We start from the raw sequence: 280,982 nt of genomic DNA, 5'->3' as shown, positions 1-280,982 counted from the left end.
ACAGCACAGCACAGCACAGCACCAGCACAGCACAGCACAGCACAGCACAGCACAGCACAGCACAGCACTGGCCTGGCACAGCACAGCACAGCACAGCACAGCACAGCACAGCACAGCACAGCACAGCACAGCACAGCACAGCACAGCACAGCCTGGCACTGGCCACAGCACAGCACAGCACAGCACAGCACAGCACAGCACAGCACAGCACAGCACAGCACAGCACAGCACAGCACAGCACAGCACAGCACAGCCTGGCACAGCACAGCACAGCACAGCACAGCACAGCACAGCACAGCACAGCACAGCACAGCACAGCACAGCACAGCACAGCACAGCACAGCACAGCACAGCACAGCACAGCACAGCACAGCACAGCACAGCACAGCACAGCACAGCACTGGCACAGCACAGCACAGCACAGCACAGCACAGCACAGCACAGCACAGCACAGCACAGCACAGCACAGCACAGCACAGCACAGCACAGCACAGCACAGCACAGCACAGCACAGCACAGCACAGCACAGCACAGCACAGCACAGCACAGCACAGCACAGCACAGCACAGCACAGCACAGCACAGCACAGCACAGCACAGCACAGCACAGCACAGCACAGCACAGCACAGCACAGCACAGCACAGCACAGCACAGCACAGCACAGCACAGCACAGCACAGCACAGCACAGCACAGCACAGCACAGCACAGCACAGCACAGCACAGCACAGCACAGCACAGCACAGCACAGCACAGCACAGCACAGCACAGCACAGCACAGCACAGCACAGCACAGCACAGCACAGCACAGCACAGCACAGCACAGCACAGCACAGCACAGCACAGCACAGCACAGCACAGCACAGCACAGCACAGCACAGCACAGCACAGCACAGCACAGCACAGCACAGCACAGCACAGCACAGCACAGCACAGCACAGCACAGCACAGCACAGCACAGCACAGCACAGCACAGCACAGCACAGCACAGCACAGCACAGCACAGCACAGCACAGCACAGCACAGCACAGCACAGCACAGCACAGCACAGCACAGCACAGCCTGGCACAGGCACAGCACAGCACAGCACAGCACAGCACAGCACAGCACAGCACAGCACAGCCTGGCACAGCACAGCACAGCACAGCACAGCACAGCACAGCACAGCCTGGCACAGCACAGCACAGCACAGCACAGCACAGCACAGCACAGCACAGCACAGCACAGCACAGCACAGCACAGCACAGCACAGCACAGCCTGGCCTGGCACAGCACAGCACAGCACAGCACAGCACAGCACTGAGCACAGCACAGCACAGCACAGCACAGCACAGCACAGCACAGCACACAGCACAGCACAGCACAGCACAGCACAGCACAGCACAGCACAGCACAGCACAGCACAGCACAGCACAGCACAGCACAGCACAGCACAGCACAGCACAGCACAGCACAGCACAGCACAGCACAGCACAGCACAGCACAGCACAGCACAGCACAGCACAGCACAGCACAGCACAGCACAGCACAGCACAGCACAGCACAGCACAGCACAGCACAGCACAGCACAGCACAGCACAGCACAGCACAGCACAGCACAGCACAGCACAGCACAGCACAGCACAGCACAGCACAGCACAGCACAGCACAGCACAGCACAGCACAGCACAGCACAGCACAGCACAGCACAGCACAGCACAGCCTGGCCTGGCACAGCACAGCACAGCACAGCACAGCACAGCACAGCACAGCACAGCACAGCACAGCACAGCACAGCACAGCACAGCACAGCACAGCACAGCACAGCACAGCACAGCACAGCACAGCACAGCACAGCACAGCACAGCACAGCACAGCACAGCACAGCACAGCACAGCACAGCACAGCACAGCACAGCACAGCACAGCACAGCACAGCACAGCACAGCACAGCACAGCACAGCACAGCACAGCACAGCACAGCACAGCACAGCACAGCACAGCACAGCACAGCACAGCACAGCACAGCACAGCACAGCACAGCACAGCACAGCACAGCACAGCACAGCACAGCACAACTGGCCTGGCCTTTGGCACAGCACAGCACAGCACAGCACAGCACAGCACAGCACAGCACAGCACAGCACAGCACAGCACAGCACAGCACAGCACTGCACAGCACAGCACAGCACAGCACAGCACAGCACAGCACAGCACAGCACAGCACAGCACAGCACAGCACAGCACAGCACAGCACAGCACAGCACAGCACAGCACAGCACAGCACAGCACAGCACAGCACAGCACAGCACAGCACAGCACAGCACAGCACAGCACAGCACAGCACAGCACAGCACAGCACAGCACAGCACAGCACAGCACAGGCTGGCCTGGCACAGCACAGCACAGCACAGCACAGCACAGCACAGCACAGCACAGCACAGCACAGCACAGCACAGCACAGCACAGCACAGCACAGCACAGCACAGCACAGCACAGCACAGCACAGCACAGCACAGCACAGCACAGCACAGCACAGCACAGCACAGCACAGCACAGCACAGCACAGCACAGCACAGCACAGCACAGCACAGCACAGCACAGCACAGCACAGCACAGCACAGCACAGCACAGCACAGCACAGCACAGCACAGCACAGCACAGCACAGCACAGCACAGCACAGCACAGCACAGCACAGCACAGCACAGCACAGCACAGCACAGCACAGCACAGCACAGCACAGCACAGCACAGCACAGCACAGCACAGCACAGCACAGCACAGCACAGCACAGCACAGCACAGCACAGCACAGCACAGCACAGCACAGCACAGCACAGCACAGCACAGCACAGCACAGCACAGCACAGCACAGCACAGCACAGCACAGCACAGCACAGCACAGGCACAGCACAGCACAGCACAGCACAGCACAGCACAGCACAGCACAGCACAGCACAGCACAGCACAGCACAGCACAGCACAGCACAGCACAGCCTGGCACAGCACAGCACAGCACAGCACAGCACAGCACAGCACAGCACAGCACTGAGCCTGACACAACTGGCCTGGCCTGACAGCACAGCCTGGCCTGGCCTGGCCTGGCCTGGCACTGGCCTGGCACAGCACAGCACAGGCCTGACAGCACAGCACAGCATGGCCTGGCCTGGCCTGGCCTGGCCTGGCCTGGCCTGGCCTGGCCTGGCCTGGCCTGGCACAGCACAGCACAGCCTGGCCTGGCACAGCACAGCACACAGCACAGCACAGCACAGGCCTGGCACAGCACAGCACAGGCCTGGCCTGGCCTGGCACAGACACAGCACAGCACAGCCTGGCACAGCACAGCACAGCACAGCACAGCACAGCACAGCACAGCACAGCACAGCACAGCACAGCACTGGCCTGGCCTGGCACAGCACAGCACAGCACAGCACAGCACAGCACAGCACAGCACAGCACAGCACAGACACAGCACAGCACAGCACAGCACAGCACAGCACAGCACAGCACAGCACAGCTGGCACAGCACAGCACAGCACAGCACAGCACAGCACAGCACAGCACAGCACAGCACAGCACAGCACAGCACAGCACAGCACAGCACAGCACAGCACAGCACAGCACAGCACAGCACAGCACAGCACAGCACAGCACAGCACAGCACAGCACAGCACAGCACTGGCACAGCACAGCACAGCACAGCACAGCACAGCACAGCACAGCACAGCACAGCACAGCACAGCACAGCACAGCACAGCACAGCACAGCACAGCACAGCACAGCACAGCACAGCACAGCACAGCACAGCACAGCACAGCACAGCACAGCACAGCACAGCACAGCACAGCACAGCACAGCACAGCACAGCACAGCACAGCACAGCCTGGCACAGCACAGCACAGCACAGCACAGCACAGCACAGCACAGCACAGCACAGCTGGCCTGGCACAGCACAGCACTGGCCTGGCACAGCACAGCACAGCACAGCACAGCACAGCACAGCACAGCACAGCACAGCTGGCCTGGCACAGCACAGCACAGCACAGCACAGCACAGCACAGCACAGCACAGCCTGGCCTGGCACTGGCCTGGCACAGCACAGCACAGCACAGCCTGGCCTGGCACAGCACAGCACAGCACAGCACAGCCTGGCACAGCACAGCACAGCACAGCACAGCACAGCACAGCACAGCACAGCACAGCCTGGCCTGGCACAGCACAGCCTGGCCTGGCACAGCACAGCACAGCACAGCACAGCACAGCACAGCACAGCACAGCACTTGGCACAACACAGCACAACACAGCACAGCACAACACAACTGCTGGCCTGGCCTGGCACAACCTGGCACAGCACAGCACAACACAGCACAGCACAACACAGACACGCAGCTGTCTACAGCTACTTGCCCAGAGGTGGGCCATACAGTTTTTGCCTAAAAAAATCTGGACAGATCAACATATAACCATATCACCCCAAAGCTATGCTACCCCTGCCTTTAATGTTGCTACACTCCTGGGCAGGGCAGGTCCAAACCTGACACACAGAGACCGCACACAGACACCACAAAAAAACATGACCATGAGACGTAAGACGACTGCGAGAGAAAATGATTCCCATAGGGAAGATGCCTCTGGCACAGAAGCCCTACAGTGCCATGATGGCGCAAATGCTCCATAGCTTCCCCAGGAAAGAGAGGTGACTGCCACAGCCCATTAGAGAAAACTACCATAAAAAAATAGAACAATGGATGCATGAGAAGCTGGGCTTTAAGATCTAAGACCATTAAGGAAGCAGAGATGAAACGCCTAAAGAAGACTGTGGAAACAGAACTCTCAAGGGCAGAGCTGTGGGCATCACCTAGCTTGCCACCACAAGAGATGACCCCTCAGAAACATCTACAATGCAAAGCTTGCCAGACGTGCATGCTTTAAGCTACAATGGCAAGATAAAAAAGGCTCAACAGGGGCTATGCTGATGAGGCAATGCATTGGAGACCCTCAGGAGGGCTACTGCAGTGCCTGCTGATCACAAAGAGCTATGGACACATCAAGACCTGAAAAAGCTATGGTATAAGACACAGAAGAGAGACTACAGGAAATAAACAACACAGACACAGGCTGGAACTGCCCTGGCCAACACACACTAGTGTCATGCTGAAGAGTAATCTGCTCCCTTTACCTTTCCAAAGGGGACTGTTCCTGGACAGCCCTCTCCCCTACACTGACTTTATAACCCCTCCCTGCAATTCCCAACCTTGTTCACTCCCCAGCCCTGGTCCCTCAAATTAGCTTTCAGAGGACCGGGGATCTGATTCCATCCTCAAAAAAAAAGCTAGCTGGGATGTTGCTGCACTCAGCTAGTGGTTCTTCATCATCTGGGGGGAAAAAAAAAATGAAAAAAACAAACCACAAAACAGCGCTGGTATTCAGCATGGCACCGGTTACTGCCAACCTCTTCCACAACACCTAAGATGCCAAGATATACAAAGTTACCATTGCACTTGTGAGAAATCACCAGCCCCATGCTCCTCCTCTCTACTACCCTGCTTGCCTCAAATGCTCATCGGATTCAAAAGGAAGCCAGCACAGCTCCCACAAAACCAAAAGGTAAATGCTTAACCAAGATTCCATATAATACTTTGCTCTTAAATGGGGACGCAGCCAACAACCACCTCACCTTCTCAGACCACACCTCAGCAGGCGAACATGAACCCAAACCTACACCCTAACCCTAACCCTAACCCAAACCCCTAACCCTAACCTCAACCCTAACCCTAAACCCAACCCTAACCCTTACCCTAACCCTAACCCTAACCCTAACCCAAACCCTAACCCTTTTTTATCTCTGCTGGCGATGCCCTTGTTAATGCAGCCCAGCATCCAGTTTGCTTTCTTTGCCGCAGCAGCGCACTGTTCACTCATATCGAGCTTGTTCTCCACCGTCCAGGGTCCCTTTCCACAGCTGGTCCCCAGCTGGATAGATCCCAGCCTGTGCTGTACTCCTGGATTATGTTTTCCCAGGTGCAAGACCCTACACTTGTCCTTGTTGAACTTCATAAGGTTCTTGTCAGCCCACTCTTCCAGCCTATCCAGGTCTTCCTGCAGGGTGGCTCTCCCCTCCAAAGCGTCCGCTTCCGCACTCAGTTTGGTATCTTTGTCAAACTTCATCAGGGTACACTTGATCCCATCATCAAGATCACTTATGAAGATATTAAACAGCATTGGGCCCAATATCGAGACCTGGGAGACCCCACTTGTGCTAGGTTGCCAGTTTGAAAAGGAGCTATTTACCTCCTCCCTCTGCGTGCGGCCTGTCAGCCACTTCCCCACCCACTTGTCTACACCAGAATGCATCAGTTATTCCAGGAGGAAGCTGCAGGAAACTGTATCGAAAGCCTTGGAGAATCCAGGTAGACAACGGCCACCACTCGCCCCACATCAACCAAGCAGGTTACTTTGTCATAGAAGGCGATCAGGAGTGTCAAGCATAATTTGCCCTTGGTGAATCCGTGCTGGCTTTTCTCGATCATGTGCTTCATTTGACTTGTGATAGCCCCCAGGAGAATTCATTCCACAACTTTCCCAGGGACTGAAGTATGACTGATGAGCCTATAATTTCCTCAATCCTCCTTTAAGCCCTTCTCGTAGATGGGGGTGATATCTTTCGTAGAAGGTGATAGCCTTCTTCCAGTCTTCTGGGATGTCCCCTGATCTCCACAACTTCTCAAAGGTTATGGAGAGCGGCCCCACAATGACCTTTTTACGGTGCTCCACTTACCTCCTCTGTGAGTCTTTGGTGCATGGCTCGTTCCTCTGCATCTGCAAAAACAATAATATTGAACAAGTCACCCAGATGCAGAGCGATAGCTTAACAATTCCAGAGGTCTTGTCCCCATTTAGGAATACCACCTGGAGTCCAACTACAGCCTCCCCTTAAAACAAAACAAAACAAAACAAAAACCCCACACCTTTAAGTCCCACACAAAGAAGCCTTAACAACTCTGAGATGGAATCTGCTTCACTACCCCTGAACAGCCCCTCCCACATGGCTCTGCTCATCCCCACAAAACACTATTAAAAGAGCTGTCCACACAACCTGCTGATGGCTACTCCATCTGAAATGACTGTACAACCTTTGCCTCAACAGTCTAGGCATATCAACAGATTAGCCATAGACTCTTATCACTATTCCATCTACCCCTGACCCTGACTCTATACCCCTGGGCAGGGCAGCTCCAAGCCAAATGCACACATGTGCAGACCAACACTACATGGAACACTACAAACAACACACTTCAAAGATGAGAGAAAACTCTCAGCAAGACGAATGAGACACAGATGGAAGATGCTGTCAGGCAAGAAGACCTGTGGGGCCGTGACAGTGACGTGAGGAGGCTCTATGGCAACCCTAGAAAAAGTGTAGAACATCATGGCCTGTGACAAGAAGTTACTCTCAAAACTGAGATGTACGCACAAGAAGCCTGGCTTCAAGACCTAAGAACTTAAGGATGAAGGGAAGAAATCCCAGTCTGCGAAAACAAACGGCTAGACAGCAGACCTGCTCATGCAGCTGGGAATGCCACTGCAAAAAGAGGACCGTCGGGAAACTTCCGAGACGTGAGACTGATCCATGCTTTAAGCTTTTGATGCAAGAAAAGAAGTGCCCAATTGATGCTATGCCGATGAGTACAGGTATTCGAGACCCTAGGGATGACGCCTGAGGCATGTGCCATGCTCCTTGAGCACAAAGAGCGAAGAGGACATTGAGACCCAAGGAAGGTCTAAGACACAGAAGACAGACCACACAAACTACACAGCAACAGACGCAGGCTGGAACTGCCCTGTCCAGCACACGCTAGTGTCGTGCTGAAGAGTAATCTGCTTCCTTTACCTGCCCAAAGGGGACTGTTCCTGGACAGCCCTCTCCCCTACACTTTCTTTAAAACCCCTTCATGCAATTGCCAACCTTGTCCCTGCCGTCCCCTGATCCCTCTCCAGCACCGGTGTTTCAACTTATCTTTCAGAGGGCCAGGAGTATCATCTGCAAAAAAACCCCCAAGCCATGGGGTAGGCATGTGGCATTGTCCCTCCAAGCCTGTGTGTGGCACCTGCAAAAACCCAAGCAAAAAGCCGCATGCTGAGATACTGCCCAAAACCGCAGCCTGTCCACACCAATCCCCGTCTGATGCTCCTTTACCTTGACAGCTTGCCCACCCAGCCTCCGTCAGTTTGGGTTGCCATGTTGAGGTTTGCGCACCACCTGTAAAACCCAAACAACATGGGTTGCTTACAACTTCACCAGCAATACAACACCTGAAAAATAACCACTACTTCAGCCCGCCAATCACTGCTCACCTTGCCTGAGTCAGCTCTGGTGCCCATATCCCACATTGCTCATCACTTTGCACATTCAAATTAAAAAAAGAACCAAACCCACACAGTTTAGTCATACAGCCACTAGTCACATCTTCCCTCTAATACCACGCACCAACCCACCTTCTTATGGTGCTCCACTTGGCTCTCCTACATCGCTCTTTGGTGCATGTCTTGTCCCTCTGCATCTACAAAAACAATAATATCAAACAAGTCACTGGGATGCAGAGCAATAGTTTAACAGAGGCGGGCTGGGAAAATGTTCCCAGCATGCAGGGGCCAGAAGAGGGAAATACCACCAGGTAGGCAGGAGCCGGCAGGGAAAATGTTGCCAGCAGGCAGGGGCCAATGTGGAAAAAGCTGCTGGGAGGCATGGGACAGTGTGGGGAAATGCTGCTGGCAAGCAGGGGTCGGCGGGGAAAATGTTGCTGGCACATAGGAGCCAGAAGAGGAAATACCACCAGCAAGCAGGGGCAGAAGGGGAAATGCCACCAGCAAGTAGGGGCTGGTGTGGGGAAATGCCACTGGTAGGCAAAGACCAGCGTGGGGAATTGCCACCAGTGAGCAGGAGATGGTGGTCTAAATGCTGCCAGCAAAGAGGGGCTGGTGGGGTAAATGCTGCTGGGAAGCAGGAGATGGCAGGGGAACTCTCCATGGGGTGTTCTCCATGGGGTCACAGCTTCCTTCAGGGCACATCCACCTGCTCCAGCATGGGGTCCTCCACAGCTGCAGGGTGGATATCTGCTCTACCATGGCTCTCCACGTGCTGCAGGGGGACCACCAGCATTGCCATGGTCTTTACCATGGGCTGCAGGGGAATCTCTGCTCTGGCACCTGGAACACCTCTTTCCTTCCTTCTTCACTGACCTTGGTGTCTGGAGAGTTGTTTCTCTCACATTTTCTCACTCATGTCTCCCAGCTGCTGTTGCGCAGCAGTTTTCACCCCTTCTTAAATATGTTATCACAGAGGTGCTACCAACATCACTGACTGGCTCAGCTTTGGCCAGCAGCAGGTCTGTCTTGGAGCCGGCTGGAACTGGCTCTGTTGGACATGAGGGAAGCTTCTGGCATCTTCTCACAGAAGCCATCCCTGCAGCCCCACCACTACCAAAACCGTGCCACATAAACCCAACACAAGTTGGGTTGACATAGAAAGAAAATTTAATAAGTGACAGGGTAAAAGACAGGCAGGAAAGAATTAAAAAATAGGGACAGCAAATTAGATACAATTAGACATAGAAAAAAACCCCAGTAAACTAAATAAACGAACATTGAAAGAAAATGTAAAAAGTGACAGGGTACATGACAGACAGGAAAGAACTAAAAAATAGGGATAGGAAGATTGATAAGGCAGCAGAGCCCCACACAGGCCTTGCAAAGGCCCACAAAAGCTGTCAGAGATTCCGGAAGGCAGCAGAGCCCCTTGCGGTCTTCACCAAAGCCAAGCTAAAGCCATCAGATGCTCTGGAAGGCAGCAGAGCCCTGTCTGGACATTGGCAAAGCCTGGCAAAAGCCCTGGGACACTCTGGAGAGATGCAGGGTCCCTTGCGGGCTTTGGTGAAGCCCAGCAGAAGCTGTCCAACACTCTGGAATACAGCAGAGCCCCACACAGGATTCAGCAAAGACAGGCTAAAGCCATCACATGTTCTGGAATGAAGCAGAGCCCTATCCAGACATCAGCAAATCCCAGCAAAAGCCCTGGGGCACTCTGGAGAGAAGCAGAGCCCCACGCAGGCCTCGACAAAGCCCAACAAAAAACCTAGGGCACTCTGGAGAGAAGCAGGGCCCCTTGGGGCCCTCAGCAAAGCCCAGAAAAAGCCATCAGCCACTCTGGAAGGCAGCAGAGCCCCTTGTGGGCCTTGGCAAAGCCCGGCAAAAGCTGACAGAGATGTTGGAATGCAGCAGGGCCTCTTGTGGGCTTCAGCCACATAATTTGCAATAAATAAATTCCTCTCTCTGTGTTTCTGTGTGTTGTGGAATCTTTAGAACCCCATGGTCATGATCTTTTCACAGGTGTGAAAAGCTTGCATCTGAGATCGCTACATAGGGTTATGGGTGGTGTTGGGGTTATTGAGTACTAGAGTTTAAGTGGTATACGGTTAAAGTGTGTTAGTTTTGGGGGGTTAGGGTTTTAGACTGGTGGGGCTGAGTTGGTTTTGCCTTACCTTGTATGTTTCATATTTTTTTACTTCAGGGTGTTGTCTTTCCTCTTGTAGTCCGTCTTGGGGTTAGGATAGGGGTGTAGGATGTGTGTTTGATGTTTCTTCTGGGTGTGTTCTTCTTGTTTTGTTGTTTTATATTTTAATTCTGGTGGTTTATGTGTTAGTTCTGGTCTGGTATGACTGACTTCTGGTACCTGAGTTTCTTTTCTTCTGGGAGTTCCAAGTCTCCTCCGGTGATTATTGTACCACATATGTTCGAGTTATGTTGACTTTTTGTTGTGGAGAAGACATTTCCACAGTGGTTGCTTTGTTTTTTTAATTTTCAGTTATTTTTGCAGTTAATTTTGGACAATTTTCTGTCATTTTAGAGGAGTGCTATTACGTAGAGTGTGACTTCCAGAGGACTGATGGGCATTCTGGTCCTCTGGGAGGCCCTCGAGTGCATAGAGAGCCTTTTCTGCAGTGCTAGTGGGTGCTGCGTGCCAGCTGACTGAGTCAGCTGACAGCTATCTGGATGGGGGAGAAAATCAGAAGAGTAAAAGTAAGAAAACTCATGGGTTGAGATAAAGATGATAGGTAAAGCAAAAGCCACACATGCAAGCAAAGCAAAGGAAGGAATTCATTCACTACTTCCTATCTGCTGGCAGGTGTTTAGAGCCATTTCCAGGGAGGCAGGGCTCCATCATGTGTAACCGTTACTTAGGAATACAAACACCATCAGTCCAAACATCCCCCCCTTCCTTCTTCTTCCCCCAGCTTTTATTGCTGAGCATGATGTCATATGGTATGGGATAGCCCCTTGGTCAGGTGGGGTCAGCTGTGTCCCAGCTGTGTCCCTTCCCAACTTCTTGTGCACCCCCAGCCTACTCACTGGTGGGGCAGTGTGAGAAGCAGAAAAGACCTTGACTCTGTGTACGCACTTCTCAGCAGTAACTAAAACATCCCTGTATTATCAACTCTGTTTTCAGCACAAATCTGAAGTTTAGCCCTATACAATCTACTATGAGAAAAATTAACCCTGTCCCAGCCAAAAAGAGCACATCCGCAAACATCTTTTCCTGGCATGTGACCTATGTGCGTGCTGACAGTCCCTTGGACAATGCCACTCTCTGTTTCACTTCACTCTCTGTTCCCCATGGTGAGGACACGCACAGCAACCAGCTCTGACAGGAGGGTCCCCATCGCTGCCAACAGCAGCAGTGCTCTGACATGGCAGAGCTGCCCTCCAGAAAGCCCCTGGGGCCTTTGCTGGGCTCTGCAGGAACCCATGTGGGGCCCTCATTACACCCCAGAGTTCCCCAGGACTGTAGCTGGGTTCTGCAGGGGCCTGTGATGGGCCCTAATTACCCTTCAGACTGCCAGGTTCTGCAGGGACCCATGCAGTGCTCTAATTGCTCTCCAAAGCACCCTGGGGCCCTACCCAGGCTCTGCAGAGTTGCCCCAGGGCCTTATCTGGGCTTTGCTAGGGCCCATTGGAGGCTCCTGCTGCCCTCCAGAAGTTCCCCCATTCTAAAAATACTAGAAGTCTAAAAAAAACGCTTATAAGTACAAATTCACTTCTGTAGATATTCTGGAGGGTCGTACAGGCTACATTTGTTATAATCTATTGTTTCTGTGCTTTTTAGCGCACAACATCCACATCTAGATCCTCTTCGTCTTCCTCCAAAATAGGAGAGAGACCAAAAATATAACATGGATCAGTCCAGTTCTTGTTTTCCAAGTCGCAATCTGAAACTTCTTTGACACAATTAGAGGGGATGAATCCTTTTCTGCCATCTGCCAGCTCTCCCACATACCAACCATCTTCACCCACCTCTCCAAGGATGTAAACGTATTGTCCAGCAGTTAGAGGAAGCTCTAGTTCAGGCTGCTCACTGGGACCATCAAAGGGATCATAGCTGTATCGAGCTATGAATGCTCAAAGCTTTCCCAGTTGTTGTCCCAGAGCCTGCAGGATGACAGACTGTCTGCTACCGGTTCTTCTGTCTCATTTGCAGGGTCCTCCTCTGAAAGAAGGCAGGACCCAGTACTGTCCTCTGCCCAAGTTGACTCTGAGGGGCTCTGCATCCAATTCTCCAGTTCACTCACCTGGCCTCAAAACAGTTGCATGGCTTCTTCCGTGTTCCCTTTTTACTTCTGTCTGAGCACTCTGCAAAAACTCATCTTCCTTTTCTTTCCTCTGTAGCACTTTGTCTCCTCGTGTTCCTTCTCCAGCTGTTGCTCTCTATCTGCCACTTCTCTCATGGCTTTCAGTTTACGCTCTGCATCTTCCAGTTGGGTTTGAAGACTGCTGATCGCTTGGATGGCAGAATTTCACTCCTTGGTCACTCAGGTTAGTTGCCCCTTCAGGTCAGCATTTTCAGCTTGAACCTTTTCTGTCCAGCCCATCTGCCCACAGAGGTGAGAATCTTCTTCAGCCAGTCTAGTGTTTTCATTCTCTATAACCTGTAACTCCTCACACTTTTGGCTGAGGGTGCTTACATAACATGAGCCCTCTTTGTCTACAGCCAGTTGGGCCTGAAGTTCCTCAGCCACCTTCTGTGAGATTTCATTCTGCTTTTCCTATGCCAGCAAAGCTCTAGCAGGCTCTCTCATGTCTCCAGCCTTCCACTGAGGAAACTATTTCATGCACAGTTCCTCCGTAGAGCTTTGCGTGGTGTCCTGGTTTTGGCTGGGATAGGGTTAATTTTCTTCCTAGTAGCTGGTATAGTGCTGTGTTTTGGATTTAGTATGAGAATACTGTTGATAACACACTGATGTTTAGTTGTTGCTAAGCAGTGCTTATACTAAATCAAGGACTTCTCAGCTTCCCGTGCTCTGCCAGGTGCCCAAGAAGCTGGGAGGGGGCACAGCCAAACTGGCCAAAGGGATATTCCATACCATATGACGTCATGTTCAGTATATAAACTGGGGGGGAGCTGGGTGGGGGGCAGTGATCACTGCTCAGGAACTGTCTGGGCGTCGGTCAGTGGGTGGTGAGCAGTTGCATCATTTGGTTTTTTTCTTGTGTTTTGTTCCTCTCTCTCTTTTGTTGTTTTCCTTTTCATTACAAGTTGTTGTTATTATTATTATTGTTTTATTTTATTTTACTTCAATTATTAAACTGTTCTTATCTCAACCCTTGAGTTTTCTTTTGCTCTTCAGATTCTCTCCCCCACCCCACTGAGGGGGGAGGGTGAGCGAGCAGCTGTGTGGTGCTTGGTTGCCAACTGAGGCTAAACCACAACAGATGGGCAGTGGCACTGGAGTATTCATCAGGTGATCAATGGTCTCCTGTAGATGCCTGCATCTTTCTTTCAGCTGCTTGGTGAGGGCAGCCAATTAGCATTTTTCTGCTGGAGCCTCTCTGCCTCCTTGCACGCTTCCGGAGAGTTTCCCTTTCTCAGGAGGCAGTTCTCCATCTCAAGGGCACTGTGTTGCCTCTCCAGGCCTTCCAGGGCATGCTGCAGGCAGGTCTTCTGCTCCAGCAGGCGCCTGCCTGCACTACCAGGAAGCACCAAGTCTTTCCCCGCAGGCTCTGGCACCTGGAGCAGAGCATGTGCCACAGCCTTGCATGTTGTCTGCTGCCCAGTGCTGTGGCTTTTGGGAGGTCTCTTATGTGGTGCCAGCTGGAAAGACAGAGGTTCGATCTGGTGGCTGGCCACTGCCAGGACCCAGGGCCCATTTCCATTAGGGGAGCAGGAGCTCTGCATCTCCTGATGGCCCTGGTGCCCAGGAGGGCCTTTGGGATGGGCCCTGCCAGGAAAGGTGGGCAGCTCGCCCTCAAACTGCTCCAGGATGTACTTTATGAAGAGTCTCCTCTCCAGCTGCAGCTCATCTAGAGGTGTTAGACACGAGTGGGCTGGTAGCCATCCATCTCGCAGCGGAGCTTGTTGAGGACATCCTGGAGCTTGCTGCAGGCCGCCCTGCAGGTCGTGCTGGGCTTCACCACCTCTTCAGCCAGCTGACACTGCAGGTACCACATCTGGTGAAGGGCAGCGTGCTCCTGCGGCAGCAGCTCCTGCGCCTCGCAGAGCTCAGCCTCCTTCCAACACAGCATTTGGCAGGACTCCGCCACTGGTTCAACTCCTGCAGCCGCTGCACCTCCTGAGTCTGCCACTGCACCTCCTGAGCCTGCCACTGCTCCCACTCAGATGGGAGTTGGTCTGCCAGGAGCTGCTGCTTTCCCTCCAACACCTCCTTCAGCTCCCAGTTTTCAGCAGCGAAGAAGTGGCACAGCTTGTGGGAGTGGAGATGCTCACCCTCCAGCTCAGTCTGCAGCGCCTCCAGCTCCCACCTGCGCTCCTCCTTCTGCACAGCACTGCCAGGGGCCTGTGCCAGGACCTGGTGGCATGAGGAGCAGCTGTGTGCCACAGGCCCACAGCCCGCAACATCTCACATTATGGCTGAAGGGATGGGGAGTGGGCCGTTGGCCACCAAACACTGCTGGCAACAGGCACCAATGGTTGCATTCCCTGGGTCTGTGAGGGGAGGCTGCCCCCTGACCCCATTGCAGCTCCTCTCTCCCTTCACCATGGAGGACCAGAGACAGCATCTGCCATGGGCCAGGGGTGGGCTAGTGTGGCCTTGCATGTGTGTCCTGGCCCCGAGCACTCAATGGAGGGGAGGGGCAGTATGGCCTTTGTGGTGGGTTGACCTTGGCTGGCCACCAGCTGCCCACCCAGCCGCTCTATCACTCCCCCTCCTCAGCAAGATGGGGGGGGAACAAGATGAAAAAGAACTCATGGGTTGACATAAAGGCAGTTTAATAAAGAAAAAGCAAAGACCGTGCACGGAAGCAAAGGAAAATAAAAAGGTTTATTCTCTGATTCCCATCAGCAGGCAATGTTGAGCCACTGCTTCCTGGGAAGTAGACCCTCAGTATGCATAGCTGTTGCTCTGGAAGACAAACACCTTAATAACGAATGCCCCCTCCCCTCCTCCTTTCTCTTAGCTTTTATTGCTCTGAGCACAACATCATATGATATGGAATGGAATGTTTATTAGGGCAATAAAAAATGTTTCTATAAATACATTAACAACAAAAGGAGAGCTAAGGATAATCTCCATCCTTCGTTGGACACGGGGGGAAATATAGCGACAAAGGATGAGGAAAAGGCTGAGGTACTTAACGCCTTCTTTGCCTCACTCTTTAATAGTCAGACCAATTGTTCTCGGGGTACCCAGCCTCCTGAGCTGGAAGACAGGGACAGGGAGCAGAATGAAGCCCCAATAATCCAAGGGGAAATGGTTAGCGAGGTGCTACACCACTTAGACATACACAAGTCTATGGGGCCAGATAGGATCCACCCAAGGGTACTGAGGGAGCTGGCACAAGTGCTCACCAAGCCACTTTCAATAATTTATCAGCAGTCCTGGCTAACTGGGGAGGTCCCAGTTGACTGGAGGTTAGGAAATGTGACACCTATCTACAGGAAGGGCCAGAAGGAGGATCCGGGCAACTACAGGCCTGTCAGCCTGACCTCGGTGCCAGGAGAGGTTATGGAGCAGACGGTCTTGAGTGACATCACACGGCACGTACTGGACAACCAGGTGATCAGGTCCAGTCAGCATGGGTTTATGAAAGGCAGGTCCTGCTTGACTAACCTGATCTCCTTCTATGACAAGATGACTCGCTTAGTAGATGAGGGAAAGGCTGTGAATGTTGTTTACCTGGACTTTAGAAAAGGTTTTGACACCGTTTCCCACAGCATTCTCCTGGAGAAACTGGCTGCTCATGGCTTGGATGAGCGTATGCTTCACTGGGTAAAAAACTGCCTGGATGGCTGGGCCCAAAAAGTGGTGGTGAACAGAGTTAAATCCAGTTGGCGGCCAGTCACAAGTGGTGTTCCCCAGGGCCCAGTATTAGGGCCAGTTCTGTTTAATATCTTTATCAATGATCTGGACAAGGGGATCAAGTGCACCCTCAGTAAGTTTGCAGATGACACCAAGCTGGGTGGGAGCGTTGATCTGCTTGAGGGTAGAAAGGCCCTGCAGAGGGATCTGGACAGGTGGATTGATGGGTCGAGGCCAAATGTGAGATTCAGCAAGGCTCAGTGCCAGGTCCTGCACTTGGGTCACAACAACCCATGCAACACTATAGGCTTGGGGAAAAGTGGCTGGAAAGCTGCCTGGCGGAAAAGGACCTGGGGGTGTTGGTCAACAGCTGGCTGAATATAAGCTGGCAGTGTGCCCAGGTGGCGAAGAAGGCCAATGGCATCCTGGCTTGTATCAGAAATCGTGTGGTCAGCAGGACTAGGGAAGTGATTCATCCCCCTGTACTCTGCACTCGTGAGGCCACACCTCGAATGCTGTGTTCAGTTTTGGGCCTCTCACTACAAGAAAGACATTGAGGTGCTGGAGCATGTCCAAAGAAGGGCAATGAAGCTGGTGAAGGGCACAAGTCCTGTGAGGAGTGGCTGAGGGAACTGGGTTTGTTTAGTCTGGAGAAAAGGAGGCTGAGGGGATATCTTATTGCTCTCTACAACTACCTGAAAGGAGGTTGTAGCAAGGTGGGGGTTGGTCTCTTCTCCCAAGTAACAAGTGATAGGACAAGCAGAAACAGCCTCAAGTTGCACCAGGGGAGGTTTAGATTGGATATTAGGAAAAATTTATTCACCAAAAGAGTTATCAAGCATTGGAACAGGCTGCTCAGGGAAGTGGCTAAGTCACCATCCCTGGAGGTATTTAAAAGATGTGTAGACATGGCATTTAGGGACATTGTTTAGTGGTGGAGTTGGCAGTGTTAGGTTTACGGTTGGACTCTATGATCTTAAAGGTCTTTTCCAACCTAAATGATTCTATGATTCTACGAATAACTCTCTGGTCAGCTTGGGTCAGCTGTTCTGGCTATGTCCCCTCCCAAACTCTTGCCCACCCCGACCCTACTGGCCTTTGAGGGGGTGTGTGGGGGGGGGTGGTTTGGAGCTCAGCCTTGATGCTGTGAGCACTGCTCAGCAGTAGCCAAAACACTGGTGTGTTATCAATACCTTTCTAGCTACAAATACAAATGTTCTTTGTATTGAGTGTAGCAGCACTATGAGGGCTGCTATGGGGAAAGTTACCTCCATCCCAGCTAGACCCAATACAGCCTTATATGGTATGTCCTGGCCCCCCTGTGCACAAAGGAGAAGTATGACATGTTACATAAGAAAAAGCTCCAATGTAAAGATGTCTTCCAAGACATGTGCAATAGAACTTGACCAACAGTGACCTAGCCTATACAAGTGGGCTTGCTGCTAGAAGAAACCAGACCAAACTGGCTGAAAGTGGCAAAGTTGCAACAAAATTGTGCAAGCTTGGCTAATAAATACGCATTAAGTGCACTTGCACAAGCAGTTTGCACTTATAAATGCTCAAAAGTGAATGGTAACAGACGGTATCATGGCCAAAGCCAACAGGTTATGTAAATGTAAAAATGAATACAAGAACAGTCTTAAGATTGCTTATACAGAATCAAGAGTTGTAACACGGGGTCCTACTTGTGCTCCCAGCTGAGAAGCCACCTTTATTGCTGGCAATGAAAAAGGGTTTTAGCTAGTGCATACTTCTGCTGCCTTCTTTCCAGTACCCACACACAAACTAGAAGAAAAGAAAAATATAAGCAAATCCATTTTGGTACAATTTGGTGACCAAGGTGAGACTCTGTGGGTTCCCAACCGGGTGAGCATGGCTACCACATATGACACAACAGGTACTGGGTGAGTTCACCTGATTGTGCATGCAGGACCCGCATTCACGTTTAGAACCAGGGGCAGCATAAGTCAAGGCGGGGGTCAATAGGTAAGGTAAAACAGCATTTGCCACTGGTGGAAATTCTGGGAAACGGAAAGAAAATTGACAGTACTTCAGGATTCAGTAAAGGTCAAGCTGTAGTTCTCTGTCAGGATGAGTGGCCAGCTGGAACTCGGGAGGGGACACCTTCTGAGCACTGGCTCCTGGAAAGTTCGTTTGATATGAGTAAGCTGACCTTCCTGAGTCATATGTGATATGGTATAAGGCAGTATTGCCTTATATGGTAAATCCATGCTGACTACTCCCCATCACCTTCTCGTCCTTTACAGGACGATTTGGAAGTTGTTTCCAGGATCTGTTGCTCCATCACCTCCCCAGGGATGGAGGCGAAGCTTGTAGGCCTAGCGAAGGTCATGGAAGGGGGCCGCAAAGAAGTATGGTGTGCAACGGTCCAGAAGAACAGGAAAGCCTGGGTGTTCTTTATTTTCTAGGAAGAGCAACAGGGCCAGACCAGGGCACGCTCTTTTACAGCAAAAATGTGGCCTGTGGAAGAAGCAGTCAGTGAAATGCTCCCAAGGAGCACAAGCAACAAGCACAGGGTATGTCCTCGAGCACGTGCTCCTCTGGGTGCTTTGTATGTGTGAGCAGCAATTGCACATGCACACACATGCACACGAGGTGTGCTTCATTAGCAGTCATACAGACAGGCATCAGGCTTCACACTCAGTGCTTTAATGGGCAACACTTGCAGGAAACCAGCAGAAGCATCTCTGAGCCAAAAGACCTGCAGGGATGGTTCAGGCTGGGGAAGGGACGTGGGGACACTGTGGAAAGCCCTGGCCAAGCCCAGCTCCCATTCAGCTTAATTCCAGGGTGTGAATGCAGGGGCAGCAGGGGGTTCAAGGTGCCCCGCAAACATCTTTTCCTAGAAAGGCGACCAATGTGTGTGCGGACAGACCCTTGGGCAACGCCACTCACTTTTTTGCTTCTCTCCACTCTCTGCTCCCCACGGTGAGGACATGCACAGCAACCAGCTCTGACAGGAGGGTCCCCATCACTGCCAACAGCAGCGGTGCTCTGACGTGACAGAGTTGCCCTCCGGAAAGCCCCTGGGGCCTTTGCTGGGCTCTGCAGGGACCCATGTGGGGCTCTAATTACACCCCAGAGTGCCCCAGGACTGTAGCTGGTTCTGCAGGGGCCTGTGATGGGCCCTAATTACCCTCCAGAGTGCCAGGGTGCCTTAGCCAAGTTCTGCAGGGACCCATGCAGTGCCCTAATTGCTCTCCAGAGCACCCTGGTGCCTTATCCAGGCTCTGCAGGGGCCCATGCAGGGCCCTAATTACCCTGCAGAATGCCCTAGGGCTTTATCCAGGCTCTGCATCTCCTCACTGGTCCCACCTGGGCTGCCCTGGCCCCAGCCCATAGCTGGAGCTGACTGGGAATGAGGATCCATCACCCCAGCCACACAGCACATCACCCCCTCCCCTGGACCCAGCCACAGCCACTCGCCCAGTGCCCAGGGCCTGCAGACACATCCAGGGGTGCAGAGGGACAGTAGAATGTTTACTCATTCATGCACATGAGAAATCCCAGCAGTGAGTTGGCTCTGAGGCTCAGTGCCTACTCATGAGCTTTGAGCCTTGACCTTTAACTCCTGACCTATGACCTTTGGCCCTTGATTTTCCAACTTTTGAAACATGTCATTTGGTGCTCGATTACTTACTCTTGACCTTTGATCCTTGAGTTATGACCTTTGACACACATAATTTGTCACTTGGCTGCTTGTGAACCTTGACCTATGACCTTTTCCCTTTAACCCTTGACCTTCAGCCCTTGAAAAACATGATTTGACACTTGATCATTTGCTTGTGACCTTTGACCCTTGACATATGACCATTGAGCTTTGACCCTTTATTTTTTTCACCCTTGAAACATGACATTCAGCGTTTGTTTGTTTCCTCATGACCTTTGACCCTTGACCTTTCACCCTTTAAACACTTCATTCGCTGCTTGATCACATACTTGTGACCTGTCAGCTTTGGTCTATGGCCTTTGACTTTCAACTTTTGCCTTTGATCTTCAACCCTTGAAATGTGTTGTTTGCTGCTTGAATGCTTACTTGTGATCTTTGATCCATGATATATGACCTCTGACCCTTGAAAACTGTCATTTCAGTCCCTGAAAAACAGGGACAGGGAGCCGGATAGAGATGTAGAATGAAAATTTAAAATGCGACGAGGTACAAGAAATGCAAGAAAAAAATCAAAAATAGGGACAGGGAGCCAGATGCAGACATAGAATTAAAATTTATAATGTGATGTGTTACAAGAAACACAGGAAAAATTAAAAAAAATACAGACAAGGATATGGTTAGAGGGAGATGTAGAAATAAAATTTTAAAAGCGACAGGGTACCAGAAACATAGGCAAGAATTAAAAAATAGGGACAGGGAGCCGGATGGAAGATGTCGAAACAGATTTTCCAACTCGACATGGTACCTGAAACCTAGGAAAGAATCAAAAAGTAAGGACAGGGAGGTGGACAGAAGGAAACATAGAATATTTAAAAAGCAGAGGGGTAAAAGAAACACAGGCAAGAATTACAAAAAAGGGAGCAGGAGCCAGTTAGAGAGAGACACAGAAAAAATTTAAGAAGTGACAGGGTACAGGGCAGAGTTGGCAGAAGAGGAAAAAGTTTTTGGGAACCAGACAGGTAGCTGGGCAGGCAGAGAGGAAGATGGAGGCAGGGACAAGCAGGGAAGAAGGCAGAGATGTGGAGAAGGGTGGCAGAGATCTGCTGCAGCCACCAATTCTGCGCACGCCCCACACAGGGCTGCTGTGACCAACTAAACTCCAGCCCAGCCAAAACCAACGCAGCCTCCAACCCGTATCCCACCACAGTGGTGTCATGCTCAGGTCCCACCCTGTATATACATCACCAGCCACCACCTCCTTCCCATCCTGTGATAGCTATGCAGGTATCAGTCCCTTAGTCTACCTAAATTGTCCTTCAAACATCCATAAAATTTCCATCAAACATCAATAAATTGTCCACAAAACATCTGCTGTGGTCATCTCAGGACAGGAGAGGTGGCACTGGGCCACTGAAGACAGCTCAGGTGGGGTCACAGCTGCGCGTCCATGGCTTCCTGCCCAGCTCCTCCTCCACCAGTTTGGGTGGCTCCTGTTAAGGCGCTTCCTACCACATAAGGAAGTGTGAGTTGCAGCACCTTCAAGACACCTCCATTGTTGTGTCCATACTGTGGCCCTTGGCACCAGGCCATGGGGTTTAATGTCACAGCAAACTCCTCCTGGCCTCTTCTCCCAGGGGAGTTGTCCACAGGTCAGCAGGCCTTCGGGGTGTAGCTGCTCTGGCGGGGACCTCTCCACGAGGTGAGCACAGGAGATGGGGGGGAGGTGAAACAGGAGATGGGGGGAGGTGAAACAGGATAAAGGATGGGAGAGAGGGGGGCAAAGGGGACAGGGGGAGGGACAGGGGGACTGAGAAAGGGGGTGAGGGACAGATGGGAGTGGGGAGAAAAACACGGAGTAGGGCAGAGGCAGGGACAGGGAGAAGGACACAGCAGTGCTGGGGGGTAGGGCGGGGGCAGAGGAGAAACAGAGGGAGAGGGAGAAAGGACCAGGTGAGGAAGGCGAGAGGGGGATGGTGAGAGGGGAGAAAAGGGACAGGGAGGAGGAAAGGGATGGGGAAAAGCGATGGGTTGGGGGTGAGAGAGAAAATGAAGAGGAAGAGGGCAGGACAGGGGGATGGGGGAGGCAGGAGGAGGGGGGAGAGAGAGAGGGAGAGGGGCAGGGAGCAGGGAAAGACAGGACGGCAAGAAGCACAGAGGGGTGTGTCGTGGAGGCTCACAAAATCAAATTAGGCAAGTGATAAACAAAACAAACTTCATTTGAACCAAAATTGTTTAGCAGAAAACTAACTAGAAACAAGGCTTATCAAAATCGTTCAGCACCCTGACAACATCAGTAAACCACAGGTTCAGGATAACGTACAAAGAATTAATACTGCACAGCCGGCCTTAGAAACAAGGATCCAAAATGCGCGCAATCACTCACCCACGAGACGAGGGTTCTCAATCTGGAGGAGTCTCCTTCGGCAGCATCCCAACCCAAGGGGAGAGTCGACTGCAGACCCACTGCTCTGAGGAGGACCGACTCAACTTGAGCTCTGGCAGGGCTCCATTTACACCCTGGTCGAATCTGACCTGTGGTCAGTTCTGACTGGCTGAAGGCCTCAACTTCTACTCCTCGCCCCGGGTGTGTACGTGCCGGTCAGCAGCATCCCGCAAAGGTGCAAAAGTAAGAGCACGAAAAGTAAGGACCCAGCGGTGCTAATGCCCCCGGTGTTTTATCACAGCAAGTGCACCTGCCACGGGGCAGGAAGAGGGGGATACAGGGTGAGGGAGAAGGACAGAGGAGCCAGAGAGGAAGAAAGGTACAGAGAGGAGGGTGGAGAGAGGGAGGGGGGGGAAAAAAAAAAAAAAAGAAATCAAAAAACAACCCCAAGTTAAAAAAAACAAAGAACCGAGAAATCATAATACTGCGCTAAAAATAAAAAAGCAAGAACAAAGGTCAAAAAACCTAGAAATCACCCCCCAGAAATAAAAATAAAAATAAAAAAGGTCAAAAAACAACCCCTAAATTAAAAAAAAAAAATCAAAATTACCTCCCCAAGAACGAAAACAGATGCAAAAAAAAAAATCAAAAACCCCCAAGAAAAAAAACACCCCAAGGAAAAAAAAGAAAAAAAGCAACCCCAAGAAATCTAAATAATCCAAGAAATTAAAATATCTCAAGAAATTAAAAATTAAAATTTAAAATAACCCACAAGAAAATAAAGGGGGAAAAAAAGAAAAAAATGAAAAAACACCGCAAGAAATCAAAACAACCCCATTGTGAATGGGCAATTTAAACCACTTAAAGAACCACTGTCAAAGGTATTAGCAAAAGTGGTTTTATTGAAATATGATGTTGTAAAAGTACAACTTAACAAAGTTTGATGGCAAGGTTCACTCTATTACTGCACTGCACAATAATTTGACCAATGATTCAAAACTTCCAAGGCAGAGTCAAAGTTACCAAGACAAAACCAGTTACCATAACACAAAGTTATGCACAGTATCAGTCGCTTACCAAAGATCTGCCATTGGTAAAAGGTCTCTCAGCCTCGAGGAGCAACCTTGAGAGGTGTCCCAGCTCAAGGGGAGATCACCGCCATGCAGCCAGGCTGCCTAGCAGGGAGAGCTCAAAGAAGGCTCACTTAGGCTGTCATAGTTGTGGGATAAAGTGGTTGGCTCATAGCCAAATTATGTGTGATGGAAAAGGTATGCATGGGACCCCTTGTACCTCACTTAATAAGTGAGTCTTGAAAAAGCCACCCGCTATTCATGTGTCAATTGCATGATCAGTGTTCCAAGCTCATATGCATCGATGCTCACTGTGTCACTCTATTCCTTTGTGGGTTCTCAGAGAACAGATCAGGACCAGAGGAGTTCTTGGCCTGGCCATGGCTCAGGCCTTTACCTCCTTTGAAGCCTGTACCAAACTACCACCAGTCTACTTCAGGAGTCCAGTGCATCCGTCACACGCCCCAAGAAATAAATTAAAAAAAAAACAACAAAACACCCCCAGGAAATGAAAATATGCCCTGCAAGAAGTTTAAAAAAAAAACAAAAAACAAGGGAAAAACAAACCCCACTCCCTATAAGTCAAAAAAACCACAGACACCAGAAATAAAAAAATTAAAATCACTCCCAGGAAATTTAAGAATAAAACAAAGGAAAAACCAACCCCAATAACTTAAAAAAAAGGAAAGAAAAACCCAAATCCAAAAGGACCAAAAACCCCAAAACCCAAAGGGACGCGGAAAGGAGGGAGGGCGGGCAGGGGGAGAAGGAAGAAGAAGAGAGCAGACTGCGGGAAGCAGGCAGGAGGCAGCAAACAGGATGCAGCAGGCAGGACCGGGCAGCAGGCAAGGAAAAGGAGCTGACCGTCCCCTCCGATCCGCTTCGCCCCCCGCCCCCCAGCAGCCGCCACCACGCTGTATCCGCGCATGCGCTAAGGGGTGGTCGGAGCGTCCGCGCGTAACCGACTCCGGCGGAACCCAAAGCGCCGCACCGCGGTTCCGGGGGGGAACGGCCCGGGAGGGGGGCTGTGGGGCGCGGGGGTGGTGTGCGGCTACTGTGGGGTTGCTGTGAGGAAGGAGGCTGCTGTGGTACGCGGAGTTGCCATAGGGCTGGTATGGAGCTACTATGGGGTTCCTATGGGGTTCGTATGAGGCTGCTATGGGGCAGGGCATTGCTATGACGTTGCTATGGCGTTGCCATGGGGCAAGCCGTTGCTATGGTGTTGCTACGGGGCAGGGAGCTCTGTGCGGAGCCCTGGGTGCCTAGGGCCCCCTCACGTGACCCTCCCGCGTGACCCCTCCCCTCCCCGTTCGGGCGCTCGCAAAATGGCGGCGACGGCAGCGGTTCGGGGGCGGCGCTTCAAGTGGTCGTTGGAGCTGGCGGCGGCGCCGGGGGGGCGGTGAGGCCTGGGGGACTTGGGGGGGGAGGGAAATCTGGGGGGTCCAGGGGTCTCTCCGGGCTCACCTGCCCCCTTCTATCCCCCCCAGGCCCCGTGGAGCCGCCGAGGGCCGCGGGCCGCTGGGGTTCGCCGAGCGGCAACTAGGGGAGGGCGGCGTCCACGAAAGCGACAAAATCCTCATGGAGAAGGTGGGCGGGGGGGGACCCGGGGAGGAGGATGGGAGGGGGACAGCCCCGGACGCCTGGGTTCCTCATGGGGGGGATGGTCCCTGTCCCAGATGCCTGGATCCTGTACAAGGGCGGTCCCCCCCACACATCCCGGATGCCTGGGTCCCCTCTTTCCCTGCAGCGCTGCTGGGACGTGGCACTCGCGCCGCTGAAGCAGATCCCCATGAACCTGTTCATCATGTACATGGCCGGCAACACCATCTCCATCTTCCCTGCCATGATGGTCTGCATGATGGGCTGGCGCCCGCTGCAGGCCCTCATGTCCCTCTCCGCCAGTGAGTACAACCCCACGCTACAGCCCCATGCGAGTGACAGCTCCCTGGGTGTCCCCCCACAGCCATCCCCTGCTGCACGACAGTGGCCCCACATACCTGCAGCAGTCCCCTGCCCTGCATCTCCCCCTGCAACAGTCGTCCCCACGTATCCCCCAACAGTCATCCCTACAACAGTCCCTGGTATGCATGTCCACCTGCAACAGTTGCCCCATGCGTCCCCCAGCAGTTGTCCCTATGACAGTCACCCCCACATCAGTTGCCCCACATGTCCCCAGACAGTTGCCCCCATGTCAGTTGTTCCCATGTTCCCACCAACAGTCATCCCCACATCACTTGCCCCCACACATCCCCCTACAGTTGTCCCTATGACAGTTGCCCCCATATCAGTCACCCACACACACCCCTCAACAGTCACCCCTATGGCAGTCACCCCCATGTCGGTCACTCCCACACGTCTTCCAACAGTCACCCCTGTCCCATCTGCTCTGTGCCTTCCCCACCGCTCTCCCCTGTGATGCTCCCCTGCCACTCCACACCATCATTACCCCTGGTCCCCCACCGTGCCAGGTGTGTGGCATGTGGGCGACAGTGATAGGTCCCCCTGTCCCACCCTGTCTGCTCCGCAGCACTGAAGGCGCTGGAGAGCTCAAGCCGGCGGGCACTGCAGGGGCTGGTGTTCCTGGTGGGCAACGGGCTGGGGCTGGCGCTGGCTCTTTACAAGTGCCAGGCCATGGGGCTGCTGCCCACCCGCCCCTCCGACTGGCTGGCCTTCGTCGCCCCCCCACAGGTGCGCCCAGACACTGGGGTCCCTCTGCCCCACCCCTCCTCCCCCAGATGCCAGGGTTCCCCCTGGCCTGGACACCAGGGTCCTCCCACTCACGCCCTTTCTCTCTCTTCCTTTGGCAGCGGATGGAGTTCACTGGGGGGGGCCTGATCCTGTGACCCAATGTGCCCATCCACCAATAAAGGCAATGGCAGGCTGGTGATGTTATTTTTGGGGGGAGTTATGAGGGTTTGGGGGCTCAGCCCAAGGAGGCACCGGGACGGATCAGAGCGAAAAGTGTTTATTGGTGGCGCGTGCTGGGAGCACTGGGGTCTGTACTGGTAGTGCTGGGGCCCATGCTGGGAGCATTGGGAATGCAGTGGAGGAGCACTGAGGCTTGTACTGGGAGTGCCCTGGGAGCCTTGGGGCCTGTACTGGGAACTTGGGGACCACACTGGGAGTGCACTGGAGCTGCACTCAGAGCCTTGAGGCCCATACTGGGAACCTTAGGGGCTGTACTGGGAGTGCACTGGAGCTGCTCTTGGAGCCTCAGGGCCCATACTGGGAGCCTTAGAGCCTGTACTGGAGCACTGGGAGCCTTGGGGCCCACACTGGGAATGCACTTGGAGCTGCACTTGGAGCCTCAGGGCCCATACTGGGAGCTTTAGGGTGCATACTGGGAACACTGGGAGTGCACTGGGAACCTTGGGGCCCATACTGGGATCATACTTGGGGAGCTGCAGCCTGGGCTGGCGCTGTACTGGGAACATTGGGGCTCATAGGATCTTTAACTGTAGCTCATGCTGGCATCATACTGGGAGCACTGGGCCCATGTTGGGAGTGTTGGGGCCATATTGGGATTCTACTGGAAGGGCTGTGACCCAGACTGGCATTGTACCGGGAGCATTGGTGCTATACTGGAAGCACTGGGCTCATACTAGGAGTGTGGCAGCACATACTGGGATCGTGCCTGGGGATCGTGCCTGAATATCATGCCTGAAGATTGTGCTTAGACTGGCATCATACTGGGAGCACTGATGCTATAGTGGGATCATACTCTTGGGAGCTGTGGCCCAGACTGGCGTTGTACTGGGAGCATTGGAGCTCATACTAGTACACTGGGCCCATAGTGGGATTGTGCTTGAAGACCTGTGGCTCAGGCTGGCATTGTACTGGGAGTGCTGGGCCCATACTGGGATGGCAATGAGCAAGCCAAGGCAGCACATGTGCGCTGCTGGGATGTACTGGGCCATACTGATACGCGCAGGGGCTGGGGCGGGGGGGGGTGTCCCTATCACCCACACCACTAGCTCCAGCCCCTGTGTCAGCACCTCCAGGAACTCCAGGTCTGACCCACGTCAACAGTCTGACCCATGGCTGCCCCCCAACTGCCCTCCACTGCCCTATAACTGTCCCCAATTCCCCACACCTGCCCCATAACTGCCCCCCAATTCTCCAAACTGCCCCACACCTGTCCAAGTACCCCATAACCGCGCCGAAGTGCCCCATAAGTGTCCCCCAGTTTGCTCCCCAGCTGCCCCTGCTGCCCCCTAACCCCTAACCACCCACAGATTCTCCCCACTGCCCCATTTTTGCTTTTTTGCCCCATTTTGGCCCCATTTTGCCTCAGTTTTCGATGGGTTTGCCCCATTTTTGCCTAGTTTGCCCCGTTTTTCCTGTTTTGCCCATTTTCACCACATTTCATCCTATTTCTTCTTGGTGTTGCCCCACTTTTTCCCGGTTTTCCCCCCATTTTTCCTGCTTTTGTCCCATTTGCCCTGTTTTGGCTTATTCTCCCCTTTCTTGCCCCAACCCCCATAACTGGCTGGTTTTGCCCCATGTTGCCTCCCTTTTGCCTTTTTTTCCCTGGTTTTGACCCATTTTGCCTTGTTTCTGCCCTGTTTCCTCCCTCCTGTTTCCCCATTTTCCCCCAATTCTCCACATTTCTCCTTTTCTTGTCTTTTCCATTATTTGCCTCTCTTTCTCCCTGTTTCTTCCATTTTTTCCTGGTTTGCTCCATTTCCACCATTTCTCCCCCTTGCCCCTGTTCCCAACCCATTTCCCCACATTTTTCCACATTTTCCCACAATTTCTCCATAAGTTTTCTCCTCTACTGTTTTCCCTTGGGTTTTGCCTGTTTCTGCCCCATTTCCCCATTTTACCCTGTTTTTTCCCCCATTTCCCCTGATTTTCTCCTGGTTTTCTCCCCACTTTTTGCCCATTTGTGCCCCATTTTTCCCTGTTTCATTTTTTCCCATTTTTCCCTTTCCCCTTGTTTTTGCCTCCATTTTCCCCATTTTCGCTCATTTTTGCCCCTATTCTTGCATTCCCCCCATTTTCCCCCAGTTCCCCCACACTTTTTCCCATTTACCCATTTCCCCATTTTCTACCATTTTTCCCATTTCCACATCTTTGCCCTCATTTCTTCCCCCATACCCCCATTTTCCCAATTCCCCGTCTTTTCCCATTTTTCCATGTTTTTTTCACATTTTCCCCCATTTCACCCTTTTTCCTGTTTTTTTACCCAATTTTTTCCTACTTTCTCCCAATTTTGCCCTGCTTGTTCCCCCATTTCCCTCCATTTTCCATTTTCCCCTGGTTCCCCCTCTCTTTTCCCCCATTCCACCCAGTTTTGCCCGTTCCCCCATTTCTCCTGCCATTCCATCTGCCAGCAGCACCAGCCAGCACACCACTTTGTTCTGCCACTCCGCCACACATATATTTCCCCTCCTCAGCGCCCACCAGTACGCACCAGTGCCCACTGGTGCTCCCCCCAGCATTCCCCCCCATCTCCCAGTATGGCCCAGAGCCTCCTCGTGCCTCCCAGCACAGCCCACAGCCCCAGAACCTCCTCCCCAGTATGCACCAGTGCCTCCCAGCACCTTCCCAGTATGGCCCAGAGCCTCCCCATGCCCCCCAGGATGGCCCAGAGCCCCAGATCCATGCCTCCCAGTATGCACCAGTGAATCCCAGTATGGTCCAGCACCATCCTAGTGTAGCCCAGCACCTTCCCAGTATGGTCCAAAGTCTCCCAGTGACTCCCAGTACAGCCCAGACCCCCAGACCCCTGCCTTCTAGTATGGACCAGTGCCTCCCAGTGAGTCCCAATATGGCCCAGTGCTCTCCCCAGAACTCCCAGTAAGATCCAGGGCCCCACAGTGATTCCCAGTATGGCCCAGAGCTCCATCCCAGTATATCCCACTGCCCTCCCAGTGCTTCCCAGTACACTCCTATTCCTCCAAGTGCCCTCCCAGGCCACACCAGTCCTCCCAGTGGCACTCACAGGCTGGGGTCCTGGTGGGGGGCACCCCCTCCTCCTCCCCCCCCCCATGCTGGGGGCCTGCAATGGGGTGGGGCCTCCCTCTGACATCATCAGTGGGGTCACATATGATGTCACACCTCATTACATCACCCCTGCTGTGGCATGTCATGGTGTGTCACTGTGTATCATGTCCCACCTCCCCTCCTGGAGTGGAAGCAAACGGCAGCCCCGGGTCCCCACCCCCTCCCCAAGTGTGGTATCACTTGGTGTGATGTGATGTCACGCCCCATGACATCATCCCTGCCATGGCATGTCATCATGTGTCACCTTGTGTCATGTGTGTGTGTGTGTATGTGTGTGTGTGTCCCTGGACCTGGGGGCATGCAGCAGCCCTGTGTCCCTGCCTCTCCCAGGTGTGATGTCATGTGATGCCATGTGACATCATCTGACATCATGTGATGATGTCAATGTGATTTCACTTGTGCAAGCCACATCTGGCATAGCATTTGGGAGCACAGCTCCATCATCAGTGTACACTTATAGGTGTACACCAAGACGTCAAGCTGCGAGAGGGGACACCCTGGTGCGGGGGTGCTCACCAGCATGACGTGGGTCTGGGTGGGCAGCCCCTCCAGCAGGTGACAGCCTCCACTAGCCCCGCCCTGTAGCCCCGCCCATTGCTCAGCCGCCCCCCGCGGCCCCACCCCAGCAGGACAGCCACCTGGGGCCACTTAAACCTGCGACAAGAGGGGCAAGAGCCCACAGGCCTCGCCCCCTCCTGCCTGGCTCCGCCCACCAGTCCACATCCCCTCCCAAAATGGCTGCCTCCCCCCCCCCCCCTCCCCCCAGTCCCTCCTCCCCTCCCCAGTTGCCCTGGCCCAGGAGGCCCGGCCATTCCAAGATGGCCACCCCCACCCCAGGAGTCCCTCCTCCCTCCCTGGGTGGTCTTAAGTGAGGAAGCCCTGCCCTCAACTAGAGGGCCCGGCCCCTTTCAAGATTGCCATGCCTCCCCACAGACTTCTTCCCTCCCTAATTGAAGACAACAATTGAAGACAATAACAGAAGACATCTTCCCTCCCTAATTGCCCAGGCTGATGAAGCCCCGCCCCTCCTACCAGGCCACGCCCATTCCCTCAGCAGGCCACGCCCATTCCACCAGGCACCCCCAAGGCCCCTCCTCTCTCATTAGGCCCTGCTCACCCCATAGGCCACGCCTCCTTCCCCGGGAAGCCCCTCCCCTAGGGACATCACCCCACAATTCCCCTGAGGCCCCGCCCACTTAACCATGCCCTGCTCATGTAGCCACACCCATCACCTAGCTACACCCCTCCCATGACTATGACCGCTTCCCATGTGGCCACGCCCCTTCCCCTCCAGCCTTGCCCTGTCTTTGCAGGCTCCCACAGCCCCGGGGCCCAGTCGCACCCCCTCCGTGGCACGCCCCGTCCCCGCCAAGCCCAACCCCTTAAAGGGCCCTGAACCACCAGGAGGATCTCAGCGGCCCAGAGGTCAGTGGCAGTGGCGCAGGTGGCACTGAGGAAGGTGTAGAGCCCCCACAGTCCCCCCTGCCTCAGCACCCTGTGCCCCTGACAGCAGCCCAGGGGCAGCCCCCTGCCACACCCACTCATTATGTTAGCCAAGCGTGACCCTGGCTTGACCCTAGGCCCGACCTGCGACCCCCCCTCAGGGTCATTAGGCTGGTTCAATGCAAATAACACCAAATAAAGTCATAATGGAATCAGTTTTGACAGCTGACACAAAGCCTGTTTCTGTAATGTTTTATAAGGAATGGAACAGTGTGACAGAGGTTGGTGGTTGTATACCTGTTGTGGTAGGCATTTGTTTGCAGCAGTGGCTGGTAATACCTCATTTTCAAAACAAGGGATAGCTCTGTGAGTGATGGAAGCCCTGCCACGGTCACCTCTTTGTTTGCTCAATTCATTTTGCTTGTTCTTATTTTCTGTCCTGTTCTTATTATTCTATATTTGTCTGTTGTCTCTCCCGAGTATTGTTACCTGCATTCTTGCACAGCTATCCATCCCTTCACCTGTTCCACCTTTTTTCTTACAAAAGTATTTGCCTTCTGCCATGCATCCTTCCAGCAATGTACAGGCCCTTCTCCCACTCCTGCATCTACTGGATTATGTGCAGGCGTGAGTATTTTCTCCCTTTCTCTGCTCTTCTCCACTATTTCCAATCTCTGTGTCAAGTACTGTGTCCCAACAGCCCTTGTAGTTGCCAGCTATCCCTGCAAGGTACTAAATACTTCTTACTCATTTTAAACCTCGGCGCTGCCATCTCCTCCATATGTCATCTTCATTTTACCTTGCAACTCTGAGTCAAAGAAAACAGATCGTAGTATAGCTGCTTCTCAAATGTACAATTCCTTTTGCCTTGGAAATCCCTCTGTCTGTGAGTTGCAAGTTGTATATGTTTAAAGTTTTAATGATAAGGTACAAGGAGGCTGTCTTATCGTGATTAGACTATCGGGATTAGATTATCGGGATCAGGTAATAAGGCGGGTGCAGAAGGCCCGTTGCCAAAACCAAAATCATCATCCTCATTATCAGTTTTCGTTGTACACCGCTTTTCAGTGAGCTCAATCTCTGAGTCTGGGTGTGTATGCTCTTGCTCTAGCTGTTGTAAAGCCAAGGTCTAAGGTTTCTCATTGTTGCAGTAATTGGCTGTTAACACAACTATAAGATTCAAAGGCAGCTGCTCCTGCTTCTGCATTCTCAGCTTTCTGCAAAGCATTTTGTAACTCAACTTGAGCTTCCTGCCTGCAAGTCTTTAGTAAAGTGCCTGCAGCTGCCAATGCCTATGTGAAAAGCCCAGTGAAAGGTCCCTTGCTTTACATACATGAATTTCCTGCACTCCTGAAATTCTGCTCACACCGTTTCCCAATCAAAACAATTTTCAGTCACCCAGTTCCTGTCCCACCCATGCATTTTCCATCCCTTATCCTCTTGCCATTTTTGCTTTTCTTCCACTGCCTCATCCTAAGCATCCATGGCCTGTGTATTTTACGGAATCCCACTTCTGACACCAATTACTGTAATGACCTAAAGGATTACGTAGCCATTAGGATCTTTACATACCCACAGGCCAGGTAACTCTTGAGGTCGTGATATGAATGCTCCTGTGTTCTTTGCTCTCTTCTTTCCTGGGTTCTGGCCTCTGATGGGAGCAGCAGAGCAGTTTCTGGCAAAGAGGTGTTAAAGGAGAAGCCACTGCCCAAGCATTCACACACCATTCAGGGAGTTGCACACACGCTACCCGAGACTTTAACTGCTAGGACCTGAGTCCCTTCACAGTGGCAGCTCCACTGAGCTGACAGGTGCCCCTTTTCAACTCCTCGCTCACACACACACTCACTATTGGGCACTTCCTCTTCCCTCTGGCTCGACCTTAGGTTTCCCAAAGCAGAGTTTCCAATACGACATATGCCAGACTAATTTATTGATTGGTACAGCAGTGAAAATGGGGGTGAAAACAGCAGCTTAGCTGCCCACCAGGGTTAAACCACAACAGACCCTTAAATATATTGGGTATGAATATATTAAAGTCACAGGCTATTAAGACTGTTAGGCACTTGGGTGACCATCAGAGCCAGAACCCCTTAGTCTCTACAGATGAAATACCAGCGAAGGAGTCTACTACTTTCCTATTACAGGCTGCACCTAGATTACCTAAAAGTCCCTTAACTCAGGTATGACAATATAATATTAGCCTTGAAGCCATACTAGCCATAACTACTCTTATTCAGGATTTAGAATGATGGGATATTATTCAGAAAACTCATTCCCTGTATAACTCCCACATGTGGCTGTCCATAAGCCTAACAGCACCCGGTGTTGGGCAGTAGGTTATCCTCAACTGAATTAAAATACTGGACACTTACACACTGCCTTCCTATCTATCACGGATCTTATTTTTTCTATAGAGTGAACAGCCCATCCTTGGATGGCTGACCTCGATATAAAGCATATGTTTTTCATGGCCCCATTACAACCTGAGGATCAACAGAGATTCGCTTTTACCCAGGGCAGAATACAGTACACTTTTACCCGATCACACCAAGGATTCAAACATAACCGTACATTGTCACATCAGGTTTTAGCTAAGGAATTACAAACAAGTCCCACAGTAACAAGGGGTGATAGTATATCAATATATAGAATTAATTGAAGGGAATTCTCCCAAGAAGGATCAAAGAATGTGTGGTGGCATCCTAGCCCATCTGGCAGGTAAGGGGATTATCATCCCTGAGGCTAAATGACAGGGATCTAGCCAAAAGGTTAAATTTTTAGGCATAACTTGGCAAGATGGCAGATGGTATATTCCCTCTGATACCTTACCTCTCTGGCGCCAGCAAATTTATTTAAAATACTAACCACTTTAAACACTACAAGCTGTCAGACTGGCAGCATTGCACATTCCCAAAACTGGACAGGAGCATGTCTAACTTGGAACTGCAGCGCTTTTGGGTCTTGAGGTGGTACATGCCCTCCAAAGGACTCGGGCATGCTAAATTACAGGCACCCATGGAGGAGATGGTACCATCCAGGGAGCGACTGGGGAAGCGCTCAGAAACACATGCTTTTTTCCTGTGTCCTCCTCTGCACCTGCTGCATCATTTCAGGGAGGGGGATGGGCAGTCTGGCAACGCTGCTCACCAAGGAAGAAGAGCCCGTGGTAAAAATTCGCCCAGAAACCTCCCACAGCCGGCCCCGTCCCAGCACCCAATGATCCCCGACGGCACCGGCGGGTGGCAGCGGGGGAAGCGCCGTGCGCGTCCTGGGCTCCCCAAGGCCCGGCGGGGCGGGCGGCGGCGGGGCGCGGCAGCTGCACTCACCGAGCTGGCCCTCGCTGTCGTGCGCCTTGCGGCGGCGGTGGCCGCCGCCGCCGCCGCGCGCAGGAGCTGCTGTACGAGCGCTCGCCCGTCGGAGCTGCAGACCGCGCCGGCCACCTTGCAGACGCAGACCCCCCGAGCCCTCGGGGCCGCGCCGGGGCCGCCGCCGGCTGGCGCACACCCGTCCCGGCCGGCAGCGCGGCCCCCCGCGCCCCCACGGCGCTACGGCCGCCGCAGCGCTCGCCCTCGGCCCCCAGGCAGAGCGCGCAGCACCCGCAGGCGCCCCGCGTCCGCACCTCGGGCGCCGCGCAGGCCGCCGGCGGGCACCTTTCCGCCTCACAGGGCCCGCACTCGCCCGCCGCCGCGGCCACGCCCGAGCCTGGGGCCGGGGCCGGAGCCGGGGCCAGGCCCGGCGGGGGCAGCAGCGGGGGCAGCAGCAGCGGCGCCGGGGGCGCGGGCATGGTGCGGGCTGGAGACCCGGCGGGGCGGTCCGGGACGGCGAGGGGACAGCCGTAGGCGCCGCCGCTTTTCATCGCGCCGCCGGGGAACAGCCCCCAGGGCACACCCCGCCGCGCCCCGCGCCCGCCCCGAAGTGCCCCAGGGAGTCGCGCACGGCTGACAGCCGGCAGCACGCGCGTGCACCCAGACACGAAAGGGCCCCTGCGCCTCCCCCCTGACCTGTGCACCCCTCACACACACACGCACCGGCATGCACACACAAACACCCATGAATCCTTTGCACACAGCCCCACCACAGGCACACGCCACCAGCACGCACCTTCCCTGCGGCGCACCCCTCTTGCCCGCGTGCCGTCTGCCTGCGCACACGCTCCAGACAGGCTCCTCTCTGACAAGCCGGCACCGGCCCTTCCTGACGCCCGTCTACCCGCGGGCTTCCTCTGAGCACACCGTGCTCCGTGCACCGGGTCACTGCCTGCCCCTGCACTCCCACGCACTCTCTGCAACCTTGCCCCACACACCCGCTTTGCTGCAACAGCATTTCCACTGTGGATTTTATCAGGCTCACGCAGACTCTCCTCCACACCTGGTGGAGTCATGTCCTCTCTCGCGTCTCTCGTGGACCAGTCCACCCCTTCTCTCTTCACACATCCTTATGTCAGTACTGCCTCCTCTCCACACACGACCCCCACATATCCATCTGGCAGGAAGCACACTTTGTGCTTCCAACAGCATCCTTCCGGGCAGAAACTTAAAGGTCTTGTAAGCTAAGTCTGAATGCATCAGGACAAAGCTAATTCAGAAAAGTCGTAGTAATACAAAACTAGGTTGTCCTCCTCTGCTCCCAGACCCTGGCATGACTTTTTCTAGCACTCTGCACAGATACCATTAGCCCATTAAAGCAAAATGAGACTTCTTGGGACACAAGAAACACAGCAGAGCACAGCTCTTGTCATTCATGACATTCCAAATGGAAGCTGTTCACTGAGAAGTTGAGGCTACAGCATTTCATTGCTTCTGCTTGTGTTTTACATGTCAGGAAGACAAAATCATATTAGTTGCTGTTTCACAGAGTGGATTTCTAAGGACGTTTAATACTTACCTGCTCTTGGTTATTCCAAATTTTGCCTTTAGAGTCAACGTCTTTGACGTGATGAAATTTTTTGTTACAGTATGTAATATGTGCTGATTGCACAAGAAAGAAAAGTTTCCCCACTGCAACCATGTCATAAGTGGTAATTAGTATTTATTATTATTTAATATTTAAATTATATTAATTTCATAATAAATAAACATTGCTAAATGATACCTCCCTACACAATACTGGCATAAGAATGGACCAAAATTACTCCTGCCTAGTCAGGATATTGACTATATTCATTGCTAAGTAGTGTTTGGTCAGTTATGCACTGAATATTTCAGTATGCCAGCATGTTTGGCATACAAATCCTTATGTAATTCATCAAGGTGTAATAAGGGTATAAAATGAATGTGCATTATAAGTTGCAGATTGACTTACATCTGCATACAGTTCTTAAAGAAATTTTGTCAGCATTTACATGCTGTCTCAACAGTAATTTTAATGTGTGTGCATAGATAATATATATGCAACGTGCAATATATATATATACAACGTGTATATATATAGTATGTATTGTATGTATGTATTGTATAATATTGTATGTATTGTATGTATATATAGACATACAACGTATGTCTATATATACACACATATGTAATATATATGCAACATGCAAATATATATACAATATATATGCAACATGAATGTATTTTACATACTTTATGTACACATCTGAAAAATCACCAGGTTATCTTCTTAAACTTCCAATTATTGTGTACACCATGAACATGCAATATGTAGCCTAAAATTAGGAACATACTGTTCTGGTTTTGTACGAGTATACACCTGCTTTCATGAGGTGCTGAAGTGTTAAGAAGAGAGCTGTATATTGTAAGTTTCCAAGTGCTTTCATACTTTGATTTTTAGAAGAGCCTAAGAAAGGCTCTGATTGCTTTAGAATAAATGTCCGTCAAGCCTAGTATCTTTCCTACAGCAGTGGCAAACAGAAATTGCCTAAGGAAGACTGGAAGAGCAGAGCACATATTTTCAACACTCCTTTTGTATTTTCTCAGACTTGTATTTGTATTAAGTACAAACCCGCGAGGAATTTTGTTGTTGTTGTTGTTGTTTCATGACTTTGTGTAGTTCTTTTGAAGTTACGGGCATTTTCATCATCAATAGCAGTCCTGCAACAAGAAGTTCCATACACTATTTTGTAAGTATTTTGAAAAAAAAAAAATCCTGTAAAAGAAATGTCTTCTTTTGATTGCTTGGAGTATATCAGCTACTACTTGCATGTGATGCTCCAGGGATTTTGCACTGGAAGAGACAGCGAGCAAATATTACTTGCTTGCTTTCTCGAAGTCACTGTGGATTTTAAATGCTATTATTGTAGCTCTCCAAAGCTGTGTTTCTTAAAGGCTGATGACATGTAGCCTTTTCCCTTCAATGCTGTCACGTTCCTTCTATTCCTTTTCATTGTAATTATCATAGAATTATAGAATCATTTAGGTTGGAAAAGACCTTTAGGATCATAGAGTCCAACCATAAACCTAACACTGCCAACTCCACCACTAAACCATGTCCCTAAGCACCATGTCTGCGTGTCTTTTAAATACCTCCAGGGATGGTAACTCAACCACTTCCCTGAGCAGCCTGTTCCAATGCTTGATAAGCCTTTTGGTGAAGAAATTTTTCCTGATATCCAGTCTAAACCTCCCCTGGTGCAACTTGAGGCCATGGAGCAGAAGTTCATACCAACGTGATAAACGCACTAGACAAAGAGAATGGAAGGCTTTATATCACATCGATATTTTAATTGCTCACTGGAAATGGGCTTTGTGAAACCATAACTTACTATATCTGGATGTTTGACTAGACTATAAGAAGACTCTAAGTATTTCTTGGACTCTACTCTGTGTTGTGTCTTGTATCATATATGGGCTTATGTCATTGACAGGCTTGAGGAGTGGGCCCATGCAAACATCATGAAGTTCAACAAGGCCAAGTGCAAAGCCCTGCACCTGGGTCGGGTCAGCCCCCAGTATCAATACAGGCTGGGGGATGAATGTATGGAGAGCAGCTCTGCAAGAGAAGGACTTGGGGATACTGGAGGACATAAAATTGAATGAGCTGGCAATGTGCGCTCACAGCCCAGAAAGCCAACCATATCCTGGGCTGCATCAAAACAAGTGTGGCCAGCAGGTCAAGGGAGGTGATTCTCCCCCTCTACTCTGCTCTTGTGAGACCACACCGGGAGTACTGCATCCAGCTCTGGGGTCCCCAGTACAAGAAAGACATGGACCTGTTAGAGCAGGTCCAGAGGAGGCCACGGAAATGATGCGAGGGCTGGAATACCTCTGCTGTGAGGAAAGGCTGAGAGAGTTGGGGCTGTTCAGCCTGGAGAACAAAAGGCTCCGGCAAGACCTTATTGTGGCCTTTCAAAATATAAAGGGGGCTTATAAGAAAGATGGAGAGACTTTTTACCGGGCTCTGTAGTGACAGGACAAGGGACAATGGTTTTAAACTGAAAGAGGGTAGATTTATATTGGAAGCAAGGAAGAAATGTTTTACAGTGAGGGTGGTGAGACACTGGAACAGGTTGCTCTGATTGTTGACACAACTCCTGCTCACATTTTGGCTCACATGGCTCATCCTGAGGCTTGATGTATGCTGGGAGCAGTGCCATTACATTAAAATGAGAGCATCACGTACACAGGACATGTGGCCAGAAAGAGCTAAAGAGACATTACTGAAGCCATTATCACCTGCAGCCGGCTGTCTCCTGCAGCCATCATCTTTGCATATTGATTGTTTGGCAGTTTTGTCAGAATCTGATAAGTTATGGAAATGGTATAGACCAAATGTCCAAGCTGGAGGGTATAAAACAGCAGCTTACCCAAAAACCTTTCAAAGCAGATCCAACAGCAGCCAGACTGCTGAGGATTTAGTGCTTCCTGGTGTGATACAGCGGATGCCAGCACTGTGATGGAGGAGGAAGGATGAGCATTCTCACCATCAGCCAGGAAACTGATTTTTGCTCATAGGTGCACAAATTAAGAGTTACAGGTTATAAGTTATGAAACCTTATGACTTGGGTGGTGAATGAGTGAACTCACATGATAGACTAGCCTGCACAAAGTGGATTGAGCCCTTGTTTGTCATGTTTGTTTGTTGTATTTCTTAATGAGCTCATAAAATATGAGCTCATTTAATTTGCAGAGGGTGTTGTCCTGTAAATTTGAGAGATCCAAACGGACTGTGACAGTTGCCCAGAGAAGTTGTGGATGCCCCATCATTGGAAGTGTTCAAGGTCAGGTTGCAAGGGTCTTTGAGCAACCTGATCTAATGAAAGATGTCCCTGCCCATGGCAAGAGGGTTGGACTAGATGATCTTTAAAGGTCCCTTCCAACCCAAACCATTCTGTCATTCTGTGATTCTCTCTGTGTATATATATATATGTCAAGTTACCACAAAACTACTACCAAGAAGTAAGTATATAGATATTTCAAGTTATTACAGAAATTATCACTACTAAAGAAAGCAAGTGTATGTATATTTCAATATTAGCAGCACTACTAATGTAGCAAGGCTATGCATATTTCAATGTTAGTAGCAAGTATACTTATGATTAATTACTTACATGTGTGCCTGTACATATAAATATTCAAAGTAGTTCCAGTACAGTGCTCATGAAACCACTCCTAGGGGAGGAGCGGTTAATTAAACACTTTTGTGCTTAAATATGTACAAAAAAATGAACAATGCATTGGTCAGAGTCCTACGGCTGTAAGCAGTTCTACAAGGAGTCTGCAAAGGTGTGTCACAAGCCCATTCCTTATATCCACTTGCACCAGTACCAGTCCTGTGAGCAGTTGCATGGGACACCTCAGCCCGGCCTTGGGTCCGTCTCCCAGCCCAGGTCTGCTGCCCAAAGGTGGCCCCTGAGTGCTCACATTGCAGGATGGCTACAAGATAATGCTGAGGCTGTTTCTTATCTCTTTCACCACGGGAAACTTCAGTCCCTTGCAGGGAATCATTCTGTCTCTGGCATCCCTGCTTCCAGCCAGGGTAACCCCTTCTGCAGTTAGGCCATCTTGCCCTCCATGCCAGATCATTCCTCAGTCACAAATTACAACTGCTGAGCAGTTACAATTTGAATTTCCCCTTCAATATTCACATCATATTCAATTTCTTTAGATTTGTTAGCATAAAAACAACAGGTAGTATTTATTAACACAAAACTACCTCCTTGTGAGACTAAAAGATAGTCTAAGGCCCAATGGTTTTGGATGACCAATTGTGAGAGGAACTTAATATCAGTCTGTAGATTCTTTAAAGCACCTACAGTAGCATTTTGGGTAATTTCAACTGTCATGGAAATATAAACACTTCGTCGTTCTAATGCAGCAAACCCCAAGTTTGTAAACAGTGCATGTACAAAGTTATGAAATTTAGTTGGTTCTGTCACTAAGGGTTTGAACACTCCAGGGTTACTATGTACAGGGTAACGGTTGTGTTGAAAGTTAAATGTTAAGTATTTAGATCAAAATGCATAGGGATTAAGAAGTGCTATGGTACAAGTGCCTGCCTGCTGTGGTGGTAGAGTCTTATAGGCATTGGTGCCACTAAGCCAGAACCACTCAGATGATAAAATGCCCAGAGTCATTGTGATGTTTGCAGAATGAACACCATGGATTAGAGAAACACTGAATTTCATTAAGCATGTTTGGCTTAAACAGATTGTCCAAACAGGATTACAGTCTATACAGCCAGATATGTTGTTTGGGCTACCTGTGTCCCTATTATTGTTGGTACTCAGTCAACCATTACGCAGCAGATTGCAGCCTGTAAAATTAGGTACAGTGAAATTATCCTATCTTTATCAGACAGTTTGTACTGTTAACATTCTGTGTGAGATTCCAGAGTTCCAAACCATTAAAAACACCTTTGTTTGTAATTGCTGATTCATTATTATAGGTCCATGAGGTTTTTTGGGTCAGAATCAATACAAGCTTCTTTCATTTCATGCCAAATTGTCAAACAATCAGTATGATGAACAAGATATGATGAAAATCCAGGGAAGATAATGTGAGTTTCCTGTTGCTGATGTTGCAGTTAGGGTAACCTGAAAGAAAACACAAATCCACTTCATTGCTTTTGGATATTAGATAATTTGGATATCATCGCTCACAAATGAGATATTTGTTACTCCAATGCTCAAGCACCTTCCACATGGTGTTTCAGAAGGGTGTTTGTAATACACAATGAAAACTTCCTTTTTGCATATGATTAACTTGGACAGTTTGTCCAATAGATAATTGATGATTATAATTTTCACCTTAAGTTAAAATTACACTGCAGCTGCTATCAAAAGCTTTCCAGATCAGACTACTGGTCATGGTCTGTTGATTGTTTAAGCAGTGACTGCATCATTAAGATGAGGTTTCTACCTATGATACAGGGAAGTACCAGTTGAGATTTTGGACTCATTGGTCTGAGTGTAAATACATAATTTAGTTTTAAGATGTCCATTCCAGCATTCAATGATACCATTACACTGGGGATGACAAGGAATGTGGAAAATCCATCTAATTCCTTAGGTATCAGCCCATCTGTGTGTATCTTTACTTTACGAAATGTGATCGATTGATTGAATGACAGAGGGTAAAGGCAGGTGGGTAAACAGTTGTCCTAATCCTAAAATTACATATTTTGCACTAGCCTGAGGAATAGGTAGGCCATACCTACACTGCTAATAATCTCTGCCCTGCTCAAAATATACTCCAATTTATTTGGAGTTCATGGTAGGGGTCCTATAAAGTTTATTTGCTACAACCACAAGTGTTGTAGTAGTCACTTTAGCACTAGTATCAAGGCTTGCTGAAGTCTTAAGCCACAAGAACTTTCACCTAGATCCATTGACCGTGCACTGAACTTTTACTTGGCTACATGAAGGAAATCCCCCAAAACTGGTGCAAACCAGAAAGATAAGGAAGCTTCAACCTTAGCAGAAGCTACAATCTTAGAGATAAGAGAAGAATCGGCCCGCCTAGAGACAATGAAAGGGCCCAATGAAGAACGGGAAGACCCCAGACCCTGATACTACTATTGGTCCAAACTATCTCCTGAGGGGAGGGGAATTTAGATTGTAAGGGTATAATTACCCAGGGATTTCTTTGTTCTGGGTACCTCTCCGGAAGCACCCAGCTCGAGGTGTTTTCACTGCTGCACCAATAAATTCGTCTGGCGTACATCGTATTGGAGACTCTGCTTTGGGAAACCTCGGGTCAAGCCAGAGGGGAGAGGAAGCGCCCGAGAGTGAGTGTGTGTGTGAGCGAGGAGTGAAAAGGGGCACCTGTCAGCTCAGTGGAGCTGCCGCTGTGAAGGGACTCAGGTCCTAGCAGTTAAAGTCTCAGGTAGTGTGTGTGCGACTCCCTGAATGGTGTGTGAGTGCTTCTCCTGTAACAATACATGAGCTTGACGCCACACAAATTCTCTGCTTGGGCTGTGTTTTTCAAATGTCCTTATCCACCAGCTCACTGGTCTCAAGAAAAGGCATGTGGCACTGGACTTAGAGTAGGGGGGAAAGACAGACAGACACATCAGTCAGCACAGAGTAAGTGCCTTAGGTAGCTTTTGGTCTAATGTAAATCCAGACTGCAAGCAAAGAGCCCCAGTCTATGGCCTTGTTCCCCCTGGACAACCTTATCTTTCATACCCAACTTCCCTTCAGCAGCAGCTGCAGCAGGGCCCAGGTTCTCATTCTATGACATTCCTGGTTGTGGGGGTATTTATGTGTTTTCTGACAAAGCAGCCTTCAGCACTGAGCCAGTACTACAGTGTGGCCAACACGCTGTATCCTCTGGGTTTACAGCTCCCCTCCTGCAGCAAGATGCATATGTCAAGTCAGTGCCCCATCCTGCCTGCCTGCACTGTGCCCATCACTAGGAGCTAGGTAGGGTGGGAGAAATGCCATCCACAAAGCACAATAGCACACCGTACACTCTTTTATACAGTTAAAGTGAGCTTCCCTGGCAGGAAAGCTGAATGCCCAAGCTGCTTCTGGCTGGAGTGGATTGCAGACCCTTCCTGCCCGCATGGAGGCAGTTTGCCTAGTCCATATGGCAGAGCACACAGGGAATGCTGGCCATGCCACGTAGCCACATCATCTCCAGGAAAGTGTTTATTTTCTTCCAGCTCCTGTGATCGTTGTATCACCAAAGAAAATTTACAGTGTCACTGGGGCCCAAGTGTACCTGTCCTGTGAAGTTAAGGCAGTGCCCACTCCTGTCATCACTTGGAGAAAGGTATGCTGGGGATCTCATACCGGAGGGCCACTTTCAGTATCTAACAGCAGACATGGCTTTGCATTCCCATGCTCACATTCTGTGTTGCTGTACTGCATTTCGGGTAACTCAATTTATCAACTGTGTACTTGCTGAAAGCAGTGTAGGGACAGTTTCTTCCAACACTTCTGCAGCCTGCAGTGCCCATCTGTGCACAGCTGGTGGGGGGGTCTAGTCATCATATCCCCAAAAGGTCTCATGAATCCAAGCATATTCTCACAGTAATTTAAGATAATGAATAATGTCAGCATGCCATGTCAAGCACTGCAAATTAGAGAATGGTCTTAGTAGTCCTGCGACATCCTTAGTACATCCACTACTGCAATGTACGGCCAGCAGACATCTACCCATACATGTAGTAAAACAGAGCCTACTTGGTGCTACTGGTTTGCTGTGCAGTTTTACCTCTGTGTCTGAAAGTGGGTTGCTCTGTGATGATGTCAGCTGAGGCATCTCAGAGCCACACTGCACAACAAAATTCGCCTAAAAGCTTTGAGACTCCAAAGCAAGTGAGATTTCCTCAGCACTTTTGATACCTAGAGAACTGGGTCTATAGGTGTCAGTGCTGCAGCAAAGGAGAATACCGAAGAATGGGCATATTGATCAGTGCTCGGAAGTATCCAAAGCCCAGTACCTATAACAGAAGGGTTCTGCTCTTCACTATTGACACAGGAGCTACACTGAGGGACTAAGTGAGCTCAGATGTTCTTAGGGGTGAATAGGGCTCAGATTCAGGGGTAATAAGGAAGAAAGGGTTCTGAGAGTCTTGGCACTGGCTGGGTGTATGCAGAAAGAGGTGTATTTCACCAATGTATTTCCCTGGAGGTGCAGAGAGCACCTGTCCAGTGAGCATTACCCCACTTCTCCCTGCTCTTAGTACTGTGTGCAGCTCCTCTGCCTGCCTATCCAAGCATGTCAGTAATAGCATGGTCAGAGAGAATTATGTCATCACGAGTAAATGCTTCTAATGGATTTCACAGATGTCCTCCAACATCTTTGCATTCCTGTGAAAATATGCAGGTCTGAGAGTCACGCAAAGAAGTCAAACTCCTAGAGGAGCTGCCTGGAGACAGAGCAAACATGGCTGTTCAAGTTCGGGGAGGACCTTCACAGCACGAAGGCACAGGGTGGGTTTTGGTAAGTTCAGCAGAGCAAATATGCAAGGACAGGCTTGCATAGGCAGCAGCCAAAGGTCCTGGTGGTAGTGAGAAGCTACAAAGTTTAAGTGGTGAAAGCAGTGAGAGAAGGGCCACAGAGGACCTTCCAGGCAGACATGTCACACAGAATGGATTGCATTCATAACTGTATAGAGGAGCAGTATTTTGTGCCTATTTTGAACAAATGGCAAATTAGAAAACTTCAGATGGTCTTAATTGTGGGAGTGGTTCCAGGGTGCTCTCCAGAATGTATGTGCATGTTAATAATAAAATATTTTCTATGATGGTTTTGCCAGATTGACTGACTAATGAAGGAAGATATGGGGGTCTATCAGTGTCACGCTACCAACGTGACTGGAGAGGCATATGCAGATGGGAGTATTACAGTCCTAGAGCAGAACAAAAGCAAGAAGGAGGCATCCCTTCTGGCATGGGACAACCCTGCCTAGCAGGGAATGCTGACAATACCAGCGCATGCCATTACCAGGAGCCAGCTGGCTTTTATGTGCTCTCCTTCCACTGCACAGATGAGGATTTGTAGATGAGAAAGAAGCCAGTTGCAGGGAAGGACTTGATCAGATATGTGTTGCATATATTTGGATTGTCCTTCTCTAGAGCAACAGACAAGGTCATCCCCTGCAACAGAGAAGGGTACTTCAGTGTACCAGCTTTCCCTATTCCAACAAGGGCACATGCAGCTTCACTGGCACCAAACATTTCTGGATGGTTCCTTTAATAAAGGGCAGATGTGAATGCAAGTCATACCCTAAACAGAGTAACAACTGCTGGCAGGAGTGAATCCTCTCCAGAAAGGAAAATGAAGATAAGGCAGATAAATGAGTGGTAATATTTTACATAACAGCCATAGAAACAGACAGACTTCTGTGAAGGCTCTGTCACTAGCATGACATTAGTCCCTACTGTAATGCATGCCAGTGAGACAGCATAGGTTATGCTGGACCAGCAAGTAGCACAGTGGTGAATTTTCTGCTGTGTGTAAAGAAAGATCTGAAACTAGGAGATCAGTGTGTGGAAAAGGAGAGGAGTGCATCACCTCAAGGCTGTTCTGGAAATGCAGTATCTTGTGCAGAAATCTGAACCTTTGAGAGAGTCTGAGGTGGGCTTTTAGAAAAGTTCAATTTCCTATTAAAGATTTACTTGGTAACATTCTCTGAAATCTGTCCTCCCCCCTGATTCCAGGGAGAAGGAATTTGTTCTCTTGAGAAGAGCTGGACCACAGAACACAAGCTAGGAAACAGTCAGTGGCCACCTTTGCTTCCTTTGTCACAGGAGTTTGCATTAATGTTGCATTAATACTCTTGCTGTAGGTTTAATGTCAGTTTTATACATTTTCCTATTTAGAAAATATGCAATTAATTTTGAAAATACATAGTTGAAAATATGCATTAATACTGAAAATTCATGGAAAATAAGTAGGGAGAAAATATAAAGCAGTAAAAGCGGGACTTTTAAAGTCCTTTTAAGTGAAGTACTATCTCTGGCCTGTTTTTTCATGCTTCTGACATAAGGTTAGAGTTCCTTACCCTGAGGAAAAGGTCACCAGTTGTTAATCCCACCCATGTTTGTCCCCAGGAGAAAACCCTGCAGCATAACTAGGAAGACTAAGCATTTTTAGAGCAAACCATTTTTGAGCAACCTGAACATGTAAATAAAGTTTTGCTAACAAATTTCATCTGCTTATGCAGCTGTCACTGGATTTGCACCCCAGCTTGTACCATACAGTTTGGAGGAGCTGGAATTCTCCTGTTTGGGGCCAAACATCTGTAACCCTGCTGGGACATGTTTGTTCCTACCTGGTTGCACAGTGGGGTATGCTGGGCTCAGGGTGAGGAGACTATGCCCTATGCACCAGCCAGAGGACAGAACACAGACGACATGCTCAGAGTAAGGACACATGATGTGTGCAGTGGTATGGGGCATGCAATCTGCACCAGGCTGCTGGTGCACCACATGGCAGGGGTGGGAGGAAAAGCCCCCCATGCTGCTCCCCTCCTGTTATTACAGGAGGGCTGCAAGCCAACATCCCTCTCGTCCCCATCCTCAGTGCTCTGACATGCATGTAGGCTTCCTGTGTGGGGGCTGTGTGTGGACCTTGCAGGCTGTGTTTTAGCCTTCCTCTCTGCTGCTGCAGGCCTGCAGTGCTTTCAGAGTCATGGCAGACACTTGTCTTGGAGCCTGGCTTTTTCCCCACGGAGTACCAGCTGCTGGGGGTACCATGCTGTGTGCACAAGAGCTGAATAGCAAAAGAAGGAGCACCATCAACCCCCACCCCTCCCCCGTCATCAACCTGGCTGCTGAGTGTGCACCACCACATGTGCTCCCAAGGGTGTTTTGCTACACATGGGTATCACACCCAAACACGGAATTGTTTCTGGAAGCTGGTAAATTGTGGGCAGTCAGTCCCCCCGGACATTTACAGTTCCTGGAGATGCTGATTGTATTGCACCCAGGATTGGCAAAAGCAATGCAGCACAGCTGCAGCACTTGCTGGGTTATAAAGGTTTGGCTTCCATAGGGCAGAAATGCAAAGTAGAGTTGTTTTCAGGTGAAAAACATATAAAAGAAGAGTTAAGAGTCATCGTCTAGAAAAGACATAATGCCCTCTGGTTATGTCACTGTGGTGCATCTGGCTCAGAGCATGCTTCTATTCAAACCTGAAATTAGAAGTGGGAAGAAATCCAAGACAGGCAAAATTAAGAACAAGAAGTGGATGTAGTCTAGAAACAAAGAAGCTGATGCTAATAAACAGGCAGAGAGCTAGAAGTGGTACAGTAAAGCAAGAAAAGCAGAAGTCCTTCATGACTGCTTGCCTGCTGCAAATGAAACAGGACAGTGAGTCTATTCCAGTAAACTGGCAATACGAAACAACTCCTGAAATCCGTTGTCCACTCTGTAGATTTGCAGCTCTAGCCCACTTTTCTCCAACAGTACTGAGGGCTATCTGATCAAGTCTGTGCTTGCCTGTGTTGCCTATAAAATATGTAGATTCTCAGGAAATGCCAGAAAGCCAGAGTGTCCTGGTTTTGGCTGGGATAGAGTTAATTTTCTTCCTAGTAGCTGGTATAGTGCTGTGTTTTGGATTTTAGTATGAGAATAATATTGATAACACGCTGATGTTTTGGCTGTTGCTAAGTGGTGTTTACACTCATCAAGGACTTTTCAGCTTCCCATGTTATGCCAGGTGCACAAGAAACGAGGGGGGCACAGTCAGGATAGTTGATCCAAACTGGCCAAAGGGCAATTCCATACCATGTGACGTCATGCTCAGTATACAAACGGGGGGAGTTGGCTGGGCAGTAGCAGTCGCTGCTCCGGGACTGGCTGGGCGTCAGTCAGCGGGTGGTGAGTGGTTGTATCACTTGTTTTTTTTTCCCTTGGGTTTTGTTCCTCTCTCGCGCTCTTGTTGTTTTCCTTCTCATTACAATGTATTATTATTTTGTTGTTGTTGTTGTTGTTCCAATTATTAAACTGTTCTTATCTCAACCCCTGAGTTTTCTTACTTTTTCTCTTCCAATTCACTCCCCCATCCCACCCGGGGCGGGGGGAGGGTGAGCGAGCGGCTGTGTGGTACTTAATTGCCGACTGCGGCTGAACCACAACACAGAGGCACATAGATGAAGTGCTGCCACTGTTACCTGTTTGCTGCATCCACATTACAGTCCAGGTTACCAGAACACCAGTCAGCTAAAGAGGGAGAGAGAGGGAAGAAATACCAGTACAGGCAATTCCTGTAGCTAAGGTGGATGTATTCGTTAACCAAGAGACTATGAGTTCAAACACATGTGTCCGCTTGTATAAATTGCAGCCATATATGAATGCTTGGCACTATACCTACACCCTTTCCTAATCATGGTAACAGCTTACCCAAAGCAACACAATATGGCTATATATGGGAGCAGCAGCAATATGGGTAATTGAAACAAAATTCGTGGAGACTATCCTTTAAAATCCAAATCTCCCAACAGGTGAATCGGAGTTTCAGAGTGTTCCCGAAATAAAACTTAATAGCAACGGAGTTACTATTAAGCAGGCATCCTTTATTACAGCGCTGGGCAGCACTGGGGATCGCTCCACCATAAGTGCTCTGACAAACAAGCAAGATCACAGAGGTTATATGTTGCAAAATCATACATATTCATAAGATTAATTTATATAAACATGAGATTTCTTGGAACTCATTAATGTATGTAAATGTCTCTGACGCATGTGTACTTAAGTCCTTACGTGGTCATTCGGGATCCTCTGGTGGTCGTTGGAGGAAGTCAGTAGTCTTCATCACTCTGACCGCGGACTGAACTTTGTCTTTACGCATGCTCAGTCCATTTTTGTCTTGCTCATACCTTCCTTGCATGTCCAAAACCAGGTGATTCTTGTGCAGCTTCTCCTTATCAGCCCTTTCCAGGGACACAGGGCCTGAATAATTCCTTTTTATCTATCTACATTGCAACTATCTCAGCTAACCAAGGATTTACCACAGGCAAAGCATTCTTACTCTAATGATTATTGTTGGGGGGGGGGGGGAGACCATACGTAGGTTTCCTTCAAATAAAGAATGCTCATTAGCAATTCTACTATCTAAGCTTCCTTACTTAAGGCCAACAATACTGACAGGCTAGGCTAAATTATTTGCAAAAGGGAAAGTAAAAGGAAACATATTTACAACATCTCTTTTTGTCTTTGGGGATTTTAGGTCTTTTCATAATCCTTACAATCACTTTCAGCAATGAAGCCCTGTGCTGCCTTGGACAGGGGTTTGGGGCTGTGTTTTCAACTTGGAGTCTTTCCACCGTGCTTCTACTCTTCTACACTGCATTTTATTCAAGGGTTGTAGAGAAGAAAATAACTGCTTGGTTATTTTCTGCTTGGTGTTGGTATGTTAGTCACTACATACACCACACCATAGCAAACCTGTTGTCACAGCAGCTGTTACACTAAACAACTCCATAGAGCTAGAGTTCAGGCAGGTTAATCCTGCTATACCATCCACAGAGAGAAAGCAGAGCAAGCCATGGCTGTTACAATGGAATGAAGCTGTGTCAGGGGAAGTTCAGACTGGACATTAGGAAAAAGTTCTTCACTGAGAGGGTGGCCACTAGAACAGGCTCCCCAGGGAAGTGGTCACAGCACCAACCATGTCAGAGTTCAAGGAATGTCTGGACAACGGTCTTAGTCATATGGTTTAGTTTTAGGTAGTCCTGCGAGGAGCACGGAGTTGGACTTGATGATCCTTATGGGTCCCTTCCAACTTGAGATATTCTATGATTCTATGATTCATGGGTTGGCTCCCCAAGACTGGCCATGGTGGAGAAGCTTGAGGTATGATTTGGTTAGTAAAAGGTAGGAATGCTGGCAAGGATAGATGCTGGGGCTTTGGGGCAAAGAGGTCAAAAAGAAAGTAATTGTCTGTGATTATAAATTTGGTAGAGGCTTTTGTACATCTGTGAAACTTCTTGCAAGAGTTTTTTCAGCTTTGTTTTATATGGCAGCTGTTTTAAGGCAGTAACAGTGTGGGCAATGGGAGACATACACCTTTTAAGTGGTTTAACATAGACAATCCTCAGACACTGTGGGCATTTCACAGGGGCTTGTGCCCTGTGCAAGTGCTCACAATTCCCACTAGCCCTCTGAAGCTATGTATGAAATGACCACTGCGTGGATCTGCAGGTGAGTCAGACTGCTGGGGACCCCAGGCTGCTTGAGCAGACAGGTACATCCAAGCACAAGGCATTGACAGGAATCTAGGAGCAGAGAATGTGAGTTCTGGAGACGGAATTGGAGCCTCTAAAGGGATGCTGGAAAGATTTAGGCATAAGAGTGGACAAGCAGCTGAACATGATGGTTCTGCAGATGCAGTGCAAGAGGGAATGTAATTGCTCGCTGAATAACCAGATACATCCAAGGCACTAATTTGCCTAACTGTGAGATGGGCATTGGAATAATAGTTCTGCTTTCCATATTATAATAGGTCTGTTTGTTTTATCGGAGAGGATTTCAAATGCACAGAGGTTGGAGAAAATACTGTACAGCAAGACTTAGAACTTACTTTATCTGACTGAAAAAAAAGGAGTTATGTGATAACAGTTACCTGCGTAACAAAAAAACCAGGAGTTAGCAACAGATCTTAAATGCAGGAGAAGTACAAGAACAGTTCATTGGTTGGAAGATGAAGCAATTGGTTTCACATTAGGGGATAACTGTAAATACCATTGTCTATTACAATGAGCATACCTTACAATGATTAATTACTCTTGCTTTTAACCAGCACTTCCACTGCAAGTTCATGTTACATACTATTACAACCATGCCAGTCTTTGTTAGTGTGATGTCAAGGCTGTGAACAAAAAGGCTGCACTGTGTTTAACACTGATCTAGAGAAAAGTTGTGCTGCTTTTCAGTGCTTACACATCACAGTTTTGCAGATGCACTTTTATACACTTTCCAGTCCAGTACTTTTATCTAAAAAGATGCTAAACACTCCTCTGTGCTAATTCTCAATGCTAAGTGCTTCAAAATTTCCTCATTATTTTTCTAGTGTCTTTGACATGCTGCTAGATCATAGAAGCATAGAATGGTTCGAGTTGGAAGGCACCTTAAAGATCATCTAGTTTCAACCCCCCTGCCATGGGCAGGGATGCCTTCCACTAGATCAGATGTTTCTCTATACTGTGCTGCCTGTCTATAGCTGGCTGTTCTCCAGTTGAGTGCTTGTCTTCCCTCACTAAATGCAGGGATGATTAATATTGCCCAGAGTCATGCTTATTCTGACTGTCTGAACTCATGTACCTGCAACCACTGGAACAGTTTTGGCAAATAGTATTTTTTCCATTTCCTCATTGATCTTCATTTCCAGTCTCAGGAGTCAATTTGGAAGGCATCTTGATCAAATGAGGCACTGAAATCAGCTCCACAGTTGAAGAGATAGGCTGCTCTCCTTCACAATTGCTTGGTGTGTAGCTGCCCATACAACCCAAGGGAAGGAAATCACAGCTTGTTGGTCAGGTAATGGTTCTGTGTCACAGAGATCACAGAACTCTGCTTCATTTTCATAGAATAGGATAATTCAGGCTGGAAGAGACCTCCGGAAGTCTATAGTCCACCCTCCTGCTCCAAGCAGGGTCAGCTAAGAGCCAGACCAGGTTATTCAGGGTTTTATCCAGCCTGGTCTTGAAAACCTATGAGGATGGAGACTGCCCAGCCTCTCTGGGCAACCTCTTCCACTGCTTGACTGTCCTCATGTGGAAGAAGTGTTTCCTTACACCCAGTCAAAATCTCTCTTTTCAATTTATGCTTGCTGTCTCTCATCCCCCTGCCGTGCACCACTGTGAGAAGCCTGATGCCATCTTCTTGATAACCTTCTTGTAGTTACAGGAAGGCTGCTATTAGGCACTCCACACATGATGGAAGGGCCAGGAGGCTGGTGCAGGGGAGTAGCAGACCTTCCCATCTGAAGACACCCCAGAACGTGGAGACATTCATTCCAGGATTTCACATGTTCTGTACTGCAGAAGCTACTGGTTTTAAACAGCACTACCATGCGCTGCTCTTGCCTTTCCTGCTAGCTGTGAACCAAGCCCAGTTGAGGAGGCTGCCTGATTCAACCATGTCTTCCTCGGGATGCTGCATGCTAATGGCATTAAGAGGTTTTCCTTGCCCTCATGCATGCCCTTTTCCCTAAAGTTTTACCAAGGCCCACACTCTTCCCCTTTGAGCTCTAACACTATTAAGCATCCAAGCATGGTGGTGGTGAAGTCACAGAGCTGCTGAGCAGGACAATGTGAAAGAGGGCCTCTGGAAAAATGGATCACAGATCCCACACTGGGAAAAGCACCCCATTAGCAAAACAAATGCCCTGTAAGATGAGGAGTAGGAGACCCAAACTTGAGATAAGCCTGGAAAGAATTTGTGAATAGAAGCCTGGTTAGTGCTGGCAAATTATACAGAGCTTCCGTATTTTAGGTCCAAAAGTGTTATGATGGCAAGGTTGTTTTAGAAAATGCCAAGACATTGAAATAGCTGCTCTGAGGAGCATGAGCGCATGGAAGTGTCACATTGATATGGTCACATGCTGGACATAGGAATATCTCTGTTTTCAGTCTTACGTCCTTTACCTAAGGTAAGCCTGCAACCTGCTTGCATCAAGTTAACTGTAGTCAAATAGATGAGGACTCTACACTGAGAGTGTTGACGCAGGCCTAGACTACCCCCAACACTAGGACTTGCATCACAGGTGGATGATGGAGGTCCCTGAGACAGAGCAGAAAGAAAATTCTGTTGCTAAGAGCCTAGAATGTGAGGGGAATAAGCGTGTCCTCTCCCTACTGCCAACAGTCATAAAGTCACCTGAGAAAAGGTACCTACAGGATAGCCTGAGCTCTGAGCTTCATGAGGGCTTGTGCTCTACTTGTCTTGCTATCCTGACCCTATACTTGACATAGGCACTCTGCTTCTGCTTGGAAGATAAGTAGCTGTTTCTCCAGGGTCTGAGACCACACAGCAGCACATCTTGTACTTTAGCGGGACAGGCCATAGATGTGAAGAGGCAACAGATGGGAGTCATCGGCCAGACTGCAATCCCCCTTACCCTCCTGCTGCATATATCTCTCCTCCTTGGAGGAGAAATATGCAGTTAATTGCATGGTGTATCAGAGATTGCAGAAAGCCACAGTCACAAGAAAAATACCAACCATTTATTTTCTCCTATTTTAATAAGGAGATGGCTTCATTTCTCAATGTGCCTGAAAGTGACTTCCTAGAAGAGTCTTTAACAGCTCCCACCAGCCAGTTCAAACCCAGTCTTGAGCAAGTACATTTCTTTAGTACACAGAACTGCTGACAGGTCAGCTGTGTTAAGCCTTGAAATGTGCTTGCAAGTGGACAAAAATGGGTGCCATATACATGATTTTAAGGATATAGAAAAGTGAAATTGGCTTGCTAGAAACCTTCACATCCCTATACTTCCTGAGGACTCTACCGCTCTACCTCTGACCCTGCACAAAGGCCCAAGACCAAAAGGGATACCAGTGTCCCATTCTCCATAGCTGGGCAGAAGATAGGATGGTTGAGGATTCTGGCTGGCACAGGCAGAACCAAACTCTTTAATGTATCTCATTACTTCCACCATCAACATTGTAACTTCAACGCAGTTACCTGCTGCATTAATTTGTCAACTGGATAATATAATCCCACAATTTATTCAATTGCACTTGTTCCATTTTACAAAGGTATCAAAGTAAATGAGCTCAGGAATATTCTTGCTTTCATTTTTCAGTAAAATCCAGAGAATTAAATAGGACTGGGTTATTTCGTTTAACTGCAGTGGGCATCCAATGCTCCAGTGCCACATGTCAGCTCTGGTAAGAAGTCTCCAAATTACTTGGTTATGCTTCCAAATTAATACCCAGTTTCCAAGCCTGCCATTCATAAACTCACTTTCAACCCCTGCCTGTCTTGGGGATGGGTATTCAGGGGGGCTTTTTACAGTACATCAGGCCTGAAGCTAAGAGTCAATATACAGTGCTCAGTGTTATGAGCTCCTCCCGTATCTGTCCCTCTTCCGGCTTCAAACCTACATAGGCTTCAAGAACAGCTTTCTGCAGGCAAGCTCAAGCTCTGGCCAAAATGGAAGGGTGGAAACTTCCAAGGGCCAGTCTCTCTATTTTTCGTAATTCCTCTCTTCTCTGATGCCAGCCAACCATAAAGTCTACCCCTTCGGTCTGAATTGACCTAACAATCTTTTTCCCCTTGCTTTTCATACAAGACTTTGTGATCACAAGATTTGGGCAAGCACAACGAGTATTCCACCATGCTTCATACAGGTAATGTGATCTCAGCCAAGGGCACAGTAAACTGGATGAACAGATTCTTTCTTCAGCCGAGCGAGCAAGCAATAGAAAAGAGCAAGGAGTGCCTTTGCTGCAAGTGGCTCTGCAGGCACTCCCCTAACACCAGTTGAAAATTATTTTAACGAGTTAAGTACAAGTCTGAGAAACATTTAAGTCTCTCTGGAGATCTGGTGTGCAGCTCATCTAAGGATATCAAATCAAATCCTAAATATATTTTTTAAGACTTAGGCGAACAGAGAAGTAACCCAAAACGGCTGAAAATCAAACTCCTGCTTTGGCAACTCAGTTCAGGGTCATCTTAAACTGATGCATACTAGCAAGCATCAGCACCAGAGCTTACAAAATCCCTTTCAGAGAGGACAATCACAAGCCTCTTCACAAAGCAAGTGCTTCTCTAAGGAAATGCCCCTATTTTGACATCAGTGTAAGCAGTACAAGGTAAGAATACTGCAGGCGGCCTCTGAGTAAAGTAACACTCCTGAACTACTAGAACACAGCAATTTGTCATGGTAAGAAGAGCTCAATTCAAGGTATGACAAAACACTACAAGTACTGGCATGAGGCAGTAACAGGCATTGTAAAAAGTCTGCTGTGACTAAAATTCAGTTACTAGCTCACAGAAGAAATATGGTGTTCTTCCTGCTTTACTTTGCATAAATTCAAGATCCAGGAGGTTCTAATGGAAGGAGAAACTAGCACAGGCCTGCTGGATAAAGCTGAGCTGCCCTTCTCCCTTTTATTTCTCTGAGTCTTGATTACATGTTCATGTTTCACAGCTGAGTTGCTACACATTTAGCAACCTGAAAAACACATAATTGCCTTGTCTTTTTCAGTCTCCTTTGCTTTTCCTCAATACAAGTTGATTTTAAAGGTGGAGGAGAGAGAGAGCTTAAGACAAGTGCTAGGGAAATAATACCAGATGACCTCTTGTTTAAGTGATGATTATTAAAAATAAATCACTAACAGAGTTAAGTGACACAACTGCTCTTCCATTTATTTCAAATCAAACTGCTTGTGAACTGTATTCATTTAAGACTTCATTTTTCACACAGACAGGTTCAGTAAAGCTGATAGCCATAGCATGTGGCAGTTTAGAGGTAGCTGCATAACAAAGCAACTTGCTAGCACTTAACACTTCATACAAAATAGAGATGGACTTTTTTTAAAACAGTACAAGAAACGTTCATCACAAGTCATTGCTTGACGATACTAGGGAGTATTCTGTGACCAGAATTCACCTGCAGGGACAACAGACAACTTCCCCATACTTCCAACTAGGCTATCATTCTCAGGTCAGATATACTTAAGTGAAACATTTTAGAGCCATTTAGTATTGGATGTCTGCCTCTGGCACAACGTTTAATTAACAAACGAGAAAGCAGCTACAGTCCATTTTATATTTTCATATACTGAGTCTTCTTAAGTGTTCATATACTGTCCAGCTTCTTCAGGATGAAAGGAGCTGAAAAGAGAAAATAAAGCAGCATGAACTTAACTCAGCTAAAGATAACAAGAAATCTGCAGTGAGTCTGTGACGAAACTGCAGCACATTTATGTAGCATCTAAAATATTCAGACTCTGGGTGAGATACCACCCTCCACCTCCCACATAATTCCTTCTCTCCCTGCACGATTGCTTTTACAGGTGAGGCAGCGTGATTCAAGGGGGGAATCAGGTATGCCTGCTTGTGCTGCAGGTCAGAGCCTTGGGCCTGCTGTCGACACCACCGGGGGGGGGGGGGGGGGGGGGGGGGGGAGAGAATCACCCAAACATGACTTTTGTTTTCTAAACAGATGGGCATCCTGAAGGGAAAGTTGCAAGCCTCTGATGCAACACACTAAAACACTCATGCTCTGGAAAAGTACAGAAGCACTGTTCACCCAAGCCCAGCACTTCAGGCGCCTCAGGCCCCCGCCGGCGCTCTGGAAACGCTGCTGAGATGCAGAGCCTCTCCCGCTCCCCTGGGGACGCGCCCAGCCACCGGGACACGAAGCTTCCCCCACAGCCTCCGCGGGCACAGAGGCGCTCACGAGGCTGCCAGAAGCAAATACACCCCTACGGGCCGCGAAAAGGCGGCCGCCCCGGGCCGATCCGTCCCATCCCGGGGGCGCAGGCCCCGGGCCGGGGCCGGCCCCGGCCGCCACCCCGCCGTGCCCGGCGGCCTGCGCCGCCCCGAGCACTTACTGATCCGCAGCAGCGCTACGTAGATGAGGAAGTTGCGGACAGAGGTGAGGACGTCGCGGCGCATCTTCCGCTTCAGCTCCTCCGGGTCCATCTTGGGCCCCAGGCCCTCGATGCGGAACATGCCGGCGGCCCCCACACACCCCTGCTCCGGCGCTACTACGGCTCGCGAAGAGGGACAGGCACGGCCGCGGGAGGAGAGGCCGTCTGACGTGACGGGGCGGGCTGTGGCGGCGGCGCATGCGCAAGGAGGTGCGGCGAAGCCGCGGCCCTCGGCGGGGCGCTTGTATCCGCCTGGCCCCGTTCCCGGAACCAGCGGGTGGGCTGGAAGCTGCTCCCGCCCCGGAAGGTCGGCTCGCCCGGGGGCCCTGGGAAGGGAAGCGCTCTGCTGCCGCCGGCGCGGGAGAGCTCTGTCAGCCCGCAGTTGCAGGGAGGTACGCTGCAAACGCACCCGCAGCGTTCTCCCGCCGGGGATGTGGAGGGGCCTGGTGTGCTGGCGGTGCGGGGCGGGGCAGCCTCCCAGAAATGTGGCCCGCGCCTGGGCTGCGGCCAGCCCCGCGGTGCCTTCCACTGCCCAGAGGAGTGCGGCAGCCTTACCCGGCCTGGGCAGAGCTGTAGTGGGGGCCCGGCGTTCGCAGCCTGCCTCTTCCGAGGAATGCTGGCAGGGGTGCTGGCCGTGGCGTCTCCTTGCGCCAGGCCGAAAGCACAGACACGGGGTGTGACCGGGGGACGGGGAGCTCAGGGGGGCCCCAGGTTACCTTAAACCACATATGTGTGTCCTGGTTTTGGCTGGGATAGAGTTAATTTTCTTCCTAGTAGCTGGTATAGTGCTGTGTTTTGGATTTTAGTATGAGAATAATATTGATAACACGCTGATGTTTTGGCTGTTGCTAAGTGGTGTTTACACTCATCAAGGACTTTTCAGCTTCCCATGTTATGCCAGGTGCACAAGAAACGAGGGGGGCACAGTCAGGATAGTTGATCCAAACTGGCCAAAGGGCAATTCCATACCATGTGACGTCATGCTCAGTATACAAACGGGGGGAGTTGGCTGGGCAGTAGCAGTCGCTGCTCCGGGACTGGCTGGGCGTCAGTCAGCGGGTGGTGAGTGGTTGTATCACTTGTTTTTTTTTTCCCTTGGGTTTTGTTCCTCTCTCGCGCTCTCTTGTTTTCCTTCTCGTTACATTTTTTTTCCCAGTTATTAAACTGTTCTTATCTCAACCTACGAGTTTTCTTACTTTTGCTCTTCCAATTCTCTCCACCATCCCACGTGGGGGGCAGGGGGGGGAGGGTGAGTGAGCAGCTGTGTGGTACTTAATTGCCGATTGGGGCTAAACCACAACAATATGTATTTTTTTTTTAATAAAATAGAAATAGTATAGGAGTTATTAGTAGCTAAGAAGGGATCACAGTTAAGGATAGAAACCAGCATACAAGAATGTGAGAATTGTAGAATCTTCAAGGTAATAGATAATGCTCAAGCCAGATAAGAGGGTATGGGCACTGCATACTTCACTAACAAGCATATGTTTCTTCTCAAAGAATGCAAAGCTGTAACACTTCAAGGACCAATAACAGGAACATCCTCTTACAGGGGAAGTCATAAAGATAGAGGGACGCCACAACAACCATGAAAACAGCAGGAATCACAGTAACTAGGGGAAAGGTAAAGATGGCAGGGGGAGATTGCGACCATCAACCCAGTTGAGGGACAAAAGTACTACACTGATGACTCCTTGTGAGCATGCACAGTGAATTAAAATAACACTATGGCTTTAAATTGAAGTGGAGAAAATACGGACCATTGGAAGAAGAGGATGCTTAGTTAGTCTAATGATTATGTATTAGATAGGTCTGGTATGTTAACTTTCATGTCTAAATATTGAAGAGATTTACAGTAGGTGTGCTTGATTTGTGGAAATATTCCACCTTGCACCCTGCGCAGAATAAAACAATGTCTCCTCTCTAAACATACTTCGTGTGTTTCGGGAGTCATTTTATAAAACAGGCAACGCTCGCGGACAGAGTTTCTCTGGTCCTGCCACCAGCAGTGTGTGCCTCTTCTGCTCCTACCAGGTTGCAGACAGTAGTGTGCTGTTTCTCATGGCAAAGAGGGCAGAGATGGGTCTGTGATGGTGAGCTGTGCCACCTGAGTTGCTGCTCTTCCAGGCCTGGAAGGCAGTTCTCTCCACTCGGGTTAAGACTACAGCAGAGCAGTCTAGAAGCTGCCTGATCTGCTTGCCCCATGGGTGTGAACTCGGGGAGCCTTTGTGCAGGCAGCACACTTGCACAAGTGCATTGAACAGGAGTTCTGGTTAAGCGTAGCTGTCATGGAGGAGAGTCATGCAGACTACCAGGAATCTCTCTCCTCAGCCCAGTGTCTTCCCTTGGAAGGTAGAGAGTAGGGAGCAGACATAGAACAGCCATCCCTAGTAAGGCACAGAGAAACTGTACACGGCCTGTCAACTCTGTTGCAAGTAAAAGTGCTTGGAACGTCTGTTACTGACAAGGTCTGTGACTAATGATGGTCCTGAGGAGCTGGAGTTACGTCTGAACAATGGGTACCAGCTCCTTTCTTGGGGATGGGAATGCATCATATGGCTCTGTCTAGGGGAGATGGACACAGATGAAGCAGAGCCTGCTTTTGCAGATTACATCTCATGACACTTTGAAGCATGTCACAGCACAACAGCCTCAAACTCAGCAGCTCTGGCTGTGTCATCACATCCCCTGCTGCAAAACCTGCTGGCTTCCCAGTCTGTGTGGTACTACTGTGTGAGGTGTGCATGAGAGCACAGTCCTGAAGAGCAAACTAGTCTCGATGTGCTTGATCACTGGGGAGAGAGGGTTATAGCCGCACCAGGCAGGAGCAGAGGTTGCCTTGCTGGCCCCTCTGAAGTCTTCCAAGTGCCTTCATTCTGGGTCATCTATTTACAATGGGACTTAATAGATACCTGTTTTTCTCTAGTTGCAGTAAAGAATTCATGTGACTGTGAGTCAATGTGCATCTGGCTCTGCTAGCTTTCCTGACTCATGCACTGTCTCTTGAGTTATGCACCATTGTCTTTGGTACCACTGGTGATCTGCAGAGTTTGTTACTGCTTCAGCTAGTAACTGACTTCTCTGTGCTGCTTTGTTTAGTACACAGGAACCTTCACCCCAACACAGAACCCCATCGTGCAAGGTCTTGTACAAAGGCAACCCCCGTTCCCAAACAAGTCCAGGGAGACCATCCGAGGCCAGTAATATTTAACAGATACAAAGAGACTGAGAGGGCCAGGGATCTTGGCTTTGGAGAGGCCCCTTACCAACCACAAAACCCCCTCTCCAGGGATTGCAGGTCACAGGAAGCTGGGCTGTGGATGAATTTTGGTCAGGATAATCGAATGCTGACTTGAATTGTGACTTTTTTTAGGGATAGGAGCTGGTTCAGGCCTGAGACCAGGCTCACCCAGAGAACTGTGTACACAGCCTCCTCGGTCTTGAGCTCTGCACCATACAAGCTTCAGCCAGCCAAGCCCTACATTTCCTGCCTGTGGCAGGCAGCCGGCAATGCTTTCAGAAGCACTCCTCAAATGCCAGGCGTACTGTCAGAGATGGACACAGGTGCTAGTGATGCCTGGAAAGGATCAAGCAAGCAGGCAGTGTCTTGTGGCTCTCCCCACCACCCCCACAAGATGTCTGGGTTCTGCAGCCCACCCTGCTCTGCCTATGCCCCTTGGGATCAGGAAATGCACAGTAGGCAGATAATTAAAAAAACCTGATTTCTCTCAGCTAAGCTGCCTATGACCTGAGGCAAAGCCAATTACAGAGCAGCTGCTTTCATTTTGCCAGTGATTAAGGGGGCTAATTGCATCTCCCACTGGCTGGGGGAGCTTTCCTACCTTTCTGTGCTACCTCAAGGGCCCTCCCTGACTTTGCAAAGGATGGCCAAGGAGGAGTGTTGCCAAACCACCCTAGTCCCAGCACGTTTGCAGGATGTTCAATCCCAATCCCCAGTGCAAATGAAGGGGCAACCTCTTCTGGTCACAGAAGCTGTAAAACTGCCCTCTTGAGAGCTTTACAGCAAGGTCCTGGAGGAAAATACAATAGAGCTGCCCAGATCTGCAGCTGACATAAACTAGCCTTGTTCTGCTGGCTTCCAGGAAATTTCATTGATCTACTCGAGGTTTCATTCTGAATGGTGGGTTTCTCTGGTCTTTGCTAGCAGAAACAGATTGGCAGGTCCCAAGCCCATCTTGGCAGAAAAGCAAGGAGTCTCATCCTACATTTCAAGATTGTTGGTCCTCCCAGTCTTGGTTTGTATTTGAAAAGCAGAAGTGATGCTCTTTTCCCAAGCATTGCTCTGGAGAAGATAAAGGAACTTGGGCAAATCTGGGCAAAGCTGAATCAAACATGACACAGTATTGAAAAAAGGCTGGAGCAAGGAGAAGACAAAAAAATGCTGTTAAGGAGCAACGTGAGCAAGGACTCTGCCAGGACATTGACTGGAAAGCTGTTGCCACAAGTTATTGCACTGGAGCCACCCCATTCTCCTTGTCCTTTTGTGAGATGGGGGAATGAGAAACATTTCCTTTGGGAGACATCCACATTGGATAGGCAGGAGACTTCCGGTGTGGAGCGACTGGCAAGGAACAGAAGGCTTCAACTTCGGGTTTTGACAGCAGCATGAACAATTTCCTGAGCTGTCCTTGAAATGTTTGTGGCAATTTCCCAGAATTCCCTCAAACCTCCAAACTGCACAGTTTTGACAGCTCATACCATGTCATTAGTTTTACTTAGTCCTGTAATTGCATGAGAATTTTACCTTTCATTTCCTGGGGCTACAGGCAGATTACTAGCCACTGACTGTGTTATCCCACAGTTGTGAGGTCGTTTACCCGGTGTGTGACACGCCAATATACACACAGGGCAGAGGTATTTTATTTCATGTCTGCACAGAGATGGGTGCTAAGTGGTAGCTCCACAAAGCTAGCACAAAGTTCAGTCATACAGGTACAGTATTTATACAGTCTAGTTATGCATATGCATAAGTAATTACACAAAGCAGTTTTCTATTGGTCTACATTTCTCTTATTTCAACTTAAAGCTACAGTGCTACTTTAATATTCTGTGCATTCTCGAAGGTGAGGGGTCTCTGCTTGGGCCGGGGTCTCCAGCTCGAGGGGTGTGACTTTTAGTATTATAATGAGGATAGTTCACGTGAGGGTGCTTCTTATCACACTTCTAATAGTTGTTTCAGATGGTTCCCAAAACAGCTTAATTAGCTTACATATTTCTCCAGGATGTGCTTTGCTCCCAAGGACAGTAATTCTTGTTTAGACGTTCCGTGTTCCCATCTGAATCCCCCTTATCAACTTTACATAAGCCCTAGCCTTCCACCAGCTCCTGTTAGACTACACTGTTAGACTACAACTGGGCACTGGCTTGAGGTTAAGGTCTCTGAACAGAACATGGACGCCTGCACAACATGGTATGTGAAATGGCTGCATATGGCAGGTAACAGTGTGAAAACCTGACAAAAGTTGCAGATAATGCCACAAGGGACAGCTGGATCTCCTCAGTGGTTATGGAGCAGTGATGTGAGGAAAGGCCAACCTTCACAAACAACTGGAGAGAAGCACTGGGGTCCTTCTGGGGCAAGGCCAGCAGTTCCTCAGTAACTGTATCAGTAATAGCACATAATGCCAAGATTACTTAGGTAACAGTATCAGGAATACCAATGACACAGATGTTAAAAAAAAACCCACCATACCAATGGAGAAAAATAGTTAGAAGCTAGTTGTTCCTTTGGAAGGAGAGTGGGACAGACAAAGGAAGTACAAGGGTTGCAAAAAGGAGGATCAAGAAACAGGAAAAGGGTACACAAATGTTGTGACCAGTGCTGCATGGAGGAAGCAGCCAAGCAGCCCTGTGTGTGATCACCATTGCTAGAGCAGAATCTTAAACCAAACCTGTTGTTTTGGCCATAGCATGCATATCAAACCTACTGTCCTGGTCAGGAGGATGAAGGGGAAGGCACGTTGCCTTTCCCTAACAGACTTGAGAACACCCAGGTGAATTGATTTAATTTCCTGGTATTACCATGTAGATGCATCTTCTAGGTGTGATGGCTTTGGTAGCTACCTATCACTTCCTAACATAATTTAAAACCAGGTTCAGCTTTTTCTAGCCTTGCTGAGAAAGGATTGACAAGGTGACACAGAATATGAATTCGCATTGGTTTACATACCAACCTAGCAAGGAAACCAGTTCACTCCACATGTCAACCAGTTAAGGTCCACATAAGCCAAGGTGCATTTCATGTAGTGAGGTTAGGCATGGTCTGGTTGCCTCTTTACCCCAATGGAAAAATCACGAAGAAGCGGGCCCAGGTCCAGACATCCCCCTGCATGCACAATAAAGAAAGCAACATTCCCTTGTGCCTGTGATTTGGATGACTTGTTTGTGCCTAAGTGGTTTGGTTCTGGCTTCTCCTTGCCATTGCTGTGGGTGGGCAGAAGCTATCTGGAAAACTGCAGGATCTAGGTGCAAACAAGATCTACAGGCAAAGGAACAGGGAGTCCAGGTGAAAGTGGCAGGGCTGCATGCTGGGTGGGAATGCAGAAGAGAGGGGCTGGCTGGGAAGGCCTGCCTGAGGACCTAAGCTAGAACACGCTAGTGAAAACTTGGCCTTCTTGCCCCAGGGGTTATCCCCCACCCATGAAGTGCTGGCACTGGTGCTGGAGTAAGACACAGCTAGTGCAGAGGGCAGGCAAGAAACAGTGCTCAGAAATTAAATCTGCCCTGATTGCCCTTTTTGAGACCTCCGGCAGTTTTGTGGGGGAAAGGAACTCACCAAGGTGGCTTGATCCTCCCTGATGAAGATGTTTTGTGAAGTGGCCCTCCATACACTGTTCTGGGGTGTTTCTGCAGGGCTGCTCCCACATCCTGAAGATGGCTCATCAGCCAGCTGAAAGGACAGCGTGCCTTTCCCTTAGGCAAGGCAGCATTAGCCTGCCCTGGCCCCTTGAGCATCTACCAGTAAGATTCAGAGAAGTGCCAGAAACCTCCACTTCTGGAGCTGAACCAGAACATTCATCACTGATGCATATCAAAGGCATTTTAGAGGCCCAGGGGAAGCCTTGCAGAAGCACTAGGGGGAGGTAAAGTAGCTAGTGCTGGAGCCTTGGCGCTACCTACCATGTTGACACTTTCACCCCGTCAAAAGAATCAATATTGTTACCTACACTAACGGCAGCATTTGCCTTAGTGCAAACAAAAAGACTTTCTCTTTGTCTGGCCAATAAATTTCAGCTTGACATTCTGTAGTCTCTCTCTATGGGTTCCATACTGTTGGTCAGACTATGCAAAGATACATTTTCTGGGCTTCATCAAACCAGCCCAAAAAGCAAATTAATGTGACTGCCAATTCATGCTGTTCCCACCCACCCCACTGATGCCTCCCAGCTTCTCAGGCCTGGTGGTAGAGGGCGATGCCATCTATCCTAGTGCATGGGTACACAGATGGTGTGCCTGGCCCTTGCTGCTGGAGTCTGATGCTCAGTGCATTGGCTCCCCAGCGCCTTGCAGCTGGAGCATCCATACTCACTGCTTTCAGTTCAGCTGGTCTAAAACCAGATGTGGCTAAAGACCAGATGTATGTTGAGTCTAGGACTGACACATCTACTGCAGACAGTGCTGCATAGGCACATGAGAAAATACAGGTATCTAACCCAGGCTTAACCAGGGCAGAGTGTCTGAGTTAGGCTGGCTTAGTCTGGTTCATTTAATGCAAGGCAGAATAAAGGAGAATGCTCTGGCAGACCTTCCCAAACAGGACTGCCATGGCATTATTGCCTGTGAAGCTTGGTCTGCCATTTCAGTTCACAGACTGTTTTCTTTTGGGACAGTCACTAATGAACAGCTTTCCTCTTTATTTCCTGTTTTTTCCAGCCTGGATCTGCAGCCTCAGGTGTGAAGGTCAGGAAAGAAGACAAGGGCTGTTATTTAGGATTCTGCAAGTTTCCAGCAAGTTTGTCTACTCAAATGGTGCACAGCTAAATGCAGCTGTTGTACACGGCGTGTGGGGCAGCTGTACAGCAAGATCAGTGCCCATTGCTCACTCATGTGCCATGCTGTCCAGGGCTACAGTAACAGACACCCAGAGATGGCATGGTCTTCCATCCATTCATCCCCTCTCCTCAGTTCTGAGGCAGGTAACATCACCCCCATCTCACTGGAGAGAAAAAGTCTGCAAGATAGGCACTTGACTATACACAGTTAGAGCTCTGCCTCTGACTTCAGGAGGTCTGAAGTATTTTACTTTTAACTAATTTCAGCCAGAAGCTCTGGCATGGATTGCAGCTAATGGCAGCTACTTAGGGCCAGGAAAGTCAGCAGTGCCAATTACACCTTTCCAGCAGGACTCTTGGTGACTGTACAAGAGGGAAGACTGCCTGGCACATTGAATGACAGACTCCAAAATGGAAATTGCATCTACTCCTTCTAACACTGTGCTGTAGCAGAGCTGTCAACCGCGTGGATAATCCAAAGGGGAAGCAAAATGGCAAGGAGCTTAAGCAGAGGAAGATTTAAAAAAATACATTACACTGACCTCTTCTAGGAACAAGGTAGGAGACTGCATAGATTCTCATGCAGGGGTACATTCGGCATAGTACTGCTGGGGAGAGTGACATCCTTAGCTGACACTAGGACTGTGGGAGACCTGTTATTTTTCTGCAGAGCAAGTAACAAGAAATAAGGCAGCATTCAGGCCCACAGGGTATCCTGGTGGTCATGTAAACTGGGTGATAAAAAAGGGCAAAACCACACCAGAGCAGACATTCCAGCAATGTAAATCCACATTGTGCTGTTACAACACAGCAGAACAACTCCAGGGCAGGAAGACTCATGCCCTCACCTCACCTCTGCATTGCTGTGGGCACAGTGAAAAGGCACAATGGGGCCCAGAGAGATGCAGTTTGAAGAGATGGTGCCAACCACATGAATGGCTGAGTCCTTAGGGCACCTTGGACTGGAAGTCTCCCACTTCACAGCAGTCATGCTTCTACCGAGCTCCGTGATGCCCTTTGTTGTGGGTCGCATCTCCTCAGCAGCCTCACCATCTACAACCTGCTTGGTGGGGACCTGGGGCAAGAGGACAGTCCCTGATGTGTAGCAGGAAGAGAAGGAGCAGCAGGACAGTGCTCACTCAGAGCATTGGTCTGGCGTCTGCCCTGCGACCCTTGCACGCTTGCCACATATCTGGACACCTGGGGCTCGGCACCTTGGGGGCCAGACTGTGACACAGAAAACCACAGGCTGGTTTTCTGTGATAGGATTTCCTTTACCATCAGAGATCACCATCCCACCATGCATCCCCAGGCCAATAGCCTACCAGCCCTGTCCCAGTGATGGCAGCTCAGCGTATGACAATGTTGTTTTAGTCCACCCCTTTCCTCACTGCCTGCATTGGCAGACAGGTTAGTGCTCAGGCAGCAGAGCTGAGTTTGCTCCTCCGAGAGAGAGCACACCTCCAAGAGGTTCTTCTGCTTCTCCTGTCACCTCCATATGCAACACTCAGGCCACCTCTGGCTCTCCTGTGAAAGCCTGAAGCTGTACCTGGGGTGGTTGCCCCCCAGAGCACAGAGGAGACCAGCACAGCAGCCTCAAGCCTCAGCATGGAGGGGGCTAGTGGCAATGCTCCAGCCTCCCTTATCTGCTTCTGCCAGACTACTGGACCTGCCTCCAGCAGTCCAGAGCCAGTTCCAGCATGAAGCCAGATCCGGCAGCCCGAGAGAGGCCAGGTGGCTGCACCCAGGCCCAGCCAGGAGCAAGGCTGAGCAGGTATTACCAGAAAGCACATGCACACACATGCACACCCTTACAGTACACAGGTACACATATATACATGGCTGACCACACACATCAACGCAGACAGACACTCTAAGCACTCCTCAAATGCAAACAGCACAAGCAGCCTCAACCTGCTCCCCTTTCTGGCCTGAGACCACCATGGAAACATGTGCACACTGTAGAGAGTCCCTCAGGAAAACCGCTAGAAGCAGAGTTGAATAAGGCAGCAGGACAGATTGTACTGACCCAGTGCAGGGCATGGCCAGACAAGCACCCTGACCAGAAAACTGTTTATATGCTGCCAGCCCTTTTTATCCCCTTATCCCTCTGTTTTCCAACATTTGTTGTCCCCAAGCCATGTCGATGCCTGCGTTTCCCCACATTTGGTTCCTCCCCTGGGCATCCTGTAATAAGCCTTGTGCAATCCTGCAATGCTCTTCCCCTGAGCCCTGTAGCATGTCCCGTGCCTCTGGGTCTGTGAGGTGCTTGGAAGAAAGTGGGTGTCCCCCAGCCCATGGGGCTGAGCTCTCCTGGGACTGGGAGGAGCTGGGCAGGGGCTCATGGCTCTGAGGGTGTCAATGGGGATCTCCTGCGGCTCAGGGCTCTTCTTGTGTGTGCAGAAGAGCTATTCATCACCAAAGTTAGCATTCCCAAGCTGTGATCTTTCTTCTCTGAGAGAGACAATACTGAAAGCGGTGTTATTTGACCAGTCATATTGGAATCTGCCTCAGTCAGCTGTCCTGGTTTCGGCTGGGATAGAGTTAATTTTCTTCCTAGTAGCTAATACAGTGCTGTGTTTTGGATTTAGTATGAGAATAATGTTGATAACACACTGATGTTTTAGCTGTTGCTAAGTAATGTTTACACTGGTTAAAGACGTCTCAGCTTCCCATGCTCTGCCAAGTGCACCAAGAAGCTGGGAGGGGGCACAGCCAGGATTGTTGATCCAAACTGGCCAAAGGGCTATTCCATACCATATGACATCATGCTCAGTATATAAACTGTGGGGAGTTGGCCAGGGAGTAGCAATTGCTGCTTGGGGACTGGCTGGGCATCAGTCCGGCAGGTGGTGAGCAGTTGCATCACTTGTTTTTTTGTTTTTCCCTGGGTTTTGTTTCTCTCTCTTTCCCTCTCTTGTTATTTTCCTTTTTGTTGTTGTTGTTGTTGTTATTATTATTATTTTATTTTATTTTATTTTATTTTATTTTATTTTATTTTATTTTATTTTATTTCAATTGTTAAACTGTTCTTATCTCAGCCCATGAGTTTTCTTACTTGTGCTTTTCAGGTTCTCTCCCCCATCCCACCAGGAGAGGGGAGGGTGAGCCAGCAGCTGTGTGTTGCTGACTTGGCGCCTGGGTTTAAACCACCACATCAGCTGATGTGAGGCCAGATAGTTTGAAATCACCCATCAGTTCTCAATTCAAGCATCCCAGGGATGTCCCCAAGACTCCAGGTCTGTTTTATCGCCCTTCAGCCAGTCCTATTGTTCTGCTGTGGTCTGGGACTACAGCAGAACAGGCTCAGGATACCCTGGACTCCTGGCATTCCAAGGGAAGATTTCTCTTCCTGCTGTTTCCCCTTAACCTTAGGAGGAGCTGAATGTGGCCCTGCCAACAAGTGGCCCTGCCACTCATGGAGCAGGACAAGCTGCTGCCCGACCCCCTGTGCTGCTTTGCATGCTCAGGTGGTGAAACCAGCCCTAAAAGATTCAGTGGGAAGTGAAAAAAAAATGCTAAGCAATGCCAGAGCCTCAAGGCAAATATTTCAGACTTGCCATCCATTTACCTGTGATCTGAGACAAGGAGAGACAGAGCTAACAGGAAATGTGATCTCCCAAAAACTGTGACACATAACCACAGCATGTTATGCCCATGCACCAGGTGGTTGAACATGATTTCTGATGTCTTCAAAAGGTTTAATGCACTGACCTTTATGCTGAAGGGAACCAGAAAGGGGATCTCATTTATATCATTTGTCTGTGTCACTTTAATAAGCAATTGCTACTCTAAGTAGAATTAGGGCATGTAGCAGAATATTATGATACCTGTCTGCACAGCTTGAGTGAGTTTGAACCTTCAAGAGAAACATTTTCTAGTCACTTACATCATTAACAGAAGTGCTTCTTTTGTCACACTCTCTCCTTTTTGCCTTCTAGCACTGATAAAAAATTGTGCGTCCCTTTTTGAGCTCTCTATTGTTGAAACACATTGTCAAAGATGTAAGAAGGAAGACAGAAGTTTCAAGGGCAAATTGTGGACTGTATAGTTTGGCTGTCATGTATTTGAGCTTTTCTGCTTCATGGGTTCATTTGCCTATTCCTTGCTAAGGGATCCGAAAGTGTTTCCTTAAAAAGAGCTTGGTGACGGGTGCCTGCACAGCAGGCTTTGGAGCTTCTGAGTGCTGTCTCTTGGCCTGGTTTGCTGTCCACACTTAAGAAGCCAGCTATTAGCAAGAGCATCAGGGTGAGCTGTAAACAGGCAGGGCATGCCCTTCTTAAGCACACAGAGGCAGGCACACTACAGGAGAGATTCAGAGAGATGCCCTGGCTCAACCTACAGCCTGGCCTGCCAGACAGGTCTTCCCACTGGGGTGAGAGAGCTGGTGCACACAGAAAGGCTTGGACAGACACACGGCCTCCTCACAAGTGCCATTTCTCTGGATGGACTCCAGTGCGACCACCTCTGCAACGTGTCTTTCTCACCTCTTTTGTCTTCTGAACTGCTCTGTCTTCCTCTGGTCCCACATGCCATGTTGTATTTTAAGAAGGTATCCTGGGCTGCATCAAAAGAAGCGTGGCCAGGAGGTCAAAGGAGGTGATTCTGCCCCTCTGCTCTGCTCTGGTGATACCCCACCTGGAACACCGCGTCCAGCTCTGGGGTCCCCAGTACAGAAAAGACATGGACCTGTTGGAGCAGGTCCAGAGGAGGGTCACAGAAATGATCAGAGGGATGGAACACCTCTCCTAAGAGGAAAGGCTGAGAGAGTTGGGGTTGTTCAGCCTGGAGAAGAGAAGGCTCCGGGGAGACCTTATTGTGGCCTTTCAGTACTTAAAGGGGGCTTATAAGAAGGATGGGGACAGACTTTTTAGTAGGGCCTGAGCAATAGGACAAGGGGTAACGGTTTTAAAGTAAAAGAGTGTAGATTCAGACTAGATATAAGGAAGAAATTTTTTACAGTGAGGGTGGTGAAACACTGGAGCAGGTTGCCCAGAGAGGTTGTGGATGGAAACATTCAAGGTCAGACTGCCAGGGCTGAGCAACCTGACCTAGTTGAAGATGTCCCTGGCCATTGCAGGGGGACTAGATTACCTTTAAATATCCCTGCCAACCCAAACCATTCTATGATTCTGTGATTCTAAGGTAGTTTGGGTCACTCACATAATGCTTAATGACCTTTGATGGGTCAAACATCACCAGACAACTGGCTGGGTGGCAGCAGCAGAATGGCATGGCCAACCACACAGAGAGGGTGGAAGGATAAAGGTGTGTCTTGTCTGCAGCTTTATCCTGCAGAAGGGCAAGCAGAATGTCAGGGAACTTGAGTGGTTCCTGCACAGCTCATGGAACCAAAAACCTGCAGCACACAAGGCACTCAAACATGGCTGGGCAGCCCCGCCACATCCAGACAATGGCACTCTGAGAGAGGGGCTGACTAATCCACTAAGTTCAATTTTTCAGATATGCGAAATGTGAAAGTTTTTTTCTCCTTCATGAAATCTTAGTCATTCTTCTTCAGCAGATGCAGCTTTCTGGATCCTTAAGCCCAGCAATTCCAGAGCAATTATGTGGATCATGGGACATGGAGATGGCTTCGCAGGTTCAGCTCATGACTAGGATGAGCTCCCAGAGGTTTGATATTCTTGCATTCTTCATAAAAACAGCTTAGCAAGCAAGCAGCAATGAGTTGGAAGCTTCCAAATAGTTTTGAAATGTTTCCCCAGACAGAAGGCTTTTATAGGTCAACTGTGACATGATCGAAACATGGGCAATGAAGAACGCTATTTAGAGACAAAATGTCTCATAACTTTCTGGAGAAATGTTCCCCAGGCTTCTGAAACTTAGAATAATCAGAGAGAAGAAAACCACATGCTCAGTTCCACCACACACAGGTACAAATCTAATATATTTGGTAGCTTGGCATGAAGCTCTGATTTCTCTTGTGAGTGGATACCACTTTTCATCTCCAGGAAACAGAAGTATGGTTTAATTTCTGTTTTAATTAAGCTTCTGCTTCCTGTGTGGATTGCTTTGAAAACACCATCCAGGGGCACTGGTAGGAAGGGAAATGTGATGCAGATTGACCAGGAAAGCTGCATGAATCAGCAGTTGATGAAAAACCTTTTCCTGGGCACTGTTTAATGTTATATTAATTACAGATGTCAGGCCCCAACCTCAGTTTTGGTTAAGTTCAGTGACCACAAAGTAGTACTGATCATGTAAGGTGCCAGACAAACTCTGCTTTTACATCAGCAGAAAAGAAAAATAACCATAGTTTCTGTGGGTGAGTTGATCTGGGAGAAGAGCAGTGCCTGAAAAAGGAGCAGAAAGAGCAGCAAAGGTAAAGGCAGAAGGACCCGCAGTGCAGAAATACTCTGGCTAATTAGGGAGTATGAAAGAGCAAAACCAGAAAGCAGAAAAAATCAATACCTTTCAGTAGGTGAATCTTTGTTTCCTGACCAGCCCTGTGCTAAATAAAGAGCTGCAGACAGTCGCAGAGGAGTTTAAACACAGAGCAGGGCATTTTTACAGCAAAGGGTGGTGTCAGAGAAGGAAAGGAAGAGCTGACACAGTGGATGTGGGCTCCTGTGTCCCCATTTGCGCAGTGCCTAATGAAAGTCACACAGTGCCAGGCAATCTCTAAGCAGCCTTGCACCCACTTTCTTTGTCCTTAGCACCACCAAGCCCTTTATGCCCAGAGTCCCAGGAGCACTGCACACTGTGTTATGTGATAAAAGTGGCTCTGCACACCCACAGAGGAGCACAGAGAGGCAATGGCAGGGTGGGAAACCCAATTAATACCCTGCCCTGTCTATTCCCAGGCCCATACAGGAGTCATCAGGCCATCAGAGGCTCACCTCCACAAGCCCAGAGGAGCACAGGGGCACAAAGGCAGTTGGGAACACAAATTAAGGACTCAGAGGAAGGGAAATCCTGTCCATGGCCCTCCCAGGACTGTCCCAGGAAAGGCTCAGCCCCACAGTCCAGGCATGAAACCTACCAAAAGGAGTCAACGTCTGAGCACCCTTAGGACCAAGGGAGGTCCCTGCCATCAACAGAGGAAATGCTATGGGATTCAGGGGAAGAGCATTCCAGGATTGCACAAGGCTTATTACAGGATGCCCAGGGGAGGAACCAAATGTGGGGAAACGCAGGCATTGACATGGTTTGGGGAGAACAAATGTGGAAAAACAGAGGGATAATGGGATAAAAAGGGCTGGCAGCATATAAACGGTTTTCTGGTCAGGGTGCTTGTCTGGCCATGCCCTGTCCTGCTGTCAGCGCAATCTGTCCTGCTGCCTTATTCAACTCCACTTCTAGCAGTTTTGCTGCATGAGGGACTCTCTATCTGGTGTGCACGTGTGTGTCGGAGCAGCCCACATGTCAGTGGTGCAGCACCTGGAGCGGTGTGGGTGTGCAAGCGAGTGTGCGAGTGCTGCTGACGATCCAGCTGGACGAGCAGCGAGGAGGTGATGTGGCTAGGGAGTCAGGGCATGTGGGTGTCTAGGGGTGAGACCACCGGAGGGGCTGGCTATTGGCAGGACCAGGGCAGTCCTGGGCAGTTCTGTGTGTCTGTGTATCTGTGCTGGTGTGTGGAAGACGGTCTGATCTAGCAGCTAGAGTGGGGCCATGGCCTCAGGGACTTGTATGTGCTTGTAGGTGTCAGCAACTGGGGAGACTGGGAGCCAGGGGCAGCTACCAGGCTGACAGTATCTGTGCCTGGCTGCTGGAGGGACCCACACTATACAGACACACGCACACACACACATATATATATATGTCTCCACTAAGGGACCTTTATGCTGATCAACCAGAGAGGAGAACAAGTTGAGGCTGCTGATGCTGTTTCTGTTTGTGTGGTCACTGAGTGCATGGCAGGGTTACTCTATGGCCATGGTGTGTGTTTTATATGTGCCTTTGGGGAATACATTCTCAGTCTGGCTGCTGGTTGGACCTGGGGGCAAGGAGGTGCAGCAGCTTTGCCTCTATCAGGCTGCTGGATTTGGCCTCTCCAAAATATTGCAGAGGCTGGGAAAACCTGGGACTTCCTTGGAAATGTGGTGTAGAGTCAGAAAGAGCCCGTCAAAGCCAGTGCAGGTGCAGCAGGTGGTGTAAGGTCGCCTGCGGGAGACCTGGGGGCAAGAGGGGACAGGCCGGCTACAGCCATAGGCACAGGCGGCATCACTCGACTGCCCAAATTTCTGTGCAAACGGGACCGCCTGAATTGTCTTTATTGGCGGGGGTGTGGTGGATCCAAACGCGGGTTCTCCTTCGGGACGTGCCGCCCACCGCGACGGGGCCTCGAAACAGGGGCGAGGAGAGAGGCGAGGGGGAGAGCAGAACGCGGGGCGGAGGGGGGGCACCCGGCTGGCGGGCTGCGCAGGGCGGGGCGGGGCGGGGCGGGGGCGCGGCCCCGGGGAGGTGGGGCGCCGCGCCCCGCTGCCCCGGCCCCGCCTTCCCGGGCAGAGGCCGCACCTGCCCCTCGGCCGCCACCGGCTCCGCGCTCCGCTCCCGGCAGCAGGTAACGGGGGAGCCTTTCCCTGCAGCGGCGGTGGGGTTGGGCGTGGACCCCCTCCTGTCCCAGGAGCATCGGAGCTGCGCGAACCCCGGCCCCGGGTGGAGGCGGCCCACAGAGCCCCCGACGGCGCGGCGGCTTCGGGGCCCGGGGCCCTCGGCCAGGCGGGCTTCCCCTCGCCGGCCCGCTCCCGGCTCCCGGAGGCAGCGCGGGCAGCGCCGGGCTCGGCCCCGGCCGGGCTCCGCCCTGCCCTCCTTGCAGGGGCCGCGCCCCACGGCCGCCCCTCGGGGCTCCCCGAGCGGGGCTCCTCGCGCCCGCGGTCCTGCCCTGCCCCGCGCCGGGCGGGAGTGCGGGTCCGCCCCGCTGGAGCCCCCGCCGAGCAGTGGGCTGGGAGGGGCGGGGGCCGCGGGGTTCTCGGGGCCGCGGGGCGCGGGACGACTCGAAGCGGCCGTGGAGCTTCTCCTGCTGCGGGAGCGGGCGGGCTCGGCCCGGCCCTCGGGCCATGGCGCTGCGCTCCCTGCGCCTTCTCCGGCGCTGCCGCCGCTCTCCCCGCCGGCGTGCCCCGGCGCGGCGGCCGCGGGCGGGGCGGGCTGGGTCCCGCTGCCGGCGGTGCCAGCAGAGGTGCGGAGCAGCGCGTGTCAGCCGAGATGGTCAAAACTGGCGGTCCCGGCTGAAGGAGGTGTTGCAGTAAGTAGTACGGCTGGCTTTGCTCCGCGTCGACCGTTTCTCAAAAGCTAGGAGGAAAATCGCTTTGCTGCTCGAGTTTATAGCCAGCTCCAGGGATGTCTGCCCCAGAACGGGCTGTCATCAAATAAATGTTTCCGCACTGGCTTAGCTGGCAGTGGTCAGGCTGACACAGTGGGAGAGGTTGTGCCATATTAATGCAGGGGTCTATCAGAAAGCCGGCAGCTCTGAGGTTTGGTCTGGCGTCCTGCTGTTACCTTTTATCCAGAAATACCTGCCTCACTGGGTGGCAGCTGCTTCTGCTATGTCTGTGTGAACGAAATGTTCATGACCTTGAATTTTGTGTGCCTCTCTTTTCATTTTTTTAGCTGACTTGCTCAGTGGTTTCTGGCCTGATCTTGCACCAAATGCTGTGAGCTAATTTTCACCTGAGCTTGAGGGAGCAGAAGGAAGAGTGGCTTTATCATGCAAGCATCAGATACAGCACTCTGTGGAGATCTTCTTCATCACCAAGCGTGGTGGTCTCGCTGGGCAAAGGCAGGATCTCTGTGGGGCAGCTGGAGCACAGAGATCAGAACTCTGTGAAGGAGAGCAGATAAGGTCAGGGTGGCAGTGTGTGTTCACCTGGTAGGTGTTACAGATTTGTGTTGCTGGCCAAAGTGATGGGATTTGCTCCATTTGTATGTGCTCATGATGGCTATCTAACCACTGAAAACAAACCTGCCAGCTTCCACCTGGGTAACCTGTTCTGGATGTGCATGCTGATCTCCACTTCTTGAGCATCGTGTGTTTTTGCTAACTCTCTGCAACAGCTTGTCTGTCGCTCCCTTGTTGAAGATGGATTTACTACAGCAGTGGGAAGCTATGTGAAGGTTCCCCTTCCTGGCAGATTTGACTGAGGCTTAACCTGCCAGTGAGATGTGGGAGATAAGGCTGAATGGTCTAAAGGGGCTATAAGACAAGAAATGTTAGGAAGCCCATTAGTCATGGGGGTCTTGTCCTGGAGGAGCAGTCCTGCTGGCCCAGAAGAATCTGCAGAATTGGAGATGGAAATGATAGTCATGTTAGATAAAAAGCCCTCAGCGAACCTTTTCCTCCATGTTACCTCCTTCTATGGTCCTGTTCCCACTCCCATATGGGGTTCTCTATAGCAAGGCAGAGAGAGAAATGTTCATACAGGGCTATCATACAACCTCATAAAAATCCAAGCTGGAAAAGAAAAAAAATTCTGGAAGTCTGCAAGGCAGCATTTCATTCTCCCTGCATAAATTTCAGCTGACATCAGCTAGAGAGGCACCTAACCCTTGCTCCATCCCTCCATTTGTGGATCAGCCTGTGCAGCTCTGGCAAGACTGATGAGTAAGCTCTGGGACCAAATTGGGTGGGAAGGCCAAAAGCAAGGGTGCACTGGAATGATTGCAAGGATGCAGCACAACTCAAAGGAAGAGGCTGTCCCTCTGTCCAACCCCATGATACTAAAGAGATACTAGAGGTGTTGATGTGGAGACAGGTCTTTCTCAACAAGAGTAGAGGGGTAGGAGGGCTCTGGATGGACAGGGGGCTTGAAAGAAGCCAGTGAAGCCTTCCAGGAAATGGCAGGTGAAGTTCCTTTCCACCAAAACTGCTCGGTCACATCCTGTACCAACTGCAACTGCTATGGGGAAGAGTGGCCCGGCAGCAGAAATGGCAGCCTTTGGGTACAGCTGGGCTTGCAGCTAAGTGTGGAGCTTGCTGTGGTGGAGACTCCTTTGCTTCTCTAATTTACCCATTGATAGCAAGCAGATGGCACACATTTCCAAGTGTAGTGCTATCTAATTTTCTGGGTTTCACTCCGCTAGGTTTTAGTAAATTACCCTCTAAATTCTTGCTAAGCAAGGTGCTAGCAAATAGAGCAGTGTGTTCAATGCTATTTAGTTATCTGGGCTCTAATGCTTGCAAAGAGCCTGGCATTTTTAAAGCTGAAGAGAAGCTCTTGGGCTTCACAAATAAATGGCTCTCTACGCAGCATGAAATTCCCCAATCGATATTTTTCAAGTGCATATATTTTTCCTTTCTTTATTCTTCCTTTCTTGGCATTTGCCAAAAGGCTGTGCAGAAGTTGTTTCCCAGCGTGTAGTCTTCGTGCTCAGTGAAATCTGAGGTGCACACGTAAAGGCGCACACCTCTACCAACAGGTGTGGAGGAACCCATTGTGTTACCTGCCCTGAACTTGTATATACTGAGGTGAGTTTTTGTCTGTGCAAACAATCCCAGGAAGGCACTGGAAATACTCCAGAGTGCTGAACTTTACAGGCATGTTTGTTGGTTCGAGGTCTGCACCAGGACATGGAGATCAGTGCCAATATGTGGAGTTCTGCATGAAAGTGTTGCTAACTGTGTGAGCTGCTTGATTTCATGGTATTGTGCATAGAGGGGCTGGGGAACAAGATCTGACTATGCACTCAGAGGCAGTTCTTTTCATCACTGTGAAAAGAAGTTACTCTTGGAAAGCTAAGTCAGGAAATTAGAGAGGAACATTCCTTCTGTGCTGGCAGTTCTTGTCCAGAGAGATATAGCTGAAGGAATGAAAGTCTTCACACACTTCCACACAAGTCTATTTTTAGAAGTGAAAGCTATTCAGAGGGGAAGTATTGATTTTTCTCCTTTCCACCTTGAACATTCTGTTTATCATTTTCTTCTGTTTGTGTGTAATGGACTGTACACAAAGCTATTCTTACTTCTCCCCTTCTGCTCTAGGGCCAGGCAAAGATATAGGGTCTTTGCTAAAACAGTTTTTATTTGGTGCCTGAAGTCTTTGCATGCTATGTCCAGAATCTTGTATTTTAAAACTAATTCAGATGTGAAGCCTCTTATGTCTGCAGGAAACCAGAGCACAATGAGCGTGTAATGGTACAGGCCAGACTTGCAAAAGACTTCAGAAAGAAAGCTAACAACTGGCGCTGACCTGCAGATTGGTTGGGAAGAGCAGCAGGAAACAGCTAACATGTTTGTGGTCCCTAACGACTTCTGGCCACCAGTGGTATGTCTGGTCAAGCTAAAAGAGACAAAGGGACCATCTTCAGCAGTATCTGGCAGCAATAGGTGTGATCTGGCAGTGCCGGTCATCCTGCTCCTCTCATGTTTTTGTCTGTTCTCAGGCAAACTACAAGATATGCTCCTGGCTCCCTGGGTATGGCCAGGTGTTACTTGGCTTTTGCTTAAAGAAGCCACATGACAGATTCCTCTGGGCCTCTTGGAAGATGGCTGTGCTAGGTGATTGCTGTGAAGGGTGTAGCTCATTTGGAGCTTCAGGTTCATCCTTCAGCTGGCTAGCGGCCACTGGTCTCTTCCTCTGTTGTTCTGCTGCAGTGAGGCCCTGCTCCAGGGCTGGGCGTGGAGCCACCATGCCAGCAGTGCTGGCACCAAGTCCCAGCAATGCTGAGTCTGTGCCCCTGCCAGTAAACTGTGTGTCCACAGGTTGCATGGGGTCTCATGCCATTCCTCTCCTCCACGGGCACCTTGACCCCAGGCCATGCCAGTCCAGGGGCACATCTGCTGCATGGCAGGTTCCCCTGTGAAGAGCACCTGAAGGGTGTGTCTGGGGCTCTGAGAAGCTTTGTCTGAAGTCATATGCGCCTGTGAAGATACTGTGGTCTTTCAGAGCCAGAGTATGTCCGTGTAAAACCTGACGAGTGCTGTGGAAAAGAGGAAGGTCAGAGGACTCAGGCAGTTGGAATATGGAAGTACAGGCAGCACAGGTGGTGTCGTCTCTGGAGGTGTCCCTGCTGTTCCTGGGAAGCCTCATCTGTGTTCAGCAGTTGCATCACGCAGGGTTCAGCAGCACCACAGCCTGAAGCAGAATCTCTCCTTTCTTCCCTGGGTTGCCAAGTGCTTAAAATTCTCTTGCTGAGTACTTTTGACTTACGGCAGGAAAGTTGTTTTTTTTTTCTTTTTTTCCATTTTTTTTCCCCCCTCCCTTCCTGGCAGCAGCTGTTTGTAGGTGAAAACCTGGGTTTCCAATAACATTAAAAAGCAACAGTGCTTTTTTTTATTTTTTCGAGGGGGGGTGTGTGGTAGGAGTGGTAATTCTTTTCCTGATGTTACAAAGACATGCTGAACATTAAAGGTTTTTCCATTTTGGATGAGAAGGAGATAATGCTATGACTTGGCAGTGCTTTGTGGGAAACTGCGGCTTGGGCTCATGATGTTTCTGACATGGATTGCACCTCCTGAAACACTTCATGGCTTTCTTACCACATGATGTGCTACTTTCCTCCTTTAAGATTGGAGGATATAGTGGATTGTGGGAGGAGTCCAGTCAAGGACTGTGACTTCTTAAGTAGCTGCAGAAGGCATCAGAAATGACACTACCTCAGGCTGCTGCAGTCTGTCCGGTTCACACAGTATGGGTCCATCTTCCCCGAGGTCAGAAGCTGCCCTGCGTCTGAGGATGGATTGATGAGTGGGCATGGTGGTGGCTGCCACTTTGTTGCTTGAGCTGTGATGAGCCACTCAAGTGCAAAGTACTTTTATTCTGTAGAAACAAAAGCCTAAAACCCAAGATGCATTGGTGGCTTGAAGAAAAACTAATTAAGTCAGATTGGTGCTTTTGCCTAAGGTAGTTAGTGACAGCAGCTGACAAGCCAGAACTTGCTCACCTGCTCACTGAAAGCATGGCAATCCAAAGCGGTGACTGCTTGCTTGAACAGCTGGAGAAGGCTTGTGCACAGCAGCACTGTAATCGGATGGTGCTGGACTTGCCTGGTCTTGCTTGGCAGACAAGGTCATGTGTTTCTGGCACAGCACGGGCTCTCTTTCTGGCTGCCAATGGCAGTAGATGAACCAGAGAATGTGCAGAAGACTATGTAGGATTGTGCTGGTGTGCTGTCTCCTGATCAGCCTAGAGAGACGTGGTCCATGCTTCTGAACAGTGCTAGGTTACGAGCTTGCTCACCTGCTGACTGGTGCTGTAGGGCTCCTTCCCCTTTTAACCAAGTCAAAGCTGCTAATTTTCTGGGTCCCAGCTTGGCTTCCCTAACATGGAGAGGCCAGGCTGAAGAGCTCAGGACTGTCACATGGCAGAAGGACATCAGCTCAGCTGTGAAGTCCTTGTTAAGAGAGCAGGCCATCCTGTGGTACCAAAGCAATTATAACCAGGGCCCCAGAGGTGATCAGACAAGCAGCTGACATAAGGGTGTGGAGGATAAACTCTGCTGACCTCAATCCTATTAGTGACATCTGGCAATATTGAGTGGTGTCATGGGTGTGTTTTCCTTGTGAGGAGAAGCAGTGCTGCTGTAATGGGTGAGGGGACTGATGTCATGACACACAAGGATGTTTGTGGCCATGGGGAGGATCCTGCTCTGGACTCTCCTCCTTGGGCACCAGGATGAGCCCCAGATGGGCCCCTGACTCTCATATGGCAGAAACTTGCGTGTGGACAATTTGGGCTGGTCTTTGATCAGGGCAAGCCCCATGTGAATGCAACTTGTCTCTGCAAAAGCCAGGGAAACATCACAGATTTGTTCAGGGAAAACTTCTGCTGCTTATATTGTGTTGACTTATGAGACAGGATGACCATAATGATTTTTTTCTTTTTCTTTTTTTCCCTTTTTTTCCCTCTTTTTGCAGGGGTTATGTTATTTAATTGTGTGATTGTGGAAACTGTAACAGCAGCAGCTCAATCACAGGCAAATAATGACAGTGGCATGGCTCACCCCAGCCCATGTGCTCATGTTCCTTTTTCCTTAACTCTTCACCTGCCTCGCTGCAGGGGCTGGAGATGGAAGCTGTGACAGAGGCCTGTAACAATCCTCAATTTCTGTAAAAAAAACGTGGTCATTGGAAGAGAAAGGAGGCCCACCTCCTCAGTGTCCACTGCGTTTGCATGGAGATGAGCCTGGGGAGAGTCTCAGGGGATGTGGAAGCTGGGAGGTAATGGGTGAGTGCTGGCTGCTGGGCTGCATTTGTGGAGGCATGCTCTGCCTCTGTGACCACATGCGATCCAGCTGCTCCTGCTTCCAGGCAGAACTCAAATCATGAGTCTGGGCATCTCAGTAGCATTTCAGGGTTGGTGTCTTGGGTAAAATGTCTCCTAAGAGAAGAGCTCTTGTGGGCCAGGTGCTACACAGGCAGAAACATTCTTGGAGGGGTTTCTAGTATCATCTTCCCAGCTGGGGTTTGCTCGCATTCTGGTGGGAGTGCAGATTGCCATGGAAGGTTTAATCCTGGTCCTCTGGTCCACCTATCTCCCCTGACCATATCTTGGAGAACATCTTTAGAAGTTACTATGTGGAAAATCTGTAAATTACTGTTCTGTCCCAGTGTCTTGTCAGGGCTGGTTGACCTTCAAAAGCTTTGCTGCAGAGGTGCCCAGTCCTGCCAGAAGTGTCTTCTGATGCAGCCCAGGCTCACAATGAACTATGTTAATCAAGAATGAGCTTAGTTTTCTGCTGCCTGCCTAGGAAGCAAAGAACGTGCTTATCTCCTGGTGGTACTTGAACAAGAGCAGCAGCTGAAGGAGCAGATATCACCAGTTGTGTCAATACCTCCCTACCCCGTAGTTGACCCATTACATGACCCAGATCCCCTGGCTTGTCAGCAGGATGTGTGTTTGGCTGTGTGAGAACCTGCATGTTCTCCTGAACCTGCATCTGCCTGACCCAAGCAGCTCCATGCCCGATTCTGCTGTTGAGGGTGAACACTCCTTCCTTGACTGAGCGACCACCGACCGGGTCTCTCATCCCACAGGAGCTCAGGCTTTCTCCGGAGTCAGGGGTGTTTCATTGGCTGGGGAGGACTTCAACAAGAACCTGGGCTGAACCTTTCTGTTGCTGTCCTGTGATCTCTGGAAGCAGGTGGAAAAAAATGTGATGTTCTGACAGCAGAGAGGCCAAGCATGAGCTGAAGGGCTTCTCTGTGCTGTTCTCCAAACCAAGGAGATTGGCCATATGGTGAAAGAGGACACCCTGGTGCTGCAGTTTCTGCTTTTCAGAGCTTGTGAGGGCAGCATGTAGCAGATAACTGGTCTCCAGGGAGGACCATGCCTGATGAGTTGGGGTAGCCTGGGCAGGGGCTAGCCCAGCTTTGTCTCTGAACTGCACAGTGTGAGGATGCATCACCAGCTACACAGGAGGTGAAATCATAGAATCATAGAATGGTTTGGGTTGGCAGGGATATTTAAAGGTAATCTAGTCCCCCTGCAATGGCCAGGGACATCTTCAACTAGGTCAGGTTGCTCAGCCCTGGCAGTCTGACCTTGAATGTTTCCATCCACAACCTCTCTGGGCAACCTGCTCCAGTGTTTCACCACCCTCACTGTAAAAAATTTCTTCCTTATATCTAGTCTGAATCTACACTCTTTTACTTTAAAACCGTTACCCCTTGTCCTATTGCTCAGGCCCTACTAAAAAGTCTGTCCCCATCCTTCTTATAAGCCCCCTTTAAGTACTGAAAGGCCACAATAAGGTCTCCCCGGAGCCTTCTCTTCTCCAGGCTGAACAACCCCAACTCTCTCAGCCTTTCCTCTTAGGAGAGGTGTTCCATCCCTCTGATCATTTCTGTGACCCTCCTCTGGACCTGCTCCAACAGGTCCATGTCTTTTCTGTACTGGGGACCCCAGAGCTGGACGCAGTGTTCCAGGTGGGGTATCACCAGAGCAGAGCAGAGGGGCAGAATCACCTCCTTTGACCTCCTGGCCACGCTTCTTTTGATGCAGCCCAGGATACAGTTGGCTTTCTGGGCTCCAAACACACATTGCTGGCTCATGTCCAGCTTTTCATCCACCAGTACTCCCACGTCCTTCTCTGCAGAGCTGCTCTCAATCCATTCATCCCCTAGCCTGTATTGATGCTGGGGATTGCCGCAACCCAGGTGCAGGACCTTGCACTTGACCATGTTGAACCTCATGAGGTTCACATGGGCCTACTTCTCAAGCTTTTCCAGGTCCCTCTGAATAGCATCCCACCCCTCAGGCACATCAACTGCACCACTCAGCTTGGTGTCATCTGCAAACTTGCTGGGAGGGCACTCGATCCCGCTGTCTGTGTCATTGATGAAGATATTAAACAGTACTTGTCCAAGTATAAACACCTGAGGGACACCACTCATCACTGATCTCCCTCTGGACTTTGAGCCATGGACCACTACCCTCTGGATGCAACCATCTGGCCAATTCCTTATCCACCAAACAGTCCACACATCAAACACATCTCTCTCCAATCTAGAGAGAACGATGTTGTGGAGGACCATGTCATAGGCCTTACAGAAGTTCAGATAGTTGACATCAGTAGCTCTTGCCTTGTCCACTGATGTAGTCACTCCATCATAGAAGGCCACTAGGTTTGTCAGGCAAGAATTGCCTTTGGTGAAGCCAGGCTGGCTGTCTTGAATCACTTCCATGTGCCTTAACATAGCTTCTAGGAGAATCTGTTCCATGGTCTTCCCAGGCACAGAGGTGAGGCTGACAGGTCAGTAGTTCCCAGGGTCCTCCTTTCTGCCTTTTTAAAACATTGCACGTTTCCCTTTTTCCAGTCACTGGGGACTTCACCTGACTGCCACAACTTTTCAGATATCATGGAGAGTGGCTTGGCAACTATATCAGCCAATTCCCTCAGGACTCTGGGATGCATCTCGTCAGGTTCCATAGACTTATGTATGTTCAGGTTCCTCAGGTAGTCTTGAACCTGATCTTCTCTTACAGTGCTCCCCCAGTCCCTGCCTTGCAGTCCATCCACTTGAGAGGTGTGGGAAGAGAGGTTGCCAGTGAAGACTGAGGCAAAAAAGGTGTTGAGTACCTCAGCCTTCTCCTTGTCCATTGTTACCAGTTTGCCAGTTGTGTTCATTGTGGGGATGGACTTTCTTTGACCTTTCTTTTCTGGCTGACATACCTATGGAAGCCCTTCTTACTCTTCTTTGCATCCCTTGCCAAGTTCAGCTTCAGCTGCGCCTTGGCCTTCCTGACCCCATCCCTACATAACCAGGCAACGTCCCTATGCTTTTCCCAGGATACCTGTCCCTGCTTCCACTGCCTGTGCATTTCCTTCTTGCCCTTTAGTTTGACCAGCAGGTGTATATGCACCATCATCCACGTTGTCAACTGACTGACCTTCCAAATCCAGAGCCTCATACCTGTTGTATAGAGGCGCCTGGGAAGGCGAGGCAGGCAAAGAAGGGGGTTTGCCTTCCACCCTGAGCGTAGACTTTAAGTTACTGCCTTCTGCCTAGTGGTGGGAGGATACAGGATCGCTTTGATCTTGTGTTTTTTCTGGTGGATGTTTCTGACTCAGGGAGGGCAGAGCATGGTTCCACCAGCACCTTCAGCCTTTTTGGCAAGAATAGCTACAGTTTGGATACTGGCAGGACTGTGGACTTACTTAAATTCCTCTACTCTGCCATGAAAAGGTAAAGGGGAAGGAAGACATGATGAAATGCACAACCCTGTCATGTATTTTTTCACAGTTTGTTCTGGAAAGTGGGTTTCACAGCTGTAGTGCGCAGCATCCTCATAGCACTGCATGCATGGCACAGACACCTCTGCTTTTTCTCCAGGGGAACTGGTGAAGTTTGACATCACTGTGATTACTTTGAAGCCCAAGAGCTCTGGTCTGGAACTAGCCATCTGTCAAAGGATAAGAGGAAAGATATGACACTGAGGCTGCATTAGCAGCAATGCATGGTGCTAGTACCAGCACCATTCCACCTTCCACCGTTTGGAAGAGGACAAGAGGACATTTTTGGAGCTGGGAGCCCCTCTTGAGGAACAGCAGACTGCTTTTTAAAGATCTAACCCAGTGCACGGGTTTTGACCATGCATCAAAAGAGAGATTTGGTTTTGATCAAAAGCAGAGGGGACCAGCACAAAGCACTGTATTTACACTTTGGGCCATGGCACTCACTGTCATTGAATCTTACTGCCTGTATTTTCAACACCACAAATTTTGACTGTGAGCCCTAAGGCTTTTCCAGTTAAGGGAGACAGTTGTTTAGAACTTGTAGACACATCTGCAAAAGGAATGGTCTCCCCGGCAGCTGCTGCGGAGGTTGTTGCTAGTGTTGGCGTCCCTGGCATGTTAGGGTGGCCAGAGGCAGGGTTTGTGTCTTCCATGATCAGACAACCTTGTTGCATGTGGTGAGGCTTCCTGCGAGGGCTGCGTAGGATTAGTTGGAGCTTAGAGGCTGGAGCTGGCTGCTCTCCTGATTGTCCCTGCTGTAGCATTACTGCAGAGTGGCTGGGGGGCTGACTTGAAGATGGGAGGAATTTTAAGGGTGGAAGAAGCCTTAAAGGCCCTTTACTCCCTTAGTAAATACACATGTGAGGCAGTACTGCATTAATCTTTGCATAGCTGCACAGGCTCCTGATACATGCTCCTTAAACCCCACAGAGAGCAAGTTACAGTAATTGAGTACCTGCTGCCAAGTCTGGCTTCATCTTCCACTGGCACCATCAGCAGGGCTGGCAGCAACAGTGGTAAGGCAAATACTGATCATCTGCATTTCAGGTAGAAAAGTGTATTTTGTAAAGAAGAAAATGTAGTTGTTCTGCATCTGCTATAAATACATGTATTCTCACAGTAATATTTGTATCATAGCTGCTGATTCCCAGTATTTCGAACAAATCAGGCCCCAAACTTCAGGAAATTTATAACAAACAAAGAACTTGAATTCCTCTCCATTTGCCTCATGAGGATGCATCTGGGATCATGTATCAAGGGTGATCAAAGGTGTTTTTGTTGCCACTGTAAAGGTCAGATACTTCACTCTCATGGTAAAAGTCAAACCAAATCTGAAACTTCCAGCCATCAGTATAACTCTAGAGCAGGGGCTCTGGGAACATCAGTATGAGGGTGGGTGGGCTGTAATGAGTTGTTAGTGCTGATGTGAAGATGGAGTATTGCAGAAAGATCTTGTACATGCACCCTCTGTGTTGCCTGCAGCTGGATGTCCTGCCCTGCCTTGCTGAGTCCAGTGCGTCACTAATGTCCACAGGAGGCTTTGGGAGCTTTGCAGGGAGGTGCAGGTGCAAGGGAGCCCTTAAAAGCAAAAGAAAGGAATTTTCCTCAGCTGGTTTGACCACCTCTGACAATGTCTGTGGGAGAAGGCAGAAGATGGGTCATCTTTCTCACTGTGTCCCAGCTCTCAGAGCTCAGCACAGACAGCTGGAACCAGACCTGCCCATGATCTCCTCCTGTCTCCTGTCTGTCCCCCAGGCTGCCTGTTGTTCTGATTGCTCTCAGGTGGCCTGCCTGACGTCTCTGGCAGAATCAAAAAGCTGTATAAGAAAAGCCACCATGCTGAATATCCTGAAGAGAGCTGGACATCATTTAACCTAGGTTATCCTTGTTCTCTCTGCTGGTTACTCTGAGGAAGTCCAGATTTTGGCCTGGTGCTATCTCAGCAATGTGTGATCTTGCCAGGCGCCGATGGGGAAAAAATTGTAGCAGAAGAGCAAGGATTGTGTTCCCACAAACCATTATACTCTTCTTAGCCTTGCAGGGCTGCTTGCCACATGCACATTGGTCTGTACATTGAAGGCTTGCTTTATGGGCGGTGAGCAAGTGAATTATGAGCAGGAGACCTCTGTTCAGCCAGAGAAGCACTGAAGTGTCACAGCTCTTTGTCAGTACCCATTTTGTACTGTGTTTGGGGGAGCTGGGGAAGGACAGGGCACATTATACACTATTTGGATTTTATTATTGCCCTCCTTGAGATTGCACACTACTGACTGGCATCCATTTCAAGAAGTACTTAGAAAGATGCTTCCAAAAGCCCAGATGAATGAAGATATGAGTGGACCACATCCAGAGGTGTTTTATGACAGCTTATCACAACTATTTCTGTTCATGCAGTTCTCTGCCATCATTGGAGACCTGCTGACCCTGACTACTGCTCCTCCTGCTACATTTTGATGGTAGTGAACACTTTAAAACAAAGATCTAATTTCAAAACCACCAGTAAAACTTTCATCCATTAGAAAATTTCAGTTTGATTAATTAATACTTTCCATGTAAGGACATGAGAAAAATTAAAGTGTTCTCCTTGAAAATTGGTTTGTTTTGTTTTTCCTGCCAGTCAAATCTGGGCTAGCTGGTTGAATGGTCTTCTGTTTGGTGCCTTCTGCCTGATTGTGCAGTTGGCACACATTTCTTCACAGCTTCCTCTCCTTGTACGGCAGGCTACCGCCAACTTTCTGCTCCACTTCGGAGTGGACAAGAACTGAGTGATGTGAGATCAGATCTATGTTGTCCTTGTTTGCGGCAGGGGTGGAGTATATGAACCTGCTGTGCTGCTGCAGTGGCTGAAAGCGAGGCTGTGGAAAAGGAGGCTGTGGGGAAGCAGTATTCTCACTGCTGTGGCAGGGGTGTATGACATACAGGCAGCGAAGGCTGGCAGTTCTCCTTGTGTCCTCTATTCCTCCATGCAGGAGACAATGCACTTCCCGACACTGCTTTCTGTTGTACCGCCCTGCGGCTGCATGCTCTGAGGTTTGCCAAGGCCTTGATCTTCAAGTCACTGTTGTTCCTGAAGAGCTAGAATCACCCACCCAGGTTTACTCTGAGACACCAAGCAATGGCTGTCTGGATGGGTCAGTTAGCCCTGCAAATACCTGGCAAGTCTTAGTTTCCTCTGACAGAGTTTAAGGATCTTTGAGTATTAGGATCCTAGCCCACTTAAGCTGCTTAGTGACGTGATCAAGGGCTTGGCTCAAAAATAGTTGCAAAGGGGCAGGTGGGAGAAGGACTCAGGTCAGAGCTTTCGAAGGACATCTTTGAAGCAAGGAGGTGCCAAGTGCACATGCATGATGGGTCTGTGCAAAAGGCTGGGTAATCCTGTCCCACTCAGCACACATGCAGGTGCCTGTGTGTCCTGGGGACACCATGAGAAAGGCTACTACCTTGTGTTTTGCACTATTGTAGGGAAATATCTGCCAAAAATGCCTCTTCTAAGATGCCTATTGTTTGGCTCAAGCATTCTGGTTTACTGAAAGGACAATGTGGGTTTCTTTGTCTTTTAGTGTTCCATCTGGGTTTTTTAAGCATTTATGTTTGTTCTTCAAGCTTTTCCTCCTTGTCCTGCCGGTTAAGACTTTCTCCAGAAATTCTGTTTTGTGAAGCACAGCAGAAGCATAGAAAGGAAAGGCTGTCCTTTCTGCAAAGAAGTAAAAGATACGGGGCAGGGGCAGAGGGTGGAACTGCACATGGAGGTAATGAGAAAGCACCAGAGAACAATTGATCTCAGTGCATCAGTAGCTGAAGCAGGTGACTTCTAGGCATCCAAAAAGAGAGCATCTTGGGAGGAAGGACCAGCTGCAAGCAGGGCTTTCCCCATGGCTCAGAGGGGAATGCTAGAACATTTGAAGGGATGTAGGAAAGCCAAAGCACTTTATGCTCCTGAGAAGACAGATTAAGTCAAAATCAGAAGATGGCTGTAGCCACACTGTTACATGAGTGTTACAGTGTCTATGGAGCTGACTTGCAGAAACAGTGAAATACTGAGGCTGAAAGGGAACATGCTAAGCATAGACAATGACTGCTCAGGCCTTGGTTTGACATGTCCTATGTATGTCTTTCAGGCTGCAGAACTGCTGTGCTCCTACTTGTTCTGTGGTTACTTCCCAGTCACCTTCTGGAAAGGGAGCAGGCTTCCTATCCTACAAGCTCTAGTTTCCTTCAGAGAACATCACTTGATTGCAAGGGTACTCGATTTTGGTTCAGAGATGCTGCTTAGAGGCAGATATAGGAGCAGTGTGGCTGAAGGAGCAGTTTTGAATTGTGTTGCATAAGAAAGAGCAGCCAAGAGAAAGCTCAGTGAAAGAACTCCTGAAGGGTTGAATTTTATGGCCCTCTTTTCTGTCCATTGCTACACAGGCAGGTAGTGAAATGGGCCAGAATGGCTTCCTGGGGGGGAAAAAGACATCAACAAATGTTGGTCCTTTCCTCTCATACTTGTTGGAACAGACGAGTTATGGGGAGTGCTTTCAGTTGAGAGGGTGCTGAGGGGAAGAGGTCCAGTTTGTGTTGAGACAGAATGTTTTGTGCCTCATTTCTGTCAGCTTCCAACCATCTCTTTCATATCTTGTTATTCTGAAGCTAACTTACTAATATTTCTCCTACAGCAGAGCTCCTGCTATGGACCAGCAGCCCGCTGTCCTGTGTACTGTCCCAGCATAACAGACAATGTCCCTGATGTGCAGAACTTACTGTCTGAGCAGAAGACACGAGAAAGGAGCTCCACACATACAAATCTTGCAAGCTGACCAGAAGACACAGTGTGAAAGGTGGCTATTATAATTCTGTTTTCTTGCTGAAATACAACTGAAATACAAATACTTTATATTCTTCATGACTTCTTGCGGATGCAGACATATTTTCTGTTTTGTTTTGTGTTTGGTTCACTTGCAGCCCACACTTCTTTCCAGTGTTTGAATGAGTAACAAAAATAGTATGTGGCTACAGGCTTTCTGTATCTTGGAAGGCACAATGTTAAAGTGGCAAATTATCTGGTTTGAGAGAGGAATCCTGGGCTACCAGGTTCATTTTGGGGTCTGGAAGCTGACCTAGCTTTTGCATCTTCAAAAGAAGGAATGTTTTTAGGTGCAATTAAAGTCACAATGAATTAACCAGATCTGAGCCAAACTCCTCTAACGCCGCAGTTCTTTGGTTCAGTAGGACTGAAAATATCCTATCAACAGCAGAGGGTTCATGCACAAGGAGCAGGTTGGATGAGTTACCATTTTCATATTGTTGAACTAGAGCTTTCAAATGGAAGGTCCAGGATGAGCCACTCACTTAACTGATTTCTGGAACGACATGTTCACAGGGCTCCAGATCTAGTAGACGTCAGTAGAGTGGACCAGTTTTATCAGAGACAAATTTGAGCTTATGACCTTGGTTTAGAGACTGCTTCTGCTAGTGCAAAGAGCTTGCACTGCAGTGCAAGCTTGCACTGCTAGTGCAAACAGCAGTGTGCAGCAGCTTGCCCTGGCCACTCAGCTTCTTGCTTCATTACTGCTCTCTGTAGAATTTCTGTGGCTGTATTAATCTGAAAGGAAATTTGACACAGGGAGGGAATACCAGCTCTCTGCCTCCCCAAGGCAGCCAGGAGTTGGGTGTAAACCTCACTGTCGTGCCCTGAAGCCTTCTGAGGCTGAAGGCTGTGTATTTGTCCCTGAAATGGTGGTCAATGGAAGAAGCGTGTCTAGTTCGGATCAATGTACAGGTGGGTGTTACCAAACTTACCATTCAGAGATCCCAGACTAAAATAGAGAAGGGCTTTCCTATGACTAGGTATGGCAGCTTTCTCTTGTTGAGAACACAGATCACTGGATCCAGAAACCATGGAAGAGGAATACAGAGGTTACTGGGTCATTCTCTGCCATGAGAAGCTAATGCACTATGACTGCCAACATGGACTAACCAAAAGCACCAGGCAGGGGAGACTGGATGGGCAGGAAGAATCATAGTAAGTGTTACAGATGTTAACATCCTCTGTTAAAGCACATGGTCTTCCCAAGGTGCCAATGGATCTCTTTATTACCAAAGAGTTGTGAATTGGTGTTGGTAACGCTGAACAGTGTCTAGAAGATTTCCTCAATCTTTTATCATTCTGTTTTCCTATGGTTTCTGTCACTTTCAGGTAAATGGAAGATTTGGAGACTAACTTAATCCAGACACGGAAAGCATGTAGAATAGAGCAAATGGTAGCAAAATGGCTTCATCGCTCTCGGGATGGTGCATCCAGGTAAACATGTTTTTTTGTGAGAGGAATATCTGTTGATCACCTTTGATCAGAGACAGCACAAGCTTGTTCCCAACAAACAGGGGCAGTCACAGGTTGCAGATCTTACTCACTGTTTCAGCTGTTCTTGGGAAATATGCATACAGTAGTCCCTAGAAAAAACAGTGTTTTTAAGCATCCTCCTTGGTTTCCAGAGTTGTTCTTGCTTTCACCCATTCTGGTTTTGTGAGCCACATCTGCAGAAATACAATACTGCTCAATGCACAATGTGCTTTTCTTGAAGGTGGGGTTGTGCTTTTCTTTGTGTCTTGCCATTGGGCCATGTTTTTAGGGCAAGACTGGGCTGCATTTACAAGGGATCCTGACCCACAGCTGCTTTACTTTCCTAAGGTCTGTGAATCAAAATTAAGCTGGACTGGATCCTGGCAGAAGCAGAGAGCTGTAAATTCTCTCACTGCCTTGCTGGGTAAAGGTGTTGCTGTGATCTGTGGAGGTCAGGGCTTGGTGCGGGTTATACCTAGAGTTCTCCCTCCATGTGACCACTGGGCTGGGGTGGCTGAAAGAGTTGTGGTTACAACCAGCTGGTGCCACTGGTCTGATGTCTTCAGCTTTCTGTGGAGCCTGGGGGATCACTGCTAGCCTGCACAGTGCAGAGCCACCCGTGGGTACCCAGAGAAGTGCTGGCCTCGCTATGTACTGGTGCAGCCCACTGAAAGTGGAGGTGTGTGTATGTGTGTGGATCTATGCCCCTTCGATAAAGTATCTTCTGACTATATCTTAATTAATCACCGGCTTCTTGTCTCACAGGGGCAGAGTGTCTGTGACAGACAGCACCAGTGATGGCAGTGGCCAGCCTGCTAGCCGTATCAAACTTACTGTCACAGTGTACAAAGATTTGGTCCTCCATCACTACGGCTTTGAGATTTGTCCAAACCTTCCTCTTACGATTGCATCTGTCACTGCAGGTAAGCACCATTTCCTTCTCCCTACAATCACAAGTGTGAGAAGCCTGAACTGTCCCAGATGGCCTTAGTGATAAACTCCTGTCAGGTATTTATGAATTCCTTAGGTACCTCTGGTTGGCATGTGATCCTTGAATACTGAGGGCAAAAGCCTATGTGCCTGTGGTGTGCAGAGTGCTTGAACATCTACCTGATTCTGATGGCATGGAAGACATCTAAGCCAATGGCAGCTTCACTGCTAATCCTTCACCCGCACTCAGACACAGCTGACCTTCAGGAATGCAAAGAGTTGCTTCAAAGCAAAGTTCTCTCTGGTGTTTTATCTGAAATGCAAAGGAATAATTTCATCTAATCTTAGAGTTCTTATTCTGCAGTGGCCCCGGTGATCTGTTGTCAAAAATGGTCTCTGGGCTTACAGCCCTGTAACATGGAGAGGATCACCGCTAGTTACAGGCAGCCCAGGTGAAATTCTGCTCAAGTCAAGCAGATCCACCTTCCAGTTATAAAAGGGAGGGATATAACTCTGCTTTTAAGGTGGCTTGGGGGGTTTGAATCTGTTTTTCATTTATTTTTTATTTTTTCAATGGGTACTCAAAAATGCCTGCTTTTTAGCTGTCAGTGTGAGTGTGACAGCCAGAGAAAGACTATACCCAAGCTGGGTAGGTAGGTGTTGTGGGGAGGGTGGCTGGAGGACTGGCCTGAGGTCTGCCTCTGGCTGCCCATGTGGGCTGTGGCATACCCCATCTGCCTGGGGGAACAGCCTGTCCAAGTGCTCGTGCTTGCAGGATATTTAGCATAAAGGCACTACAGTATGGTCTCTGTCCTTTCACAGTGCTTTTGAGGGAAATTTTCTCTTTATGCTCCTTTCCATGTGAAATGTAGCTAAATTAGCTGAGAGTCTTGGGGCCTAAGAAGTGGGGAAGGAGGTTTTCTGTTACGTTTTTCTTTTTTCCTAATCAGAAAGAATCAACATTTGACTAAAACTGAGGTACAAAGAAACCTGTCCTTTTAAGTCCTGTCCTTTGTTGTGGGAGCCCACAGCTAAAAGTCCTGTGTTTAATTCCAAATGATTGTCTTTGTGTATTGCCTTTCATGTATGCTACCTGACGCTGGGGTGGTGGGTGCTAGGTGGGTTCATGGGCAAACCTACCTGGCAGAGAAATTCAATAGCGTGCCTCAGCCAGCAGGCTGGCCGTGGTGGAGCTGGGGGCTGCGTTCACGCTCCTCCTTCTCAGACCAGAGGTCCACCTGCTCTTTAGCCCCTTGGATCCTGTGGCTGCTACTCTCCTGGAAAGCAAAGCTCAGAAACCATCTTTCTCTCTTGTTGTGGATCCTCCCAGGAGACAGCGTCGTTAAGGAGACCTCCTCCTTGTTCTCCCGAGTTGCAGAAGGGAGTCACCATGCTGGGAATCCAGCCCACATCTCCTAGGAACTGCTGCAGCACCTTGGTCTGGATGGTGGCATGCCAGGAGTGCTGAGCCCTGGCCTGTGCACCGTATGTGGTCAGCCGCTGGGATGTAACCACCAGGGTCAGGCCAAGGTGCAGACCCCACAGAGAGGGAGCACTGTGCTGCGGCAGCTGCCCAGGCCCCCAGAGGCCTCTGCGGGCCCAGGGCTTGCAGACGGATGAAGGGCAAGGCAGTGCTGCTACTCCCAGTCCTCCTGTGGTTCCTGAGAGCCTGTAAGCCCTGCTGCTGCACCCCTGGCAGGCAGTGCCCGAGGACTGTGTGGTGGGCTGTGACAAGGGAAAAGACATGCGCAAGAGTGATTTTCTGTGGTGCAGGCACAGCTTGTGGGGCCAGAGGACAGCCTGGGTGAGGCAGCATGGACACGGGCAGTGGTACACCAGCTGGCATCAGGGCCCAATGTCCTTTGGCCCCTTTTTATTTTGCCATCCAGAGGCAGTTGCTGAGGCAAGTGGGTGCCAGGTGGGAAGAGGAGCTTGCAGTGAGCGTCCCTGGTGGGAGGAGGTCTGCCGGTGCAGCGCTGTCATGACTAACTGTGTGCCGGTTGCCCGCAGGGAGCACTGCCGAAGGGAAGCTGCAGCCGGGTGACCAGATCCTCTTGATAAACTCTACTGCGGTGGATGACGTGTCGGTCGAACGAGCAGCTGACATCATCAGGTGTGGTCCCGCATGACCCGCAGGAACAAGGTGGCAGAGGGCTGAGAGGAGAGGTGCAGGGACTGGGTCTCACCAAGGGTTGCAAAGGTGCACGGCTGTGTGGGGCCAGCCCCCCCGTGGAGGAGGACCTTGCTGCCTCCCGGGGTGCTGGGCTCAGTGGGGGCCTGCCCCACAGGGACGAGTCAGCCCTGCGGCTGAAGGGCACAGCAGCCCAGGACAGAGGGGTTCCCCCACTTCCCCGTACCATGGCGGTGCTTGGTAGGCTGCGCCCTGCCTTGCTGAGCACCTTCCCTCGTGGGGGGAGTGGAGGGGCCAAAGGCCTCACTGGAGCCGTCTGCCGTGACACGGGGGAGGAAGGCACAGGCAGCTACTGACCCTGGCTGACTGCATGTCTCTGTTACAGGGAGGCTGGTGACGAGCTCCTCCTAACCGTCCTGCGCTGCACGTCGGTAAATGGCCTTTCTTCAGCACTCTCAGCACTCCCAGCAGCACTGCTCCAGGTGGCCATGGCCGGCAGTGTGGTCCGCAGGGAAGGTGGGGAGGCTGGGCTGGCATGCAGAACGCAAGGGCCCGACCGAAGCCATGAGGGAGCTGCGAGGGTCCTCTGCTTTCACGCGTGCCCTTTAAGGAGCTTTTGGGGAGAATGAGTGGTAACTCCTCACAGCTCCCCTGGCTGCAGGGCCAGGGTGGCTTGCAGAGCCTGTCACACGGAGAGGCTTGCTGAGCGGTTTGAGCCCATGCTCCCTGGAGCTGGAAGCTCCATCAGGAGCTATGAGGGCCCAGCAGGCTCTGCAGGGGCCAGGAGGCCACAATGACTGGGATGCCGGCAGGTCTCCTCAGCAAGCTGGGGCCAGCCCACCAAAAACTGCCTGGAGTGCTCTCTACATGCTGGGGCTGTCTGGGCCATGGGGACCCCCTGGACATGAAAGGCAGGTGCCAAGGCTGCAGGCCCAGCATGCACCCTAGGTGGTCCTTGGAAGCTCTTGAGGTTTTCCTTTCTGGAAAAATTTATCCCTTTTTCTCCAGGCTCTGTCTGGTTAAGGGCTGGGACCGGGATGTGGATCATACTTTGGGAATAGAAGCCAAGTTTTAGTATAAAACTTTGGTGCTGATAGCCCATTCCTGTAGCATAAAATTCCCCAGAAGGCATGTACTGCTGACATGATGTGTTTATCCGTCTGGATTTCAATGTGTGTAAAAGCTGAGCTGCAAAGCAAGGACAAAATTGGGTTTGTGTGCTTTTTGGCTTCTTGTGATATATGAAAGTGGCCTGAGGGGGATTTCGCCCCTGCTCTACCCCGGAAAGCATTTTGGGAGCGTTTTTCGTTTGTTTGGAGGGTTTTTTATTTTGATTTATTCTTAGAAACAAGAATGATGATTCCTTCAGAAGAGTTACTGGAGCTCTCAGGCTTATGGTCATGAGGTTTTTTGGCCATTCAGTAAAGGTACATTCCAGAGAAAATCTCTTAAATATATTTTTCCTGCCCAGAGTTTCCCAGGTGTTGGCATTCAACGGATGTGCATAAAGCCAAAGTAACCAGAAAAACCTTAAGCAAACCCACTGAACAGTGGCTTCCCTCTTTTGTTAATCTGATCTCCCTTGCCTTGTACATTGTCTGTCAGTCTCACCAGTGCTTGATCTGGCTCTGGAGATCAAGGAGAAAATGAGAGTTAGTTATGCAAGACCTGAATGCCTGCCAAAAAGGGGAAAATGCAATGGCTTTTCAGAGAGTAAAGGATCTGGAAAACCCTTCACGGGATTTGGAACACCCTTCACAGGCCTTCATACATTGTTGAGAAGCAAATGGGGCACGAACCCATTTTTGTTTTTTCCTTTGCAGGTCACTTTAAGGACACCTCCAAATACAGCCAAGGCTGATCTTGGGTTTGGGGTTGGCTCTTGCCCCACTCTGAAGGCAGCTGTGCTTAGAGCTGAGAGGTAACGCCTCCCATTGACGGATACCAGACCCTCTGCTGGGGCTGCTCTGGCCACACTAGAAGGGATGTGGGAGGCCTTGGCCCTCCTCTGGGCAGCTGCGGGGCATGATGCTCTGTACAGCCCGGCAGAATCTGGAAGGGCCTGCTGGCCGGGCACAGAGACTCCTGCCTGCCTCCCTTCCTCCGTCCTTGCCAAATGGCCTTGGGGCAAGATGGGGCTGTGGCAGGTTGGGAGGCACCTGCACCTCTGGCAAGACTGTAGAAATTGCTCTATCTCGAAGTTGTCTAGGAGGATACTGAGGGATACTGCCTCTGTTCTTCTTAGGGAATATTGTGCTTTACAAGAGCAGGACATTTGGGCACGAGAATTCAGTGGTTCCTAGGCTCATGTGGTGTTTTGTGGGCAGGCCCCTGTTACGGTGAAAGCATGGTTATGTGACAATAGTGCAATGAAGTCAAGTTGGCTTTTTAGCCTTGGGCAGTTTTCTTAAACATTTGCAATATGAGAGTATGCTCTAGAGACCCCAGCTGAGCTGGGAAGTTCTGCATACACGGCTGTGTTCTTGTGATACACTGACAGGCGGTTTTGTCTATCACTGCAAGGTACTCTGCATGTGTTGGTTTATGATACTGTGTAGCCCTACTGCAAGCCAGCTGTTGGTAGATTAACAGTTGTTCTGCAGGATCCTGGCTTCACTGGAGTTGCTGGGGAGATGCCTAAACAGTAACTGGTTAACATGCAGTGAAATTAGGAGTGTGTACAGCACGAGCTGCACGTGTGTCCACTTGTTGGACAGATGGGTTTGGGTTCAGAAGGCAGCAACCACCCAGATAGGTCAAAAAGGCCTGTAGCAAGCCTGGAGGCTGAGAGACTCCTAACAACACCTGTTCCTCTAAGTGCAAGGCAGTGCGGTGTGAGCAGCTTCAGCATGGGCTATGATCGCACCCCTGCCTGTACTGTCGGCCTCTGCCTCCCGTACATAACTGCAACAGACTGAGCTGCCAAGTGCTGTTATTTTTTCAGGGCGGGCCTAAGTCGTCATTTCTTACTGCAGAGAAGAGGGCAAGGCTAAAAACAAACCCCGTGAAAGTACGGTTTGCAGAGGAAGTGCTGGTGAACGGACATACACAGGTCAGTGGGGCATGGCTGCAGCCAGGCACCGTGGGCACTGCATGCTGGGAGGAAATGGGTCACTCCTGTGGACAGATGCTGGGCTGGGTTAATGTGGCCAGGACCTCCAGAGTGATGCACCCTCACTGTACTGGTCTGCCCTAAATATGCATACAGGTATCTGGTCCCAACTTCTTTCCTAGGCTCACTCATGATCAGAGGGAAGTGCTGCCATCTCCAGAGGGTTTTATCTTTGATTTGCTTACTTAGACTAATGGAAAATACCTGCATGTACTACTTTTGTCCTTTTACCATCAGGTAAACTTTAAAAGAGCATTACACAGCTGTGGGATGTAGTAGTCATCTCTTGAGGTCCTAATGTCTCCATAGTAAACCTAGGCTGAAGTTTGCGCATGACAGGTCCTAACCTTGAAGATGAAAGGTGAATAGTACTGTCCATGCCAGGTTTATTTGCTGACAAAGTAGCTGGGGTATCTCTTCCTGGCCTTCAGCAGTGTTCAGGTAGCATTGTGTTCAGAGAGTTTGGTACTGGTGACTTTGCTTTGCTGTTAAATTTGACATATGTTCTCTAACTGATAGGGTGACAGCTTGTTGTGTTTCATATATTTGCAGAGGGTTTCCATAGAGCATTCCCACCTGCCTCTATAATAGACCATCTGTAAGCTAAGCCAATCTGTTCTTATGTGAAACAAGATCATGGCTCACTGGAGGAATGCTGCAAATTTATCACAGGGTTTCTAGCACTGAGAACAAATGAGCTGGGTAGATATGGGTCTGCCTGTAGTAGAAAAGGACAAGCAGTGAGAACACTTGTAGCTTCCCTGAAGTGAGGACAGCTCTTAAATGTTTCCTTTTCCTTTCTCTGTAACTTACTAAGCTCAGTGTGGTTGGGATGGACTGGGGTCCATTGGGAGTCTTTAACTCTGTTGAGTTTTCCTTTTTCCCTTTGGAATTAAAAATTTCAGTGGTCAAAACCCCCCCACTCCTGTCCCCTACTCATTAGTGCTGTGCAGTTGTTCAGGTCTGACCAAATCTTGCTTCTTTGCACTTTGAAGTGATGATGAACCAGCCACTAGGCCCTTTTCTTCTTCTCTTCCAGGCTGTCTCTTGTTTCCCATCTCTGGTGGTAGAGAACTTTCCTGACCCAGCTCAGGCAGAGCCTTCCCTGTGGCAGGCGTTTCCTCTTCTCCCCCTGCACCAGGGCAGAGCTGCAGACAGAGATGCCATGGACGTCACCAGCCTATTAGACAGGCATAGTGCGAATGCTTTGGCAACTGTGCCTGACTCCAGGCCTGTTGGGACTCATTCTCCTTCTCTGGCCTGCTCTCCAGAGCAGGAGAGGGTCAGGTGTGACTCCTGACATGGTTGCCAGTAAGTCTGTCTAGACTCTGGGATCCTTTCTTTCCTGCCAAGTTGTTGCCAGATGTGCTGGAGCTGCTGCAAGGCTCGTCTCTGCTCTACCAAGGGCTGTGTTCACATCCCTCAGATCTTAATGACAGGTCTGTCTGGGATTCTGCCTGAGCATTACGGAAGCTGGGCCACCCTTCCTGACCAGAAGACAGGTACTGGACCCTTTATGTGGCTGGGAGACGTGACACGCAGGCCACAGAGCTCACAAGGCAGGGAAGAGGAAGATGTGCTCTGGAAGTGGTCCCAGGCAGAGATGACTGAGAGGCCTTGGGCAAGGCTGGTCGTGGGATACAGCCAGACCTGAAAATGCCAGCAACGTCCCCTTTTTCTTATAGCTGAAGGTTCACTAGTATCTGCTTGGGAGCTTCCATGGAGCTGTTTCAGCCAGAGGTTGGGCACTGGTGTTGCAGTGCATGGAGATCTCAGATCTGTGCCATTCACTTACTGATTGCAAGGTAGGTCTTGAGAGGTCTGAAGAGGGCACTTCCAGAGGGGATGCTGTACTCTGCACTTCCTACAAAGCCTCTATCAGTATTCTGCTAAGCTAAGTTAATCATACCTTTGCAAGTGCAGAGTAGGGACACAATCAATATATAGTTTGCCTTTCATTTAATGAGAACATAAAGGTAAGAGAAATTCATTCGAGGGGACCAGTTGGCGTCCCACTGGTGTTAGCTTCCCTTTTCACCAGTTGGATATGGACCTTGTTTTGAACAGTAAAATATTAGCACAAAGGAAGAGTAGATAAATTTGATGCATATTTATGACTTCTTTCTGGAAAAGCACTATTCACCATAGACAGCAGCTACTCTGCTTGAGTGTTTTAGAACTGCTCTCCTTTCAGTGGACTGATGTATTAAGACAGCCAAAATGAGTATTATGGCCCTGAAAAACTGCAAAGCCTCCTGTTTCAGTAAACATACTACTCTTGTCATCTTAATGGAGCATAGCTAAATCATCTTTGTGGCAACTGGAAGGAACCGAGAGGCTGCCTTCTGCAGTTGAAACCTGAAACTCCAGTCTGGAAACATAAATTGTTAATAAGCCTCAATGCTATCCAGCCTCTGTTTTCTGTTGCAAACTTACTATGTATTTCCATATAACTGAATGATATGCAAGAGATGGGTCCCTCAGGATCATCAGGTCAGCATCAGTCAGTGTATTATTAGAAACTGTGGGCCTAGCTGTAACATGAAGTAAATCAGCCTTGCACCGGACAAAACAGGAGGGGTACAGCTGCTTAAGCCATAGCAGAAGCTTCCACAGTTAATTCATGGTAGTCTATTAGGGCTGTACAAAAGGAGAGAAATCCCATCTGGGTGTTCTGGCCAGCTAATTGGATCTGACCAGGAGGGTGGTGATACTTAATTTGTATATGAATTTCTGTAGAGATTTCAAGTTCTGCTGTGTGCTGGCTGTACAAGGCCCCATTCATATGATAACCTCCAGCTGCGGGAGCTACCAGAGAAAATGTGCACTTGGTGTAAACCAGCATTACTTTTCTGAAATTCATGGAGGACCCAAAGCCTGTGACATATGTGATGTGTTCGTGTGTTCGTGCTACTTAGCACGAAGGAGTTAGAAGTTCAGGAATAGTGGCAATGTTCACTCTTTTTTCTTAGTGATGACTGTAGGCAGCTTGAACCCCACAAAACAGGGAGGGGAGGAACAAGGAACAAGATTCAGAAGTGTTTTATGTTTGTTCTGGTAGTACTTTCAGGGTATACGGGCTCTCTACCAAGAGGGACTGAGGTTGTGAGATTTATAAGGTGTTGTACAGCAAATGAAATGTAGGAGACATTATCTTAGAAATGCCATTCTCAACCTTGAGACTGTCATGACAAGTAGATAAACTCTCTAAGATTGGAGGAACGTGCTGGTCCAAGAACATAAGAAAGATATGCTGAATGGGAAGTCCAAGGCTGGAGGAGTAAACCACCTCAGCACTGAACAACGAGAAGAATAAGGCTGAAAACAAGAATGAAGGTGCAAATGAGCTGTACTAAAGGAGTAAGGTGGAAGGCTGAAGGTGCAAGCTCTAGACAGCCCCAGAAGGACAGAGGCCAAGTTGCCAGACCCTTCTCAGAGCACCCAGTGGAGGTGCTATGGGAGTCATTACCTTGTCTAATGCATTTGAGACCTATCTCAAGAAACTCTGGTGACATCATCTCCTGTTTGGGAAGCCCCAGAGTCACAGATCTTAGGGGAATGCTCAATAAAAGTACCACTGCATGTTTAGCTGAATCCTACAGCCTTCCCGTGGTGTGCATTCATTGTAGCATGGAGGGTTTGGGTAGCTCTTGAGTTAAGTAATGGCTGCTGCCAGTGGGAAAGTGGCAGTGTGAGGGTTAGTGCTGCCTGGTGCCCGGTAATGGGAAGATGTCTTTTCTGGCAGACATTGCTGCTTTTCTGCTAATGAGCAGAGAGGATGGGTCTCAGCTTTCCATGTCTGCCAGATCTTCCTGTGCCATGTGGGAACTGAATAGTGGGCATATCTGGGCCATGTGCAGCTATTGCACTGGTTGGACTTTTATGGCAAAGGCATTTGTTATGCTCTCTTTCCCTTGTTCCATGCCAGAAGCATAATCAGGGAATAAAGCTTGGTGCCACAGAAGAAGATTGCAAAAGCAGAGAAAGATTTTCATTTATGCCAGGATGTGCTGTGTCAGGCAGAGCAGCCTGGTGCCTGGAGGCTTAACGTCCAAGGATTAGTGCTGTTGCTTTTGTTCTGCAGGGGAATGCTCTTCTTTGTATGCCCAACGTTCTCAAAGTATACTTGGAAAATGGACAGACGAAGGCTTTCAGGTTTGAGACAAGCACTACTGTGAAGGTAATGACGCTTGGTTGTCTGTCTTTGTTCCCACCACCTGAATTCAATCCAATAGCAAAGGTGTATACAGTGGAACTTGCAAGCTCTTGGTTGTCTTGGCCAGGTAGTGGGAGCAGGATTGCCAGCTGATGCTGAGCATGCTGGATTTTCCATGCCCTTCCTGCAGAGGAGGCATTGCTTTCGTTCACCTCTGTTTTTTTCTCAGCGACTGATTTTCACAGAACTTGCAGGAACTTGGCTATGAGACCACTACAGCTTTGTGAAGTGTGATTGAAGTTGGGCAAGAGGACAGATTGGTGGGGGACTGGCAAATCAGCAGCTGTCCACACAAACATTGCTTTCCTTGGAAACCACATGGCAGAATACAGAGGAGGTTGTTTAATACAGCAGTGGCAATGTGTATCCCTGAGAGGGGGAACAAGTCTCCTGGCTTGGGACCTGGACAGTGGACTCCAGGTTTGGATATCATGTGAACTTGGCAAGTGCAATTGTGCCAGTTGTTACTTAAAGTGCTTGTCTGTGTTCCAGCCTCATTTCTGCACTGGTGAAAATGTTTCCCTGTGGAGACATGAAAACTGATTAACCCCTTGAGATGGAAAAGCAGTACCACCTCCCTCGGGTTTTGCTTGGAGGCATTATAGACAAGTTACCATCATTCTCTTCAAATTACAAGGTGCTGCTCTTCAGAGCCATTAATCTAGCACTTTCCATAATTGCTGTGTTTAGACATAGGCCTACGAACTTTAAGTTTTTCTAGCCTGATCTTTAGAGTTGCTCAGTGTTTATATTGGAGTTAATAAGATTTGCCTGTGCACAGTGATTGGAGGCCATAATTTCTTTAAAGGATATATGATGTCCTGCAGCAGTACAGTTACTGTGAAAAAGATGCATGATGGACAGACATTCTGGAGTTACTAGGCTGAAAGAATATTAAGCGGAAAAGCAAGGAGATTTTATTTATAATGCACTGAAAAGTTTCCTCAAAAAGAAGGAGTTTATTGTCTGATTCATCCAAACTTCACGTAACTGTTGTGGTCTCTCATGCAAGTAAATCTCTGCAAGTCCAAAGAAAGTGCTCAACACCACCAAACAGAACACTGTAAAGCAAAAACTTTCAGCATGAAGCAGCCCTGGACATGCAACTCTAGGAAATGTATTTGATGCCTATTACACCCTGAAGTTTGCATCTTACTGCACTCTTACCACAGCAAGCTGCAGTTTCCCTACCTTGTCCTCCTGAGCTACTGAAATGTGTTGTCCTCCCTTTATTTGTGCTTCCTGTGCTTCCCCTGCAGTTCCCTTGACTCCCTTCCTTACCAGCCATCTGGAATTAGTGGGCATGGGTGGCTCTGACTGCCATCCTGCCGACTGCCTGTCTGGCATATTCTTTCATTGCTCAGACATCCAGCTGGGATAGCACAGCAGCTAACTGCCAAGCTTGTGGTTGGTGTCCCAAAGAAGTTGCCATCTCCCATACCTCCACTTCTGATGAACTTGCAGGCTTTCTCTAACCTCGAGACCTCTGTGGTTTGTCTAGGTCAATGTGTTCAGAAGCTGTCAGTGAAGAGGGAAAGGCAGTACATCATATAGGCACTGGTTTCCTGTGAAACAGCACTAAAAATGTCACTCTGTGTTGCAGCACCAAGCATGTTCTTGGCTGCAGAGAATTTTGTGTCTGGCCACTGCCATTTCAGTGCTGTCCCACATGGCTGCCAGCAGCGGGCTAGAATCATCCACATTCATACGGTGTGCTAGCAGTGCTCAGCAACTGTGTCTTAAATTCTGTTTGACCATCTCTGTGCCTTCCCTTCCCAGGACATTGTTCTCACCTTGAAGGAGAAGCTCTCCATCCGGAGCATCGCACACTTTGCCCTCGCCCTGGAGGAGCAGTACAATGTGGCAAAGATCCACCTGCTGCATGAGGCAGAGCTCATCGAGCAGGTGAGGAGAGCCCCTTGCATGCCCCCGCAGCCATGCTGGAGGGAGGCACCAGTACAAATGAATTGCGGCCAGCGAGGTGCAGAGAGAGCTCAGCTCTGCAAGGTGTCACAAGAGGGAGTGAGCTTGGCCCCATCTCCAGAGGTGCTGTCCTCTTCTCTCTGCCTGTTGCATGTGTTACCACAAGTTGCATGTGTTGCATGTGTTGTCAGAAGTGTCTCACTCTGTTTAGACAGCCCACAGAGCAATACCCATGGGCTGGTATTGCTTGGACTGTGTAGAGCAATCAGGGATGAGCATTGTCATGGTTTAGCCCCAGACAGCAACTAAGCACCACGCAGCCGCTCACTCCCCCCCCCCCCCCCCCCCGTGGTGGGATGGGGAAGAGAATCGGAAGAGTAAAGGTGAGAAAGCAAAAGCCGTGCGCACGAGCAAAGCGAAGCAAGGAATTCATTCACTACTTCCCATGGGCAGGCAGGTGTTCAGCCACCTCCAGGAAAGCAGGGCTCCCTCATGTGTAATGGTTGCTTGGGAAGACAAACGCCATCACTCCGAATGTCCCCCCGTTCCTTCTTCTTCCCCAACTTTATATACTGAGCATGACATCATATGGTATGGAATAGCCCTTTGGTCAGTTTGGATCAACAATCCTGGCTGTGTCCCCCTCCCTTCTTGGGCACCTGGCAGAGCATGGGGAGCTGAAAAAAGTCCTTGACCAGTGTAAATACCACTCAGCAACAGCCAAAACATCAGCATGTTGTCAATATTATTCTCATACTAAAACCCAAAACACAGTACTACACCAGCCACTAGGAAGGAAATCAACTCTATCCCAGCCGAAACCAGGACAAGCATGCTTTGTGCCATCTGTCAGATAAACGCATCTGCAGAGGACTATTTGAGACAATCTTAAAATAGCTGCTTACCCAGCTATTTACAGTTCCCTAGGTAGTCAGAGAGTTAACCCAGCCAGCTGCCACTTTGATTAAATTCTAAATCAAAGATTTGTGTCCTGCAAACATGAGGTTAGCTCTGTTAGTAATTCTGTCACTCTGCTAGTGATTCTGGGCTAATCTAATTTGTGAGAATGTGCCTACTTGGGAGTCTCATCTCCATGCTGTTGACTTTGTCGGTTGGTGCTCCACTGTGGAGCAGAGAGGTTCGGTAGCTAACACTGTCCAACCACTGAGCACACGTGACTGAGAATTTCTGCTTTGTTTCAGCTGGTGAGTGTTTATGGGATTTGTCCAGAATAAAATATGCTAATTTATAACCCAGGGGTCTTAACCTTGTATTGACATTATGATGATGATCCAAGTGTCTGTTTAGGGCTGCTGTATCTTATGACTGAACTTAAAAGCAGAGAAGCTTGCCCCTTCCCCTGTCATTATCATATGGCCTTGAAGCCTCTGTCCTGGTTATACTGCAAGTATATGAGATCAATGGATATTTAATGAGGTTTTGCTGTCAAAGGACTTCCAAGAAGCAAATACCAGAAAAAGAATCAAAGATAAAATTACAAACACTAGCAATGTCTCCTTGTTTTGCTAAGGACAATGGCTAATCTGCAGCCATCCTACTTGCCAGTAGCTTTAAATGATTTCTGTAAGTTCATACAAGCCAGAGGCTTACCATGCATTTATGAAGGGAAGGGCTACAGCAGTAATTGTGGTATGATGCTGTTTGTCTGTTGCAGGTGGTCCAAAAAAGAGAATCTCATGACTACCGGTGCCTCTTCAGAGTTTGCTTTGTCCCAAAGGATCCCTTAGACCTCCTGCAGGAAGACCCAATTGCCTTTGAATATCTCTACCTGCAGGTGAAGTTGAGGCATTCCATGCTTCAGGATCTCTTCTCACGCAATTCTTATTTCTGCTTTAAACCAAAGCATACTTCAGGCCAGTTCAGTTACATGAATGTGAAATGCATAGCACTGAAGAACAGAGCATTTGGATTCAACTTGCCTTAAATTCTTGAATCAACTTATATGCTTGGCTTCTTAACAGAATGAGATTGAAATGAGCTGGGTGGTTCCCTTTATTTGACGCACGGTAGTCATATCAGAGGTCTTATCCTGACTTCTTCTTGAGCTCCTGCCATCATGCTAACTCAGCTCTATTTGTTCCAGAGCTGCAGCGATGTGCTTCAGGAAAGATTTGCTGTGGAAATGAAATGCAGTGTGGCATTACGTCTGGCTGCTCTGCACATACAGGAGAGGATCTATGCTTGTGCTCATCCACAGAAAGTATCCTTGAAATACATTGAGTAAGTTCCCAGTTTTCTGTGTTATGTTGTGACTAAGCCTGGCAAAAGCAGGAGCCAGCTAAAAGTGGCATCAGCTCTATGTTTGCCCAGTGTTTAGCTCTGGATAGAAGACTGTTTCTAACCCAAAGAGACTGCAGTCTCTTAGTTGTGCCAGTTATTTTAGGGCAAGGTGGCTTCATGAGCCTCCCTGTCTTTAACCTGCTGAGCTACTTGAATAATAAACACAGTATAACATCTGGGCGTGTCCCTAAGCAGAGGCAGGTTCTGATCTGTAGTTAGAGCAGGGACATGAAATTGCAAATCTCTCACATAGTTATGGTTACCCAGGCTGCTCCTGCCAGTATACTAAGATTTGCATGCTGTAGTTGAGAGAGAGGATAATCATCAACTTTGCACAGCCAGTACTTTACATCTCTTCATCCACCAGAACTATATCAGCAATATCTAATTTCAGTATAAGTGATAGGTCCTGTGAAGTAATGGGATCTGGAAAAAAATACCAAAAAATGCTTTCACAAGTAGTAGGTGTCCTGTGCTGCATGTCAGTGCTGTTAGACCACACTTGCCCTAAAGAGCAACCCTGCTTTAAGAACTTGTGATGGGCCAATCATTAAATAACAGACATTTGTGTGGTAACTGCACCACTGAGCCTCTGCCACCATGCAAGCACCACTGATTCCTTGCATACAGCCAGACATACCCAACTATGTGTAGTTAGTGGAGAGTGAGAAGCAACTACAGACAACTGCAGCATTCTTAGTTCCTAGATATTTAATGCTTGGGCTGAATAAACTCTTCAGCAGAACAGATGGCCCACATTTTTGGGTCTAGGGAACTGGAGATGTTAAAATGTAATAATCTTGTAACCAAAGTAAAGTGAATGTAAGGACAGAATCTTCATCCTCTGGGTGGCAAGGACAGATTGGGACCATTATGCTGACTAAGCTGGTAGATTGTCTCCTGTATAACCACGTAAAAACAGGCATTCTGCATGAAAGCACGTGTTCCTCCAACCCCATCTCCTGATCCATTAGCAGATGCACACAGAAGTAAATTTGAGTGAGGCAGTCATGTTGCATGAGCCATCCAGACATGTTACAGCACCCTAAGGCTCAGTGCTTCCTGGACTGGTGTGGTGCCTTTGCCATTCTCTGCCGCTGGCCAGCTGGCCTTCTGCACATTCCTGTGTTGCTGGGAGACAGCACAGCTGGGACCCCCTTTGCTCCCTTCCCGTCTTTCTGGCAGGAGAGACTGGGGAATCGAAAACTTCATCTCACCAACTTTGCTTCGAAACATGAGAGGGAAGGATATCAAGAAAGCCATCAGCTACCACATGAAGCGGAACCAGGTGTTACTGGACCCTCGGCAGAAGGTAGTATGTGTCCCCTGGGTTCAAGGTGCCTCCCAGGATGGCAGCAGCATCTCTCAGGGCCAAAGAGACAATGTGTTTCCTCTGTGGATCTCCTCTCTATGAGGCCACTTGGGGCTTTTCTCCTACCTTTTTCTTTTCTAACTTCCTCTGCTGCGCACACACCATAATTTCCCTGCATAGTGTGTTCTGTTGCAATTTGCTTGTGGGGTTGCCAGATGGCAAATGTGGTAATGTGAGATGGTCCTGTACAGATCTATTGCCTATCCAGACCAAGCTAGATGTGTTGGTCAAATACTAAGTCCTGTATGAAGAGAACATCTTCTAGCCTACAGGCTACCTGTCAAAGCTTATTCATCTGTCATATTTCTAAACAGTATTTCTTCTCTTGCAAAATAAAGCATATGCTCTCAGCAGTCCAAGTGCGCCTGAGCTACCTGCAAATACTGGGAGACCTGAAGATGTACAATGGGAAGATCTTTAATGCCACCCTGATGGTATGAGTGCTGTTTATTTATGTAATTGGGTTTTTGCATGCTGTCTTATTGCCTTGCTTTATGCATCTCTTATGGCAGTGTACTTGGACAATAACTGCAAAGATAGAGCACAAGAAGCAGTTTTAACCCTTGTGTCTTCACTAGTGGGTAAGATCATATCTTAACCAAAGCAAACCCTATCTAAAGCAGAAATGTTTAAATATTTTTCTAAATTGATTGTTGATGTGAGACTAGCAACCTTTTACTGAGTCTCCTTCCCTGTCTTTGCTTTGATGCTCGTAGAAAATGTAACATTAGCTCTGGTGATGCTGTTTCAGCCAGCTCCAGTCATACCACTTTTCCCTGTCCTGGGACATCATGATAAGTATTAGTAAGACACTTTGCTAAGGTAACTCAGCATAATTCCATTGAAGTGAATAACATACCAGCCTACACAATAATTATGCATATTTTTTCTAATTGAAAGTTGTGACTCTTGCTCTTTAGACGAGCTCTATCTAGATTTTGTATGTTGTAAAGTACTTAAGAGAACTGGGGGGGTTTCAAAACATCTTGAAAAGATATTGGCCACGCTTAAACCTTACTGTAAAAAAAACACTGCTCTTTTCACAAGAGGTTTCCTGGGGTTTTTTTTGCCTGTCCTCACTTTGATCTGTACTGAACTGTGGACCACAAGCTGTTTTGTACAGAGAGCTGAGCAGTGTAGGTAGGTCTGTACCAGAGGAGGACCTTACTGATGGGTTGAACTAATGCCTAGGTTTACACTTGTGTGCAGATTGAAATATTTCTGACACATTATATGGGCATTAATTCATTTTTTTAAGTGTCTGATCCTAACAGAAAGTGTTGACATTTCTTCCAAAACCAAAAATGCCTTCCTGAAGTTTCTAGCCAGCTCCAGTAGGTCTCGCTAGGTCCGTCTGGTGCAGCCTGCCAGGTGACACTTCTGATAGCAGCCTGCTGCTGACCAGCTCTTTGGATGTGCTAGATGGCTGGTGCATCTCCGGGGCCACCTGCCTTGGGGGCACAGGGGAACTGGTGGTCCCCAAGCCAGAGAAGAGAACGGCTGGGAGCAGGTGATCTGACAGCCTGTAAGTAATGAGGGGCTCCCTTTGCAGCTGGTTACAGCCCAGTTGTGGAGTCCAGTGTTAAAAGATACCACACAAGATTGGGTGGCTGAGGAGTCCCTGCACAGCACAGGTGAATGGGTTCCTGCTCAGATTTTGGCTACAGATTTAACCTCTCCCCCTACAGCTACAGGACAGAGAATCGTATGTTGCCTTGCTGGTGGGTGCGAAGTATGGGGTGAGCCAGATTATCAATAATAAGCTGAACATCATAACAAGTCTGGCAGAGTTTGCAAACATCAGCAGGGTGGAGCTTTCAGAGGAGTCTGAAAAAGTGAGCACGGTGAAAATCTACCTGCAGGATCTGAAGGTAAGTGGCGCTTTCATGATAGCCAGCGTGTGGCTGTGTCAGGGCCAGAGAACAAGGGGGGACTCATTCACACCATCTATTCTTTTCAAAATCTGACATGTAGCTGATGGTGTCATCAGTACAAAAATCTTAGAACAGACTCAGAGGGGAAAGCTCGTAGGAAGAATACAAAATGACTGAAGAAAAGTGATTCTTCCTGCTGTCCTCCATCAGTGAGACATATCAAAGAAACAAAATGTGAGAAAAACAATTTATCTTTTGTCTCTGTGCCTCATGCAAAAACAGAGTGCTCTGCATTGATGGCGATATGGGAGAGAAGGAATGTCTTTTCAGTGTGCAGCATGTTCCTGCAGATTGTGGTACAAGCAATATTTGTCTATTCTAACATTTTTTACTGTTTTCTACCCCCCCTCACCCCCTCACCCCCCAAAAAAAGCTGCTGACTCTGCTGCTGGAATCAAACAGTGCAAAAGATCTTGTCTGCCTCATCATTGGCTATTACAGACTGTTCGTGGATGCAAATGTCTCCATATTTACCTGGGGAGAGAAAAAACAGCAACTGCACCGTGTCTCAGCTGAAGAAGGTTTAAAAAAAGACCAGCCATTTTTTTGCCAAAGGATGGGGAGAAAGTGGGTGGATCCTCCACCATTAGAAGTGTTTTTCCCTCTTGGGAATAGCATCATGCTAGAACAGTAGCCCAGGGGTGTGAAGTGGCATCTGCAAAGTATTAAGACTGTCAGCCTTGGTGCGGGCAGTGCCAGGTTTCCATCAACCCCAGACATGTTGGGCAAGGGAAGAGCAGCAGTAATTGTCAGCTTTTCCCAAGAAGTGAAGGCTGAGTGAGTGCCTGTCATCAAAATGGCAAACCTGTCACTGAGCACTTGTGCTATTTTACCAACCTCCTGAACAACTTCCCCTCTGCTGGCATACCTCAACCAGGAGAGAGAGGATCTGTTTGCCATGCTGTCCTGTCCCTTGTCAGGATAACTCCAGCCTCATAGGGGGTGCAGACTGAGGCTTTAGGCAACGAGTTAGCTGGCTGCTGTTCTGCAGCTCCCTCTGGTACTGCTCTGCAGTAAAACCAGCCAAAGCAGGTAGGAGGGACCAAGCCTCCACTGATAGATTATGGCCCTGCAGGTCAGATTACATCTTCACCTTGTTTGCTGCTGAGCAAGTGGGGGCAGAGCACTCTGGGTTCTGAGTCCCTTCTGTGCAGACAAGTTCATAACCTTTGTCTGGCTGTTCCTCCTTGCCACCGCAAAGGACAGGCTGATAGATGTTTTTAAATCCCAGGGTACGAATCTCGAACCTGCAGCGACTCTGAAGACTCCTGGGAGCTGGATTCCTCCTCAGAGCATTGCTTGGACACGCCTATAGCATACAGCAGTGCCCATCCTGTGTGCAACGAGGAGGAGCTGGGAGAGCTCCACAGCCTGGAGGAGGACAGCACAAAGCCCCAAGCTGGAGGGAGTGACCAATGCGATGGGGGTGACAATGCAACGGACAGCACATCCGAGGCTTCAGATTCAGCCAACACTGAGAGCCGAGGGTTTAAGACAAGTGGCTCCAGTGACTCTATGGATGTACTGGAGGAAGATGAGTTGGAAGCTTGCTCTTCCTCCAGGCCGGAGTTCTTCCACTTCTACACACCAACAGTGCAGGAGATGAGCAGCTCAGACAAGAGCTTCTTTCCCATTCATGCTGCAGGAGGCTCCAGCAGGGCAGAAACCAGAGACTACTTCTGTTTCTTGCAGGTACCTCATGCAGAGGAGCCTGGGTGTGAAGACAGCCCCTCTGAGCAGAGAGGGGAGGACACTGGTGCGTCTGTGCTAGAGACCAAGCTGTCTGAGAGAAACACTATGGGCTATTACAGCCTGTGCTACAGCATATCCCCTGCAGGCAGTGTGGAGAGGAGCAACATCAGCTGCAGCCCTCAAATAAATCCTTGGAAAGATGGATCTGCCCAGGAAGAGGCACCATGTGGAGCAGAGCGGATGGCAGAGGCGAGTGACCTCATTTTGGAGCCGCCCCCAGGCTTTGGTGACACCAGCTCTGAGGAGGAGTTCTATGATGCTGCAGACAGGCTCAGCCCTCCGGATGCCCTGGCAGGTAAACCTTCACCCACTCGCTACAGGTGACCTTCCTTCCACCCCCCTGGGCTAGGGTGTTGCCTGTTTCCCCTGTCAGTCTTTCTGGAGGGATCATCTTTCAGCTCTTCATAGTTTTCCCAAGATTTCTGAAGAACTTTTGAACACCCATTCTCCATAAGCCACTCTTCAGCAGAAATACAGTCGATGTTCACACAGGGGTCAGAGCTGCACCTTTGCAGGGAGATTTGTCATCACATCCAAGCATTGGATCCCAGAAAAAGTCAGTTTTCAAATGAGTTTGGCATTCTGGAAAGTCCCTAGGTTTCTGCAGGAATTCCAGAATACTGCCTGATCCTGAAGCCAATATGCTGCATGAGTAAGTTCTGCACATCCCTGTATGTAGGCTGAATCTTCGGTTGATGAAGAGAGTGATGAGTCCCAGAAACAGAACACAGTAAAGATGTGTGTCCTTCCACTGACAGGGAGCTTTATGGCAAATATCCCCACTGTTAGGCAGTACCTTCAGTCTGCTGTCTTCCTTCAAGCTGAGGAGAACTAAAAGCTGTAAAACACTGTTCCATGCACCCCCAAGATAAAAAAAAATTTTTGGGTCAAGGGCATGTTATGTAACTGGGTCAAGGAGTCCTGTGGCTGAGCAGCTCCCTGATAGTTGTATTTTCTCAGAAAGGAGAGGATTCTTGTTTCTGAAATAATCAGCTCTTTCAACATTAACTGAAATTCTTAAGAATTTGCTTTGTGTAGTTATTTGCCAATTTTGGCTTTTGCATTCATGCACGGTAACAATACCATGTTCAGGCACAAAATTGTATTCTCTGGAAATTTTTATCATCTACATATCCAGGCTGGAAATTTCTGATAATGTTTCTATTCAATGTTAATAAATCTACAGCTATAGGCAGTGCTCTCTGTAGCTGCTGCTAATATCACCAAATTTGACTTGAGAATTATAGCTATGCCTGCAGTCAGATCAAGTGACTCCAGTAAACAAGGCGAGAGACTATCCAGCGCCCTTCGTCACTAATCCTGGACTTCAGTCTTTGTAGCCGCAGTCTTAGACTCTTTATTTTTCTTGACGTAGCTGATTCGAAGTAGGTGCTTGATCATAAGAGACAGTTTCCTTTGGCACTTGGGAGCCAGGCTTTGCTGCCAAGCATTTATGTCTGCAATTGCAGGACCTGTGTTAAGAGCTTTTTGGACCACTGCATAGATGCATGGATATTCTGTTGCCTGGGGCTATTTCCTGACTTGCATGTTTTTTTCTTGCCAGCAGGCTACAATATGACATCCTGGGAGGGTACAGACAACTCCTCCTGCATCCTAAAGAAACCAAGGTGTTACAGCTTGGGGGAAAACCTGATGACAAGGCAGACAGCAAGGGATAAACACAGAAAGGAGAAAGAGCTGACATATGCCAAGAGCCTGAGGAAGAGAAGATCTTTCCTGAAAACCGATTATACCTCACAGGTCACTTTCCCCTTGGCTTTGCCAGGCTCTCTGCAGAGCTGCTGCTCTTGGCCACCCCCCCACACACTCCTTGCTCAGCCCCCCACTCCACCCTCCTCAGAGAACATCAAGGATGCAGAGCTGGGACTTCCTGCTGCCACCCAGGCCCAGAGAGACACTGCTAGCAGAAGCCCATCCTCTGACCTGATGGAAATGGAGCCTGACACCATGGAAACAAAATCAGTGACTGACTCAGTGGTTTCTTCCATTTCAGCTGTTCGCCTGCAGGGTGACCAGCACAGGGAGGAGAGTGGAGGCATTGCCATACATGTGGACAGTGGCCTCCAACCTGCACATGCTGTACATCCACCTTTCCTGTCCCTGGAGGAAGCTGTGCCCCTTCCTGGGGGACAAAGCAGAGCTGCCCAGGAACGTTCCTCCATGAAGACAAATACGGGGTGGCTGAGTGAGGAGAGCTATGTGGCCACCAGAGGCTGGCTGGCCCAAGTGGCACTAGAGGAGGTGGGTAAGGCGATGGCAGCCAAGCAGAAGGCTGGCGATGTACCCCCATTCCTGGGTCAAGAGATGACCTGCCCTGCTAGTGAACACACACTGCCGCCATCAGCTCATGGCCCCAGCATGGCCTCTCCCCATGAGGTGGCCCAGGACCAGGACCTGCTCCCCACTGCTGCGAGGCAAGGAGTGTGTGAGGAGCCTGTCCTGGCTCCCTGTGAAGAAAAAAAATCTAAGTGTGACAGCTGTGCTGAAAACAGCAGTGACAGTGCCTTGTCACAGGCAAAAAGCAGACAAGTGATAAACAAGGAGGCCTTACGGAAAGTGCACAATAAAAATCACGTGGGTTTTCCAGATGCAGCCCAGCTCTTAACAGATTGCAGCAGCACTTCAGGGGTTATAACTCGCCTCTCCTGGCTCTCATTTGGGGTGAGGACAGACCTCACATCACCCAGCCCATCTCAGGAAAGGGTAGATATCCCACTAGAGCTTTTGGCCTCTCAGAAGACCAGTGGGTGCCCGGGGGCTGATGCTGTCAGAAGGGAGATGCAGACAACCCCAGCTGGACCACCCTTTGAGAAAGAGTTGGTAAGGAGGCAGGGGTTGGATCAAGGAGAGCCCAGGAAAGACACAGGAAATGTGTCTCACAAACAGCCACGGCCTGTTCAGACTCCTCTTCCCAGTGAACAGGCTAGTGCGGTGGGGAAAGTCTCTCCTCTGACTCCATGTCTAGGGCTTTCCATCTCCTCAGGCCGAATTCCCTTGGGCTCATTGGGGAAAAGAGCAGGAGACCATGGGGCTTCAAAACACTCCTTCCTCTGCTTTAACTACAAGAAGCAGACCCCTTCTGACCCCATCATGACCAGGTCCTTGGGCTTTTCCACAGTGAAGAAGACATCTCCACCACAGCTTGGGATGGACAAGTGCAGCTGTCAGCTGTCCTATATCAGCTGTTTCCACAGGCCTGATGACCATGGGGAATGCGAAACCACTATCCCCATGTGCAGTGTGTTTCTGAGGCCCCTCACCACCCCACCATCCAGAAGCCGCAGTCTTCCTGGGACCCCTGTGGGCACTTACCCAGTCTCCATTACTAGAGACGTGGCATGGTGGGACCCTCATGTCCAAGCCCTCAGCCAGCTGAAGGACCAAGCACAGATGAGCCCTGCAGATTTCTCCTGCTTCCTAGCGTACACCACAGAGCTTCAGGAGATTGTGGGAAAGCTCTCAAGGAATCAAGCAACCCACCTGCAAGATCAATGTGCAGAGCAGGGTGCTGAGAGAAAGGGTGCCCTTGGCTTAGCCTCCCGGGACCTGCTGTCCAGTTGCCAGGAGCTCCTGAAAACAGAGCAGCCCCTCAAAGAGCTACAGGGTGCACTGAGGGTGACATTTGACCACCTGGTTCAGCTGGCAGTGGCCTGCTTCCAGGTGACGCACTGCCACCTGTGCAGGCAGAGGCAGCAGGAGCTTGGGGCTGCACTTGTGGATGTGGTGAGCACCTACCACCAGCTTGTGCAGGCTGTTCACCAGCAGCTTTGCAGGCAAGGCTGCCCGGATCTGGGTGCCAAGCTCCTTGCCCGCCAACACACAGCCCTTACGGCTGCCATGTTTTGTCTCCTGCAGCAGTTCAGGGTACCGCCATTGTTGTGATGGGGCTGTTTGCTGGCACACAGGTGCACTGGGTGGAGAAGGGCCCAGCCATGTTCCCTCTGTTCACTACCAGGCTCTCCCCCACTGGTTGAGAATGGTCACGGAAGGACATGTCCACGCGTGTCCGCTTAGCTCCACCAAGAGCTGCCCTGTCCAAGGGGTGGTCATGGGGCAGGGCATACTGTCCTCCAGCCTAGCTTTGTGTAATTCTGCATACACAATCAGTATGTAAGATGCAAACTCCTAGAGTACTTCAGTGGCTTATGTATCTTGCCTGGGGCTTGTCCCTCACCTCCCAAAGGCCTTGCAGGTGGCCAGTCTCAAAGTGTTGTCTTAGCCTTCTTCTGTCACCTGTGGAGAAAGACAGGAACCTTTCAGCCTACCTTTCCTCCCGCTTCTTACTCTCCAGGCAGACTGTAAAATAGAGTGACACCAAATCCCCCCAACATGAAGGAACCCAGGCTGCTTTGTCCACCTTCTGTGACTGAGGGTGTGGCTGGACTTGTAATGGAAACCTCTTTGGGAACAAAGCTATGCTATATTTAACTGCTTTTCCTTGCAAAGGCTGAAGAGAGGGTTGTCCCAGGCGAGGGAGTCAACACCATATCCTGCTCTTCTGATATGGTTTCCGTGTGTCAGCCAGGTCTTCTATTTCCATTTGCTGATGCTTGAGAAAGTCCCCGATTAACCCCCCCGTGCTACTTACGGATCCACGTCTTCCAGAAGGAATGAATAAGCCTTCAGACTGAAATGCCACCTTCACAGCTGTAGAGATGACCCATTATGCTGGCCTCCCTATGCAAGGGCAAGCCCCTTCTCCCAACCTTGTCAGTAGCTCTTCTTTTGTCATGTGTGGTATATCCCTAGGTAGGTATGAGCTATTTGTCCTTAAAAGTCATCTAGCTGTGCATCCTTAGTGAATCAGCACTCTAGTCCTGGAGGCATAACCTCAGCACCCTCTGATGACGAGAGCAGAGGCACATCCCTGATTGCTGGTGCCTAACTTTGGGGCTTGTTTGGAAGCAGCTGGCTTTCTCTAGGAGATGCCTGCAGCAGGTGTGCTGCACAATGAGCTATCGCTGCAGCAGGTCAGTTGCTGCAGCCAAGTGTGCTCAGGAGGGACCGCTCTGCACCAGGCAGCAGAGGAGCATGGGCAGGCCACAAGAGGTGGCCAGCTTTGCCTGTGCACACCACATCTCCCCAGGCTCCAGGGCAGCATGGGGACAGAATTGTCCTGTGGCTGTGTAACATCTGACAGAGGCCACCCCTACTTTTTGCTCATTCTTTAATGCTTCCAGAGCGAATAAAGGGCAAGTTCTTGCAGCTGAACCCTGGTATGGATGAGGATGGAAGCTGGTGCAGAAGGGAGTGCTGCAGCACCCCTAAGAGGACCTCCCTAACCAGGCAGACTCTAACAGGCAGGTAAGCAAACACCCACAGGAATTCAGCAACCTTTAGCAGCCCTACACCAAATCTGCAGGTGCTGCTCTCACAGCATGTCTACAGGCAGCAAGCTAGCTAACCAAGGGCAGTCTGCTTTCCTGGCTGCACAGGGTGGCCAAAGTACCTTCAGCCACTGGGGAGGGTAGCACTGCCAGGTGGTTTGGGTTAGCGTATGCTGCTGCCTAGCAAACTAGGGCTCAACTAGAAAGTTAAAGTCTCTTACACTGAAGCCCAAGTGCAGACCTCTAACTACACACCAACAGCCGATGAGCAGGGAGACTTTAAGAGTAACAACTGGAAGAGCCCATGGGACACCAAAAGAGCCCATAGGGCACAGCAAAGCAACAGGCACTGGCAAACACAAACTCACCCTGTATGGGGAGCAACACCCTGTGTCCACCAACAGCTGCTGTTACAGCAGGCCCTGCTGGCAGTGTCACAGGCACTGAATTCCAGGTGTTGTAAAAGACTCTTCATGTGAAGGAGGAATGAAAACATATAAGCATATGAGATTGTAATTCACCTCAGAAGACCTTCAAGTCCTTCCACTGCTGGTTACACATAGTCATTGACTGCAAGGGTTGGGGTTTTTTTGTTTGTTTGGTTGGGGGTTTTTTGCAACAATGGCTGAGGTAACATACTGACTTAGATACATCAAAAATGCTTTCTGCTGCGGCTGTGAAATAACTTCACTACTCTTTGTGCAGGGCACAGTCAAATCCCAGGCACCTTTCTAGGAGGAATGTGAGGGTTAGTGAACTTCACACATCAGTGTGTGATGATGTACCATGCATGCATCAGTAACTGTAAGGATGCAATGGGAGTTTAAGAGTAAACATTTTATTTTAGATTAAATGCACAGGATTAGCTACAAGCTTCAGCAACTCACGAAGTTCAATTCAACTGGTTTAAAGTTGTTAGGACACAGCATACCTGGGAACTGCTTCTCCACTGGGGAACCACTTCCCATCTTGTGTTCCCCAATTGGAACAGCACTGTCATTTTCCATGGGAAGGAATTTTCCTTGCCAGTGAGCTTTGCAATTCTAACTTCACCTTACTTACTGTTTAATCAAGATGAAAGAAATACCTTAAAGCTCTCCTCCCTGTCCCAGAACAGGTGTAGATGCAAGAGTCAGAAATACTCTAACAAGCATCTGCAAAGAAGCAAAACTGAATTCCTGTCAGTTTTTACTTGACCTGAGGGCTTCATCGGCATTTGTTTTCTGTTCAAGGGGAAAAGTCATTTCCAGCATTGTACTGCTGAAGTAGAATGTATCACTCTCAGCAAGGTCCTTAAACAAGATTTAAGCAGAGCTGTTTTCTCTATGCACATTCATGCTGGTGCCTCTGCTTGAAATTTGGAGTTTGCCTCTCTTGTCTGCACAGCTCCTTAACATCACAAAATAAAAACTTTTCTTGTGCATTGTCATGCTGAGGTATTTCCACTTATTTCACTCCATCTGGTAGCACATAGCCTTTTCCAGAAGAAACTCCAGCTTTCAAGGCTGCTGGCCAGCTTCGGGTCTCATAGTAAGTTGATAAGACATCAAAAACTGTCAGGAACAGAGAAATATACCATGCTGTGATACCAGTATCAATAGCAAGCTCTATAATACACACCCCAGCGGCAGCCAAACATCAGGAAATGATAGTAGGTGATGCCAAAGAAGGTTAGCATGGGGTCTGCCTTCCCTCTCATTTAAAATCTGATGAGCAAGTGTTTGAGGCAGCTCATCTAGGACCACAGGACTATTTTGAAGATGACTTTGGGGAGCTCTAGCTAGGAAAAGCAGAAGCTGTATCAACTAAAGCAAGGTGCCCCCAGTCACCATTTCCACTAACCTGTACTGCCCATCTGCGCTGCTGCTGACAGTACACCCATGGTGGGTCTACTGTGCTTCCACCATCACTTCTCAGATGCTGTGTCTCCACATCAGGTCTCCCTTGGGACACACAGTGGTCTCTAGCAGCTAAGCTTGGTGCTCTGCAGAGCCCTGTCACCTCCTCTGCCTTGTGCTGACAGAGATGGCAACAAAGTCCTCATGCCAGAGGTAAGAAGTTACTAGAGCTGGCCTAGGACATGAGCCCCTCTGTAAGTCCCTAGCAGAGAGGCGTTCACACTACAAAGCCACAGACTGCCAGCAGAGGTGGAGGAGCATGGGTACATCCACTGATGTGACCAGGTGGCCCAGCCCATGGTCATGACATGGAGCCATCACAGTAGTACACCACACCAACACCCCACCCTGGTGTTTTGAGCCTTGCCTTGATTGAGCCTGACACAAGCCTGACAACTTCTGTCCTCCCTTGCCTGGAACCTTGTGTGACTTGTAGCAACAGCAACCTCCTCACATCTCCCCACACTAACAGTTCACTGCTTTGTGCAAAACAAGAGTGATGCCAGTCCTGCTCCTCTGAGAACAGACTGATGCAGAGAAGCACACACCACCTTAAAATGGGGGCACCAGGGATAAAACCTAGTAAGAGAAACCTCTGCTCCCAGTGTTTCCCCCATTACTCAGCACTAGGCCTCCATTTTGAAAACTCTGCTGCTTGACAGCCTCCCCCCTCCTCCAGCCCAGGCAAGACACAGGACATGACTCAGCCTCTAACCTTGATTAACTGCCAGCGTCTCCGAGTGGTAGTTCTTGGTGTTAACGGTTTTCACCATGTACTCACGAATGGGGAGGCGGGCTGTTTGCAAGGACTGCTCCTGTGCCCTTTGCAGAGTCAGCTTCTGCAAGGGAAACAAGAACAAGGTGCCCAAACTTGCACATGCATAGCATGCACATCATTTTGGGTACAAGCAGCCACGAAGCTGAAAACTATCCTGGGGCTCCTTTCACCCAGGCTGCTGCAGTCTCTCTCAGCCTGGTGCTGGATCCAGGCAGAACCTTGAGGAAAAACAGATGGTGGCACAATAGTGATGTCTCAAATTGAGGCAGCAGCAGCACTGGGTGCTACCAATGGGATATCTCTGCTCTCCTGAGAGAATGGGGCAGCCAGCACCTTCAGGTTCTGACAGGATACTACCCACCTTGTGAATACTTTCATCCACCAGGCCTCCAAGGACATACACTTTATTTGGATCAATATCTTCAAGGACTAGAAACAAGATAAGCACTTGCTCACCACCATACAACAGTAAAATCCTGCACTACACCATTCCCCAAGTAAGACCCCACTTCCATGAGAAAGCTGTGGCCAGAGTGACCCTTCACCTTGGAGCCTCAGACCGTGAAGGAGGCTGAGGCTTCAAAGATGGAAGTGTCTGCCTGAACCTGCAGGCAGACTGAAAGGGGGAGATCAGACATAGGCTGAAAGCACAGAGTGCCAGAGATACCATACATTGCTCCCTTTAATCGTTGTCTGTTCTGAGATGTGGCTGATCCCAATCTGCTCCGCCTCCCCACTGTCAAGGTCACCTACTAAAACCTACCCACACCCTTACCAGATTCTTTATCAGAGTAAGGTGTAAAACAAGAAAGGGATCTATGTCCCTAGGAACATGTGGCCGGTTAGAAGTGGAGGAAGAGGAGAAAATAAACACAGCAGCAAATTAAGCAATAAAGGGAACGCTGTAGCTCCTGCATTATTTCAGAGAAAGATGTAATTTAGACTGTATTCAGAACTGCCACAGCATCTCCACTTTGCCACTTTGTAGTATGTGCAGGGGGTCTGCACACAGGTTTTAAGTTAAGTCTGCTGCAAGTCACACAGCCCTGACTCGAAACCTCATTCCCTGTCAAAACAGATTGAGATATGAATAGATTTAGCATCAGACCCAAGGACACAGTATATCTTGTGCAATTTGAGACAGTGAATGCTTGGAATTGAAATAGTCTCAAAGAGAAAAGCTTAAAAATCAACCTTTTGCCCTACTTCCCCTGTGCTTAAAGTAAGAAAAATATTTACCATTCTCAGAGTCAGGAGTGAGATAAACAATTGCATCTAAAGGAAACAGGTCCAGGTAACTTTCTTGAGTTGTATCCATCTGAAAAATCCCAGACAGGAAGAGAAGACCACCATTAGCCCAAACTCCATCTGCCAGAGCAAAACCCACTCTCAGACACAGAAATATACTGGAACTGACACTACTGCCTTAGATGTTTAAAATCCTACAGATAGAGTGTCTTTTTTAATTTGGAAGATGTTTCTATATGGGCACTGCACAATACAAACATATCTCAAAACCCATTAAATTCTCCTCTCATCAAAATCCCTAGATGTGGTTTGAGGAAGGGAGATCAACAATAATTACCTAATTTTAAATTATATTCTAATTCTTGAGAGATTCAGGAATCTCCACTTCAGGTAGTTTTCTCCCCTCGCTGTTACCAGGTGCAGCCCCACATGCACTGTAGAACACACAGTTCAATGTCACTGCCATAACCTGTATGTGTGGGTCTCGTGCTCGAGTCAGACCAAGCTCGGTACAAAAACTCAGGACAGGAATGCGTGATCCGCCCAAAGCCTGACCAAGCTTATGTGGCTGCCTGTCCCCAGTATCACAGGTCTCTTTGCAGAAGTAGCATCTGGAGAAGGAATTCTCCTCCTGCAGGCAGGAGGGACACGAGCTCTAACCAGAAGGCCTTGCACATGGCCCCATTATTTGTCAGTTCTTGTCTCCTGCCAAAGGGCAAGAAGATCTGACCTTAACCACTGTCACCGAACTGCATTCCCACCATCCGAGTCCACCTCAACCTGTCTTGGGTCAGCACTGAGGGCCAGCACTGTGGCTGTGGCTGTGGGGTGCTGCAAGCCTTGAAAACACTGTGGTCAGAGACCCTTACCAAATAATTGGAGAAGCCGTCATTCATGCGAAAACACTCCTCATAGATCAACGAGCCCACCACAAACTCCGTCAGACAGAGCCAAAACGGCTTCTCGGCCCGCCTGTTTGCCCCATAGAGTCTCCTGATCTGGGAGGCGAGGCGGCTTGTCTCCTTCCAAAAAATAAAAAGCACAGTGACTCACAAGTCTAGGGGCAGGGAGTAACACAGCTCCATTCAGGGCCTGCAGACATCCATCACAGCCGTGTCACTGGCTGGTTGCTGTGGCTCTGGAAAGGCGTTCCTGTGGAACACAGCTCAGCTGCCTCTGGGTCTCAAGGAAACCCAGTGAGCTGGGTGTGCAGGCAGACATGGGCAGGCCCGGGGGTGGAGGGACAGGCAGAGATGGGAGGGGCCAGCATCCCCCCAGAGGCTGAGCTGCTGTGTGTGCACCCTCACGCATCCCGGCTCTAGCTGAGCTGGAGGATTTCTTAGAGTTTCCCAGCACAGCCAGAACAAACCAGTGACCTGCCCCAGCCACCTCCTCTCCCTCGGCCCCGTTTCAAGGGGCTCCCCTCTGCTCCTTCCCTGCACACAGCACCTTCCAGAAACAAGACAGGGCAGGACACTTTCCAGAGCAGAAGCAGAGAGGGACAGACAGATGAGAAGAGCAGCCACCAGCCTGTGTTGAGGCTACCGTGGGGCACATCCCAGGATCTCCGAGAAGTTTCCAGACCCCAGAGAGGGACTGCACCGACAGGCAGCGGCAGCACTGGTGCAGAAGGGCGTAGCAGGCAGGGGCCCCGTACCTTCTGCGTCATGCGGTCGGCCACACCGAGGTCCACACAGAGCCGGGGCCCCGACGCCCTGGCCTCCAGAAGGCGTTCCCTCGCGAGGGCGGCCGGGGCCCTCCGACCGTCCCGGCTAGCAGCCCCTGGGAGGCAGAGCAAGAGAGGGCAGCCCAGGCCCCGGCGGGGCCGCGAGGCCTCTCCCGCCGACGGCCGGGCCCCCGGCCCCCACCACCCGGCCACGAGCCCCTCAGCGGGGCCGCTCCGCGCCGCTCCTCACCTGGGTCCTCAGCCCGCCGGGCCCTGCTCCTCTCCCGCTCCTGCCGCCGCTTCCTCCTCTTCGCCGCCAGGACCCGCTCCCAGCGCCTCCGCTTCCGCAGCACGTTCCTCTGTGGGAGCAGCTGGGCCTCAGGCCTGCGCGCCTCCTGCCGCCGGGCCCGCAGGGCCACCCCACCGGCGGCAGAGCTGAGCTGAGCCCAGCCAGGCCGTCCCCCGCTGCACCCCACAGCACCTACCGAACACCGCGCCGCGCCGCCCGCCCGCCCCGTGCCGGGGCCGACGGCCGAGGGCTCGATCCGCAGCAGACGGAGGGCCTCGCAGGCTACCGCCGCCTCCCCCTCAGACTCCGCTAACGGGCAGCCGACATCGGGGCCGCCGGCCGCCATGGCGGCCGCTTTCCCCTCCCGGTCGCGGCGGGGCCGGGGCGGGGCCTGGCACGGAAGGGGCGGAGCGGGGGGGCCGCGGGGCTGGTATCCCTGGCGGCGGCCAGGACCGGCCAGGCCGGCGAGTAGGGTCGTGCTTGGGCGAAGGAGTCGGGGGAATGAGGGCGGGCGAGCGAGAGGTCAAGGCGGGCTGCTCAGTACCGCGGGCGCGCAGCTGCCTCGCGTGGGTCCTCCGGAGCGCGGGCCAGCCCCGGGCACGGCTGGCGGGGAGCCGCAGAGCGGGCAGGCGGGGGCAGAGCCGCGCCGTCAGCTGTCGCCTGCGGAAGGCGCTGCACCACGAGCGGAAGAGCCATCCCGCGGCGGCGCGGCCGGACCAACGGCGTCTCGCCGCGGAGGCAGAGCAGAGGGGCGGGGGCGACGCGGCCCCTCGGGGCTTCAGGCGCCCGGAGCGTCCCCTCGCCTCAGCGCCGTGGTGGCTTCCCAGTGTTGAGTGCGCCGTGCCGGGCTGCGGGCTTGGCGGCCCCGGCACCCCCCGTCTCCCAGCTGGGCCCTCTGGCCAGTGAGGCCGGCAGCGTCTGCCTGCTGCGGCGCGGTGGGGGAGGCTGTGCCCTGTCCGCCTGCGCCAGCCCCCGGCGGTCCGCGAGGAGAGGACGGACCATGAGCGGCTCCCTGCTGCGCAGCCTGTGGCTGCGCCCCGTCCGCCCGCCTGTGAGTAGGGGCTCGGTCCGGGGCCCCGCGGGGGGCGGGTGGGGGAAGCCGCCCCGCGGGGCCGAGGCAGCGGGCGACGGCAGGGCCGCCCCCGCGCGGTGAGGGCGGCTCCGGGCCGAACGCGGCGGGCGGGGGCGGCGATCGCTCGCCCGGTGGCCCCTGGGCGCTGCCGGCTCCTACCCTGGGCAGGCGCCGAGCGCGGCCCCCAGCTCCTGGGGCCGGCGGCTGGTCTCGGTGCCTGCTGAGAGACATGCCCCGGCGGCGGCGGCGGCGTCCGGCCGGCCCCTCCGCGGGAGAAGTGGTGAAGCGGAAACCGCTCGCTGGCCACGCTGGCTGTGGCCTCCACGGAGTCGTCGGGTCTCATCGAGGCCGCCGGCTCCTACTCCTTGGCGGTGTCTCCTTTGCACCGGGGGCGGCACACGCCATCGCAAACGGAGGGTAAATCTGTCAGGCACTTGCGCACCGGCCCTCCATGAAGCTGCAGCTCCGTGTCACAGATGCTGCGTCCTCTGGTCCCTGAGGCTTTTTCTTCCAGTGACAGAGAGGACAATCCACTAGAGCTTTGTATCGATGTATACAGGCTTGCTCCAGTTTGGAACTGGGTGCTTGGCTGACCTTTACATGATGGGAATCCTTGCTTTCAGTGTCCCTAAAGCTACTTGTTGCACTCCAGTGTATTTTTGCATTTTTTATTTATTTGCATTTTGTATTTTTTATTCTCAGAAGTTTAATTTCTGAGATGGTTTTCCTGTCTATACTTGCTTTAGTGTTTTTCTCATGATTTTCATAGGTGGTACCTGGATGTGTTCTGGTACAGCATGTGCAGCTGTTGCAGCATCTTCCTTCCTCATAGCTGCAAGCTGAGGTGTCTCTGCCCAGTTATCATTGTTACTTGTTTATGCTGCAGTAGCGTGTTGGTGTTTCAGGCCAAAACTCAAGTATATGTCAAGCAAGAACACTTGGAGAATGTGTGATCCAGCAGGTTTAGTTTTCCCCCCAAAACTGGGGGGGACACCATGCAGTGGTGGGGGTGACTGGGGATCATGCAGTGTTCCTGGGAACATTCAGAACTGCTGCAGTGCATGCCAGAGAGCTGGGAAGAAGCTCGAGGCGACCTCCGGGCAGGGCAATGGGACACCCGGGCTCTGCTCCCATGCCTGCACTGAGTGCCCAACACCGAGTCCCTCCACTCTCTGGCCCATACCGCCCATCTGTAAGATGCAACTGCTTTCACAGAGCCCTTTGCAACACAGCTGAAGAGCTAACAAGGCCTATAGCTTAGATGCTGGAAGACCACAGCTTCTTACAGTAATGGAGCATTACAAAGGGTGATACAGTCTTGTCAGTACCAAACCTTTTCCAGTGGTTCTGGCGTAACAATGCTGTTTGCTTCAGGCCTCCAGAAGGCCTGATTCTGGTGCCACTGATTGTTCTGCTGGAGGGAAGGTGGCTTTGCGTGGAGGAAGGCTGATTGGCAGAAAAAAAAAGGCCTTGAATTTTATTCTTCATGCTCCTTTGTTGAAGGAGATCTGTTAGGGCCACTGCTGGATGTCCGTGTGATGTTGCTGTGCGCGGGTTGGCAGGAAAGACCTTTTAAGCTTGGGAGATACTGCAGGTTCAGCATTGGTGCAGATGGGCTGATCCATGGCTGGTGAGGACTGCAAGGAGCAGCAGCTGTGGCCTGCAGCTGAGATGGTGCACAGGAGGGGCGCAAGGGGATGTGATGCTTGCTGGATGCCCAAACAGCAGCTTAGGGCTACAGCCAGGAATGGGACTTGGGTTTCCTTAGCCAGAGTGCCAACTGCCCCACTAATGGAGCAGTGAGTGGCTTACAGTGACAAAGGTGCCCCTGAGTCCTGTCAGAAAAGCAGGAGTAGCTGAGGAAAAGTCCTTCTTCCCCAGGCTGCCAAGATGGTATGTGTCCTTCCAAACAACAAACTTTCCTCCCTCCTTTCTCCCCAGCTTCTGCCTCTCCTAGCCTCAGAGGGACTGTGGAGGCGGTCCTGGGTGGCATACAGCACCAAGGAAGAGAGCGCTGCAAGACCTGTTGGGCGGTACCCGGTACCCAATAAGAAGGACATGCCATATGACATCGTGGAGCTCATGGAGGAAGTAGAAATGAAGGTAAAGGAGGAGTTCTGCTGCAAAACTCTGTCAGTGGAAAGCGTCCAGAGTCCATATACCAGGGTCATATACACTAGAAGCAGTTCTGGTCCAGTTAGGTCTAACACAAACCTGACAGGAGACTGAGGTGAGCAGCACTTCTTGCAAAGCTCCTTCCAGTCTACAGGATGGAGATTTTACTGGAAATCCTGCAGTGTCTTAGCAGGATTGTAAGTCTCCCTGGTTCCATGAGACCAGTGGGTTGTTTCAGATGGCGTCTTGTGCACAGGGTTAGCTGGAACACTGACATGTATTTGTTTTTCCAGGAGAACATCTGTGTTTGAGACACTATTAGAAGTGTTTTTAGCACTTTTAAAGGAGAAGAAATGGGAGGAGCTGTTTTGATGACAGTATTAAAAGGCTCAGGGGGTATTTCTGCATTTGAGTTTTGACTATTTTTTCTCCAAACCTGAAGGGGCTGCACAGTGGCAGAACAGTAAGCCTAATGCAGAACTGTGTATAAGAGGAAAAAGAGGGAACTGGACAAGAGTTTCCTTCCCTGCTGTTGTGGAGAAGGAATGCCACACAGTCCTTCCTGACGGCTAAAACACTCCACCACCCACAGCTCTGTGGAGACTTCTCTCTTCCAAGAACTTCCTCTCAGGGGAGTGCTGGTCCATCCCTCCCTATCCTTCCTGCCAGCCTGTCGAATCTGTGCTCTGCTACCGTTGCAGTGGCCCTGGTGAAGTTTGTGTAATAATGAAAGGAGTCAGCAGACTTGAGGGTAAATATGATGTACAGAGGAAGAGTCAGCTCAAATTTCACATGCTGTGATGCAGACCCCTGTGTGTCAGTGCACTGAAGGGTTCAGCAGAGACCTACATATAGGATTCAGTCAACCTAGCAGACTTGGACATCCAAACAGTGCTGCCAATCTCTGTTTCCAGAGCTTCCTAAGTAAACTAATGGGTTGTGGACAAAAAGGGAAGAGCTTCCCCTTGGTTAACTAACAGTAAACAGATGGGTGAGACAGGAGGAAGGCACAGGCAATTGTGTGGCAGTGGAGGGAGGTTGCCAGAGGGGTCTGTGACACTTGGGCTACTCTCCTTTTGCATAAACACCCTGAAGAACAGCAGCTGGTAAGCTGATAGAGCCTGCAGGCAGTTAGCACAATTGCAGCGAACCCAGACTGTTTAGAATGGCTGTGGGCAGCCAGGCACTGAGGCTGAACCACTGCTGATAAATGTCGACTGCTGGGACCCAGGCATGGGTGGGTGCTGCATCAGCTGATCCTGCATGTGATGGGCAGCAAGCGATTCTCTGGGAAAGGCAGCCCTGCATGCCATCACAGAGGTGGACCGGGTGTTGGCAGTTATTGGGGTCAGAACAGGGAGAGGAGTAGAGCAGCATTGTTGTGCCAGCATATACATCCACTGTGTGCTGGCACCTCAAATGGGTGCTGTAAGCTCAGAGGGAAGAGGAGAGTTACAGAAGATTTAGGATGGTCAAATGGGCATAGCACCATCTGTGCAGGGTGACCATGTGGAGACAGCTTCTCAGTTTGGAAAGGAGCTTGCCGATGTGACTGTGGTCGTTACTGCTGGCGCTGAAGTGAACAGGCCAATCAGTCATGTTATGAAACTGCAGTAACACCTAATTAAGAACCACATCATTACATATTCAGTCATATGAGCCCCATAAATGGGCTCAAAGGGCAAGAAAATGGGTCTGCAGAGATTCTCCACCACTGCCATGCTAACAAATTGTTCTCTAAGCCTAGTGTATTAACATCGCCCTCTGTGCTCTGTGTTAAGTTACAGTTCTTGACTTGTTTTTCTTTTTCCTTGAACAGACTGGATTTCTCCCCAATGTGTTCAAAGCCATGTCTCACCGACCTGCTGAATTCAGAGCTTTTTTTGCTTATTACAACGCCATTATGAACAAAGACACAGGTAAACCATACAACCACCTCAAAACTGCCCTTCCTTTCGTAGATGCAAAAACTTGCTAGAAGCAACATTTCTGGCATCCTCAGATGTATTACCTCACCGTGCCTTCTCCCAGCCCATAATAACAGCTGACAGAGGCTGGAACTGTGCAGCTGCTTCTGGCTTTGCTCATGTTGCATACAGCTTCATACTCTTTAGCTTGTGGTTAAAAAGCAGCTCTGAAGCCAAGCTCTGCTGCCTCACTGCACCATGCTCTGTGTCATGACAAAGAAAAGACAGGCTGCTGCCTAATGGAAGATGAGCTGGGAGCCGAGTGTGCTGGAAGGGTGCAGGCAGAGGCAGTGGTTTCATGGGCAAGGCTGCAGCCCCACACTATCAGAACAAGGCAAGCAGGTCTGGCAGTGGTGACCAGGGCCAGCCAAGAGTCTAGATTTCCCAGGCAAGTCCATGGGGACGAGGCAGATCCAAGATCAAGCCAGAAAGTCGGCCCTGGGGGTCAGTCAGGTTCCAGACCAGCAGGGTTATGCAGGCAGGCACCACAGCCGCAGTGTGGCTCAGGTGGGGTCACAGCCAAGGGCTCAGCATAAAACGGCTCCCAAGGGAGTGGCCGGTCCTTGCTGAACCTGCCTGCAGTTCTTCCTTCACAACAGTTCTTGGCAATGACCTGCCCATGAGCAGTGCGGAAAATTTGTGTGAGGGAGACTGTGCCCTCTGGGCCCCGATGCGCTGCGCCGGGGACTTTGAACCCGGGGGTGTCTGTACCCTGCAGCAGCAGGGAGAGGAGTGAGGTGCTTGCTGCATGCTGGGACGCCTGTGCAGCAGGTGGCCTCTGGGTGCACCGATGTGGAGATGAGGGGAAGGCTGGCTGTAGCAGTGCCACTGGGCAGGGCTGTAGGGAACTCTGCACGTCTTTCCAGCCTTTGAGAAAACACAGTCTGAGGACTGCCTGTTCCTCCCTCATACTTCCTGTGGTACCGGGCATGAGAGGTTAGTTCTCATTGGTTTTGCTCTGAAGGTACGTTAGTAAAACCAGGATTTTGTAAAATAAGCTGGCATGTGGAGACTGCTCCTCCTGCTTAATGGGAGATGAGGGCTCAGAAAGAGTGTCTCAGCAAGATCTGGAGGCAGTGAGGAGTGCAGCCTTATGCCACTCCCACATGGTACATGCAGTCTCTGTGTGAAGCTTTCTGCCTGCTTGTGCTGCTGGAGTGAAGCCATGCCCTTAGCTGTACGAGGGTCTGGTTTTCCCTTCTTGTTCCCATGCTTCCTTTTTGACTTGAAGAGTAGGACTATTCTGGATCCCACCCTTTTCAGTATCTCTTCTGCAGTATCATGGCGTTGCCACCTTCTGGCACTGAACCAGAGCAAGAAAGCCTCTTCTCCTGACTCCTCTTTACCCAGGAGGTTCTAGTAGTGTCTTTCACGCTCTTAGAAGACACTGGTTTTACGGAAATATTTTCAAAGTCCAGTAAAGCAGTAGCTTTTGTGGGGAGGAGGAGGGACCCTGACCTTCCCTGTGAAGTGTAGTTTTGAAAAAACCCTGCTGCTAATTATCTTAAAAAAGGCAAAGAGCATGAGCGCTGATACGCAGCCAGGTGAGTTCTTCAGATCCTGTGCACAGTCCTTCGTAAGTCCTTCACAGTCCTTTCATAAACACTTTCACAGTTGTGAAGCTGTTTATGAAAATGATTAGGATTGATTGTATTACAAAGTATAACAAAGCACAGCCTTCTTTTCCACAGCTTCTTTAGAGCAGTCTGCAAAGTTGTGGTTTGTCTGTCTGGTGGTCACTAGAAGTTCTCAAAGCCCCAGTTCTAGGGTACTTCGTTGTTCCTTTTGTTTTTTTACTTCTGCCTTCAAAAGCTGCCAATAATGTTTACTTGCTGAAACCTGCTTAATGGGTTTTAGAACACTCCACTTTTCTGTAAAAGCAGCAATAAAGCATCAGAGGAAGAACAGACAACACCCTCCCTAGCCATTTGCCCCTGAGACATCCACGGAGAAGTAACAACCGAGCTTTCTACTCTGTGAGCAAGTGATTTTGCTCCTCTGAGTTTTCCTGTTATGTAGAATTGTTTCCCTGTTGACCAAATGTCATGTCCCTCATCCTAATTAGGTGCCTCATGAGCAACTATCCAGGTAAATTGGTTGCATGGATGATCATAGAATCACAGACTGGTTTGGGTTGGAAGGGACCTTTAAAGATCATCTAGTCCAACACCCCCCCTGCCATGGGCAGGGACATCTTTCACTAGACCAGGGTGCTCAAAGCCCCGTCCAACCTGACCTTGAACACTTCAGGGGTGGGACATCCACAACTTCTCTGGACAACCTGTCCCAGTGTCTCACCACCCTCATCACAAAACATTTTCTCCTTATGTCCAATCTAAACCTACTGTCTTTCAGTTTAAAACCATTGCCCCTTGTCCTGTCATCTAGGAGCTTTGGTTGCAGTGTCTCCCTGCATGCTCTTTGGAGCTCTGTCTCTTCGGCTGTACTGCAGGAAGCGTGTACTCAGAGTCCTCCCCTTCCTGTTTCCCCAGTGATACTTGCCGCGGTGGGCATTTTTAACAGCAAAGTGTGCCAGATCTTTCTCTGTCCCTGTAGGGCGACTCAGCAAGGCAGACAAAGAGCTCATAATTGTGGCTACAAGTGTTGTGAATAGGTGTCCCTACTGTGTGGTTGCACATGGAGCACTTCATCGGATATATTCCAAGCAGCCAGCGCTGGCTGACCAGGTCAGTGGGGTTACAACAGCGTGCGCCCCACCTCCTTCGCGTGGTCTCTTGGAAGGTGGGAATGGCCCTCTCGTGTCTGCTTTCTCACCTGGTTTTGATCATTAGTCTGTATTTTGAACCTTTGATCTATGTGGTTCCCAGCAGTCTTGAGCAGTTTTGACATGCCTGTGGCCCTAACTCAATACTTGGCTTACTGGGTTTATTGGTGAGCAGTCAGACCAGTAGCCAGTGGGGGTAGGACCTCGAGGTGGGGGTCTGCGTATCCTCATCCACCTTCCAAGCAAGACATGGGGAGGGATGGTTGACCTGCAGAGCATTCATCCTGCTGCCCACATTCTTTGCTGTTGTAATCTGGTCTGTGGAGGAACTTGCTACCAATGGGGACCTGCAGCATCGTGGTGGCATTGAGTCCTGTTTCAAGAACTCCTCCATAGCCTGCTCAGCAAAACTGCCACAGTCCCTGAAATGAGAAGGGTGGTAAAATAGATGAGTGTTTTGTGTGATGGTAGCCAGGACATCTGGTTCAGGTGCTGAGTAAGAACCTGTGTGCTGCCATCTCTTGGGTTTGCGGAGCAAAGAAGGCGGTCAGCCAGTTAGACTGCTGGGTCCATCTGTGCTACCTCTGGTTTCTGCCTTCTCACAGGTCATTGTGAACTGGAAACTGGCTGACCTGAGTGACCGGGACCTGGCAATGCTGGAGTTTGCTCTTGCAGTCTGTCGAGCTGATAACATCACTGAAGAGCATTTCCAGAAGCTGGAGAAGCATGGTTTTGACCGTGAAGATGCCTGGGACATAGGCATGATTTCTGCTTTTTTTGCTATGTCTAATCGCATAGCTCATTATATTGACCTGCGCCCAAACAAGGAATTCTACACCATGGGCAGGACGCCCCGTGGACAGGAGAAGGAGGAAGCTGAGCATGCCTGACATGGCTCTCAGATGCCTACACATCTGAAAGATTGATGAAGCTCTTAATTCTCAAGCTAGTGTGGCTTATTTCTGAATGTGTAAAAGGGTTAAAAAGTTGATGCCAGATTGTAGCCATGAGGGATGGTGGGCCCTTTTCCTCAGCATTTGGGCTGACTCTAGTGCTTCTGTGCTCCTGGCACAGCAGGAAGATTGTGGCTGTGGTCTTGGCACTGGCCACGCAGGTTGTTACCTGGGTCACGATGGGTCACATGTGACTGGGTCACGATGTGACTTAACACAAGCTGTTCCGCGGCGTTTTGCCAGCTCAGCGGTGTGATATCTAATACACTTCATTACGGCCAGGTGTTCTATACGTCCTCTTCGCGCCTGGCGGGCTGCGCGGGGTTTGCGGTTCCCTGGGCCCGGGGAGGGGGAAGGGGTCGGCTCTGCCCGGCCTCCGCCTGCGCCCCGCGCCGCTCGGTGCCTCCCGGCCGCAGGGGCCGCCCCCGCGGAACGCGGCCTCCGCTCGCGGGGGGCGGCGGTCACGTGGCCCGGGCTGCGTCGCGAGGGGCGGTCACGCGAGAGGGCGGTCACGCGCGGGCGGGGCGGCGAGCGCGCAGGCGCGGTGCCGCCAGCGGAGGGCAGACGGAGGCGCGGCGCGGCCCGCCCCCGGCGTGCGATGAGCGCGGAGGCGAAGGCCCCCCGGGCGGGGACCGGCGGTGGCGGCCCGGCGGTCCCGGGGCCCGGCTCTCCTGCAGGCATGGAGCCGGCGCTGCCGCCCGCCTCCCCGCGGCCGGTGCCGGGGGGCGGCCTGTTCGGGTGGCTGCGCGGGCGCTGCCTGGGCCGCAGCGCCGCCGTGGACCCGGCGCGGGACACCTTCCGCGCCATGACCGGGCTGTACGGCTCCATCCAGCCCGCCGACTCCGTGTACCTCAGCACCCGCACGCACGGCGCCGTCTTCAACCTGGAGTACTCGCCCGACGGGTAGGGGCCGCGCGCGGCTCCCGGCTCCCCCGCGGGCTGCGCCGAGCCCGCGCTGCCGGCCGCGCCCGGCCACTCCGCTGCCCCGCGCTCCCCGCGGCCGGCCGGCCCCCGCGGCTGCCTGCCGCCGCTCCCGCCGGCGCCGTGCTGGCCCGCCTGGGCGGGCAGAGCGGAGCCCGCCGTGCCTGCGCCGGAACGGCACCCTGCTGCCCGGCTGCTGCCTGCTGCGGAGCACCTGGCTCGGCTGCGCAGGCTGCGGGAGGGCGCGGCGTGCTCCGGCCTGCAGTAGCCGAGCCGGGCGCGGCCGCGCGCGCCGCGGAAGTACCCCCCGGGTGGTGGGCACGGCTGGTGGTCCCCCGCCCCGTCGCTCTCTGCTCGGGGGGCCGCTTTTGTAATGACTCCGAATGCCTGTGGCGGGTGGGCCGTGAGGTCTGAGGTGGCTCAGCTGGAGGAGCATCGAGGCTCAACGCGGGGGAGACAGGGCTTGGCTCGTCAGGCCCAGTCAGGAGGCCCTGGTGCTGTGCGACGGCTGCACCGCTCCGCGGTTCCTGCCTGCTAGTGACTGCGCGGCCGTCACGCCGTGAACCCGCTACGGTGTGAGCCGCCTGGTTGGTGTTTCGCTCCAGGCTAGCAGCTGCGTTGCAGGCAGAAAGCACAGAACAGCACGGGTGGAGCAGGAGAGCGGTAACAGAGAGGGCTCCCCTGGACGGGGTGCGCTTCCCACTTGCCAGAGGTGCTCCCGGCTCCTTTGTCCCTCTTCCTGCAGGACAAGGGGAGATGATAAACTGAGGCACAAGGTTGAGAGCAGAGTGGTGGAACCGTTTCTTTAACTCGCAAAAGCAGTCATGTCAGATGTCCTCAGAGAGCTCAGTTTCTGTTTGAAGTGCAATACTTGTTTATTTATTCATTTAGGGTTCTGTGAATTTTGTGGGTCTGCACTGCCAAATGAGTTTAGAGGTGTCCTGCTGTACACCTGTGTAACAGTGTAGACAAAAGCAAGTGATAGTTGGACTCACTTAGAATAAAAGAAGTCCTGGCACACCAGCTCAAAGCAGAGTGAGTTCAGTTCAGAGATACCTGTATATTGGTATCTTGCAGTATGCTTGTATGTGAAGTTTTCTTGGGAGAAAGACCTTGCAAGCTAGGGTGGTCTCAACAGTGTTTTCAGTTTGGATAGTCAGAATTGAAATCTTTGTTACCCTTGAGGGCTAGTCAGCTTTTCTGTTTTCAGTGAGTTTTCATCAGAACAGAGTTCTGGTTTCCATGAACTTCTGAACTCATGATGATTTTGCCATGGTTGTACTGTACAGACAATTTTCAACTCCTTATTTGTTCCTCTGTTTTTTGAAGAGGACAAAGTTAAGCTCCAGAAACTATCAAAACCATTCTCAGGTGACTGTTGCTGGAAAGTAATTTCTGTTGTAGATCCCCAGCTGAGTGTGCTTAAGGTTCCCCAGGCACGGGGTCCTCTCTGCTGTACGTGGTGCTAAGAGGCCAGGTGGGATCTACTCTACTGGCTTAGCTGCAGTGACTAAATTGGAAAAATACCCACATGTGGATGTTCTGTACTGGTGTAGAAAGTGTCAGCTGCAGTAGCAGTACAACTGGGCTTGTGGTTTAAGATTATTTGTGCAAGTTTCTGGCAAAAGATGTAGTTTTGTATTCCTCCCACCTCCCTTGCGCCCGATGCTTGTGAGGCTGCACGATGAGCTAAACCAGGGACCTTCCCTCTCCAAAAATGAACCCAGCAAAAAGGTTCTCATGTCAAAGGGATGCTTCCATGGACCTGGTGCTCCCTGTGGCTGCAGTGCGTGGCCCAGTGGACCACAAGTGGTACTGGGTGTAGGTTAGGACCATGGCACTGAACCTCAGTTGCCTTAATACCAAATGAAATAGCCCAAACCTTGCTCACTTCTGTGTGTTTCTCTGCTGGTTAGGCCAAGCTTAGAGCAGTCACAGACTTGCGCTAACCTGTGCTGGCCAGACCCGTCCTGTGCAGTGGAGACTTTTGGTCTTTCTATAGGCTCTCCTAAGGGAGCTGACCACGGTCAGTGGTGCGGCGTCCCTGTTCCTTGCCCCTTCTCTCAGCTTCTGGCTCCTCAAAGCACTGCTCTGGGGATGCGGCGGGAATCTTGCCTTTGGGCTCTGTGTGTGCTGCCAGTTAGGTCTAGCCTGCCTGTGCGGAACTGCTCCTCAAGGGCTCGCTTTGTGGACCAAGGGTCGCTGGGGTGTGCTGCCCTCTTGACGTAACACTGCTGTACTGGTCAGAGTTGTTGCAGTGTTGGGGGAACTTCTGAGCTTTCCTGGAGGTCGGCTTCACTAACTTAGCAGGCCAAACTTCACTCTCACTGTCACGCCATTGTACTTAGACCTTTTCAAAATACATGAACCCAGCAAATATCGATACCCTAGGAGAGGCTGGTGCAGAGCTAGACAGCCTGCCCAAGCTGTGGACAGTTGTTTTCTGTGCCTGTTGGGACCCCTGTGAACTCTCTGCAAATGTGTCTCTGGTGTCATTCACAAAGAATGTCTATCCTGGACAAGGTCTTTGGTTGTTTTTTTTTTCCTCTGATAAAAGCTGTAAATGGATACACAGAGGTCCTCATGTGGGGAGGAAAAGGTGCTTTTTTTAAAGGAGGTGTAACGTCCTTGAAATTGTAGTTCCTGGAAGTTGTTCTGTTTTTGGCAAGTGAATTAGGTGATACAGTAGGATACTAAATTTTGCTCTAGACTTTTTTGTGTCCTCAGAGTAGTAATGGTAGCGTGGTTTAATGTCTGTTGTGAAATTAATCTCAAAAAACGTGGATAATAACTAGCCATGTTCCCAGTCTGAGTCTCTGCTAATGCCCAATTTAGTCTGGTGCCCAGTGCCTTGCTATTGCTGCCTTTGACCATCACCTCCATAACAACTCTACTGCCTTTAGAAAACAACACCTTTTGTCAGAGAACTCTTTTTCTTTGTAGTTAATAGCATGTGATGTCTGATAGCAATGCCCTGACTTCTTGCTATTTTAAAAAGTAAAACTTTTAAATCTAAACTTTATAATACAAGCTTTTAGTGAAAAAATTACTCAGTTGCAGAAAGGCTAGATATTTTAAATAAACCTTTGAATCGGTCTTACTTCTGCCTTTAGCATTTACTGGCTTATGCTATTCTGATGTAGATGCTGATGTAGAAAAATGCAGACAGTCAGCAGAGCTGCTTGAGCAGTCCAGTTACTGAGGAAGGGTCCTATCTTTTAGAGTTTGGTTTAAAAATTCTGCTCCTGAATATTCAGTCTGAATGTCATCTTCATGCTGCTTTTGGGTGGATGCCAAACTAAATAGTCATTGAAGTCAGTGTTGCGGGAGAAGATGAGGAAACAGTACGTATTTACCCTGAAGAAGTTGGTGCATTTGCACTTCAGGACTGGCTGCCTGTTAGGAAGTGATAGTGTAGCTGGGGTAACATCTGTAAAGGTCTTAGGGAATATTGTTGTAGTTGATAAGGGAGGGAGATTGGAGGGGGTTGTTGTGATATGTTGTCCTCTTTAATGAGGGTTAGTGGAGTGACAGAGTCTAAAAAGTGGCTCGCAGTGGGTGGGTTCACATGTGTGAGCAGGCTACCAGCACTCGACGTAAGCTGCGCTTCCTTTCCCAGTACAGCCTCTGTCAGACCCTTGCATTTTACAGAGCTCTTCAGCTGATCATCTGACACCTTGAAAAGCAAACTACGGTGTCTTAGAACCCCCCAAAAAGTGTTGCCAGTGAACGGACAGAGAGAGACCATGACATCAGCACAGTTGTATGGGAAATCTGCAGTAGAATTTCAGAGTAGATGCCTTTTCACTTACTCTTGGGTGCTGTTGTCTTTTTTTTTTTTTTTCTCTTTCCTGCAACATTAAGCAAATATCCTCACATGAACAAAGCAGCGGGTTTCATGCCAGAGCTCAATTCTTCTTTTTTCCCGGAGAGGAGACACTGAGTTCGTGCACTGCATAGCAGTGATGGGACAAATCACCCTCACGTAACTTCTAAAAAATCCACTGATGTAAATACACTTAGCTGTGTGATTTAAATAATGCCATTGTTGTATCTATGAAGTATATAGCCATTATAAAAAAAAACACCTTGCATGTTAAAAAAATAAAGTGAGTTAAAAGATCACGTGGTCTGTCCAGCAAATGTACCAGCTGTGCATTGATTATGCCAGCAGCCAGTTGGGAGAAGAGTCATGGTCTCTCGAAAAGGAGTTAGAGAAGTTAACTTCTCCAGAATAAAACAGCATGTTATTTTCTTCTACATTTTTTGTGTATTAGGTGCTTAACAATAGGCATCTGCAAGAAGGCAATGAAAAAATATAAACACTGCTGCAGATTCTGTGCAGTAAAAACAGAAAGCCAAGCTAAATAATGGTGAAGCTGTGCTTCCATGATGATAGGGAACGGAGGTTAGCTGTAAGCGCACAGATGTCATTTCTTTTACCAAATACAACTGTTTCTGCTTTGCTCTGCTCCCCTGCAGGTCAGTGTTGACTGTTGCTTGTGAACAGACTGAAGTACTGCTTTTTGACCCAATATCTTCAAAGCACATCAAAACTCTCTCTGAAGCTCATGAAGACTGTGTAAATAATATCAGGTAGGTCAGAAGGAGTAAAAGACCTCCTATTTTGTCTTACCATAGATGCTTTTCTTACAACATCTTGATAAATTTGTGTTACGTGCTTTCTTGGGGAGAGTGGGTTTGTGAAGCCATTAGGCTGCAGTTTGCTTTGTGCCATTTTCCTTCTCTTTGATACTGGAGGTGGGGAAAGGCTGGAGGAGGAAAAAGGGAAAGAGGAGGAATCTGAAAGTGGTGGTGGTGGTATATAATGCTGGCAGGTGGTTTTGTTGATGGAGGAGATGCAGTTTATAGGAGGGGAAGAGTGTTAAGGTGTTATCACCTGTTTTAACTGGCCTTTGGAATGCCTTGAATGAATGCAGTAAATCAGAGCATAACAAGCAGTATGTGATTTATGTTTGATGTGCAAGTCCGAGACTGTCGCAAAATCAGATATTTATATGAATATGGCTGGTATTTTGAATCATAAGAGTAATTGCCATAGTTGCATAGAAATTTTCAAACCAAGATTGGCTGCTTTAAAGACAAATATGATATAGAAGAGCTGGGAAAGTGAAATGGCTTCCACAATTCAACTTAAACACAGTCTTTATGGTTTAAATCCTTTGCCTGTTTCTCAGGATGAAGTGAGAAACAGCAAGCGCGGGAACCTAAATCATCAGTATTTTTGTCATGTAATGTTTTTCCTTTTAAATGCTATTCTTTTTAGCTGTTCTGGGTCTGAGAATAGACTTTAAAATGTGAACTTAAGACACTTTTTAACCTTGTGGGCAGTATTGCAGCCTCTCTTCACTCAGATTCTCGAAGCAAAAAAAAAAACAACCCAAAAACCAAACCGAAACCAAAAAACCCCAAGAAAACTCTAGAAGCAATCTGAGCATTTCCCCTCAAAAGAGCTGAATAAAATGTGGGGTGCCAGCATCTTTACGCATTCTTCAGATAAACTGATGTTTTTCACGAGCTGCCTGTCCTTTCTAGAAGAGACTGAAGTTTTACATCAGTTGGCTGTCTTTCAGAAAAGCTAAAGTAAAAGCTGGGGCTAGCTGACACAAATAGAAGAGGCAATGTCGAGAACATGCTTTTCTGTAAGGAAATACAGCTTTTCACATGTCTTGCATGCCAGTGGTTGTTCTTTAAATGTGCTTAGTTTTTAGATAAAGCTAGGTGAGAAGTAAAGCCATGTTATCAACATATCAGAAGGCAAAGGCAAACTGGAATTGTTATGATTTTTACACATCCTTAATTCAGTATCTGATCCTTACATTCAAACTGCTCTTGCTAGGGTTTCAAGGGAGTTAGTCTCGATCATGTTTTACAAAGAGCGTTCTGTTGCCGGCTCCTTGACTGGTTGGCTGTCTCTGTTGCAGTCAGCTGTGCTGGTCTTGAAAATTTATCTCATTTCCTGGTTGAGAACAGCATTGAAACTTCCTGCCACACTCTTCTTTTATTCAAAGGATCTCCTTTCTTTCCACTTTGGCTGTCTTTGAGGCTTTATGTCTGTTCTTGGTCCTTAAATGTCTTTTCTCTGTGTAGTTTGATTTACATAAAAATACCAGTACTACCTCCAAGCAGATAACTCTCAGATCTATTGTTAATCACTAGACTAAGGTCCTTCCTAGCAACCTGTAGTAAACTTTCTGTTTTCCTTCCAAATGCTTCTTAAAGCTTTATTTTGTCTTTGGAGGATAGTGGCATCTTTTTCTGTGTTTTCCTGCATGCCCCCATTTGTTTGTTGCTATAAACTGAGTTACAAGCAACTTAAATATATTCTGTAATGCATGGTTAGTACAGCATTACCTGGAGTATTGTTTCTTCTTAATAGCAGAACTCCAGGCACTATACTACTACAGAAATTCCTTGTAATAAGCACCAAAAATAAACACCATTACTGCTGTGCCCTATAGCAGGTGCCTCAGGGGTATGTATGAACAGGGAAGCATGTTGTGGTTCTCTTCCAGTAGTCTCCCAGTTACTGGGGATTTGTGTGTAATCATCTGAAGCAGACATTTTTTTCCACCTGAATTTGGTCAGGTTTTGAGCTTACTTAAAACTCTCCCATGGCAGAGCTCCATGGCACAAATGTGTTTCAAGGAGTATTTAATAGTGTTTTTAAAACTTGCTAACTTAGTTTGAGGCCCTCTAGGTTTTTTTTTTTCTTAAGTAGGAAGACAAGGAACAACTAATATCTATTTACTTTCTCCATGTCAGTGAGTTTTATATGCCTGAGTCGTACGCACCTTCAATTAGCTGTTTTTCAAGTGAATCCTAGTCTACTTGGTTGTTCCCTATATGAAAGCTGTTCAATGCTATTTGTATCTCCCTGTCTATTTCTTCCAAAACCTGTTTGTGGTGGGTGAAGCAGGGTTGCCTGTAGCATCCAACATAAAGGCAAATGATGGATTTATACAGGCAAGGGGTCTGCTCTGTTTCACTTTCGCCCTGCAAATCTGAAATGTTGGATGCTTCCATTGTAGTTGGTTATTTTTCATTGGAGTTGTTGCTGTTTTTACATGATGTAGCCTGGTTCTAAGTCTAAAAGATAAAATGCTGTTTCTAGGGGTAACTTACCACATGTCTCTGTGTAAATCTTTCTTGTCTTAGTATTCATGTGCAGCTACTTCTGGTGTTTTTCAGATAGGTTTTATTTTCCCTTTTACATCAGGTATGGCTTTTTTTCCCAAATGCCTTCATCAGGCATTAATTCCAAACATAAACCAGTATGCTTTGCCCTCCTAAAAGTAAGGGCATGCATCAGTTGCAGTGGGAATGGAATATGATAAACTTTGAGCTGTGTAATGCAAACTAAATAATTTTATCCAGTTACTTTCTCAGTGAACCAAATCACTTGTCTAGGTACGCTTTCAAAGTCTTGTCTTCACTTGGTGTTTTTGAGAAGTCTTGCATTTGCTTCAGTGACCTCCAGACTCAATTTATTCCATTTATTACCTACTTATGCATTTTTAGTGCTGATTCCAGCCCTTCTATCCCCTTCTGTCTGATGGAGTGTTTTTACATCAGATATTCTTTCCTTCTGTAATCACTTGAAGGTGGTCAAGCTGCCTCATACTACTTCAGGCAGGAGTGACATATACATTTAATTTTGGCTGAAGACCAGAGATTATAGTGAAAAAGAATTACTACCTGAACAGGCTAAGTACTTAACCTGATCAGTGTAGTAATCCAACTAGCATGACCCATATTCTTTTCCACTTTCTTATCTTCTCCCAGTATGACATTAGTGATGAGCCTGTCATCTTTTAAGAAAGCACGGACTCAAGACCTGCTAAGTGCAGAACATAGCTGGTGTGTATGGAGCACTATGCATGTGATATAAATTCACTGCTGCATAGAAGTGTACTGTAGAACTGCAGGTCTGTAAATATGTTGTGAAATACAGAGCAGTAGGCTTGTGCTTCTTGCAGTAGTGCGAGTTAAACAGAGTTTCATGTTATATTGTGATTCAAACTCAAGCCACTCAAATCCTCAAATGCATATCTATGTTGAAGGCGTCCATAAATTTGGGTAGCCTCTGCCTCTTGTGCAGGTGCTACTTCCAAAGATGATCTGAAATTCTCATCCTAAACAGTGCTCCGCACTTGCACTTTGATACGCATACCTGCTTTTGTGCATTTGAAAAGCCCAACTTCATGTGCCAGCTTCAAACACATGAACTGTACTGTGGGGAGAGGAAGGAAGAAACGTGTGAGCAAAAGCCCCTGGCTTTTTGATGGAGACTGTTGAGACTGTCCAGGTGGTACAAAACTTTCCTGGATGCAGGAGGTCTGCATGGCTCCTCCTGACTCTGCAGCTGCAGCGAGCAGTGCTCCTGGGGTGTTGTGGAGCTGGACGGGCTCTGAAGCAAAAGATGGGCAAAGGTGTAATGAAATTAAGGGTCTAGGGAAATGTGCAAACAGTGGCGGTGTTCAGATTTAAATCTAGTACATGTTTCCAAGATAGCAATACCGTGTGTAGTATAAGCCATGTGGTTAGTAAAGCAAACTATACGTTGGACAGTTAATCCACTGGATTAAGTCTCTTGGAAAAGCACTGTTGTATGTCCAGTGTAAAACTACGGGGCCAGCTTTTCAGCATGCTCAGTGCAGACATGTGGTGCGCCTCAAGTGTCAGTGCAGAGCTGTGGCCACATCACGGAGTGGCAGGAGATCTGGTTGGAAAGGGCCTCTGGAGATCCATCATCTGTAACAGCCTTCTGGTAAGAGCAGGGCTTCGGGTTGCCTCACCAGCACCACAATAAGCCTGGCACTGAGTGTTTCCAGCACAGGCAGTTCCACTGCTGCCCGTGCCAGGCTGGCTAGGCAGGGCGTTTCTGAAAGCAGGTCCCCTTTGATCGACTCCTGTCGCAGGCTTTGCAACAAGTGCTGTGTTCTGCCTGTGCCAGTGGAGTCAACATCTGGTGAGAGCTTTCGGTTGGGACTGGCTACATTGGATGCCGAGTGACCATGGGTGGTACAGAGCAGCATCAGGCCTTGTGGAGGGGGAGGCGTTCAGGCGTTAGCTAAAGGAGGCTTGGACATGACAGGTTTCAGCTGAGCTAGCAGGATGTGCACCGTACAGAGCAGCAAGGTTTAAAAGCAGTAGGGGGCTTCCAGTAGGAATAACAAAAGGCGATCTTTGTATTAAAAACCTCCTTTGAGTGCAGGGAGCTTACGTGTGCAGTGGAGAGGAGAGGAAGATTTACAGAATAGTAGGGGAAGAACGAGGGTAGATATGTGGGTAGAAATGAAGAGAGTAAAGAAGAGCATGGGTTGAATAAATTATGAGCTGACAGGATCTTGTGTAGTCTGAAATGATGGTAGAATTGCTGTGTCTTCTGGTGCTGCCTGCCCATAGTAGCGAAAGGCTCTGGCAAAAATGGGGAAGATGAAAAGCATGAATTACAAACAATCTAGGCTAGCAGACCTCTATTGCAGGGACTGCCAAACCAGTCAATGGGAATATCTTGCCAGTGGTCTAAAAGCTGACCAGTCCTAGGATGTTTGTGTCTTATAAAGACTTGGTAAGTTTAAAGCTGAGTATTGTCCAGATGGGTAACTGATTTAGTTACCATAGGGATTCTGTGTGAGCATTTGTTCCACTGGTGGTTTGGTGGTTGTGTGATCTTTTTGTGATTCATTAAAAAAAACCCAAAACAAACTATTGCTATGCTTCTGCAGGTTTACTAGTTTGTAACTACAGATGCACTACTGGTTCATATCCCAACTACTGTTTTTTAATGGAACTGTTTTATTGGCAAATAGCCTGCTGTATGTTAATTTTTTTGTGTGGCCACTCTATTTATTTCTGTGATAGCTTAAATTCCTGCTTAAGAATATTTAAATTAGAAAAGGCACTAAGCAACCACAGTATTTCTCTCCCATTTTCAGGTTCCTAGATAATCGACTGTTTGCGACTTGTTCTGATGACACTACAATAGCACTTTGGGATTTGAGAAAGCTGAACACAAAAGTGTGCACTTTACATGGTCACACCAGCTGGGTTAAGAACATTGAGTACGATACCAATACGAGATTACTAGTAACGTCAGGGTTTGATGGAAATGTGATAATCTGGGACACAAACAGGTATGTGGCTGTGTTTGTGCTGTTACGTTTCTAGACCACACAAGGATAGGGTTCTTCTGTACAAGATGGAAAACCTGCTTCCTTGAATGGTGCTATAATGCATTCCTAAATACTGTGATTAGTTTATAGCCCTTATCAAGAACTTGCATCACCTTTATGTGGTAATAGTCCAGTAGCTAAAAAGAGAGCTTTTCTTGCTGACATGCCAAAAGGTAGTTCTTCCTTTTTGAAAAAGTTCTGTCTTCATTGTTGTGGTAGTATGAAAATGCGACTTCTGCCATTTCATTAAAATCTGATTTAAGTAGGATAAAGACAGTACTCAAAGTTTTTGGATGAACAAGGATGCTTAGCACATCTTGGACTTTTCCGGACATTACTAGGGACTTGAGTCAAAGCTAATTGCAGCCATTTCTTGCGCTTTTTTTCACTGTCCAGGTGCACAGAAGATGGATGTCCCCACAAGAAGTTTTTTCACACCCGTTTTCTTATGCGAATGAGGCTGACGCCGGACTGTTCCAAAATGTTGATCTCAACTTCCTCTGGATATCTTCTGATTTTGCATGACCTTGACCTAAACAAATCTTTAGAGGTTGGCAGCTACCCCATTTTAAGAGCTAGGAGAACTACATCAAGTTCAGGTGAATGCTTGTGGAAAAGTCTGTGGCAGCTTCTGTGTTAGAGGTGTTTTATGGGATGCTCTTAGCTAGCAAAAGAAGACAGGTGGAGTTGGAAGGGTTCTGCCGAGGAACTCTTCAGCATGGTAGCTGCTCTGTTGTTCAGGGCTCACACACATCTGTACCGTTGGGTGGTATGTTCTGACTCAGCTAAAGTGTCTATGGTGATTTTTTTTGTATCAAGACTTCAGCACTACAGGATATAGCGCCTGTGGAATTTTGTCACCTCAAGCTGGCAGTCTCTAGCGTTATTTATCTACTGTCCTTGGTCCTGTAATAAAAGAAACTTAACCCATGTTGGGTGGGCTGACTGTGCGTGAGCTCCAGCAACTACTAATGACTGTTGTGTAGTGGTGTGGTTGCTCTCGACAGCAGACCTGGAAGAATCGTGGGCTCTGAAATGTCACTGTTTACTTCCTCTTGCTTTGTGGCAGTAGCAGAGCAAAATACTGACAAACTCTGCCATTTGGGGTGTCAGGATATAAAGGGAGTGGCCTGGGAAAAAAATTCATACCCCAGCTTCTAGTAGTGACAGTGCATGAGAAGGAAGGAATGCCGCTCACCTCTTATTCCCAGTAGAGTTGTTTGTGCTGGCAGTATATTTGTATGAGGCACAAACAGAATGGTAATTTTAGACTATAAACTGAGCTTTGAAAAGTGTTTTCTTAACACTTTTCAAAGTGTTAAGTGATGCCTTACTCTTACCCTTTACTTAACATTTCTAAGGAGGATTAAGTGAGGGACATGCATACTAAGTGGGCTGTGCTTAGCTGTTACGTTCACATGGCTGATGCTGTTTGCAGACATAACGTCATCAGGTTCGTCTGGTCCTCGAGCTGTTGGTTCACCATGTCACCAGAGTGATTCAGGTCCACTGTCTGAGAAACACATGTCACGGTCCTCTCAGCGAGAAGGTAGGAAAAGATTTAAAAAAAATAAAAAATCATGCACTTTGACTCCTTGTATCCAGAAGAGGCCAGAGTATAATAGTGGAAAAGTACATTTTTCTCTGTGATTTTTAAAAGAAGAGTGATGCTATGACTTCTATTAAACCAATAAAATATCATTGCACACCAAAGTCTGGGGATCTAATCAGTTTTTTTCCAAGAAATCTGATAACAGCAACAAGATCTTTATTTTATATTAGTACCTTATTGTTGTTACGTAGAGGTGCTCCTTTTCCTTGTGTTTTTTCCTTGAACAAAGTTTGTGTGAATGACCTTTAGGGGAAAAAAGAAAAAAAAAAAACAAAAAAAAACCAAAAAAACCCCAGAGCAGAACATAGCTATGTTTTGCTTTTTGTTTTCCTTAATGATGTGAATATGTATGCAGTTTCTCCCTGAGGAGTCAGTAGCATGGAAAAAGAGTATGCGAACAGGTCTTAAATGTGGACAGTGTTTTGTGAAGTTCTGATTACAAACCAAGTCCTGCCTATCTACAGAGCTATGAAAACTGATGATCCTGTGATTAGCAGGCTTCCTCTGAATCTGGGATGCACTTTCAGAGAGTCAGTGTGAACTTGGCAAATTGGTGAATGCTTTGTGAATCACATGCAATTTGAAATAAGTATAATGTTAAGTTTTAACTACTCATGGTTGTGAGAGCCTCAGACATACTTATGAAAGGAGGAGGTTTATCTGGATGCCAGGGCATGATTTACCTGTGAAAAGCTTTCTAGGGGTGAGGAGAAGGGAGGCAGGCTGCACATAGCTGAGCAGACTTTGGAAGGAATTTGGAAAGGTCATCATACAAGTTTGAGAACCAGTAGTTCTTACAAAAAACCCCCACTCCTTAGACTTTGTTTTAATGATCATGAATAGTGTATATGTGGAAAGTTAACTCTTAGTTCACCATACGAGGTGATTTAATGCACGTTTTGGATGGCAAATTTCAAAAAAAAGAAGCTATTTGAAATCAGGACTGAGGCCATTGATATTAGCTTCAGTTGTTTGTATAAACTCTCTTGATTTATCCTTTCATAAAGGTGAGGTCTTTTCTAGCAATCAGATGCAAGTGTCACATGTTTGACCTAGTTTCAGCAGTGGACTGATGAGAGAGGTGAAGATCAATGTATAGACTTCATTGAGACTTACAGCTGATGTCCCCTTCTAGGTGGATCACCTAGAAATAGTTTGGAAGTCTTAACACCAGAGGTTCCTGGAGAAAGAGATCGAGGCAATTGCATTACATCACTACAGCTACATCCAAAAGGGTGGGCTACACTTCTTCGGTGCTCAAGTAATACAGATGACCAGGAGGTAAAACAAATGTTTTTTTAAAAAATACATTGAGTAAGATGTATCGATCATAGAACTATATTGAAATTTCCTTGTTTCGGGGTAAATTTGCATTTGAATAAATTAGTCAGTTATTTCTGCTTACAAATGCATTAATTTTACACCAAGGTGCTTAAATTCTTTTTTCTTTTTTTTTAAATGATCTCATATGACTCTGTATCCCACATTCAGTACTCCTTTGCCCAGCTCTTTCACAGAATACATTTTATAATTCACAGCTCTGTTAAAAGTTTTCAAACGGTAGTCGTGCTGCCATATATATGACTTAAAAATATGTACCTGCCAAAATATAGGAGGCGTGAACTTGGAAAAGACAGAGGATTAGAGTTGTGTACTGGTGAACATGGTTTAAGTTGAGCAGAGAAGCTCCTCTGAATTCCTCTAGTGCCTTCGGAATGTTTTCTACCTCCATTGGTGCTCCAAGGATGAAGTGCTCCTGCTGTGCTGATGAATGCTTTCCAGAGGCTGCTCCTACACTGCTGTGAAAAAACCTCATGGCATATTTCTGCATCTACTTAAAACTGACACACCATAGGTCTGAATATGAAGAACTCCAGTGATGTTTACATAACGTCAAAGTGCCTTGGTCTCAACTCTCATCCTAAAACTCTGCAACTTAAATATAAAGGGGATATCAATGATCTTCCTGGTAGAATCTATTTCAAGCCTTTACGTGAAGTACTAAGTCATAAGACCAGGTACAGCTCATCTGCAACTTGGAGGTTTCACTCCCCTAAATACTGCTTTAAAGAAGTAATGGCAAATTTTAAGGCCAGTTTTGGATTATGTTTCCCCACATTCTGTTTGTGAAATGTCACATAATAGCTGCTATATTGCACTGCGACCATGTTTTAAGACAAACAAGCAGTCTGTAATGCACTCAGGAATAATGAAAAAACTTCTTCACGGACTGTATACGCGAGAGCCTGCAGGTTGTGTTTGGGAGCACCTGCTTTTGAAGAAGTAACTTCCAGGTTAACACAAGTTCACTTTATAACTTAAAGCCCAGCCAGAGCCTTCAGAACACCTGAATTCCACCAGATGGTCCTCTTGCAAACACCTTTTTTTCCTAGGGTTATTTCAAAATTATTGCTGTGACAGTTGTGCAGACCACTCTGTTTTCAAGACACAGAGGTTTTGTATTTGTTTTACAGAACTACAAAGAATTCTTTGAATACTTGACCAATAATAAACAGTTTAGTTAATTTGATAGCTGATGTAAATTGGGGTTGGGTTGGTTTGGGGGGGGGTGTTGGTTTTTTGTTTGTTTGTTGTTTTGTTTTGTTTTTTTTAAGCAAGCCACTCTTTGTAATGGTAATCTCTTGTAGATGTGTAGAGGACTGAATAGAAGCTTAACAGATTTGTTATAAATTTTAATGCTGGTTCTGTAAACTTATAATCAAACTGCTATACAACACAGCATTTTTTGAAAATGCAAATACTATATTGGGTTAGTTGATACTGACAATTGATCTAGTTATAATTTCCCATAGTCCTAGTGTCTGCCTTACTCTCTTCTATTAATATTTAGTAGTGTTTTTCCCTTTGTGTTTATTTCAGTAAAATATATGGAACAGAACTAATAACACTTCTTTTGTCTTGTGGCTGAAATGGAATCTTTCAACACAATATAAACTTTGTCATAAAGCTGTTTTTGCATTTGTCTTGAGATTAGACAATTAGATTACACATTAAAATCCCTGGCTGTTTCACAAGTAACAAGCTGGCTACAGAGCTGTTCATAACACTCCTTCAAAAATCTATTTCCCTGTTGTTTCAAGATTTCTTTCCTTTTGAAGTTAAGGGCACAAAATGCCAATGGTCAATTGTAAATTACAGTAGCCTGAGTTCTACTTTAATGTAGATTTCATTTAAATGTTTACTAAATTAGAGCAGATGCCTGGCCAGAGGATTAGGCTTTGCTCTTTCCAGATAAAAACTAGATTTAAAAGATTATATCTATCATCCATTTAATTAAAAAAGCAGCTTTCATGCTAGACAGCTTTTTTGCTTAGACAGTTCAAAGCGGAGGAGATGCCAAGGAACCGGCCTGTTTTCAGTGTTTCATAGTAGATGCTTATTGAAGAGTAGATAAGCCATAGCATTCCTCATTCCCATGTTACTCACTTAACGTGCAGCAGGAGGGAATGAGTATTTGCAGTGTTTTACTTTTCTTTCAATGTTCCTTTCTCTGCCTCTCCCTTTAGTGGACTTGTGTCTATGAATTCCAGGAAGGAGCCCCTGTGCGCCCTGTCTCGCCTCGTTGTTCCCTGCGATTGACTCATTGCATTGAAGAAGCCAACGTGGGCCGGGGTTACATCAAAGAACTTTGTTTCAGTCCCGATGGCCGGATGATTTCATCCCCGCATGGCTTTGGGATCCGCTTGTTGGGGTTTGATGCACATTGCAGTGAACTTGTCGACTGTTTGCCCAAAGAAGCCAGTCCCCTGAAAGAAATCCGTTCCCTTTACTCTCACAATGACGTGGTACTGACAACAAAGTTTTCTCCAACACACTGTCAGATTGCCTCGGGGTGCCTTAGCGGACGGGTTTCTCTGTATCAGCCAAAGTTCTAGGCACATCTTGCATCAACAGGACCTTCAGATGTTTGTGGTTTTTACTTCAGTTTAGTTGAAGTGTGCTCTTTCTGAAATCTCTAAATCCAGATAAGGTCATAGTTACTATGATCTCCGAACACAACAGTGGAACGAGTTTCCAGCCGAGCACTGTATGCGTTCTCATACTGCATCCACAAGTCTGCTTCCGTGTGCTGTGTTTTCAGCCTTCCAAGAAGACCTCTGCTCCTGCTGATCCTGTGCCATTGAGTCATTGTTCTGGTTTGTTTGTACCATAATACTTATTGATAATTTCCTTCAATGCAACTTGAAGTGGGCTATTTGAAACAAATGTAGAGGGGGCAAGGGTAGCAGTTCAGCCAAAACTCGCCCAGGCTCCCCAGGTACGACACCTCCTTGTTCCAAAGGAGCTGAACTTCCTCATGTACGCTTCCTTGGCCTTTTTTGTTGCTCAAACTACTCTACGGTGATACTAGATAATGAGCTGCTTTTCTACACAACTAACACAATTAGTTACTGTCACAAAAAGAAAAGAAAATTTTGTTTTCATTTATATATTAATTTAGTTGTTTGTGATTGCCTAGAAAAATGAGTGAACTTTCTGTAATGTTTTGCTGCAGTTAAAACATTTGTTTTTCTGTGATTGCATATATTGTGTTTATTGCCAGAAGGAAGAGGTTCTGGGTGGAGATGTAGCTTAATTTTTTCCTCAGAGAATTCAGTATGAAAAGATAGGGGCGGGGAAGCAGGAGTTGAATGGGTGAAGACCCTGCCCTGTAACCACTGCAGACAAACTGGATGTTTCATACAGTGGGGGTGTCCTTGGTCGACCTCTCTTGGGCAACGTTGACTCCTCAGCCACTGGGGTTTCTGTTGTAGGGAGCTTTTCACATCAGTAACATAAAACTTCATCCCATGTTTGAAACTTAACACTGCAGAATTTTCTGCTGATGTGAAGGCTATGTCCCACCTGACTCTTCTTCCACACCTCGCCTGCACCATTGCTGTGAGAGGAATTCGTCTAGGATGTGTCTGTAGTATCACCAGATAAGCCTTTCTTCACATGTTCTGTCAGTTTGGGAAGGGATTAAAAGCATGCCTGTCTACAGTAAGATCTATGTGGATTTAACCGGGCTTATCGTAAGATGTGAAAAATGTTAATGTTGACCATTAAATCACACATTAAGTATGAATGCCAAGTTTTAGCCCTCAAGTTAATATAGCTAACCTTGTAAATGCACAGTTATTTCAGTCTTGTACATCCATATCAGTTTATAATATTCTCATCACTTACACGTTCCAAGATCTGTCTTTTTAGTATTTAACTAAGGTTTTGCTAACCAATCACACACTCGGTTCAGCAGGAAACTTTACCTAAAAAGGAGTGTCATATTTTGGTGTTCAGATTCACTGTCTCCAGCTCGACAGAGCATGCTTTTTAAAAGTTGACTCTTATAAAGCCTTTTACAAAATATGTGTTTGGGGAAAAAGAAGATATCTATGAATATGAGATAGCTGGGAATACATAAGCCTGACGATCCTCTTGTAGTTTCGCATTTGTGTAGGTAGCATACTCTGGGTGTTGGTGGAGAAGTAATTGAAATTTAAGGCTCCTCTGCATTATGAGGAAAAAAAAAAAAAATCTTAAATTTCCTCTTTTGGAGAATTGCTTTAGTAATACAAAGCCTTCAATATTGGGTATTTGGTAATCTGAGGACTAGTTAATTACTCCTGCATTGGGTTTTCATCATCTCTAGCAACTGACTGCCTAAAGGACTACATTCAAGTTGTCAAGTATGTACAGCTGACAGATTTCCTACTGTTTGGTAAAAGTCCTAAGCTTTCTATGCTTGTGGGGTTTTAACAGAATTATTTGGTGATGGTGTTTCAGTAGAATATCATCCTAGCTGGAGGAGGAAGAATAATTTTTTAAGTAAATATACTCAGTTAACTTAAAATGCAAATAAATGCCCATAGGCTTCTCAGATAGCAACTCATAGTTTGAAATGTTCCATAGCATCTCTTCTGAGCAATTCTCTTGTTGCTGAAACTATTGTCTTGAACCTGAAGTAGACTGATGAAATCATAAATGAAGAGAGATGCCCTGCTTTCTAAAACACTGACTCTTAAGTTCAAACACTTGTACCTTTTGAATGCTTTTGGAACTGTGTGCAAGGAACACAATTCATAAAAAAGTACTTTTTTGCTTTAAGTTAATTGGCCAAGCCATGAAAAATTGAGCCTAGTGACTGCATGAATAAAATAGGCAAGTGTATCCAAGACCAGTTAGAAATGCATCACTTCCATTTGCACCCAGCTCCTTCTGCATGTGTATAACAGCCTGTAAACCTGAACCTACATCTGGGGCAGCTTGGATTTGTTGGTTTGTTAGAAACAGTTCAGGGGGACTTCCCTCATCTGTGACTTAAAGTGGAAGTGAAGTGTGCAGAAAACTTGAGGACAGTTGTGGAATACAAGATTTTTACGCAAAGAAGGAGCTAAGCTACAAGGAGTTTTTAATTGGCCAAGTTGTTTGGGGGAGGAAAAAAAAACCAACCACCCAGTAGCAGCCTGTGGCAAAACTGGATACTGTGTTCTTGACATTAGTGCTAAGTTTCCTGTTCCTGAAGTATTTTGAAACAGAATGCAGTGTAACTGTATGAACACTTGCATTTCTCTGCACTTCCTCCATTAAAAATCGTGGCCTGTTAGTAGTAAAGAAACAGGTTGTCCCCCTGTCCCTGCACTGGACCATGATGGCTTTTCCCTAAGCACTTGCTCTCCCTGCTTCTAGGCTGCTGTTTTCTTGTCTGTCTTAATGTTTTACTAAACATCATTAAAGGGACTACAGGTAACATTTTGAAGAAATCTTAAATACTGTTCTCACAGGCTTGAACCATGTTTGTTTTGGAGTCGAAGAAGCACCCATGAAATCAAAGCAGTTCTTGGGTCTGTTTGTTTGTTTGTTTTCATAGCTGGTTTTGGTTTTTCCCGTCAGAAATTCCTTGAACTGGTAGATTGCTTGTGACTTTAATTCTATGCCTGTTAATATGCACTGAGTGTTACTTTTTTTAATTCTACCTCATGATATGCTGTTTTTTACAAGAGTATTGTGCTGAAACATTGGACACTAACTTTTCTGTATGAAGAACTGTTACTCCAAAGTGACACATGTCATTACATCTAGATACTACCTGCAGTGCCCAGCACCAAGAGTGGTGGGTTGACCAGCCCTGCCCAGCTCTGGAAACCAGGGCCACTGAGCAGGAGTGTAGGACTGATGCTAAAAGTTGACCTGGTTAAGGGGTTTGATGATACGTTGATGCTTTTGTAGCATGTCCAGCAGATGCATATTAAGATGGATTCTGTCCCTGTATGCTGTAGAAATGTTACGTAGTTCTTCTGATTACATTTGTAATAAGTTTGAATAGTTTGAATTAGAATAAGTAGGTAATCTTAGATTTTGATCATTTGATTACTCCTTTTCAACAATACTTGTAAATTTTCAATGAAAGTTAATCTATTTTACCTATGAAGTTCACATAACACTTACTGGAACACTATTCAATAGTTTATAACTGATATGCCTTGCAGTTGCATCTTGGTGGAAGGAGTGATTTTTAGTTGTCTTTCTGAATAATATTACCTTGCCTTATTGAATGAATGAAATAATTTGTCGGTGAGCTTTGGATTATTTCTAGATAGCCAAAAAAAAGGTTTATCTTACTGTTACGTTTCAAAAGATGAATTCTTAACCTTCCAGAACTATATAAAACTGTCTGAAACAAATATAAGAAAATGGTTCAAACGGTAGATTGAAGACTGTGCTAACAGCAAAGTATGGTAGTGGCTTGTACCAGATGTTTCTTTAAATGGGTTTACTTTCGACCGCTGAAGTGTTATATCACTTGATAAATTTTACACTATTTCTACTGAAGATAGAGCTCCCCATTTGATTGTAAAGCATGCAGTATATTTTTTAAATGCATGGTTTCATATTCATTAACTTCTGTAGTAAAAGAGTTCCTCCATTCACAGCATGACTGATCAGCAGAAGCAGATAAACTGCATAATTAAGATCTCTATAGGAATGTCATCGTATAGCAGTATCTACAGGAACCAAACTAGTGTTTGAAGCTAGTAATAATTTTGTAATAGTCCAGTGACTGTATGTTGTGGGAGTAAATGCATTTTCTGAGTATTCCATTAGAGGTCAGTCTTTAAATCACTGCAGCACTGTTAGACATTTGTGTGGAGGGGGAGAGAAACTATTAATGGGACTACACAGTGACATTCATGTATTATGTACTTTCTGTATGGGGGGGGGGGGGGGGGGGGTGTATTTCAGCATATATACAGCCACGGAGCATCAGTCCGCTTGTCAAACATGGGTAGTTCAGGGAAAAATGTAACCTCCAAACAGAACTATTGGGGATAGGAAGAAAAGCACAGTGATATAGACAGACACACACACACATTTGTTTGCACTTGGAGTCTTGGTAAGGACAGTTTGATTGCCTACTACCAGAATTAGAATGTAAGCATCAGGTTTTTCTGGGGTTTGGGGGGGGGCGGGGGGGGGAATGGTAGTTGATTTTCAGTGGGGTTTTTTTGTTTGGTGATGGTGGGTTTTTTTATTTTTATTTGTGTAACACTGATGTGGAAACGTCCTGATACCGTAAAACATGGGTCTGTTCTATGAAATGTGAACTCTTAGAAATATACTTGCCAAATGAAAGCTTTTAAAAAATCTAGTTTACAAGATTCTAAAAAGTTGAGTAAAAGAAAAAAGTCAACAGCCCATAATACTTTTGTCCTGCAGGAAAAAGAAACTTCTCATTTCCTGATCTTAGTCAAAGGTGCATTTTCTTAAGCACCAAGTATCTTCAGTTAAGTATAAGGTTTTTAATACAAGAACAAATTGTGCATGTAGAATATTTTGAAATACCTGAGATTTCATAGGAAAAATTGTAGCCTTTTAATACAGTTAAGAAAGTATCAGAACTGCTCTGAAAATATTGTACTTACAGCCGTACAGTAACTTACTATTTGTGGACAGTTTCTCTTGCTTGCATAATAAATTAAACATTTATTAATTCAATGAATTAAAATCTATTTTAATGTATTTATCTTACACTGACCTTTGTTCTGTAATGCTCATTGGTTCTTGCCTACTCCCTACAACTAAGAGGACAAAAACAGTGCTTAGAGCAAGACAACCTCTGTACACAGGTCTCTCTCCCTCCCTGGGTTTCTTTGCTACTATCCTTATGGTCAAGCATGCTTGTGAGAAGAAACAGCTCACTCATGAAGCCTAGAAAGCGGGACATATTTTGGGGCTAGTATGATAATTACAAACTAAGTGTAATTAACCATTCCATTCCCTGAGACAGTACCTGTGGGGTAGAGAGCTCCTTTTGTTCAAACCGCAAACCCTTGAAGGCAGCATTGCTGTTCTTGTAAAATTTTGCTGAAGGAGTCTTGAAGTGGTGAGCAGGCAACAGCCTGAAACTGAAAATTATCCTGCCTGCTCTGCCAGAGATAGCTGTGTCCAAGGCAGAGGGTTGTGGGTTCCTTGTGCCAAGAGTGACGCTCTGCCCTGTTACACTTCCACTTGTAAAGGTTTGGGCTCCAGTGAAGCCACTAGGCACAGTGAAAACAGCATCTGCACAAAACCGAATTCTGCCTCAGTATCACCTGTCACAGTGTCATACAGGACCATTGGGGCATGTGGGACACTGCATGTTGTGCATGTGACTTGGTTATCTGCTGTTGTGTTTCCTCTAAATGATGCCTCAACACATGCAGGAATGACATGACATCTGGGTTTAAATGAGAAGGTGGATTTGAGTTGGGGCAAAGGAATACAAGCTAAGCAGCTGAGGCAATGAGCACACTTTGTTGCCCTGGCTTTGCTATACAGGCAGTAATATTAAGCTGCTGCTGCAGTTCTCAAGCTTGCACATCACAGACCCAGCTGTAGTGCTTTTCCATCAAGTTTTCCTGAAAATGAGATTAAGAAGAGTCAAAATTTAACTCTTATCCATACAACAGCCCTGTTAGGTGCAGACCACCAGAGCAGGCAGTGGAAAACAGTCTGTTTAATAATATGCTATATCCAGTTTACCTACCCTGAAGCTGCAAAAATGCTGTTGGGGCTTGTCAGTGCTTGTGGCTTTCTCTTATTATACACTGCATAATAAATGAGGGGAAAGCTGTCTCTCTAGTTGTTAGAGATGTGATAGCATTAGTTTCTATGAGAAAAAATGGACTATCACAGCCTGACTGACACATGATGTTTATTTCTTACACCTGTTACTGGAGCTTCTTGCCTTTTCCAGCCATGCTGTCATTTCAGAACTGCTGAGAGCTGCTGCCTTCATACTAGTTTACTTTCCCATGCAAAACCCTGTGTTCCCCCCCCCCCCCCCCAACAGCTAAGAGCTGGCCAAACTTGATTACCTGATTAGCATAAAACAGGCATACAAGGTCTGTGGAATAGAAATATGCCTCAAAGGGACAAAGCAGTATTTTTCAATATTGCCCTCCTTTGCTCAAAGTAGTTATTGCACAAAGTCTAGCGCTATTAGTCTTTCTCTCTGCAGTATTCCTGTTACCATTATCAGTGGAATTCCCCTTCCCTTCTCTAGCTGGAAATGGTTGTTGTAGTCCACCAAGGACAGCAACCAAGGCACCAGCAATAATTTTTAAAATTCTGCTTTAGAGATTGGTCAAACCTCACTATGAGTCTCAGCTGCATGTTTTCAGAGAAGGCAGCAACTGAGGCCTGGTCCCTCTAGCTGTTCAGGCAATGTCCTGGTTTAGTTCCCCTTGCATCTGTAGCAATGCAGTGATGAGACAAGGCAACAAAAGCTTGAGGATTCTACTCCTGAGCTGTCCCATGGAAAACTGTGCTAACCCACCAGGGAAGATGGCTGAGGGCACTTCTCTGCAATACACTTTCTCTTTCATACTACCTGCAGTAACCCTGCCCTGCACACAAGACAACACATAGAAACACTGCTAGTTAGGCTTGGTTTGAAGATCTACTCTTCCCTGATCCTTGCCAAGTATCACTTTTATTCTTAAATTGCAACTGTATTAAGTATGGAGTTGAGGCAGCCTGGTTATAGTCAGTTTAAGACTTGAAACTCACCTGAACAGAATTGTTTTCATGTTAGTTGAAGCATTGCAACTCCTTCTGTGCTCTCTTCCCAGACTGGGAATACATGGTGTTTAGTAAACTACATATTCCACCTCACAGTAACTTGTGTGCCAAAACTCACTGAACCCCTCTCTTCACTGATTATGAGTATCTATCTGCCCTCTTACACATAAAACATCTCTAATTTGTTAAGCATACAATTCCTTTGATTGTGTTGTAAAACTGTCAGTGGTTATAAACCAAAGCAAAGCAGATATTTGAGCATAGTTCTGTCATGACAGACCTGCAGTCTACTCCATCTAACCATGCCACATAAGCAGAGACAGCAACAGACCACGACTGTACTTTTTTCTGTTTGCTACAGTAATGCCAATAACCAAATAGTGGTGGGCTTATGTTAAACTCTTACCCTCAATGCTTCAGATTTCCCAACATTAGAGAAGTATATAATATCTTCCACAGAGAAACAGGATGCAAATTTTTTTATTCCATCAAGGAGTGATTACAAAAAAACAGTACACTGGTAAAAATCAGATTCTGCCAGTAACAAACATTCAGTAAACAGTTTATTTAAATGCAGATAATCACAACATTTGGATACAAGAATGCTCACTTGTGCCTGGCAATTTTGGGCTGTGAAGCTAGGGACTATATTATGATTATAACACACTGATTAGAATCAATATTTGAGGACAGTTTAGCAAATAGAAAACAAAGTAAGTAATAGCCACTCCAAAACTTACAAAAAGACCAACTCAGACCAGTTTCTGAAAGGTTTCCTGCCCCCCATCATCCAAATATGTATATATTTTCATAAAATAAAGTCCCCCAAGAGAATCAAATGCTTTTTGTTAAGACCCTCACCTGGTTTATGGTCATGCTTGCTCTTCTGTCCCTTTCTCTAAGGCCTGAAGTCTTATATCTCTCAATTCCCAAGTCTGTAAGACACACAATACTTCATATTTCTGTAAGTCTTTTTCAATACTCACCTACAGAAGTCCTTAAACACGTCTCCAAATGCTGTATCTTTCCTACTTAGCTGCTTCTAAGGTCATCTTTAGGTGTTGTCTCTGCTACACTTACAGACCTCTACTGAAGCGGATAATACCCAGAAAGCCCATCTTGTCAGTGCTGCTGTACAGTTCTGTCTTACAGAACTGTTAAGAGTACACATCAAGTGGGCAGAACTCCAAGTTTCAGGTAACAGTATCTTGTTGTGATCCATTACTCCACAGCCCAAATGAAACAAGTAATTTGCAAAAGACAAGATACCTCAGTACAAAAGAGCTGTGTTTGTGAACTATTTTCACAACTGCAGGAAGCTGAACTATTTCATGAGCATTACAGAAAGGGCCATGGCCCCATAGCTGTAAGCAACAGAAAAAGCAGCAATGCAAAAAAAAAAAAAAAAAAAAAAAAAAAAGCAAAACAAACTCCATGAACAAGTAGAAGGTTTTTTAACAAGGAAGGACACTTTAAAGCTGTAGTAAATTTGCTGTTTCATTCCTTCCACTTCTCCCTTTTTCACATGAAGGCACACGTATATATACACGCACAGAGATCCCACTTTGAATTGGAGTCAGCTTACACTGAAGTTAAACATTCAGTAACCACTCTTACACTGCTGAATGAAATGTTCATCTTAAAGCCAAGCATCAAAACAGCTGGCAGAAGAGTTTGCGTAGGCTTAGTTTAAGCTTGAAGTTCTGAACTTCAGTCATCCTCAATCTGGATCTGTCCTTTTAGCTTTAAACAATAAGGAGTACTTAGGACCCTAAAGCATTTTAAAATGCAGTTCTTAAATCAAGATTTTGAAGATTAGCAGGCAAGGGAATAAATTTTCATCAGCCCCTCCTTGATTTTCATGTTCTACAATGTGGACAGTGGAGCACATTCCATCATGGACCATTATGAAATTTTGGGAGTGATACAGAATAAGCTGCTGGACTAATATAAGTTTTGTTTTTTTTTTTTAAACCTTGTATTTGTCTAGTAGCTCCATTATGGGTAAACTCACCTGCCAGCAAATAAATACTTTAAAAAGTTCATCTTAATTGCACCAAGGTTTAGATGCATCACCATTCACCCCATAAATACTGAAGGCCAAGACAAGTACCTTTCACACTACGCAGGCACTGTTCCCTGGGATTAAGTGACATCATATGTGCCAATACCCAAATGAACAGAAGAGCCAAAGGAAGATAGTGGTTTTCACAACAGCTTTAGCAAGAATTCGTAGGTTGCATTGATTATGCCCCAGGACAGGACAGAACGATGATAATTCAGATGGGCTCCTCTGAAAAGGTGCATGAGTTTTCTATCACGTTCCAGCCAGATCTTCACAAAGACTTTTGAGAAGGACTGAAATTCACCACCAATTTGAGCTTGCATGCGAGTTTTTACAACATTCACTGGGAAAAACAAGAATCCCAGCATGGCACCCAACAGCCCTCCACAGATAAAGTCATTGACCAAATGAGTGCTGTAAGAAGTTGCTTCAGGCAGACACTGTTTGATAGGTCCCCGTAGGCCAAAGAAGAGTGCATTACTGGGTCCATTTCGAAGCAGAATAGGCACCAATCCCCGATAATATTCTCTCATCCCATAGACTTTCAGTACCTTGAAAGCCTGGTAAGTGTTTGTAAATTTATCATGGTGTTTGTAGTCCTGAAGCAAAGTCTGAACTCGCTCAAAAGGTGTAAGAACAGCTTCCGTGGTCCCTGCAAGCACTGCTGCCATGCTGCGAGTGAGGAGTTCAGGAGCACTTGTGTGGCTATGGAGCAGGGAGGAGAAATCTTCATACAAGCCAAACATTAGAGCCAGCGTTGTTGTTTTCTGCATTAATGGAGGAAGGATGCCACGATAGAGATTTCGAATTCCGTCCTTCTGTAGCTGATGTACTGCATCCTTTGTTTTCAGACCATACAGCTGCTGTCGAAAGAGGACCTTCTGGATGGGAAAAGTGACTGCTATATTTGTGAAGGCCGCACAGTAGCCACAAAGATAATGTTTACCAGAGGTAGCTGTTATGTCATTACTTAGATATTCCTTTGAATTCGTTGGGGCAGAACCTTCTGAATCCATCATACTGTTTTTCTTACTGTAGTATATCTGAATCCTCCTTCCCTAGATCAAAAAAGAAAAGAACGAAAATGAGCAGCGCTGCAGGTGACCTTGCAGCTTTATTCACACTAGTGGGTCATTCAAACAGCACCTGGTATCTTACATCCGAGGAAAGCCCATAAAATTTGAAGGAGAAAAGCAACAAATGCCAGATCTGATGGATGTTGCACTGTTTTCTACTCAAGTCTGAGAGACCTGAAAAAGCAGCAGTTTTTCTTTTCTGTACCCTTTCAAATTAAAATAGAAATAAATTGGGAAGGACATTGAGATATGGACTCCTCAAGCACTACATTACAGCTGACAAGAGGAAGCTTACACATTAGGTTTCCCTATTCACTGTGCCAAGGAATTGTCACAGTAATAAAATACCCATCACCGGGATGGTGGTGGTGGGGACAGAAGAGAGTCTAAGAAAACAAAAAGAAATAAAAAATAAATAAAATACATGCAGTAGGATTACAAATTCCAATCATTCCACTCTACCTTTCCCTGTGGCAGAAAACAACAGATAATTTAAATAACAACTTGTCATGGTTTAACTTGGCCAGCAACTAAGCACCACACAGCCACTTGTTCACTCTCCCCCCTGCCCCAGTGGGATGGCAGGGAGAATTGGAAGGGTAAAAGTGAGAAAGAAACTCATGGGTTGAGATAAAAACAGTTCAATAATTAAAATAAATTTTTAAAAAATACTGGGGGGGGGACACACAACACAAAGAGAAAAAGGAGAATAAAACCCAAGAAAAGCAAGCGATGCAAATGAAAACAATTGCTCACCACCAACCAACCAATGCCCAGACAGTTCCTGAGCAGTGCCCCCCACCCGCCAACCTCCTCTCCAGTTTTATTGCTGAGCATGACGTCATATGGTGTGGAATATCCCTTCAGTCAGTTGGGGTCAGTTGTCCCAGCTGTGTCCCCTCCCAGATCCTTCTGCCCCGCCAGACTACTCGCTGGTGGGGTGGGGTGAAGAGCAGAAAAGGCTTTGACTCTGTGTGAGCACTGCTCAGCAATCACAAAAACATCCCTGGGTTATCAACACTGTTTTCATCGCAAATCCAAAACATAGTCCCATACTAGCTACTATGAAGAAAATTAACTCTATCCCAGCCAAAACTAGTACACAATTGTAATCACAGGCTTAAATTAAACTACAAGACCACGTCTAACACAGTTTTGAAAACTTCTGGAAGTTCCAGTTAATTAACCTGCAGCCTCATCTCCTCAGAAAGACAGCATCTTGAACCCACCCTTGATTTTCATGTTGTTGACAAGACCTTGAGCTTGGCTAGATCTGAGGTCCTCAAGGATATGTAAACAGAGAGAGTTCTACCAAATAAAGCAGAGAAGTACTTAAGTCATTGTTACCAGACAAGACTTGTTCATCATTTAAAATAGGATTACTTATTCAACCATTATAAAAAGCTGTTTTTGCAGCTGATCCAAATCCTAACTTCCATTACAGCACAGCTTCAGTTAAGCCAGTAACCATCAAGTGAGACTGGTGGTGGTTTGTGAACTTCAGATACTCCCTGCCAGCAACATGCATGAGATTTCAATGATTTCAAAATGGTATTTGGGGCTAATACCCCTGCTTGGCACGAGGAACTGTTTCTCAAGGTGCAGCCACTACAGGCTGTTAAGTGAAGGATGCATGCCAGAGGCTATGCATGACAGAAACAACCTGGATTGCTCAAAGCAACCTGACAGATTACTTTCACCAAGTTCACAACTTATTTTTAAAACAAAACATGTATATACCTGGATTGGCTTTTCCCCTACAGCTACCTGCTATTTAATCCTTTAAGGTCTGGCAAGTGAAAATGCCATCTAAAGAATTACAAAATATGAAGTGTTTCTGTCAATACAAGAAGTAACATCAGAGACAGGGATTCATATTAGATGGCTTATACACCACTTTATATATGCACCAGTTCACAGTATTATTCAGGTTACTGTAGTTCTACTTGCATATACTAAAAAAGCCACATCTGCAGATATGCTAGTCTTACACAGGGGACAGTGGGTCACGCTAATTCAACTAACACAGTGTGGAAGAGTCTTGCCACAGAATACCATTAAGGAGATGACTGAAAAGGCCTTTGACAACTAGTCATTTATATGGGTGGCAGCTGTCTGGGGCCAAAACATGTTTTTCCCTCAAAAGAAACTCATAATAAATAGGGGGGGGTGGAAAAAGACCTTTACTTTTGTTTCAGAAGCTACATGCTCCTTTTGGTGTAACCACTGGATCTGTCCAGTAGGGAAGCACTGAAGACTGCAGCGATCCTCATTTAAGGAAGTCGTCACGCTTCTGAGTTGGGAACTTGCAAGAACCACGCACAGCAAATCCTCCCAGAAGTGTTTATGACAGAACCCTTGCTTTCACATGTAATTTGTAAGGCCTGTGCCACCTACAAGTACTAGAGCACAGCAGCCACTTTGTTAGAATTTAACATAAAAGAAACAGTTCTCAAAAAAGAGTAGAAGTTTTGGATCAATGGCATTGCCTATACATACAAACCCCTGAAGCTGCTGCAATGTCCCATTTATACACAGAAGTTCCCCTCAACCCAGGAGCCGATTTCAGAGCCCTCTGCGCAAGGGGGCACACGCGATCCTTTTTGACACAAAGTTCCCTGATCCAAGGTCTGTACGTCAGGTGCCTGCCACTGTCACCATCTTGTGGTATGCACATCTAGTGCTTCTGAAGAAGGATTTAAAGCCATTTACCTGCTTAAATGACCATGGCCTTCAAAATGCTGGCACGTGACCCACTAGGTCAGAAAAACACAAGAGAAAGAATAAAGAAAAGGACATTTGTTATGTGATATTGCATTGTATCTCTATATTTGTAATACTAGTAAGTGATCACAGTGTTTCCTGTCATCCTGACTACTGTGGAACAAACGTGCTACCTAGGAAGCCCTCCTGGCCCAACGGCAGTTTAAGATTACTCTGGGAAATGAACACTCATTCAATCAGTAAATCAGAGTAATATTACCAACTCCCACTCTTTTGCCATCAACTATGAGAAATATTCACCCTAAACAACTAGCCAAATCCTGAAGACATGCAGCTGTATCAGTTAACACAGAAGGTTTATGGATTCACCCATCTGTTTCTCCAGCCGATTGCCTACTGCTGTAACGTACACCAGGTTACCAACTCGGGGCTCACCAGCCCGTGGCTCCTCGCCACCGCCAGCCTACTGGACGCACCGAGCGCTTCCCCAAGCATGCAGCACGCTTCCAGACTCACTGCATTCTGGGCGCGGGGCCTCCCGCGATGCAGCTGCCCGGGAAAACCCGCCGGCCTGGTGCCGCTGAGGAGACCTCACTGCTCCCAGCGGCGCTGACAGGGCCGCCCGGCCGCGGCGCCGGTGTGCCGGGGACGCTCGGGAGCGATCGCAGCCCCTCCGGGGCACAGCACCAGGCGACCTGAAAGCAAGCAGGCAAACGCGAGTCAGGAACGCGGCAACGGCGCGAACAGGGAGGGCGCGGCCGCGCCGGGACGGCAGGAGACCACACCCGCCCCTCCCGCGCGGGCGGCGGAGCGGCCAGCAGCGCGGCGCCCCCCGGGAGGGGGCGGGGGCCGGGACCGGGGCCTGCAGCGCTGCCCCGCTCCCCGGCGGCCCTCGGCCCCGGCAGGCGGGCGCCCGCGGGCCGGGCTCGCGCTCAAGGTCAGGCTGCCGGCGCAGCGCAGCGCGGGGCGGTGGCTGCGGCCCGCTCCCGGCGGAACCACGCTCGCCCGTCCCCGCCCCGGCGCGCCTGCGCGGCCGCCGAGCCGGGCCGAGCCCCGCCGAGCAGAGCCGGGCTGGGACGCGTCGAGCCCCGCCGAGCAGAGCTGGGCCGGGCCGCGGGCCCCGCCTCGGGACGCACCTGCAGCCGTTGCCATGGCGGCAGCGGGGCGGGAGAGGACGGGAGCCTCCGGCGGCGGCCCGGCCGCGCGGCCTCTGCCCTGCGCGCGCCGGCCCCTGACGCAGCCGCCTGACGCAAGGGGTGACGCCAGCGGAGGGCGTGAGGGGAGGACGAAGAAAGCCCGTGCACCTCCCCTTCACGTGAGCCAGGGGAAGGGCGGTAGCGGCGCTGCCCCCTCCCCGTCTCAGCCAATCAGGCAGCGGCGCGGGGCACGCGAGCCGGGGGCGGGCTGGACAGTCGCCCCAGAGCCCCGCCCCGGGCCCCGCCCCCCGGCGTGCCGTGCGGGTCCGGCTTCGGGCGCAGCGGAGCGGAGGTGAGCGCCGGACTCGGGGGCGCCGGGCCGGGCAGCCAGCAGGCGCGGGGTCCCGAGCGGCAGCAGCGCGGGCCGCGGGCTCTGCCGCAGGGCTGGAGCGCCGCCTTCTGCCGCCTCCCTCCGGCGCCGCCCGGTGCCTCGGCGTCCGCGCCGTGAAAAGCTGCGGCGTCTCGTTTAGGTCCGTGTCCCCCCGCGTGTCCCCCGCGCCCCGCCGGCAGCGGGGTGGGAGCGCCGGGCGAGGCCCCTCCGCGCAGCTCCTCCGCCTTGCCGGGCAGGGCCGCCGGGCCGCAGCCCAGCCCGGGAGCGCGCCCGGCAGCCGCGTGCGAGCCCTGAGCGCCGCCAGGTCCGGCAGGGCAGGGGGCGGCGGGGCCGGGCTCTGCCCGCAGCTCCGGCGGCGGCGGCGGGAGCGCCTCTGCCGCCCCGGCTAGGGCTACCCCTCCTGCTGCGGGAACGCCGCAGCTCTCGGGGAGAGAGCTAGGGAAAAGCCGCCGTGCGCGGCGGGAGGGCGTCCGGCGCTGGCGGGGGGCTCGGCAGAAGTTCTGCCCCCGTTTCTTCTTTCTCCAGCTTCCCGGCTGCCCGCACTGGCCCGGGCTCTTGCCGACCCCTCGGCCCCGTTCGCATGGACGCGAGAAGCTGCTTTAGGATCAGGTACCGTGTCTCAGAGGGGCGGTGCTGGGCAGAGGACCGCAGGCGGTTTTCCACGGCAGAGCGTCGTCAGGGGAACACCGGGCTGAGCCCAGGCTGCCCGCGGGCGCTGCGCTGGGGCGGCTCCAAGGCTCTCGGGGACTTGGGCACTCGGTCCGCGACGGCTGCGAGGCTGGTGTGAAGCCGTCAGCGAGGCCTCCTCGGTGTCCTTTGAGAAACGTGGCATCCTCTTTTCTTGGCTGGGCTTGACGTCAGTATCGCCTCTCGCTGGGGAGGTGCTGTAAGGTACAAAGCACTGACAGAGTGCATAGTTTTATCAGTTTTTTTGTTGTGGGGTTTGATTAATTTTAGTCGTTTGGTAGTAAATAACAATGGCTCATTTTTATTTTAGTATTTGTATTGCTACCGCAAAGTTTAATGGTAGAGGCTTATTACAATTTAACCTGTAATGATAAGCCTGCAAAACGGAGAGGAACAGCAAAGAGAAAATGCTGAGCTGTTTGCCTGCTTGAAAGGGTGTGAGACTAAGTCTTTGCCCCCAGTTCTGCTCAAAAGTCTCCCTCTTCCAGTCTCAGTGTCCTGTTTCCAGGGCATCGCGATGCCCAAGCTGGGGATGTCATGCCAGGGGAGAGGCTCAGAGCTGCTGAGCCCGCAGACCATAGTCGTGAGGGACATGGCACTGCTGTCACAAGACCTTCCTTCCCAGCAGACTGCATGGAGTGCTGTTGTGGGAGAGTGGCAGCAAATCTGTATTTCTTCCAGTAAAGTTCAAGTGGGGAATTCCCCACTGAGTACCCAGGCATTGTATAGGACCCTAGGACAAACTTGAAACTTAGTTTCAAGGCAAGTCTGTGCTTTCTTGAGTAGATTCCCTCGTGATAGTTGCAGGATAGCTGCAAGTCAAGATGTCTGCAAGAAGAACTAAAATTCCCCACATTTGGTCAAGGACTATCCTTCAAAGCACTAAGCACTTGCCTGCCATGCCAGCATGCATCCGTGAGAGAATAAAGGAGCCTGGTTCCCAATTGCTTTTAACAGCATCATATATGAGGTGAACTCTGGCATTAGAGGGTAACCACAGTCCTCATTTGAGCACGTTTCCTGACATGTTAAGTGGACATGAGCTGGCAGTGGTGGGGTAGGCAGGGACAAAGCCAGAACCACCCAGCGCAGGGTCAGAGCCACTCCTGCCAGCAAAGGCTGTCCCGGGCACTCAGCTGACCTGAAGCCATCCCGTGGACATGCACACTTTCTTGTGGTGTTTATAGGGCTCCTACTGCACCGGAGAACTGATCTCTGGCTGCTGCGTGCTGGATAACATGCACGAAGCACGCTGCTTCAGGGGGAGTGCTGATGGATGGTGGAGCTCCCCACTTTGCATTATTGGTTTTTTTGGTCACTGATAATAACAATTCTACTCTCAAATACCAAGTGTTAAATTTTGTGAGGTACTTCCCCATTTAGTGAAGCTGCTTGTCCCGTGCTTTGTGGAGACAGGTGGGAGGTCGCCGAGCACATGGGGCATTGGGAGGCTTGCCCACTGCTGCCTGCGCCAGGTGGGGAGCCAGCATGGGAAGCGGGGGCTGAAGTCCTGTGATCAGGAGGGGCATTGTGCCATTGGCAGTCACTGCTTCTCAGCGTGGGACATGGGGAATGACGCTGGGCAGGTGGTGGCATGAGACGGAGCAGAGAAGCATGATCTTGCACGCCCTCAGCAGCAGCGGCCTCATGCTGGGGTGGGATCGGGTGTCTGGGGTCCGTTATGAGCTTTGCCTGCTTTGCTGGTGGTGCATTGCCAGCAGTCATGAATGCTTGCTTCTTTTCGATCCCTCTTATGCTTGGAGGGTCCCGCTGGTCTCCCCAGGTGCTGGGCTCAGGATGAACTCAGCTTCTACAGAAAGTTTCACACCTTTCCTGACGAGCCCTCTGTCCCAGACAGGACTGTTAGGCTGGGGTTGGGGACTGGCAGCCCTCTCTCCCCCGCAGCACGGTCCTGTGAGACCCCCTGTCGCCAGCAGCAGCCGGGCAGGTCCTGCAGGCTGCACCACCCCTTCCCCACAGCGCGACCTGGCCACACTCACAGCGGCTCTGCGTCGTGCAGCATGTGCTCCCAGCGGCGCCTTTCACTCACTAGAGGTGCATCCGGCCTCGCGCCCGCCCTGCCTCAGCAACCCCTCACTCCCGGGGCCTTGCTTCATGCCTTCACCTGGGAGCTGGCAGACGGCTCTCCCAGGGAGGCCGACGCATGGTTTGGGACCCTCTGCTGTCCCCTCAAAAGAGGCCCGCGTGCTGCTGAGCAGTTGTCCTCCACTCTGTGAAGAGACGTGCTCTCCTGGGAGGCTTTGGCCTCGGCTTCGTCCCTCCTGGCTGCCAGCTGTAATTTGTCCAGAGCTGCACTGAGCCTGCTGCCCGGCAGCACATTTCCACTGCTGCACTCACCACGCACAGCTGCCTGCTCCTTCTGCCTCTCTAAATGCAGGGGCCGGGAGGGCAGGGCCATTGGCTCCCCCCCCCCCGCCGCCGCCTTGCCCAGCAGTCTCGGTGCAGCACCAGAGGGAAGCATCGCACCTGCTGGGGTGGCTGGCGAGACCCGCTGTGGGCTGGCTGTCTGCCAAGGACTGGCAGAGTGTGGCAGGGGGAAACCACGGCAGGGGACATGACAATGCCATGGCCTGCCAGGCGCAGATCGATGTCCTTGTTTGTGTGCAGTCTTTGAGCTCCAGGGTTAAGCAACAAAATTTTAACCATGCCGAAAGAGCAGAGACCTCAGAACAGCTTGTTTGGGCGTTGCTGGCCTCTGAGCGGGGCTAGCAGGAGAGGGAGGGAGGAAGGGAGAGAGGGAAGGAAGGAAGGAAGGAAGGAGAGAGGCCTGCAGGCAATGGTGGAGGGAGCATGCTGTAGGATGAGTGCTCAGCCGTGCTTGGTCAGAGCCCGTGTCTGTGCTTGAGGCATGCTGGCCTGCTGCTCTGGGCCTGCTTCTGTACAGCTCTGTCCCCAGAGAGGCATGTCCAGCAGGGACCTACATGTCCCTGTCAACATGGGGTCCCTGCCCTGGCTGAGCCTTGCCTTCTCCTTCGTGCCCCACAAGCTCTCAGGGCTCACTTCTGACTCTGTGTCCCGTCCTTTGCAGGTGCTGATGGAGGTCAGTGGCCTGCCGGTGGAGCTGTGGCAGCTCATCTTATCCTACCTGCGCCTCCCTGACCTGGGCCGCTGCAGCTTGGTCTGCAGGGCCTGGTACGAGCTCATCCTCAGCCTGGACAAAACACGCTGGCGGCAGCTCTGCCTGGGCTGCCTCAAGCACAGACACCCCAACTGGCCCAACCAGCCCAGTGTGGAGCCGCGGTCCTGGAGAGAGGCCTTCAAACAGCACTACCTGGCCTCCAAAACCTGGACCAAAAACACACAGGACCTGGAGTCCTCCAACTGCCTCTCCCTCTTCCAGAGGAGAAAGGGCTGGCGCCGGCTCTGTGTCGGTACAGGGGGAGAGTTTGACAGCCTCCGGGCCGCCCTGGCTGCCGCCAGCCCCTACGACTGCCTTGTGCTGCTGCCTGGCGTGCACGAGGAGCAGGGCGAGGTGCTGCTGAAGGTGCCTGTGGAGCTTGTGGGGCAGGGCAAGCTGGGGGACGTGGTGTTGCTGGCGAGCATCGACCAGCACTGCCCCACCGCCCGCCTCTGCAACATGGTCTTCATGCCGGCCCGCTTCACCTCGGTGCTCTACAAGGTGAGGCTTGGCGGGGCAGGGGTGGTGAGGATGGCGAGGCTGCCGAGGTGTCGTGACCAAGGGGGTTCCCCAGTCTGCAGGCATCTGGAAAGCATGACTGGGGGTTTCTGGGACTCCCTAACGCATGGGGGCTCAGGGGCTTTGTCCTCTGAATGTCTCTACTTCATTACAGATCGACACAAATGCCACACAAATCGCCACTAGCAAGTCTGCCTTTGATTAATAAAGCAAATATATATATCAGGCTATTACAAGTTACTATCAGCAATCAATAATACAGTATCAATCAATAATATGTCAGCAATCAGTGGTAGAAACAATTGTATAGCAACAACCACTAACAGCAACAAACAAGTAGGTATATACTATTACAGCTTACTGCAAACTTACTACCAATACAACAGCAGATATGCTTATGATAGATTACTTATATGGATATATAATACAGGTATCAAGAGAATTAGATTTCAGAAGGGGCCAAACCATCTGTCGCAGGTGAATTATTTAGAGAGGCCATTGTTGTGAGGTAAACTAAAAGGGTTTTACTAGCGGTTAAACAATGATCAAATGATAATTAATCAATGACTGAATAATAATTAAATGGTGATTAAGCAATAATTGAGTGGTAATGAAACATTGATTTAACAATGATTTAAATGATTATTTAATCGATAATTTAGATGGTGGTCAAACACTCTACTACTTACTACTCTTCCAATAATTAAGCTACAGCTGGGTATATATATAAAAATGTCACTAGCATATAATATACCTTTAGGCCTAATGTAAAATGTCACTTACCTCATTATAGATATGTGATGTCAGGTGAGAGGTCTCTCAGCCTCAAGGAGTAACCCTGAGAGGCGTCCCTGCTCAAGGGAGATTCCCGCCGTGCAGCCTGCTGCTGCACAGGAGAGCTCAACAGGCTTAGGGGGCTACAGATATTTATAGCCTAAAGTGATGGACTCATAGCCAACCCTTTGGTGTTTGTGCAGGTGTGAAGCTGTAGCAGTTTTAGTTTTGTCTAGTCCCAGCTGAGGCTGGCACTGTTAGCTCCTGATAGGACATGGAGCTAACTAGACTCCTTAGTTCCTGAGAAGATCTGGCCTGGCACCATTTTCACGGTTTGCACAACAGGGCTGGCTTCAGTCAGGGCTACTTGTCAGTGATGCCTGAACCAAAGCACTGTTCACTCAGTCAGAGTGGGGGCATCCACTACACCATCCCAAGGGGCACCCAGCTGCCCCAGAGGCAGGAGGGCAAACCGAACCAACCTCAAAAGTGGGGGCAAAGGGGGATCAGCGAGGCAACAGCGTCTCACATCAAAAATGCTCCATGTCACAGTCTGGCATCAGCTGGGCATCCCTGGCCAGGGTCTGACATCTTGTAGCAGGTGTGTGCAGAGAGTTCAGCCAGTTTAGGAAAGGAAAAGTATGTGCAGGACAGGATGTTCTCAGAGAGAGAGGCTCCATTTTGGATAAAAATTTAATCTGTTTTAAGAAGGTGTAGCAAACCACCACTTTGAGCAACCAGTAGATGCTGTTAATTTCTGGAACAGCCAATAGATGATGACATTTTTGTTTTTTCAGAGCAATTTTATTTTTCTAGATTGTTTCCACTTTTCCAGATGACAAGTTGTCATTACACTCCCTTGTTTTTTGCACTTATCGGTGATATCTCAGGATGTCTCTGGTTTCTCAGTACACAGCTGCATCTCTGAGACGCAGCTGTGCTTCTCAAGGATGTTTCTGGCTCCCAGCTCCCAGGCTGGCAGGCGTTTTCCTTTGTTCAGTGATTTTCTCCTTCTCACCAGCTGCCTTTCTGACCGCCCACATGGCAAGGTGTGAGCAACGCAAGAGGCTGGGCGTGCAAGAGGCACCCCTGGGAGCTGGCACTCTCTGCAGTGCGCCCAGCACCAGCCCTGCTGGCCCAAAAACCAGTTGCCGCTGATGTGCGGTCTGCCCTCAGCCTGGGCTGGGAGCCCTCGGCCAGGATGCCCAGGGTCTTTGCTGGACCTAAGCCAGGACACGGGATCACGGGCCCAGCCCCTCTGCCGTGGTCCACCCTGACAACACTTTGGTCCCCATGGACAGCTGCTGACTGGTCCAGAGTGGGATGTGCCCAGTGCGAGTGCTGCGCCCATGGGCTGTGCCTCCAAAAATGAGACCTTCTTCATGATGAGTCAGCCCATCATTAGTTATAATTTACGGTTTCATTTCCTTTTCACCATTTGATTATGTGACATATTAAACTTATTCAGTCTGAAAGTCCCCCGGACAAAGATGATGTACTGCCACGTGGTGGGAAAACCGAGTCACAAATCTGCTGAGAAAGTCCCTGTTTGTCCCCCACCATGTGCTGGGTTGCTGAAGCAGACACGTGGTGTCTTGCTCAGTTATGTCTTCTGCATTTGGCTGGTCAGCGTGGCTGCGTTTCACCTTTCAGGCTGTAACTCTGGTCTCCGCGCACAGTGGGGTGATGGTACAGCCCTTCAGCTGCTGTCGGTGGAACGAGAGCATTTCCTCCCAAATCTCTCAATGAAAAACAAATTAAAAAAGCAAACTTGTGCCAATCCTACTGGTAGTCATTAAAACCCTGCGAGCTGCAATTTCAGAAGGGCTTTCACAAGCAGCCTCTCAAAAGCTGATTTGATTGTGTCCCTTTTAATTAGCTTTTTTTAATTAAAAAAGGGGAAGGTACGATTCAGTCTGGAGCAGGCTAGTGGTCTGAAGGGATTTCTGTGTGGTTGTCTTTGGGTACAAAGAAATGCATTTCAAAACCTGTTTGCAGCATGACCACTTCTGAGAGTGCTCAAGGCTGAAAACAAATGTTAGGACAGTGTGTTGGCTGCAAACTCTGGAAATCTCTGTAAAATTGCCCCAGCTCACCTGTCACAAGCTATTGATCTGTCTGCTTTTAAGGTGGTGCACTAGGCAATCGAGGGATAACCTGGGAAGAGAAAATAATGATTTAGGAGATTCCTAGTCAAATTAGGAGCACAGTGAAATTCCAAGCACACTACTCAGCTTTTCTGATCTGGCCCCTCTGTACCTTGTTGCATTTCGGTTGGCCTTTTCTGGAGATAAGCAGAGACTTGCCATGCCTGCACAGGAGAGAGATACTTGGCCATGTACAGTCATCCAGGTGGTTTGCCAGCACCCATAAATTGCTATGTGCGTTGCCTAGCAAAGCAGGAAGGCCATGGTAGGGATGGCTCACAATTCTGCAAGTACCAGCAAGTCAGATGGGAAACCACAGCCAGGGAACAAGGAACTGATGGTGTCTCCCCTACTGCAGTGTCACAACGTAATGCCTGTGCAGCAGTATGGCACAAATTTTTACCTGTTTTGCTTTGCGCTTGATGCATCATGGGTGCAGCATCCTTCCACCAAGTACACTAACAGCTCCAGGGAGAATTGTAGCTCTACAGGCCAACCAGACAATGCTTGATGTTGTCTTACCTGGTGTTTAACCAAGTAAGCCCCTGAGTCCATTAATGATGCCAGCTGGCAAATACACATCTCTGAAGGCTGCGAACTCTTCTGTGTAGGGAGCGTTGCTAAGGTTTAGTGATCTTGGCACATCTAGGCCCTGCCTGCTCCTGCGCTTGACTGCTGGGCCTTGCTGGGACTGCAAAGCTGTGTCTTGGCAGGGAAGTTAAGGAAATGTTGCCAGCAGGGAAGAAAGTCAGTAGGTGTCATTTGTTGCAAGATACTTACTAACTCTGCTTGCAGTACTGCATCTGTGCCTGTGTGAGCTTGTTGCATCTGTGACACCTGAACGCCTATTGTGTTTGTGAGTGTGAGCTTGTTTGCTGTGCAAAGACTTCATGGTACATCCAGGACTGCTTTTTCTTGCTTTGTGCAATGATCGCACGTTGTGCTTACTCTCCAGACAACCTCAGGCTACGTCCAGTTCGACAATTGCAACTTCGAAAGTGGGCAGCTGCAAATCCATGCGCCAGGGACATGCCAGGTGAAGTTCTGCACCTTCAGGCAGTCCAGCATCCACCTTCGCAGTGTGGCTCTCTGTGTCCTGGAGAACTGTGAGTTCACCGGCAGTGAGAACGCCTCTGTAACTGTGGAGGGCTGCCCGAGCTCTGACCGTAACTGGGCCTGCAAGCACCTGGCCATGCTGGCCAAGTCCTGTGCAGCGTCCATGTGGGAGCCCTCTGTGGCCAAGCGGGATGGCTGGGGGGAATCGCTGCTGGATCCAGTGAGAACGTGCGAGATTGTTGTAGCGGAAGAACAAAGCAGCTTCCTCTCTGCCGTGAGTGCTCAAGCCCTGCTTGGCTCAGCCCAGGAGGACACTGAATTCGGAGAGAACCTGCAGGCAGCAAAGGAGGAGGAGTACCTGGCCCTCGACTCAAACTCCAGTGACAGTGACTTACGCAGCAACGATGAAGAGGATGCTCAGGCTGCGTACAAACTGCCCTACCAAGCCCACAGTCTGAGTCACATGCTTGCCGATGTTACATACAGCAGGCTTCAAAGCAACAGACTGCACGCCCTTCAGAGGGACCTTAAGCTCAAGTCTCTGCAGCAGGAGCTGCAGCAGGACAAGGAGGCCCAGTCTTTGGCCAACTCTCTGCAAGGCTGCATCATCCGACAGTGCCTTTTCAGGGACGGGAAGGGAGGAATATTCATTTATTCACGAGGGCAAGCAAAACTGGAAGGAAGCATCTTCAGGGGTCTGACCTATGCAGTGCGCTGCATACAAAACAGTAAGGTGCTGTGAAGACTGCCATGAGCCCTGTTCCCTCTCCCTCCTGTTCCACCAGCTCCTTTCTTATGCATAGCTTGGGTTAAGTAGCCCAAACTATGGAAAGGGCAGATCACTTGCAGCCATCTGCTTTCTGCATGCAGTAATGTTGAAATTGTAATTGGAGGCATTAACTCGGTGGCATGTTGGGGTCGTGCAGTCAGGCTCGCTCTACCTGCAAATGAAACTCTCACCCTGTAAAAGTGTTGCTGGTTGTCATCACCTTTGCTGCTCCCAGCACGGCCCATACCACAAACGCAGGATCCTGGTCTTGCCCCTCGCCATGGCCAGTCCTGGCTGCTTCAGGAGAGCCTGCAGGGGTGGGTGCCTGCCGCAGGCAGAGATGGGGGTGTAAGGAGGGATTTTGGCCGGGGACATGTCCTGGAGGCTGAACTCAGGTTTTTCCTCAGCACAGCATCATCTAACCCTGTGCTTGCCCAGAGCTCTCCAACTCTGTGCCTGTGCTTCTCTTCAGACAGGACGCTGGCGGCGAGGACTGCGGGGGAGAATCACACTGCCAAAATCCCCAGTGTTGGCGGTGTCGGGGGGTTTCGGGAGGCTCCTCTCCAGCCACCTGCCCAAAGCAAGACCATCCCCACTGCTTGGTTGGGGCAGCCCAGGATTTGGGCCCATTTTTCAGTCTATAGCTTTAAAAGACTGCAAATAAAAGTTTTGTGCAGGGAGAGGAAGGGGAATGTTTTTCCACCTGGTTCGGGGAAAGGGCTTTGCTGTGATAGTGCTAGCTCCCCGTCTGCAGTCCCCATGGAAGGACTGCAGACTGCTATTGCCTGCGCCTTGCAGAAATGATTGGCTTCTTGGCAGTGGAGGATGGCTCCTTTCTTTTCAAGGGATAATCGTACCAGAGGTGCTCTCCCAAAGGCTGCCCCGCGGATGCAGCGTGGTGGCAGGAGCAGAGGCACTTTGCATGGCTGTGCCTTGCTGCTCAGCCCCTCTGAGCTGCTTGAGGGCTGTTTTCACAGGAGTTAACCTAGCAACAAATGGAGGTCCAGCACTTTGGACTGCGTTCTGTTTTTATTCCCCTCGGTTTGCTTCCAGTTTGCTCAGCAGCCTGGTTTTAACTGGTAGGAAGTGGGAGGGAGATGAGGCCAGCCCAGCTGCTGCTCTCAGTGAGAATTTGCTCAGCTAGGAATTAGCCCAGAGGCGTGTCAAGAGGTGGGTGTCAGAGCATCAGGCAATGGGAGACAGTGAAATGCTTGGCTGTGAGACGGGGGCAAGGTGCAATGCGAAGTGGGAGCATGGCGGAGCTGGCAAGGGCTCGGTGTCCTTGTGCAGACAGGACCAGGGCAAGCCTGGAGTGGGGTCTGCTGTGTGGGACCCAGCTGGAGCGGGTGCCTGTGTTTCTCACCTCCTGTAGCTCCCTACCTGGGCAGCCAAGCGTGAGTGATGAAGACAGGCGGCTGTCAAGCCCTGCTGAGCTCCACATCTAGTTGAGAGATTGAATGAAGCACCTTTCTGGAATGAGCAAATAAAAGGAAGTGTAATTTAATTACCTTCTGATCTGTGTTGCTCATTGAAGTGGGATATGCAAAGGCAATTTGTAGATTATTTCTTAGCACTCGTAAGACATGGATTTAAGACATGATTTTGTTTGGCTGGAAAATATTAAAGATTGCCACTGCATAAATATTTAACTACTTATTTGCTTAGAGGAAACTAGGTTATTACAAGTGGTGTCAGTGATTTCAGTTTGCTGGCTGGGCCATTTCTGCCTCCAAATGGCAGGATCTTTTCTCTGAAGGCGCAAGGCAATGGACAGGTCACGTGCTGAGTGTGTGCTGTAGCACACTGGCCCAGTCAGCTTTACGGGAGACTCATGGGAGGCTCTGTGGCATTTGATGTGTTGCCTCCAAGCAGCTCTGTGCAGCAGAGAGTCAGGAGAGAGTCAGCCTGTTGCTGACTGTGTACAGAGAGGGGGCCAATGCAAATGGGGACTGCCTGAGCGGGGAGGGGACAGGTCTGTTGTACCACGAGCGGTATGGAGATGGGACGGGGACTGGTCGCTCACTGTTGCTGACAGTGTGCAAGCGCAATGCAGTGAATGAAGCCATTGGGCACACCTGAACACAGGCTTTGTCAAGTGGAGGCATGTGTCAGGCCATCTTTGCTCTGGCTGTGCAGCACCAAGCACTGCGGGTCCCCATCCCCAAGCAGATCCATGCCAATGGGTAATGACCAATAGGCTTAACCGTAGCACTTGTCCACATGTGCTGATCTTCCTTTCAGCTGGCCTGTGTGCCTGGCATACCTTGGATTGCAGGAGAGGCAGAGAGGTTGTAGATGCACAGAAGTTGCAGAAGGGAGAGCTATACCCTTTGGTCATGTCCTCCTCTTCATCCTTCTAGCTACAACTACAGGTGCTTCTCCTCTTCCCTGCAGGTTATCATGCTGAGGAATGACATCCACCATTGCAAAGCATCAGGGATATTCCTGCGCCTCTCTGCAGGAGGCCTGATTGCAGACAACAACATCCATTCAAACTGTGAGGCTGGGGTGGATATTCGTAAGGGAGCCAACCCCCTTGTTCTGGTATGTACCCATCCAAGTTGTGCTGGAGGGCAGCGCGCTCTTTCTCTCAGTGCTGTTCCTCTCCGAGGGGCAGCAGGGATCCATCTCCCAGTACAAAAAACACTGACCTTTTTGTTAGCTTTGCCCTTCAGCCTGTTTCTTAGGTGTTGGTTGATGAATTAGACTACAGCTAACCCCAAGGGCAAGGCACAGTGAAGTGTTGCTTGATGGTGCATGCATGGTTTCCTGCTATATTTGACGGTATGTTAAATTAACATTAAATTAACATGACTTAAAATTGTTGCGCATAGAGGGGAGGGTAGGGGGATGTTCCTCTGTCAAATAAACACCCTTGTGTAATGAGTGAACTCATGCAAGCAAGGAAGTAAATCAGCACTGTACTGTAAATTGTTTCTCCCACACTGGGAATCGTGTTGTCTACCCTGGGAGTTGGTGGCGGGTGTCAGCTCTCTGCTTAGCCTCAGGCAGGAGGGGAGCAGCAGCTCGCTCTCCAGTAGCATGGCTTTTCCTCTGAATTGGTGGTGTCTCCAGCTGTGCAGCAGGTGACCTTGTCCCTGTTCACTGAATGCTGTATCTGTAGTCATCCTTGGAGGAACCGGGGCCTTGCCGTGCAGGAGGAGGCAGAGAGGTAGATACAAACTACCATCTGACTGACCCTGTGGCTGCATCGAGCTCTGCACAAGAGATGGGGCACGCAGAGCTGTGGCCCCATGAAGGAGGAGGAGGTGGCAGCTCAGCCACGGAGCCACGGGCTGTCTCTGGCCTCAGTTGCAGCTTTGAGCTGCTGTTTGTTGCTTTGCCTGGTTTGGCAATTCCTGCCCTGCCATTCTGCAAGATACTGGGCTGGGACTGCTGTCCTGCTGGGTGGGTCCCAGTATACTCCTGTCCTTATGGGAGATGCTGGCCTCTGTCATGGAGAGAAGCAGCCATGTGGCTGTTGACAGTGGTCATTCAGGCTGTGCAAAGTGCTGTCTAGCAGCTTGAGAAAAGGCAATGCCGAGCCCCCTGCTTGGACTCCTGCCTCCAGCTCCTGTCAGGTGCCACCAAGGGTCTTTTCTTCTTGGTGGCCATGGGGAGGTGTTGGACTTGCAGCCCCACCAGCCCCGCCCAACGTCAGATGGGCTGTGGGGAATGAAACATCACTGGGTCCAGGGCAGCCCTTGGAGATGGCAGCAGGAACTGCTGGAGGAAGAAGAGGCTGCAGGCATGATGGGAAGGGAAATTTGGCATTGTGTACTAGAATCCCAAAGAAAGTTAAAAGTTAAGTGTGCCTTGACTGTTTGAGAGTGATTTCTTGGCAGCTGGATTAATTACCCTTCTGCCCTTTTACTCACCAGTGTTGGGAGCTGTTGCTTTTCTCTGTGGTTGCTGTCTCCTCTTGCTCACTTTTATGAGTGACCTTCCTTCCTTTTGCTTTTATTGTCTCTACATGTGCACTAAAAATAAAACCATAGTGCAATAAGATACACAGTGGCCTTCGCTCAGGCATTGTCGTCGTTGGCAACGGAAAAGGCATCATCCGTAGCAATCAGATCTATGGGAATAAAGAAGCTGGCATTTATATTCTGTATAATGGAAACCCTGCTGTGAGGTATGTTAGCTAGCACTGACCTCTCTCTCTCCTCTCCTTCGTCTGTTAAGAATTATTTCTCCCACTGTGCACAATTTTCTTCTCTTTTTTTCTACCCCCGCCATAAAGCAGAAGTAGGACCACGGTGCACTAATACCTTTCTGTGACTTCCCTCTATCTGCTTGCTGCACCCAGTTCTTTGCCAAGTGCCAGTCCTGGGTTTTCCCCATGGATCTGAGGAGGACAGAGCTGTGTTCAGGAGGAACAACTCAGACATGTCATGGTGCTTTTTGCAGGAAAGGGAGTAACGGACCTCAGCACTCCCATCATTGTTGCTCCAATTCACCTTTCTGCTTTAAACACCTGAAGCTACTGACTTGTGTGTGTTTAATACCATTCGGTTTAGATGTTAGTATTGCTGTCCAGTAGGCTTTCTTCAGGTCAATGCCATCAGCTTTACCTGGTGGTATCACCTGGTAGCAGTCAACCCAGAAGTGAGATAGCAGCTGGAGCACAGTATTGGTTGCAGATGTGAGGGGCCTCTCGTCTGTACTGCCACCCCCTTCTGCCTCTCTCCGTGCCTGTGGGTGATAAGGAACAGGCGTGTGACAACTCACCGCAGTGCTATAGAGCAGGGTAGGGCACAAAGGGAAGAAAATGATTGCCCTGGATCAGCCCTGTAGCTAGGATGTGAGTATTCATGCTGGAAGTGTTGATAATTAACAGTGCTTCAGCCTCGAGTCCTGCAGTCCTAATGAAAGTGACTTCTTGCAGGTTCATGATCTGTGTGCAGAGCTGGTGAGGTTTAGACAGACTGCCTATACGGACACTTAAGAACAGGTTACTGAGGCACTTAGTCTAGGTTGGGACCTGGAGAGAAGTCTGCACCAGATGTACCAGCCCGGAAAACACAGGGGTCAGGGCCGGGCTTTCCAACAAGGGATTAAGAAAGTGCTCTCTCAGAGAGGTATTGATTTCTGAGAAAAGCCATGTTGTAATGGCAGGGCCCAGCAGTGCAGAGGAAACATGCTGCGGGATGGAGAGAATCTCTAGATATCCTTTCCTCTGTACTTTCTCGCAACATCATTTGCAATCCCAGCTTGCACCTCATGACTGACATGTCACCATCCGTGCTTGCTGGCATGTAGAAGATGATGGGGAGGGGGTAGGGAGGAAGCTCAGTGGGAAGACACCTTTTTTGTCCTGAGCAGCTGCCCATTTTGGAGGAGCTCACCTGCTCCACTCATGCGTGCCACTCTGTGCTGCCTTTCGGCCGCACTGGTTCAAGGTGGGCTCTGGTGCTGGTCGAGGCTGTGTGCACCGGTGCCGTCCCGGCGGTGCCACATGCAGCTGTGTTGAGCATGGGGCTCAACAGGGGCTGTTGGCACAGCTCAGTCTCACCGACAAGATGGTGTGTGCAGCTGCGGGCAGGCAGGGCTGGCAGAAGGGGGAGGTTTATGGTAGGAGTAATGTCCTTTTCTGGGTGCCTTTTTCACAGTTGGAAACAGTATAATGTTTTGGCCATCCCCGAGAGCTGCAAGCCCAGCTCCATCCTATGTTGCTGCCTGCAGCTGCCTGGCTGCAGGACAGGTTTTGCTGGGGCGTTGCAAGGGGCTCCATGCAGAAAGCAGGAGGGTGTCCTTCTGAGAAGTGTGCCAGCAATGTGGGTGCTGAGTACCATTTTTAAGCATGATACAGGCCCTTGGGCATGTACATCTTCCAGTCAGAGCTATCCTCTGCAGCAGCTAAAAAGCATTTTGGGTAAGACTGTGTCCCCTGCTGTGCCGAGGCTGGGAGGTGCCAAGTGTGATGGTGCCCGGTGGTGCAAGGCTACTGCCTGCTCCCCTGAGCTGGTGAGAGCAGCACTGGAGGGCACTACCCTGCAGCAGTGGGACTTGGGCAGCTGAGAGCCCCTGCCTTGTATTCATGGGGGATTGCCTCTGGGATGGCTTCACGGTTTCTCTTCCCCCTTACCCTGCAGCTGTTGGTGCAAGCACGGATTTCAAGTACAGGTGCCTTGTGCACTCTTCTCACCTGGTCTCTCTTTCTAGAGGCAGGTGCGTGTGTCACACCAGGCCCTGCAGCCCACAAGCAGCTTTCCATTCTCTGGGCACCGGTGATGAGCTGCGTTGTTCTGGCAGGGTGGGGGGGGCTTCCCTCGGCTGCCGGACCGAGTGGCCCTGCCCAAGCAGGCAGCCACAGCCGCTGCCCCCGAGCAGGCAGCTGCGAGTGGAGGGGCAGCCAAGCCAGGGCAGCTGAGGACAGCAGAGGCACTAGCTGCCCAGCAAGGCGGGGCAGCCCGCTCTGCCTGCACTTGTCCCTGGGAGCAGGACAGCAGGACAGCAGTGTGAAGCACTGCACCCACCCCCTCCACCCCCAGGCAGCACTGGTGATCATGTGTTGCTGGTGATTGCATGTCACAGGTGCAGCTTTCCCACCCTGGCTTACTGCTGTAGAAGGTCCTCTGCTCCCTTCACGGCCCACTGGAGCCGTCTCCAGTGACTGCTCCTAGGTGGATGCCGGGCCAGAGTCGGTGCCAGGCACTGCATTCGTTTGGTGTTTTTTCCTTGTGGTCAACCTGATTGCTCTCCTGGTCTGAACCTCAGCAACAAGCCAGAGATTTGGGGTCATGTTGTGGAGGAGGCGCTGGTGGTGCACTCAGGGCCCCTGGGCTTCGTTCCTCCTGACAGGCCTCCCAGTAGGTGGAAGCCCAGGGGACAGAGGGGCACCTCTACTCAGGCATCGCAGGGCCCATGCGTGCTCTCCAGGCTGTCATTCCCAGCACGGCGCTGCCTCTGCTCCTGCCACCATGTTTAATGTTTCCTGCCATCAACTGCAATCACTGTCTGCCCGCTGGCTTCGGGGCTTCTCTTGGAGCAGCAGTCCCATGGCTGATAAAGCCTCTCGCCTCCTCCCTGGGTTGGGGAGGATGGGGGAAACAGGGTAAAGTCCTCACAGACTCCTCTGCGACGTCCACCTAGGTGGGCTCCAGCCACTATGTGGTGCATCTCCCGCACTTTTCCATGGGGGCACGGGGTTCTGCAGCTCGGAGGCCCCTGCTCTGTACCGCCCATGAGGGTAGGGAGGCCACGGCTGGTGGCCTGCCTCCCCGCAGGGTGTGCTGCGTGGTGCTGGGAGAGCCGAGCATGTAGGGCAGTTTGCAGAGGAGTGAGTTTAATCCTGAGGAGAAAGAAAGTCCATCTCAAGGGTGGGGGTAACTGAGGATGCAGGCAGCCATCAGGGCGGAGAGGCTGGGGTGCAGGAGGCAGCACTTGGTTCTCTCTGTCTGTACATTCCCTGTGGCTGTGGCTGGCCACTCCTGGAGACGGCACTCTGGCTGGACAGACAACTGGTCTGACGTGGTAGCCATTTGGATGTTCATGAGCACTTCCCGCTCTTCAAATGCTCTTACTGATGTGTTTCTCCGTGCCTCTTTTGTGCTTTCACCTCCTTGAAAGTGGTTCAGCTGCCAGCAGCTCCGCTCTGCTTTGCTTGTACCTTCCCCACTGTGCTTCCCTCTCGCTGCACTTCACTGTGCAGCTGCCCTGTGCCCAGCTCTCACTGCCGGGCACGTGCAACGGGCTGTGATGGGTAGCCAGCCAGGGAGACTGGTGCCTGTGCAGAGACCCACTGTGCTGGCATCAGTGCAAACCATGAGCAGACAACACTGCTGCTGGTAACTTTCTTTTCTTCTCCTACCTCAGTGGGAACCATATTTTCCAGGGACTTGCTGCTGGAATAGCAGTGAATGAGAATGGGAGAGGCCAAATCACAGGTATGGGAATGAAAATGGTATTGTTATGCCCAGTTCGTCTCTCTCTTTAAGCTCTGTCTGTTTGTTTCATTGCAAAATTTATCTTGTTATGGTTCTTCAGTGACTTTAGGTGCAATTTCTAGTTTGCATTTTCTAGTTGGCATTTCTGCCCTTAACGGAGGGAACATGTCTTTCTGCAGTGTGTCCTCCAAATTACTGTTCCCTTCATCTCTGGCCCAACTGGGACATGGAACTGTGCTCCAGAGCAATCTGCCATGTGGACTACATTTTTTCCCTCCTGTGCCATCCAGTTTATAGGCTAAAGCTGTCAGTGACATTTTCCTACTGTCATGGCACCTCTGAGTGGTTTTCCACTCTGCCCTACACCTTGGAAGACAGGGAGGTGGTGGTTACCAGAATTGCTACTGCACAGTGCACAGGACACCTGCACAGTGACCGGTGTCCTGTGCAGGAGAGCACTGCCAGGAGCATGGGGAAATGGGGAAGCTCCTGAGGCTTGGGCTCTGCCGCAGGCAATGGAAGCTTCTTGGTGGGGCCAGGTCTCCGCTTGCCACATCTCCTTACTCTTCTGTGGGCAGAAGGCTTGTGTGGTCACCTCGTCCTCCCTGCCTGGCCCTAGGGAACGTCATCTGTGAGAACCAGTGGGGTGGGGCAGACATCCGCCATGGGGGTGACCCCATCCTCAGGAACAACCTCATCTCCTGCGGCTACTCGGACGGCGTGGTGGTGGGTGAGCACGGAAGGGGCCTCATCGAAGGAAACGCCATCTACGGTAAGGAAGCAAGCTCGGGTGGAGAACAATTCTGGCCTTCTTCCCTGTCCCCTCGTCCTCTTGGGCTTGCTGGGCTGCCCTCTACCTCTGGTGCAATCCAGAGCTGCGGTGGGTGCCCAGGAGGGGGCTGTGGTGGGGAAGGGGCTGGCAGTGGGTGCCCGGGAGGGGGCTGGCAGTGGGTGCCCAGGAGGGGGCTGTGGTGGGGAGGGGGCTGGAAGTGGGTACCCAGGAGGGAGCTGCGGTGGGGAGGGGGCTGGCAGTGGGTGCCCAGGAGGGGGCTGTGGTGCGTGCCCAGGAGGCTTGGCCTGGAACGGTACCAGGCCCAGCCTAGCGCAAGCGCTCCAGAGGTTGTGCCTCCAGTGCTGCCAGGCTGTGGCTTATGAGGGGCCTTCTCCCTGCTGAGGAGACCACGGCTTTGTGTCCAGTGGAGGGCAGGAGCTTCCTTCTGAGCCCTGAGAGGGAAGCCAGCCTTGCACCATCACCCTTGTGCTGGACACAGTTGTAGGAGAGGACATGTGGTCCCCATGGGATGAGGGGAGCTGTGTCTGCTGCTGTCCTGCAACCAGCTAACCTGGGGCTGGAGGAGTCTGGCAGGGTCTGTAACCTAACAATTGGGCTAATGTCTGACAGGGGGTAAACTCCCCAAGTGATTTTCTTAGGAAGCTGAAAATAGCTTTTTTAAAGGGGTTTTAAAGCAGCTGCAGAGAGACAAGTGCTGCAGAGAGCCCACCGCTGGCCAGAGCGCAGGTCTGAGTCCTGGAGGGGCTGTGCTCCTCTCTGGCCCTGTTTAGGACAGAGGCGGGATGCAGGCAGTCACACAGCATGGCTTTGTGTGCCTCTGTCCGTCTGTCCTGCTAGTAACGCTGGAGGCAGTGGTGGCCAGTAGTGCTGGTGGCCAGTGTCAGCCCCTCACAGTGAGGGTAAGGTACACAGATAGGGAGTTCCCAGAGGTTTCTGGAACAGCAGTGGCTGGGGCAGGAGGAGGGTGGTCATAGGGCCCAGTCACCCTGGGGGTGGTGAAGCTGCAGCTCAGCCTGCATTAGACACTGGAGAATACACCTGGGCCCCCGAGGCCAAGCCTCAGGGAAACCCAGCTTGGTGCTCCTGGAGCTGCTCGCTCCCTGGCCCCGGAGAGTCCCAGTCCTGGAGGAGGAGAGACCAAGGCAAGCCTAATCCCCGGAGGGGGTGCTGGTGGCACATGAGCTTCCAGCACTGTGGCTGCCTGTCTGCAGTGAAGACCCTGCCGTGGAGCCCGTGGACAGGCCATCCCACAGAGCCCCAGGGTGGCAGGGGTTTACCTCCTGGTTGCATGAGTTAAACCAGGGCCCTTGAGCTGGGGTCAGAGCATGGACAGTGCCAGGAGAGGGCAGAGGTGGGGAAATGAATGCACTGAGCTCACAGACTCAAGTCTGTCCAGCGGGACCAAGTCAGCGGGGCCAAAGGATCGCTGTGTGTCCTTGACATGTAGGGTTAGCCTTCATGTGTGCTCAAAGAGGAGGATGACCTCTATCCCATCTGCACCGCACGTGGACTACCAGCTGCTTCAGGGCAGGGCTGGGGGTCTCCAAGCACTGCTCAGTTGGTGGGCTATACCACCCTGCACTGCAGGCAACAGAGGCTGTGGCGTGTGGATGATGTCCTCCAGCCTCCCGCTCCTCATCAACAACCAGATCAGCCACAACAGCATCTATGGGGTGGCAGTGTTCTGCCACAAGGATGACACTGGTGACTACCTCCCCGGCCAGGAGGGCACTGAGAGCTTCCAGGAGGAGAGGGAAGGTGCTGGTGGGGAGAATGACCCTGACAACGAGGAGAAGTACCTGGCTGCCCGGCGTCCCATCCATGTGGCACTGGTGGAGTTGAACAGCATCAACCACAACGGAGGTGAGCTCGGGGCCTGGGGCTCTACCCGGGCTCCAGGAGAAGGGGTGGCGTGCAGAACGGTGTGTTGTCCTGGCCCACCAGCACTGGGGTCTGCCAGGGTCTTCCTCAGCTACCACCAGGCCAGGAGGACCCTGGAGAAATGGTGGGCTGAGACCTGAGTGCGGGTGGGTTTTTGTCTTTAAGCTCCCAATCAGAAAGTCATTGTGACAGAAGAAACTGAGTAGCTTTTAGAAATAGAAATACATTTGTGGTCATCGTGACTGAGGCTGCAGCTCTTAGCCAATAGTTCTTCTTTGTGGTTGGCAGCTGCTGGGTTGTACGTCAAGAGCAGTGAAGCACTCAACATCATCGCCAATGTAATTCATGCCAACCGAGATGGTGGGGTGGCAGTGCTGCAGAGCAGCCAGCTGACACGCATTGCAAACAACAGCATTTCCTGCAACAGCCATGGAGGTGTGCTGGTTGAGGCCGGGTGCCAGGTGGAGCTGCGTGGCAATGGCATCTATGAGAACAGCAGCCATGGCATCATCTCCAAGGGAGAGGGCATCATCATGGAGAATGACATCATCGGCAACCACAGGTGTGGCCTTCAGCTGCTCCAGGCAGCGGACATGAAGGTGCGTCTTGCGGAGAGCTGAGGGGACACTGACTTGTGCATCCCTGCAGCTGGGGGCAGAGGCGAGATGGAGCCTGCTGCTGCTGCCCTCCCTCCCTGGGCGAGGGGGAAACCAGCAGGCCCCCAGTTGGCAAGCAGGACAGGAGAGGCTGCCTCGGCATTGCCAGCAGGAGGAGCAGACAATCAGGATTGCATCCTCAACCCTGTGGTTAGAGGGGGTGTAATTTCCAGGCTACATTAGAAGTGTGTCCAGCCGATCGAGGGAAGTTGTCAGCCATCTCCTTTGCCATTGGGAGGCTGCATCTGAAATGTTGTGTCCGGTTTGGGACCTCAAGGTCAAGAGGGAGGTAGAGAAAAGGGAGAGGGTCCAGTGCAGAGCTACCAAGATGGGCAAGTGCTGGGACACATGACTGATGAGATGAGGCAGAGGGAGCTGGGCTTGGTTAGTCTGGAAAAGAGGAGGCCAAGGGGGATCTAACAGCAGCCCACAGCTACCTGAACGGCAGTCAGAGCCAAGCCCTTCTTGGCAGTGCCAGGCAGTACAACAAGGGTCAACAGCACAAGTTGCAGTGTTTCCTGGACCGTGGGAGGTCCAGGTGGGAGACTGGGGGTCTCTTGCCTTGGAGGGTGGTGCAGCCCTGGAACAGGTCACAGAACAGTGTGGGGTCACTATCCTTAGGGGTTTCCAAGCTTTGGCAGGACAAAGCCAGGGCTGCCCTGATCTAGTGCTGTGGACAGGCCTACTCCAGAGCTCCCTTCCACCAGCACTCCTTAACTCCAGGTTTTTCATGGGCAGTCATTGGGAACAGGCTGGAGGGAAGTCAGCAGAAATTGAAGGAAGATGTAGATGGAAATAAAATAAACATTTGTTTTTAATTGGACCAGAAGTGCAAAACCAAAGTGCACTGCTCAGAAGAAAGTGACATCCCTAGTGGGTTTGAAGCGTGTCACATCCTAACATCTGTCAAGAGAGGTTTAGAAGTGCTCTGTGGGGCCCAGAGGGAGGAGGTGAGATGTTCCCTAGCCTCAGCATTGTTGGGGCCATGCTTATTATTGCTCACATGCAGCAGGAAGGCACATGTGCACCAGCGGAGCTGGCCATGTTGCCCCATAGTGCTTGGTACCCACAGTGACAGGAATGTGAAAGGAGGTCTATGAGCAGCAGCAGCTTTTCAGGTGGGCAAGCACATGGGGGAAGAGTTTGTGTGAGCTCATGCCATTGCTCGGTGGCAAAGAAAAGAGTAAATTTTGGAAGTCCTATCTCAAGGCTGTATCCTTGTTGACAGTGATCCACAGGTGGCTTGTCACATCTGTCTGATGTTTAAGCCTTGGTAAAGGACAGCTCAGGTGTCATTTCTCACATGTGGATTCACAGATGGCTTGTAGGAGAGACCTCTCTTCCTTCAGAGCAGCAAAGGGAATCCTGTGTATTTTGGTGCAATGACATTCAACAAAGTCCATCTTCTCCCAGGCTTGTCCCCTGTATTTAACCTGAGTGGCACAGTCAAGTGGGTGATCCCATAGGCCTCTGTTGGAGATTTTCAGGCTGCGTGAGTTGTGCTGAAGAACTGGGGTAGCTGTCATCTGAACTAGATTTTTTGGAAGTTAGATGCAGTGTTCCAGCATCTAGCCAGTTCCCAAGGTTAGTACCTGGCTCAAGGTTGCCTCCATTCTGTTCTTTGTTGAGGTGAAGCCATTGTGCATCAAAATGATAGATAAATGCAATTCAACTCATCGTGAAGGACCCGTAAAATGAATATACAGAGAGCCCTGCCAGGACAAATGCTCCGCATGAGTCCCATAGGGGCTGCAGGCTCCTTTTGAAAACTATGCCCATAGAAAAACATTGTCTTCTGGACCAGAAGCTAAAAACTGCTGTATTTTGCATGGTCCCAGCTGTCCAGTCTCCTGGAGCACACAGGCAGGATTCATGTTGTAGGGTTCACTTGGGCAGCAGAGCAGGCAGCACAGTCCTTGTTGAAGTACTGGCGATGCCACGGTGCTGTCGTTTCTCGTCTGCCCACTGGCAGAGCCCAAGAGGTGCCTGAGAGTAGGTGTGATGGCATATGGTGCTGGGTGGGGAGGAGTGCTGGGCAAGGAGTGTCGCAGCAGCTGTTGCTGTGGAGCCAAGGAGGAGAAGGGACTGAACTGATCTTCCAGATGATGGCACAGAGAGAGCTGTGGTCCTGTCTTTCTTGGGAAGAGGAGATTCCTAAGTGCTCTTTTTTCAACTACAAAGAAGTGACATCCTGTCAGTACAGCCATTTGAAACCTGGAGGGCAAGGAACAGCGGCAGGTTCATGTTCAGCAGCACCTGTGTTTGTGTTTCACCAGGGGGTTGGGTACCAGCTGCAGTGAAGCCTCTGGCATCTAGCATTGACAGCAACTGAGCTGCCAGCTGGGGCCACCAGTAACGTGTGGAAGGCTTTGGAAAAGCTTGTGTGTGCATGGCTACGGCGCATCCAGGCTGAACCTTTGGTATACTCCCAAACTGCCAGGGATTACTAGTGAGCCTGCGGAAGAGCTTTGTGTTGATCGAAGAGCTGTATGAACAATGTCCTTCTGCTTGGGCCATCCTGTCTAAAGCTTATTTTGCAGGTGACCAAGAACAGGATCCAGTCCTTTCGGGACTATGGGATTGCTCTCTTTGATGAAGCCAAAGGCCTGGTGCAAGAAAACCTAATTTTCCAAGGGAGGTCCAGGAAATCCATTTTGCGACCAATGTCAAATGCAGAGGATTGCATCATCCAAAACAACATGCTTCTCACCTTCAAGAAAAGGTGAGGCCCCTGGCACCATGGGGTGCAGTTGTGAGCTTGGAGCCACTGTTGTGCTCCTGTGTTAGGTGAGTACCTAACAGAGCCCTGCTTTGTAGCTCCTCTTCCCAGCTTCCCACACCTGCTGACCCATAGCACCAGCCCCATGTGCATGGTGAACCACTGCAGATGAGGACTGCAGATCAAGAAGAGCCAAGAGGTTCCTCATGGCATACCTCTAAAGCCAAGTGAGGTGCTTGGCTTATTCCTTGACAGGGCAGTGGGGGTCTTCACAATGTCTCTGAGCATAGGGCCATCTGTCCTGTGCCCTGGACAGCTCATTCTCCTGCACAGTGCTGCCTTTGAAGCCTGGCTGCTGTGTTTGCATACTGCACTGCTGTCCCTGCAGCACGGACAGCGCCAGGATGTTTGTAGCCTGGGCCCAGAGAGTTGGATGAAGGAAGAATGGCCAGAGCCACCCCCAGTCTGCATTGTGCTTCTGTACTGGTGAGGAGGAGGGTGGCTTCAGGCACCAGATTCCACCTCCAGGCTTTTGCTACCAGAGCAATGCGAATGGCAAATGGGAAAATGGATCTTGGAGTGCTTGTTTTTCCCGGGTGTGACTTAGCTACCCTGGTCTTTGTGCCAGTGTGAGAACGTGTCTTCTGGTGGTCTTCAGAGGTACCACTGTAGCTGCAAACCTCTAACGGGTATTGCAAAGCTTTCCTTAGCTGCCAGCTGTCACCCAGATCTCAGTGACTCTCACCATTATAGGCCTTGTTCAAAACAGGTCACTCTAGACCAGGACTCTGCAGCAGATGCCTGAGGAAGGAAAGCTGGAGCCCTGTCACCTATACAAGGGCTGGGTATTCAGTGGATTGTTCTTCTTTGCTAGAAATTTGACCTTGACTCTTCTCTCTGAGTCTCAAATCTTGGTCCAGGGTGTGGGAGAGGACACAGTGAAATTGGAAGACTTGCGTTACTGGGGGGAGGTGAGGCCATGGGGTCTCCCAGGTTGATGATGCTCTCACCTGGTCCTCCAGACTCCCATAGCATGAAAGTCAAGCGCACTAGGGAGGACTCTCAGCACCTCTTCCAGTGCCCTTAGCCCCAATATTCCTCCATTAGATTTTCAAATCTGGGCCCCTTTAAGCAATTGTTGGGAGGCCCCAGCATTGACTCTCCCTCTGCAGGCTCTTGCCCCATGCCCCAGAACTTGCAGTCACTTAGAGGTGTTGACTGTGACATCACAGGAAGTAGTTTTTGCAGTAAAGTGAGATGTTCTGTCTCAATTCTCCAACCATTTCTGTTCCACTTGGGTTTTGGAACAGATACTGTGTGGTGAGCATTGTGCACCTGCCAGCACTGCTCTGCCCCTTTCCTCCTTGAAGGGTGAACCACGAGGGAGTGTTTCTAAGGCTGCTCTGGAAGCGCCGTTCCACCCTGCTCACGGCCACATGTGAGGTGTCTCTCCTTTTCCCAGGTTTGATATGGAGTGCACGCTGATCAACCCCCCAGCACGACCTCACATCAAAGGAAGTGCCCTGGGGTCCTGCACAGCAGCTGGTGGTCAGAGGGTTTCCAGCATAACCACTAGGGTGGATGGGGGCTGCCACAACCACAGGAGCATCTTCTGCACCATTCTTTGATCAGGGAGGAGGTTTCTTCACTGGTCTCTCTAACTGTCTTTTCTCCAGACCTGCCACCAGGAAGCTCTCACAGCTCAGGAATGGGGAATCCCATTGGGCTGTACTCCCGTTTTCATGAAGGATTTTGCAACTTCTGTGGCACCTCACTAAATAAAAAATAGCTGGGAAAACAGCCATTCATTTCTTCTTCTTTGCCCACTGAGATAGCTGCTGAAGTAATTTACAAGTGAGCAGTTCCTTAGATGAAATGCACTCCTGGCAGGACCACCTGTGCACCTGGCCGGGCCACCCCAGCCTGAGCTCCGGACAAACCTCTCTTCCTGTGGGGCCTGTGGGAATTCATTTATTTGGGAATCACTTGTTTTGAAGCTGCTTTGTCAGTGACCATCTGCATTTGTGCCAGAAGACTCAGAGGCTCACAACATGTCCTATTTGGTCTCACTCAGTTTCTGTTCGTGCTGATTCTGACCCAGAAGGGGCACACAGGTCAATGCAGACAGATGTACGCACAGACATACGTATGTGCAGTGCGGGTCCCTCCAGCAACCTGGCTCAGACGCTGTCTGCCCCATACCTGCCTGTGGGTCCCAGTCTCCCCAGTTTCTGGCACCAGGACATACGAGTCCCCCAGAGGTTGCAGGCCCCCCTCAACAGACAGGCAGACAGACGCAGACACACAGAGACAGATAGAGTGCCTGGGCTCGCAAACCACTACACTTCCTTGTTGGTAGCAGCCCCAAGCAGATGCAGGTCCCCACACACACCACCAACGCTAGCACCCACACCAAAGGGAGAGCCCTCACCCCAGGAAGAGTTAGAAATGGCATTTTGTGAGCAGACAGGACAGACTGCGCTTGTCAGGCGCAGGCATGGCCAGACCAGCATCTGTCCTTGGCCACCAGCCACCTGTTTACACACAATGGGCCACTTTATATTCCCTTATCTCTCTGTTTTCCCATGTTTGTTTTCCCCAAACCACCTTGATCCCTGCGTTTCCTCACATTTGGTTCCTCCCCTGGGCATCCTGCAATAAACCTTGTGCAATCCTGCAATGCTCTTCCCCTGAACCCCATAGCATGTCCCATACCCCTGGGACTGTGAGGTGCTTGGAAGAAGGTGGGTGTCCCCCAGCCCATGGGGCTGAGCTCTCCTGGGACTGGGAGGAGCTGGGCAGGGGCTCATGGCTTTGAGGGTGTCACTGGCGATCCCCTGCCATCCCCTGGGGCTCAATGCTCTTGCCATGGGGAGATGAAGGCTTGCATGCTGTAACCTCGCATGCCCAGCTAAGTGGTTTCTGCCTTGTCATCCCCCTGCCTGAAACTGGCAGTTGGTTCCCAGCTGGATTTTCTCTGTCTCACTCACCTAACGAGCTGTCCAGACAACTTTCTCCTTTGGTATGAGCTGGTCTAACTGTTGCACAGTCTGCTGCTTCTCTGCAGACCAATGCTGTAAGAAGATCCAACCCACTTTTTTTTTTTTTTTTAAAGGAGAAGTACTATTTTCTATAATTTCAGGAAAACTGTCTGCCACAAATAAAATGCTATATTTTAAAAGTTGTCTACATTTTAGTAACTGTGTTGCTTTCCAAACTGAGTGAAGTTTTCCAGAGCGGCTTTTGGGGCAACCCTTTCGGAAGGGGCTCATCATGCTGCAAGGCCATGGGATGCAGCCCTGCCCACCTGGCAAGGATGGGCACTTGGCAAGCACACAGCATGTGCCGAAGCCTGGAGGGTTTCATATGCCTAGGTGTAGGTTTAAAACCAGAGGTGAGCAACAACATTATAAGTTGGCAAATCTCTGCCCCTAGCTGTATATATATTACATCTGGGTGTACAGTCCATAATCGTCTTGAAGCACCACCGAAGAAAACCTTTTACCATTATTTTGGCACTGTATGGTCAGTGAGTTTGTCAAAGGCCTGGTTTGCCTCAGGATGATGGCAAAGCTGACCTAGCACAAGCCTTCAGAGACCAGCGCATCTGAAGCACGAACTGCCAGATGCTGTTCCCCCGCACAGCACAAGGAGAGCCAAGCATGGGGTCTCTTGAGATGAGCACAGCTGAGCTGAAGTACACTTAGAGAAATGGGAAGATTGGAGCTGCTGAGGCATTGCAGGGCAGTCCCTGCCATTGTGGTGCTACTCAGGAGACAAACTTCAGGGAAGGAAGGCTTGTAGCTCCTAGCTGAGACCCACCCTCCAGCTGATAACAGGGTTGGTTTGCTTGAGAGATAGTCCTGAAGCAGAGGTAGAATCAAGCAGTAGAAGAAGCCGGCAGTGGTAGTGGGAAAGATGCCAATACACAATATGCCTGTATGAGTCACTTGGTAAACAGCAGGAGAGGAATGAATGCACAGGTTGGTAGCAGGGATAGGTGTGTGGGAAGGATGCGAGAACCCAAATTCATGCCGCAGGGCAGGAACCTGAAGTCCCAGACTCTGTGTAGCTGTTTCTGCAGTACTACCTGCCTCACGTACAAAGGTACGGATCCACAGCCTTCATGTGTGGTGGGTATGACCTTGGGGAACCTTTCGAGATGGGAGAATCGGGAGAAGAAGGGTGGGCTGTACCTGAGTCAGGACAGAGACAGGCTGCTGGCACAGACAGAAAGATCATGGTGTAGTGTTTAAACTGGAAGTTGCCAGATGGTTGGCATGCTTGCAGAAGCACCTGGAAATGTTCAGTACTACTCTGAAAATGCCTGTAGAGAAATAAATAGCACAATTGCAACAGATGTGGGGGCTCAGAGTGTTCACAGTGGTGGTTACTGGCACACAGAAGCTGGAGTGGGCTGAACTTGCACATACTTCTAAGGCAATGCTGAGAATCTCAAAAATAAGGTGGGGAACCTGTAATGCCTGGGGCTGCCTGCAGTGGCCTGAACCCTGGGGTTTAGGAAGACATCTCTGTGTTCAGGCACTTCCCAGAGGCTTCAGAATCCCATCAGCCAGACCCAAAAACCCCAAACCAACAAAAAAACAAACAAACCCCAGTGAGATCTGGGATCTTTACAGTAGTTTTAATATCCTTTTCATTCTGTGCTTTTTGCACTTTGGGCAGCAAAATGCACCATGGAGGGTCCACATGCTGTCAGGCAGGGCATACAGAAAATTGTTCACAAAATACATGTAGTTTAATTCACTTCACGTAGCAGAATATGAGCAAGCAATTTCAATATATGGAGTAAAACCTGGAAAAGGTCACGTGATCAAGTATCCTTAAACTTTCAACAGGTTGAGCTGGAAGTACAGAGTTCAAATACTGTCTTCAAATGTTAATATTTATATACTATTTATACTATCAATCACTATGGAAAAATCCAAATGTTCATACTGACTTCATCTTCACACGGAAAGCAAAAATAAGGTTTGCTTTCCCAATTAATCTTTCAATTTTATGTTAAATATACTTGAGACCCTGACTGGTCAGTACAGTTAGGACTTTCAGACACGATGTCAGAAAATAGTATTCTCTCCTTGTGTGGAGAGAATTCAGTGGGAATAATTAATTGATTTTCAGTGGCATTCACTAATCATAAGATTTTTTATGTTCTTGTATTAGTCGATAGATTATAGAGCATACTGGAAGCAGCATAGAGTGCTGCTATACTTGTGCAAACCCCTAATTCAAGTGCTCATTGTGACACAGTGGGTAAAACAGCCCCCAGCCACCCCAACCCAGCAGCTTGCTGAAGGCACAATCTGGAGCTCTGCTGGCTTTTTCACCACCTGAACATTGTGCAAAGCTAGTGCGCATACATGACCTGCACGGCCACTTCTTGGCACAGAACAGACCGTGCATTTTGCTTTGCTCAAAGTGCACATTTGTCTGCTCATAAGTTAATTAGAGCTCATCATTTCCAGAAAAGCAGCACTGTAAAAAGCTGAGTGCCTCCCTGCTGCTGCTGTGCCTATCCTGCTCTCTGCACAGAAACCAGTTGTGAGACAATATGCCAGCATCACTAAGAGAAGCTGACTCCAACCCAACACTGTCCTACAGACCCCCATGCTCTTAGGTGTGAGAAAGAGCCTGCACCCTGCCTATTTCATGGAACCTTTTATCTGGTGGCCACACAACTTATCAAGAGGACTGTAATGCCATCTGTAACCTAGTGAAGTACTGGAGTGATCTTGGGGTGGTGGCAGAGGAGCAGTGGGGAGAGCTTCTGGTCACCTTCAAACCAGGCAGCTGTGGGAGCCACCCTGCTCCCATGGGAACATGCTCCCACTCAGACAAGGACAATGATGCAAATTGTCATAGGTCCTGCCTCATCTCCTTCTATGCTGGCTCAGGTGTGCCGACGCTGCCTGGCTATGGCATGTGCTTGCTAAGGCAGCAGCTGTGGGCAGGTGTGGTGTGTTTGCAGCATGGGCTCAGAGCTGCTCGGTGGCAGTCCAAGGAAAGCCGCGGCTGTGGCCCTCCTGCTTGCGGCCAGCCTGTCCTGCTGGCACCGCACTCTGGCAAGGGCTAGCATTCTCTAACCTGCGGCTGCCAGGCCCGTCAGTCTCCCACAGGGCAGCCTGGACACCTGCCTCTGGAGAGAAGTGCACAGCCTCTCTCCTAGTGTCTCTTGCAGTCACGATGTCCAGGATGTGCTCTCAAGTAAGGCGACCCCAGGAAGTTGAGCAGTGTTAGAAAACCTCTCCTCATTTCCAGCAAAGCACCTTTCCCACTGCTACTGGATTTCTCCTTTCAACCTTTCCTATTGTCTCCCAGGGATCAAACCATTTATTCACACTCCCCTCTCCACGATGTGGACAGGAACAAGAGTATTTGACTGGGGGCTCTGAGTCCCTCTACACTACCTACATCTTGCTATAGTTCACAGCAAGGTAAGAGACCCCTCCATGGGGCCTGCCTGCAGTCCTGTCCTGCCTGCTTCAGTGGGGGCTGCCCAGCGCTGGGGGCCACCTCTCTGGCCCCACGATGGGATCTTAGGTCCCCTTCCCCCACTGCCACATCCCTGCCTTGGCACTTCTTTCCGTATAGCGAAGAACTCTACTGTGTTATTGGGAAGGCGAATAGCTGCTTTCTGAAGTCCAGTGGCTAACAGTGAGACACATTGCAGATGAGTCATTCTCCTATTCAGAGTAAATTAGCACTCAATTTCCCCGAATCAGGTGTGCTGCTCTCAGACATGGTCAGAACAGCTCTGCTGCACACAGCAGTGATGTCAAGAGAGGCTATTAACAGCCTCATCTCTGCTGCAAGTGCCTCCAAATCATGGAAAAGAGCAGCACTTCTTGCTCGATTGGTCGGGCAACCACCTCTGCTTTCTACTTCTCTGCTTGCCTTGGCACACAGAAGCAGCTTTGCAACAGCAGTTAATTTTTCATCCAAAAACCCATGGCACTGTCAGGGTGAGCCATGTCTGCTCCTCTTCTCATGCCCAAATCAACCTGAAACACAGCAGCAATGAGCTAGAATTAGATAAAGAGGATAAACTAATTACGTATCTCAGAATAGTGCTTCATACCAGTCAGAGCTGCTGGCTCTGATATGCAGAAGACCAGATCCTAATGAGAATTTAAAAAAACACAAAAAGTAGTTTCAGCCAGATCAGCTCTCTGAGCAAATTGTCTACTGAAGACTTGAGAACAAGGCCTGGGTAAGTCAGAGGCTTCCAAAGTTCAACACAGGGAATTGCAGAGCCCTGCACCTGGGGAGGAGCAACCCCATGCACCAGGACATGCTGGGGACTGCCCCGCCAGAAAGCAGCTTGGCGGAAAGGGACCTGGGGTTCCTGGTGGACACCAAGTTGAACATGAGTCAGCAATGTGCTCTTGCAGCAGAGGCTAACGGTGACCTGGGCAGCATAAGGAGGACCATCTCCAGCAGGTCAAGCGAGGTGATCCTTCCCCTCTGCTCAGCACTGGTGAGGGCATACCTGGAGGACTGCGCTCCCCAGTACAAGAGAGATACGGATGTACCAGAGAGAGTCCGATGAAGGGCAACTAATATGCTGAAGGGACTGGAGCATCACTCCTGTAAGGAAACACTGAGAGAGCTGAGGCTGTTCAGCCTGGAGCAGAGAAGGCTCAGGGGGATCTCATCCATGTCTATAAATACCTGAAGGGAGGCCGCAAAGAGGACCAGCCAGGCTCTTTCCAGTGGTGCACAGTGACAGGACCAGAGGCAATGGGCACACACTGAAACACTGGAAGCTCCCTCTGAGCATCAGGAAACACTTCTTTACTGTGAGGGTGACCAACCATGGGCACAGGGTGCCCAGGGAGGTTGTGGAATTCCCATCAGTGGAGATATTAAAAAGTAATCTGGGCACAGTCCTGGGCACCTGCCTCTGGGTGGCCCTGCTTGAGCAGGGGGATTGGACAAGGTAACCTCCAGAGGTCCTTTCCAACCTCAATCATTTTGTGATAAAAACATTCCTATTGATTATCTGCAGCCTGTAATGCCCATGGCATTAACTATCCTCTAGCCAGAAAACTGCCTGTTTGTGTCACTTCTAATGAGAGCTGTGAAGAGTGGGTCATTAAGGCATGTAATGGGTAAGGAGTTACCCTTAAACCCCAAAATGATGTAGTAAACCCAAATTACTGTCTGAAGCAAAGGCACCTCGAAGAGAAGACTGCTCTTGACATCCCACGCTCCTCCTGTTTCACATAAGCTTTTTCTCTCATTGGTGATGCTCAACTTTTCACAAGCCCCAGATTCCTACAGCCTTGCTTAGTAAACACCTGCAAATGAGGCTTACAGCCCAGCAGTCCAGGACTAGAGTGAAAATGCAGAGAAACTAGCACAGAAGTTGTGGGAAACTGAAAGTTAAAGTCTCAAACATTGTGGAGAGATGAGGCGCGATTTGCATGGTGACGACAAGTCAGCTAGCATGGAACAGAGAGAGCTTTTCGGAGGAGAAACTAAAAGAGGTACTGTCTCGTGAGGCACTGAAAGAGGGACTGTCTCAGACATTGCAGCGAGGCAAGGTGCAGCAAGTCGGCTAGCACGGGATGAGAAGAGCGCGTTGGAGGATGCGCAGTTACCATCTATGGCCAGAGGTCACACACACTTTATCTAAGGAATGGGCCTGCAACCACCCAAAACTTGGAATGAAACTCCTTGCAACCACCCCCCTCCCCCAGTGCCTGCGAACTTTTGAGGATCAGAACAACATAAGTCCTCCAGGGGCGTGACCTGAGGCAGGGATTAGAGTATAAAGAGACATCTTCCCCAGGGAATGGTGCGCGCCCATCACCGGAGGATTGCCACGTCTGTCATCATCACCACGGGATCCAAGGATCTTCTCTGTTCCCCTACTCTTCCACTATCTATATATATATCTGGGCATATGAGTTTTGGATGAATTGTGACAGGTTGCCTGGAAAATAGCTCCACTGCCAAATTGCCTCTGTTCATTCGCTGAGCTTGCTAGGTTGTTAAGTTTGTCCATTTGTCTAGTTTGCTAGTTAATGAAGTTGCTAGTCTGACTGTTCCTCTGAATCATTGTCGTGACTCTACCGGCCTGCAGCTCTGCCAAGCAGAGATCGGCCTTTGTCAGTACCCAAATCCCCAGGGAATCAAAAGACTCACCCATCTCGCAACCCACCGAGTGGGATGAGACAGAAGTCTCTCTCCCAAGGACTGAAAATCCACAGCTGTGGATTCAAACTAATCACCCTTTCTGAAGATGACACCAGCTCCAAGTCAGAATTCTCCCTCCTCCAGGCAAAAAGCCAGGATAAGGAAAGCGGCAGAAATTTTGTCTGTGTTGCATCTTTACACTTTTTTCAGTACAGAATTACACCAAAACTCTAGAGAAAGAAACATACATGGAGCCAAACTTGTGTGTAAGTAATGCTTTGCTTAGTCTGTCTCTTCTATGCTTTTTACTCTGCATGTGTGGAAAAAGGGGTAAAACAGGCCACGAGCTGCCAGGTCACTGCCAGAACCAACCAGACAGTAGTCAGCGGAGGACCTACAGTTTCAAACCATGTTCTCTTGCTCCAGCACAACCTACATCCTTCTCCCCTCATACAGACAGGAAAAGAGACGGATGTTTTATTACAGCTTTTTCTACATAAATAGAAAAAAAGAAGTGTAATGAGGTGAACATCTGTTCCAGTCCAGCCTCAAAACAGGGTTTCAGCAGGGTCATGGATGTCAGCATGGTGCTGGACAGCCAAAAGCACCCCCATGATGCTTTGTGTGCAGAATGGCAGTTGAGAAAGGAACTGTTTCGCCCCTGCTCAGACCTCCCAGACATTTTAGTTCATTTTCTTGCGCTTCCGTTGGTTCCCTGATGCCTTTTGCACAGGCAAGGGGAGAGAGAGAGTGCCCAGCTTGTGGTTCTGATCATTCTCAAGCCCTGGCAGCCCCTTTGCCTTGGAGACCTTCAACCGCATGGCCTTTGCGATGTCCATCATCCTGGAAAACAGCAGAGAAATACTGTGTCAGCAGGGTGCACAGGTCTTCTGTAGCATGACACTGCACAGAAGATCAGCAGCCTTTTGCCTCAGGGGAGAAGCCAGGGGGCATCAGCAAGCAGGATGCGTTCTCTGCATCTCAAGGATACCATGGAGACAGAAGCTGGAAGTATTCAGACTACAAGGTAGAGCCTTCCTGGGGAGGCCAGAATGCTACTGAGTTGTGCACGGCCACCACAGAGAGCATTATAAACCCATGTTGCCTTACTCAATGGCCAGCTGACTTGACAAAAAATAATGCTGCTCTCCATTTCCCTATGAAGAGGAGAGCAGGTATTATTTGTGTTCAGCTGCTGCTGCTGGCAGCCTATGTTTGCTTCCCAGTGCACTCATCTCCTGTTCATGGTACAATGGATGGAATCTAGTACAGCAAGAGCATCTCCTCTTAGCCACTAAAATTCAGCATCCTTAGCTGCAAGAAGAGGGGCTTGTTTGCAACACGCCTTCTTGTCCAAGCTTTTCACCCTACACAAGCCAAAACACACCTGGAGGTTTGTCAAACAGAGAGACTGAAGTGCATCCAAAGGAAAGCTAGCAGGGAAATAAATGTCCCAGCCTCAGCTGGGGTCCTGAGAACACACAATTCCCAGAATCCTCCCAGATGACTTTATTATCTTTGAAATTCAAACAGATTCAGTTGGGAAGGGTTCGTCAGTCAAACCTCCCACTCCAAACAAGGATCACCCCATCAGGTGGCTCAGGGCTATATGTCTCTCCAATTGTTCCAACAGGTCCCAGCCTCCTCCACCCTTTTCTCAACAGCATCCTGTGCCCTGTGTTCTCAGCTCCAGTACAGCACTTAAGAACAAAACCTGGGCATCAACTGTGAAAATCAACATGGCTTCCTTAAAAAGCTTAGCTCCAAAAAGGAAAAAAAAAAGAAAAAAATGGATGGAAACCAACAGCAAACACTGCTGTTAAACCCACTACTACCATCAAAGAATAAAGAGCATAACTGGGGACAAAATCAGAAGTCATTGCATCAAGGCTGACTAGGGAGCTTGCAAAACCAAGAGGTCACTAAGGGCTCTGATAACTTTCAGTTATTACCAAACCTTAACATTACATCCCTCAGCCAGAAACCCCAGGATAGTTCACAACGTTTTTCTCAGTTGCAGTGAAGGGTTTGTGTCCTTCTGCAGCTGCATGACCTCTAAGCAATGCTGTTAAGAAAGACCAATGTGACCGAGTTAGGAAGGACATGTCCTTGGTGTCACCATTGCCCACAGAACACGACAGGGTGGGAAGGAGATACTAATGAGCATGGCTAAACAGTCACCAGTGGGGCCACCAGATCCCTGCCCAGACAGCGTTAACAAGCTGCTTGCTGAGCAGATGTCTGCTTGCTGGGAGACTTCCCGGCAAGCACAGTGGACTGGCTGATCGGAACTGCTCAATTCCTGATTTATTCTGCAGGGGCCAGAGACAGTACAGCACCAACAGCTCCCAGAGCCGGAGGAGCTGGCAGCAGGCTCCGGCTGACACCTGCTGGGAAAAGCAGGTCTTGCAGCTAACAGGAGGCCACAACACTTCTGTATTCTTCCATGGAAAATTAAAATCTCAAGAACTGCCCCCAAAAGCTAACACAGCAAGGGTTGTTTGCCCTGAAACTTATTCTGCAAGCTGTTTTCTACCCATTCACCTTCACTAACCCTGATTTGGCAAATCCTTATTTCAGATGCTATGGCCAGCAGTTCTGCCTACAACCTCCCTGTGATGCTTTGCTGCAAAGTCCCCAAGCCCATCAGTAATTCAGAAACAAAAACAATCTCCGCAGTGCCAAGCCCAGAGCAGGTAAATTTCAGGGGCCTGAGATTCCTCCATGTAAACATCAACTATATGCTCACCATATGATTGTGAGAAAAAAATCCCTGTTTCTAGTTTTCCTGTTGCAGCTGCAAACCTGCACTTACACCCAGACTGGTACCTAACAGGGATTGGAGCTCTGCAGGAAGAAGGGGCACAGAGGACAGGAAGATAAAGAGTGATGTGATTTGTCAGGCAAGAAACGGGGCTGGGTGGCAGTGGATAGGTCTTGCCCTAGAATCTGCCCCAGCTGCCCATTTTGGTGCTGCCTGCCTCAGTTTTCTTCCCCACAGAATAGCTGAAGAGCCTCTTGATGCACCTGAGGACCTCTTTGCGACAAGCGCCCTTTCAAAGTTTGAGACATATAACCACCCTCCTTTACGAGCATCAGGGCTTCAAAATAAAGCTTCAACACAGTCATAAAAGACAGAGTCCGATTACAACAAAAGGAACTCACTAGCAGGTATCACTGTACTACCCAGGTGCCAAAGAGGCTCCAGAGCTCTCTCCCCGGGGGGTCTTTCTAGGATGATCACAGCATATCTCAGCAGGTATGAATGAACACGACGACTCACCTGCTTTCTTGGAGCTTCATGTCATTCTGCAGGATGGTGAGGTCTGTTTGGAAGTTGTTAATGTGCAAAGCCAATGCAATGACGTATGCTGTGATTTTAGCCTTCATTGATGCAGAGATTAAATTCTGGACACTGCATGGCAAGAGGGAGAACACATGAGATGTGGAGTGTCAGTGAACCCAAAACACAACTCCCATGGCGTGCAGACAGAACTGGAGCCCCAGTTAGACATGACTAACTTTTCCTAGATACCAAAAAAGAGCTCAAAGCAACAGAGACCTCTGATCACAGGGGCCTAACAGGCTTCTTTGTCCTCTTCATATGCCTGTTTCTGATCAGAAGTGCAGGCCCCTGGGGTTGTTTATCATTATGCAGCCTTGACAAAATCACCAACCAACGGCACTTTAGGAGGCTGGTCCCTTGCAAGAGGAAAGCAAAGGGAAGCTGTTCTGAGAGTATTCAGTGTAAATACTAATGGCACCTCAAATACACAATCCACACAAAGCCTATACCTGGCTGGCAGTCCTCTGGGAGCATTTGACTGCTCATCACTGGTTTGAGTCTTCAGGCAAAAGCTGGCCCATTTGGACTCAAATTGTCTGCTCGTGTCAGATTAACGGTGGCAGTGCAGCTGTGCAATAGCTGAGCATCAGCATTATGCCCCTTCTAGGGAGAGAGGCTGTTGGTTTCCCAAGTTTGGGGAATGCACTGTGGCAAGAGTGAGGATACTATTCACTCCTGCCTGCATTTCAGCAACAGGATTGCTGAAAATGTTTATCCAGATTTATAACTGCTTAATTGTAAGTGCCATCCTTCTTAAGGTTGCCGCCAAGGGCCACCTGGTCAACGGCAGCCTCCAACAGCTGCCCAAGGTGCTCCCTGCAGTGAGACAGCACTCAGCACCACACAAGTGGCTCTGACATTGCTGGAAAGGTCCTTGCAGTTGCTTCCCAGCCTCTGCTCCAGTTGTGGGGTGGTAGCTTCTCCTGGCAAACCTCCATGGCAGGACCAGACCCTACCTTACTACACCAAACTTTGTCACCGCTGGCAGGGCAATACCTGGGCAAAGCTTAGGCAGAACTCTTTGGCCTGCATACATATGGGTGAATGGCATGGGTCTCAGCCCAGCATGAGTTAACCAGTGCAAATCTTTATGCAGTTTTGTCTGTGTAGGTTTCAATGGAGAATCCAAATAAGTCAAGTCAGGTCTAGGTTCATGTACAAGTGCCCGGTACACTAATTAAACTATGTGAGTGTAAAAAAAAAAGCACCATTATTCAGCCACTGCACTACCTCTGTTCTGACCCACTCTGGGATGGTGGAAGAGCCGACGCGTTCACCTGTCAGCTGCCTTAGTTCACAGTGAAAATGTACGAGCAGACAGCTGCACTTAGCTGCACAGTTGAGAGTCAGCTGCAAAGCAAGCACCCATTCTGCCATCCTGCATCCAGAAATGGTCAGGCAGGCGGCTGGGCACCCCATTTGGTCACACTAGCTAAATCCACAGGTGCAGGCTTGCTTTCGCACACATGATGCTGCTTCTCCCAGTCACGGTTTAGACCTACACTGTCTAAAATGGACTATCACCAGCCACGACCCAATGGTCTACAGGGCCAGGGGTGTGAAGCAAGAGAAGCTACTGCCATCTTCCATTTTGGTAGAAGGTTTCCTGATAATGTGTCCATGGCCCTTCAAGCTGAACTCTGCCATATCTCTGCCTCAAGAACATCAAAGCAAACATAGTTCCTTACCTGCCATTGTTGTAGGTCAGTGAAGTGAAATTCTTCATGAGTTTCCTGCTAATGATGTGTGGGCATTCAGGACCCATTGGATCTAGGACAGAAAGGGGTTTTGCAATGGAATGAGAAACACATACTCTTCCTTGTACTGCCCATCTCCAGCTATCATAATAGTGCATTTATTACCACGACATTTATCATCTCTTCCCAGACACAGAGAACCTAAAAGGAACCTGGGAACTTGATTTCTAGGTCTCATAATTTTTCCAGTCAGAGAGAGGCTCCTAACAGCTTTTATTTTCTTTACAAATGGGATCTCCCACTTCAATACTACACAATCTAAAATGCGTGCATGTGTGCCTATGCATGTATTTCTTTTAATAGATAGTCCTGTCACAAAATATTATTAAAACTGAAACCACACTAACAAATTCCTATTAGCACCAAGACTAGGGATTTCCACATCCTCCTTGACTAAGTCCTGCAGGGTGACTCCTGTGTCTCCAGCAATGCAGGAATATATTTACACACAGGCTTGCCATTTCTTCCTCCATCACACCCCTGCCATTGAAAATGCTAATAAAGACATTTTCAGCACTGACAAGGAGACTCGGATACACAAGTTCTATGGAAGATGGCAAGTCTTGAAAATCTCAACCAAGATATTTTGTGCAGTGCTTTTGAGAACAGCAGTTCCTGCCATTTTAAAAGAAAGATCCTGAAGACAACAGAGGTGTGGTCACTGTGATCCACACATTGAGCTAATAAGCAAAGGATGATGAAAATATTCTCAAAAGCACAAAAGGACATATGGAAGATGTATTGTGTACTGTATACCTCTTGCACCTGGAATATGGAGGCTGGATGAGTGAGACAGCTGATAGTTTCCAGACTCTTGGCTTAGGACCAAAGTATGAAAATATAAAACATGTTTTTAAGTACAGAACTACCGATAAACTAGAAAGAATCTAAAAATTTCCAATCTAAGCTACCATGTCTCCTACCAAGAGGATCTCATGGTGCCATCCTGATGCATGGCAGTTACAAAGGGACTGACAAGGATTAGACATACATCTCCCAGCAGATGCAGATCTAACAACCCTCAACAACACAGAGATCCTCAACGTCAGCATGAAACAGGCTGAAAGCAACTGCCACAGCTAGCTGTTTGATCACAGTTCATTCTGGGCAGCTTTACTGTTTTCTACTGCAGTAATTACAAACCAAGTCTCAGCAGGTAGCTTAAAAGTAGAGGAGCTGAAAACTCTCTTACGCTTCTTCTTGATCACTTTCAGGTAGCTGAACTTAATAAGGGTGTCCAGAAACCAGAGGCATCGGGCTTTGTGATCTCTGCTCTTCTCATCAGCAGGCAGGAACTTCAGCTCCTCTAAAACAAAGGAGCAATGGCTGAAGGAGAAAGAGGAGGAAGATGAGGCTCAAAGAACCAGGAACCAGTTTACATCGACAGGAAGACAGGACACACCTGTAACTTCAATGCTCAGCTGTTTGAGAACAGTTCCCTGGACACCTATAAAGGATAGCCCAGGCAGCTGCTTTGCGAGCACACCACTTGCAACCAGCCCTTTTCAGCGTGCAGCTACTAAGAGGGTCTCTGCACTGCAGAAACTGCAGGCTCTCAACATGGCGCACAGACACACTTCTACTCTGGCACAGGCAGACGGGAAGCACAGGGAGTGAGGTGCTTTTCCTGCTCACTTCAGCTGCTCAGCACAAGGGCTTAACACCTCCAAGTGTACATCCATGTTAGCTTGCCAAGCCACAGCAACTTCCACAGCAAGTCAGTACTTGGCTGGGACAGTGCCCAGCCACAGGCATACCGTGCTCAGCACAGCTCTGTGGTCCCCCTTCTAGGCACCTGCCTTCAGACCCCACTCAGATTTCTCCACTCTCTTCCTCTGCAAACAGTTCCTCAAAGGGCAGCCATGCTGCTGTGCACACAACTTCCTCACCTGTAAAACTATACCCCACATTCCCCAAGGTAGGTGTTACTCAGTTGTGCTTGGACAAAATGTCCTCCCTCTGCACTGAAAAGATCAGCCTGGGTATTGTGGAGCTGGCAGCAGTAGCCATCCTGCCCCATAGGAAAACTACAGTTTCACAGGGCGCACCTCAACTATAACAAGGCTGTTTGCAGCAGCATTACCTTTTATCTTCTGTTTTCTTGGTGATTTCTTCTGGAGTGATGTTAACAAAGACTGCTGCTGGAACGCACAATGCTTCATACTCTGCTGGGGACAGAACTGGAAGGATTTTAAAGAAAAGAACAAGCATGCTTTTGCTCTCCCTTCTGGTCTGAACAGCCTGCAGTGAGATAAGCTCTATTCACTCTTGCTTTAGGAGGTGTGGGGCAGGGAAGGAGGGAAGGAAATTATAAATAGGCAGGACTTAATGACAAGACTAGGAAGCTGGCCACTAATAAAGGTCTCTAAAGGACTGTGGCTCGAACACAAGTCACTTCTGCATGGCTGACCTCATCACTATTCCCAGTCGACTGCTGCCAACAGGGAAGCACAGCATCCTGCTCTCTGTAAGAAAGAAGCAGGATATAGGACTTGCAGGCCCAAAAATCTCAACACAGCATGTCTCCGCTCTCAGCTTTTGGCTTGTGAGGGGAGAAGGCTTGGCTCATTCACATGCCTGGCAGCACTCACTCCCACATGCCGGACCACTGACATCAAGGCTTACAGGTGTGGGAAACCACTCTGCCACAGAAAAAGATACTGTCCTCAAACTTGTAAACATTTTCCGGTTTGTCAGCATCTTCATTACACGGTGGGAGGAAGATGGAGACGTTCTGTACATCATCTTGGGCCACATCCTGGATCAAAGCTTTGGAGGGAAGCAGAAAAGACAAGAGTATTTGGACCATGCAAACAAAACTACAGAGAACATGACTATAACTGAAATCCTTCCTTTAAACACAAGTCTACTCAATGGTAGTTCTTGGGTCAACACCAGTTTAGTCACAGCTGGAGTTTTAAAGGTTTAAAACTCCAGTTCAGTTTATCTCACTTGGGACAGTAGTAGGTAGAGCTGTAGCCTTTTCCTTATTTTGTTTCATTACTACCACATGTAGGTGCTGACTGTACAGAAAGCATTCCAGTAGGCACAAAAGGCCGAGAGCTTCTGATATGCCTGCTATGGTAGTGAGCATGTTGGGTTTTAGGCTGGTGTCATCACTTCTGCCAAGAACTTTCTGCGCCTTTAAATTTAGAAAAGCCACTCCAGACTAGAGAAAAATCTAGGAAAGAAGTGCACCAAGACGAACTGGTTGCTGCTGCTGCACCTCTTGCACGCTGGGTGGACAGAATATTGTTTTGGCACCCTGGGTTCCATTGGACATCCATTTGGCACAAAGCAGCTCTGAGAGCACAGTCAATATCCAACCTGGAACACAAGAGATGAGAGCTGACAGGTTCTACAGTCAACAGACATCTCTCCTATTTATAGCCAATGAAACTCAGAATCCCAGAAGTGCTGGTGGAAAGGAGCTCTGGAGGTCTCCTGTCCAACCTCCTGCTCAGAGTAGGACCGTCTACAGCACTAGATCAGGGCAGCCCTGGCTTTGTCCTGCCAAAGCTTGGAAGCCCCCATGGATGGGGACTCCACACTGCTCTGTGACCTGTTCCAGGGCTGCACCACCCTCCAAGGCAAGAAGGTTCCCCCAGTCTCCCACATAGACCTCCCAAAGTCCAGGGACCAGTGCAACTTGTGCTTGTTGGCACTGCTGAGAAGGGTTTGGCTCCAACTGCCCTTCAGATAGCCGTGGGCTGTTGTTAGATCCTCCTTGGCCTCCTCTTTGCCAGACTAACCAAGCCTAGCTCCCTCTGCCTCTCCTTGTCAGCTGTGTGCTCCAGGACCCTGCCCGTTCTTGTTGCCCTGCCATGACTCCTTTGTCATTTCTCCACCTCCTTCTTGATCAGGGCGGGTGCACAGGGGCGTGGCACAGGCTGAACAACATAATACAGATGCAGCCTCACCAGCACTCAATAGCAGGGTTATCAACTCTCCTTGAAACATCACCTCAGTGTGATGCTTTGGAGAGTGAACTTCCCCTGCAGTAGTGACAATAACTAAGGCCATGGCAGAGTCCTCTCTGCTGCAGGCTCCTCCATAGAAGAAGCCTAAGTCCATCAGCCTGGCTCACAACAGCACTGGGGATGCACTTGATGGGGCTGTGACCTAGTTTAAGGCACGGACCATTTTCCATAGACATGCCACTGTGAAGCCAGGGTACAGTTCACCTTAATGAACATTCAGCATCTCAGTTCAGACCAGGTGAATGTACTGCCTTTATCCCAGTAAACTGATAGCCAGGGACTCCCAGAAAAGCTCCCAGAAATGGGCAGGGACAGACACTGATGCCACAGGGACCTTCCCTCATTCAGGCAACTCCCCCAGTAAGTCTAGCAGGATCAGAAGGAAGCAGTTGCTTTTCCACCAGAAAGATCTGTGACTTCCTCCACATGTGCCATTGTCAGCTGTTAGACCAGCTGCTTCCTTGGTCACTTGAAGAAAACCCCTTTCTTCTTCCTACCACACTTGGCAAGGAACAGACTGAAAAAGGCACTTCTGATTATCTTCATTAAACCTTGAGACAATATTCTTACCTGTTACTCCCTTTGCCTCTATAATGTTTGCTGCTGCTTTTGTCACAGCAGTATTCAGAATATCATTGCCCACTGCATTCATTCGCCGAGAGCTGAGAGCTCGCTTCTGCTTGCTGGTACCAAAGGCCTCAATGCACAAATCCATCTGTGCAAGACAGAAGCAAATTAAAACACACTGCTGAACTGAAGACACTTTGCATCTAAGAGGAAAACTCAGCTAACCACCACTTGTTCGACATTGACATTCTCTAAGAAAACTTCAAACGTTTCACTGGGCACAACCCAACCATACAACAAGCACTGATCTGCAAGGGGGCAGGAAGTAACTGGGATTGTAATCAAGTCTGAAATAATTATGAAAATGCTGCCGAGTTAGGCACTAATAACACGCTGTCTCATAGACCTCCAAGGCAGAGGGAGAGTGCTGAACCTGCACAGGTTTACCCTGCAGTAAATCAAACATCACAGTCTCAGACAAGTATCATCTGCCACTGTTAGCTGGATAATCACAGTACAATATGACAGGGGGTTTCAACTTTACCTTCTCCCTGTAGGACTTATTCTGATAATCCTTCATATCATCAGGTATTAAGTTATCTATAAAAGAACAAAAGTTAGTATGCTTGGCTTGCAGCAGCCAGGACAGCATATATATTTGGTATCCCTTTAGCTCTAATCCATTACTGAAAGACTTGGCACAACACTTCAAATTTCCTCCACAGGACTTTGTCAATTAAAGAACACACTGAATATAGGAGTATGTACCTAGAACAAAAAAGGACAGGCAGGCAATTTTTGCTAAAAGTCTATGAGCGTAATGCATGGATTGCAGCAATACCCAGGTCCAACTGCACAGGGGAAAAAAGCTCCAAAAAAACTACATTCTTTGGGTTATCCTCCTGGGTTCAGTAACAAAAAGCAGTTCCGCTGAAGAAAAGCTCTTTTGCTTTTCAGTGATCCAGTCTCTTGACCTGACAATTTCCAGGCTTCCCTCAGCAGAGCATACCTAGACAAGGCTGCCCTTATTCTCAACAGTGACAACTTTGTTACTGACTCCAGCACTTCCACCCTCCCACCTGTAACACTCTCTGCTTAACTTCCACCCTGATTTTCACCTTGCTTCCTTCTCTCTCCATTTTTCACATCATGCAGTGCCTTAGAACGAGAGTGTAATGTATCCTCCTTCCTCCATGCTGAGGGAATAAGGCAGAAATGAGGAAGAAAGAGCAGCCAGGGAGACAACAGAGAGCACTGCTGTCAGCAACCAAGCAGTCAATAGCTGAATGCATAAATAGGTCTAGAATGCTGTGACCCTGGTGCTGGGGTTAAACACGGTATCTTCCTACCTGACAGCAAGGGCTGCATGTTGAATATTTCAGCATTATAGACTTCCATTTGCCCAGAGTCCTTGTTTAACACACCAACAAAATACCTGAGAAGAACAGGGGCGAGTGATTAGCGAGAGACAGTCTAGTGGAAGTGATGTTTTAAAATACTTGGTACAGAGCCATGTGTATTCCCCATCCCCTGCCAATTCTTTTGCAAATACAAGTTTCCCAAGCACATTCAGAATGTCACAACAAAACAAGGTACCTCCAAGGCATGCACTACATATGTATACATATATAAAAATAGATATAATATACACAAAATATAAAATATAAAAATAAATATATATAACATTTTTATAAAAATTATATATATTAAATATATGTATATACACAAAATAGACTTGTTGCTCTGAGTAAATGTAGAAGTCTTAAGACAACTAAATAAACTCCAAAATGCACTGACAAAGCCTAGGTGCCAGAGTGCTAGCTGCTATTCTCTTTTGTCTTTTTTGATGTGTCAGGACCCTTGGTTTCTCAGTGCTTCTAGACAATGTCCTGTGTTTTTAAAACTTGGGTTCCCTGTGGCCAGTTCTCTGCTTAGTACAAGTCATCTTAAGTCCTCAGGGCTTCTCAGAAATGTGACTTTGCTGTCTCTAAAATAGGATAATTTCTCTTAGGTAAATTCCTTTTCATCCATTTCAGAGGGGCAAGCCCAAATGGTTTGTGCTGCTCCTCACCATGTCTCATGACCCACCAGGAACAGGCTGTATGTCACCTGTATGTATGGCTGAAGCTGATGAGGGTATTGACTGCACCAGTTTCTTATCCAGCCAGAAGAATTCATTCCACGTGATCCCTTCTGACTGGTGCCTGAACTTGCTCTGCTCCATAACATGTCTTCCTAAAATTCAGGACGCGCTTTCTGAAGACAAAACCTGCTTGCACAACAGGCTGCTTGTTGCAGTGGGAGCAATACTCTCTATGCAACTGCTCTCAGAGGAGCTGCCCGAGTACAGAGGGAATCACGGCACTGCACTGGCCAGAAAGCATCTCTGGGCAGTTCCTCCCATCTCAGGAAGCCCAAAGGTTTGGCAGACAATTCATTGACTTTCCACTCAGAATAAACTGGGATATTTGCTCAGAGGTGGTCTCTGCTCCCTGTTTTACCCACATTAGCAGTTGTGAGTGCAAACAGTTTTAGGCTGACAGCTGCCAAGAGCTATGGGAATGGATCCACTGGAGGAAAGTCATACATGCAGCTGAAGCAGATGTGGGAGCAAAGGGACAAAAGGATAGGGTGGGAAAACTTGAAAGAAAAGCAAGAAATGACTTAATTGATTCTTGCTTGCATCTCTAGAGATCCTGAGGCCTGTGCACACCTACTGCAAAGCTAATACTTGAAGCTGAATGTATATCAGCAGTTAGCTTGCCTCGTTAAGTTTCCATAGCTCAGGATCTCCAGAGGTGCAGGCAAGAACCACTTAGGCCACTAAATCCATCTCTTAATCAGTGATGTGGTTTTCAGATATCAGAGCACTAAATCTGCCTAGAAATAATCCTGCATTGATACCTATATCATACATATTCATTAAACTAAATTTACCTCTCCAAACTCAAGAAGAAAAAGCCCCTTTGTGCCTTTTTTCAGCTACACCATATTAAACTGAAGACTGTTACATCTGAAGGTCCAACTCTCCTGGTTTCGCTTCTCAGAAAGGAGGACAAAGATTAGTATTAGCATGTTTTGACGGCCTATTTACAGAGGTGAAACCAGTTCCTTTTACAGAATTATAGAACAGAATAGAGTATTCTAGTTGGAAGGGACCTACAATGATCATCTAGTCCAACTGCCTGACCAATTCAGGGCTGACCAAAAGTTAAAGCAAATTATTGAGGGCATTGTCCAAATGCCTCTTAAATACTGACAGGCACGGGGCACCGACCACCTCTAGGAAGCCTGTTCCAGTGTTTGACCACCCTCTCTGTAAAGAAATGCTCCCTAATGTCAAGTCTTATTCAGAACATAGGACCTCCAGGGCACTAACACCTGAAAGCACCTCCTCTTCCTAACAGTTTTATACAACTCAGTTTACTCTTCACTCCCTCACCCCACCTGTACTTTAACTAGTCAGACACAATCAGGTCAGTGCAGTGCAACTAGAGAAGACATGAGCTACGTAAGCAAACCACGCATGGCAACTGGAGTGGATCTACGGAGCAGAGCATTTGGTACCAAGAGCCTGACATGCATATTATATGCATTTCAGCGTTGTATAGGCTAGTAGGAGCAGTAATATGCATCAAAGGAGAAAAGAAACACCTTTGGGTATAACAAGGCAAGATTATTTCACATTGGCTTTCCACCCATTTGGTGGTTCTATTGTGAGAACGAGAAAGATCTCACATACAGAGTACTTCTTAGGAGGCCAGTGGGATCTGCCCCAATGCTACAAAGGTCATATTCTTAAACCAGGACATGTAAAGGCTGGTGATTTCACCAACACTTCCTTTTACAGTGCATGGCACAGACAGCTTATTAGTTCACATAGTAGCATTGTGCTGGGACTCTGAAGTTAAATGGTGATTAATGACCCAGGGGTTTCCCGGGCAGCAGAAGATGATCTTGGCGATTTCTTAATCTTAATTTCTTAATAACAAAGCTGTTTATTCCCAGGTTTCAGCTACATCAAATCACCTCCTCATCTCTTCCTTCACAAGACATTTTCAAACACAGTGTATTTGTATGTAACATCACACCTTCCAAAGGGACATAATGTGCACAAACAATGCAGCTGCAGGTGCTGGAGTCTCCCGTCAAAATCCTCTTGATTCAAATCATGGCCTCAGTGGGAACTTCTGAGCAATTTAAGGAAAGCTACCAGAAACTTTATCTGAGCAATTCCTCCGATTCCACCTCCACATTCCTGCACCCATTTTGTCAGCAACCCATACCTGCATAGGGAGTTACATTTCATAACTCCGCTGCCGAAGTTATTCCCGACATATGAAAGCCTTTCAGTTTCTGAGACCTGAAAAACAAAGAAAAACAGGGTTTGAACACAGGGCTGTGAAAAATCTTCTCTGCATCCGCTTACTTTTCCCTGGTGCCACAAAGCTCTATATTCCCAGGCATCAGACACTAGTCACACATAGGCAAACTTCATTTTGCCTATTTTGGGTACATTTTGCATCAGGTCAGAATCTTTAAAAGACAGACAACATTTCTTGAAGCTGAAACTACCTATGATATATAATTCTACCTCAGCTTTCACTGGGCCAGAAGATGAGGAACCATTGCAAAGAAATCACGGGAATCGTAATTTAGAGTTTATCAGTGTAGCAAACTTGGGTGTCACCACAGTTAAAGTGCCTCGCTAGGCTGACCACCGTACTTTAATCCAGAAGCAACAGTTTGTGAAAGAAACTGGGTTTACTCACAAAGCCACTAGTGAAAAGAGATCAGGCCTCTCTGCCAGTCAATTTAAGACACCATTTCCAATGCTTTAGGGTCCTTAATAAAGTTGCTCAAAGTGTCTCTAAGCTTCCAGCCAGGACAAACCTTATAGATTTCTGCTGGGGCCCAAGGCACACATTGGGCAGAGCCACCGCTACAAGAGGAACTCAGCTTAAAATGTAATTTTCAATGATCCATTTAAACCTCTAGTACTGCCAAGTGACTGCAATTCACTGACTGAAAAAAAAGAGCTAGCACTACCAGGAATGGCTCAACCACCTAAATGTATTTCAAAATGTTTGTGTCTCTACTATACTGTAGTATATTTCCCCTGATGATTTTGGCTGAAAAGTCATTTATTTCTTGAGTGAATCATGCATGTAAGCAGCTGTAAAACTTAATAGCAGCGGAAAGCACCTTCTGACTTTAAGCTTGGTTCTCTTTTCACTGAAAGAAATAGAAATCTCCTTGTAATGTAATTTAACAACAACTTTGGAAAATCATAGAATGGTTTGGGTTGGAAGGCACCTTGAAGATCATCTAGTTCCAACCCCCCTGCCATGGGCAGGGACACCTTCCACTAGACCAGGTTTCTCAAAGCCCCATCCAACCTGGCCTTGAACACTTGCAGGGATGGGGCATTCACAACTTCTCTGGGCAACCTGTTCTAGTGCCTCACCATGCTCATAGTGAAGAATTTCCTCCTTATATCTAATCTAAATCTACCCTCTTTCACTTTAAAGCCATTACCGCTTGTCCTATCACTACATGCCCTTGTAAAGAGTCCCTCTCCAGCTTGCTTGTAGAGCCCCTGCAGGTACTGGAAGGCTGCTATAAGGTCTCCCCGGAGCCTTCTCTTCTCCAGGCTGAACAACCCCAACTCTCTCAGCCTGCCTTCATAGGAGAGGTGCTCCAGCCCTCTGATCATCTTTGTGGCCCTCCTCTGGACTTGCTCCAACAGGTCCACGTCCTTCTTATGTTGGGGGCCCCAGAGCTGGACGCAGTACTCCAGATGGGGTCTCACCAGAGCAGAGTAGAGGGGGAGAATCACCTCCCTCGACTGCTGGTCACGCTTCTTTTGATGCGGCCCAGGAGATGGTTGGCCTTCTGGGCTGCAAGTGCACATTGCCAAGACATGCTGACCTTCTCATCAACCAACACCCCCAAGTCCTCCTCCTCAGGGCTGCTCTCAATCCATTCTCCGCCCAGCCTGTATTTCTGCTTGGGATTGCGCCGACCCATGTGCAGGACCTTGCAGTTGGCCTTGTTGAACTTCATGAGGTTTGCATGGGCCCACCTCTCAAGCCTGTCAAGGTCGTTCTGGATGGTATCCCTTCCCTCCAGTGTGTTGACCACACCACAGAGCTTGGTGTCATCAGCAAACTTGATGAGAGTGCACTCAATCCCACTGTCCACGTCACTGACAAAGATGTTAAACAGTGCCAGTCCCAATACTGACCCCTGAGAAATGCCACTTGTCACCAGTCTCCACCTGGAGATCAAGCCACTGACAGCAACCCTTAGAGTGTCACCATCCAGTCAATTCCTTATCCACCGAGTGGTCCACCCATCAAATGCTTTTCACAAGTCCAGGCAGATGACGTCAGTTGCTCTTCTCTTATCCACCAACGCTCTAACCCTGTCGTAGAAGGCCACCGAATTTGTCAGGCACGATTTGGCTTTAGTGAAGCCACAGTGGCTGCCACCAATCACCTCCTTATTTTCCATGTGCCTTAGCACAGTTTCCAGGATGATCTGCTCCATGATCTTGCTGGGCACAGAGGTGAGACTCACTGGCCTGTAGTTCCCCTGGTCTTCCTTTCTTCCCTTTTTAAAAACGGGGGTTATGTTTCCCCTTTTCCAGTCAGTGGGAACATCACTGGACTGACACAACTTCTCAAATATGATGGACAGTGACTTGGCAACTTCATCTGCCAGTTCCCTCAGGACCTACAGATGTATCTCATGAGGTCCTGTGGACTTGTGCACCTTCAGGTTCCTTAGATGGTCTTGAACCTGATCTCCTACAGTGGGCGGTTCTTCATTTTCCCAGTCCCTGCTTTTGCCTTCTGCAATTTCGGCAGTATGGCTTGAGCACTTGCCGGTGAAGACTGAGGCAAAAAAGTGATTGTGTACCTCAGCCTTCTCCATATCCCAGGTAACCAGGTCTCCCATTTCCTTCCGGACAGGGCTCACATTTTCCCTAGTCTTGCTTTTATCACTGATGTACCTATAGAAGCTTTCCTGGTTGCCCTTGACATCCCTGGCCAGATTTAATTCTATCACGGCTTTAGTTTTCCTAACCTGATCCCTGGCTGCTCAGACAATTTCTCTGTATTCCTCCCAGGCTACCTGTACTTGCTTCCACCCTCTGTAGGCTTCCTTTTTGTGTTTCAGTTTCTCCAGGAGCTCCTTGTTCATCCATGCAGGCCTCCTGGCATTCTTGCCTGACTTCATCTTTGTTGGGATGCATCGCTCCTGAGCTTGGAGGAGGTGATCCTTGAATATTAACCAGCTTTCCTGGGCCCCTCTTCCCTCCAGGACTTTATCCCATGGTACTCTACCAAGCAGATCCCTGAAGAGGCCAAAGTCTGCTCTCCTGAAGTGCAGGGTAGTGAGCTTGCTGTGCGCCCTCCTCAGTTCCCTAAGGATCTTGAACTCCACCATTTCATGGTAACTGCAGCCAAGGCTGCCCTTGAGCTTCACGTTCCCCATGAGCCCCTCCTTGTTGGTGAGAACAAGGTCCAGCATAGCACCTCTTTTTGTTGACTCCTCTATCACTTGGAGAAGGAAGTTATTATCAACGCATTCCAGGAACCTCCCAGATTGCTTATGTCCTGCTGTGTTGTCCCTCCAACAGATATCGGGGTGGCTGAAGTCCCTCATGAGGACCAGGGCTTGTGAACATGAGGCTGCTCCTACCTGTCTATAGAGGGCCTCACCCACTCGGTCTTCCTGGTCAGGTGGCCAGTAGCAGATCCCCACTATAAGGTTACCTGTCCCTGCCATCCCTTTAATCCTGACACATAAGCTCTTGGTCGGCCCCTCATCCATTCCCAGGCGGAGCTCCATGCACTCCCGCTGGTCACTGACATAAAGGGCAACACCACCTCCTCATCTCCCCTGCCTGTCCTTCCTAAAGAGCCTGTATCCTTCTGTTCCAACGCTCCAGTCATAGGAGCCATTCCACCACGTCTCTGTGATGCCAATAAGATCACAGCTCTGCAGGCGTGCATCCAGCATTCACTGTGTAAACATAACAGAACAGATTTTGTGATCAATTGGACCTGACTAGTTGTTAAGTAACAGCTTTTAATTTTCAAACATTAGTTGCCTTTAGGTTATTAAAATAAATCACGAGCACACACAACTTAAGTAAATCAACTTTTGCCTGAGAATACGCAACCATGTATCAATCAAAATTTTTCAAAGAGGCACGTATGCAGTTCTGATGGAAAGGTTACTAACTCTCATATGTCACTCTTAATATCGTTCATCAAAATGTCCCAAATTGCATTATTCAGATTCCCTTCTGTCCCAAGCGTCAACCCGCAATGCCAAGCCCGAGAGGGCACGGTCTGATCCTGACACCCTCCACAGAAACCACCATGCCCCAAGACTCAGCAGGGCTGCAGGACCCACACCCGCTTCTCCGGGGTCCAAGGACACTTCATGGGTCTCCACAGAAGTGCAGGAGGCCTCAGCAGGGAGCCTGGCCTGCCAGCACAGAGCGCTCTACAAGGTAAGGGAATGGCTCTCCCCCTGCCCATCCCTACGCAGGTCTTTCCCGAACGTTAAGTGCCTCCCTGTTCTGCCACCCCCATCACACCCACCACCACTGTGCTAGCAGCCCATGGAAGAACCAGAGCTTCCTCTGAAATCCCAGAGATCTGTGAAATTTGGAAAACAGTTCTCTCTCTCTCACCGGCTGGGGCTAAACTCTGATTATTTTTTTTTAAAATTGCTACAAAGCAAAGCTCCATGCAGATTTTCTGAGTCTTGCTCACTATATGGCAACGAGAGCACCTGGAGTAGGGCAGCAGGCAGGAGCCTGGAAAGAAACAGCAGTCTCCCCGAAACGGGACCACAGGGACGGTGTGTTTGACCGAGGTTTCTAGTTCCTACTTGCAGGAGCTGCCATGACCACAGCCATAAGGGGAAAAAAGGGTGAACACCCTGCACTAGCTGCCGAGGTGGGAATGACTCGTGCGTCCTCGGCACGGGTCCGGCTGCAGCTCACTCCCATCTCCAACGGAGGCCGCAGCACTGCAGCCTCCACACGCTCCGCTCCCTGCGGCTGCCCAGGCTACGGCGGAGCACTCCCTGTTACACGGCGAGCCATGGCGCAGGCACGGCGAGTGGATGGCGTCAGAGCTGCACCCGCCGCCGCGGCCCGTTTCGGGGCAGGCGCAGCTCCGGGCTCCCGCGGCCGCCGTCACCGCAGCCGCCGGCGCCACAAACACGAGGACCGGCTGCAGGCGGCCGCCGGCGCGCGCTCCCCGGGCGGGCCCTTACCAGGATCCTCCGGTGCTTCTTCCGGGGATGGGCCGTGTCCCTGTTCCGGTAGACGGTGAACCGCATGGAGTCGGACCGCCGCAGCCTGCCGTTGGAGAACTGCACTGCAAGGCAGCGGGGAAAGGCCGTGAGCCCGGGCGGCGCCCCCCGCCCCGCTCCCGTCCGCGGCCGCCGCCCGACCCGCCGCGCCCCCTGGCCCAGTCCAGCGCCGCCCCGTCCCCCGCCTCACCCAGCACCGCCGGCTGCTCTGCCTCGGGGTCCCCGCGGTAGCGCCAAATGGCGGCGGCGGCGGCCATGGCGGGAGGCAAGCGAGGGCCACTGGCGGTGGGCGCTCCCTTCCGGGGCGGGACGGGACGGGGCGGGGCGGGGCGAGGCGGGCAGCCCCGCCCGCCCCCCCGCAGGTCCGTACGCGAGGCTCCGGCGCCCGGGGGGGGGCAGTGAGCAGCTTCCCGCCGCGGGTGCTGCCACCACTGGGACCGCTCCTGCTGCTGCTCCTGCGGCCCGGCCGAGCCGGCGGGGGGGCGTCTCCCCGCCCCCTGGGGAAGCGGGATCCGCCCAATCACGGCTGTGCTTATTGCCGCGTCCTGGGGGGAGGGGAGGTGCCGTTGCTTATCAGTTATGAGACCGCTGATTGGTTGGTGGGCGGGCCCGCGCCGCCGCCCCGCCCACGCGCACCGAGTGGGCCGCTGCGTGATGGCGTCACTTCCGGCCGCTGGCGCGGCCGCCGCAGCGCAGGGCCCGTGGGGGCGGAGCCGCGGGAGCGGGGGACGGGGCCGCAGGGCCGAGGACGACGGCCGTGCCTGGCCCTTCCCGCTCGCCCGGGGCGCCCCGCCGCGGCCCTTCCCGCCCGGAGAGCAGAGGCAGCGGGGGCGGTGGCGACCGCAGGTGAGCGGGGGCGGTGGCCGGCCCGGCGGGCGGTGCCGGCGCCAGGCAAGGGTGGGGGGGCGGCTGGGAGCGCGGAGGGAAGGGGGGGGGCGGCGGGTGACGTGGGCTGCTGAGTCGGGGCCGGGCGGGCGGGGCGGACGGCGCTCTTGCTCCGAGCGGCCGCCCCTTCCCTGCCCCCGCCGCGCCGCCCCCGCCCTGGGCAACCCCACCGGGCCAGCTGGAAGCCCCGCGGGAGGCGGAGGTGCCCGGGAGGGCGACGAGCTGCGGGCGGGCCGCCCGCGGCCCCGGTGCGTGCGGAAGAGGGCGGCCGCCGGCGCTCGCCCGGCGGGGAGCGCAGGAGAGCGGCAACGCGGCCGGCGGTGCTGGGAGTCTTGGCGCGGCGGGGCCTCGCGGCCGTGTGGCGGGCGGAGCGGAGCGGAGGGCGGCGGATGGCAGCAGCGGTGGATGCTCCGCCGGGTGGCGGGGAGCGTGGTTCTGCGGTGCTGACAAGAACCCGTAGGACAGCAGGCGGTTCCCGCGGGCCGGTGGGGGCCTCGCTTCTCCCCGGACCCCCAGTTTCCTTCGCGGGGTTTCCGTCCGCTGGGGACTCGAGGTTTCTGTGGGCCTGTTCAGGCGCGGGCTTGTGGCGGCAAGGTCGCACCGGCGAGCCGCAGAGCCCCTGCAGGAGTCGGGCGCTCCTGCCCGGATCCCGTGGAACGAAGCTGCCGCTTGGCCTCTGCGTCAGGTCTCCTTGAAGCGCGTTTGGCTCTGACCTGGTCAGAACAGACAAAACTGCGCTGCCGAGTGTGAGACGCTGCGTTTGACAAGGAACCTCTGGAGGGCCTTTTTGTTGTGCATACGGTAATGTCTGTGTAAGACACAAAACTAAATATCTGGATGTGTTTTCAACTGCTAGTGATGGAAGGATTAGATGTAGATGCTATCTTGAGTGTTGAGAGGGACACAAAACTTGGATATTCCAGGTGGTGTAAAAAAAAAAAAAGGAAAAAGGTATGACAGTTCTTCATTACAGTGCCTTTCAGTGCATTCAGGAATGAGCACAGGAACAACAGCCTTTCTTATCTGTCAGTTAATGTAATGTTCTGGAATTTTCAAAGAAACGTATCTTCAGATGACGTTATAAATTCGGTTTTACTTTCTTGTACTTGGTGTAATTACTGAATCATAGTTCGTCTTGCAGAGGGTGGCATACAGGTGGAGAGGTGTTACATGTACTGCTGGTGTACAGAAGTTGCGTGCACACCAGTTGCTTCTCTGGGATGTATGTGTTGTCTCTGGGGCATTGACCTGACTTGCTGCCAGTTTTTCTCATGGTGGTGCTAACGAAGGCAAACTCTGCAGTGGTCAAGCTGGTAACCATGTTGCACTCTGATGTAAACCCATATGCTATAAAGGAAAGGTAGACCTGGAGTGGTGTCTGTAAAAACAGAGAAGGAAGTTACCATCTTTGAACTGACAAAAGCTGCTTAATTTCTTCCTCCACCTTTCAAAAATCATTCGGAAGGATTTTAGTTAATTCAGCATAATACATTCAAATAATGTAAATTGTTACACTCTGGTGTGAATTTTAGACCTTGATTAAGACAATGTGTTCTTTAGAATTCTTCATTAGTGCATGCTTGTATTGGGTTTTGTGGCAAGGTTTTGGTAGCAGGGGGGCTGCAGGGGTGGCTTCTGTGAGAAGACACCAGAAGCTGGCCCATATCGGTTAGAGCTCATTCCAGCTGGCTCCAAGACAGACCCACCACTGGTGAAAGCTGAGCCCATCAGTGATGGTGGTAGCACCTCTGTGATAACATATTTAAGAAGGGGTGAAAACTGCTGTGCAGCAGCAGCTGGGAGAGAGGAGTGAGAAAATGAGAGAAACAGCCCTGCAGACACCAATGTCAGTGAAGAAGGAGGGGGAGGAGGTGCTCCAGATGCCAGTGCAGAGATTCCTCTGCAGCCCGTGGGGAAGACCATGGTGAGGTCTGCATGGAGGTCCACGGTGGAGCAGGTGGATGTGCCCTGGAGGAAGTGCCATTCTGTGGGGAGCCCGCGCTGGAGCAGGCTCCTGGCAGGATCTGTGGCCCCGTGGACAGGAGCCCATGCTGCAGCAGTCCGTTACTGAAGGACTGCACCCCATAGAAAGGACCCATGCTGGGGCAGTTCTTGAAGAACTGCAGCCCATGGGAAGGAGAGGTTTGTGAAGGACTATCTCCTGTGGGAGGGACCCCACGCTGGACCAGGGAAAGAGCGTGAGGAGGAAGGAGCAGCAGAGATGAAGCGTTATGAACTGACTGCAACCCCCATTGCCTATCCCCCTGTGCTGCTCGGGGGGAGGAGGTAGAAGAGTTGGGAGTGAAGCTGAGCCTGGGAAGAAGGGAGAAGGGTGGGGGGAAGGTGTTTTTAGTTTTGTTTTTCTTTCTTTCTATCTTAACTGTGTTAATTATTGGCAATAAATTAAACTGATCTTCCCTAAGTCGAGTGTTTCAGGTGGTAATTAGTGAATGATGTCCCTGTCCTTATCTCAACTCACAAGCTTTTCATCTTACTTTCTTCCCTATCTTTCTGAGGAGGGGGGGTGAGAGAGCGGCTGGATGGGTGTCTGATCAATCCACCACAATCCCAAAATAGACAGCACTGTGCAGTGTATCCATGTAGATTTTTTTCCCTTCTGAGGGTAAAATGATAATGTTAGAAGATCAGGTTTTGAAACAAGTTTGGGAAGATCAGAAGCAGATAATTCAATAGTTTTCACTTGAAATACAGTAGTTATCTGTTGAATCAGTTATGCGCATATAGTTATTTGCTTAGGCTGAAGATGTGTGGTACTAATGAATCCATTGTGATGGTGGCAAACTAATATTTGTTACTTCGATCTTAACCACTTCCTGGCAAAAGCACATTTATTCATTATGCAGTTAACCCTAGTTTCATTGAGGTTAAAAGCTTAGGCAAAGGAATCACCAAGGAAGGTGGCTGGACAGAGCTGTTTAAAATTCTTGAACTTCTGGTAAATAGTGAAGTTGAAGAGCTAGATTTAGAAATGATTGCCATATCGAGCAAGAAAACATAATCTCATGCTGGTGCCGAGGTGTCTGTGGCTGCCCTTTCCTTTGGGATCCTTGCTTGCAGACCTTTGGTTCTGCGTGGTGTTTGTGGTTTGATTCATGAACTGGGGGTGAAGGTAGGCAGGAGAAGCTGGCAAGTGAGTTTCCTTTGGAGTGCTGAGCATTCTTGTGAGAGGTCGATGGTGGTGACAGAGACTGCCATGATACCATGAACCTCAAGAGAGGTTTTCTGAACTGACAATGTAACAGTGAGTTCAGATCAATCCTTGTCAATGGCAGTTTGTCTTCTCATGCCCTTAGATGTCTGTATGGCCACTTCTGTGTAGCAGCATTGTCTGCTTTTCCCTTTCTAAATAAATCAAATTGTGATACTGCCCAAACAGCTTTCTTCAGGTCTTTCACTGTGCAATGCCTAAAAACCTGTTGTGCTCTTGGGAACAGCCGTTTTCTCATATCTAGATACAGTTTTTTAGCTTCATAAGATCAAGAACAGAATCCATGGCCGCCTTTTCCTGTTTCTTATTGATACCTAGAAAACTGTGCTTTTGTAAGTTGAGCAGAAAAGCAGATGTCAACTTTTTTGGGAGAGACTGACTGTAAAAGCTATGGTACTGACCTTGAAGCCCAAACGATGAAGGGGTTAGCCAGGAATTTTAAGGAAACAGTGTTCAGTCTGTTCAGAATATACAGCAGTACAGGTGTGTTAAATAGTGGAATTACAATAAAGAAACAACCCCCCTGGTGACAAGCTGAGATGGCACATCAAAATGCAGGAGTGTCACATTGCAGTCTCCTCCTGTGTGTCTTCCTCTGAACTATCATACTGTGCTGCAGGATCTAGAAACTGGGAGATGCGTCACAGGACTGGGAGGAGGTGAGTGGAAATGTGAGGAAGCAGGAGGATGGCTGTGTCACAGGTAGTGTCCGTTTCTGCAGGTAACGAAGAGTGTCTAAGAAAAATCTAGCCTTTTTAAGGGAGCTTTTTGTTGCTCCTTTCAAAGATGCTCTTTGCATCTGGCAGGCTGTGCTGTTACTGTTTATTAATGAGTTGGTGTTGCCATAGGTTGGACTATCTGTTTGCAGTACCTTTCAGAGGATGAAAAAATAGTAAGCCATATGCTAATCTCTTACCCTTCTCCGGAGGGCTGATGGAACCAGCAGCAGCTTTTGCAGGGCAGTTTATCCTTTCTGATTCTTAGACAAGTTGTAACTCATCCTCCCTGACAATAGGGAGATAAACTGTGTGCGTTCAACTATATATAAAACCTGGGTAAGGAAACACCTCAAATGAGATGCTGTAAGCTCAGCTATCAGTCATGAAAGTCACTAGTGGCCGGCAGTTGTCAGATATACCCAAAAAATGCCTTCCATGGCTGGCACTCACCATATTGTTGCATACACAAAAGCAATGTTACACTGGAGTCTACTTTAGTTGTATGGGGCAAATCCAGAAATAATTTTAACTACAGTTAACTAAAATTCCACCATATGTTCAGTTTGAAAACACTCTCAAAGCAGAGAACACATACCCTCCGTGTTTCAAAGTGACAAAACTTGCTGAAGATGTAAAAGAAAGTGAAGACTTCCATTTCTTCCTGCCTCTACCCTCCCACCGTCCTGCTGCCTTGTTAAAAAACCAACAGAACTGATAATAGAAAGTGTTTTCTAAAATAACACTGACTCGTATCTAGATTTATGTTTGTATTTCAGGCTTCAGGGGAGCTTTTTATGAGGTGTATTATTTCAAGCACAATGATTAAGCCCAGTACAAGCTTATTGTAATATTTTGTAAAATGTAATTTAAGCTAGGAGGCAAACAGTTATTAATATTATATTGGCGCACTCTCAAGTTTTGTCTATATGCCAGGGATTCCTGTAGGCTTCGTACCTAGAATATCAAATGCATTTAAATACAGGTTGTTGGGAATGGGGTTTGAGGTGCAAGTAATAAATTGTCATCCTTTTATCTGATAAGGGAAAAACCAAGTACCTATTTTAAAGTTTTCAGTACTGTATTTGTAAGGGAGATTTATTCTGATATCGTTCTACTGAATGGTATAGTTGAGGCAGCTTTTGTTGTTGGTTTTGGTAACACAAAATCAATTACTTTGCAAACTTTTTAAAAGCTTCTTTTGGGGGAACTTGAGGTTGCATTTGATTTTTTTTGTTTGTTTGACTATGTATGTTTGACTTCTTGACAGCGGCTCAGGATTGCAGTGTAATCTACACTGTCCTTTAGTATTGGACGTCATAATAAAATTTTAAATAGATCATTATTCAGAGTTGTTATTTTTCACGCTATTTTATAGTGAGTTAACTTTAACTTTTTTTAAAGAAGCAAGAGAAAAGTTTTTGATTCTGCAGTAGTTTCAGTGCCTGTATTAAATACTTGCCTTGTCCCATCTTGCTGCAGCTTAAGTGTTAGAGCAGAGGGATTTGATGGAAAAAAGGGCTGGAAGTCTACATAGTATTATCAATGCTAATCATTCAAGAAATAGAAAGAAAGCATATGAAGACATTTTTACCATTAAAAGTAGTAGAAATATGTGCAAATAAAACCTGAATTCCTATGGAAAAATCTGTAGTGTCCCTTCTCCTGCTATATGATTGTGTTACCAGCTGTCCCTTGTGTTTCCTACCTGCCTGGCTGGGCAGACAGCAGCACGAGTGCCTCATTCATAGCTGTGTGTGCAAACTGCCCAGCTGGATGGTTTGGTTTTGGGTGTTTTGTGTTGTTTAAGAGAATAAGGAACTAATTATGACTCTGTGAGAAGTAGTCCTTATAAATTTGGCTTCTGCTGTAACCAGACACCAACTTCAACAAAAAATGGGGGAATTCAGTATCTAATGTCCTCTTTGTTAAATTTGGTTGGAGTTGACAGAGAGACTCTGAGGTTAATAACTAATGAGAGATTAATAAACAGGCTGTGTAATTGTAAATTGTAGGTCTTTTTTCCTAGAATTTCAAAACACTTGCACATCATCTTCCCAATTACATATTTTTAAATCTGATGCTTTCTTAATATAGAAGGCTTCATTTTAGAAATTTAAGCCTTACCTTCATGCACATATATGAGGAATATTTTACTATGCGCCACCATGAATGATTGGTTATGTGATCAAGCTCCTCTGCACAGCCCTAAGGGAGCTTGGAGAGGCAATGGCAGGAGGGAGAGCCCAAACAGTACCCTGCGGGGCTGCTCCCAGGCCCATCCCTGGAGCAAGCCCATCACAGGCCCAGAAGAGCACAGGGCACAGGTGGGAACCCAAATCAAGGACCCTGAGGAAGGAGTGCCCTGTCCAGGCCCCTCCCTGCCAGCGCAGTCCCAGCAGAGCCTTTGCCCAGCGTCCTGGCGTGACCCATCACAGTGAGTCGCAGAGCAGCTCTGTCAGACTAAGGGGGCTGCTGCCCACTGCTGGGACACATGGGCTGCAGGGAAAACCAGCTTGGGATCCCACAGGACTTATTACAGGATGTTTAGGGGAGGAACCAAAGGTGGGGCAAAGGAGGGGTTTAGGGGATTTGGGTAGGAACAAGTGTGGAATTATAGAGGGTTAAGGGGACAAAAAGGGACGGTCACGTGTAGGCAATTGGCTGGGCAGTGTGCTTGCTTGGCTGTGCCCTGCACCTGATCAGTGCCACCTGTCCTGCTCCTAATTAAATTCCTTCCTGGCTCTGTCCTGGCTGAGGGCTCTCTGATTGGTGTGAGTGCAGCCACAGAGGTCAGGCCACAGGGCGGAACGTCCCTGTGTCCGTGGGGCATTGACTAGAGCAAGTGCGGGTGTGTGAGTGTCTGATGGCCAGTGAAGATCAACCTGGATGAGCTGGTGAAGTGGCCTGGGAGCAAGGGGGTCCGTGGGTCCCTGAGTGCAGCTCTGGGTGTGAGAGTGCCTGTGTCGATAGGGGCGAGAACATGGGAGGGTCAGCTGTGGGAGCAGGGGAGTCCTGGTTGGCTCTGCGTACCTGTGATGGTCTGTACTGGCAACTGGAGCCAAGCTGTGGTCTCAGGGGCTTGTATGCCTGCGGTCTGGGGATGGGGAGACTGCGACCCAGGGGACAGCTGTTGGGAGGGCCAGCTGCTGGAAGGGTCCACCTCGTATGCTTGTATGTATGTTCTCGCAGGTGGACTTCCATCCTGCCCTGCCAGAGAGGGGAGCAGGATGAGGCATCTGCTGCTGCATGTGTTTGTGTGAGCGCTGAGTGTCTCTTGCAGTGTATATGGGTGCTCTGTGCATTTGTGCCTGCTGAGAATGTGTCTTCTCCCGCTCTCCTGGGATCTGGGGACGTTTAGCAGCAGCAGCCTTGCCTCTCTTGGGTTGTTGGATCTGCTGTGGTATGTTTTCCTCTAGCAGTGAAGAGGCAAGTTAAGTATTTAAATATCTACTGAGCACACTTTTTATTCAAAGGTTAATTATCTTTTCAAGTGTATAATCAAAATGTTAGGGAGAAAATACTTCCTTATTCATCTTTACCAAGTCAATCTTACATGAAAAAAAATCATAGTTCTCTCCTAAAACTCTTCAGAAGATACCAAAGCAAGCTGTAAAATTGAAAGCCAGAGAGGTAAGTGTATATAAAACTACACCTTCAGTGACTTGTGGTTTAGTGTCTTCCCCAGGTAGAGGTGGCATCTGAATATTCAATAGCTCTCAATTGATTTTTCGTTGGATTCACATGTACTTGCCCATGGCAAGGAGTTCTGTAGCTTTACTGTGTTACGTGAAGGAGTGTGTATTTGCTTCTGACCTGCTGGTTTCATTTCTTAGGCCTTAGTCCAGGGACAGGCAGAATGGTTGTTTTCCACTCAGGATTTTGTAGATGTTTTTTCATTGCTTACCCTTACAATTTTCCTGGCTCTGACTATTTGTATTTACAGTAAAACCACTTGTAGCTGAACAATTTGTAATAGTTTCTTCTCATTTGTGGTCATTTGTTTGATTATAGAACTAAGCTGTTCCCTTTCCCACTGCTCTCCAAAAGGCCGCTGGACTCAATGTCTGCTGCTTGTACCGCTGATGCCTCCTGAGTCCCACTGACTGGATCTGATTCAGCAGAAGATTTCATCTAACATTTCCTGGGTCCCCAGGATGTTAAATGGAGCTGGCTGTGAGCTTCACAAACGCTGCAGAGACTGGCTACTGAAACCACTCACTGCTCAGTTGGGAGCATCTGTGTCCTTCATCCAAATAGGCATTCACACACCATGCAATGGGATACCACCCACCATGTGTTGGAGATGTTGGGTCGTTTGATAGGGGAATGATGGGGATGTGCAGCCCACGGGTGGTTCGGGGGAGTCTTCATGGCCAGCTGTTGCTGAAAGGTGAGGTATCACCGAAGCAGGAGGGGAAGACAGAATGAATGTCCGTATCCAGAAATAAGACACTTATATGTATTTTGATGTTGACTTAGATGCATTGCCTGTATTTAGTAACCTGAAGTAGATCATATCTCACAGAATGTGGTGTGTGCATAGTATGCAATGTATATGACTTAGATCTAGTTCTATAATTTTCAATTGATCTTGTACAAGATCTCACCTTCAGTGTGGGGTCTGTGCTTGTTGATTCTGGTTTGAGGACTTCAGCCTTTATGGTGTAGTAAAAGTTAAATACCAATCCAAATTAACGTTATCTGAAGCAAAAGTGGGGTTTGACTTGTTTCAGGTCACAAAGGATGCAATAATTTTTGGTGACTGTAGGCAAGGACTCTCTCTGAATTCTGAAATCCAAAATCATTGGTCAAAATGATGACTCTTACCTGTTTTCTCTGATTCAAATATATATTGCTGCCTGGGCAGAAATACCTTGGACCATCTCTGTAACCCATATTCCTTTCTGGAGTCCAACTCAGTCTTTTATTGATGTGAAATCCTGTCCTCATGTGGTTTGGTGTTTTCCACCTTCACTCTTCTCTGGACATTGGTTCGAATGTGTTACTACATAGTCCTCTGAAGCACACCACCTCCTGGGACTGGCTTGATAAGGGCAATGCATGAGCTCTCAGGTGTTTTATATTTTCTACAGTGTGTTTCCTAAATTGACCTAAAGCAGTGCACAGACTGGGAGCTGCTTGGGTGCTTGTGAACAGCTTGCCTCTGATGACCCTTGAAGCTGGAGCAGTCTCTGCTGGGCCCTGTGCTTTCTGCAGTGAAGGTAGAAGTGGAACGATTTTGTTCTTGGTTGCAGATGGGGCACAGCAAAGTGCTCCCACCTTAGCTGCCTTTGTAGGTGGTGGTGGTTATGGTTCAGCACTGCTGTGTTTTGGGAAGTCACTGTAGTTAATACCACGGTGTCCTGCAGTTCTGGTCCTTAGAGAAAGGAGATCACTTGGCTTTCCTGGTGTGGTGGGTGCCTGGCATTGTCCAGGGTGTCTTCTGGTGGGCTGTAGCATTGTACGCTGTGCAGATCAGCCCTGCGCGTAGTTGTACAACTGTGAGATGGTTCCTTGGAGCTGCCACTCTTGACTGGGGAGTGAAGTGAAAAGAAAGTCAACCAACATCCAGGCCCCCAAGGGCACACTGATGCTATAGTGACGGTTCTCTAAATGGAGTGAAAGAGAGAGTTTCTTTGTTGCTCTGCCAACTGTTGGGCCTCCCCATCTCCTGCTCTTCCTCTCTCCAAATTCCCCCTAGATCCTGTATTTTAGTCTCATGAAGCCAAGGATAGAGTGTTATCTCTGGCATGACACCTAACCCATCTCAGAGCTGAGCAAAAGAGAATAAATGAAGAATTTTTTGGCAGTCCCCTCTCAATTTTTCAGACACCTGTCTGGAGGGCAGCTTTCGTTACAGAGGAGGTCGTCCCTGTACAGTGCTTGCTGGAACAAGGTAAGGCATGAGTTTAACCAGATGTGCAGGAGCAGCAAAGGCAGACAGCGATGTAGCAGCACTCGCAAAGCAGCCCTGGCCTCTGCCACATTCCAGACACTTCCTGCCGGGACTTGTGGCTCTTGTCACAGGCTCCTGTCTTCCTTTTGTCCTGCTGCCTGAGGTCAGTGAGTTTCAGTGTCCGCTCTTTTGTTCCTCCCGCCTCCTACAACCACCAAGAAGCATTTCTTCACTTTCCCTTGTGTTATACTTCTTTCAGAGGAAATGTGTAGAAATAAAAACTCTGCAATTCTGAAGTTTGTCTTGTTTAACATTTTTTTGTTTGAAAATGTCATCTTATTTTTACTGTCAGATATGCATTGGTAGTGAAAGATAAATAAAATCAACTATTATCTGTATTCCTATTTTTTTTAAAAAGCAGCAAACAAATTCTTCTGTTTTATTACATAACTTCATTTATAGAGATAAGGGAGACTGTGACACAGTACTTAATTAAATCTCATTACGGTGCTTATTTCAGGCATTCAGGCATCATAGCCTTAGTGCTGCCAAATTAGGGGATTTTTGTTGCCGTGGTAAGCCTGGACCCTCACCATTGCTGGAAGGCATAAAGTGTAATTTATTTCTTCTTTTTAAAATACACAGGAACCAATTACAGTTGGAGGCAACAGATTTTTGCCAGCAGAAGTTTTGGCTTTTCAGTGTTTAGGTAAAACTGGTTCTTTGCAAGCCTGTCTCCTTTGGAGAGGGGCAAGATTCTTAGTGCAGTGGTGAAATCTTTCTTCAGCAAAGACCCGCAAAGTCTATGTCATGTGCCTTAGGGAAGGAGGAGGTGGGTGAATGCCAGCTGCCTCTCGGCTGGGGAACAGCAGCTGCTCTTATATTAGCTCCAGCCTGGCAGCTGAGGCAGGCAGGGGCTGTTTCATGACATTTTTTTGTGACGTGATGGTTTTAGTCTTTGTGCTTTTATGTTAGTTTGCCACCTCTTCTGGCATGAATTCAGATCTCCTCACCTACTATACTACAGATTCCCTTAATTTTATGTAGCCTGATGTTAGTCCAAGTGCAGCAAAGGCTGCAAACTTGAGCAGGTCCCTTTGTTTGTCCAGGTTGCCCCTAAGCGATTTCATAAGCCTGGGAATCAGAAAATGGTAGCTGTTCATCACACAGTAGTGTCCATTGTAGCTGCAAGACAGGCTAAAAATGGAGAGTATCTGCATCTAAGGCCTTCCTACCCTATAGCTGTCTGTAGTTTCCTGTCCCTGACAACACAAAACTTTGTTATTTAGTGGCAAGCATTGCAGAGCACAATTGCTCTGCCTATCCCTTCCATACCTATTGGAGACACTGGCAAGTTTTGATTGAGGAGACTAGTATTTTAAGTCCAACAAGGTTTATATAGCTGTGGGTCTAATAGAAAAGGGGGGGCCTAGCTTTGTATGCTCTCTGGATGGAGAACCCAGCATGTGTTCAGCTCGTGTTTGTTCTGCTCTGCCAGTGGATGGTGTGACTGGGAAACCTCGCTCAGCCCCAGGCCCAGCCTGAGCTTCCTCTGGGGCCAGAGGGGATTTGGCGTGATGGGGTGCAGCTGAGGAGCAAGTGGGGTTATCGTGCAGGCAGTGAGGATGCAGAGGGCATCTGTTAACTTTGTTTCCTAATGAGAAACCTAATCTCATGCTGCTTGCAGAGTAACTCCTGAACTAGTTCAAAAGATGTGTATCCTTTATAAAAAAGGATCAAGAACGCTTCCATTTTCCCTTGCCATGTTAATGGTGATAATCCAAGGCTGGGGAACATTGCAGATACACTTTCCTGCTTTGAGCTGAGTTGCTGCCGGAAGCCCATGGATCTTTCTAATTCTACAGCTGCCTGCTTACATTTGCATCAGTGACCTTCTGTGTATTGCTTGGCTTTTTGACCTTTACTGGCACAGTCTTACAGCAGTATGCGTCTCAAAGGTGGTAGTCCCCAGTCTGCCCTGCCTCCCTCGCTGCCTTTTGCCTTGCAGCAAAAGAGAGTGCAGAGCTTTGAGCTGCTGCAGTCTATGCGATTGCGCAGGCTGAGGGAGCCTTTGTAGCCACATGCTGCTGTTGCTCCATGCCTGCAATCTTGGGAGTTGTCCTTTGCATTTCTGAGGTTTTGCTTTTTCCTTCCAAGGAAATAGTTAATCTATGTCCATCCAGGTGAACAAAATTGCAAAGTAATTAACAATCTACATCAACAGCTGTACCTGGTTTACTCTGAATGAATGTGTGTACTTGGCAGCCACTGCCTATGGCCTGAGCATACCTTCTGAGCAAAGTTGTTGTATAAAGTGAAACACCTGTGGAGAGTTTGAAATACAGATGTTATTTCTGAGCAAACTTTTCTTTACTGGTCAAATGTGACTATGGGAAGCTTTATTTGCAATTTACTCACATAGCTTGTGACCATGCAGATATGCAAATACGGCATATGGTTTGTTCACAACGTGTGCATTTGAGGACAGAATTTCTAAATTGGCAGACTCACATTTGATCCCTCTTCAAAAGTATAATTATTTCTGTGTGACCTTTTCTTTTAGCTACTTTACAGTCTTCTTGTGTTGCATGATACTGTGGTATTGCTTTTGAAAAATAAACATGAACACAAAAGTATGTGTGTGTATGCCCCATTCATGCAACCTTTCTTGACGAATCTTATACTTTGTTGATTTGTCATGAGAAAAAGTAGAGATATCACTGAAACTCACCTATTTAGTCTTAAGGTGAGTCTACTAAGATTTGACTTATGTTCTGTTAATGGAAATTTAAGAAGAAAACACCCCTGAGTTTGTCTAGTCTTGTTGAGTAGTGCATAATTTTGTCAAAAGCTGTCCATAACATCCGTATGGCCCAAGAAGGTTCATAAGGAATAGCAAGTACGGAGACGGCTCTTAACATCGGCAAACTTTTCTATCTGTCTACCAATTTTTTTATTTTGTGGGAAAAACAGAGCACTTTCAGTGCATCCCAGCTGATAAACTATAGTGAATAAGAAAATTGTATTGCACTTCTGATAGCTAAAGGTGGCAGTTTAAGATAAGAGCTGACCACTTGTTCCAGTGCAGAAGAGTCTCCCTTCTTTTCCATTAACTCTTTTCTATGTTTCTATGTGAAAAGCAGATACTTGAATGACAGTTCTGCACAGTAGCTGAGAAACTGTGCAGAAAGTCATTTGCAGAAGGTGAAGCTGGATTAAATGAGATGAGAATTAAAGTTCAGACTTTTCAGTGGGAGGTTATCTAATAACGTGAGCCATTTATCAAAGGTTGCAGTAAATTATTCACAATTAGATTTTTTTAAAAAATCAGGATTAAATGTTTTACTAAAGAGTGTGTTTTTGGACAGGAGCTAACAGGTGAAATGACCTGCGTTATTCAGTTGGCAGCAGAGCTGCCTGTGACACATATGATGCTGAGGCTGCTGTTATGCTAGGTCAGCTCCATTGCAGAACTTGTATTTTCTTCCTCATCCTCCTCCGCAAGATTGACAGCTTTGATATACGGTACCAGCGTGGCAGTGGTAAATTAAGATCAGTTATTGTTCATCTGTCTTTCAGCCATCATCTTTCACTTTTAAACCTGGTTTTGCTGTGGTCTGAATAGGACTTCAGCCATTTTTAATATTATAGTTTCTTCTGTTTTGTTTTATAGGATCATGGATTTTCCAGGACACTTTGAGCAAATCTTTCAGCAGCTCAACTACCAGAGGCTTCATGGCCAGCTTTGCGACTGTGTGATTGTGGTGGGAAACAGGCATTTCAAAGCCCATCGCTCTGTTTTGGCAGCATGTAGCACACATTTCCGAGCTCTGTTTACTGTAGCAGAAGGAGATCAGACTATGAATATGATTCAGCTGGACAGCGAAGTGGTGACAGCAGAAGCTTTTGCTGCTCTGATAGACATGATGTATACTTCCACACTAATGCTTGGGGAAAGTAATGTTATGGATGTCTTGCTGGCTGCTTCTCACTTACATTTGAACTCTGTTGTTAAAGCATGCAAACACTACCTTACTACCAGGACGCTGCCGATGTCTCCACCGAGTGATAGAGTTCAAGAGCAAAATGCACGCATGCAGAGGTCTTTCATGCTCCAGCAGCTTGGACTGAGCATCGTGAGCTCTGCATTAAATTCCACTCAGAGCACAGAGGAACAACCAAATACTATGAGCTCCTCAATGAGAAGTAACATCGAGCAGCGCACTACTTTTCCTATCCGTCGTCTCCACAAACGTAAACAGGCTTCTGAAGATCGGGCCAGACAGCGCATCAGGCCTACCATGGATGAATCTGTTTCTGATGTGGCTGCAGAGAGTGGACAGTCAGTAGTTCATTCACGGGAAGATTTCTTCTCGCCCGATTCACTGAAGATTGTGGACAACTCTAAGGCTGATGCTGTTGCTGATAACCAAGAGGATAATACTATTATGTTTGATCAGTCTTTCAGTGCTCAGGAAGATGCTCAAGTGCCCAGCCAGTCTGATAACAGTGGAGGAAACATTTCACAGATGTCCATGGCATCCCAGGCAACGCAGGTGGAAACCAGCTTTGACCAGGAGGCTGCTTCTGAGAAGAACAACTTCCCATGTGAGAATCCAGAGGTCAGTCTGAATGAAAAAGAGCACATGAGGGTGGTGGTGAAATCTGAGCCCTTGAGTTCCCCAGAGCCTCAAGACGAGGTGAGTGATGTCACTTCCCAAGCGGAGGGCAGTGAGTCTGTTGAAGTGGAGGGAGGGGTAGTGAGCGCGGAGAAGATAGAACTGAGTCCTGAGAGCAGTGATCGTAGCTTTTCTGACCCACAGTCCAGTACTGATAGGGTGGGAGACATCCATATTATGGAGGTGTCAAATAACCTGGAACACAAGTCTACTTTCAGTATCTCAAATTTTCTAAATAAAAGCAGAGGTGGTGGCTTTGGTGCTAGTCAAAACAGCGATGACAACATTCCAAATACCACCAGTGACTGCAGAATGGACAGTGATGCCTCTTATCTGATGAGTCCAGAGTCAGGGCCTGCTGGTGGCCATTCATCTGCTACCGTCTCTCATGTCGAGAATCCATTTAGTGAGCCTGCAGACTCTCATTTTGTTAGACCAATGCAGGACGTGATGGGTCTCCCCTGTGTACAGACGTCTGGGTACCGGGCGGCAGAACAGTTCAGCATGGATTTTCCACGGTCGGGCTTGGGCTTGCACTCCCTGTCAAGGGCAATGATGGGCTCAGTAAGAGGTGGAGCTAGCAGCTTTCCTGGCTATCGCCGCATAGCCCCCAAAATGCCTGTGGTGACCTCTGTCAGGAGCTCCCAGCTGCAAGATAACTCATCCAGTTCCCAGCTGATCATGAATGGGACCACTTCTTTTGAAAACGGGCATCCGTCACAACCTGGTCCACCACAGCTGACGAGGGCATCTGCAGATGTCCTTTCAAAATGCAAGAAGGCCTTATCTGAGCACAATGTCTTGGTTGTAGAAGGTGCGCGCAAGTATGCATGCAAGATCTGCTGCAAGACGTTTTTGACCTTGACAGACTGCAAGAAACACATCCGTGTGCACACAGGAGAAAAGCCTTATGCCTGCCTGAAGTGTGGCAAGCGGTTCAGCCAGTCCAGCCACCTGTATAAACACTCCAAGACAACCTGCCTGAGGTGGCAGAGCAGCAATCTGCCTAGCACTTTGCTTTAACCTTTTTCACCCTGGACCTGAAGGAGAATGCCAGCGCAGACGTCTAGCTCCCTGAAACACCGCAGGAACACGAACACTATTTTCTTCAAGGCTGCAGGCTCAGAGGCTGCTCCTGTTGGTCAGTGAACACTTACGTGTGATTGTGCCACACACACAAAAGTCTTGGTTCTGTCAATTGGGGATATTACTGTACCTACCTCACAGGGGTGTTGTGAGGCTTAAACAGCTATAAGCGAAGAACTTGGAGATCCTGAGAAGTCACGCTGTAGATGTGTGAAGCATTACTATGATGTACGTTCAGGCCTTGGGCTGACGGGGATACAATCCCTAAAGCTAAGCAGTTCCTTTGCAGGGCAGAGGGGTGAGAGCGTAGTTATCTCATGAAGTAGCACGTTTCAAGAACGAGAAACTGAAGTGCAAATTTCCTCTTTTTTCCTAAAGTATTTTGTAAAAGTGAAAGCATTTAAATAAATGACCTGTAAAACAAGTTGCTGCATTATGTATGGGCAGTAATGCAAGAGCTGTTTAACTAATGCAGACTGTGTGTCTTTAAAACAGAAAAACAACTTTGGATGCACCTGTCTGACATAATGCTTTAAAATATGCTAATTATAAAAATAGTTCTAGGGTTATGAATGTATGTTTGGCTGTTTTGTAGTAAAGGACACTGTGTAATGAAGGTGCTTAAATTAAATCCAAGACAAGTAACTTTTGGACTGCCAGATGTATATATACTTTGAATACAGCAAGACCTGAATGTTTGATTTTTTTCTGTAGAAACTTGTATTAAGTGATAAGTGAAGTGCTGTTTCTTGTTCGTGCTATTCTTAGCAGTATTTTAACCAATTTGTATCTCCTATGTTAAAATTCTATATACACAGAAGTCTGAAAAGAGCTTGTCTTTGTCTGCTTTGTTATTTTGAAGGAGAGAGATAATTTGTGATGGCTTTTTTTACGGTGTATGATAGTCTCTTGCTGTTTCCAGATGCTGATAGTCAATCTGATCCCCATTATTGCGTAAGCATATTGTCCTTTTCTGACACTCTTATCTTCAGGCTTTAATTTCCTCCTCTGTACACTTACTTACTTTCTCTCACAACTATGGATTGTTCCTCAGATCAAACTAGTCAGGAATGATCCTCATTTGTTGTATTTATTTATGTCTCTCTCTAAAATGTAGTTGTCAGATCCAGTCCTTCCACTTAAAGTAGCGTCATAAATGTACTTTTCCACATAAATTAAAAAAATCTAGCATAAATTTAATTTAAAAAGTAGCACTGTACACTTTGTATAGCAGAAATTCAGTGATCGTTATTCTTCAAGTGAATCATGTAAATCTTGTTTTAATTTCCTCTTCTCTGATACCACTGTAACTAATACTGTCTGCAGTCTCTTACTTTCTTTGTTAAAGATGCACATGAACTAACTACTGGCGTTCAGCATATTAGGTTTCTAAATAAAATTTTGGAGCACTTCTGCTGATAAACGTTGCTCTACCATATAGGAGCTGGGTCAGGGCTACAGCATGTCCATTCTGCTCAGGAGAGACAGAGGATTGCATTTCGTGGTATCTAAGTCAGAGAGTAACAGCTTTCCATTAATATAAAAAAAATTTGCAAACCTTCCCCTCTTGATTTTATTCTGTATAGCAAATGTATCCTGTGTGATGATATTCAGCAGTTTTATGGAGTTTGTGCTACCTAATAGTTAGCCTTCTTAAACATCTTGGACATCTATTTGGATAAACTGAAAATAAAATCCTAATCCACAGTCCTGTAGGTTATTTAGCAGGATGAACTATCAAAACTGTTGAAGCACAGAAACCAAACAGTCATTGTCAGACCAAAGGAAACATGGAAATCTTTCTGTACTTGGCTTTATGTGAAACAGTAGTCCGCTAATGAAGAAATGTGTCTTCATCTCTAATTACATCCCTTCACATGGAAAAAAAAATGCCAAATGTCTGTCAACGTGTCATTTGCACCTTGAGCATCCAAGGTGAACAAGAACATGGAAACATAGTGAATGATTGGATTAATTCCTTTAAAATGTTAAGATTTTGTCATAGGATTTATTTAATGGTCATATTTCTGGTTGTTGATTTTCTAAGCATTAAGGAAATGTGCTGCATTTTTTTAAAGCATTGGGATATATGCCACATTTTGTTTGATAATTTTGATATCAGGGGACTAACAGCATTGAGCTATACTAAACGATCTCACTGAAACATCAATAAAATGCAGTATTTTGTACTTTAATATTTTGTGTTGCCTTATTAGTAATGTTCTGATTGTTTCATCTTCCTTGCATTTCTAGTGTTTTGTTTTAAAAATAGGGGTTTTTTTACATTTTCTGTTTCCTATAGCACATCTGAATTCCTTGAATTCTTACGATGCATAGGAATAAAGCGTCTATGTGAGTAAGGAGATTAGAGTAATTAAGAACTAATATCAGCAGATAACATTTAACTGTACTTTTGATCTGTTTTTATAAAAATTTTAATGTCTTGAAATATCAGACCTTGTGCAGGAGGACTTCTGTCTTCTTTCTTTAAGAAAAAATTCAACTTGGAGCATTTTTGGAAGTAGCAACATTAAATTTCATTATTCATTGACATCTAGTGCATCTGGAGGAGCACACTGCAAACCCAGGAGCCTGTGGCCAGCTTGTTGCTTTCCTAGTCTTCCAGTATGAAGCAATATCTCAGAATGGTATCTCCACTTAGCTATCCCCTACTGTAAAATGAGAGTACCTCATCTCAAAGCCCAGTAACATTGTCAAAGAGCTTATCACCCTGATTTTTGTTCAAAATTTAACTTTATAAATGCTACAGTGAGCTCTCACATGAAGATGTCAGTATGTTAGTATTATGAAACATCTGAAAATAAACCCTACATTTTTGTGCTGCTGTGTCTGACTTGATTTACTTGTTTATGTTATCCTGGTGTCTTTGCTAACAGCATATAATGGATTGACTAAACAAGTAATGCTTGTGTGTTAGCTGATTGGGCTCTTTGTGTTACTGCATCACTTGGCAGTGCAAAATAAGCCTACTGAAACGTAGGTACACACGTAGGCATTTTTGTCAAATTAAGCCAAGCACGTAGGGCTGCCCGTGGCTGGCCTCCTGCTTCATGCTGAGGCTTTGGCAATTTTGAGAGGACATGTAATACCTAATTGACAAGAAGTGGATCTGTATTTGAGCCAGTATAAAGTCTTGAAGGACTGCATTGTCACACCAATGCTTTGTCTGTCAGCTAGTTTGAACCAACGGAGTGCAGCTGAACTTCACCGTAGTGGCTTTGATCAGGCTCAGGGTGGTTTAGTGTCTCCTGGAGCCACTGCCTCAGTATGGTGGGCTGTCTTCTGGCTAGCTTTCGGCTCTGGAGGTGACATTAAAGATGTTTCATGCAGATCATTTGAGATTCCCTGTGTCTGGCTGACCTACTTGCAGGGATTCTTGCTCCTGCCACAGCCTTGATGGGAAGGGGCGCATTGCCTGCATCTCCCTCATCAGATGAAGGCTGGAAAGCCTTGAGATTCTGGGAGCATCCCCACTTGTGCATGGAAATTATTGACATTTTTTTCAGCTGTATCAGTTCCCTGATGAGTTCACTTTGCAACTGCTTGGGTGCTTGTGCTGGCAAGGGAGCAAGGATAAGTGGCTGGGTAAGGACATGATTATTTTTGGTAACAACATCTGAATGCTCATCAGTGACCTTCCACGTCTGCAGCACAAGGCAACTAACAAAGGCTGGTTTGGTGACTTGCTTAATAAAATGTATTAGTGCTGATGAGACTAAACTGCATGACATGATAGCATAATTCATGTCTTGAATAGACATCAGGGTAGTTAAATAGATTTTGAAATGGCATAAAAGCAGCAGTCTGTAATTTAAATGCTATATTGTCCCCTCTTAATTTTTCTTAATAATATATTAAAATAAGTTCTGTCAGGAGCTTCCTATAAAAAGGAATGACTCTGAACTAATGTAAGATGTCAGTTGGTAGAAGCCACGCGTCAATACTACATCTGTGTAACTGTGTTTGTAGGAGTGCATGCTTAGCTGAAGCCTTGTGTTCACTTACGCTATGGAACCACTTTTGAAGGCTTGCTGTTCCTGCCAGAGAAAATACTCTTGGAAAGACTGTGGCAAAGTTTCCTGTTTGAAAACCTGCCAGAGGCTAGGCTGTGTGCTCTGTCCTCTGCTGGTTGTCTCTGCAGACAGCTGCTGCAGGTCACCCACATCGGTGACTTCCAGCAGGGTACTGTAATCTCACTAGGTCAGTCCACGAGCATCTCTTGCTTGTAATTCAACCTTGTAAAACACTACCAAACCACAAGAATACCTGTGTTCAGGAAGTCCAAGGGAGGGGTCTATCCGTGGCAGTGGTTGTTTAAACATCAGTAGGTACTTCGAGTGCTGAACTGCTGCAGTGAATACTCTCACTTCTGCGGCAGTTTTACCACCCTTACTGCTTATGTGTTACGTGATGCGGGCTGACCCTTGCAAGCAGCTGAAAAGACCAAGCGTGACACAGATCCGCAGCCACCAGCCACCTGTCCAGAGGGACGGCGTTCCCATGCCTCTTCCCTGCTGTGCTCCAGGCTCTTCCTCCTGCTGCGAGCGCATGGTGAATGAAGAAATCACTCTGCTGGTGTGAAACGCTGGTGTGAAACAGCAGGGCAAGTGTGGGTCTCCTTGTTTGCATCAGCACTGTGAGCCAAATAACCACCAGGCCAGGCCACTTGAAAGGTACCTGCAAAGTGATTATTACGCTTTATGCCAGCCTGTAAAGAAACACGTGTTCTTAGCAAAAACTAATTGTAAAAGTCTGTACTTTACTCAGTAACAATTTTGTTCCTGGTAGAATATACTCTTCTTAAGAGCTTATTATTATGGTTGTTACATTAATATCTACGCAACATCTGTAAAATCCATAATCCATTGTCATTGCTGCTCTCTGAATTGCTTGTGGGAAGATGTTGACACAATGATCTGGAGGCTCAGCACAGCTACTCTGCCCTAGGACCTGCTGCAGCTCACTTCACTGGCTAGCTATTTAGCTGTTGGTGGCACAAAGTTTTGACTAGTGATTGTTGGTACAGAGTATGTCCAGAACTTACTGCGCAAGAAATCCTGTTAAGAGGTGTTTGCCCTCGGACGGAGACCCAGCAAGGCTTACCTGTGCTTTGCTGTCAGTAGGTTCAGCTCTGACCAGCCACACTCAGACTTCCCTAAAAATCTACAAGTTCCTTTAAGCAGGGGCACAGAGATACGGTTAACATTTTATCGTTTACAGTTTTTAAAGTATTTTTAGAAAGCAAAATCTTTTCAGTAAGGGCATACTGATGATTTCTGTGGCTGGCGGACCAAAATGATCAACAGCTGCAGAAAGTACTCTTCTCAAAGAAAATCCAAGATGTGACACCTGAAATGTGCTTCGGTCACTCCAGCAGCCTTATTTACAAGCTCTTGTCTATTTCTTAATATACTCAGGGAATCTAATACAAGTGCTCAGATACCAGTTCCTTTACACTTAACTATTTCTCACATCATTAGGGGTCACAATAACTGCTGGAATATTTAGTCAACACCCTTCAGCATTACAGTAACTTCACCAATACCAGAATCTTGAGTGTCAAAACTCAAAAATCATACAGACCGGCAAACTAACCTGATGGACTTGCGCCCATGTAATACAGACAAGATTTTCACATCAAAGTAAATCCTTCTGATTTCTGTTATGTCAACTGGAAACTTTACAGCCAGTTGAGATGCTCAGGAGCCCACTCCCTTCCGATCTACCACCACGGCTACAAATCTTTCCTTGGTCGGTAGAGGTCTCATTAGAAACTTCCCAAACACCTTCTGCTTCTGATGGGCAGGCATACAGTAATCAGCAAGGCTTGTGAATCAAAACATATTGATAAACATGTCGGATACTCTCTGAGGCATGAAGCGAAGGTCTTCCTTTAACTAGCCAGCATCAATAACTAATTAATGAACATCTTCCAATAGCTATTATTGCTATCAGAGTATGGTTGATTTAACATCAAGAGAAATTCAAGCAGAGAATTCAGTATGAATTCTGTCCCACTTGCCATGGGACAGAAAGAGAAGTACAGAGTGTACTAGATGAACTTTAATTCCCAAGCACAGGCTTTTCTCTGTGTGTTTCAGCTCCCTCCCTGCACTAGGCTTGTGACACTGCCAGCTGCTGCCCTCCCCTCTCTTAAATGTTTTGGATTATTATGCAGCACCTTGCTCAGCTTTTAAACAGGATGAGAGTTGGAGAAAACAGTACAGTGCTGCTCTCAGATGTGCAGACCTGTGCACTTTTACCCTTGCCAGAAACCTTCATGTGCTCTACAGTAACAAACACTGAATTGAGCAGTTCAGGCACGTTATGGCCGGTTACTGTCCTGGGCTTTCCTCCAGAGGTTGTTCTCTGTCTGGCCAGCCAGCTGCAGCACAGCGCTTGCTGCCTCCAGGCTTGGCCACCTCTGGCAGCATGGCTGCCTGGCATGCACTGCTTGCCTTGTGCCCAACTTGCTGGGAGGAGAGGGGTGAAGCTGCGCTGGGCGTTGGTTGCCTTCCAGGAGGGGTCTGGCTGGGCTGCAGCCTCCTTGTGGGGGGAAGCACAAGGCTCTTCCTCCTCCTGGCCTGTGGGCACCAGGAGGCCCTAGCCATAGCTTGGCAGAGAGGGGCTGTTGGCAGTACTGCTGGGAACACTGGTCAGGAGATCATGCTGGAGCCCGCATGGCTGGAAGCAGGGTGTCCATGCCCACCCACCCCATGCACCGAGCAGAAATCCCAGTGCTTCACCCTAGGATAAGGACACCTTTTCAACCTTGCTTCAAGCTGCAAGGCACCATCTCTAATCATGCTTAATCCTGACTGAAGGTGGCCCCTCCAAAGCCACAAGCTCCTGGGTTACGTTTACATGTTGTGCTGTGGAGCACATAGTGGGTTCCTGTGCCTGTGAGGCCAACAGAGCTGCTGCAGTCTTGGCTTTGGAGGAAACACAGATGGAGATGACCCGGTAGCAGCTGGGTGGCTGGTGCAGGTCCTCTGCTTCTGGCAGAGCTCGTTGCTGCTCAGCAACCTCAGCCACCTGCCCTGGCTGAACACACCAGGCATGCTGTGTGTTCTGTGTCTGTGGGACAGATTCCCCTGGGGTCAAGCAAACCGCAATGTTCACTCACTTCTTCCTCCTCTCCACACCTCCCACAGCCTTGAAATAAGGCTGTCCCTTGTTTCATACACTGCTCTGAATGCCGAGACCTGGGGAGAAGAGTGATGAGGCTGGGAGAGGAGGCTGATCGAGAGCCACAGCTCACAAGGAACCTGAGTCCAGGTCTGCTTTTCACTATGTTCCCCAGCACGAGGACTGGGAGCACGTGGAGCTGGGAGGAGGCTGGTTTAAAACTGGTGAGAACGATCTCCACACCATGCAGCAGGGACACCTACGGAGCTGGCCGGGGCAGGTGGCACCATGTGGCCGTGACTGGCAGGTCTGTGAACAGACCCTGCAGGCAGCGGGCAGGGCTGTCCCATCTGCCTCGTGGTTGTAGATGCCAAGGGAATGGGACCATGGCAAGGCCCACGCACGCCTCCAAGCAGCCTCGCCACCATCAGGCACGGACGGGCCAGCCGCACCCCTGTCTTGTCCCCCCACCAGCCCTAGCAGGCTGCACTTGCCAAGGCTTCCCCACCACCTCACAGAGGCAGAACCTGAGAAGTTAAATTGAACTGGCTTCCTCATCATACATGTGTTCATACGTGGGAAACATACATTCACAATTTGCAGATGTGGCCAGCTGTGGCAGTGCTGTCACTGCAAGACTGAGCACAGGACAAGTGTCTGGTAGAACTCCAGCGAAGTAACGTGACTGTGCTTGTTTAACACACTTTGCTGTTTTCAAAATGCAGCAATCCTAGACATCAAATCCTTGCCTTTTATTCTGAAAATCCCAGCTGGGTGTTTTCCTTTGCTCTGTAGTGACCTTTTCAGAACTGCTCCTCGAGTGCTGGCTGCACAAGAGGAGAAGAAAATTGCTGGTCTAGACCTTGAAGCTGCGACTGTGGCTCCCAACCACAGAAGACTCCCCAGGGCCCCCAAAGGGCTCAGTTCCCATCTGAGAAAGAGCAGACCCCTTGCAGCAGACTGGGAAGGACTGCTGCGGCTGCAGGGGACTCCAAGAAAAGCTGCCCCTTTCAAGCAAGCTCCCAGAGGAAGTGGGGTAACAGTGGGAAAGAGGCTCACTCACTCCTTATTCTTGGGAAGAAAAATTTGCAAGCCCAGAGTCAAGCCCCCTGCTGAAGAAAGTGAGGAACGAGCTGCTCGTGTCCTCAAGGGCGTGGCTGGATGCTGCGGTGCTGCGTGCTCACTGTGCAGGATCCTCCTGCAGACGGCTTATGGGCATGCCCCCTACAAAACTGGCAAACGTCCTTCTTGACCCTTTCCACCCTTGCAGCAGGAAGGAGCTCGGGGATCACACTCAACATGCACGCATTCAAAGCAAGATTTCTGACAAGCTTTAAATGTGTTAAATTCCTCCTGCCACTGCAATGCAATGTTGTAGTCACCTTTCTCTTTTCTTTAAGGAAACAACGTCATCGGGGCACGTGGCCCTCAAACAGGGCATGGTAGGCAGCACGCAGGAACAATCCAAGGAGTACACCTCACTGATTGTTTCACCAGCTGGGGTGGAAGCTTGCTGGGGAGGACTGGCAGGGAAAGATGGGTTCCAAACCCCATTTATATAAGTGGGACAGTTGCTGCAGGAGAGACAGAACCCCCAAAGCCCCTGAAATGTGCTCATCCAGGCCCCTCCTGGCAGCAAGAGGCTTGGCACCCACTCAGGTTTTCCTTTGCACTAACACATGTCATTGCATGCATGGGAAAAAAAACGAACTGGGGAGGGAATATGAGGCCAGAACCAGTGGGGGGTTGCAGAACCTCCCAGCTTGAATTCCAGTTTGCAATCCACTTCAGAGCCGTGCCCAGAATTAGTTACAGATACAAAAGGCAGTGCTGGAGATGCCAGGGGAACCATGTAGGCCTTTTTTGCTTTTCTTTAAACATCTGAAGAGCAGAAACGTCACACCTTGGCACCAATTCACCAAGACCTTTTAACGCGTGCTTGGCAGTGGGCTGGCAGCAGCTCCCTTGGCAGCGGTGGGCCTGTGCTGATTCAGCAATTACCTCTCCTCCCTTCCTGGCTACAAGCTGGGAGCTCAAGTACAGAAATGCCTGGCCTCTCACTGTGACCCCAGGAGCCAGGCTCCGAGGACAGATGCTGCAGTAGCAGCAGCAGCTCCCTTACGGTATGACACATGCTGGCTAACAAAATACATGACAGTCCCGACACTGCAAGTGTTTTCTGAACCAGGGCCAAACACCATCCATCATCTGCTGAATGCAGTGGTGACATGACCGCAGGACTTGCAGCCCCCCACAGCGCTGTGTGCTCTGCCATGCACCTGAGGGCACCCCGTTCTCAAATGAAATGAGCACGACACATTCACTGCTTCTCTTTAATGGCTACGGTGCGGTTACCTCACCACAGGCACTGCTGTCGTGCTGCTGCAGAGGCGAGGAGGCACAGGACTGGTCTGCGAGGCTTCTCCAGGGGAAGGTAATGCCAAGTCCTGCCGCCCTACAGGAGCGGGGCTGTGGCCGTCACAGCAGCAGCTCATGGGGCATGGGCTCCCCTCGCAGCCCGGCCAGCAGATTGTTGGCTGCCAGCACCGCCATGGTGCTCCTCGTGGCGTATGTGGCACTCCCAACGTGTGGCAGAATCACTGCAGGGGACAGGGAGGGTTACTTGCTTGTTTCTTACCTTCGCTGACCTCTTACAGCCTCTTTCAGGGGTCTTCCCATGGCGGGGCAACCTGGGTCCTGCACCAGCCGCTGCTCCACCAGGAGCTGACATCGGACATGGAGCATGAAACAAAATCATCATCCACTGAGGCCTGGAAAAGACATCTGATAAATGGCTAACTAAGATATTTTTTAAGTCCTCCAGGCCAAAGACAGTCAGCCAAGACTGGGTCCTCCTTTCTGCATTCAGACTTGGTACTTGCCTTCCTGCACGGAGTCAGAGTCGGCAGTAGGTGTAAAATACTATCCCTGCAGCAGACGAACACACAGTGAAATTTGCACCCTGTTGCCTGATTGCCACACAGCTTTAGGAGGTTCTGCTCACTGACAGGCATGAACATTATCAGAGAAAGAGCCTGAAGGCTGTTGTGAAACGTCATGGTTTACAGACCCCTGGGTGCACTGGAAAAGGCACATGTGGAGGCAAACAGCCCCTGCCGAACAGAGCTGGCACACTGTAGCACAGTCAGGGCAGGGATTTTTCTCTACCTATGTGAAAAGGCTCCTTTTATGCAATGTAAAGGAACAAGCCAAAACTGCTTTAGTGGTAAATTGTAACATTAGTAGTGGAGATTACTTGCCCAAGGTATGGATAAAAGCCTGCACTGCCATCTCTGTTTTATAACAGAGAGCATCTACAGGCAAGGCAGAAGCCTGAACACCCAACACACTGGTGCCCCGGGGGAAAAGGCTCTCCCAGGAAGGACTGTGGGGCCACATAGTCTGGGAACCAGCCTGGGTTCGTTGTTCACTGTGAAAGTGATGTCAACACTTCTTCCTCCTCTACTTATGTCATGTTCCTCCAGCTGCTGAAACTTTTTGGCAGATTTGGGTGAAATCTCTGAGTAGTTTCAGAATCATCAAAGCCTCATTTCTGTGAAAGTAAATACGTATGTACTTATTTGTGTCTTGCTTGGTGTTGTTCCAGAGCTCTAAGATCTCTGAAGTCCTGCAAGCATTTCCAGAAAGTCTTTGCTTTTATAATTTCTCACACTGTCTACTATGGGAACCAACACATAAATAGTTTTTAGCAAAAAGATAATCAAAGCAACAGCTATGAACTTGTATTTCAGAAATGGACACTCAGTCATGGGCAGTTCCAAATTTTCATGGATGTCTCTATGGTTTCTTTTCGGAACAGACTTTTCCTACTCCAAAAGCCTCCTTCCTGGAGGGAGGACATCCTGCTGCTGCCTGCACAGCCGCTCTGGTAGTCTGCCCATACAAGTGAAGACGCACACACCAGATCTCATGCTTGGGGTGCAGCTTGAGCAGCCAAGGCACTCAATGACGCAAGAGGAAGCTGCTCTGGCCCGGCCCATGCCATCAACTCTGAGCAGGGCTGCCCACCCTGGTGAAGCCGAGCATTCAGGGAGCAGCAGAGACCCTGCCACTGCACCGGTGATGGGGTCACAGGCAGTATCACAGACGTTTACATTCTAACTAGAAAGCAGTGCCTTCTCGTGTTGCACTGCTGTCTCTTTTCTGCCTTGAGGGATACAGGCGAGCCTGTCTGGCTTCCGTCTGAGTCAGTCCCGCTCAGTAACCGGCCTGACCCATACACTCCCTGTGTGCAGGAGGAGAGGAAAGCTCCTGGCCCTGCTTTACAGGGGATGGGCCAAGTTACTCACTGAAGGCCACATGAGGGAAGGCAGCGAACATGCCAGGAGCTTTCCCTAACTCATCCCAGGCTGCTGCCCAGCCTGTGGTGCCTGTGAGGATGGAGCTGCATTGGTGCGCGGCAAGGCCATGGGAAACAGCCCCCCACACAGCCCCTTCGGTCTGCAACAATGAGGATCCCAGGCACTGAGGGCTGCTAACATCCTGCACTAAAACATCGTCCTGCCCCACATAGCAGCTCTCAGCAAGCTTTCAGGACAGCAACAGTGAAACTAACAGTGATCAGCTACTGCCCCTGGCTGCAGGTGCTCCTGCCTCCACTCCAGCAGCCTGGTGATGCTGAAGCACAAGAGCAGCCGAGCAAGCCCCTTCCTAACAGGCCTTCCTCATCTGACCTAACCTCCTCTGGAGAAGACATGCACTAGTCCGAGTACCAGCACCTTACTACCTGCCTGATGCCCATTACTATCCAGAAAACAGGCTGCCTGAGCTTGCCCAGCTCCACTTTCCCAGTGAAAGTTGCCTTGGGCTGTCCAGGGGATGCAGCTAGACCATCTGCAAAGAAACCTCTGTTCATCCCACAGTGTGAGCACTTGGCCTCTTCAGCTCAGGGCTGTCTAATTTGCTGACATCCGCTGGGAAACATGGATATCAGGACAAGGCCAGCACTTAAATGAACTGTGCTTCTGAGCACACGTGCTGAACCTGTGCCTGGCAGCCCAGGCCCACAGGTGGGCTAGCTGGCAAGTCCTGCAGTGGCTGCAGTGCTCCCGAGGCCGAGATTCCTTGAGGCAGACTCAGCACGCAGCTTTTTAGCCACGTGGGAAGCTTTTTTAGCAGAATATATGCCCAGGAGCTTACAGAACACCAGAGCTTGGCAGGGCATGAGCAGGAATTTGGTTTCTCATTCAGGGACCTGCTGGTATCAGACTCCTCCATGAACTTCACCTTACGCCTTGGCCCATCAAAAGGAGATCCATCAGGAAGGTGTTAAAAAATGAAACAAATCTCAACTGTTTTCTGGAGAATTTAAATATCTCCCATGCTTGTTTTACATCATGTTGATGAGGTCTTCCCCTCTAGCAGCTCCCCGCGTTGTACGGTGACTATCTACAGTCTGCTTAAATACACTTGATGTTTCTGTCCTTCCACGTTTCAGTGCTTGTTCGCACCAGCAGGCTAACGGGGACGGGGAATCCTCGTCACACCAGCTAGCGGGTCCCCAGCCATAGGCACATGAGGCACCTGAAGCACAGGCTGCCAGAGCAGAGCAGGGGCCTAGCTGCCCAGACGGCCACTTACCACAGTTCTTGAGGGAGAGCAGGGGGTGGTCAGTGGGCAGTGGCTCCGGTGTCGTGACATCCAGGCCTGCCGCTGCGATCTGGCCATGGGCCAGCGCGTCATACAGGTCCTCCTGGTTCACCACGGCCCCCCTGGCAAACACAGAGGGAGAGGCTCGTGCTGCTGCTGGGGGATCCCTTGGGCTCCTGGGGGCATGTGGCCAGGGCACAGGCCGCGTGGGACAGCCCAGGTGGTGGCATCTGGGTCCCCAGGGCTGCCTCAATGGAGGTTAGACCCTCTCTGGATGCACCTGAACCTCCCAGTGCAACGAGCTGCTCCTGCTCCTGCTCCAGGCTGCCCACAGCGGGGAGAAGAGTCGGGTGCCTGAGTGCAGGACGACCCCGGGGCAGCCATGGCGGGAGGTGCAGGCAGCCTGAGGTGTCCCGGGCGGCTGGGTGGGTGCTGCGTGTTGGGCCGCATGGTTCTGCCCTGCCATCGTGCTCTGCAAGAAGGCAGTGAGAATGGACGACTACCGCCGGACTCAGCCAAGTAGCCCATGGCAGCTGCCTCCATCCCAAGAGCAAGGCTTCTGGCAGTCGCAGCCCTCTCAGGGGCAATCCCTCAGCCTCACCCTCCCGCCACCCAAGAGTCACCTGTCTGTCCAACCCACCAGGGTGGGACACAAGGCCCTGGGGAGAGGACAGAGGCTGTAGCCCCCTGAATAACTTATCCTGCCTTTGGCTTGATCCCAAGAGACCTTGGGCTGGAGGCATGAGGCCACACAGTGGGCAAATGGTCCCGGGGGCTGCAGCCATGAAGGCTGTACACAGTGTCTGGACTCCCAGAGGAAGCACATCTCACAGCTTACCAGATCCCCCCTGCGACCACAGCTGTCAGCAGGGTCACAGTCACCCCCCGTGCAGGAGACTGGGTTGTAATTACCTGCTTGTGTTGATGAACACAGAGGTCTTCTTCATTCTGCCGAAGAAGTCCTTGTTGCACATTCCCTGGGTGGCCGGAGTCAAAGCACATGTCACCACAACGAAGTCCGACTCTTCCGCCAGCCTCGTGAGTGGGACTGAGTGGAGAAACACAGGTCACAGGCCTGCTCAGGGACCTCACCAACACACCTCAGCAACCCTCTTATCCGTAAGGTTCGCCAGCAAGCGAGTGCTGCTCTGCAGAGTCCTGGCCGACCCTTCTCCACAGACAGGGAGACACAAGGACCAGCAAACACCCAACAGAAACCATGCACATTCCTACAGATACTACTGCAGTGTTTTGTTTTGCTTTTGAATTAAAATAAAGCCAAAGGGGACTCTAGCGATGCTTCAGCCATCTGGCCCTAAGGAGGCTCTGGTACGTATTTCATTTTTAGACAGCAAAATATTGCAGCAGCAGTTTATACCAGCATTAAATCTCTCTACATGGTACCTACAGATAACGACTTGTACCACTTTCACTGCTGGAGGTGAGAGGAAAGTGCAAGGAGCAGGACAAGTTCTGCCAATGACTTTGTGCAAAAAAGTACCAACTTGAAATGCGCTGGCTTCAGAGTGAAAAATTAGCACTTGATGCAAGACTCGGGACTCAAACAGGGCCACAGAAAAGTCCCGTTCAGCGGCTAAGAGACATTCCCAGGCTTGGCTGGACTGTGACATTCATATTAAAGCAGGAGGTTAAAGCTGATCTTTGTTTCCAGCAACAACATCTACTCTCAGTGAAGATCTGCGGTCAGCCTCAGCCTATCCCCTCTTATGGGGAATAGTCCCCAAGACCCTTCCCCTCCTCCCAGGGGCAGCTGCCCCTTTCCCCTCCCTGTCCGTTATGTTCCACTTCCTTGTGGGAATGAAACTAACTGGAAATCACAAACAGATGGACACAGGGGGAAGATGAAAGGCAAGAGCAGCAGAAACAGCCACAGTCCACAATTACGGTGGGCGGTCAGTTAAAGCCCAGGTGTGTCCAGCCTTCTGGCTGGAACTGCCTGGCTCAAAGAAGGCAGGCTTCCCTCCCTGACATCCACCACTGCTGCATGGGAAGTGTTTGGGATTTGCCATTCCCTCCCTTACTGCCCCCACAGCAGCTCATGCCAGCTACACCAAGGAGCCGGCCAGTACCTCCAGCTTGCACCCAGCCTCCTGCTGGCCCACCCCCGTGGGGCGACACCTCCCCAGAGCCATCCCAGCCATCATGCTCCGTGCTGCCCTGCAACAGACCACTGACTGCCACCCCTGCTCCTGGTGCCTTTCTTACCAAACTCAGCTTCAAACTCTGCAGCACTCTCTGGTTTCGGGCCACTGCCAGTGTACAAAAACTTCTTGACCCCAAATGGCTTTAGGCGTCGGGCAACTGCCTGTCCTAGGAGCAAGAAAGAAGACTATCCAGCTTCTGGGCGAGTGCCTGCACGAGATGTGCACAGAGACTAACGCCAGGCCGTGGGGGTCCATCAGGCCGCTCCAGGCAGTCCATCCTTCGGCAAGCTCGCACTCGGTGCGGCTGACAGCGCAGCAGCCAGCAGACCACATTGCTCACTAAAGGGTTGCTGTGGCAGGATGGCTCCTGCCAGGCTGCTTCTAAGCCTGGACTATGGTGGTCGTGGGGTGGGGAGTGGATGTCTTCTGCTCCTCCTCATGTGAGCAGGAATGAACTCCCCACCAGCCTGAAACTGCAGAAAGGGGGCCGTGGGACATTAAACCTGAAGCCACCCTAGGGAGCAAACTGGAAAGTGAGAAAGGAAATAGCCATCTGCTGACAAAGTCCACAACTGAACGGATGACAAGCACGTCATCTTGGACTTTGTCAGGGCATTTGTTTAACTGAAAATCAAGAGGACGATGTCCAGTTTGCTGTAGCATGCAGATGTAGTGGTGCCTTTGAATGCTTTAAATTTTTAAGGTTTGGGCCTGATGAGTCAAGATTGCTGTTCAGAGAGGCTCTACACAGCTCTCCTTGTTGTTCTCATAGATTTTAAAGAGGTGAGCACTGGGGACACCACCTTGGCTGAACCTCCAAAACCACCCTGCCATCACTGGACACACACAAATCCTGCCCCTTACCTGCACTTACCTATTCTCCCCAGACCTATGATGCCCACCGTACTATCAGACAGACCATAGCCACACATCCATAAGGGCTTCCATGTTGTCCAGCCACCACTAGCAGAGAGAGTGAGATAGATGTCAGAGAGCAGCAGGGGAGAGCCTGCTCATAGCCCAGTCCGGCATTTGGGCAAGTACACCAGAGTATACAGTGTTGCGGGTGGCCAGCCCCTCTGGCACAGACAGATGATCTTACAACCAGCCTCTCTGAGGTTCCTGCTTCAAGTGACCTTGCTGGTCTCCTGCAGGCATCTGCTTGGTCCTTGGGTGCGCAGCAGCAGCCTTGGGACTGATTTAATTTAGGCACTGCTAACCATAGCCCTGGAATGACTGCCAGTCAGTAAGCTCTGGCCAGACCTTCCATGTGTGCCCTCCTCAAGGGGTCTATGGTGGCCTTGGGTGCCCTTTCCTGCAGGTCCTCTACCTAGCATACAGAGGGGAGTTCTGCCCCTCTCACAGCCTCTGAGCAGCACATCTCCAAAGAGTCACGGAACTGCAGGGGACTCCTCCTTGGCCTGCAAGATGTTCGGTGCAAGCTGGGTGAAACTCTGGCCTCGGCCCTGTTTCATCTGTCCAGTGTGGCATGCTGTCTCCCGCAGCTCTTGACCCGGGGGCTGCCGGGCTCAGAAGCCAGCCCTTGCTCCAGCTGGCAGCTGCTGATACTCACTTCTTTACCTGCTCCACTGCCTCTGGCAGCCGGCGGCATGCAGCCAGAAGTAAAGCTACAGAGAGTTCTGCAGTGGCGTCGGTCAGGACATCAGGAGTGTAGCCCACACGGATCCCTCTGCAAGGCAAGCACAGGTCTCTGGGGCAATGCTGCCAGCCTCGGGGTGCTACCTCAAAATTTCTGGGCAAGTTGCTGATGCTCCACCTCTTCTAGGTATCTGCAGTACCATGTGTAAGAGGACATCCCTTTTGGCTCCTCAGTCCTTCCTCCAAAGACTCTTCTCAACCGCAGCTGGGGTGGGGTTATCCTAGCCTTACCCTAGCATCCAAAGGCTCCTGTAGCCCCAGTTGGGTTGGGGGTGACCCTAGCCATACCCTAGCATGAGGGAGGTGCAAGTTGCAAACCCTGTCCAGCCCCACACTCCGTGACAGTCCACCCGCCAGGCCCGTGCCGAAGCAACCTGCAGCTCTGCCGCCTCAAGAGCAGGACAAGCTCTGAGCTTCGCCCTCCTTCCCCGCCGCCTCCCCCGGCTGGGCCCCATCCCTCACAGGGGCAGGGCGAGGGGCAGAGCAGGCGAGGGTTACCGCTTCTTAATTTCCTCCAGGGCGAGGTGGTCAAACCCCACGGACATGGTGCTGATGACTTTCAGGCTGGGCCCTGCAAGACACCACCAGCACGCGGCTGCCCAGCGTCGCCCCGGGGGGTCCGGGCCGGGCCGGGCCGGGCCGGGAGGAGAACGGGAGGAGAGCGGGAGGGGAACGGGAGGGGAGCGGGAGGGGAGCGGGAGCCCGGGGCCGCAGCCCGCACCCACCGGCGGCTTCCAGCACCTCGCGGTCGATGCGGTCGGAGAGGAGGCAGAGCAGCCCGCGCTTCCCCGCCACGCCCGCCAGCAGCTCGGCCCGCGGCACCGGCTCCTCCGAGTCCCACTGCTGGACGCGGCACCTGCGGCGAGAGCGCGGCCCGTCACCGCGCCGCCGGGGCCGGGGCCGGGGCCGGGGCCGGGGCCGGACCCGACCCGACCCGACCCTGGCCCAGGCCCGGCCCCGGCCCGGCCCGCCCCGCGCTCACCCGCCGGCCTGAGACAGGACCCGCAGCCCCTCGGCCGGGATCCGCCGCGTCACGAACACCGCCATGGCCGCGCCGCAGGCCCGGCCCGCGCCCGCCGCCGCCCCGCAGCGACCCCGGGCGGCCGCTCCGCTCCGCTCCGCCCCGGCCCGGCCCCGGGCAGCGCCCGCGCACTGCGGGCGGCGGGCAGGGCACACGGGGAACGCGCGGCTGGAGCGGCCCTGCAGCGCACCCGTGCAGGGCGTGTGAGGAGAGAGGGCACAAGGCCTGGCTGCTGACCCACCACGGAGAGCTTACAGCCTCTGCAGCTCCTCCATCCTACTAACGTCGCCCTTTCTTTCTCTGGATTAAGGCGTGCTTTCGGGCTGCGGGTGGACCAGCAGCTTGTCATAAGAACAGATGGTAAATGAGCCTCAAGTTTCAGGTGTGGGTTTCCCCTTGCAGAGAGCTTTGCCATGCTGACTGAGGACAGCAGCCCATCTTGGCCCTGGGAACCAGCTGGTTTGGAGGCCTGGGTGGGCGCTGGCACTCTGTACCGTGCTACCACCTCCACCTCAGAGGAACCGTTCCTGCAGCACAGCTGCTCCTGGCAGCACCTGCTGTGCTGCTGTTAGTGCTTACGTGGGTGACAGGACCCCAGAGCCAGGAGGAGCCAGCAACATCTCTGCCCCATGCCAAGTCCTGCAGGGGCTGCTGGTGGGTCTCCCTCAAAAGAGCCACACCACATGCAGCCTCCCACCCCCTGACTTGCACAGGACAGGTGTCCCCAAGCCCCAGTACTAGCCACAGGAGGGAAAGGCTCCCGGCCTCTCGAGACACTGGATCAGCACCCTGGGGAAGTGAGGGTCTGTGGGTACCTGGACTGCCTAGCCTCCAGGTGGGCATCCTGCAGGGCAGGAGCAGCAGCTTGGCTGGGACACTGATGGGGAGCATTCAGGGATGGGAGAGGGGAAGGGTGGATTGCATCATGGAGCAGGAGATGGGACCTTTCCATAGGCCTTTTGGAGATTAGTAACTCCACTGGACTTGGTGTGGAGACTGCAAATCCCAAGAAATGGGAGCACTGGTGGATGGCAGAGCAGACATACCCGCTGCGTTACAGCTTGCAGACGTCTGCGTTCCGAGCACACCTGCCACCGATCTGCCTGCCTGCTCTGTTCCTGTGATCTGGCAGGGGACTGAAATTTACAAGAGTCCTGCAGGGCTTTTAAAAGATTTTTTTAAACCTAAAATGATGTTTTACTAAAATCTGGCTGGATTCTTACAGATGTCAATGCGCTGGTGGCTCAAAAAAGCAGAGCAGGCAAATGGAAGGACAGACAGAACAAACTGTTTGGGTGCATCCCTCTGTCAGTCATTCACATGGGTGTGTGTGCATACAGGTACACATGCCAATGCAAAGGGCCAAGCAGCCCTTGGTTCCAAGGGGGCACCCTGGTGTGGACGAGGTATACATTCATACACACACATACATGTATATATGTATATATTTGCATACATTTATTTGGGTTCCTTTTGACTTTTTTTCAAATTCCTTGCAACATCAGGGTATTATCCATGAGCCCTGGCATCTTCTCCAGAACTGGCGGAGGGGCTGCTACCAAATATTGCAAACTATGACACTGAACTCTGTCATCATGGTGATAATTTCATACCTTTGTACAAGAAGTACCACTCTAATGCTGTAGTGTGTAATGCTGTATAATACCATCACCAATCAGCCAAGGGCCTGGTATCTAAGTAAGCAAGGTGGGGCAGGAACTCCATCAACCAGCTTTTAGACATGGCTTTGTGCCAGCATCATTACAGTTGGGTTGGTGATGACCTATACCACTTTTTCTGGGAGACGGTGGGTTTCTGGACCAGCATACAGGGTGATGGGTCCTCCCAGATTCTGTTTTGCTGTGGTCACCCAACTTGGTGCCTGATCAAAACTGTTTTCTGAGCTCTGAACTCTTTCAGTTCTATCTCCTGAGGCATCATTTAAGCACTTCTCTCTCTGCTGGCTGAGGCAGCACACAGGAGCCATGATGCTACACCATGCTGGGACCCAACCTATATCTCTAAGCAGCACCTACCTACTCCAAAGCAAGAGTGAGAACGTGACAGCCAAGAGGCACAAGCCTCTTGCAGCTCCAGGAGCAGCATTCATCTCCTAAAGGTCCTTCTGTTAGTCTACTTGAAGAGACACTACAGAGCAGCCCCATTCTGACACATCACCCCCACAGCAAGGGTCTAGGCTGCCTAAGCTTCATTGTTGGAGGACTGCCACCTCTAGCCAGCAACTGATGCTACAGGTATTGGGTAGTGGTTTAGGATGAGAGTTTCCTCCTCAGAGCCTCCAGTGACTACTTTGGGAGGTTTCCAAAGGCCAGAGATAGGCAGAGTAAAGTCTTTCCCAGTGCTAAACAGACTTTGCTTGTTAATAGCCAGATTTAAATTTGCTGGAGAGCTGATCTGAATCTGCTTTATGATCACAAAAGGAACACAGCGAGGTGGGGGGGGAGGGGGGGGGCAAAAGAAGATATGAGCTTGTATAGGAAGGTGGGGTAAAACAGGTGTATTATCTCTGGGAATGAGCCCAGAGTCATACCAGTAAAGAAAACACATCCATGAACAGAGGGAAAGTGGAGTTTAACATCCCAGAATATCTATCCAGGATTCCTTCTGCTGCTCCACAGCAAGTGCTCCACAGGCTTGTGCCACATGAGAAGTGGGGATGGCTTGCAGCACACCCCTCTCACAGGTTTTGAGTTTAGAAAGAGGACGATCTACAGGCAGAGGCTCAGGCCCTGTGACTCCCATCCAGCAGCTGCGATGTGATGGTGGGATAGAACCTGGCTGGGTCACCGTGGTTCACTGGGCTGGCCCTGTTGGGAAAAAAAGGGTCTGTCCCCTACAGGGCTTCTTCCTGTCATTGCCCTGAGAGATAAGAGCCTTCATTATCTGATGGGAGCTCTAACAAGAGGACTGGAGAGAGCTGGAGTGCACAACTGTCTGATCTTAATGGGAGTTTTATAGTAAACTCAGAGGCCAGGGACTTACAGTGCTTTTCTCTGGTGCGAATCATCAGTGCTATATGAGGTATCAGCTTATCTAATGAAACTGTACTCTACTGGTGGGATTTTCCTTTATCGTGATGCATGTCTGCTCCCACTGTCAGTATGTTGTCAGATTATGCCAGCAGAATCTGTTTTATTTTTTAATAATTGCTTGAAAGTTTATTTTATTTTATTGAGCTGGGTTATCATTAGAGCTGACATCTTATCTCCCTCCCTGATCATGTAAGGATTTGTGTCAGGAGTATATGCTCTCCAGCATGACATCTCCACGCTAATCTTGTGGCACAGTGCCTGCAAGGGTTTTCCTTTTCCCTTTCCTGCTGCCCTCCCCTGCTCATCCAGGTGAACGCGGTGGAGTTGCTCATTCAGGACAACGTGCCATGGCTGCTGGTGCCCTGTGTTGCCGGAGCCAGCGCACCGCGCACAGTGGCAGTGTCTGAATGCATGGCCAGTTCCTCCAGTGACTCAACTATGAGCAAAATGGAGAATCCCAGAGAACACTTATTTACAAAACAGCACACACAATGCTGGCAAAAGTGTGGTTTTATCGACACACATAAATGCACAGAGCACCTATAAACTGTCTCCTTATCTGTGTGGCTTCAGATTCAAAGTCTTTACTATGAATGTGCAGAAACCCTTTCCTGGAGTGCCTTGGCTTGTCAGCACCTTCCCAGGCCACTGGCTCCAGCCACAGGCACGCAGTGGTCTCAGGACCTGCTCGGCAAACGCACCCTGTGCACAGTCTAAGATGTCTCAGAAAATCACTGCTCAGTGGCAAAAGCTTGTGGCAACATGATCCAGGCAAGGACAAGGGAACATGTGCTTCCCTGCATTAAGCTGGCAGTCAGTTCCAGTGGGACGAAGGTAGCCTCTCACGTCGGACCTGAGGATATTTTGCTCACAGACTCAGTCCTACTACTTTGGATCACATCACTCACACAGTTTGGTGACAGAATCCTTTTGCACCATATGAGCCAGTGGCAGCACAGCTCTGCGTGCCTGTTCGCTTCACAAGTCACAGCCCACCAAGGTGAGAAACTCGCTGCCTCTTGGAAAGGCGATAGCTCCTCAGCCCCTTTGGAGGCAAGGTCACTGTCAGTGTTGTTGTGCTCTTGCGCTGTGTCTTACAGGTGTCCTCTGCAGTGGGGTGCAGCTCAGAGCCACAGGGTCCCTGAGGCTGGAGGCACCTCCAGAGGTCACCTTGTCCAGCCCCTGCTGAAAGCAGGGTCACCTAGAGCTGGTTGCCAGGGGCTGTGTCCCGCTGGGATTGGGGTATCTCCACAAATGGAGGCTCCACGACCTCTTCAGGGAACCGGTTCCAGTGTTCAGCCATCCCCAGAGTGAAAAAAGCATTTTTCTTCCGTTTCAGTGGAATTTCCTGTGTCTCAGTGTGTGCCCATTGTCTTGCCGCTGGGTACTGCTGAGAAGAGCCTAGCTCATGCATCTTCGTTCCCCCACCAGGTATTTATACACAGGGATAGGACCCCCCAAGCCTTCTCTTTCCTCAGCTCCTGCACTGGTCAAAACTGTGTTGCCAGGTCAGGCACAAATGGGATTGCGCTTGAACCTGCTCCTAACGCCCACAGCTTCCTCCGCTGGATTGCCCCATCTCAAGTGCTACTTGGAGCCACGGGTCCTGGCGTCACTGGATTGTGTGCTTGATTTTAAAGAAGCAGGAGTTTCATGAGCACAGGAACAAATGGAGCGTGTGCAAGTTTCTGCTTTGTGGATGACTGCATTTATTGTTGAAGGAGGTACACGTCTCACTGAAGTGTTCCCTGAGGATGAGGATGGAGGGGGTTAAGGCACTGACCTGGTGTCTCATAAGACTTGAGTGTACAATGCAGCCCTCCCCTCCACAGGACACTGGCAAGGGCCTGTCCATCTACACGTCCAGCTTTTACCCTGATGGCTGTAGAAATGTGGCTCACATATCCAGACACAGAGCGCAAATCAAAGTGGTCCAACTTTTCCAAGCCCTCGTGTTTTTTGAGCCAGCAAGTTGGAGGAGGGAGGAGGAGAGAGCGCCCGATGCCATTTCTCTGAGTAGGGGGGTGCAGTCTTGGTACCTTGCCTTTCAGTGTGGGGGTGTCAGGAGTGTCTGCTGACACACATCCCCTCCCTCCCTGCAGGAATGAGGGCGGTAACATCTCCCCACCTCTGTTGGCTCTTCCCAAATGTGCATGAAACCTCCATCCACTTTCATCCCAGCCTGCCAGCAGTCCCGCTTGCTCAAGCTGGGCAGAAGGAGGGAGACTGGGGCCAGGGCCCCTGCAAGGCACAGGGAAATGCCTCCCTGCAGCTGCTTCTGGTCCTGCTGGTGCGGTGCTGCCAGCCTGCCTACTGGAGGAGCACCCAGCCACCTGGAGCGCCAGCCAGCTCCTGCTCAGCCAGCACTTGTGGAAGTAGGAGGAAACTGGGAGCACTGCGGGAGAACTGGAGGGACTGGGCAGGACCATGAAGCACAGCCTGGGGGAAAGGCACAGGGGTTGCATGGGGGGAGCTGCTGGGAGCTGGGAAAGTCTATAGGAGATCAGGCAGGAGACTGTATAGCACGTCCAGAGGGGTGCCCAGCTGCCCTGCCACTGCAGGGGCCAAAGCAGTTTGAAGGCAGCGCCTGGTGGGCAGACCTGCTTGTCCCTTGAGGGCAGAGAGCAGCAGCTTGGTGGCTGCACCGTCTCTCTCTGCCGTGGGTGCTCCCATCCCAGTGCCTGCTCCCAACGGCTGGCCTGTCCTGTCTGCTTTGGACCTTTCAGAGCAGGGGCATCAGTAAGGCCTATTAATTAGCACTTCACCTGTACACAGAAATTGTGCCCTTTGCAAAACATGGGCAGTAACTATTTCTAAGTCTGAACAGTCTCTGTGTGCAAAGGAGTGTTCGGTCTGTTTGTGACCTTTTTGTTGTCTGGCTCAAGGGCATGCCACAGCCATATGCAGAGGAGCTATTTCCTCTCCTCGGTTTTACACTGGATGCCATTCAACCTAACATTCTCTTCTTGTTGTCCCGTGTCACAAACTGGATGATAGCAATTCCTGGTTTCCCGTTCTGATTTAATATAGATATCACATAAATGTATGTGCGTATAAAAAGACCACACACACACACAAATGCATAATTTACATTTAATATTTTCTGTATTTCCTCTAATTCCCTTCTTTTGGTGAAAGCCTCTCTGCAGCACTCTCTGGCCAGCTCTCTGCTCCTTTGTGCATGCCATGAAGGTGAATATGTCAGGCTTAGCCATGGCATCTTTAGCCGTCACAATATTCCCATCCCACCTTTTCCTTCTGGATTGTTTTCGTGCTCTGTTTGAGCCATTGCCTCCTCAGCCACGGCAGGCCTCTAACATGAGTGGCTGCGGGGTGGCCAGCACGGCCATCCCGCTGCCTCTGCCTGCTCCTCACAGCTTTGCACCAACCACTGTCCTCCACCACCGCCTCTTCCACCAACCCACCTTTGCTGGCTGCTTCTGAAATGCTGCACAGTGTCCGTCAGTCTGCCTGACCTGGGAACACCTTGTAGCCTTTGATTGCTCTACCACACTCTGCTTCACCTCAGAATTTCAGATCGTTAAAGTAATTAATCCATCTCTCATCCATGACCTGGCATCTTTCCTGTTATCTGGACACCCTGGTGAAAACTGAGCTGTAAATTCTGTCTTTACCATCTGGTTTGTTTCAGACAGACCTGCAGACCATTTCACCCCTGGGAAACTCTGCAGAGCTCTGCAAAACCTTTCTGAGAGCTGAAATGAGAGAGATTAACAGATGCCATGTCTTCCTCCGCTTGCTGGCAGGCAGCCAGGCTGCTGCCGGAGGAGCAGCACGCAAAAGAGGAGCAAGGACGCTTGGTATGTCCCAGCAAAGTCCGGCGCCAGCTTTTCCTTCTGTCCTGGTTTCAGCTGGGATACAGTTAATTTTCTTTATAGCAGCTAGTATGGGGCTGTGTTTTGGATTTGTGCTGAAAACAGTGTGATAACACAGAGATGTTTTCATTATTGCTGAGGAGTGCTTACACAGACTCAAGGCCTTTTCTGCTCCTCACCCCACCCCACTAGCGAGGAGGGACAGCTGACCCCAACTGACCAAAGGGCTATTTCATACCATATGATGTCATGCTCATATGGTGTGGAAGAAGAAGGAAGGGGTGACATTCAGAGTGACGGTGTTTGTCTTCCCAAGTAACCATTATGCGTGATGGAGCCCTGCTTTCCTGGAGATGGCTGAACACCTGCCTGCCCATGGGAAGGAGTGAGTTAATTCCTTGCTTTGCTTTGCTTGCGTGTGCGGCTTTTGCTTTCCCTATTAAATTGTCTTTATCTCAACCCATGAGTTTTCTCACTTTTACTCTTCTGATTCTCTCCCCCATCCCACCTGGGGGAGTGAGCAAGCGGCTGGGTGGTGCTTAGTTGCCAGCTGGGGCTAAACCACGACACCTTCCTCCTGCGCAAACTTGCAGGGGTTTGCCTTAGCAGCTAGCACATCGATGCTGTCACACCTGGAAAAGCCTGTAGCTCTGTGAGCTACAGGCCACTGCCAGCAGGGCCACAGAGCTCCTGTGAGCTGAGGAGCTGCCTCTGACAGCGACTCTGGGGTGTGTGCAAATGTCACCCTCTTGGGTACAGCAGGAGTTTGATGATGGGATTTTAGGTGTGTGTGTCAGGGCAGAACAAAAACAACCACTGGCTTTCACTATATGAAGGTGATGTCCTTCAAAATAAAAGTCACCCCTGGCAAAGCTCGCAGCTCTCGAGAGGATACAGGAGTACGGAGGTGTGGCAGCTCCTTGCAAAAAGCCATCAGAGCCGCTGGGTCTCTGTCCATCCATCCCATTCCATCCCATCCCATCCCATCCCATCCTGGCCATGCATCCTGGGTTTTGAGGAGGAGCCATGGCTCTCTAGGGAGTGCTGGGGGTGGGAACCAATTTCCCAGGAGTTTACATCAGCCTGGACTAGAAAAACTCTTGGCAGAGGGCTGGTAGTGGGACCAAATCCAGCGAAACTTACGCCCACCAAATTCATTGGTCGCTTCTCAGAGCAAAGCCTATTTGTTGGGATCCAGCTGGTTAATTAATAACTCCGCCATGGGGCATGGCTGTGCTCCCATTTCAGGAGGTGTCGTATGTCTCCAGGGTCAAAGCTGGGCACCAGCAGCAGCGCTGGCTCCTGGGAGGAGCAGGGGACCTGCATGCCTGAGCAATGTGACCTGCGGGTCTGTGCCAGTGGCTCTGCGTGCCCCTCGCCTGCAGGGAGCCCACCTGGAGCCCCTTGGCAGTCCCTGCCCCATGCCACGGGGGAAGAGGCTGGATGTGCTGCTGCTCGCCCGTGCACCACTCACCTCCTCTTCTCCTCCCTGGGTCATGCAGTCATGTCCCACCGTCGTGGTGCTAACTGCTCCTGGGTTCGGTTCCTGCTAAGTCCCGGGTTCGGTTCCTGCTGTTGCAAGAGATCCAGTGCTGACACTGGCCTGGCAGTGGTTTGCAGCCCCCACCGGGGTCTATTCCTGACCAAATGGGTAATCTTCTGCTGCAAGGGGCTGCCCTGAGCTAGAACTAGCCAGCCCGGCAGCACCACGGTGTGTCCCCAGCAGAGCAGGACCTTGTCAGTCAGCCTCGTCACTGCACAGACGGTCACTGACTGTCCTGGTGCAAGGCACTTTCCTTGCCAAACAATGTCCCCATGAGGCTGGAAGCCCCCCACTGCTGTGGGACAAGCCCACTGCTGTGCCACATGGTCCTCCATCAGCAGGGCTGGTGGCCTCCTGTCACCCCTGCCAGTCACGCTGCTGCCTCTGGGGCTGTGTCTTCTCCAGCAGCAGACGAACAGCCCTGGGATCCCAGAGACTTGCGTTGGGAGTTCTGAGCAGGACCGGGGTCACCAGAGTCCCGTCGCTCGATGTGGCAGCTGTGGAGGTGGGACCATGGAAAGGATCAGATACTCACAAGCCTATGGGTTAATATGCTTAGCAAGTGCCTCTGGCCCCTTTATCCCATAAATGCCGGATTGCCAGGTAGGGTGACGGCTGGAGAAAGCTGCCTGAAGGTGTTACAGGCCTTGTAAGGGCAGCAAAGAGGTGGCATGGAGGCAAGGACCCACAGGGGCCCACTGTGAGAAGGGGCTTTTTGCTCCATCAGTCATTTTTCTTGTCATTGCCATTATCTCTGGTAATGGGAAGATTTTGGTCCATGGAAGGGCCTCATGCTGTGGTCCCACAGGCCCTCCTGAGGCACCAGCGCTCATCTCTCCTTCCCCCCAGCTCGTGGCTCCAAGATCTGCTCTGCGCTGCCTGGCAGCACCTGCACGCGTGGAGGTGGGACTGCCCTGTCCCACAGGGAGCCGGAGCCCTTCGGGGTCGCTCCTCCAAGTGTGCTCACTTCCCACTCTCCTCCTCACCTCCCTGGATCTCCACGACTCCCTCCTCAGACAGAGGGACCCAGAGGTGCACATGGGAGCGTACTGCCACCCAGCTGGGGCCTGAGGCCAGCAGGAGCCCGGCTCTTCCCATCCTGTCCCAGTCTAGGCTTCCTTCTGTTGCTGCTCCTGCATGCCCGCATCCCCCCTTCCCTTGCTGTGCGCCCACCTCCCTGCTTGCCTCGCTGTGCCCGCAGCAGCGGCGACTCCTCTCCTTCGTGCAGTTTGCGTGGCCAGGGATTTTGCGCAACGCGCAGGGGGACACAACGCGCAGGGCACTGCCATTTCAGGCTCTGTGATGTTCAGAAGTCTATTAGCCAGATGGAAGTCTGCCCTTACTGGAGGGCGAATGTGTACTTAGGCTGTTAGACTATTACCACAAGATTATTTTTAAAGCATTTTCAGAGGTTTGCTGTAGGGAGGAAAAACATATTGTCTCCATTAGGGATTTCAACCACACCAGTTTCTTTAATCCTTCTTAAGGGATAGCTAGGATTTTGTGTTTAGGAGCAACCAAAACCTTTGGACGATGCTGTTTTAAAGAGCAATATTTCAATTTTTCTTTCTTAAAAGAGACAACTGCCATCTTTAAAAGAAGGCTCAAAGCTCTACCGGGAGAGAATTCACAGCAGACAGATCAAACTCAGCACCTTGGCCTTTGTGCAGTGGCCTGGCCGGGCCCGGGCCGCCGCGCTGGGTCCCTGCCAGCCAGGGGCTGGAGCAGCAGCTCCTGCGGGCTTCCCCACAGACTCCTGCCCTTCCTTCCCATGTCCAGTTGGCTCAGCGGACGAATCCAAACCACCGCTGGCTGCTTCCCGGCTGGGCTGGCCAGGAGAGGCGGCAGAGGTGAGGTTTCCGGATTTTCACAGCAGGCAGCCATTTTTGGGGGGACTGGGGAGGATTCCTCTGTGGGGGTGTGACCATCACCCCCAGTGGGGCCCAGAGAGTTTGGCAGGAGCAAGGAGAGGAGCAAGCTCCAGTTCTGGTCATCAGGCTGCCTGAGCAGCTGCCCCCAGACACGTATGGGGAGCACCGTCTTCCGAGCTGGCTGGGCCAGTACCGGTGGTGACCCCCCGCCAGCCCGGCGGGAGGGAGGGAGGGTGTCCCGGCCAGCAATGCTGGCTCTGCCCAGCATGGCTCCCCCCACTGCCCTGCACCTGCCTGGGACGCGGGGAGGACATTGGGCTGCCCGGACACGTGTCCTGCGGCCCCAGCACTGCGGCTCGTCCCTCCCCGCAGGTCTCCTCTGCTCACCCCATCCCCCTGCCACGGCCAAAAGCTGCCAGACAAGGCCGGGTTGGTTAAGCTGGGGCTACAGCTCCCAAGGTGAGGGAAGGTTCGTTAATCCCCAGACTCCTCCTGAGCAGGCTGCAGTGGCGCTGGCAGCACTGGGACCATTTTTTGCATTGTCCTGTCACGAGGTGACCTGGTGTCCCCCAGTCTTACCAGATAAGCTTCCATCCTGGGCAGCATTGCTGGATTTGCATTGCTGATGTCACTTGCCAGAGATATGATGGCTGCCAGAAGAAACTCGCCTGGGGGATGCTTGGCACCTGCATTTTACCATTGCCATCATAGGCTGATCCAGAAGTCAGTCTTTGACTGCATTACGTGGATGCCACACATGCAGAAATGGGCAGCCTGCTCTGCTTCATCCCTCCGTCAGAGGCAGCGCTGCCCACACCCACGGCTCTCCCAGGACCTCACGCTGTGCTGCGTGAAGGGCCAGGGGCAAGCACAGCCCCATCCTGTGCTCTCCATCCCGCTGGAGATACTGGGAGGAGGCCTCCAGCCCGAGGTCCTCTGCGAACCACGCCAGCGGGGAGCTCGGAAAGGCGATGACGCGCAGACGGGAGCGAATCCTCTAAACGGGAACAAAACGACAGCTCGTGTCTGCATCGTGATGAGGTGCTGTTTGCCCTCCATCAGTGCCAATTACCAAAACAAGCCTTCCTCCTTTTAATGCTCTTTCAATAAAAATATAACAGTGTGCTCAGGGTAACTACCTGCAGCAGGGTGAGGGGGAGAGGGACTAGACACAGCAAAAGAAAGCAGGCTACAGTTAACAATGGAGCTTTTAGAGAAAATAGAAAAAAGGCAGGCAGATGGCATGAATATTAGTGCATGAAAATGACTAACACTCTGAGAATTTCCCGGTGTACTTCTGACTGGTTTGGGCTTGCTTTTATAATTAATTTATGGAAAGCACCTAAATTGGGAATAAACACAATCTTGCAAATCCCTTCTAATCTCTGCCTGTATTTTTGAAACGATACCCTGAAGGTATAGTTTCTTACAATGATTAAACTGTTTTCCTTTTAAGAATTAAAAAGGACTTTTTTCATGCAATTGTGCAGAGCATTAGTGGTCAGGACTGAACTCAGAACTGTTTTAGATGCAGTCTATTGTTGGAAATGCTCGGATGGGGGCATTTCCCCACCGGACTGCTAGATGCTAAATCTGCCAATATTTTCATTTTGGATTCATGTATTTTAGCGCCAAATATGACCCGGTGTGTTGTCAGCCACCTAATGACTCAGAAGCATTCTGACATTAGCATAAATTTGGAAACTTCCTCTAAAAGAAAAAAAAAATGTATTTTTCATTAGGTTGCTGTTTTTCTCTGACAATAAAAGCAAATCTCCCTCCCTCAGGCAGGATGTGCAGAAAGTGCTTGGGGAGGTCGCGCAGCATGAACAATGGGGGATCTGGAGCGCGCTGGTGGTTCTTGGTCTCTGGGTGCACACAGGAGCAAGCTGTTCAGTGCAGCTCTGCACACGAGAAGAAGCCTGTAGAGATACAGGCTTTGCTCCGCAGTCGCCGCTACCTGTACTTCGGTTCCTGCGGGCCCTCACAGGGAGTTTCTGCCTCCCCCTGCCACTGGCGGGGCCACGTGCGCACCTGCAGAGGGGAGAAGCAGCAAGGGGCAGACAAGCACAGCAGCGCCCTGGGATGCTTTCTGCTGGCTCCGGTGTGATAAGGGTCCCCTGCGACAGCTCTGCGCAGCTTGTCGCCCGGCCCCTGGGGAGGCGCGTGGCAGCAGAGCCGGCAGGAGTTCTGTGGGCCTGCAGGCCCCTCTCCACAGGGCACGCGCGTGGAGCGGCGGGAGGGCTGGAGAGAGCCAGCTCGCAGGAGGGGCTGCTGGCTGCCTCCTCCCGCCGTCCCTTTGTGCCCGTGCACTTGGCAGGCGGCGGGAGGAGAACCCATGTGTGCAGGGGAGACCCCAGCCAGGGAGACTGGAGAGGAGAGGATGGGCCGCACCTGTTGCAGCGGTGGCTGCTGACCGCACAGCTCGCCGTCTCTCATGTTGATCTGCAGGGTGGTCCCTGGGCCTTGCCTTTCCCCTGCGCTGCTGAGTGTTGAGGCTTTGCTGCACCTCTGCAGCTTGCCATGACTGCAGTGGCATGTCAGTGGCTCTGGTGTGCGCCAGGTGAGCCCAGTCCCTTGAGATCTGCTGCTGTGGGTGTAGAGACAGCGCTGGCCGGGGGAGGGAGGGCGTGCCACTGAAATGTTTGGTGGCTGTGGGGCTGGGCTCAGGGAGGGGTCCGGTAGTGAGGACATGAGGGTGCGGGAAGGGAACAAGGTTTTTATTACATGGCTTATCATGTTTCAACATGGAAATCAAGGTAAGTATTACCCAGGGCACAACCTATCCCTTTGATTTGGCCTTTGCAGCTCAGTCATGCATAGGAGAAGCCTTTTCCTTGTTCCCTCCAGCAGCATCTCCTTGTAATGGCTAATGGGAAAATACCGCAGCAGTGAAAAATTCTCTCACCCTCATAAACACAATGACAAGGCTAAGTGATCCGTCTGCAGCACAAGCAGGGTGTTTGGGCTGCATGTCTCAGATGAATGCTTCCCATTTTGCAAGCTGTTTGCATGTGCTTTATGAGCTCCAGCAGTAATTCAGGCAACTGCCAGAAGATGACAAGAGAGGAGACTGGCAGAGGACACCGTGACGCGTGGGGTGCTGCTGAGGGCGTGTGGCTGGGACCTCTCACTCCCGGGGGTGGCCGGCAGCCTGGCCGGGAGGGTGAGCCACTGCCTGTGCTCCAGCACCTCCATGTCCCTGCACCAGCGCTGGGCAAAGCCCTCGTGGCACTGCTCCCCATGGTGCTGCCTGCGCACCTCAGGGGCTGCAGCTTCCCCTTGCTGGGGTGGAGGCCAGAAGCTGGGCTGGTTTTTGCAAAGTCCACACTGGGGTATTTACTTTTCTCCTGTTGCGGCCGTTTGTTTTATTGCAGCCTTCCTAGGGGTCTGCATACTCCATTTTGCTTAATGGTTCTCTCCTACATGTAGGATTGCTGAGTTTTAACACAGTTTTTCTATTCTTTGGGGAAAAAGAAGAGAGGGTGAGAAAGACTGAAAGTGATCTTTGTTTTCAGAATATTACTGCAGTAATTAAAATGCTTTGGAAGATGTTCGGTTCCCAGAAGTAATAAATAGTTTTGACTGTTTTGCCCCATTAATTGCATATTAGTTAAATAAGTATTTTTTATAACATGCGTATTCACTCACCTGCTTACTCTGACAGTTAAATGCGTATTTAAATATGCATTATACCCTTTAATGCATAGTAATTATTCGGTAGAGAGTGAAGACTCTTTCTGAGCAGTCCCTTTCAAGGGAGTAGATGTTTGTGTGCGCAGTCTCCCGTTGACTCTGGGAGGTAAACTGCGTCGGGTCTGCCGAGGTCATGGGCACGGCTGGACTGTGTGTGCTGCCTTGGCTTGCGGAGCCCGGCTGCAGCCCTGGGGCGTGCACGGTGTGCCGCAGGCACGGACACAGCACCTGGGGGGCTTGTGCCTGCTGCCAGCAGCCTTCCCCCTGCACACCTCCTGCAGCGGCCGCCTTGCCTTTCCCATGCGTGGGGCAGGCACTTGCAGAGCAAGCACCCGGCTTTTACAAAGGGTCAGGCTTTGGGGTTGAAAGGAATAGGAAGGACTGGTGGCAGTGCCCCGGGCTGGCCTCAGCCTGCAGCTCCGCCGGGTGACCCAGCATGGCCTGGGGCAGGTGACAGACACCCCGCCAGCGCAGCAGCGCCGGGCGGTGACACAGGGCGGCAGCTCCTCTGCCGGGGGACCACGTGCACTTTGTATTACAGGAAGTGCTGGCTGGGAAGGGTCCAGAGAGCTCACTCAGATTCCTTTTTCTCCTCCAGACCTCAGCAAAAGAGGCCCCAGTTTCAGATGCCTGAGGTCAGCATAGGCTCCGGACTCGGTGACCAGCTTGCCAAAGGGGTGGCTCCTGCTCACCTTAGCTGGGCGCTTCATGTTGTCAGATTTTGCAGGAAACATCGGTCACACCCTTTTGATGGCCATGGGCGGCTGGCATGCTGAGTCAGGAGCTGTCTTGGGAGCAGGACCACCAGTGTTTGGGACCGGACAGGCTATTCCCGTGGTTGCCGTCACCTCCCAGGATTACCTGGTTTTGCTTTTGGACGGTAGTACATGACAGCAAGGGCTCAGCAGAGTCACCATATCTTAGGGAGCATGAAAACACCTTTAATTGCATCAGTTGATAACTGAGGGGCTCTCTGTGTGTCTGAAAGCTCACCTGCCTTTCTCAAGTACACCCAGATGTTGTCTCCTGTGTCAGGACCCTGATCTCCTACCCCTGCACTGGGGGAAAACAGCCAGCAGCTCCTGGCAGCTGAACTGGCACTCTATTAAAGACAAAATAATGACCTGGTACAAGCTACACCTCTGCTCAGGACAGGCGAGTGAGCAGTTTGCACCACGTCCCCCAGCCCCTCTGGCGCAGGCGTCATGCGAGGCAGACCTCTTCCCTCCCACCTCGCTTCCTCCTGCTGCTGCTTCCAGCTGCTCACCAAGCTGCACCAGCTGCCTGGGGAAGATCCCTGCCGGGGATTACCTGCCCCTGAGCGCAGCACCAAGCTCCCTATGCAGCCGCCTGCGGCCAGACCACAGCACACAGCACCGGTGCAGCAGACCAGGGGCAAAGCCAGGAGCAAAGCCAAGCTGCTCCCTGCACTGACTGTACCTCGCCCCCCGTCTTGGGCCACTGTGGCTGCAGCGAGCCATTTCCACAGCGTGGACAGGGCAACCAGCATGCACACACCAATCTTTGCAGATGCTGCACCTCACCCTCCTGGGAGTGAACTGAGCCCCAGTGCCAGGGGCAAGGGGAGGAGGGCATTTCCCTCTCCCCAGCCAGAGCTGGGTACTGCAGGACGTTTCCAGTGGCACCGCATGTTCAGGAGCGGAGCTGTGTGGGGCGATATGCGTGCTCCTGTCCCTCCAGGGGAGACCCAGACCTCAGAGCACTGCCGCTGCAATTGCCTCCTCCTTGGCAGTGCCTCCCTCCATCCTGGTGGTTGCCAGCCATTGCACAAGCCCAGCAGCCCCTGCCCTGCAGCTGTGCCCTGCTGGTGCTGCTTTCCAGCCCTCACGCCCTCCCTGTGGCATTTTGCTTTTGAGACAGCAAGACTGCAAGGAAAGGGATCCACATCCTTTGCCTGGTGTGGTCCTGGGCCAGCTTTCGTGGCCCTGAAAGGGAGGGGCCCAGTCCCGTGCACGGGGTCCTTCCAGCAGGACATCAGCTTGTGCTGGCCACATCCTTGCCTCAGCCATTGGTCTTGGGTGGGACCACTCTGTGAGCAGGTGTTGAGGGTGCAGCGTGGCACCAGACCGGTGCCTGACCGGATGGTCCTCGGCAGTGCCGTGGCTGTGCCCCCCTCCCTGGGAGCTGCAGCTTGCCCCAGCGGCATCACCAATGTGGTCATGTTTCCTGCAACGAGTCTGGCTGCAGTCTTCTTAGGAACAATGCACTCCTACTGTATGGTACCAGATTGTACATCAAAACTATTATTTCCAACATCTCTGGCTTAATTGTAAAACTATAATACAAATGACATTGGGGGTTTGCTGGAGTTAAATTTTAATAGCAAGCCAGCGCCCTTTTAATGACATTTTATACATTTAAATTGGGCATGATCCCTTTGGGAACAGTAATTTTATTCATGGAGATTATGTCTAATTTGAATATAAAAACACCAGTAAAAAGATATTGGATTTGCTATTTTTCACTTGCAGGAGCTCCGGAGTCCAATCTTCCCAACTGACTGGGCTTTGGTGGATTAAAAAATAAAAAAAAAACACCAAAACCCCTGCAACTTCCATCCAGCAAAGCGCAGTACGGAAATCTGTGTGTGTACAACTGCCACCGCCCCAGCTGGTCCAGCCTGGCTCCCCGGCTGGCTCCGAGGCACAGCGATGAGCACCACAGCCAGCCCTCTGCTGCAGCCGTGGCCGCTGCCTGCCCCTCGCTGGCTGTGGCGCTGGGCATGCAGGGACAAGGGGGAGGAAGCCGTGGTGCAGCCACCCAGGACTGGCTGTGGCTGTGGCCATGGCCGGGGGTTACGCCTCTGGGGGCAGCTCTGCTGAGCCAGCTGGCCCCATCCCTGGCACGGCCCTTGCTTGCCTGGTGCAGCCGTGCTAGGCGTCTGCCTGAGCTGCTGGGGATGGTGACCACCTCCGGCGTTGCCACAGTCTTTCCCCCTTCCTGTGCTGGAGCTGGCCAGAGCCTCCAAATTTCAGAACCAAAGTCCCGTGACTTCTGTCAAATCGGCAGATAGTTTGGTTGGGCGGGTCCGTGCCCCACGGAGGGCAGGACAGGGCCCAGCCAACTCTGTACTCTGGTGGCAGCAGCCCTGCTTGTCTTTTCTTGTGACAGCCAAGTCAAAGATGGACAGCCTACAGGCAAAGCTCCTCAGGGAAATGTCACCAACCCACACGCACTGTCTGCTGTGCGTGAGGGACCCTCGGTGGCTTGTGCCGCTCTTAAGAGCAAAGGACACTTGCACGCGACCAGTGCCGAGAGGCCGGTTCACAAGGGCACCTGGACGGCTCCTGCTGCTGGCTCCTGCAGAGGCCAGACGTCCTTAGCAGGGAGGATGCTGAGCAGAAAGGTGCCAGCTTTCTAAGAAACACGCTTGAGTTCTCCCCGTCGGGGCAGCTGGCTTGGGGGGATTTTGGCCGTTTTGGTGTGCACCTCTATTCTGGCTGTACCTTGCTGTGCAGAGCACATGCCCGTTTCACAGGGTGCTGCTGGAGGAAGACAGCCGGTGGGCAGGTGACACCTGCAGATGAAAAATAGCTCTGCTCCCACCTGGGGAATGGAATAAAACTGGCAGGGTTGCAAAACCCCTTAGCTCATTGGGAGAGCAGAAAGGGAGACGTGGGGTGCTGGTGGGCCTGCGCGGGAGAAGCAGGTGCTGGTGAGGACCTGGAGGGAGCACTGGTGGTCGGGGTGGGCAGCTTTAAGCGGGCTGAGTTAGTCAGCACATGGACTGTGTGCAGCCCTCCCTGGCCACGAGCCGTACCCTTCAGCACAGCAGAGCCGATAACGGCGCTGACACTGATGTGCGCCTGCACAAAGCTGCAGCCTCATCTCTGAGACAGGATAAACTGTTTGGCCTTTGGACAAGATTATTTCTGTTCAGAACAGGATTGTTATCACTTAATTGAAAATAATTATCCAATGCAAATTGGCTTCAAGTTGGCAGGCTGAGTTGAGAAGACGGCGAATTTCCAAGCTGTCCTGAGGAGAGCTGAGCTTGGTGGCAGGGCGAGAGGCTGGGACTGTCCGCAGGACTGGGGGAGGACACTGCGGGGGACAGATGTTCCCTCTGCAAGGAAAATGGGGGTGACCATCCTGCCCGCCTGGTGCTTTCATGCACTGGGGCCCTCCAGTTTACCTTTCCAAAGCTCAGACAAGCTTTGAATCTCCCCTGAGACTGGGAAGCATCAATCCATCAGCAGGCAGCCCCAGCCAGCACCACCCTGCTCCTGTCTCTGGCATCAGCTGCAGCCAGTAGACAACATGGGTGCAAACGAGACGAGATGCAACTTTGAGCCAGGGCTGGCTCAGAGTTACGCACCACTGTCAACCCGCTGGGCACCGCAGGAGTCTGACACGTCATCGGGTGAAAGAGTGCTAGAGAAGGCCATGGTACCTACACAGCTCCCGTGAAGGCGGTGGGAGGATTGGCACTGGAACCAGCTGCTCAAGAGACCTCTGCCTAAGTGTAATGGGGAAGGTATTAATGAGCCCATACCCCATCCTGGGGCATCTGCAGCTCGGATTTCTTCACACAAAGGGTGCAGCTCTCCTGCTGCTGTCGATCAGAATAGCTGCAGTTGCGTCCAAGGGATGGAGACAGCTGGTACCGTAGAGGGGCTGGGCCACAGCTGGGACATGGAAACCTTCAGAGAACCAGGCAGAAACAGACCCTCTGGTGCTCCGACCCAAGGGGGCACCTAAACCTCGGCTGGGCTTGTGCCTCTTCTACTGAACCTGTTCTTGCTACGCACAAGCAGCCCATCATTCAAAACGTCACCTGCGTCAGCATCTTCTCACCGGCAAACTTCTTCTAAGGAGAACCAGAGATCCCTACATGTCTCTATGAGATTTTCCCAACCCCCTCAACCTGCCGAACCTTCCACTTTGGGGTCTCTGTGGCCACCCTTGTCTGCAGGCTCCATGGGCCACAGTCAGACTGAGGAGGGGGATCTGCCAGGGAAGACCCTGCCTGGTGGAGATCCCCTGGGGACTTGTCCTGCCCTCAGTGAACGTGGGCACACGTGTGGTGAGGAGCCTTTGGGCTTTTGTTACGACGCAGCGGTGCTCTCCCTGTCTGTCTACCCCGGGGAAAGCCAATGGGGCCAGCCAGAGTCCACGGAAAGGCGCAGGGACTCTGGTTGTCCAAGGCCATCTGCACCAGCAGGGACAAGCCCTCTGTGGGGAGCAGACCCTGGAACAGAGCCTGGTTCTCCGGCTTCCCCTTCAAAGGGAAATGCAGAATCACCCACCTTGTCAGCTTCCTGCTCCTGTTCCCTGTCCTGCTTCTCACGTAGAGGTGGACGAGTGGGCACCCCCACCCGTGCAGGGAGGGCTGGCAGAGGAAAGCAGTGACAGATGCTGGCTCAGATGTGGCATCAGCCGAATCTGGCAGGTGTCTGCCTGTCCATACTGCCATCCTGCCAGCAAGGACCTGCACCCGCGGTCCAGGGCCTCTCCACGGCTGTTCTGCCCTTGGCGTTTTCTCCTCTCCTTTTCTTTTTTTCTGCCTGAATGGGTTTGGATTAAACAAGACCTTCCTGAATGTACACAACACCTCTGCCAGTGCACAAATACATGAGAGAATACTGAGTTTCCACAACAGTTTTTACATGATTTGACCAGACTGGTACAAGGTTAATTAAAAAACCCAATGTTTAAATGCCGTTTCATCAGAAGAAGTGTAAAATGCTTCTGCAAGAATCTCTGTCAGGACTTTTCAAAGATAGTGTACTTTACCTGGCAAAGCACAATTAGACACAGTCAAATATTGTTCTGGTTAAAGACTATTAATTTTCCTTACATTTGTCATGAATTAATTTTTTCTGGCTATATCAACAGTGTTTCCTTTATAAATACAACTGGCTCCTTTACATTGAAAAATTAAATTTGCTTTGATAATGAACTGAGGTGCTAATAATCATTTTGCAATGCAAAAAAGTGCAATTACTGGCTGCTGTGCCATGTAGTGCCACAGTCGGTTGTAACTGCCTGAGAGTCTGCATTGGTACCAGTGGACACAGTGAAGACAGTCAAGAGTTACTCAGGGTTGCAGGGACAAAACCTGCACCAGCTGGAGAGCAGAGCAGTGGTGTGGGGCTGCGAGTGCTTGGTTGGTCCCCTCTGCCTGTGCCGGCACAGCTGGGCAGGGCCTGGGGGGGGCTGTGCTGGGTGTCCCGCGAGCTGGGCCCTGCTTTGCCACAGTCACCCACCCAGGTGGCTGCACGGCTCTTTTGTGCCGTGGACACTGCAGGCTCACCTCGATTTCCATCTTTGCAGCACTGCTCCCACGTGCTGCCATGGCACCAGTAGCTTGTCCCCGCCAGCACGCTGCTGTCCTGCCGCCACTGCCATCGTACAGCTGCCCCGCTCCCCTCCTGCAGTGTCTGGCTCTCCCAGTGTTGCCTGGGAGTGTGGCCAATGGCCAGGCAGCTGTTTGTGCTGCTGGGCACGGTGAGCAGGGGCTGCACAGCTGCTGATGTAAATTCCTGTTCCCCAAATGGCTTGGAAAAACTATGCCGAGATGATGAGGCTTTCTTTCCCTCTCCAGGATGTCCTCATCATGCCAGTGGCAAGGAGCAGAAGAGACATGCAGCTGCCAGCTTGCACCTCCTTGCCTCAAACTTCTGCCCAGGCCGAGGATGGAAGCAGACCTGGAAGCAACAGCTCTTCAGAGCCCCACGCTCCTCTGAGATACTTCTACCTGTCAGGGCACACACAGGTTGGGCATTAGTCTAAACTTCAGCTTTCTCTCACCCGTGTAGAAGACAGAAAAGCAGAGGACTTTAGGTACCAAATCAGTGCACTGAAGATGGTGAGGAGGGGTACGATCTACGCCCAACATCCGCTTTAGGCAGTGCTCCCTACCTTTAACTGAGGCAGTTTTCATAATGTATTTTAAAAGTTAAAAAAAGCTCAGAATGTGTGAGTGTATTTTAAAAAATATATTATTTTATAGCTTGGTGTTGACTTTGTTCTTTTGTTGAAAGTAAATCATTAGAGGAAAAATTATAAGACAAAATGAAAAACCATGGTGCATAGAAAATCCACCAGGAGTTCAAAAGAAACCTCTTAATACACAAGCTAAGACGAGGAGGAGGAGGAGGATAAAGCTTTGCTTGGTCTGCTTCAGCATGTGCTGAATTTCCCATACAGTCGGGTTCTTAGAGCTTATGTTCTGCCTAAGCCCTAAAGAACAGAATAAAAATAAATTTTTGCAGGACCTAGTGATTAGGAAGTCATAATGCTGGAGACAGGCTTTCATGGTGATGTTAGTCCTCCTGCTTCAGCATTGCTTTAGAAAGTGCACCCACTGGCATTTCGGCAGCAGCAATCCACAGAGCGCCTCATCCATGTGGGCAGCTTTCCTCACTCATGCTTCATTAGCCTGATGTATTTTTTGCCTTGTTTAATAACTCTTGCAGAGCAAGAGATTCCCTCCTGGAGAACACCTGAGAAGGCTTGTGCCCCAACACTGAAAAAGGGGACAGGGTTTAATCCAGACTTAGCATTTCAATTCACTGCTCAGATCATCTTCGAAACCAATGCACATACTGTGAGCTGAATTCAACCCCATTTCTACCAGGAGAACTCTTTTTGCGGACGCTGGATCGTGCCCTTTGCATCCCTGCTAGTGAGTGGGTGGTATGGGTCTTTGTGCAAGCACCTGAAAGGAGTGGGTGAGGAAGAAGAAATCCCTTCACACCAAAAGCAAACCCAGATCTGGGAAGGGGCAAGTCTCTGGTGGGGGTTGGTGACTCACTGGCAGAAGAATGCAATCCTCTCTAAAAGCTGCTTGTGGAACAGAGCAGTGTGAGAGCTCCCTTCCTTGCTGACCCAGCCTGTGAAAGCCTGGCACATTGAGGTGTCCCCATCCACCGATTCAGGCAAAAGGAACCTTGGGTTGGCTTTTGCAGTGGTTCGCTCACAGGGCAAAAACTTGGCACTCTTGGAAGAGCCGTTCAGTGACATGGGTGGAACAAAATCTGTCGGTAAGAGAGACTGTCCCGAGGCTTGCGGGTCTGCAAGGTCACCACAGACAGCACCTGACTTGCCAGGGGTGGGTCTGGTCTGGAGCTGCTGGGGAAGCAAAATGACAAGGAGGTAAAGACAGTTAATTTTGTCCCGCTCTCTGCGGGCACCACAGCTGCCATTACACTCACTGCTTGCTGGGATCAGCTCAGCTGGGGGTTCCTGACCCTGACTCTGCTGCCTCTGGGGGAGGAGCAGGGATCCGTGCCCCCATGGGACAAACCCACCACAGCAAATCCACTTCTTGCCCCATAGCGAGAAAACGGTCCCAAAACAGGGTGGCTTCCACCCTTTCTGCTGTGCTCTGGTGGGAAGTAACCACAGCTGCCTCCCTGCATGGACTTGGGCTCCGGCTGCTCCTATGGCACAGAGCAGCATCCTCCATGTTCCCGCCAGCTCCCAGGCAGGCGCCGTGGCCGGGCACGTGCCCTCCCACAGCCCGAGTCAGTGGTGTAATGCCACCCCACTAGTCCTGCCCATCTGCCTGCCACGGCTCCTTCCCTGCCATCACCTCTGCCAGCATGGACAACATCTACCTGCGGCAGCAAACATGGGCGCTGGGGCCTAAGCTCGTGCTTCCACACTTGCAATATGTGGGGCAGGAGAGCGTGGGCCTCCCACTGCGGGTGGGGGCTGCTCAGGCTACTGGTGGCCATGGGAGCACACGAGTGCCTGTGTGTCTGGCAGGTACTGTTCTTCCCAACTGAGACCAGGGCCGCTGCCTTAAAACAAAATTAATTGTTTGTCAGACAAATCAGCCTTAGGATTTCCAGAGTGGGGAGGTAATGGTGTCCTCTGAGCTGCGGTTAAGGAAGAAGGCCAAAGCCAGCGAGCTCCATTGCAAAGCACAGCAAATCAAATCCCAGTCGTGCTTTGCAAACAACTCACAGCAAGAGACTACATCTTGGCAAAGATCAAGGGCTGAAAGCCCCACGTGCTCTGCCAAGCCAGCAATGTAGCTGCAGCTCCTTGCCCGAGAGGGAAGAAGGATGGTTTTAGGGGCGATGGGGGCCATGCCTGCACTCAGCTTCTGGCTATGCAGCAGGTCTTAGGCACACATGTCCAAGCTTTGGCTCCACACCACCAAAATGGGGCAGTAATTGCTCCCTCTTCTGTCCGTCAGCCCCCGTATGTCCTGAGCACCAGGACACCGCACTCCACCTGCTCGCACTGCAGCCTCTGCCTGGGCAGGACGGGGACACGGCTTCGTTCTGTGGTGCCCTGATACCACAGGGAGCTCAGGAACCAACATTTTGCTGCAGGGACCCCCCGGGGCAAACATCTTCACCAGCTTGCTGACAAACTGGGCGTCAGCCTGGACAGCTGTGGTGTCCAAGACAGACTACCTAGCGCTGCTGCCGGAGGAACGGTGCCAGCCTGGAAGGGGTAGCACACCCTGGTCAGACCAGCACGGGACCCTGCACCTCGGTAGCAGCATTGTCTGATGGGGGAAGCCCCGAATTTTGGCCCTGCCATCAGCAGGATGCTGCTCATGCCTGGTGCCTCCCTGATGATCTGGCTGGAGACCCTCACAGCACTGGTGACATGGGAGCAGATTACCTTTCTGCCACGGGTTTCAGAGCTCTCCTCTGGGGCTGTGCACAAGGTCTCCAGGCTGGGACGCAGCCGCGGTGCCCCAGACATCACTGGCTGCGTGGGGGTGTGTGGAGCAGCTCTCGGCATCTGAAACACTGGTCACTGCTCCCAGCCGCGAGGTACAGTGTGGCTGTGTAGCTCAGACACGCTTGGTTAAATGGCTTTCCCAGCAGATTCTACAATGGCTTGTGCCGAGAGAGAGAGAGAGATATTGATATTTTTAGGCAGACTTTAGGGAAAAGAAAGCTTCAAGGAGGAGCCAGCCCTCTGTTCCACTGCGTTACAAAGACATGTTTAATTCCTTTCCAGTGCATGCTGGTATGCTGTGAAGATGTACACCTCAAACCACAGTACTCCTTCCTCAACCTTGCTGTGTAGTGGCTGCAACAAATGATAGACCAAATACTCCCTTCTCCCCTCTTCACTCCTGGGACAACTGCCCCCATTATCAAACAAGACTCTGACCTTTTGATCCATCCATCTTGTCTCCTCCACAGAGTCTGGGCTGAGCTACGGCCCTTTATTTATTCACACAATGTAGGTTTCCTCATGCTGCTTCACCAGTGCACATCAACTGTGACCTTGAGACACTATCCTCTCCTGGGATAAGCATGTTTTTCAGTCCCAGGCATCTCTGGAGTAAAGACTGACAGTTCTTTAAAGGAGGGGGAAAAAAGCAGGTGGGAGGAATGACAGGCTGAAGTACATTTTGGTTTCATAGGATAAAATGGAGCTTGATGAAAGTAACTCGGTCTGCAAGTCACCTGGTCCAGAACAGGATTTTAATGCAGTGCTTTCCTTTAACTAGCACCTAATGTGGTAGTATTTGTGCTGGGAGAAAATGCATCAACCCTTTTTGGCATTTTCCTTATCCTGTCCTCATCTAATGCAAAAATATCTTCAACTGTTATTATTTTCGCACTAAGTTCTGTAAAATTCATCAGCTGCTAGACAGAAGCCTTACTGGTAGCACTGGGAGGCACTGATTACCAGTGACAGCCTGCTGGTGGACAACCGCAACCAGTTTCGTTTCAGGGGGCCCAAGAAAGAGAGTGAACCCCACTGCATGGGCACATAGACCAGACGTTCGGTTTCACTTCTCCAGCAGGTAGATGATTTCTGGACTGGTCCATGTGGAGTTTAATGATTTGGGGGGGAAAAGGTTCACTGACTGGGTGTACACAGTGGGACTCCATCTCTGGGGCTGGAAACGTGTCTGCAAATGAGGGTCCTGCTACAGCCCTGCTGGCTGGCAAGAGACAAATCCTTCTTGTCTCTCTGCACTTCGCTGCTCCCAGGTGCAAGAAGGCTCCAACACCCAGTCTGAGGGAAGGTTTTGAAGCTGCAGTGGAGTATGCTGGTTGTGAGATGTGGGGCACTGAGTTTCAGGCACCCAAGCACTACCCCGCGCTGGGGAGCAATTGCTGAAGACAGGGCAGTTCCACGCAGCTGGTGGGATGTAAGAGTCTTGGTTCTCCTTCTCTCCATTCCAGCAGTGCCTGGCCGTGGGCATGCTTGCCCGCACTCTGCCCAACAGCAGCTCAGGGCACTGCTGCTTATGCAGAAGGGAGGGCAGGACCAGTCTGCTGAGAGACCACCGAAGAAAGGAACCAGCAGTCCATCCACTCATCGGCTTGCTCAACTATCTCTGTCATCTCTGGCAGGTGTTTTTTCAACCCTTCCCTGAAACCTGCCAGCAAGACTGCACACCCTCCTCAGACAACCCGCTGCAGTCCCCTGTCATCTTTACCATTTTAAGGTCTTCTTTCTTGGTGTCTCAGCTACACCTTTCTGGCTGTTTCTTAAGCGTGTGCTTTGTTGTCCTACTCACCCCCATATTAAGAACAGCCATTTTCCTTTGCACCTTATTTACCCAGCTGCTTTTCTCTAGAAAAAACAGCCTCATTCATGTCAGTCTTTCCTTGCTGGCTGCATTATCTGGACCCTCTGATTCTTCTCTGAATTCTCTGTTGGGCCCCCAGAGCAGGTTCGCACTGTCTTGCTGTGCAAAGCCTGACATAGGTCAGTATTTGAGCTGATGTCTTAACCTTGAGGTTAATGCTCCAGTTTGTATATGTTGCTGCAGTATCTTCTTTCTTTTACCACAGCTTTGCTGCCTCATGTTCAGCTTGGGAGCTGCACTGCAGCACTGCTCCTCAGTCAGTCAGATCCTGGCCTTCACCTGCAAGGTTGCTAGAAGAAGTTCCTTCATCCAGCTCCCATCTGCTTCCAAATGTTGCTGGTTTATCTTTTTCTCTTCCCATGGTCCCAAATACCCCCCTTTCTCTGTGCTTTTACTCATTGTCTTGCAACCACAAGCAACAGAGATCTATCAGAGCAAAAGCCAGGTTAGACATCTACAGGACTGGGTGGCTGCAGTACTCAGAGGGAAAGCCAGAGACATTTCCACCACAAACGTATCATCTGGGGCTTGCAACAGTCACTGCCAGTGACAGGCAGAAGCCACAATCTATGACCATGCTTCTGTGGGTTTCACCCAAGCAGTTGTATAAGTTGTACACCTTGCCTAGACTTTGCACCTTTAGCTTCCCAAGACAAGGCAGGCTTTTGCTCACCAGCACATAACTGATTTTGAAAAATTCCATAGAAGAGTCTAAGGTGAAATATTGTTGGCTGAAGCCACTGAGCATCAGAGAAACAACGTGGGACTCCTGGCTGGCTTAACTCCTGCCGCAGTGGCCAGGCACCTTACCTTTAGAGGAGGAGTTAGGAAAAGCTCTGACTTGCTCTGCATCTGACCATTGGACAGTGCACACGGGCAATGTAAAGGCACCTGCACCTCTTGTGCACAGGGGCTACGCTGCTGCCCCGGAGCTGGTGTATCAGTCCACAGCAGCCTCACTAGCATGGCAATACTAATATTGGTAGAATTCCTTGTGTTGAGCGATTCCAGCGCTTATCATTTTCCCACTACCAATGTCGCCTCTCACATTGGCTAGGCTGCTAAATAATGCATCATCACAGAAAGCCATTGCATAATGCCTGGAGGAGGAGTAAATTGCACTTTTTATCTCCTTGCAGGTTCCTTTGAAAATGAGGAAGAGAATGATGGAACGAGGGCAGTCAGAGGTAGAGACTTGGAGGAGGTCTCCGTGGGTAACCTCTCCAGAGCGTGCTACCCCAGTGGCCATCATAATAAAGCTCTTCTGGCCTTCACATCTAAGAGAGTCTGTCATTTCTTTTATGGCACATAAAAGATTAGATGGTACTGCAGCTCAGAGTTTTCTCTTGGACATTGTTGAAAACACAGCTGCTTCAGTTTTGGGGGAGTGAAGCAGAAAACTACCTGCTCTTGATGTTCTTCAGTAAATGAGAGCCATGGAGGATCTGAAAACTCTCCAGAGCAAGGACCAGTCCTTACTGCACTATTGTACAGTGAAGAGAATGGTGAGGCCACAATTTCACTGAGCCATTTTTACCTTAAAAAAAACCCCTCAAACTTACTGAATATTAGCTTGAAAAACAGTGGAGAAAACAGTTCTGGGAGGCAAGATTCCCCAAAATCTGCCTAACCATAAGTTAGGGGTGTTGTCCGTTCCCTATTTTTGTACTTATGTGCTTTGTAGTTACCCCTGGAGGTAGAACAGCCACTAGGATGGAATCCTCTGAGAGCAGTCACACAGTTGCCCTTTATGAAGGCAGAGATTTTCCATCCCTGCATGCTGTCCATGTACAGTAGGTACGGGCTTATTATGTACCCCCAGACAGTGGTAACTCCTGACATCTCAGCCATCCATCTCTTGCAGATGGAGAATCTGGTCCCTTTGGGAATTCCCTTCATCGTAACACGTCTGTCCAAGGAAGCGTTAGGGGACACAAGAGCAAGAACACAGTCTCCTGAGTCTTGGTGGCTCTTTAAAGAAGGGTGCAGCTCCTGGAGAAGAGACTTACTCACCTCCTGACAACTTAGCTGGCCACATGACCAAACCAGTGCATCAGAAAAGTTGCAGTTGATCTCAATACTTAACCTAAACAACCCTCCTTCCCTATCTACCAGTCTACATGCTGGTTCAGCTAAAGGCTACTGGAGACTTTTGTTCAAATAGAACCAGGTATTGATAAACAAAAAGGGATGGAAAACATGGCACATAGGAAAAGACGAGTTTCAATGTTAGGGACAAAACTTTTCAGAAGGGGAATTTTTTTTTTTTTTAATTAGGGCTAAAAGTGATTTACTTTTTCAACACCATCAGGAACTTTTCAATCAAGTAATCAACGAAGTTAAGCAAAAATGGATTTCAGTTGCCAACAAGGACACACTTAAGCAACACTGGGCATTAGGTTCCCAAGTATTATGTAGGCATAGCTCTACTCCAAACACCTCTGAGATGAGATGATACAGTCACTAAAATACCAGTGTTCTCACTGGCAACCTTGCCAAACAAAAAGCTGATGAATTTAGGGAGTACCAGCATGGAATACTACTGGCAGAATGATAGCCCTGAATTTTTTCTAGTGTACCCATTTCCCCTCCTCAGATATCCCTGCATTAGCACAGGTTACAAATACTTTTTAATTTTAAAACACAACTGTAGCCAAAGGCCCATTTCTTAGTAAGAATTAAGAGGACATGTACCTTTATGAAATTGTGCTGTTAGTGACTATCAATTGCTTAGCAAAAGGAGTGGTATAGTATAGAGTAGGTCATGAATCAGTAGAGTATAGATAATTTCCTTTTCAAAACCAGAAAATCTCTTGCCAGAGGTGATGTAGTTCCAGCTCAGGAAAGAGAAGCAGACACTGTTTTCAATTATGCTTGGTAATGCATGAAAATATAGAGCAAACCTACATTTTTTTGTATCCCTCATGTAAAGTTTTATTTGGGTTGTTCCTTTAATGAAGCATTTATTCTTACAAAGCTTTTAACAACACACTTGTTTAATTCCAGTGTACAAAAATAACTGTCTTTAAAAAAATTATTAAAGTCTAGCACAGTATGTCTGGAATCAAATAAATTTTTCATACTCTGCTATCTTTTCTCCAGAAACAACTTCCACATCAAGGGGAACACGGACATATTTAATTCAAGATGTAAGCTCTGTTCCATTACTCAGCTGCTTTCTCCTGCCATGCTGACTAGTTGGCAAAGACAAGGAATGGGCTCGCACAGGGCTCACCTGCACTCGGCACCGAAAGCCGTGGCACTGAGGGTGATGGAACGACGACACCACATTGGAGCGCAAGGTGGGAGAATGTCACGTCCAAAAATGCAAGGCAATGACTTCGCAGCACCTTCCAGGAGGGCCAGAACTGAAAAAGTGCCCAGCTGCACTCTGCAGAGGACTGAGTGGTTGCGGGGAATGTGCTTTACATCCATGTCCCTGACCTCCAGCCCAACCCCTCCTAGCATGAGGGTCTCTCCGGCATCAGGTCCAAAGGCATTGTGCTCCCTAGCAGCAGACCCTGCTCCGACAGGCAGAGCCACATCTCAACCGGTGAAGAAACAAAACCTACCAAACCCAGCGTGGCCCCTTCCCCTCCCCGCTCCCCCCCTCCAAGCAAAGAAAATAAACTTACAGCCTATTCTGGGACTGCTGGAAAGAACAGCCATTCCAGGCAGGAGAACTGAGTCCCGCCTGTCAAGTGGACAGTTCACAACAGACAGAGCACTCCCTTTCGGGAACAGAGATGGATGTTAGATGTGTGACTGGTGCCTGGGCATGCCTGCCCAGGTTCAGGGACGGACTCAAATTCAGTGTGCTAAGAGAGGGACAAAAATAAACAGAAGGCAGAGCCGGAGCCAGTAAATGCCAGTGCTACCTATCTACTTCCTCATCACCAGCATTTCTGTTTGGACTTCTTCCTCCTCTGTTTTATGAGGAATAAATTCTCATTGATATCAGGACTAGCGTCCTTCTGCTTCTTCCATTTCTTCGTCCTTTTAGCACCTTCCAGAGGCTCCTGCATGTACGCAGTCTTGCTGCCTGGGAATGCCTGGAAAATGGACTTGTGACGGATTTTGCTGCCCTTACATGCCTGCCTTTTACACCCTCTAGGGAAGTCCTCCTCCATCTTGTGGCCCATTTCAACATCACTTCTGTGTTTCTCTTCTCTGGGTTTCTCTGCCCGGGACATCTTCATCTTTTTGTGACACTTGCCATCTTTGTTATGTTTCCCATGTTCTTTCCAAGGCTTGCTCTTTTTCTTATGGCTGTGCCCCCCTTGTTTTTCTTCCTGCCATGGTGTCTCTGACTGTTCTGGCAGAAGGCCAGCTTCCTGTAGTTCTGTAAAAGAGAGCAGTTTATTTCAATACCCATGCAGAAAACCTAAAACCTAGTGCCCGAGCCATCACAGCCTTCCTTAGGTATGAAGTTAGTATGAATCTATCAGAGAGATATTTTTTCATAATGTTTTTTTTTTTCTGTCAACAGACTAGAATCTTAACAAATTACAGTTTAATCCTCTTCCTGCTAGTTTATAGCATTTTTAATGTCAGTGAATTTCTTAGAATTAAAACATCTGACAAAACCCACCTAGTGGCTTTGACACAATAAATTTCCAAGATAGACACGGATGAGTGAAGTCACAAATCTTTTACTAGCGTTAGACTACCTGTTCAAATCCCTATAGCTTTTCCCAACACATGAAAATAATCCCACAATATTTCTAAAAGTAGCAAGCACAGAAGAAAGTATTTCAAAGAACTGAAAGGCAGGAGGGATCTCCCAAAATATACTGTACCTGCAACTTTTCTTTTTAATCTGTTTGCTCTTTTCTTGATATCGTATTCATCATCGTAGTAGTAGACGAATGGAGAAGTAGGGAACATGCTCCCATGCATCCGCTTTTCTGAGCACTCCTGCAAAACACATTTCAAGTCACTAGATGTGGCTGAGGTGTAATTCTCCTGGAAGGGAAATGGGTTGGATTCTGCAGATGCCGGTCTGTACCTGTGGAGGATGTGGCCAGCAATTCCTTAAACACTGATAAGTTTATTACCATCCAATAATCCTTCTTGTGCACACAGAAAAACATGCATTACATGAGCCAAGCTGCAGTCCTCTCGCAGCAAATGGAAGGAATCCCATGTCTTCCCGCAATCACTCCACATCTGTAGCACGGATAGAAGCAGAGGACTAGAAGCAGCTGAGCACTACGTAAGTACGAGGCGAGTTGCAAACAATGAAGCTGTTGGATCTGGGGTACAGGGCTGTCCTGCCTGCAGCTGGGCCAGGTCCCCCACCACCTGCTTTCGCTGCTTCTCACTGCCCACTCTGGTCTCCCAGCACAGCCACATGCCTGGTCTCCTCAAAAGACTTCTAATTGCAGGGGAGCTCTTTTAACCTGGATCATTTGGGGTGAAAGTATGTGCAGAAATGTGGCAGACTCAAAGGGTGGGGTGGGCTGAGGGAAGGAGCAAGCAGCGACGAGGAGCCAGGGGCAGCATCCTCCCCACATCCACAGCCAGAACGGTGTGTCTGACTGCATGCAGTTTTCTCACAGCTACAAAGCAAAAGCAAATCCTGCAGGAAACTGCTGTGCAAGCACATCAGATTGCAGGGAAGAGGAAGAGAGCCCCGAACAGTTGGCTGAGGGGAGGAAGGGGCTGGCTCTTGCATCACGTGCATGTCAGCCTATTTCCCAAACACTTGATTCAGGAATGTGAATTTTTTCACTGCTGGACACAAAGTTTTAGCAATGTCTTGCCAGCCAGGCTAACAGGATGCTTCCTATGATTCTGTCTTTTTTTCAGGGTACCATGTGATATTAACCGATGCTTTCTTCTACTTGTAAATTGCTTGTTAACTGTTGTGCTTTGCAACATCATCTTTCTACTTCTTGGACACCGCCCAAATCTACTAGGCTCTGGGTCTTGCTGTTCTCAAGAAACTGTCAGGAGCTTTCACTCCCCACAATGTCTCCACCACAAGCGAAGCAGCTTTCCTTCTTGCGTTTGCTGTTTCTACCACTCAGTGCCACCTCTAGCTCCCCCTTTCCCTGTGTGTCTTCCTGCCTCCTACCCTCTCCCTTTTAAAGGCAGAGTACATCAGAGATGCATTTCAGATGTATTTCATATTTCTCAGCTTGTATTTGGTCCTTGCTTGGCTGAAATTAAATGAAGAATCAGGCTATTCTCTGTGGTGTCCTCCAAAAGGGCACTGCTAGGTTGTGTGACAACTGGCTCGTCTCCACATGCACAGAGGAGCGCAGAGAAGCAATGGCAGATGGTAGCTGGACCCTACCCAAGTCTGAGGGCTCAGTCTTACCCCACTGCGAAATAAGGCTGAAAGGGACCTAGGAGGGGGCATGCGAGTCCATCCGTCACCTGAAGCCATTCTCAGTAGCTATTCATCCGAGATACGCATATCCTGAAAGACGGACTGGATCTCACACTGAACACCTTGAACAGCCAGCTATCGCCCCACAAAGAAACCTCCTCTCTCACCTTTCCCAGGTCCTCCATCTACCTCCCTCAGATTTAAGAGGAGAGAAAGGCATAATGGAAAAAACGACACTTCAAATACCTGTGTTTCACATGAGTGAAACTTAAGAGTGGCCTTTAGGCAGGACACAAAGCTGCCTGCCTATCTGGAGTAAATGAAAGAAAATATTATCCCCAGACATTGGCCAAAGAAACTATTATCCCCAAACATTGCCTACTTAAAACAACATAGATTTGCTTTACACAGGAGTATGCAAAGACACATTCATCTTTCTGTGATATCTGTGATATGTACAGCTTGAGATCCCACATCAAATCTAGGGCTTGCTCTGCAGGCACATGGCCTGTTCATTATTCTTCTTTTGTTAATACACTGACAGAGAAGCCTTAGTGAATCAAATGCACATGCCACCCAAACAGGCGCTCCTCTTTTCCTCTTTATCTCCATTGCATTGATAAATCAGCTCAGCAATGTCCAACATGTACTTGGCTACATCCTTCCCTCTCAAGTAAGCTGCCACTGCTGCCATACGCTGTGTACTGTTAAATACTCTTGGGACAGTCTTCAGCGCTGGAGGTATTGTACAGAGGACGGAAAGTAGAGCCTGCTACCAACCTGCAGGAGGAATTTTCTGTGTGATTGGCATACTGAGATGTGAATGCAAGGCACATCTGCAGATACCATACATTTCCTTATCCCTGCTGCCTTCAGAACTTGCTGCAGCCTGAATAACGCAAGTGGGCTGTCCCTCATTAACTCCCCCCCCCCCCCCCCCCTTTCCTATGGGGATGCCCCTTAAAATGAGCACATATTTGTTACAGATGCTAAGAGACAATGTTTTGGATGTGTGGACTGCTATGAAATGAACTATGATATGAACTGTACTGAAGAAAATAAGATTTCTTGTCTGTATTGAATCCTTAGTTTACATAAAAATATGACTGTCTTAATAAACAATACAGCAAATTCAGGAAACATAACTGCCAGGTGTTGGAACCTCTGACAGTTTATGTCTTAACTATTTCCATTTCTACAAACAACAAGAAGTGATCCGCAATGACCTCCTTACTGGAACTCCACAGTTAACTCTGGGATTTAGCAAGTTTTTTGCTCTTGCCTCTGTTTTTGGGAAAGGTCTCCCTAGACCTCTAGCAAAGAAAAGGAATTTCAAGTGTTCCTAAACTAGATCAAATGGTAACATGAAAGGAAACAGACTGCAGTGGGAAGCACTGATTATGGTGCGTCTATACAAAACTAACCCCAGCCTTTTCTTCTTGGTCAGTTCGTTATTCCTCTGCTTTAACCTCTCAAAAAAGGCAATAGAGCAGGGTTCCTGAGGTACAGAAATGGGAAAAATATTAAGAAATGCCTGTCATCACAAGTGAATTTTACCTGCTTAAAAATATGTACATTAAAAAAAAAAAATCAACAAAACCCCCCTTTTTTTCTGCCCTTAAATTACAGGCAGATCTTTCAAGCTCTGACAGAGCTGCTCACTGCATGAACTCAGGCACTGATTACAACCTCAGTTTTCACAGCCAGTGAGAGCTGCAAGTCTCAGATGCATTGCCTGTCCAGCTGGGTTGCTGTAAAAATGCACATGCAGGCCGCCAGTCCAATTTCCTCAGCCATTCTTGGACAGAAGGTTTAGTGATTTGAGGGCAAATACTCAGTTATCACTACATAACCCGATGTGTGTCCTGGATATTTTTCTGTATGCATATAGAAAGATGTGGTGAGTATTTGTACCCTTTTGTGTTGTTTTTGACTTCTCCGTTTTCATTCAGTCATTGCTCAGGCTATTTCTGCTCATTGTATGCTAGTAAAAATACTGTCTTCTTCTTTAACTTTGATAGCCATAAAGTATTTTCCTTGAGTCCCTTTACTCCCTTACTGATTTTATACAGTTTCTACCACTTTCTATCCAAGTAATTACTATCAGCTCCTCCCACATATTTATTAATTATTTTTACAGCAGCCTTATTTGTATCCATGTATGGCTGCCTCCCTTGAATGCCATTTTTTGACAGTTTAGTAAAATGTTCCTTATCCGTTGCCGGTAATCAGTCTCACTTCTTCTTCAATCCTGTCACTTGCATTTTTATTGTACATGCTCATTTTAGTGTCTGTATTACTGGCCACAGCTTGATTCTGGTTTTGTTTAGCAGGATCAGTTTCAGTGCTGCTTTCATAGGTTTTATCAGCTCTAGTCCCAAACAGCAGGCAGAACAAGCTAGTTCACATGACTGTATCGCTGAGGTCTCACACTGCTGCCACATGTGTACCTGTGTCTTGAGCAGACGTCTTGCAGGGGAAGCCAAGGATTCGGACTCCTGTACCACAGCCAAGGCAGTGCCTGTACTCCTGCTGTGCCAGGGGTGACACCAGGCTGCTGGCACATGCTCGTATCTTACTGAGTTTGGATTGCAACAGCTGCTTACTTCCTGCCCCTTCCAACGCGCCTGCGCAGGCAGCAGCATGTCCTGGACATATGTGATGGCCTCAACACACCACTCGAAGAGGAAAATCCTCACTTGTCTCCAAAGACAGCTTGGCATTAAAAATCTTCCGTTTATCTTTCAGCTCTGCCATGAGACGATCCCAGCAAACCTGCCCTACCTGTCCCACTATTCCCCACAGGGATTAACTATTTAGCTGAAAACAGCAGCAAGCTTTTAACGATACATCTTCAGTAGTTGTAGGAGTCGACACACAGAGCACGCAGGAGAGAAGGAAGGAATTTGCTGGGAATTTGCTATCTCTAAGCTGTAGGAAAGTATAAACTTAACCCATCCAACGCATGAGTACCGTTCATCTTCTAGAATACTTGTGGCTTCTGGACTTATTCCATAAAAGAAAGGAACTAACATTTGTTTGGTGTTGATATTTGCAGGTAGAGAGCTGCACTTATCACAACAGGCGATAAACATCAGCAAGCAATCCTAGAGGGTGCAGCACACCTCCAGTTTTTACTGAAGCCACTTAAGGCTCACAATGTCTTCCTTCACCAGGCTGTGTACCTTACAGAGGGATGATGTCAAACTTAATTCAGGTGTTGAATTAAACTAAGAAACTACAAGTAAGGATCATCAAAAGTAGGCAGAAGCAGAAAATTCCTAAAACGGGCATTCAAATTGTTGGGCTGATTGTGGTGAAAAACCTTACATGATGTTGAATGTGGCAGTAAGGCATTAATATTTCATCCCATGAGCCACGGGAAAAAAAAGAAAGAAAGAAAGAAAGGAAAAAAAAGGGTCTGTTCAGCAACTGTCTGTTTTCCAATGAACATTCTCTCTCCCAGGCAGTCTCATTTTGATTTAAGATTTAAAAAACAAATCAATAAACCTGCCAAGGAGAGATAGTAACTTTTCTTTTCCTCCATATCTGTAAATCAGATGGGTGAGATCACTTTATATATTGGCCTCCACTGATTGCACAAGTGCTGCAAAGTCACAAACATTTCATTAGAAATGTTTCTTCGT

At 49.5% G+C, this 280,982-nt stretch overlaps 12 protein-coding genes across 39 annotated transcripts in view; 6 read left to right on the top strand and 6 right to left on the bottom strand.

Annotated features, from left to right (window-relative positions):
- Positions 1-24,461: 24,461 nt before the first annotated feature.
- On the top strand, positions 24,462-26,261 carry EMC4 (ER membrane protein complex subunit 4). 3 transcript variants are annotated; one of them, XM_072860957.1, is made up of 5 exons: positions 24,462-24,481; positions 24,857-24,956; positions 25,117-25,270; positions 25,897-26,057; positions 26,177-26,261. In XM_072860957.1, exons 2-5 carry the CDS (start codon positions 24,948-24,950, stop codon positions 26,210-26,212), a joined length of 360 nt encoding a protein of 119 aa, XP_072717058.1. In that variant the 5' UTR covers positions 24,462-24,481; positions 24,857-24,947; the 3' UTR covers positions 26,213-26,261. The 3 variants fall into 3 exon arrangements, with proteins under 3 accessions (XP_072717058.1, XP_072717057.1, XP_072717059.1); XM_072860956.1 differs by lacking the exon at positions 24,462-24,481 and adding an exon at positions 24,652-24,768; XM_072860958.1 differs by lacking the exons at positions 24,462-24,481; positions 24,857-24,956 and adding an exon at positions 24,674-24,768.
- Positions 26,262-55,024: 28,763 nt separating this feature from the next.
- Positions 55,025-56,460, bottom strand: TOMM5 (translocase of outer mitochondrial membrane 5). Its single transcript, XM_072859415.1, has 2 exons — positions 56,241-56,460; positions 55,025-55,518 (listed from the first exon to the last, which is right to left on the bottom strand). The coding sequence occupies exons 1-2, from the start codon at positions 56,359-56,361 to the stop codon at positions 55,484-55,486; spliced, it is 156 nt and encodes a 51-aa protein (XP_072715516.1). The 5' UTR covers positions 56,362-56,460; the 3' UTR covers positions 55,025-55,483.
- A 16,326-nt stretch (positions 56,461-72,786) lies between these two features.
- Positions 72,787-112,852, top strand: FRMPD1 (FERM and PDZ domain containing 1). Its single transcript, XM_072859414.1, has 17 exons — positions 72,787-72,815; positions 87,586-87,747; positions 89,106-89,210; positions 90,015-90,172; positions 92,190-92,292; positions 92,696-92,741; positions 95,255-95,362; positions 99,507-99,602; positions 101,418-101,543; positions 103,237-103,356; positions 103,666-103,802; positions 105,048-105,174; positions 105,573-105,668; positions 106,923-107,105; positions 107,542-107,689; positions 108,400-109,215; positions 110,485-112,852. The coding sequence occupies exons 3-17, from the start codon at positions 89,110-89,112 to the stop codon at positions 112,821-112,823; spliced, it is 4,704 nt and encodes a 1,567-aa protein (XP_072715515.1). The 5' UTR covers positions 72,787-72,815; positions 87,586-87,747; positions 89,106-89,109; the 3' UTR covers positions 112,824-112,852.
- Positions 112,853-115,090: 2,238 nt separating this feature from the next.
- On the bottom strand, positions 115,091-120,624 carry TRMT10B (tRNA methyltransferase 10B). Of its 2 annotated transcripts, XM_072860926.1 has the most exons (8): positions 120,344-120,624; positions 120,109-120,217; positions 119,850-119,974; positions 119,062-119,214; positions 118,184-118,262; positions 117,306-117,373; positions 116,882-117,005; positions 115,091-115,821 (listed from the first exon to the last, which is right to left on the bottom strand). In XM_072860926.1, the coding sequence occupies exons 1-8, from the start codon at positions 120,491-120,493 to the stop codon at positions 115,715-115,717; spliced, it is 915 nt and encodes a 304-aa protein (XP_072717027.1). In that variant the 5' UTR covers positions 120,494-120,624; the 3' UTR covers positions 115,091-115,714. The 2 variants fall into 2 exon arrangements, with proteins under 2 accessions (XP_072717027.1, XP_072717028.1); XM_072860927.1 differs by lacking the exon at positions 119,062-119,214.
- A 140-nt stretch (positions 120,625-120,764) lies between these two features.
- On the top strand, positions 120,765-129,254 carry LOC140651454 (uncharacterized). Its single transcript, XM_072860928.1, has 5 exons — positions 120,765-121,198; positions 123,161-123,322; positions 125,154-125,253; positions 127,858-127,988; positions 128,632-129,254. The coding sequence occupies exons 1-5, from the start codon at positions 121,148-121,150 to the stop codon at positions 128,914-128,916; spliced, it is 729 nt and encodes a 242-aa protein (XP_072717029.1). The 5' UTR covers positions 120,765-121,147; the 3' UTR covers positions 128,917-129,254.
- Positions 129,255-129,460: 206 nt separating this feature from the next.
- DCAF10 (DDB1 and CUL4 associated factor 10) lies at positions 129,461-146,250 on the top strand. Of its 2 annotated transcripts, none has more exons than XM_072860921.1 (7): positions 129,461-129,882; positions 134,383-134,496; positions 139,863-140,060; positions 140,496-140,698; positions 141,538-141,648; positions 142,847-142,992; positions 145,263-146,250. In XM_072860921.1, exons 1-7 carry the CDS (start codon positions 129,578-129,580, stop codon positions 145,605-145,607), a joined length of 1,422 nt encoding a protein of 473 aa, XP_072717022.1. In that variant the 5' UTR covers positions 129,461-129,577; the 3' UTR covers positions 145,608-146,250. The 2 variants fall into 2 exon arrangements, with proteins under 2 accessions (XP_072717022.1, XP_072717020.1); XM_072860919.1 differs by having other exon boundaries at positions 129,469-129,882; positions 145,239-146,250.
- Positions 146,251-153,245: 6,995 nt separating this feature from the next.
- Positions 153,246-159,911, bottom strand: SLC25A51 (solute carrier family 25 member 51). 14 transcript variants are annotated; one of them, XM_072860877.1, is made up of 5 exons: positions 159,777-159,911; positions 159,157-159,335; positions 158,629-158,672; positions 157,104-157,224; positions 153,246-155,898 (listed from the first exon to the last, which is right to left on the bottom strand). In XM_072860877.1, exons 4-5 carry the CDS (start codon positions 157,113-157,115, stop codon positions 154,984-154,986), a joined length of 927 nt encoding a protein of 308 aa, XP_072716978.1. In that variant the 5' UTR covers positions 157,116-157,224; positions 158,629-158,672; positions 159,157-159,335; positions 159,777-159,911; the 3' UTR covers positions 153,246-154,983. The 14 variants fall into 14 exon arrangements, with proteins under 14 accessions (XP_072716978.1, XP_072716979.1, XP_072716982.1 ...); XM_072860878.1 differs by having other exon boundaries at positions 157,146-157,224; XM_072860881.1 differs by lacking the exon at positions 157,104-157,224 and having other exon boundaries at positions 159,117-159,335.
- Positions 159,912-160,074: 163 nt separating this feature from the next.
- FBXO10 (F-box protein 10) lies at positions 160,075-186,239 on the top strand. 3 transcript variants are annotated; one of them, XM_072860871.1, is made up of 11 exons: positions 160,075-160,128; positions 163,904-164,494; positions 168,389-169,222; positions 171,653-171,802; positions 173,257-173,393; positions 177,077-177,147; positions 177,767-177,919; positions 179,528-179,803; positions 180,110-180,420; positions 183,018-183,199; positions 184,659-186,239. In XM_072860871.1, the coding sequence occupies exons 2-11, from the start codon at positions 163,910-163,912 to the stop codon at positions 184,822-184,824; spliced, it is 2,865 nt and encodes a 954-aa protein (XP_072716972.1). In that variant the 5' UTR covers positions 160,075-160,128; positions 163,904-163,909; the 3' UTR covers positions 184,825-186,239. The 3 variants fall into 3 exon arrangements, with proteins under 3 accessions (XP_072716972.1, XP_072716974.1, XP_072716973.1); XM_072860873.1 differs by lacking the exon at positions 160,075-160,128 and adding an exon at positions 160,162-160,776 and having other exon boundaries at positions 173,266-173,393; XM_072860872.1 differs by lacking the exon at positions 160,075-160,128 and adding an exon at positions 160,923-161,058.
- Positions 186,240-192,812: 6,573 nt separating this feature from the next.
- Positions 192,813-211,732, bottom strand: POLR1E (RNA polymerase I subunit E). 2 transcript variants are annotated; one of them, XM_072860868.1, is made up of 12 exons: positions 211,544-211,732; positions 211,315-211,418; positions 206,298-206,374; positions 203,361-203,446; positions 202,556-202,611; positions 202,015-202,159; positions 200,126-200,233; positions 199,548-199,644; positions 198,657-198,790; positions 197,396-197,477; positions 195,645-195,776; positions 192,813-193,204 (listed from the first exon to the last, which is right to left on the bottom strand). In XM_072860868.1, the coding sequence occupies exons 1-12, from the start codon at positions 211,608-211,610 to the stop codon at positions 193,045-193,047; spliced, it is 1,248 nt and encodes a 415-aa protein (XP_072716969.1). In that variant the 5' UTR covers positions 211,611-211,732; the 3' UTR covers positions 192,813-193,044. The 2 variants fall into 2 exon arrangements, with proteins under 2 accessions (XP_072716969.1, XP_072716970.1); XM_072860869.1 differs by having other exon boundaries at positions 211,315-211,413; positions 211,544-211,668.
- Positions 211,733-211,937: 205 nt separating this feature from the next.
- On the top strand, positions 211,938-230,029 carry ZBTB5 (zinc finger and BTB domain containing 5). 5 transcript variants are annotated; one of them, XM_072860864.1, is made up of 3 exons: positions 211,938-212,199; positions 220,234-220,576; positions 225,756-230,029. In XM_072860864.1, exon 3 carries the CDS (start codon positions 225,760-225,762, stop codon positions 227,782-227,784), a length of 2,025 nt encoding a protein of 674 aa, XP_072716965.1. In that variant the 5' UTR covers positions 211,938-212,199; positions 220,234-220,576; positions 225,756-225,759; the 3' UTR covers positions 227,785-230,029. The 5 variants fall into 5 exon arrangements, with proteins under 5 accessions (XP_072716965.1, XP_072716964.1, XP_072716963.1 ...); XM_072860863.1 differs by having other exon boundaries at positions 220,198-220,576; XM_072860866.1 differs by lacking the exon at positions 211,938-212,199 and adding an exon at positions 212,357-213,039 and having other exon boundaries at positions 220,198-220,576.
- A 7,274-nt stretch (positions 230,030-237,303) lies between these two features.
- GRHPR (glyoxylate and hydroxypyruvate reductase) lies at positions 237,304-245,531 on the bottom strand. Its single transcript, XM_072860870.1, has 9 exons — positions 245,413-245,531; positions 245,156-245,286; positions 244,929-245,001; positions 244,345-244,461; positions 243,646-243,734; positions 242,833-242,937; positions 241,519-241,654; positions 240,598-240,728; positions 237,304-237,596 (listed from the first exon to the last, which is right to left on the bottom strand). The coding sequence occupies exons 1-9, from the start codon at positions 245,475-245,477 to the stop codon at positions 237,475-237,477; spliced, it is 969 nt and encodes a 322-aa protein (XP_072716971.1). The 5' UTR covers positions 245,478-245,531; the 3' UTR covers positions 237,304-237,474.
- Positions 245,532-273,923: 28,392 nt separating this feature from the next.
- Positions 273,924-280,982, bottom strand: part of ZCCHC7 (zinc finger CCHC-type containing 7) — a 121,072-nt gene continuing 114,013 nt past the window's right edge. For all 4 annotated transcript variants that reach the window (XM_072860858.1, XM_072860860.1, XM_072860859.1 and 1 more), the window contains 2 exons: positions 275,798-275,915; positions 273,924-275,340 (listed from right to left, as the gene is read on the bottom strand). In XM_072860858.1, the coding sequence (XP_072716959.1) occupies positions 274,892-275,340; positions 275,798-275,915 (567 nt within the window). In that variant the 3' untranslated portion in view covers positions 273,924-274,891. The remainder of the gene's footprint in view (positions 275,341-275,797; positions 275,916-280,982) is intronic.

This window comes from Ciconia boyciana, chromosome 4 (assembly GCF_034638445.1).
Source record: "Ciconia boyciana chromosome 4, ASM3463844v1, whole genome shotgun sequence".
In the NCBI taxonomy this organism is placed as follows: Eukaryota; Metazoa; Chordata; class Aves; order Ciconiiformes; family Ciconiidae; genus Ciconia; species Ciconia boyciana.
The sequence above is the reverse complement of the archived record's forward strand: the minus strand, read 5'-3'. Positions and strand labels throughout refer to the sequence as shown.

Coding starts and splice junctions, on each gene's coding strand:
- EMC4 (XM_072860956.1), top strand. CDS start 24,695: ATGGCGGCGACGGCAGCGGTTCGGGGGCGGCGCTTCAAGTGGTCGTTG. Junction 24,769..24,856: donor GCGGCGGCGCCGGGGGGGCG/GTGAGGCCTGGG, acceptor TATCCCCCCCAG/GCCCCGTGGAGCCGCCGAGG. Junction 24,957..25,116: donor ACAAAATCCTCATGGAGAAG/GTGGGCGGGGGG, acceptor CTTTCCCTGCAG/CGCTGCTGGGACGTGGCACT.
- TOMM5 (XM_072859415.1), bottom strand. CDS start 56,361: ATGTTCCGCATCGAGGGCCTGGGGCCCAAGATGGACCCGGAGGAGCTG. Junction 55,519..56,240: donor CGTAGCGCTGCTGCGGATCA/GTAAGTGCTCGG, acceptor TTCTCTTTTCAG/CTCCTTTCATCCTGAAGAAG.
- FRMPD1 (XM_072859414.1), top strand. CDS start 89,110: ATGGAAGATTTGGAGACTAACTTAATCCAGACACGGAAAGCATGTAGA. Junction 95,363..99,506: donor TGGTGAACGGACATACACAG/GTCAGTGGGGCA, acceptor TTTGTTCTGCAG/GGGAATGCTCTTCTTTGTAT. Junction 107,690..108,399: donor CCGTGTCTCAGCTGAAGAAG/GTTTAAAAAAAG, acceptor TTTAAATCCCAG/GGTACGAATCTCGAACCTGC.
- TRMT10B (XM_072860926.1), bottom strand. CDS start 120,493: ATGGCGGCCGGCGGCCCCGATGTCGGCTGCCCGTTAGCGGAGTCTGAG. Junction 119,975..120,108: donor CCGGCGGGCTGAGGACCCAG/GTGAGGAGCGGC, acceptor TCTGCCTCCCAG/GGGCTGCTAGCCGGGACGGT. Junction 117,006..117,305: donor TGGATGAAAGTATTCACAAG/GTGGGTAGTATC, acceptor TTTCCCTTGCAG/AAGCTGACTCTGCAAAGGGC.
- LOC140651454 (XM_072860928.1), top strand. CDS start 121,148: ATGAGCGGCTCCCTGCTGCGCAGCCTGTGGCTGCGCCCCGTCCGCCCG. Junction 123,323..125,153: donor TGGAGGAAGTAGAAATGAAG/GTAAAGGAGGAG, acceptor TTCCTTGAACAG/ACTGGATTTCTCCCCAATGT. Junction 125,254..127,857: donor CATTATGAACAAAGACACAG/GTAAACCATACA, acceptor CTGTCCCTGTAG/GGCGACTCAGCAAGGCAGAC.
- DCAF10 (XM_072860919.1), top strand. CDS start 129,578: ATGAGCGCGGAGGCGAAGGCCCCCCGGGCGGGGACCGGCGGTGGCGGC. Junction 134,497..139,862: donor GACTGTGTAAATAATATCAG/GTAGGTCAGAAG, acceptor TCCCATTTTCAG/GTTCCTAGATAATCGACTGT. Junction 142,993..145,238: donor GTAATACAGATGACCAGGAG/GTAAAACAAATG, acceptor CTCTCCCTTTAG/TGGACTTGTGTCTATGAATT.
- SLC25A51 (XM_072860875.1), bottom strand. CDS start 156,753: ATGCTCAGCAATAAAACTGGAGAGGAGGTTGGCGGGTGGGGGGCACTG. Junction 155,899..156,672: donor TGGGCATTGGTTGGTTGGTG/GTGAGCAATTGT, acceptor TTTTTGATCTAG/GGAAGGAGGATTCAGATATA.
- FBXO10 (XM_072860871.1), top strand. CDS start 163,910: ATGGAGGTCAGTGGCCTGCCGGTGGAGCTGTGGCAGCTCATCTTATCC. Junction 169,223..171,652: donor GCTGCATACAAAACAGTAAG/GTGCTGTGAAGA, acceptor TCTTCCCTGCAG/GTTATCATGCTGAGGAATGA. Junction 179,804..180,109: donor CAGCATCAACCACAACGGAG/GTGAGCTCGGGG, acceptor TGTGGTTGGCAG/CTGCTGGGTTGTACGTCAAG.
- POLR1E (XM_072860868.1), bottom strand. CDS start 211,610: ATGGCCGCCGCCGCCGCCATTTGGCGCTACCGCGGGGACCCCGAGGCA. Junction 200,234..202,014: donor AGAGGCAAAGGGAGTAACAG/GTAAGAATATTG, acceptor TTCCCTCCAAAG/CTTTGATCCAGGATGTGGCC. Junction 195,777..197,395: donor CTGACCTACAACAATGGCAG/GTAAGGAACTAT, acceptor CTTGCCATGCAG/TGTCCAGAATTTAATCTCTG.
- ZBTB5 (XM_072860864.1), top strand. CDS start 225,760: ATGGATTTTCCAGGACACTTTGAGCAAATCTTTCAGCAGCTCAACTAC.
- GRHPR (XM_072860870.1), bottom strand. CDS start 245,477: ATGGCGGTGTTCGTGACGCGGCGGATCCCGGCCGAGGGGCTGCGGGTC. Junction 242,938..243,645: donor CATAGGTCTGGGGAGAATAG/GTAAGTGCAGGT, acceptor TCTTGCTCCTAG/GACAGGCAGTTGCCCGACGC. Junction 241,655..242,832: donor AGAGTTTGAAGCTGAGTTTG/GTAAGAAAGGCA, acceptor TTCTCCACTCAG/TCCCACTCACGAGGCTGGCG.